The 206,296-nt window shown below is 38.3% G+C and overlaps 8 protein-coding genes across 13 annotated transcripts; 3 read left to right on the top strand and 5 right to left on the bottom strand.

The window, feature by feature from the left end:
• Positions 1-4,121: 4,121 nt before the first annotated feature.
• ptgr1.1 (prostaglandin reductase 1, tandem duplicate 1) lies at positions 4,122-8,762 on the bottom strand. The gene is made up of 9 exons (XM_053499906.1): positions 8,697-8,762; positions 8,363-8,477; positions 8,234-8,279; positions 7,901-7,960; positions 7,596-7,763; positions 5,929-6,202; positions 5,699-5,804; positions 4,459-4,577; positions 4,122-4,306 (listed from the first exon to the last, which is right to left on the bottom strand). The coding sequence occupies exons 2-9, from the start codon at positions 8,466-8,468 to the stop codon at positions 4,196-4,198; spliced, it is 990 nt and encodes a 329-aa protein (XP_053355881.1). The 5' UTR covers positions 8,469-8,477; positions 8,697-8,762; the 3' UTR covers positions 4,122-4,195.
• Positions 8,763-8,899: 137 nt separating this feature from the next.
• haus3 (HAUS augmin-like complex, subunit 3) lies at positions 8,900-15,084 on the top strand. Of its 2 annotated transcripts, none has more exons than XM_053499769.1 (5): positions 8,900-9,146; positions 10,619-11,616; positions 12,121-12,575; positions 12,762-13,044; positions 14,567-15,084. In XM_053499769.1, the coding sequence occupies exons 2-5, from the start codon at positions 10,660-10,662 to the stop codon at positions 14,780-14,782; spliced, it is 1,911 nt and encodes a 636-aa protein (XP_053355744.1). In that variant the 5' UTR covers positions 8,900-9,146; positions 10,619-10,659; the 3' UTR covers positions 14,783-15,084. The 2 variants fall into 2 exon arrangements, with proteins under 2 accessions (XP_053355744.1, XP_053355754.1); XM_053499779.1 differs by having other exon boundaries at positions 8,902-9,146; positions 12,762-12,996.
• Positions 15,085-15,221: 137 nt separating this feature from the next.
• On the top strand, positions 15,222-77,143 carry poln (polymerase (DNA directed) nu). Its single transcript, XM_053495093.1, has 27 exons — positions 15,222-15,605; positions 16,105-16,197; positions 16,356-17,224; positions 18,489-18,616; positions 20,834-21,403; positions 22,649-22,818; positions 22,914-23,026; positions 28,028-28,176; positions 31,553-31,621; positions 31,698-31,758; positions 32,074-32,138; positions 32,406-32,489; positions 32,577-32,672; positions 33,602-33,658; positions 33,809-33,862; positions 34,791-34,856; positions 50,905-50,962; positions 53,616-53,693; positions 62,536-62,647; positions 64,396-64,478; positions 70,099-70,230; positions 72,460-72,570; positions 73,574-73,652; positions 74,343-74,410; positions 74,504-74,565; positions 76,385-76,505; positions 76,683-77,143. Exons 1-26 carry the CDS (start codon positions 15,319-15,321, stop codon positions 76,478-76,480), a joined length of 3,810 nt encoding a protein of 1,269 aa, XP_053351068.1. The 5' UTR covers positions 15,222-15,318; the 3' UTR covers positions 76,481-76,505; positions 76,683-77,143.
• A 5,855-nt stretch (positions 77,144-82,998) lies between these two features.
• nat8l (N-acetyltransferase 8-like) lies at positions 82,999-92,191 on the bottom strand. The gene is made up of 3 exons (XM_053509152.1): positions 91,764-92,191; positions 89,057-89,221; positions 82,999-83,629 (listed from the first exon to the last, which is right to left on the bottom strand). The coding sequence occupies exons 1-3, from the start codon at positions 92,071-92,073 to the stop codon at positions 83,262-83,264; spliced, it is 843 nt and encodes a 280-aa protein (XP_053365127.1). The 5' UTR covers positions 92,074-92,191; the 3' UTR covers positions 82,999-83,261.
• A 14,715-nt stretch (positions 92,192-106,906) lies between these two features.
• Positions 106,907-111,891, bottom strand: c1h4orf48 (chromosome 1 C4orf48 homolog). Of its 3 annotated transcripts, none has more exons than XM_053500115.1 (4): positions 111,762-111,891; positions 111,367-111,496; positions 109,555-109,643; positions 106,907-107,300 (listed from the first exon to the last, which is right to left on the bottom strand). In XM_053500115.1, the coding sequence occupies exons 2-4, from the start codon at positions 111,482-111,484 to the stop codon at positions 107,229-107,231; spliced, it is 279 nt and encodes a 92-aa protein (XP_053356090.1). In that variant the 5' UTR covers positions 111,485-111,496; positions 111,762-111,891; the 3' UTR covers positions 106,907-107,228. The 3 variants fall into 3 exon arrangements, with proteins under 3 accessions (XP_053356090.1, XP_053356099.1, XP_053356094.1); XM_053500124.1 differs by having other exon boundaries at positions 111,367-111,534; positions 111,762-111,874; XM_053500119.1 differs by having other exon boundaries at positions 111,779-111,872.
• A 1,729-nt stretch (positions 111,892-113,620) lies between these two features.
• Positions 113,621-121,426, top strand: nelfa (negative elongation factor complex member A). The gene is made up of 11 exons (XM_053509153.1): positions 113,621-113,845; positions 115,955-116,126; positions 116,699-116,860; positions 116,984-117,073; positions 117,189-117,313; positions 117,431-117,500; positions 117,588-117,676; positions 117,836-117,947; positions 118,669-118,964; positions 119,058-119,157; positions 120,686-121,426. Exons 1-11 carry the CDS (start codon positions 113,636-113,638, stop codon positions 120,868-120,870), a joined length of 1,611 nt encoding a protein of 536 aa, XP_053365128.1. The 5' UTR covers positions 113,621-113,635; the 3' UTR covers positions 120,871-121,426.
• A 7,456-nt stretch (positions 121,427-128,882) lies between these two features.
• LOC128535241 (shootin-1-like) lies at positions 128,883-176,955 on the bottom strand. Of its 3 annotated transcripts, XM_053509164.1 has the most exons (10): positions 176,689-176,955; positions 132,909-133,026; positions 132,625-132,712; positions 132,443-132,501; positions 132,277-132,359; positions 131,935-132,019; positions 131,659-131,815; positions 131,478-131,536; positions 131,280-131,380; positions 128,883-130,024 (listed from the first exon to the last, which is right to left on the bottom strand). In XM_053509164.1, the coding sequence occupies exons 1-10, from the start codon at positions 176,821-176,823 to the stop codon at positions 130,022-130,024; spliced, it is 888 nt and encodes a 295-aa protein (XP_053365139.1). In that variant the 5' UTR covers positions 176,824-176,955; the 3' UTR covers positions 128,883-130,021. The 3 variants fall into 3 exon arrangements, with proteins under 3 accessions (XP_053365139.1, XP_053365204.1, XP_053365282.1); XM_053509229.1 differs by lacking the exons at positions 128,883-130,024; positions 131,280-131,380; positions 131,478-131,536; ... (4 more) ...; positions 132,625-132,712; positions 132,909-133,026 and adding exons at positions 165,365-167,173; positions 167,701-167,773; positions 170,318-170,418; ... (1 more) ...; positions 170,679-170,850; positions 170,977-171,112; XM_053509307.1 differs by lacking the exons at positions 128,883-130,024; positions 131,280-131,380; positions 131,478-131,536; ... (4 more) ...; positions 132,625-132,712; positions 132,909-133,026 and adding exons at positions 165,365-167,173; positions 167,701-167,773; positions 170,318-170,418; ... (1 more) ...; positions 170,679-170,850; positions 170,977-171,097.
• A 16,171-nt stretch (positions 176,956-193,126) lies between these two features.
• LOC128520715 (uncharacterized) lies at positions 193,127-200,630 on the bottom strand. Its single transcript, XM_053495081.1, has 9 exons — positions 200,433-200,630; positions 198,064-198,217; positions 197,045-197,915; positions 196,894-196,952; positions 196,297-196,397; positions 196,174-196,200; positions 195,891-195,944; positions 193,409-193,562; positions 193,127-193,179 (listed from the first exon to the last, which is right to left on the bottom strand). The coding sequence occupies exons 1-9, from the start codon at positions 200,628-200,630 to the stop codon at positions 193,127-193,129; spliced, it is 1,671 nt and encodes a 556-aa protein (XP_053351056.1).
• Positions 200,631-206,296: the final 5,666 nt, after the last annotated feature.

Genomic DNA, 206,296 nt, shown 5'->3' with positions numbered 1-206,296 from the left:
ATAAAACTTTCAATTTCATTGGACTTGAAAAATTGGGAAAGAGTAAAAGCTTGGGCTAACTAGGAGGAGCTACCTACTGTAGGTCTGCTAGATCATACCAAGACTAAAATTAGTTTTTCCCTTGGCCAGATCGTGTGTCCTCCAAACAGATGGAGTGACCACAGAACAGTCTGGTTCCTGCTATGAACAAACAATTAAAAAAGGTTTTGGAGATGTAATAATTTATTATTCCCGATACATCATATTCTAATTGTATCTACTGTAAAGAGTCAAGTTAATGTAATTCATGAAATTTAAAGCATTGTAGTTGTAAAACATTGTTTTCCTTTATGTTTTACAATATGACAAAAGGTGACAGAATGAAATTATGGGTGGTGTTTGTCATTTCTTCAGAAACACATAGTGTCATGCCATTAGATAAAAAAAAAATTCAAGCATTAAAAATTTTCTAGCAAACTACTTGTTAGGTTTAAATGAAGGAGTGTGTGTCCGAGCTAAGTTTTAAACTAAGAGAATACGATTTTTAGCTTGTTGTGTCCGCTGCACCTTGATACACTTCCTGTACCGGTCCAGGCCCGATCGACTGGGAGAGAAAAACAAACACACACACGCAGGCATATGTCTGAAGATCTCTGTTTATTCCCAGCAAAGAGAGCACATTTAAACAGTGCTATTTCAGTCATAGAGGGACCCGAGACAGACAGGAGAGAGAAAATACATTTACATTCTCCTGATTAAACAAGAGGGTTCTAGCAGACAAGAGCCATTTGGATGTATCCTCGTCTGGTTACAGGATATAGAAGGTGTTACCACATAGGGCATAAGGAAGCACAATGAGGGGTCTGTTCTCGGAGCACAGGAATCTTCTCATTGGATTACAATGTCTAAAACATTATAAAACCTTAAACTACTATTACAACATATTCAGCATGCTAAAGGCCATGACACCACCAACATGTACATGTTGGCATTTGGGCTGTGGTTATTTTTATGCATGATGATTTATATATACTGTCTGTCTGTCTGACTGTTTTCTCCAACAGTACAAACACACAACAACCATTTCATACACACACATTTGAGAGAGTTCATAAATAATGGAACAAACTAACATAATTATAAGACTTGACTTTAATATTCATTCTTCCTTCTTCCATTCCGCTAATCCTGTATAGGGTCGCAGGGGCCTGGAGCCTATGAGCATCAGGCATGATTCCTCGGGCAGGGTACGCCTTTGAAAGGGTGCCAATCCATTGCAGACACACACACACACACACACACACACACACACAATGGACAATTTGGGAATGCAAGTTAATCTAATCTGCATGTGTTTGGACTGTGGGAGGAAATCCACTGTACACAAGTAGAACATGCACACAGAAATAGGGCAGGAATCAAACCCTTACCCTAGAGCTGATAACTTCGCCACTGTGCAGTCAATGACTGCCTGAAGTCTGGACTCCATGGAAATGACCAAATGCTGAGTCTGCTTTGCTGCAGCTGCCTATACTACAGAAGGAACAGCTACCGAATGTAAATGTAACACTCAGCGTGTGTTGGAAATTCCCTTATCTTACATGCCTCTTTAGAAAGTGTATTTATCAGAGAGAGTGACTGTAAGGAAAGGCAGATAACAGATAATAGCTCTGATCATATATCATTAATAAACAATGACACTGCAGTGTAGCTCTGTAATCCAGTATAAAAAAAAAATCTTTTTTATACAACAATCCTAGAGATACATATAACATGTGACCTCTAGCCTAGATGTTCATTATTACAGAAATGTCATAAAATCTGAGGATCCACCATCTGTTGATGAGTGGAAAGATGGCTTTGTCATGTCGAGGCAGTGAATGGCTAGAGCGGACACGGTAGGAGAAGTTAAATTAGCCTGAATAAATGTTATTGTTCACCACCAAGCTAGCAGATAGCAATCTTTAATATCATTCCTTTTGTTCGGGCATGCGGCCTCCAGTGCGCTGAGAGATAACACGTCAGAACTGTGCCATTATAAAACCCCAGTAGATTTACGCGAACCAGACTCATTTCCGTGCTCCAGAGTCCTTCTTTACATTTGCCAAGGGAAGTAGTGCAGTGAAACTCTTAAGACAATGTCGAATATTGTTCTAAGAACAAACAGGGAATAAACGTGTCATAAATAATATGAAAGCGTTACTTCTTCTGACTGACATTTTCCAATTTGAAACAATTTGCAGTTGTGTCATATCTTCGTTATTAAGACAGCCAACTTTAAAAAGGGAAAGAAGGCTTAAATATAATAACAGTATGTTAACTAATCAAGTAGGCTAAGCTATGTATGTTAAACCTATAATGACCTCAAAATGGTCATACAACCTCAAATCATACAACCTCAAATGTCTTGTAACCAGGTTAATCTTTCACATTTCAAATCAGGGGTGCTAATGCATGATGGGAAATTTCCCTTAGTTTCCGCCAATAAAGAATAGTAATGCTATGCATTAAGGATGGGAATTTTAAGTAATTTAAAATGTGCACATACTAATTTGGCCTTTGGGATTAAATAGATGTAATTTTGTTGCATACACCATTGCGTGTGCGTGTCACTTACCTGGACGATTAAATGCCAGAGGATGCACTTAGGGAAAAGGCATGCCAGTGAAGACAGATATGTATTTTAGCCATTGTCTTTGTCACAAAACAGAATTAAAAAAGGGTAAATAATGAAAAATCAACAACAGGAACGAAAGTGAAGCTCTGGGTGAATGTTACATTGACACATAACACACACGGCCTCTTTCAGCAGGATATTGCACCCTGTAATGCAATCATCTAGGGATGGTTTAAGGAACATAGTTTGTGTGTGACATAGAACTCAAGGGGTTGACTTGGCCTCCACATTCCCCAAATCTTAATCTGATCAAGCGTTTGCAGGATGTACATGAGTAATACGTCTGACCCATGGAGCCTTCACCCTGCATCCTACAGAAGAGGTGCATAGGTGGAGGTGTAGACTTTTAATACCACATGTAAGTCTTGGCATTCTTTGCAAATGATAAATTTATCTGAATATTTTATATACATAACAAAAGTAAATATTTTATACAGATAAATGTTCAATTTATTTAATTCATTCAGTAAGTAACCAGATGGTACCTCATACCAGGCATGGGGTGGGAATACTTTCTCAGTTCGGGGTTAACTCAAGGTTATGTGGAGAAAAGGACCTCCTGCAGTTGGATGGGAGACAGGAATAATTGCATAACATATTCAACTTTCATTATAACCTTCAGTAAAACAGCATTATTTTTTAAATGGAAACATTCAAGTCAATATTACGTCATAGCACCATCTAGTGGTCATCAACCATGTTTTATTAATAACTCCCCTACCATTAAAGCAGACATTCACATTTAGGCATTTGGCAGACGCTCTTATCCAGAGCGACTTAAAAAAAGTGCTTAAAAGTTTACATCATTGGATACATACTTACACTGGGTTAACTAGGTTAATAACTAAGTGCCATTAGTCCAACACAACTGGGAAGAGGTTGTGTTTTTTTGTTTTTTTTCCCCCCCAGACAGGCATCAATATTTAAGTAATATTAATTGTGCTATGGTATGTGCACTCCAAGATATGTAAAGGTTCGGTTGTAGGGATTCAGCAGATTTTGGGTTGAGTTAACACGTCCTGAAATTAACCACTTTCAAACTTTGAAATTTGTTTTATTCATCAGGACCAAAATATATATTTTTTTTATTTATACTTTTTTTGCCTCAGGTTTATTTGTATAGAAACAGAATAGAGGTACTGTAAAAGGTACTGTATGTTCATGTGGTATGTAAAAAAGGGTATCTAGTGCAGCAGGCTAAAATAATAAAATAAATTCTCATTTACTTGGACTGCAAGAGTTCAATTTTGAAATATATCCAAATGAGATGTTAAAAACATTCAGTTATACAAGTTTGTGCTGTAATAAACAAAACATTTTGAGTAAAGCTTGATTTAAAACGACAAAAATATTTGAATGTTTCTTTAAATCCGCGGTCCTTTCCGATAAACAGCAGTCCCAGTCACTGCTATATACCAGTATAATGTATGTACATAAACAAAAACCTCTCCAAAAACAAACTTTTTAAAAAGAAAATTTATTACACGTGTATCATGGGACAGCATTAAGGTTGAATATAATCAGCAGGAGAGAAAGCCTTCAGATTTTAACAATGGCTTTCCCAATGTTTTCTCCCTGCAGCATTCCCATGAAAGCAGCAGGCATGTTCTCAAAACCAACAGTCACATGCTCTCTACACTTGAGCTTTCCCTGGAAAAAAGAGGGAGTAAACAAAAGATGAATAATCCCATTATACCGTAGCTGAATACCAAGACGTTATGTTAGCTAACCAGAATGCCTTAAAAAGACAAAGATTTTTTTAGGAGATTTAAAAAAAAAAAAAAAAAAAAACTACTACTTGCCTCCTTCAGCCAAGTCAACAGCCTTTTCAGAGACTCCTCATTCTTATGCTTCCAAGACCACACCATGAAGCCCTGCATCCGCAACTCCTTAAAGATCATATCCAGGTGTGGATAAGGGCCTGTCGGAGAGAGGGAGACAAACACACACACACACACACACACACACACACACCTTTTATAAATTAATAAAATGCATAAAAATGGATTTGTTAGGAAATACCTTGGAAATATGTTAAAGTACAAAAATACTAACAATTTATAATATAGAAAAGTGCAAAAAAAAACATTGTTCATTTAAATAAAATGAAATTATTATTTCTTTTGGACTTTATGAACCAAACACTCTTGACAGAGTAAACTCATTTCAGTTTATTTGTATAGCCCTTAACAACGGACATCACAAAGCAGCTTTACATGGATAAAAATTCCAGATAAAATAAACATATACTGTATATTTGGAAAGGGAGGAAAAAACCCCTAAGAGGTCAAAAGAAACCCTTGAGAGGACCGAAAAGGAAATCATACTCATAAGTATATAGGGGGAAAATGAATCAATCCTTTCTGTAACTGCGCGATATTGCAAGTGTAAATGTTTAACAGGAAATGTGTTTTAGCTGATATGTCAAAGTTTGTTAAAGTTACCAACTGACAAAAAGGCACCAGCTACTTTTTACTAATCTCAGAAGACATATCCTTTGGTTATTGCAATGATGTTACTCTGTTTCAGGATATATTTTTTTTAAAACAAAACCAAAATAAAAATAAAAATTTAAATAAGGAGATTGCTGAAACTACTTAAATTAAGTTCAAATGCAAAATGCTTAACTGTTCAAATGCATTATTAAAACCTGGAAGGATAGTGGGGTACCAGCTTCTTTTGTTGGTCAAACCAAATCATTAAAAAATAATAATACTATTAAAAAAAAATGCGACTCTGGACTGTAGTTAATGTTATATTGCACGAGCTTAGTCAAATGATGCCACATTAAATGTGTGCAATCATCAAAGCAAGCGATTGTCCAACAAAATATCACAGTGCGTGACTTTTGTTTTGGCAGGCTGGGCAGGTTAGATATTGTGCCTTGCGAACGCCCAAATACAATATCGTAATCGTAAGCTTTAAAAAATGTTTTTTTTTTTTACAATTTTTACAATTTCTAACTGTATAAATTTACATACACCAGAAGTAAAATACTTAAAAAGCTACATCAGACTGAGATTTGGTGAGTAACAGCGAGACCTGTTTGGGGTTCTTTATCATTGTAATGAGAAATTCCTCCACATACAGCGATCCTCCCATACTGCTTCATCTGCGAGAGCGCAACAGTGAAGAAACGTCCCCCAACCTTTTAAAATACAATTAACACAAATCAAATCAAATGAAACTACTGGATCATCAGTTCATTACTGTATTAGACACCCAAGATAATGTTCAGATTATTGGTAGATGAACTTAAACCATTTTCTTACATTCTCAAAGTAGCACTCGTATCCCTCAGGTGAGGCCTGTTTGAGAGCTTCTTCCAGAGATGGCACAGTTTTGTAGTTGAAGGCATGGTCAAAACCCAGCTCTTTCAAATACGCCACTTTAGCCTCGCTCCCAGCTGAACCCACCACCTTACAGCCTTTCAGTTTAGCGATCTGACCGACGATGCTCCCTACAGCACCAGCCGCTGCATTCACCAGGACCGTCTCCCCCGGCTTGATGTCCAACACCTCTTCTACACCATATAGAGCAGTCAGCCTGTGGCAAGAAGAAACAACACCATGATGGTAACAAGTCAACAAGTATTTGGACAATCTTGTTGCATCTGTACACCACTGCAAGGGATTTTAAAAGAAACAATCAAGATGTGATTGAAGTGCAGACTCTTAGCCTTTATAGCAGCAAAACATTTCCTGCTTCTTTTTTTATTTTCATTTTAAATGAGCTGTTAAACTGGTAAATGTTTTCTAGCCTACTAGCTAAAAACGACCTCCTGCCTGCACTGCAGCTTTTCCTCAGAAGCATGCATGTGGGTTCGGTTACGTTCCTAACCTGCATTTCTTAATGCCAGGTTGTGTTTACTGATAACCACAATAACCCACAACAGCAGAGGGCAGAACAAGTTAAAACAAGAGGGAAAGCACATATTAAAAAATATACATTATTAGTTTTTAAGAAGGAAAAATATGTGCATTTATATGTCCAGGAAATTGCCAGTTTGTCCAAATTTTATACATTTATAATTTAAATTCATAGTGCCTTTTCTACCAAAAACATAAAACTTTTCAGGAATGTCCCAAGCCTGAAGCATATCATCAAATGCACCTGCTGAGTACAGTATATTCAACCTTGATGCTGTTGCTTTATTAGTGTTCAAACCCCAACACTGTTTTGCATGTCAAACAATTTTCTGAGGCGTAAAATCCTCATTAATCCGCTGCACAGTTAAAATGATGAGAGACACGGCACTGAAACCGTTAGTCCAAATGTTGGTGGTGAAGCTAAAGGCCACATCTTGATAGTTTCAGTTAAAATTCGTTGGGGTGGTGGACAGAGGCAAAAAATAAATAAATGAATAAAATTTCACTGTTTAAATAATTATTGATCTAACTAGTTACACTAAATGGATTGCTGTAAACGGTTTAAATCTATTCAAGCCATGCTAAATGCAGAAAACCCAGCAAACCAGAAAAGCAGCATTAACGAGCACAACAAAACACCAACAAAGCCCAATTTTAAAAAAAACAAAAAAAAAAAACACATGAGTGAATCTGGCCCTGAAACAATTCATCTGGCATTACGATGACTCATACCTAGATTTTAACTGGCTGTTTCTCACGATTGTTTTACAGCAAGCGAAAAGTTTCTGGTTTTATTTTTTATTTTTAAAGAGAAGCCAGCATTATAAAGGATCTGCTGCTTCGAAAATGAGAAGAAACACACAGAAAACACACAGCACAAATCAGTCTTAACTGGAAGAGTGTATCTCAAATGGGATTTAGGTCATCACAGGCACAGCTGATGGTATTAAACAGATGCAAACATTTCAAGGCATACAAGTATCTTTTAAACTCTATGATTCCTCCTTTAACTTCTCATTTAGCACTACTTAACCTTGTAGATGATTATCAAAGATCATATGACTCTGTACCCTGGCATGCCGATGCCTCCAAGAGCGAGAGAAAGTGGAACATCCTGAGGCCAGTCTCTCAGGACCAGGGTGAAACCAGCTCCATCAGATACAGTGTGCGTTCTCCATCCACAATCGGCAACCACGTGACTGCCCTCAGGAAACGCTGAATTTTTACTCTGAATTACTCTGGGGAAATTAAATGATAAAAGTACAGGAAATGACTGAATTTACAGAACAGCAAGGTAACTTGAGAACTTAAGAAGCAACAAAGGCAGAAACTCATTCATTAATGTGCAATTAAGAACAGAGTTTGTTTTTCTTACTTGGCCACTTGAGTTCCGATCATCACATCTCCTGGCTTCATTCGTATGCCGCTATAAGGCCTAAAAATAAAGATCAATCAATACAACAGCTTTCTTAAGTTGAAACTATGTTGTTAAACAGGGGAAAAGCATCACAAAGTAGTTCTCAAAGTAGTAGGATCTGGCTGCAAAGCAAAAACCAGTATTAACTTAAAAAAATCCAGAGTAAAAATTCAAAACTTTGAAAGACGATATTTGCATGCAGGTGTATTTATCTCAGACGTAACCAAGTTACACTTGGTACAATTACACTGACCTCAGATCAGTCGTGAGAAATGACAAGTGGATGCTTACCGCATGTAGGGATCCACACTTAAGAACACGGCTTCCACTAGTACTTCTGCAACAATTATTCACAGTGAGCAAAAAAAAAAGATATGCATTGAGTAGACAAAAAGTGAAACTCAGCTTTCAATCACCAACCTCCATCTTTTGGCTCAGGAAGTTGCTCTAGCTTCAGCTCAAAGTCACCGTCTTTAGGGAAACCCTCAAAGTGCTTCTTCAGGATCCATGTCTTGGCTTGGACCATGGTTCTTTGCTAGAGTAAATAATGGTATAAACTAGATATTAACTACTGCACCCCCAGCTAAGCAAAGGGCTTTGCTGAAGAATCATCAAGAATGAGTGTCGACTCGAAATCTGAGAATCGATGGGAGTCGACTCTGAAACGTCTAGAATCGAACCACAAGCAAACAATACAAAGTTATTTTTATGCATTTATTCTTTGCACTACATATATGTCTACTAGCAGGTGTACCTGTTGTGACTGTGTACTGTGACTCCTCTCCGCTGTGATCAGTGTTGTGGTCTTGGAGGCGGGCAGTTCGCTTTATCCTGTGCTTCTCATAAGCTACCGTTACGTCACCTCGATTCTGATTGGCTAATAAAAGGTGCCAATCATATCTGACTCACCAACATAAAATAATATTCACAGTAACTCATTATTTTAAGACTCATCAAAGAGGTATCAACTGCTTTATGTATATTTATCTTGGAAATAAATATTTATTTTATTTTCGATGTTAATTAACGAGAAGAGTCCGCCCATAAGAAATGACGTAGATGCGCGCGCCTTTCAGTACTTTTGAATAGGCTTCGCGCGACGCCAAGAACTCGTCCCTGAGAGGTTAGCCACACAGCTAACTGCTCGCGAGACAAACAGACTAATAACGAAAACCTACCAGAGTGACAGTTTTTTTTTTAACAGGTAAGCGCTTTAAGATATAGATATCTTTCTTAACTTGTGTTTAATAGCTTACTGCTGTTGTTTATTTTCTTAACCATTCGTGTTAACTAGTTAGCTAGTTCGAGTTAACAGTTTCGTGTGTTGTAATGTTGGCTGATTAGCAAGCTAACGGCATCTCTTTTCAGTTGCTGTCTCTTTATGCGTTCAGCGTCCATTATACTCTGTTAACTGAGACAATACGTGTTCAATTTCCAGTTAACTTCTAAATAAGTTAATTTAACCAGGGAAGTCATTAGTTATTACTGCTATACCACAAGGTGCCGTTAAACTGTTGATTAAAGATGTATACTTGTAACTCCTGAATTAGTGGGTTACTAAGTGTACATTAGTACACTATATGGACAAAAGTACTTGGCCAAATCTGCAATGACATTGTATTCAAATACATATATTTCAGTAGAGAGTTGGTCCTCCCTTTGCAGCTATAACAGCTTCTACTCCTCTTGGAAGGCTGTCCACAAGATTTTTAAGTGTTTCTATGTAAATTCATGCCCATTCATTCTGCAGAGCATTTAGTAGGGCAGGCACTCATTTTGGACTGGCTTGCAATCTCCGTTCCAGTTCATCCCAAAGGTGCTTGCTGGGGTCAGGGCTCTCTGCGGGCTTTCCCAAAAAGGTTTGAGCATAGCATTTTTCAAGAAGTCCAAAACTTTGAGATGATGCATGTAGTTGTGGAGTTAAGTAACAACAGCAAAAGTCAGTGGTTATTTTAAGACACAAAGGTCAGCTATTCTGGAAGAGTTCTTGCAAGAACAGTATTGTCAGATGCATTTACCCATAAACCCATAAAGCACCATGATCATCAGCACTATGTAAGTGTCCGCAGGATTTTTACCACAGGACGAATTTCAAGACCAAAAGAGTAGACAAGGCACACTTACCCTTATGTTGTGTGAATTCTGGTAGGCTTGTGAAGCCTGGATAAAACTGATCACTAGTGCAATATGTTTCTATTGATGTCTGTAGACTTATTAGGTACATGTATATTTTTATATAGACAAAACATACTTGCTACTCTATAGTCTACAGGTACCAATGATGTTTACACAAGCATTTGTTTAGACCACTGATCTTCACATCTCTCTGACTGTTTCCTTTAACTCATGTTGGTGTGGCTGATATTGAGCTGGACATCCATGTGTGTGAGCACTTGAATGATTAATATTTAAAACATTTAAACATTATCTGAAAAGATTAGATTTAAACGTAAGATGCACACAATTCTTTCTAGTCATATTGTCATACCATTTTGATTTTGTAATGTAGCAGTAAAAAAAAAGAATCATGCAGCTGTAACACTTGTATAGCATTTTATTGTCCCCAGATGACTGTTTTTTTTAAATCCTTTATTTAGTGCATCTTTCTATATCTGTTGTGTTTAGGATTTTTTTTAGGTTCAATAAATCTTACTTTCATCTCATAATTTACCGCAGGGGTAAAGTGTAAGCGTGTTTTTGGGGCTTCACTTTCAATCATGCTCAACGGGGAGCGGTTCATTGAGGCTCTGTCACGGTTTGGTTATCCTAATGCATCTGCACTCAAAAGTTCGGAATTTGATTGGTTGTTTGAAGCTGCACCAGACAACCTCCATCTTTTGCGTGTCTTCTGCCACCGTTTGAACCGCAACAATGCGCTCATGCCAGAAGAAGTGCAGGCATTTCGCCTGCTCCGTGAGTCTGGGAAGCCTATCTTGGATGAAGCAACACTCGGTGATCTGTTAAAAACCTGTGCACCGACTGATGTGAGCGGGTCGCTGTCCTCACTTTGTGGAGAGGAGGATGTTTCAATGGAAGATTTAGAGGCTGAACTCCAGGCCCTACGGAAAGAGAAGCAGCTGAAGTTACGCAGACTCAAAAAGCTGCAGGTCTTGGCCTCTAGCCGGGGTGCCGATTCATCTGCTGCTCTTGGACTACTCCAGGAAGGTAGCGGTGCAATGAAAGATGCTAGCTCTGCTCTCGCTGTTGAAAATGCAGCAACAAATGCTGCCTTAGAAGGTCTTATAAAGGAATCCCAGAAGCTTGCTGGTTTCTTCCAAACTAATGGCTCATCAGTGGAACAAAAGAATGAAACAACATCTTCTGGTCCTCTATCAGTGCTGATGTCCCAGGTTACTCTGGAACCCTATCTCCACCAGGAGGAGCAAAACACTAAAGCCTTGGCCGCTTATACTAGGCGTCAGTTTTTCCAGGGCATCTCTGACATGGTAGACACCTCAACATCCAAACGCTTCCAGCTGACAGAGCTGAGCTGCTGCAGTGTGAGTGAGGAAGAGGATGATGAGAAGCTTGTGGAGAGCAGGAGAAAGGAGATGGCCCGGCTGCAGTGGGCTCACATTGTCGCGCAGCACCAGTTGCTGAAAGAGCAAGCAGAGGAGCGTGGAGCCCAAGCACTGAAGAACTGGCTCACCGATCAGCTCAGCAGCCAAACACAGGTACTTGCGCAAGGTCAAACATTTACATTTCAATGTTTAAAATGTCTCTACATGGATTACTTTTAGAACCGTCTAAGACCTTGCCAAACATCATATCAAATATCTAATTACACAATTAAAATAATGTGACCCAAAGGTGATACTGTAAAAGATAATACTTTACCAAGGTCATAAATAAATTTGCTAGAATACTGACTATGAAATGTCTTTTATACCTAATGTGTGAAATGTGATTTAGCTTGGGCAATTAAAAAAAATACTACATGACAACTTGAAAGGGGCTAAATGGACTTGTTTTTGCTTAAGTATTGTAATTTTAATGGGATTTAACAGGCCCTAACTTAAACACAACTGATATCCAGGATAATTTTAATTGCAAGTTAACGCTATGTAAACAATTATTATATTATTGTTCATCTTGCCTATTCCTGTATTGTGATCCTTAAAATAAAAATTTCAAATGTACATATCTTATCATTTATATTATTTCTTTCCCCTTTCTAGCCAGTGGGCTCTCTGCAGGGTTCCTGGCGTGAACCAGCTCTGCACTCCGAGCTTCTCTCTGTTCAGTCTGACCTTGATGCTCTGATGCGAGAGCCTGTCCGCTCTGCTCTGCGTGACAATGCTCGCCTGCTGAATGTGCCTGTGGTGCGGGGTGACTTGGCACTTCAGATCGCCAGGCAGAACTATTACACAGCCAGGCAGACCGAAGTCAGGGATCAGCTCCTTCGACAGAAAGCATCATTCGAAGTTCTGCGTCTGGCACAGGACACTGAGCTCCGGAGGGGGAGAAGGACTGTGACCCAGCTGGACGAGATCATTAGTAGGCTAGAGGGGACATCTCGGAGTGCTGCCCAGAGAGGGAACATACTGACCCAGCCTGAACTGACCCAGACACACTGTCTGGGGAGTAATGCAAAACTGCAAGTCATCAGCTCTAAAGATGTAGCTTTCAGCGGGTGAGGATGAAGACAAAATATTGAAACTACTATTCTTTTGATGAAACGTATTCCATTTGCACAGGAAATCTAATGTTAACCTTATTTAATTCTCAACTTCTCTTTCCTTAACTATGTATCATTTCTATGATTTACATATTCACTATGCATAAGTTTGGCTTAGTTTTCTCTCTATCTCCATCTCAGGCTGCTGCAGATGTTGGAGCTGGGCAAGCTATCTGATTGTAAGGATCCCCTCCTGACATATGGGAGGTTGGAAGCTGAAGCAGCTAGCTTGCAGAACGAGCTAATGTCTGTTCAAGATGCACTGGAAAGGGCAGCTCAGGAGCAGGGCTACAGTGGTGTGCGTTTAGAGCGTGACCGTGATACTCTAGAGCGCTCGGCATTTTCGGATATTGTGCAGCCGCTCCTGAGGCCACAGGTATGTGCTATAGCCACGCCTGCTCAGGAGCTCTGCCCTAATGCACAGGTATGTTTTCCCCTCACATTTTTTTTATTCATCAACCTCACCGACGTCCTTCGTTCTGAGAGCTCATAGTGTGAGAGAATTTTGATTATTACCTGTTCGCATGTCTGGTGGTGGTTTTGCATGGCTTTTTGCATGGGATGCCTTCACAATCTGGGCTATACTTTTTAGGATTTATAGGACTTTTTAACCTCTTCCACAAAAGTGTTTTGGGATGAATTGAGTTTTTTTTTTTTTTTTTTTTTTTTGGCTGTACTAGTAGCTATTTTACCATTGGTGACATTGACGAAAATGACCCTTGTATAGGATAATTACTTCAATGATCAATATGTTTTGACTGCCCATAATTGTTCTTACCCTAATTGATGCCGTGAGTCACTTCTTACACAAGCATGTCAGAAGATGTATCTTTTTGGTTGTGGCAAAGATGTTCCTTTGTTTCAGAAGGGTCAAACTGGCCTGCATCAAGCAAAGAAAACTTAAGAGATTGCTTAAACTGCTGCAGTTGTGTTTTGAAATGTGCAAAAAATACAGTTTTGAACTGTGAACTTCACAGAAGTGATATTTTAAACGCTTAGTGTAGTTGCATTATAAACCAGAGACGGTGGGTTCAGAACTCTCAGGATTGAGACTCGACAGATATGTGTTAGTAAGATTTAATTTTTTTTTTTTTTTAAGTTTAATTTTGCTAAGGATTAGAAAGATTGAACTTTAGATCAATGGAAACAGACACAAAACACAACTATAAACCCCAAAAGGTTCAAACAGAACGATGCATCATCAATCAAGAAAGGTACTAGGCCATAATAAATGCCAAGATCCATAAATGCCAAGATCCATAAATGCCAAATGAGCAAGCTAGAGAACAGAAGATCTTTTATAGGCTTCAACCATACTTACTAAGATGTACTGCCCTCTAGGGGTCCCAGGTAACAGCTCTGCACTTTCTGGAAGGCAAGAAACAAACACTGCACACCAACAACAGCAGCAGCCCCCTGCAGTGTCATGGGAAGCACACAGTGTTGTTACAATCATGCATAGTGCCCACTGTACAACCCCCTGGTGGCAGTGTTGTGATCTGTGGTTGCTTCAGTTGGTCATAGGCATAACAGGGTGATGACACGGGCATATTCCAGGACGACAATGGCAAGTTTCATGTCAGTTGAGGAGCAATTTTTACACAAGTGTACGCCATAATGCCATCATAAATACAAGATCTCAGGAAAAAAAAAAAAAAGTAATTTAACCCTGGGCAGAAATAAATGCTATGTTGCATAAGATTTTAAAATATGTGCCATGGTAAATGTATGCTGTGAAATGGGGTCCAATAAAATGTATTTGCAGTTTGTGTATAAAAATTTTTTTAACTGCTTAGTAATGCCATAACCAATGTGCAGGAACAAACCTAAACAGGGGAGGGGTGTAATGGTCACTTTCATGATTCCGAATGTTTTCTTTGAATTGCATGTAAAAACATATTTCAGAAAAATGATTTATAATCTTTTTTTTGTTTTTTACTTGATAGGAGATGTCTGTTGTTCTCATTGAGCTGGAAGAGAAGCAAAGGAATTTGTACAAGCATTTGCAGGACATTGTAGGAGACTTGAGAACCAAAAGGGCTCGACTAGAGCAGAGTGGCATTCTCAGACGAGAGAGAGAGCTGTACGTCTACTTTCACCTGGATCCCACTCTGCTCAGCAAGGTTGTGCGTGAGATGGAGGCCAGGGCTGGTGTCAAGTAGACTGGGGAGCAGGTTGTACCTCAGACACTACAGGAAAGAAGCTTTTAAGCTTAAATCAGGAGAGATGTGATTCAGTTTTGTCTTGGAGCGCACAAATTGTCAACTTCATCATCTTGTGCATTTTCTGGATTCTGATTCTGATTTTCTGGACTGTCTTTGACATCGCTGACTGCAATGTCAAACATTTTGCTACCCAAAATGTTAATGACTGTAGAGCGTAACTTTGTGTTTGTTTGCATATGCAATATTGTAAAATTAGACATGTAAAAGACTTCTAATAAAATGTATTTGTGCATAATTTTTCCAATTGTGTGCGCTTGATATAAATACTACTTCCAGTTATCTGGTACTCTTCATTACAATGCTCAATTACATCTATTTGCTCTTATGAGCTTAAATACACATTGGATAAAGTATTTTAAATGAAATAGAATGTCTGTGAAAATGTGATTGCCCTCACTTAAACTATGTACTCTGAAGACCTAGTCTAACTGAAGAGTACTCTTGTCCCTGTGTGTGTTTTAGGACAGTAAGTGATGAAGGACAGAAGAGTAGGTGAGCTGGTGTACTACCCCTGTAGTACACTGACTGCAGGTCCTCTGTCTGCAGCTGCCCAGAGGGTCATGGCGGCACTGAGAGCTCAGTATGCAGCCAGAATAGACAGGAAACCACACAGTGAGTCAGGTTTAGAGAGAAATTATTCTGTGTGGTTATTCTCCATAATCTGTATTAGAGACTGCAATAATATCATGGCCTGTATCCTACTGTTTGGAACCTGTAACAAGGGTCTTATGTTTGTATATAGACAGATGAATAATTCCTGGTAATTCGTGATGCTTAAATAAATTCCTTGATCAATAAATATCTACATTTTACTAAGATAACTATTTTCATTTAAATTCATCATTTACGTTAATTAAATAATTGATGTTTTTGTCATTATTGAACATTCCTTGCTGCTCTAAACAAAATACAATAAGGATTTGACCTTCATATAATAGGTTTGTAAATGGCCATAAAGTCTCAAGGATTGTATTTTTTAGTTAAAACATTGTGTTGTAATGAAATGAGTGTTGTATAAAAGGAATATTGCATTTTATTATTTGTTCAGTGGAAGACTCATTTGGCAGAGCCTCCAGTCTGTCCCAAAATCAGTGCATCTTTAACACAGCTTCAGAACCGCGCGCACACAATAAAACGTGAGTTATAGAATGAGCTAATTTAAAGAAGTGTCAGTTGTAATATTTCAAGACCATGCAGTCATAATTTTCATAATAAAGTTGAAAAACTGCCCTAGCCCTGCTGTTGTGTTCCTGACATAGGCTTAATGTGAGCTTCAGCGATCATAGGGAATTCATGGTAAATCTTCCTCAATCTAACCTTGTAGAGAAACATGGCTACAAGACCAAGCCACAGTAAGTGTGTAGTTTCCCAGAATTTTTTTTTGTCCCTGAATCTTTCACTTTTACATGTCAAATCGTGGCAATGCTGTTAAAGATTTTTTTTATATATAAATATAAATATATATCTGCAAGCAGAAATGACGATTCATTATCTGTCTTGCTCTATCCAGACTTCACAAGGAGAGAGAAAGACAATTATTCAGACACTCCCCAGAGATGGAGCTGCCTAGTCAGCATGACCTCCAGCTGTTACATGATAGAGATAACAGATTTAATCAATGGGGAGCAGATACCCAAGGTGATTGGAGGCCAAGGGATTATGGAGATGATGGCAGTATGTCAGAGTTCAATCGTGGTAATAATATCCGAGGTCCCAGCAGAACCCTTCCACAACCAGATCCACAGGGAGAACAGCTTTTCACCATGGATGGTTTTATTAACAGGGGAAACCCACAGGCTGTTGTAGGATTACCGGAGGAATGTAGTGATATCTTCAGTAAGAAGGAAGAAATCCAGTTTTTGGCTTCTAGCAAAGATGAAGCAATAACTCACACCTCTCCTGTAAAGAGATTGAGGTTTGGTCATCTCCAATTCCCCATTGTCATTTATTCAAAACAGTTTGAAGGAAATAATTCGGGGCAGAAGAGGAAAGGTGGGGAAACAAATGATACCCCTGAAAAGATGCAGGTTTGGAGCTTTGAAGAGAAACCGGAGATAACTGAAGAAAGAGAAAATGATCAAAATTCAGAAGGAGAAATAACAAAGGAGTTTGAAATTGAAGAGGGCTCAAGATCTCTAGAAGACCAGAGTTACTTGAAAGACATGCCATTATTCCATAAGGAAAATCAGAAAATTTGTATTTTCTCAGCTGATTGTCATGATTTAGCTGCAAATAGAACTCTAACTAATAAAAGCCACCTGCCAGTTCATCACACTTCAGTTTCAGTCATAACCAGTAACTTTATTCAGCACACAGAGGACAAAGAACAAGCATCAGAGGCAAAGTCAGCCAAAGTGGAACATGTCTCTCACAGAGCTGGTAAGTGAAATAATTGTTAATGACCACTAGGAGGAGCTCAAATATTTTGTCTGAGGTCCTCATGCTCTCTGTTAAGTAATCGCACTACTGTTAAACTCTCCCAGCAATGTACCCTCTCAGCTATTACTAAAGATCAGTCCATAATCCTAATAATGATCTTTATTTGCAAACCACATTTTGATTTACATAAAATTCAGCTCAGAGCATGTCATGAGAAAATTAAAGATGCAGTACTGAGACTCACAGAAACAGTAATGCTGTTATAAATCTACTACATTACTACATTACAATACTACATGTCAGTATTCCTTACAACTAGTTTTTCTCTCTTTTGATCCAAGTTAGTCAGGAGATACAGGCTGTCACAAAAGCACTGCCGACCATCTCCAAACGAATGCTTCTCAATTGTTTCTGTACAGTTTGTACTGGCTTGTATAGATTTAAGCCTCTGGCCCTCAACCTGGGGCCAAGTTTAATTCATCATCAGTTTCCTTTGCGGCTCAGCTCTGTTTCTAATTTGGTCTAGTCTGTATACTGTTCAATGATCATTTCCAAGAGTGTACTACAAAGTAGTGTTGATTCGGAGAGGCCAAGCCCTTTATTTCAGAAAGCACCTTGTCTATTGCATGACTGTGACTGAAAATGTAAATATAAGTTCTGTTGACTTAACTGTGGGTTTCACAACTGTAGTAAGGGCCAGTATGTATTGGTCTACAGAGTAGTGCTGATTTAGAGAGCTCAAGCTCATTACTCCTAAATTCTATTTTCAGCAGCACTTGTACATGACAATACTGACATATTTTAAGACATACTTTTCTCATAGAATAGGCATGCATTCTAATAAAACAAGGATTTCTGTACTTTTTTTAATACAGTGACACGGTATATTTTCACTTTATTAATTTATATAACATTTATTAATAATGGTGTCTCACCATCCACTGACCCCGCTCTGTGACTTTACGTGGCCTACAGTATCTGTTCATGGCATATATATATATATATATATATATATATATATATATATATATATATATTAACTGCCCATCCAGCTTTTCAGTTTAAAACATTTTGTTTGCTTGGCGTACTATTACAGGGGGAAATACTAATTTTTGCAATGGTTTTCCTGTAATTTACTAGGTCATGCTGTGATTTTAACAAGTGAGAATGAGATTACAGTATATATTTTTCTTTTTTTTTCTTTTATTTTCCATTGCAGTTGTGTTACAGTAAGTGTGTATCTGTGCATCTTGTATCTTTGCAGAGGTGTATATGCATCAGTTTGGTATGAAAAATGACCAGATGAAAACCCAGGAGTCTAGCATAAAGCCTAAGCACAGTGAAGCTCCTAAAGTCACAGAAACACATTATGACCAGCCTGCCTTCTCACAGGTATATAAACAGAATTTGTTTTATTTATTTATTAAACAGGCTGACGCTTATGACATCATCAAACATTGCAGACATTTATGTAAAGTATGTAAAGTAAATGTACACATTAAATAATTTTACTTAAGTGAAGGTCAGCTGAGTCTTGGACATGTTGGTGACTAAACAGTTACAGAACGTTTTAAACATTCACAAATACAAATCCTTTAAATTGCATTGCTATGAATTTCTCCTTTGGGAATTACCTTAAAACTCATTTATACAGTGTGCACCTTTTTAAACATAAGCAGCTGACTCATTTGTGTATCCTGACCTTTATAAACTGCTTTGTAACACCTCTAAAATTTGCTGACAGAAACATCAGGGTGTCTGAGTATGTGCGCCTGCATGCATATGTGGGGTTTTAATAATATGAGGAGCTTTAGAGTTAGTCACACATGCTGTCCAGGGAGTCATGGTACATCCAGGAGCAGTTCAAATTATTGACCTCTGCATTCTTTTCATGCAGAGCTGAACACACTGCAGTCCGCAGCACTGCAGAGCATAGTGGGCGTGAATACATGGTGCTGATTAGATGGAGACAAATTCGTATCTAATGTTGCTTCAGGGTATAGTTTCCTTTTTTTTTTTTTTAACTTACCCTAAGTTTAATGTCTTGCACTGGAAGGAATAAATGTTGCAATTGAATTTTTTCAGCATAAAATATTTGAACACATCCAGTTCTCCATTCATAGTGATATTAGCCCTCCATATGAATCCATAAAAAAAGCAAATACAACCTGTAATCAAAGTCATGCTCACTTTTCATCACCTACAGCTGTCTGTATAGAAAAACTTGGCAGGACTTTCTATGCTTTGTATTTAGGAGGGATTACCACAAGGTGAAACTGAACCTGAAATAATTGCAAAGCACTTAAATTATTTGAAGCAGTGGGATTCTTACTTAAAGTACTACAATCTAATTGAGTATGTGCACCAACAACAAGTGAAGTAAAAGTTCTGTATTACATTTTTTTTTTATTAAGGTTATGGCATGGGCATTTATGGCTGCCCATGGAACTGGCTCACTGGAGTTTACTGATGATGTGACTGCTAAAACAAAGAGTAGGGTTTTTGAGGTGTGAAGTGTATAGAGCTATAATTTCTGCCCATGTTTAGTCAAATGCTGCAAAACTGGTGGAAAAGTACAAATCGTCAATGAGCCATAACGTACCACAACAGCAACCCAAATAAAGGTAATGTTTTTGAACAAACTTGGTCAATCACTTTACCTTAATCTGATTCAACATGCTTTTCGCTTCCTGAAGACAAACCTGATGGCAGAAAATCCCAAAAACAAGCAGCAAGTAAAGGCAGCTGCAGTATATAATTTGAGGAAACTCAGCATTTGGTGAATTCCATACTTCAGGCATTCATTGACTTGATCGTTTGTGGAATTTGTTTTGACCCTGTGAAAATGGAAAAACTGTATATTAAACAGCTGTAAATTCCTAAACGGTTGGTGCAATATTTAATAAAAGCTGACTTTACACTTCAATATAGCTGACTTTACACTTCCATTGTAGTGGTGTACAAAAATGTAAAAATTTCACTTTCAACTTGCTTGTGGATCTGATTGTAGAAATATGAGTCACTGTGTCATGTCTTTTGTTTATGTAAATTTTTTTATTTACTTTATTGACTAAATTTATATTTAAATAAATTATATTTTTTTATTTATTTTAAACAATATTTATCCTTAAGTGCAGTTTTTGGTGTAATCAGTCTGAAATTGTCTGAAAATATTTATTTTTATTAGAAAGGTTGGTGTTGAAAATTTTGTAAAAAAAGATTTGAATCACTAAAGAAAATATGTAAATTGTTACTTCACACATTTAATTGATCTTATTTAAATTCGACTAGCTGTATTTAGTTTAAAAAATTAAAATCTAAAATTACTGCAAGTTCCTACCCAGCCATTTTAATTTAACCATGTTTACCATGTGCAACTGTGTTACTGCATTTTAAAAGCATATTGACTTGTAATGTCATCTTTAAACTTTAAAAGGGACATTGCAAGTCAATATGCTTTTAAAATGCAGTATAGATTTTTACAGTTAAATCCCACTTATTACTGATCTTTTTTTGAACTCACTTTTTAATTTTTTTTTTTTTTACAGTTGTAACTCAGTTCAGTTTAATTAGGTTCTCACTTACTTATTTCTTGCCATTCGTTCCTAGGTAGGTCAGAGTTCAGGAGTAGAGTGTATAACTCCTCCAGCTAAGCAGTATGGAAAGTGGCAGCCTCCTCAGACTTCACATGGGACTCCTCACATCACACTGCAGCAGGAGCCATGCTCTAATCAAACCCCCAGCATCAGTGGAGACACTGAACTACAACATGTTCACCAGGCACAGCAGAACAAAGGTACAATGCCATTTATGTGCCCATTGGAAAGCACTCAGAATCAGGAAGCTGTGCCAGTACAGACAGCGACTCTTTTGGAACAATGTAAGAAACCTACAGAATCCAAAGTGGAAATCTACTCTGACATCCTTAAAGCCGCCTGGCAGAGGTGCTCTGCTTTAGAGGGGGATGAGAAGATACACCTGAAGAGGGACAGGGATGTGGACAAGGCCTCAGACACTACCAAGCAAGCTCTAGCCCTAACCTCTCACCCCCTGGTGTGTGATGCCAGCTGTCTTTCACAGGAAGAGAGGATCTGTTTGTTGGAGGAGGCTGCAAGAGCAAGGGCACTGGTGGTTACAATGGTTTATCAAGATGGAACCACACAATTGGACCCTGAGCAGGTGGGCTTTTTTTTGCTGCATACAGCTTTTTATCATCAGCTCTTTAAACATTTTCTCTTTTCTCCTTTTTTAAACTGATATTTTTAAGTATTTGTCTAATAACTCTTAGGGCTAAGTGCTCTGGATGTTCAGTGTCATTGATCATTTTATTGATTTTACATGTCAAGACATAAAACATCTTGTCTTGCTACTCACTGAACAACTGTTTCTCTGCATGCGCACTATGGCTTTCAGAACAGTCTCTGTTAAAATACATGATTTTATAAAAGGGGAAAAAGGTTTCTCAATGTACTTTTGACAAAAATCAATTTGTATAAAAAGGGCTGTAAGGATCAATACATGTGTCTCAATTATAGCATACCTTTATTATTATCTTTTTAATGCGCATCATTTAATTATAACAAAATGTAAGGCCAGTTTTAGCAAAAGTTGCTTACTGGCCTTTATGGATGGGAATCAGCAGGGGCCATCCGATACAGTATCACAATACCTGCTGTAGGTACTGATTCAATTTATAGTGTGATTCTATAAGGGTCATGATTTTATAAATATCATGGTTCTATATTATTATTAATATATTAGGGTTTCTGCCGAGATGGGTCGTTATTTGTTACATGACTGGGACGGACATGGAAAAAGTCAGTGGGAGCAGGTGAAAAGGGGATCATAGTAACAATAAGTCAGTCTTGGTGCTTGGTGCAGCTGCCAAAGCACATTAGAAAGGGGAACAAAAACGGGAACAGGATTGGGATGGGATTTATCATTATTATTACTACTATTGTTCATAATAATAATAATAATAATAATAATAATAATAATAATTTTGTCATGGGATAGGGATTTTTTTGTGGAAGCGGGAGACCGGCCAGGAGTGAAAATCCACTCCTGTGTCACCCACTATTGTCTTTGTATTATATCTGCTTGGGTTCCACAGTAATTTTTTTGCTTTTTTATTGGTTTGTGATTGCAGGGCAGACTGCTAATGTTACTTTTAGCAAATGAAATTTACAGTGTAAATTTTATGGACAAAAGGTTGAAGGTATAAATTACAGGCATTTTGTTACATGCAGAGATGATTGTTACATGCAGAGATGAATTCCTCCTTTAGTGTGACGGTTGTTCAAATGTTAAAATGCCTGTGGATCCAGATTTTTAGGCCAACTGGGTAAGATATGATCGATTTAAAAATATTTGTATTGTCTAATCCTGGTTTCCTGGTGGTGTGTATTGACCTTTATCATACAGAAGTGTCCCCCTGCTGTGTGTGGAGTTTTGGTTATGATGAAAAAGAGTCTAGATACACTTGTTCCGGAGGATACTGGTGCTGCTGAGGAGAGGCTGCTGTTTTTGAGACTGGAACAAAGACCTATTTGGGCTCAACAAGTCCCACAGCACACACAGGACCTATTCACCAGGTAGGACTCCAACAGTTTTACTGGAAGACGTAGCATATGGAGTTTTTTTGTACATTTACTCTTTCTTTAAAAGATGTGGTTTGTGTTTGTTGTAGAGAGATACTGGTGAAGATGGTGTGTGGAACCCAATCTTTAATCTGCTATAAATCTAAAGACCTCCTCCGAACAGCACTCAGACATTTTAGCAAGCATCTGAGCTGGAAACAAGGCAAGATACCATCATCTGTTACACACATACACCATGACTCTTGTACAGCTGATACTCCTTAGCCCAGGTACTTAGTATAGATTGTGAAAATACTATCTTGTGTATTCGTAAGTCCTTGTAGATATGTATGTTTATATATATATATATATATATATATACACACTCACCTAAAGGATTATTAGGAACACCATACTGATACGGTGTTTGACCCCCTTTCGCCTTCAGAACTGCCTTAATTCTACGTGGCAATGATTCAACAAGGTGCTGAAAGCATTCTTTAAAAATGTTGGCCCATATTGATAGGATAGCATCTTGCAGTTGATAGAGATTTGTGGGATAAACATCCAGGGCACGAAGCTCCCGTTCCACCACATCCCAAAGATGCTCTATTGGGTTGAGATCTGGTGACTGTGGGGCCCATTTTAGTACAGTAAACTTATTGTCATGTTCAAGAAACCAATTCGAAATGATTCAAGCTTTGTGACATGGTGCATAGAGTCCATCAGAAGATGGGTACATGGTAGTCATAAAGGGACGGACATGGTCAGAAACAATGCTCAGGTAGCCCGTGGCATTTAAACGATGCCCAATTGGCACTAAGGGGACTAAAGTGTGCCAAGAAAACATCCCCCACACCATTACACCACCACCACCAGCCTGCACAGTGGTAACAAGGCATGATGGATCCATGTTCTCATTCTGTTTATGCCAAATTTTGACTCTACCACTTGAATGTCTCAACAGAAATCGAGACTCATCTGACCAGGCAACATTTTTCCAGTCTTCAACTGTCCAATTTTGGTGAGCTCATGCAAATTGTAGCCTCTTTTTCCTATTTGTAGTGAAGATGAGTGGTACCCGGTGGGGACTACTGCTGTTGTAGCCCATCCGCCTCAAGGTTGTGCGTGTTGTGGCTTCACAAATGCTTCGCTGCATACCTCGGTTGTAACAAGTGGTTATTTCAGTCAAAGTTGCTCTTCTATCAGCTTGAATCAGTCGGCCCATTCTCCTCTGACCTCTCCCTTTTTACACCGTTCTTTGTAAACCCTAGAAGTGGTTGTGCGTGAAAATCCCAGTAACTGAGCAGATTGTGAAATACTCAGACCGGCCCGTCTGGCACCAACAACCATGCCACGCTCAAAATTGCCTAAATTACCTTTCTTTTTCATTCTGACATTCAGTTTGGAGTTCAGGAGATTGTCGTGACCAGGACCACACCCCTAAATGCATTGAAACAACTACCATGTGATTGGTTGATTAGATAATTGCATTAATGAAAAATTGAACAGGTGATCCTAACAATCCTTTAGGTGAGTGTGTATATACAGATATATATATAATATATATATATGAGTAATTCCATCTCAAATCAACCAATGAAAGAGAAATTTTCCACCATCACTTCTCAGATTTTGCTGATTTTTTCACCAATTGTTGGTATTGCCATGAAAATAAAAACCCCCAATTTTTTTTGTCCCAACTCCCACTCGTTAAAAAATGGCAGCCATCTTAATTTTTGGCCTCAAAGTGCTTCAAGACGTGCCATGCCCCTTTTTGAAATCCTCTTTTCCTTGATAACTCACTTGCTATATGTCATATGGAGATGAAACTGGGTATATTTATGTAATTTTTTATGTAGATTCAGATTCCGCAATATTTGTAGAATACTTAATGCATACTCAAAAAAAAACTGCTCCTTTCAAAGTGAAAGTTACCTCTAATTCTTGTGTAATGCATATCTAGTCAAAGACTAATAATGACGTTATTCATGATTTAAATTTGGTAGAAGAACTTTCAGTGGATTCATGAGAACCTTAATAAACTTGTGAACAACAATAGCATTGTGTTCCCTTTCATTACTGACAACACAAAAACTTTTGCAACTTAGTAAACCATCGTTTTTACTACCATCCCTATAGTAAACCACGAAGGGATGCAGAATCACCTGGGATGTATCCCAATGAAAACTTTAAACAGCATCCTGACAAATGAAAAATAGCATTCGGCAAAATTCATAAGGATAACAGCCTCCTTTCCAATGGGAAGTTTCTCTTTCAGTTCTTTCAAATAAGCAGCTTGGGCCTTGGCTGTATAGTGATGAGCTGTGCAGAAGTCACATTTTTCACAAAGTCTTATAATGAAATCCACTGCTTGAACTGAACAGTGTCATCTGGGTCCAAATCAGCATTTTCAAATATACCATCAAGATTAGGGCTGGGCCATATTATACCTTTCACGGTAATACTGGTACAATGTTAGGCAATTATAAGAAAATGAAATATCGCGATAGAATATGGGTAAAACACGCATGTGCAGTGCCTTTGTTTCCAAATGCTTATGGAAAAAGCATGGCGGCGGCGGAGAATAAGAAGGGCGAAAGCGGATCGTTGAATGAAACAGATAAACCAGAATTGGTTTATAAAAATGGTGCAACTTCAGTGGTGTGGAATTTGCATTTGCACTGTAAAAATTTTATATAGCTTTAATGCACATACAAACAGCTGCTTTGTCTTGTGTCAATCCTATTGTCAGTTATATCATTATCGCAAAGTTTTAAATATATATCGTGATAAATATTTTTGGCCATATTGCCCTGCCCTAATCAAGATAATCAGATAGTTTTGATTTAGGGGGGCACTGCTCACACCTGTGCAACATATAGTCACGAGAATCCAAAGAACAGACAAGCTTTGCCTTCAAGTCTTTGTAATTAGATTGTGATTAAGATAACAAACTACATTGGAAAGCTTCAGTTAATAAATTAACATAAATGAAACACACTCACCTGCTTTTGTTTTTCTGCACTTAATTAGTAACAAGAAAAAGATGATGCAATCACCAAGTTCCCTGAGTGCGAGGTCACTTATGGAGTTGGTTGGAGATAATTCAACTTTCTGATCAGTATGAACCTGAATGGTTCAGTTACAGGATACTGTTTGACATTAATATATGTATCTTACATGTACCACCAAAAAATGACACATTTACTGGTAGATAAGGCCTATTGTGTAGATCCATGGTACATTCTCTGTATATAAAATGTGTATCAAATCGTAAAACATTTGCAAAACCTGGACAATTAATTTTTGATGATTTCTATAAAACAGGGCATAACACACCCCTGTTTTTTATTTATTTTCAAGATGAGGTGATGTGAAGTAACCCCTATTTTTTTGAGTAACATATATACATGCAGACCTTGGGTTCTGGGGGGTCAAAAAGGGGTACCCCAAAAAAATGTTTTTTTTAGAAATATCTCCATAACCACAGCAGATAGCCAAATTCTGATTGCAGAACCTGAATCCACATAAGAAATTACATAAATATACCCAGTTTCATCTCCATATGACATATAGCAAGTGAGTTATCAAGGAAAAGAGGATTTCAAAAAGGGGCGTGGCACGTCTCGACGCTTGTCGAGGCCAAAAATCAAGACGGCTGCCATTTTTTAACGAGTGGGAGTTGGGACCAAAAAAATGGGGGTTTTTATTTTCATGGCAATACCAACAATTGGTGAAAAAAATCAGCAAAATCTGTGATCATGTGGTGGAACCCACTGGTTGATTTGAGATGGAATCACCCGTATATATACACACACATCTGCAGTTTGGTCAGAATATATATATATATATATATATATATATATATATATATATATATATATATATATATATATATATATATATATATATATTTAGCTTTGGGGGGAAAAGTTCACCAGAAAGCATCCTGTGGTGTAACCTTGTAAAAAAAAATGCAAACTTGCATGATGTGAATAAGAGCAAGGCCCTTAACCCTCAACTGCTCAAATGTATAACGATATAAAAATGTAAGACGTTCTGAATAAGGTCATCTGCCAAAATGTCTAAATGTATATCATTCACAAGGTCATGGGCACCCAAGGAGCAAAGACTTGTCTATTTGCTCTGGTCACTGTAATGCAAATACATGGAGAATGTTGATGCCGCTATGATGGATTGATGTCAGAACCCAGTGCCTACAATTGGCATGTGAGCATCCAAACTAAAACATATGAACCATGACATATAAATGTTTTTTCCTTTTTTGTTGTCATTACTAATTTCTCCTGTGTCGTCAATATGTTTTACTCAACTTATTTTTGGGACCTTCATTGAATTTGTCAACTCTTAAAACGTAGGAAGTTCCTATTCCTGTTCCTGTGACAAAAAGGTGTGCTTCAAGGATCGGTTCCTCATCCCCTCCCCTTTATCATATTTATTGTCTTTTTTGGTCAAAAAATTCAGCAGCTTAGTCTTAGCTTACAGTGTTGTTCAGATGAAACTGAGATCTGTTGTGACTGAGATCCATCGTATAGTACCACTTATACCTCAAGATGTGCTCAAGATTCATGAAAAATTATGGATGATGTGTGAAATTTTAAATTTAATTTTCGCTGAAATATTCTCTCCATCATTATAACATTTCCTTACTTCAAAGATAACTTAATTTGAATAAGCCATAAACTCTTTGTATGTTTATAATCTCATGCCAGGCAACTGCAGTTCTCACTTCATTTGAAACATCAGTAAACATTTAAATAGTCCCTAATGTCTTAACAATTTAGTTGCCAGGATCCTCTGCCATTGTTATTCATCCCATATTCTTCTGTATTGTATACCTTTCCTTCCAGAATCTTTATTTATTTATTTATTTATTTATTTATTTACTGTAGAGTATGGTTTTATGCATTAGTAAAGTAAATAGACATAAATCAAAAGAAGCATCACGATTTACACATTACACACCTGTTAAACATATACAGCAAAAGGTTATAAACCTTAATGGGTTGTTTGCTTATCGCTAAAGGCTAGAATACACTGACGTAGCAGCATAATGTAATGTTCCTTATATTATTATTAATGAAGGGTAAAGATACTGTAATATATTGCATTGCATGTAGAAGAAAAAAGCCTTTACTGCAACAAGAAACTGCAACAGTTATTGAAGTCATGTTTTATCTGTGTACTTGTTTTCCCTCAGTGGCCAATTGTCAGGTGTTGGATCCCCAGATTGCTGCCTGGTTACTAGATCCTGCTGATTCTGCTTCCTGCTTTCAGGACCTTTTTAATAAGTACTGTACTCGGCCTACCTTACACACCCCAGCACAGGCTGAGCTCAGATACAAGAAGGTCAAAACAAGCATAACTGACATTTCACCACAACTTACACACCGTCTGATATTGCCAGAACACACACATGCTGATGGGAAGTTCTCAGACTTTTTTCAGTTTTCCACTTTTTGTTATTTAAATTTAGGCATTTGGCAAACGCTCTTATCCAGAGCCACTTACATTTTTTATCTCATTATAAATCTGAGCAGTTGAGGGCTAAGGCCCTTGCTCAAGGGCCCAACAGTGGCAACTTGGTGGTTGTGGGATTTGAACCTGGGATCTTTTGAACCGTAGTACAATGCCTTAACCACTAAGCTACCCCTGGCCAGTTATGCTTTGCACTCATCCTAAAAATGGATTAAAAAAAAATCCTTGTTTTTCCTCATCATTCTACACATACTACTTTATAATTACAAAGTAAAAACAGGTGTTTGGTGTGTTTTGACTATTTATAAAAATAAAGAATTAAATATCCCATTTATATAAATACTATATAACACTTGATTTGGGCTCTGCTGCATTTTGCACCTATCAGTTATCCTTAAGATGCTTCTACAAGCTTCTGGAGTCCCCCTGTGCTGCACCAACTTTGTTGAACATGATTAAGAAAGGCCCGCACTTGTCTGTATAAGGTGTATCCATAAATGGTCTATGACAGAGTGAAAGAGCTATGAGGTAGAGGGAATCATCTGTAGAACTGTGAGACAAAATTGTACCAGGACACAGATCTGGGGAGGGATACAGTACAGTTTCAGCAACATTGAATAGGTTAAAGAGCACGGTAGCGTCCAGTGGAAGAGATTTGATACAACCAACAGTCTAAACAGATTCATTGGGGATGCAAGGCCTTGGTCAGGGAGAGAACCAAGAACCCAAGGATCACTGTGAGAGAGCTTACAGAAGGACAGCCATCACTGCAGCACTCCACCAATCAGCCTCCTGTGGTAGGGCGGTGGGTCAGAAGGCATCAATAAAAGGCACATGACAGCCAGCTGGAATTACCCCTGCTAGAAAGGCCCTGAAGCATTCTCAGCCAATGAGTTTTCTGTAACTGGGAAATTAGTCAGTATAAAGTAGATTTTAGAAAAATAAAGAGCTAACCTAAAGGAAAACTTTGTTTAAAGGGCTGAGGTGACAGTTTACATTTCAGCAAGACAATGCCCTGAAGCACACCACCAGGAAAACACAGGAGTGGCACAGAACAACTTTGGGTAAAGTCCTAGAGTGGCCCTGAACTGGACCTAAACTCAATAGAGACTGAAAAATCGGCTGTGCACCAACGCTTCTTATCCAACCTGGTTCATCTTGAATGATTTTGCCAAGAAGGATAGAGGAAACTTGCAAAAGAAATGCGTGCCAAGCATGTAGTATCATTCACAAGCAGATGTGAGGCTTTCATTGCTGCCAAAGGTGATTTGACCAAGTACTAAGTGATGAGACATAACGTATGAATACTTATGTATATTTTATTCTTTATTTGTTTTTATGAACTGCAAAATGTTTTAAATGTGTTTACTTTGTTGCTGTTTGTGTGTATAATGATAACAAAAAAGATGAGTGTGAAACATAATGTATATTAAATTTAAGTTACCGAAGGCACCAAATCTAGTTAAACGTTTTAAACAGTTATTCGATTTTCTCCATATTTAGATTTGATAAGTTAAAAGTCATTACCATGTCACTAATATAACTTTTGCCTTCAATATTTGTCATACAGATTAAACCCAAAACAAATGATTGTCTTCTGTTGGAATAAACAGCTTCTTAGTCAGAAAAGCTGAAAGAGGCCTTTCCATCACCAAATAAGTTCAGACTTATCAACTGAATTTTAATCAATAATGCCATATTAACCTAAACTAATTTTCTTTAAAAAGCCTAACCTTCATGTTGTATTTTTGTTCCAAATTCTACCTCATTATTATTTTTCCCTTCCTAAGTCCAATTATGGTCTTTTTAAAAATAATTGTGGCTAGGTGGCACATTTTGGTGTGTCTCAATTTCAGGTGTGAGACAAACTCCACACCTGACTGACATGGCGAGCCACAAACCACAACTTTAAAACAGTCACTCTTTTTGCCAAGCTAAAAAAAAATCCCACCAACCTAACCACAATGTAGCCTTCATACAGCCATTACTTACAATTTGTTCTACAGGCTAGAGGGTCAACGCACATAATCCTTTCGACCTGAAAATAAACAGGTTTTTCATAGCGCTATTCATGCCCAGTGTAACTGGATGATGTAAGCTTGGACCTTCATAAAGGATTAAACGATTATATAAATACCTGGTATTAAACATTCTGTAAACTGTTTCCAGTACATTTTTTTTCTTAGTTGTCTGAATGTCCAGAACATTCCAGCACAACAGCTCTGCCTTGAGGCTCAGCTTGTGCCTTTCATGTCTGTTTATCTAAAGTTCAACATCCAGCACCTCCTGCAACCCACAGTGTTGTATTTGTTCTCATCAGTTGAATATCTGATACGACCTTTGAAAAATAACTATATATTAAACAGGTGTTTAGAACGGGGAGCTAGAAGAGGTGCTTGTTCCATCGAGCAGTGGTTGTTCAATTATTAATTGAAGGTCAAGAGTTCAAGCCGCAGGACCAACAAGCCAACACTGTCGGGCCTTTGAGCAAAGTCGTTAGCCTTCTTTGCGCCAAGGTCGCTATATTATGACTGACCCAGCACACTGACACCAAATTCCTAACAACGTGAAGAAAAGTTGTTCACTGTGCTTTAAGTTATGTGTTACAAATAGAGGCTTTGGCTTCTGAAACGTCATTTTTGTTTCATATCTGCAGCTGATCTGATTCAAATTTTACAGTAAATAATGTTTTTAAACAGCTATAAGGTTTGATCAAATTTGGGTTGAGATCATATCACATTGTCACCTGATTAAATGAAACAAAAAGGTGAATGCACCAGTGTTTGACTAAACACTGCATGTGAAGGGTGTTAATCATTTTAAAGGGGTCCTATTATACAAAATTTACCTTGTGATAATTTTTGGACAATAAAGCTGACAGGCTAAAAATTATAATAATAATAATCAAATGGTATTATGTCATCTCAAGCAAGTAAAACAAGAGGGAGACAATTTGCATAACCCTTCCTCTGCCTCAGCTTGTTGTTTTAGGGAAAGGCCCATTTCTGATTGGCTAGAAAAATGCACTTCTGCAAAGGTGTGTGAAGGAAGATGTAGCTCATTTGCATAAAGGTACCGACACCGAAATGGTGTTTGAAACAGAGGGAATAAAATGGATGATTCGAGAGGTGAAACATTGAGACACATTTTGTTAGGCCTCTTAGACGTGTTAACTTGTTAAAAACGAGGATTATATGAAGAATTTTTTTCTCTGAACAGTATTCCCTGTCTTCAAAATTTAATTTAGGCAAGCCATGTAATCTCCAGCCTGTCTCACCTACACAGGGTGATGGTGGAGCTCCGGAACAAGTTGGAGGTACATTCCTTTGACCCTTAATATAAGCTTTATTTAAAAACCCTGCACTGACAGTTGTACCATTGCCCTCCTATAGACACAGGGTCTGTGGCAGCTCTACTTCTGCATGGAACAGAAGACGATTCCCATTTTAGCAGGTAAACCGTTAAACGACAGGAAACGTCAAATATCATTTTAAATTGGGCTAAAAGATGCACTCTGTTTGTAGTCTGTAAGGTTTTTACAACTTCAATACCTCTAATTTTAGATCTGGGGAACATAAGGGTGCATATGAGTCATCACTATTACGATCTGATGCATTTATCTTCATTGATTATTATATCCTGTATGGAAGGCATTGAACATGGGAGATATACTGCATACTTAATTACTCTGAGTAGATGGTAGCTTAAGTCTAGTTTACCTAGGTGCCTCTCTCTCTCTCTCTCTCTCTCTCTCTCTTTCTCTCCTAGCTATGGAGAGTCATAGGATCCATGTGGACAGAGATGCCTTAAAGAGGACATCAGAGATGCTTGGAGTAAGTGTGTATGTGTGAGAGAGAGAGACAGTCTGGTGGTGCCTGTTCATGCTATTTAAAAAAATGCCAGGTAAGAGCTTATATCTAGCACATTATGAGGAATGTTCTCAGAGAAACAGTTTGCCCTGTAGATTTAATATTGATGCCAGGACCTGCTACTTCTGGCACTTACCTGTTCACCGAGTACAGTGTGACCTGCCTCCCTCTTTCTGCTTCTAAAATTATCCACTCCATATCTCTCTTTCTTTCCCCCTCTCTCTTTTTTAGAATAAGATAAAGCATTTGGAGCAGGAGGCTCATCAGACAGCCGGTCAGAAGTTCCTGGTGTCTAGCAGTTCTCAGCTTCGACTGGTCAGGGTTCACATTTGTGATGTTCAGTGACAGCAATGCAGAACGATGCTCCTGTATTCACACGGTAATACCACTTCCTGTTGTCAGGTTCTGTTCGAGAAACTCCGCCTGCATGATCGCTGTGAGAATAAGAAGCTACCCAAAACCATGCTCAAACAGCAGCAGTCCACCTCAGAGGCTGTGGTATACACACACACACACACACACACACACACACACACACACACACATATATATAATCTACAACCTGGGGTTTACTTTCACAGCTCATAGACAAACAACCTGTTATGACTGTGTTTGCTTCTTTGTGCGACGTCTCAATACAGTATCCACAAACAGTCTTTAGATCACATTACCCAAATCATTTTTGATTATGATTTTATTTATAAAATAGCACAACCGTGATATTTTCCTGCAGTGGTTCATTTAATCAGACTGCAAATGCACACAATATTTTTTGCTCTCTGTGAAGAGTGGGGAGATAATGTGATGCAACGCACAGCAACCAAATGTTCGCATTTGAATGCTTAATGTTCACATGAAGTTAATTTAGGAAGCGGGGAAAAAAAAATTCCATTGCAAAAAGCAATATTTGCTTGAAAAATTGCAGCGATGTCTAAAGGCTAAAGATTTGATTATCAAGCCTCATCATGCAGAATAAATTTTGTCTGGAAATGCCCATGTTGTTCACTTGGTTATTTGGGCTCTACAGTAGAAGTTTTTGTGGCAATGTCTGTTGTGCTTTGATATTTTCATTAAAAACAATCCAATGACTGTCAGTGATAGCTTAAATTTAAAAAAGCCGCTTTAGATGGACCTGTTGGAAGTTGCACCATGATTTTCTTGCTCACAAGTGACTTTAAATATGCTGATCCGTTAATCCTTAAATATTCAATGTGCCTTCCCATAGGCTAAATTGTACATTTTAGTTTTAGCTTCAGGCTCAAGATCTTGGCGATGCGCCTCTTCAGTTGTCATGAAAGACTTTCCAGTCACCCTAGGAGCTCACTTTGTTTATCTTTAGGCGCACATATGAGTAATGAATGACATGTTGTTGACATATGTTGTTGACATATGATTTCCTTTGTATCCCTTTGCTTTGCCTATTTCAGCTCTTACAACTACAGGACCTGCACCCTCTTCCCAGAATCATTCTGGAATACAGGCAGGTGTGTGTGTGTGAACCATTAACAGAAAGTATGTGTGATAACCATTAACAGAAAGTATGTGTTTGTTTAGGCCTGCAGCTCTGTTTTAATTCCTTTTTCATGAAACCACCTCCAGTCTGTATGTGTGTAGCCTTTTTGTTTTGTCCCTAGGTTCACAAGATCAAGTCTACATTTCTGGATGGGATTCTGTCATGTATGACAAAGGTAGTCCAACTGATGATGTTTTAGTTGGCAATGTTTCAGTTGCATGTTGATCGCTATTACGGGTTAGGTTTCTGATTAAAAGTCCCTTGTGTTCTGTCTAAGCACTAAAACTAAAAGACTACATCCCAGGAAAACTGTCGCTGCAACAAACCCACTTCACTTCTTATACATATACTTATTGTAGTTCTAATTTTGCAAAAAATAATGTCACTATTAATAGTTATATGTCCTATTAAGAGGTGGCTCAGTGGGGTAGTCGTTAGCACTGTGGCTAAACAAGAATTTAGTCCTCCAGCTTGTGCCCCGAGTTCCCTGGGACAGACTTCAGGCCCCTCTGCGTCTCTACACAGGACAATCAGCATGCAAAATGGTTTAAAAGAAATCACATTCAGTGTTATCAGATACTGGTTGTAAATCCTAAGCCAGAATTTTTATTACATTTAATGGACGCACGATAGTGATGCGCGGGTCGGGTATTTTGATGACCCGCGGGTCCTGCTTTTATAAAATTATTTGGCCCGCCCCAGCCCGCCCCATGTGACTGGCAGCGGTAGCTGCTTGACGCTCTATCAAAGAACTTAATAAAATATGAAAATAGATATTCCCATATATTTAATATAGGCTATAGGGAATTGCACGCAACATTAATGGATTTTTTATTTAATTTAGTTTTTAATGACCCTCCCCAACCCGCCCCGTGGGTTACCAGACGACCTGCGCATCACTAGCGCACGCACAAGCAACATGGCCAACTTCATGGCCAACAGTAATAATAATAAAAAAATATATTAATGTGCCCTTCTGATAAATCGAGTCCTTCCTGGCTCTAAAGAAATCTTTATTCTACTATTAAAGTATTAATATATAATTCACTTTCTATTTTTATTATTTTTTTGCCTGACATTGTTTTTTCTTTTTTGTCGATCAGTCGTTCATCTCCTCCACATGGAATCAGACGAGTACTGTGAGTGGTCGACTGTCGGCCAAACATCCAGTGAGTGTACCCCCCCATCCTCTTTAAAACATTTCTCTTACCACATCCTTGCCCTTTCTTTTTAATCGATTTTTTTTCTTTATTCACCTTCATTATTTACCGTCTCCCTGCGATTTTGTTTTTTCTCAGCCCCAAGTTTTAAATTATCTTTGTCTTTTTGCAGTAAACAAATGTTCCAGTAATGAGACAAAACATGACTGTATATACAGTAACCGAGTTGTCACATACTGTACCCAATAGACATTGTTTGCATTGTTTTACAGGGAGTGAAAAAAAAGATTAACCAGTGGGTTAAGTAAGGGTTAATTCATTTATTTAACCCTTTTCTTCTTCTTTTTCTTTCTTTCTTTCTTTCTTTCTTTCTACGCACTGTGTAAGACAGTCTTTGTATGCTGTTGCATTACAAATAGTTTTTACTGTAGCTAAGAGATCTAAACCTGTTCCAACATGACAATGTCCATGTGCACAAAGCAAGCGTTCTAAAGACAAAAATAGGGTAGAAGGAAACCTCACGAGAACGCTCTTGTGGACGAATGATCACAAATTCCCACAACCACACTACAATAACATCCAACAGAAATATCTCTCAGATGTGTAGAGTTGATAAGAGCAAAGCAGGACTAAATGTGAAATGGGATGTTCAGCAAGTAAACATGGGTTTGACAGTCACGTGTCTACAAACTTTAGGTTATATAGTATTGATGGGTGGAGCAAAGGTTAAAAATTAGGTTACAATTCAGGCATAACATTACAAAACTATATACAAGTCTAGAGAAACAGCCCACAAATATAGTATTACAAGAAAGTGTGTGTTGTAAAGGCTTTAGTTATAATAACGAAGATAATGAATTTTGAATAGTCAGAAACGGTTTCTACTGAAATATGTAGTAACACACTGCAGAGGAGACAAAAGTGAGAAGAGATTCAATAAGAGGTGTGTGTGTGTGTGTGTGTGTGTGTGTGTGTGTGTGTGTGTGTGTGTGTGTGTGTGTGTGTGTGTGTGAGAGAGAGAGAGAGAGAGAGAGAATAGAACTGATGTGCGGGACTGTGGTGTGCTTTATATGGACACACACCAGTTCAAAACATGCCTATATTTATTGTGTGTGTATATATAGGTGTGTGTGTGTGTTGCAGATAAATAATTGAGACCCTGCAGGTGTTTTAGTCAGCACAGCTTTTTCTTTATAGTGCAATAATTTTTACAGAACAGCAGCTAAGTTCACTTGTTCTCTGTATCTCTGGTCATGCGCGCACACACACACACACACACATGCACACGCGCGCACACATATGCTGAATGTGCTTTGACACTGAGTGGCGGTGGTTATGCGGTGGGTCTTATTTGGTCTGAACCCTCTCCCTGTATTGCCCAGTGTTTTTCTGCCTCCCGTCAGCTCATCACTTTTATTACCTTCCCAGTCGCTCAGCTTTTATGAGCTCCCTCACACTTTCAGTGTTCGCATAACTGCGGTGTTTGATTTATGGCCTCAATTTGTAATCCAAAGCCCCTTGTCATTGTGGTGATCTGTGGATTTTGCAATTCTTTCCTTTTTACACTCATGATCAACAGTGATGTAAATGGGATTCAAAACCTTAGTATTTTAACCTGCTTCATTCGGTTTTATCCAACTTACCTTTATTGTAAATTCCTTTCTCTAAAGGAGTCATGACAGCCTTTTACTAAAATATCTGCATAGTTTGCGGAATGATCCTACTCTCATGTGGCTGTCCAGGGGGAGAGCTTTTCTATGTGTGCGTGTGTGTGTGCATGTGTGGGGAAGTGAGTGGATCAATAGCTCATCTCACCATCATTGTACAATCAAGGATTTGGCAGGGTAAGACCGACTCTTGTACGTGTGTCTCTCACTAACACACGGAGCTGGAGAGTCAAATGTCCCCCGAAAGCTCTCTTTGTTTTTTTTGTTTTTTGTTTTTTTGCTGAATGAATGCAATATTTTCATTCCACTCTGCAGTATGGTGTTTATGTTTCTTTAATGTTTAAATTGGTTTTGTTTGCTGGGGTTTAATCAATGCTACTTTACATTCTGTAAAAAAAGAGAATTTATTTACTGAATTGCAATGAGATCTGGTTTTGTTGTAATCCAAAACAAAAGTTATGAACAGACTGCAATTCTACTTTTGGTTTAATCACAGAAGTAGCTCATGTGTATTGTACAAAAAATAGACACTGCAGTGCGCCAGATACCAATCTTTACAATCATACAGTATACAATATTTGCGGGAGAAATGATTATTCCTGATGGTGAATAATTCTATTTTCGGAAAATCCTCAACAAAACAGTTCACAGTCCAATACAGTGGAAAGCAGCTCTGAGACAAAATGCTGTCCGGAATTCTCCTCACGGTTTAAAAGCGCAGAGACAACAGTGTTAGATTTCACGTGCGAGTTTAATTTCCTTCGGCGTGATTCTGGTTATTGGCCACATGGCAGTGTGGGGAAAAGGGGACAGATTTAGTTAAGTGAATTGGTATGCTTTATATTGTATATTCGTGTCGAAGGCGTACAAGAGTCACTTTGTCTGACCAAACAGACAAATTAGACTTATGATCATGATCCAGGGATGAAACTCATTCTCAATTATGGAAACTACCTGTATCCAGCAAAAAAAAAAAAATAAACAAATTTAATCATTTTTATTTACACCATAGTGGAGGTTTTCCTGGTTGATGGTAATGGTAAACTGTAAAGTCCTTATACACACACCACTCTTTTTGGAGACTTTTGCTTCATCTCCATTTCTATCTAGCATCTTAGCTGGGGAAAAAAAAACATAAACAGGAAAATACAGCTGTAGATATACTGTAGCAGCATTGTATAAACCAAAATTTGTTCCAAATACTGTACACACATAACAGGCAGTATATACTTGCATATAGACCAAATAAATGTGGGCCTTGTTGTGGAACAGATAATTTTCTTGCAGGTTTATTTAAAGCATCGAGTGTGTAATGCAGCGGCAAAGCCTTTAGACATGGCAGCACACATAAAATTCCTAAGAAACCGGTGTTTTTCTGTCACCAGCTGTATCATTTGTCTGTCAGTTAAAAGGGAAGAAACTTTTTCACAGTCATGATGAGCATGCCATTTAGATGAAACACACACAGATAAAACATCTGAAAGCTGTATTTTAATTTCTCTTACCACAGAGCAACAAACTTACATGAGGCATTTCTACCAAAGTGCCAGACAGATTATTTTTTTTTATATTAATAGCTTTCTTAAATTGCTCTAATAATTAAAAAAAAAAAACTGGAAATGAAATTCTTACAGAATATTAGAAAGAAAAATAAGTGTAAAGTTTGTGCCAGTGCCCGAAGCTTCTTGTGGCCTTCATTAATTAACCTTTAACATTGAGAGAGTGGGAAAATGATCTTTTATACTTATTTACTGTATAATTAAACAGACATAAAATGAAAGTTTAAACCAAAACAGCAAAGAATAACTAAACTAGTATTTGTCCGTTATTTTAACTTTGCAAACAACTGTTACGACCTCTAGAGGTTGATCATAACAGATAAATTATGAGTAAGGTGATGGATAGAAAATAACTACCACTAAGATAGATAGATAGATATCAATCTGATATTTATTTGGTTAATCAGGGATAAATCTTCAGGGGTAGACCACGCCAAAATAACAAACAAAAAAAAACTCCTGTTTGAACCTCTGTCTTACCTTTGATGAGAGGGAAAAGAAGTTAAAATAAATACAAACAACTTCCCTAACTCCCTAAAGATAAACAGAGTGAAAAAATGTACAAAAAACAAAATTGGCATCTAACCCCCTACTTCCCTTTAAGTTAGGTGAATGAGTGATGTATAATAGATATTCACAATAATTTACAATAGTTGACAACGATAATAACAAAAGCAAATTCTGCAACACAATATACAAAAGGTACTAGGTGAAACAAAGTCACAAGAAACGAAGTAGCAAGAAACAAACACAGCAGAAAGTCTACATCAGAAGCAATGGCACAAGATGATTTGTTTACTTATCATAAGTAATTTTATTGTATTTTAGTTCTATAACATCTTCCATAACACTGCTGAATCCAATTTAATGAGACATAAAGACATAAACCTAACTGTGGTAACAGCTTTATATACTGGGACTTGTTTGTCTGGCATGATTTCTGGAGCAAAGAGATTAGGAGCAAGTCATTTAAAACCAGAGGCTCATCTGGACTTATTTGTCTAGGACATCCCACTGCAAAGATGCCACTGCTATTATCAAACACAGTTACGATGAAGGGGTGTACTTGGTCTGCAACAATGTGCCAAAGAAACATCCACATGAAAGGAGCCTCAAGATTTTACACTGCGCACATAAGATTGAAAAATCTTAAAACGCATGGCAAAAAATTAAGAAGAAAAAGTAAACGCATGGCAAGTTGAAAAAAAAACGGTACAAGGGGAATCGGACACTTCAGACAACGTTGCACAAAAATTCAGCAAATGTAGAATGTAAATCGTGCACTCTTCTGGCACAGCCGGTGGTTGTCTTTGTCAGTCTGATTTAATTATGTGGCTCGGAGCAAAGCTCTATGTGGTGCTTATTTGCACTAGTTATTCTGTAGTGTGAGTCATTCTCAGGACTTCCTAAGAACTGCTAGACACTCTGTATTAAACTGCATATTGTCTACAGTGATCTCTCCACACTTCTCCTCTCAAGCCTGAATTATAGCTTTTAAAATTCCCCGTGGATGTTTGCTGTGCAGTGGAGAAATGTTCACACTTTATTTTACATAATGGTACGGTTCTCAGATTCTTGGAAACAAATTAGATGAAGGTGTGTTGTCTTCCCGAACCCTCACCATCAGTTTGTTTGTGGGAAAAAATGGGCTATTTCTTATATTATGTTATTTGTAGATTTCTGCAGTCACTTTATACGTTTTGTATGTCAGTTAATTAAAACGTTTATATTTTTTTTTTTGTGTGTTTGCATTCTAGTGATGCATCATTAACTCTGTTTAGTTTAAATAAGTCGGTTAACATACATCTGCAAGCTTTTTTACGGAATTACACCCCCCTTCTCATCCTGCTATGTCCTTACATTCCCACACTCGCTCATTGTTACAAAAATCATTTCTCTTACACACACACACAACCATATGCAGACTCCAGAATTCCTGTACAAGCCTTTTACTTTGCTTTGTCTCCAGCTGAAAAGTCGGTGCAGTCCTTTTCCCGCTGTCAGCTCCCGACTGGTTGTATAATACAATAAATAGAGGCCTGTGAAACCCTTTCTACACGACATCATCAGCACTCACATTAATAGTGAATCTCACTGCAGTCAGCAGCACATAGTAAGGTCTGTCTGAATGGCAGTAGGGTGGCTACGTACGTGTCTGCAAAGTAAGAATATGTGACTGAAAAAAGACTCAGCACAACCTTTGTAGCCTAGTTTTGCTCCTGATTGATTTTGTTTAAAGCTAGTTTAAAACTTCTCGAACAGTATTAGAGTTTTTGTATGGTCGCTTTTCCTGACATAAATCTTCAGAGAAAGTTTGACTTACAGACTAAAAGCAATTTCCTCTTTCTTTCTACACAGTAAACATTGTTTAAATTGTAAGTGGTTGTGGTCCTGCTCATTAAATCCTTTCATTCTTCTAGCAGTTTGAGGTCTGAGGTTAAACACATACTTGGACTGTTCTTTCTTTGAGCTCCAATAAATGTCAGAGCTTGTGTGAGTGCCAATATTTTATTCTTTCCTCCTGACATTTGTAATGAATTTAAATACATAGTACTAACCAGGGGTGTAGGGCATGGTGGCTTAGGGTTTGTGTTCGAGCTCAGGTCTGTGTGCATGGAGTGTGCACGTCTCCCCGTGCTTGGTGCGTTTCCTCCAGGTGCTTGGATTTCCTCCAACAGTCAAAAGACATGCAGGCTAATTGGCGTTCCCATAGTGTGTGAATGAGCGTGTGTGTGCATGTGTGTATCTACTGGGACAGACTCCAGGCCCCCTGCGAGCAGCTCGTATACAGAATAAAATGGTATAGACTGTGTCTGTTTGTGTGTGTGAGCTTGTGTCCTGCGATGGATTGCTACCCTGTACAGGTTGTACCTCGCCTCTCACCCTGAGTCAGAGGATACGTGCTGTAGAGAAAAAGTGAGTGCATTAACTAGTGAATGCACTTTAAATCTTCTTAAAAATTTTGTTAATTCAGAAGATATTTGTACACCCACCACTGAAAGAGGTAGTCAAAAAATTTAGGTCCAAAAACTTGGGTTTTTTAATAGTTTCTTACTTTTCTCTCACAGAGAATCTCAGACTTTATAGCAAGTTTGTTTTTGTTTAAACCCATGTAGCACACATTAATGTTTTGGCTGCTGGATGTTTGTGGAGAATAATAAACAGGAGGGCTGGATTATATACATATAAAATACCAAAAATAAATAAATAAAACTCTATAAGCCAATTGACATATAAATGTATAAAGATTGACAATTACGCAGACGGTTTATATTATAACTGACGAATCTGAAAGCCCCGTCCATTCTGTAAATTTCACTCTAGCTACTACAACTGCCAGTGCCCAGTATTCAGGAAGCATTCAGTAAGAATAGCTGCTTGTTCCTGGCAGAGCAAAGCTGTCAGAGTATTAATAAACCACAGAAGCAGACTGGCTGCCACAGCGCCTGTAAGAGTGTAAAACAATAGAGAGAAATCAGGACAGCGTACTCTATATCTCAGTATCGGGCCTCTGTTCAAAGTCATAGAGGTGCTTTAGTGCTCGTTCCTGCCGGTCTTTTACTCTGCGTGTGTGCGGCAGTCGTCCATGTTTTATTCACTGTTGTTCGATTTGATTAGTTATAAAACAACAGCCAGCAGTGTTTAATTGGGTTTTCTGGTGCGGTTCTGAGCTTTTGTGCTTTGTTAAGCAGCACAAACAACAGCAGATGAGCACTAATTGCAGGATAAGACAGAAATGGCAACAGAATGCTAATGAGTCAGTAAGTAAGTTAATTAGACTGGGAAAAGGTAGGTATGCTGTATGTAGGTGCTGCTGACATCTCAAAAATTCTTGAGGTGTAGCGACAGGGCTTAATATTACACTGATTATTAACTATTCACTTGATTTTCTTAAAATTTACAGTGAAAAAAAAGGGGTGGAATTTCAGTGTCCATGTACAAATTATACACCTGTAAGTGGAGACATGCTGAAGTGGCTTTGCTCAGAGAGGTAACTAAAAGGCTAATTAGAGCAGTAAAATATTTCCTGCACATTTATTATAGTTTTGTGGGGTTTGGTATTTTGTGGTCTATCTCAGAAATTTGATAGACGTGAACAAAAATCAGCATAAAATCCCCCGCAGCAAGCATGACAGCAGCAGCAAACATGTCATTCAGCTGTCTCTTCCCTTTTGCTGCTGTTTTCTAGCATAAATGTGAAATCATGGTTAAAGTCATCTTGAGGTTGATGGTCTGCTGGCTTAACCTGTTGCTTTACATAACTAATACATACAGTACATTACTATAACAATGTGGGGATTTGTTTGAGAGTATGTGAGCACATGTGACTTACATAATTTGTGTGTTTACAAGAAATCATAAAAAAAGTCCGGTTTGCCCAGCAGCGTTAATGATGGAGTCTCAGTGCAGGTCGCTTGACCATCTTTTGTTTGGATTAGCTAAAATGTTAACACTGAGATTTAGATTAAAACCATAAAACCATAAACACTGATTTAAAGTGAAGTGTGGTGTGTGGTGTGGTGTGGTGTGGTGTGTGTGTGTGTGTGAGAGAATCTGCCACTTCTCTAATTCACCCAGAGAAAAAGCACAGGCAGCATGTTTTAGTGTTGTCATGCCAACCTGGTACCACTATGGGATGGCAATACAGCTCGCCCATCGCCAGGAGGATCGAGGGATGCCGTTGCCATAGCGGCGGCTTAGATAGCGAGAGAGTGCAGCGAGTGGGTAATTAGGTTTGAAATGTGTCGGGAAGAAGGAAGGTGTTATTTTGATCAAAGATAGCAGCAGGGATGGAAATACATTCTTTTGTCTCTGAGACTGGGGCAGGCCCATGGCATGGCACCACTTTGTTTTTACTGTCACTTTATGTGATTAAGGCTGAATTTGCATTTGGATGATTGAACTCCAGTTGTGAGACTCTGTAGGGCTTCGAAACGCTGAGATAGATGACTTCTATAGACCATATAGATCATATCTAATTGGATCACGACGTCACTTGTAAATGCTTTCATCCGGCCACAGTCTCGGCTCGTTTGCTCAGCTGAGCAGGATGCAGTGCTGCTGATGAAGCCGAGGTCGTGGCCTCTATCCCCGTAAGGATCATTTTAGGCCAGTGGTGGCTCAGTGGGTTGGGGTTTTGGGTAACTGTTCAAACCCCACAATTGTTAAGCTGATCCTGTTGGGCTTCTGAGCAAGACCTTTTACTCTCACTACTCCAGGGGCGCCGTATCTGACCACAGTTTACTAACAAGAAGAAAAGATTTTCACCGTATTGTAAATTATGTGCATTAAAAAGGGCAGCATTTAGCAGACGCCCAGCAGCATTTAGCAGACAATTTTTGTAACCATCTAATTCATGAGGCAGTGGTGGCTCAGTGTGTTAAGGCTCTGAGATACCGAGCAGAAGGTCGGCGGTTCGAGTGCCAGCTCAGCCAGGTTGCCGCTGTTGGTTTCTTGAGCAAGGCTCCTAACCATGTCCACTTCAGGGGCGCTGTATCATGGCTGACTCTGCACTCTGACCCCATTTACTCAAGCATGTGCGAAGAAAGAATTTTACTGTGCAGTAATGTATATGTGACAAATAAATGCCTAACTTAACCTCACTACACATATTAGATGTTTTTAAGAGCTTTGCTTAATAGCTCAATAGTCTAATGAATTGCTCGCTGAACTATGTCCATGGCTTCCATCTCTGATGCAACTTGTAAGTAACATTGGTCCAGTTTTTAAAAAAGCAGATGTAGCAGAGATGATGCAGAGATTTTGCTCCACCAGAGCAAACAAGATGGGACCCCAACGCCCCCCCAATCTTGAACTCTTCTGTCACACCTACAGCACATCTCACCACTGTCTTACAGCCCTCATACATCTGCACCACTCTAACATGCTTCTCTGTAGTTGTACACTGTATAATCGCAAAGGCTTCTTTTTTTTCTTTTTACCCCCAGCTCTTAATCAAACACTGGATATGTGGTATGTAAAATAATTAAATACATTTCCAACTTTTGTCTACTAAATCCAGCAAAAGTCAAGGACATTGTGTTCTAATACCAGCAAGCTCAATTCATGACCAAAAGGCAGTTTTTACCCCTTTATAAACCCAGTTTTAATGCATGCAAACTTCCGTCTGCCCAAAATAACTGTCTCGAAGCTGTTAGCTTAAGGTTCGTTTTAAAAAATCTCCTAAATTTCAGAAGTTTGTTAGGATGAGTCAGGGTGCTTGGCTGTGCGCCTGTCTACAACATTTTTAATTAAATCAAGGAATAACCTATATAGTTTTTTTTTTTTTTTTTTTTAACCGAATCTTTTAGTGCATTTGCAGCATGTGTGATTAGCATGGGCGAGAATTTCAGCACCTTTCCTTGTACTGAGAAAAGAGCAGGAACCATGTTTACTCGCTTATAATGGATGCTGTTGAGCTTGTGTTTTGAGAGAGAGAGAGATTAATTTTCTCTCATGGTTACTTTTCTTATGGTTATAAATGCAGGCAGTGTAGCATAAAGTGTACACCAGAAGTGCCTCAGGTTTTCCCAGACAGAAGCTCAAATAAAGAATCAATAACCTGAATTACTGTTTTCAGTACTGCCCTAGAGGTGTGACAAGCTGGGAAATCTTTTGATGTTGAAACTCTTGTTTTTTTAATAACACCATACATGGACATCATCGAAATTCAAATCCTGAAGTATTTCCTATCAACGCACACAGACATGCACTCTTTTATACGTGCAAACAACTCCCTCATCAGCTCTCTTATCAAGGTCTGTGTCTGCGTATCTGTGTGAGAGAGATAATGATCTGGACGCAATCCAGGAAGCTGAATGAGAGTCTACATGACACGTCCAGCAGGTGGCAGCATGAGCAGTGATTGCAATAACTAGTGCATTGTCTCCTGTACATAAAGGACTGCCTGTGTGGAGAGCCACATACTCTTACTCTAATAGTGTAGTGTCAGTGAGCAGTGCGCCTCTAGAATACTTGAGTGTGTGTGTGTAAGTAAGTAACGCTTTTAGCAGGAGGGGTTTAAGTGTGCAGGTGAGATTTTTTGCTGCAGCTTTACACTTTCTGCATCCTGATGCAAGTCTGCATAGAGCTACCCTTTCATATAAAACTTCAAACTTCCTGATGAGAAGATTCTGAATTAGATTACTCACTTGTACAAAGCACTATTCAGTGTCTAGTTTCTTTGCTGGATCCGAATGCTAGCTATGATTTAACCATCAACATTTAAATAAATAGAACTTAATGTTATTGCGACTCTTGACAAGCGGTAAATGTGTTGAGCAGCAAGTGAATAGTCGGTTCTCTACACTGATGTGTTCAAATCAGGAGAAACAGGCATACTGTACATGAGGATTTGAGAAACGCTGACATGGGGCAAATTGCAATGTCTAGAACACCGTTACAGGCACCCAAATAAAGTGCATGGGGAGCAAAGGGTAGCCAGTCTGGTCTGATTCCACATACAATCTACAGTACTATAGCACAAATTGTTAAAAAAATAAACAGAAAGGTGTCGGACCAACCAGTGCAGTGCAGTTTGATGTTTATGTGAGGTACATAGTCCCCATGCTGACCCATGTCCACCAATGAAAGCACTTATAATGTGGCTTCTTTCTGCAGTATAATGCACCCTGTCACACTGCACAATAAGCTCAGGAATGGTTTGATGACCAAGATAAAGAGCTCAAGATGTCGACTTGGCCACCAACTGCCCTTAATCTTAATATGTTCAAGCATCTGTTGGATATGCTGAACTTAACACGTCTTAAACACTTACTGTTTTTTCGTTTCGTAAAGAAAGGCACTATACATTTCATCCATTTCTTGATGCTGCAAAACTGTCTATAAAACTAGCAGCTTTTGACAAGTACATTACAGAAACGGTAAACCGAGCCATGTTCAAAAATGCAGTTTGTTGCATAACCACAAAGTGCAAACTCATCAGTCCTTAAGCCTTGCCTCGTAAAGGATTGCCTTTACCTCAAAGTGCTGAAAATGACTAAAATAAAACATCACGTCAAGTAAATATCTCCTCCTTATAGTACGCTTCACCTGAGTAAGGTTTCCACATTCTTCCTGTTAAAAGACAGTACAAGCTGTTTAACGTCATGTAAACGTGCTGCTGCTATAGAAACAAAACCTATTAGTGACTCCATAAACATAAACCCGTGATTTAATTTAGAGCCGGTGCTACTGTGCGCGCTGCTGTTAGAGAAGATTTATCAACACCTGCTGACCAATCAGATCTGAGAATTCATGAGCGCCGCGGTATAATTTAAAACGAACCACACTGTTCAATTAACAGGCAGAGACCTAGACATATTAATGATTCTAAATGTGGCAAGAAGCTTCTGACTAAATCCCCTGCAGAAACGGTGTGACTGATGTCTATTGAGTGTGTGTGTGTGTGTGTGTGTGTGTGTGTGTGTCAGCAGTTGCATGGAGAGCTGACCCAGGCTTCTTCGTTTCTGTCACAGTCATCTGTCTGTAACCACAGTGAAGCAGACGGCTTCATCCTGTGCCAAACTGTCAGCACACTCACACACACTTTCACACCTTCACAGAAACACAGAAACACACACATGTATGTAGATGAGAACGTCGAGAAGTAATGTCTTTCTACAGACATTACTGTGGGAAGAATTAGCCACATTAATCCCTGCGAACGAGAGAGCTTCCACTCTGTGTGACACAAAAATAGCACACATACTGTTTATATGTTTTATTAGAGAATTGATGCATGGTGAGAATCGAAACATGTTTTGATGGAGTTATGAAATGCTTTTTTGTTTACTTTAAACGTGTTATGATTCATAAAGCAAGTTCACGCTGTATTCACTGTACAAGGCACAGAACACGTACAAAACACAAATCACACTGCTGCACAAAACTAAAGTTCACCAATATCAAATTTCATCCATATGGATACACTTGAGTGAGTGATTGTGCGTGTGTGTCTGTGTGTGTGTCTGTGTGTCTGTGTGTGTCTGTGTGTGTGTCTGTGTGTGTGTCTGTGTCTGTGTGTGTGTGTGTGTGTGTGTGTGCTTATACACACCCTGATAGCGTTTCTAGTGGAGCATATGTTTAGGAGGAGAAGCCTGCAGGGTGGAGTCCATCCTTCTGTCACCCTGGCAACATTCTCCGCTTCACCCGGCCGTGTTTGTGTGTGTGCGTGTGCGTGTGCGTGTGCGTGTGTGCGTGTGCGTGTGCGTGTGTGTGTGTGTGTGTGTTTTTGTGTGTGTGTGCGTGTGTGTGTGTGAGAGAGAGAGAGAGAGAGAGATACTGCGTAGACTTTGCAGTTAGCTCTAATGACTCCCTGGTTTAGGAACTTTTTACTCTTTTTCTGACACCACGCTGAGTATGATTGCTGCAGTTACAGCTTCACTATTACATTTAAATCGAATGATCAATCAGTTAACTTTTGATTTACAATCTTACGATTTTACAAAAAAACTAATATTTTTGTTTCAACTTATAACCATTAATTACTGTCGTTAATTAGTTGTTTATTCCAGTTGTTCTTTGTATAGGTGCAACTTTCCTGAAATTTAGGTCAGATTTTGCATCCTCCTCTCTCTGGACTCCTCTTAATCACACTACAGAGCAGAAATGGAGTCTGCTTTGAAGCCTTTGGCTCTGTAATCTGCTGCTGCAGTAAACACATTACATTTTTTATCTCTGATGCTGGTCTTAGTATGTTTACACAAGGGTCGATGAAATGTACAGAAGCGTGCTGTTGCCGACCAGAACCAAATGAATGCCTAGCACTTGGATGTTCGTCTATCTCAGGTCGTTTGTAAAAACACATTGATACACACATACACACACCTGGGGCAATTTGAGGCAAATCGATTACTGGCATGATTTTTTGCGGAACCTGGAAAACATTTTTTGTTGTTGTTGTTTTTGGCTCCGTAAGCTGGGGGTTATTCTGAAACAAGCTCTTTCTTTCTTTAAGCTTATAATGACATCAATAATACTGAGAGTTTGAGATTTTATGGAAAAGTCAATCACACTTTTTATGTTATCACGATAATTTGCAACATGCATGATGGCGCATGACTTCGCTGACTCTCTCTTTCTCACTGCTGAATAATTAAACAGTTTGATTGTGAATGCACTGTGCCACAATCAAAGCGAGTCAGTGTGTGTGTGTGTGTGTGTGTGTGTGTGTGTGTGTGTGTGCATGAGTTCTTTGAGAATGACTTCAGTTAGACATCATCTTACAGCGGCCAACTGTCAGCGCCTGTATGTGTTCCCGAGCTACATCCCATACAGAAAAGTTGCTGTAAACTACAGGCCAAATTTCATCACGTACAGTGGTTTTGACATCCCCAGAATAAGCTTGGGCGTGAAAACATCTGTCTGTCAGTGAGAACCTACATTTGTTGTAGAGCTAACCTGGATTAGAAAGAGAGCAGAAAAAAAATGCTGAGTCACACTCACAGTATTATCATCAGTAGGTTTATTTCAATCTCTGCTCTCCATTTCTCAGAGGAGGAGTGTTGTCTTGCTGAAGATCGATCCGGCCACTCGCGAACACCCTGACAGTGCAGTAATGTGTTTGTGTAGAGAGGGCTTTATCAAGAAATAGAACTGAGCTATATTGTAATGTTGTGACTATGGGACAGTACACAGTATAATGTACTGTATGTTCCAGCAAAAGCACAAGACTAGGGGCTTGTTTTATTTTCGCTTCCATAACCATATTTAAACAATTCCTTTATCACGTTATGAGCTTGTAATCATTGTGTAATAACTACGATATATATATATATATATATATATATATATATATATATATTTTGCGCAGGTTCGATATTGAACTGAGAAGCAGTGTTTATCCATACTGGAAGCTAGACACTTGTTCTGTGGCCTGACTTTAGTCATTAAGTGATGGGTAATTAAACACAGGAAAGATAAGCGAGCTCCAGTCTTTTAATTTTCACCTCCCTCACACCATGTGTGTCATCCTTCTCTTTTATTATTGTAATTCTCTGGTTCCCTAGCTAGTGTCTGTCTAAAGGCATAATCAGCTCAACATTCACTAAGACGACTATGTTGCTTTGTAAAGCAAATGGTGTCACAATCGTTACTCATCCACAAATTTCCCTAGTGCATTTTAGCAATAATATACTGTCCCTGACAGCAGTGTTTCAGCACCACGCCGCAGCGTACAGCGAAACCGTGCTCACTGATCCGAGGCACTTTCAGCCTGCCGTCTACATTCACAGTGTCCCTCTACTGTTTCTGTTCACAACTACAGAACACATTCACATTAAATACACATTATTACATGGTAGAGGTGAAATACACAAAATGGAAAAAAGGGTAAAAGTGTGTGTGTGTGTGTGTGTGTGTGTGTGAGAGAGAGAGAGAGAGAGAGAGAGGGAGAGAGAGAGAGAGAGAGAGAGAGAGTCACTAGGCGACCATCATTTGTCTCACAGCATGCAGGGTTAGTGCTTTTAATAAAAGTGCTAAGAGGAGTGCAGAGGTGACCTTCATCAAGGCTACACTGTCCTCTTTAGTTTTTCTACATATAAACGTTCATACTCGCAGCCAAAAGTTTGGAAACACCTTCCAATACAATGTAAAACAATGCTTCCAAAATCATATGCACAATCTCCCCGAACAGTTGATATTGAGATGTGTCTGTATTTATGATCTGCAAAGCCTTCATAACGGCTCGAATCTGAGGCGCTGTTTGTTAATCAGTGATTTTTAAGAGCTGGTAACTCTAAATGAACTTCTCTGCAGCAGAGGATTTGAAGTTGTGGTCTTGCTTTCCTGAGAAGGTCTTCATGAGAGTAGGTTTCACGGCATATTGCATAATATTCATGTCTTGTAAATTGGCATACTGTAAACTATTTTTTATCTTTGCTGCTACTTAAAGAACGTTTGTTTCTCCTCCCACTACCTCAACTCATTACCTCATAACCACAGAGTATTGTCATGTCATGTTGTCGCATTGTCACTTTGTCGCTCTTGTTTGCATATTTGCATGTGCACTTTATGTTGTCTCTTTTGTATAAAAACTTTTCTGGTAACTTAAAATGTCAATCTGTCTTGTCTCAGATAGTCAGCTAATTAGGCTTCTTAGTTAGCTAGTTAGTTTCTGTTTTTAATTTAATTTTTTAATAATTTATGTTGTTAATTTATGTTGTATGTAGCACCTTGTTCCTGGAGGAACGTTTTATCGTGTTATCAATAAAAGCCGACTTGACTTTTGAAATCGCCATTATAGTTCTACAATCTAGAAAAATACATTAAAACTTGTGTTCAAACTTTTAACTGGTACTCTGTGTGTGTGTGTGTGTGTGTGTGTGTGTGTGTGTGTGTGTGTGTAGAGGTAGAGCACCTAACCACTGCATACGAGAAACACCTTTACAGAACCTTACAGAACCTTAGCGATGCTCAGGCCCGGTCATCTAGTCATCACATTTTAACCCTTGTAAAAGTTGCTCAGATGTTTACGCTTATCCTTTTTTTTTTCCTGCTTCCAACACATCAAGAAGAGCTGAATGTTCAGTTGCTGCCCAGTACATCACATCCCTTAACCATCTGCACTCTCAAACATGATCAATAGCTGTCAGACATACAAAAATCTAATTTAAAATATTTCTCATATAGCAGGCCATACCTCTTTTTTTCCTTCTTTTTTTTTTTCTTTTTTCCCCAGAGCCTCTCAGCACTCGCATCATGCTTTAATGCATTTGTAGTCCAGTATTTTACCCTTGGTTGACTGTACAGTTTTATTTTTACTTTTTAATAACTTACTGTAGTTTCCTAGGTTGCTGAAGCAAGTCTCAATGTATTTCTGTCTTGATTCAGAATTTCCAGGCTCTGCCCAGGCAGCCGGTACAGATTTCTAAGAAGCAGCGTGGTGAAGGTAAAGTTTATATAAGGTATAAGTGTGTGTTTGAATGCTGATCACGTACTATCAACTATATCTATAAGGTCAGGGAAATTTTTTACACTGCTGACAGCAAGAAATGCTACGATGGGCAACTCACAGAGACTTTGTAATGTGACCTCAAGCATCCACACAGATCCTTAAATCCATTCACTAGTTATATATCTTTTAGAACGTGCCTTTTATTTTTTTTCTTAATGCATGGTTCAGTGCTTTTCTAAAAAAAACAAAAAAAAAAACTGATAGATAATGTCAGGATAAGATGTACCTTTATTTGTCCCACAGTGGGTAAATTTCTGTGTGACATAATACCAATGTCTCTATTTAAATACAATCCAGCTGAAGGACTGTTGTATTATTAGTGTTTACTGTAATGTAAAGCACTAAGGTTATTATAGCTTATTATTGTCTTTTCTTTGTATATTATTTACTGTTATTTTGTAGCCTACCTTCTATTGTTCCTTTATTTTGTTCTTTGCTATTTTAAGTAAGAAATTAAAGACTTGGAAGTGTGCTGAAGTGGAATGATGATCAATGACCACATGGTGCAATGCTTTCCAACAGAACGAGAACACTTACTCTGGCATGAACAATTGTTCTGACACAGTAATCACTCACTCATCGTCTATACCACTTTATCCTGTATTCAGGGTCTCAAGGGGCCTGGAGTCTATACCAGGACTTATGACATGAGCTGGGGAACATCCTGGACAGGGTGCCAACCCATCACGGGACACACACACTTACTTATTCACACACTACAGGCAATTTGGGGAACGCCAATTAGTGTGTTAATGAGAGGCACCTAAGTGAAATGGTGAGGCTACAGGAAGCAGAGGTAAAGAAGGTGCAGGACTTAGTTAAGTACTTGGGGTCAACGTTCCAGAGAGTGTGGAAAGGAGGTGAAGAGACGTGTGCAGGTAGGTTGAAAGGCATGGAGAACAGTGTCACAGAAGAGTATCAGCAAGAATGAAAGGAAAAGTGTACAGGACAGTGGTGAGGCCAGCGATGCTCTATGGCTTAGAGACAGTGGCACTAAAGAAAAGACAGGAGGCAGAGCTGGAGGTAGCAGAGCTGAAGATGTTGAGGTTCTCTTTGGAAGTGACAAGGCTGGGTAGAATGAGTTCATCAGAGGGACAACCCATGTTAGATGTTTTGGAGATAAAGTCAGAGAGGCCAGATTGAGGTGGTTTGGACATGTTCAGAGGACAGATTGTGAATACAGTATATCGGTGAAAGGATGCTGAGGTTGGAACTGCCAGGCAGGAGATCTAGAGGAAGACCAAAGAGGAGATTTATGGATGCAGTGAGAGAGGACAAGAAAGTTAGTTGGGGTGAGAGAAGAGGATGCAGAGGATAGGGTTAGATGGAGGCAGATGATTTGCTGTTGAAACAGGCGAAAGACAAAGAAGAAGAATTAATGCTAATCTGCACTGATCTGGGCTGTGGGAGAAAACCAGAGTACCCGGTGGGAACCCACCAAACACAGAGAGAACATGCAGATTCCATGCACATGAACCTGGTACCTGGAGGAGCAATAATGCGATGGTTCTGACCACTAAGGCACTGTGCTTTCGACCACAGTAATGTATAATTTGTAATAATACCTTACAACTCTTAGTGAAGCAGCTATAAACAGTGGTCCTGTAAGAACATTTTTATTAAATAATAATAAGACAATAAATTCTGCACCTTCCAGAGAACACATGTCGCCCTTCTTGAAGCGCTCTAAAATTTGAGCTACTTTATAAATAACATTTTAATACATGTTACTAACTTCATTGTCTGAGCATCTGGCATTTGAATTATTAATATTATTTTTTTTTTAATGTATGATAAAATATAGTAATGAAATAGCAGAAAGATTGTTGTAGAGGGACGAAGATGTGTTATGCATCATATGGTGTACTGTAGGTTGTAGTCTAAAACTTTGCTATGCACTGGGACAGAGTAAACATGGCACAATAAATCTGCAGCATGTAAATCAAGTTATAATGAAGTAAACATAAAATCTTCAGCTGCCAAGAGCCTGAGGATTAACACAGCACACTGCTTTCTGACTGATGTGCAAAAGCTGCTTACACCAGCGGATGCATGCCTCTGCACTTTCATACGGACCCAGTTATCTCCTCCTGCTCTTCTCTCTCTCGTTCTCTCTTACAAACACACATTTGTACTATCTGGCTTTGCTTTGCCTCCACCACTCACAGTCTAATCACTTATGACTCTCTCGCTCTCTTTCTCTATCATATTTGTTTTCCCTTCTTTGTTCTCTTATTCCTCCTCTCCATGCTTTTTTTTGGGTGTTTGTGTTTCCTGTGTTTTACAGCAGCTCTACATCACTGCCTCAAAGCCATTGATTTTTTTAGACCAGTGTGTTAGACTCCATCCGTGCCCACACCCAAACACATCAATCTGCTCCTGCGGTGCTTTCACCTCACCCACACCCTCTAAATAAGTCTGTGCTCTTGGCTGTCCTCTACGCCGGCCCAAATAACAATCTGTTAAAGGTTAAGTGCTGCGTATTTTTGCAGGAAAAGGTTTGTTTTTGTTTTATGTAGCGTTTTGATGCTGTGACTTTCACAGAATTTGTTCCTACTCGTCTAAATAAACGTGTTTTCTGATACAGGAAAGGAGGCGGAGCTGGTCACTGTTCACCCACGGGCCATGTTCATACCCCGAGAAGGCTGGACTTTCCTTTCTGCAGGTGGGACGTGACAACTAGTTTATGGTGCCTGAATTACTACAAGATCATCACAATTCTGTCTAACTGCCATATTTCTAAAAACAATGGATTAGAATAGCTTTACTTTACTTTATCTTCGCAGTGAAAAACATTAACCCATTCACACAGCTATTTTATGTATCTTTATATGAAACCCCTATAAAGTTTAACTGCATACATTAGTACCACACCGTCTGGTGGAAAAGCTCCATGCACTTATCAGCTATACACCCCACTTTGGGTTAGCACTGCGGCCACCTCACACCTCCAGATGGTTTGGTTCCTGCTTTGAGGTGCGAGTGTGTGTGGATTGGTGGGTTTCCTCTCACAGTCCAAAGACATGTACTGTAGATATGGCTAATTAGGGCTCCCAAATTGCCTGTAGCGTGTGAATGAGTGTGTGTGTCTGTGCGTGCCCTGCAGAAGTTTGGTCCCCTGCCTCATGCACTTTGGTCAATGTACAATTTTATCTGTATAGAAGATAAATAAATGAACACTATTGCACATGAACCACACTGTTGCACATAATTAACATGCAACAGCAGCACACACACTATCATGTTTGCTGCTGAAAATGCTAAATAATATCTGGCAGGTGATGAATCCTACACTTAGGAATTATACACACACTGCACAGCCTGCACTCGTATATGTGCTTGTTTATGTGACCGAGTCGGTACAGGGTAGGTTTCCCCTCATAAAACTGGATGAGACGCATCCCCACACAAGACACACAAGAATAAGCATGGAAAATGCACAGTGAGCCTCCGGTGTGATGTCTTCAGATCAGAGAAAACCACGAAGCTGTTTTTGACTCCAGCCCGTCACTGGTCATATCTGTGTTGCTCGTTGTTTTTTTGTTGTCACTTCCTGCTATTGAGGGTGGATGTGGGTTGTTTTTAACCAAGAGGGAGGTGTGTGTGTGTGTGTGTGTGTGTGTGTGTGTGTGTGTGTGTGTGTGTGTGTGTGTGTGTGTGTGGTGAACCTGCTGTTCTCAGTCACCATGGGAAAAGAATGTTCTAAGTGTTCTGACCTAGCTAAGTACAAACGCCCGCCTCAGAACTGTGTCATCAAACAAAGTACAGATGGAGAGAAAAAGAGAAGGGATAGCCACAGAAAGACAGGGATGATGGACCATTAAAACAGGGCCGGTCTGTCTGTTGTTACTACCGAGATGCATCTTTGACACCAGCGCTATGTGTAAAAAGCATCTAAAAGGGTCTGTGTGTGTGCATCGTGCGTGCTTAGCATGTGTTTGAATGAGAGAGAGAGTGAATGTAAGGCCTATAATGGTCTTGACGCAGCTTTTTATAGGATGCGAACAAAAGAAGAGAGCTTTTTTTTTCTTTTTTCCTTCATCTTCTCTGTAGTGCCAAAATCACTCAGCATCTTTAAGCTTGCCTTCTGTTGTTAAGATCAAACCAGCTAATCTTTGCAGGCTCTTTTTATTAAGCTTCTCTAACACTCAATAGCCAATTTAAGTGCTGGTGGTGGTGTTGGTTTATTTTAATTAAACGAACAGGACTTTTTAGTTTGGATGTTTTTAACTAGAAATGCCACATGATGAAGCTATTAAATGTATAATTGGCAACAAACTTTGTCCAGATGTGCGTCATGTTCATGATAATAATAATACACCTGGCAGTTTGTGGCCTGTGAGATATGAGAGAGCTCACGAGCGATTTCAGTTGGCATTATTCTGGTCATGCTGTTGTACTGGGTATAAGCACGGCTGTAACATGGTCTGAGTGCTGAAGATATCACAGCCACGCCGATATTTATTACAACAGCATGACCTGGTTGTCATAAAGTGAGATTGTTTTTTTTACACCATTTCTTATCAAGAGATTATGATTTGATTGTTCATTTACCCAGTTATTCTGATCCACCAACACACATCCTTCCACGACTGGCGGAACTAAATAACCGCGACTGGCGAGTTGGTGACCCACAGTTAGCGACTAATGGGTTGGAAGTATGTTTTAAATTCTTAAAAGTAGCCCAAAGATGAGGAGAATAAACTATGGAGATGGAGAATGGTCCTATGAAACCTATGAGATTTACTTACTGCCTTAAGACATAACTTCCGAGTTCTGGGGTTGAATCCCAAATAGCGTTAAATGGAAAGCTAGCTCTCCAGGGTGAACAATCGCTTGTTCCACACACCAATTAGTGACCTTGATCCAGGGTTAGAGAGAGATTTGGGATTCAGCCTTGTGTTAGATGCTAGTTAGCTTTGTAGCCTGCTCCATGTTCAGGGAGTGTCAGTTAAGGAATCGTCCCTTGACAAAACTCCACCATTTGGAACACACTGCGAAGACACACCAGCACAGATTTCACATCCTCCGTGCGTTACCATGGTAACATAAGCACTTCGGATACCTGTCGCTGCTGACAACCTATGAACATTAGATATTAAATATTTATTGAAAAAAAGAATTATACCATTATAAAACATACTATTGAAATGTGTATAACTTGTAAATAAATTATTGATTAATAATAATAATTGATTAATTTGATGTACAGATTTTTTTTTACTAATTTCTAGCCCATATAATACTAAGGATTTCTTGATTAAATAATTTTTTTAATTATTGTGTAATAATAATAAATATATAAATCCTTTTTCAGCTCATGACGCAATGATTTATGGGAAATATTTTATTCCCTTTTTTTTTCGATGAAGTGAATACCTGTTGTTCTCTCGTTCCCTACATCGTTCGCAATTCCCTTTAAACTGAACATTTTTGCTCACTGCGGTCTGGAATCACATTTAACATGGCTGAACAACGATAATGATTAATGATTGTTAGAACACCTGTGATGCAGAATTATGCATATAGTTAAACTTCCCAGTGCTGCTATGCTCTATATTGGCACTTGTGGAATGCCTGTCATCCAATCAGATTACTCAGTCAGAACTATAAAGTGCTCGTATCTTTTCATAAAGACGTTTTTAACGCCCCTTTCCTTTCACTTGTTCCTGTCAGACTTTTTTTGGATGGTCTTTGTGGAACTTTCCTTTCAACAGAAAGTGCTGTAATATTAAAAGAAATAGTGCCACTTTGGTCAGTGGCAGCAGAAGAGAGTAGTGGCCTACAATCAACTGTGAAGCCACTTTTACTGGAAGTGGAAATCAGACACTTGTGGAACTGTGATAATCGTGGCGTCCTTGTCATTGCAACATTTTTTTTTTATCACACAACATACTTCTGTATCCTAGAACACACACATTTGTGAAAAACAAAAGTGTGTGCATTCTTATAATAGTAGTTACATGCGTAGACAATTGGATAGATAAAAAGATAACGGGAAAGTAAACAGGATTCTCACATGTTCCGGAAATCGTATGCTCCGGCCACGTGGAAATTGAGATGTTGATGATTAAAATTAATGAGATTGTTGATAAAGTTGAGCAGTTAAGCTTCTCAGATTACATATTAATTAGTATCATCATTATTTTCTGAAAGAAACCCTGCCAGCACTGCACCCCCACTCTCACACACACACACACACACATACATAATCACTGTTGTGCTGACAATTAATCTAAAACTTTAATATTATCAGAATTCTAACGTTGATCTCTGTTCTCTTTAATGAGGGCACATAAGTTAGGCATGATGGAGTGTAAAATCTACCACCTGATAACTCTCTGAAAAGAAAAGCTATGAACAGAACTATGAATCAGTGGTTTATGTGGCAGCAGAAAGCAGTGGACAGGCCTGTGGTCTCTACATTGAGTAAAACACTGGAGGGGCAGCTAAATATATAATAATGTTCACTAATGATTTCTTCTCTCTTTTCCTCCTGGTTTTTACGATTTTTATAGTGAAAATGATTTTTTCCTAAGAATTGGTTGTTCAAATACCTCTAAAAGATGTTTGAAACCTCTGTGCAAAGATCAATTTGTCTGTGTGTCTGAGAGGGAGGGGGACATAAAAGAAAACTAACCTTAACTCTTTTAATGATCTCAAAGCTCACCTATCTCGCTCCTGTTTCAGAAAAGATTGATTCCTGGTCATTCGTCTTTAGAGTTCCTTTTGCTATTCGGATAAATACGATGCTATTTCTGACCGCCATAAAGTCCATGTTGAAGCAGAGGGTTTTACAGCAAACCTTTAATATCTTATAATTTGATTAGAATGCCTCGGTGAATCCCCTTCCCTTTTCAGCATTGACTTAAACAAGTGGCTACTGAAATAGTGTTTTTTTTTTTTTTTTTGCTTTTTTTTTCACGCACATACAATCCAGTTTTAGGCAAATGCATGGGATCTAAAATGGCTGATCTCATCACTAACAAGCATTTGCTGTTTTTGAGTGATTGTGGCTGTCTTGTCCTGTCAGGGCCTTGAAACACTAACAGGAATTAACTTATGCTTTCATCTAATATAGAGGCTTTTAGTATAGATTACATTTCCTCACACACAAGAGTTGAGAAGCAACAGTATGTGGGCAAATCTGAAAAATAACTTTGAAAATAGCATGAGTGTTTGATGTTAATGTTTAGTTTTCCTTTTAAGTCCAACAATCGGCGACAGTACGAGACCTGGCATTATGGTTAGAGATTTGCAGGGGTATTTAGTGTTGCTCTACAGCTTTAAAGCTAATGTAACTAATCAATAAGAGGCACTCGTAGACTCAGTGTTATTGTGTTACTGGCATCACAGAAAGCACGCTTCACAAACTATATCAGTGTCTTTCATCCTAAACAGACTGATGTGGTTTCTGGTACTGACACATTGTAACAGGATGTCAGATTGCTTCACAACCCACAGGATTGGGACGAAGTGAAATGTGGTCTTAAGATAACCATTTATTAGTGAGACTAATCAGTCTTCTGTCTGCTAGGGATTGTAAAGACTGGATTTTGGAGAAATGGGAAAAGGTCATGTGGTCTGATGAGTCCAGAATAACCTTATTCCAGAGTGATATGTGGCTGTCTTGTCCTGTCAGGGAAGCATATGAAGCAATGTACCCATCACGCATTGTGCTTACTGTACAAGCCCCTGGAAGCTGTTTTATGATCTGGGGTTGCTTCAGTTACACTCAGTAGCTTATGTGGCTATAAAATTAAGTCAGCTGATGACCTGAATGTACTAAATGTCCAGGATATCACATCTATGGAGCTTATTCCCTGATGGCACATAATCCAGGATTCAAATTATGAAATTATGAGCATGAGGAATGATTTTCACATGACCTTCACCACATTGAGCATCTTTGGGATGTGCTAGAGAAATAAGGTTTTGCAAAGTGATTTGATTCCCCTTGTCAAAAATTAACACAACTCCTGATGGAAATAAATGATGTAATGCATAAGGTTGTCGAAACAACAGCACATAAGTTCATTTTTTTCCTTATTAATGTACACACAGCACCCCATATTGACAGAAAAACACAGAATTTATTAAAAAAGAAAAACTATCACATGGTCCTAAGTATTCTGACCCTTTGCTCAGTATTTAGTAGAAGCACCCTTTTAATCTAATACAGCGCAGAGTCTTTTTGGGAAAGATGCAACAGGGTTTTTCACATTTGGATTTGGGATGCTCTGCCATTCCACCTTGCAGATCCTCTCCAGGTTTGTCAGGTTGGATGGTAAACATCGGTGGACAGCCATTTTTAGGTCTCTCCAGAGATTCTCAGTTGGGTTCAACAGGGCTCTGGCTGGACCAATCAAGAACAGTCAAAGAGTTGTTGTGAAGCCACTCCTTCGTTATTATAGCTGTGTGCTTAGGGTCATTGTCTTGTTGGAAAGTAAACCTTTAGTCCTGAGAACCCTGGAAAAGGTTTGCGTCCAGGATATCCCTGTACTTGGCCGCATTTATCTTTCCCTCGATTGCAACCAGGGACAGGACCCTGAAGCTAAATTTAAAAAATAAAATTAGGGCCAGAGACCAGAGAATCTTATTTCTCACCATCTTGAAGTCCATCGGGTGTTTTTAATGTGTCTTGCACTATCGGGCCACGCTGCCATAAAGCCCTGACTGATGGAGGGCTGCAGTGATGGTTGACTTTCTACAACTTTCTCCCATCTCCCGACTGCATCTCTGGAGCTTAACCAAAGTGATCTTTGGGTTCTTCTTTACCTCTCTCACCAAGGCTCGTCTCCCCGATAGCTCAGTTTGGCCGGATGGCCAGCTCTAGGAAGGGTTCTGGTTGTCCCAAACGTCTTCTATTCAAGGATTATGGAGGCCACTGTGCTCTTAGGAACCTTAAGTGCAGCAGAATTTTTTTTTGTAACCTTGGCCAGATCTGTGCCTTGCCACAATTCTGTTTTTGAGCTCTTTAGGCAGTTCCTTTGACCTCATGATTCTCATGTGCTCTGACATGCATTGTGAACTGTAAGGTCTTATATAGACAGGTGTGTGGCTTTCCTAATCAAGTCCAATCAGTATAATCAAACACAGCTGGACTTAAATAAGGTGTAGAACCATCTCAGTGATGATCAGAAGAAATGGACAACACCTTAGTTAAATATATATAAGCGTCAAAACAAAGGGTCAGAACACTTAGGACCATGTGGTATTTCAGTTTTTCTTTTTTAATAAATCTGCAAAAATATCAACAATTCTGTGTTTTTCTGTCAATATGGGGTGCTGTGTGTACATTAATGAGGGGAAAAATGAAATGATTTTAGTAAATAGCTGCAATATAACAGAGTGAAAAATGTAAGGCGGTCTGAATGCTATATAATATATATATTGTTATATTATTTGTGTGTGTGTGTGTATATATATATATATACGTATGTATATGTACACTACCGTTCAAAAGTTTTAGAACACTTGCAAATTCCTTTGTTTTTGTTTAGTGATTTATTTTCTACATTCTACAACAATACTGGGGATTTCAAAACTAGAAAATAACACATAAGGAATTAGGTAATTACGTAACAACAAGAAAAACAACAGTTAGTTGTTATTTTAAGACACAGAGGTCAGCCTTTCTGTAATAGTTTTTGCAAGAACAGTATTGTCAAGTGCATTTGCAAAATCCATCAAGCACCATAATAAAACTGGCTCTCATGAAGGTCATCCCAGAAGGGCGAGACCAAAACCTACCTCTGCCGCAGACCAGAAGTTCATTTAGAGTTATCAGCCTGAAAAATGACCAATTAACAGCACCTCAGATTAGAGGCGTTATGAAGTCTTTACAGAGCATAAGTAGCAGAAACATCTCAATATCAACTGTTCAAAGGTAATTAATGCATTTTTTGGACGCCTTCAGCATTCCTTTACAATGTAGAAAGAATTAAAAATCAAGAACCATCATGGAGTTAGAGAGTGACCCCAAACTTTTGAATGGTAGTGTATATATGTATGTATATGTGTGTATATGTATATACGTAGGTTTATTTATTTTATTTTTTTATTTTATTTATTTATTTTATGCTCTTTACTCTTTACATCTGTGCCCAACTTAAACAGCAAACTTTAGATACCAGCGTACACATTATATAATCTGTTATTTTAACTGTTGGTGATGATGCTCTCGTCAAGTCTAAATCCCCAAAGCTGTTACTCAAGTCATGTCTAAGTAAGATTTTCAAATGGAGAACTCTAGCTTCACTAAACACTCCCTGTCTGAATGTAGTATCTGTACACTTTCTCTTTTTTGTTTTTTCTCTATTTATTTCCTCTAGATGCCACAAGTTGTGAATGTGTGTATGGTGTTCCATCCTGAGTGTTTTCTCATTTCACTCCCTGCGTTACTGGGATACACTCTAGACTCACTGTAATCCCGAGTTAAGATAAAGCACTTACTGGATATGAAGAAGTAAAAAAGAAGCAGTTACTTACATGGCTTATTCATTAAATATGGAGACTTGTAGAAAGTCTTAAGCTTAAGTTAAAAGTGCATTTCAAGTAATCAGGAAGTAATGTTTCTGAAACTATGACTATTTCTGTTTTTCTTGTATTGATGATCTTATAATGAGCAATTTAGGTCAGACATTATAAATAAGTATGGGACTGACACCCTGGTTAGCACAGTTAGACTAGGGTTACAGTTAGATCAGTGACTCACTCACTCATGGTCATGCTCGCTCGCTCTTTTTGTCTGTGTGTGTACATCTGTCTCTCCACTGTGTCACTCACCACACAGCGCTACACAAACAAGACGCAAGGACGGCTAAGCCAAACATACATTTGTTAGAGGACAGCTACTTAAAAAATAATAGTGTTTTTTTTTTTTCTTTTTCTTAACATTAAATGGGATTTTTGAGAAGCCAAAGTGTGTGCGCGCGCGTGTGTGTGTGCGTGTTTGAAATAGAGAGAGAAAAAAAATTTTTTTTCCCTCAGCAAAATGTACACCCTTGGTGTTGCAGTGTGAGCTTATCCCCTAACATTCTCTTTTATCAGACAGATAGGCTGCTGAGAGGATTACTGTGCATGTGAGAAGGTTATGTCAACACATGCACACGCAGAGAGGTTTAACATTACCCCTTCCATACTTGTTCTTCAGTTTCAGTCTACTTTTGCTTTCTTTAGCAAAGACATATGTATGTGTGCTAATTTAGAGTGTTTTAACCCAAACAGTGTGGTGCATCATGGCACAGTATAGTTACGATATAATCCTCTGCACCAGGGTGTGTGTGGGTGTTTTCCACTGCATAACAGTACTTCCAGGCCTCCCGTCATGTTTCACATCATACCAGTGATAACTAGGGTTTCTATTCTACCTGGGAAGGTTATTGGACACTGCTAATGCTCAGTTATGGTACAGATCACTTAGCGAATAATGTAACCCCAATCGCTCTCTCTCTCTCTCTCTCTCTCTCTCTGTCTCTTTCACACACACACACGTGTGCATGTAGATTTCTGTCAGGTGGAGTTGCGTCTGTTGGCTCATCTGTCGTCTGACCCTGAGCTCTTGAGAATCTTCCAGAACCCTGAAACAGATGTTTTCAACATGCTCGCCTCTCAGTGGTGGGTACACACTCACAAACCCACACTCACTTTTGCACGCACACACACACATCCTGATACATGAAAAGCTTATATGCCACACACACACCCTGAGACAGAGATCCAGCCAGTAATCCGCACATGAGAAAGAACTTTAAGAAACACACGGACTCTGTCGCCCCGCGGGCATGTCCTGGGCATGTGATGTCGGCGGAGCAACACATCTAAGCATCCCTTTATACACACTGTCAGTGCTGTTGCCATGACGACCCACTGGAGGCAACACAAGTGTTTTGGTTATGTGTCTAGGGCTCGCAGATGCCCTAGACACACCAACACCAACTCCTCTGCCTTTCTGGCACATGATTATGATTATTATGAGAAACCAGTGTAACAAATCTAACACGGCCAAGGTCACAGGTAGTGCACCTGATGGTTTATAATAAAGTTCGCACAATAACTGATTAACACATCACACTTTATTTCATTTCAAATCTCTTCCATTTTTAACATATACAGATGCAAAGTTGGACAAGACTTTTATGAACCACTCTGGCCAAAAGGTGGCACTGACCCAGCCTTTATTATCTAACATGTTAAATGAAACATATGAGCCGCATCTACATGGGCTGCTTGTTTTTTTTTATATACTGACATATACTGTAGGTTTTTTTTCTAAATTAAAACACAGTATTTATTAATTGGTTACCTTTTTCAAAATGTGTTTCCCTGTGTTTAGGTCTCTTCTGTCTTTTTTTCCCCTCCCATTGTTAAATAATGAATAAAGCACTTGGAAGCAATTGTCACAAGGGTTTTATTCCTCTTATACCCCAGTAATTTGCTAATAATTAAATGTTGTAAAAACAAAAGTTTATCCATGTTATGAGTTGCATTATTGTAGGTCGAAACACTTCTTTTGTAGACACAACTTTTCAACATATCAGCTGTTATATATATTTATTTGTTAAATATTGCTGTTATAATCTTCTTTTATTGTTATATTAATATATTATGGAACGTCCATAGGTGTTAGAATTATGATCGTTCCAGACACAGTGTTTTGCTGAATTAATCAGCTTTCTGACAGACAGTATTCTTTCGTAAAATTCACACAAATATATCTTTAAAAAAACATACTTGGTGTATGTAATAAATTGTAACAAACTAACTGGGCCCCATGTAAACACAATTTTAAAGTCGAACTGTGTGAAAGTGTGGCTGGTAATGGTCTTAATAATCCATTTAATGGAGTTTGCAGTTATTATGTAAACCACTGAATCTAATTAATGTGATTACTTTCACAATTTAAATGTATGCATTTTGCACAGGTGCTTTCATGTCAAGACACACACTGATGCATTGCACAAATGCTTCTTCTAGCTGTCAGATTAATGAGAACATCTGGAGGCTTGTATTGCTGAGACAGACATCATTTAAGACTCACCCCTGCCTGGTGCAATCAGTCTGTGTGTGTAATGAACTTGTTCAGCTGATGAAAAATCTTCACATAAAACTGTGTACGTGTGTCTGTGTCTGTCTGTGTGCACTTCTGTGTGCGTCTGCGCGTCTCTGTGTGTAACTGTGGTGTCCCCACTGTGACCCTTTGATTCTGACATAATTCAGTCTGAAAGCTGACCTGACATTAGCCACTTGCTGCTGATTTTGCCATGTCAAAGACAGACTCTCTGTCAGAACATTGATGTGCCCTCACTTACTTGTATAACTCTCTCTCTCTCTCTCTCTCTCTCTCTCTCTCTCTCCCCACACAGGAAAGGTGTAAGTGAGGACAGAGTAAGTGCAGAGGACAGAGAGCACGTTAAACGCATCGTCTATTCTGTGGTCTATGGAGCTGGTGAGATCTCACACGTACTCGTTCTCTCAGTCACATGGTTTAAGTACAGGAAAACCTCTGCGGTTCACTACACTGCCAAAAGTTTGCAGACACCTGACCAGAACACTCATATGTGCTTGTCATTTCAAATGTATTCCTCCTTTTGCTGTCCAGTTTCCAGAGAAGGATTTTTACTGGAAGTTGGAGTCTGGCTTTGGGCATTACTGCTTCTTTAACCACAAAAACAAAAGCAGGTTTTAATAAGATTTCAGAACAGGGTTGAAATACAAATGAAATGTACGGACACCTGCAGTGTTTGTTTTATACTGAAATACCCAGGAATCCCATTGGGGAATCACGACCGGACCGAAAGTGATGTGAAACTACGGCTATTATTAAGCCTAAGACCTTTTTTTTATGAAAAAAAAAAAGGAGCAGGTACTAAAATAACTCAGTAACTGTTAAACAGTCTTCAGTGTCGTACCCTGATAAACAGGCTGAAACTGGTCGGCTCATTATCAGATCAGACTAGAACCCCTGATGATGGGAATAAGATTAGCACCTAATAGTTTTAGTACAGACAGGATCACAATGACAAACCACAGAATTATTAATTTTCTTTGGATAGATCACTAACACAGACCAAAATAAACACTAATTACATTTAGCATGAAATGAAGTTCAAAGGTTCTAACATATGGCATTGAAACAGATTGTGTATGCAGAGCTGTTAAAACATTTCAACTTCCTGAAGCTGTAAATGTGACGAGAGCATGCTGTTCATGCGGAATACATTACTGTCTCACTGTGTTTAATTAACTGTATGGCACTTTAACGCTTTATACCTTTTAGATTAGTTTAGGGGCTGTTATTAGTAAGGGATCTTAATTAAATATCTATTTTAAATTGATGTACAGTTTATAAAAATATATTTGTCATTACTCTACATATTTAAATGTTAATGTTAATTTTTCCTTCTTTTCTTCTTTTTTTTTCACCTGCCAATTCCCACCCACCAGGCAGCTCTTTCTTCCCTTTCCTCTGAGACAACTACTAGTCATGCTGCAAAGCTTATCATACTCAGAGGAAAGCACTATCTGTCCTCCTCTGCATACATGAGCTCACAACTGCCCACGATTGGCCCATGTCGCTGTTTATTAGCAAGGGAAAGAGAAAAGGCCATTTCTTTCAATCTGAGACCGTGACCAATTACGCTCCCTAGACTCCTGGCTGTAGACTCTTGTGCCATTCTCCAGACCCATCATGAGAGACAAAAATGAGAGAAAAACTATCTATTTATTTATTTAGGAATAATACATTGTGTGGTCTACAGAGCCATTTAGGCACAGAATGTCCGTTGAATATGTCATAACTTTTTGATTATTGGATTAGCTGTCTAAGATGTCTAAACGTAATTTAGAATGCAGAGCCTTTATGGTAGAAAAACTGTCCAATGTTGTACCTCAGTCATACTCCACACACTAATGTTCAACACTGAGCATAAAATGTTGCTCTTAACATTTAAAGTTTTAATGGGCTGACTCTGGTGTATTTTTCCTGAAGCTGTGAAGCTTTATAGCTGCTTCAGAACGTTCAGCTTAGATGAGGCTAATCCCTATGATCACTTCCAGCTCAGTCAGTGGAGGATCCTCATTCTCACTTAGAGCTGTGGAATGTGAGCTCTACTGGGTTTTAATGCAGATACACAACATACTTATTTTGACCTTCATTCAGTGCATGTAGTTTAGTAATTCTGTATTGTTGTATGTGGGGAAACCGATCAGCCTTGGCATTTTGACCACCTGACCAATAGTAGATCCCCCATTTTGCCCCCCAAATGGTATTGTGCTGTGCCACCTTATTATTAATAATAACAATAATAATAATAATAATAATAATAGTAATAATAGTAATATATTTTGTTTGTAACACACTTTTTATTCATTAAATCTCAAAGTGCTAACATTAGATTAAAATAAAACCACATCAACAATTAAAACAATTAAAATAAAACCACCATTAAAATAGACCATTAAAATAAACAATTAGACTAAAACCACATCAACAATTGTAAGCTTTCTTGAATAAAAAAGTCTTCAAGTTAGCTTTAAAAAAGTCAAGGCTCTTTGTGGCTCTCAAATGAACAGGAAGGCGATTCTCGAGCTGTGGTGGAACTGAGCAGAAGACGGCACTATTTTGGATGTATTGTAATTTTTTAATGTCCTTGACAGGAGTCCCAACAAACAGTCCATTACAGTAATCCGGCCTTGATGATATGAAGGCATGAACAAGTTTCTCTGCATCTGGAAGTGTTAAAAGGGGGGGGGGGGGATTTGGAGATATTTCGTAGATGGTAAACAGATGTTTTACATTGTTGTTTTAACTGAACCCCCAGGTTGGTGACTGTGGAGGACAAAGTGATAACCTGACCATCAAAAGTAAACTGAGATATGGGAGAAGAAAGGAACTGATGAGGGGTTCCAACCAAAAGTGCCTCAGTTTTATTGCTGTTCAACTGTAGAAAGTTATTGTTCATCCATGCCTTTATCTCCTCAAGGCATGCAGTAAGGTTTCGAAAGGGCTTCAGAGGGGCTTGGAGCAGTTTTAATATAAAGCTGCGTGCGTCAGCATAACAATGAAAAGACAGTCCATGTCTCCTGATAATGCACCCAAGAGGTAACATATAGATGGTAAAAACAATGGGACCAAGAACCGATCCCTGTGGAACACCACATGTGACATTAAGCAGGCTGGACTTACATCCTCCCAACATGACACATTCAGACCTGTCAGACAGATAGATAGAAAGGTGTCGGGACACCCAGTGCATTACCGTTTAGGAGGCACCTACTAAATATTAGACCAGTGGTCAGGAATAATGTTATGACTGAAGAGTGTATACACACTCTAGATAGCAATGTTATTTCAGGGCAGTAATTCTCAGACCAGATCTGTGTGCTCAACTCAAATCATGCAACATGCTACATGTAAAGATACATTTAGACCATCTCTGACGAGTTTGAGAGACTTGTTGTGGATAACACTACTGAATGTGGATGGTAATGTAATAAATTCAAATTTAAATTTTAGTTATAAACTACTAACTGTTAACTGGGTTGTCTGTTGCTGTTTAAGATTAGGTTAGTAAACATTCCCAACACTTGAGACCCTCTTGCTGTCTATATCAACAGTTTTTAGCATTTTGACCTCCTTTTGCACTTCCTGTGGGAACCAAGCACGTGTATGCAAAAGTCCCCGAAACAGGTACGATAAGAACCTCAAGGAAGCAGGCTGGTCATCATGAAAACAAGAGTCATTCACAGATCTCTTTATCACCATGGTAACAGAGTACTAAAAGGAAGCCATACAAGGCACATGCACATTTAAAGGAGGGGGAGTAATGAGCTCATGCACACGCGCGCACACAAATTCGCTTGCACGGTTGGGAAATAAACATTTTTTTTTAAACTAGATGGTGTTCAGATAAAGGGTGATTTAGAGGAGAGGTACTGTATGAGTAAGTCAGGTGAAACGGTGTCTCAGAGGACAGTGTGACTTCACCTAATAAAATGTGGTGCTGGTGTTACACACACACATTGACAATAACTTGCATTCATTTCAAAGCTGATATATGGTCCCTTAAAAGTGTATGAATGGATTATTTAGTAAACATGTCTTTCTACATGTATGACACATGGACAAGCCATAAGTAAACTAAAATTTCTTCTTTTCTCTTTTGTGAACATGAAAGATGTTTGATTAGTCATAAATGGCTTTATTTTCAGAGCTGTTGATTTTTTATGTGATCTGTAGTCCAGTGTAATATAGTGTAGTATGTTGTTTGCATCTATACAATGAGTATGATGATCATGAAAACGGCTTATTACATTGAATTATCAGATTACCAGTGTGGATGGTAATACACTAATTTTGAATGCACATAATTCTGAGCAACTTACAGGGATTGCCTTCAGGCATGGTGCATATTCATTGCAGGATTCACCTGCTCCCCCCTCACCCCCCACACACATTTGTTTCTTTCTTCATCTCCCTCAGGCTTTTCCTCATCTCACAAGCTTTTATCCCATCTAATTTCTCCATGCTATTGCTGAGTGCAGATGGGCAAATGAGCTTTAGATCACTCGGGGTTAAAAATCCAATCCTGCGTCTGTAGTCCTGTTGGCTGGGCAACAGTGGAGCGCCTCTGAAATGCCACAATGTGGTGATAGAGTACAGCTGCTTTAAGCCCTGAACTCTGAGGCGGGAATAGAAATAATAGCTCTGTAATTTTGCCACGGCGTACTAGCCGTAGTAGTAGGTGTAGCCATAGCAACACAAGAAGACTAAAATCCTCGTTCTCGCCCCCTCCTTAGAGTGCAATATCAATATTTGCAGGATTCCCCCATCTTGGGCGAGTATCGACTTGTGTTCCTGTGATTGGGGAAAAAAAGAGAATTAAATCTCATTCAAACTTAGGGACTATGGAACAACTATGGAATATAATAAGAGGAGAAAATGTGTGTAAAGAAGGAAATGCGCTAGTAACTATTCTTAGAAACTGTTAAAACTGTTGCAGTGTTGTCTGCCTACTAACAAGAAGCTGGGATATGCGAAGAATAAAGAATTTCACTGTGCAGTAATGTATGTGTGACGAATAAAGACTTAACTTAATAAAGACTTAACTTAACTTTAGTGTCTCAGATACAGAATAAACAGTGTTTAAGGCCTGTAATAGGAAAATGAGACACACACAAAACATACACCATATTTTTGCAGTGTGTGACTTGTATAATGCCAGTATTTGTCTCATAATAAATAAAACTGATTGCTCATATACTGTAGGAATAAAAATAGTGATGGGGTGGTGTTGAAGCCCAATGCAAAGCAGAGTGGAGTTAGTACTTTTTAAGCATTTATAGGTGTATCTAATTATGTGGAACATCTGTGAAGCAAGTTAGTTATTCAACAGCCTCTGTGGTTTTGACGTTTTTTTTTTTGTTTGTTTGTTTTTTTGCAACGAAAAAGGTGAGCCATCGGGAACCCATAAAGTGCAACCATAAACTGTCCTTTGTTCTGATGAGTCCAAATATGAGATTTGAAATTCTAACCTCCATGTCTTTTTTTTTTTTTTTTTTTTTTTTTTAACAGACAGTTCCTGAATGTATGGTTTCCACTGGAACTATCACTGGTTTATCATAAGGTCTCCAATCGCGCCACTAAGTTCAAGAAATTAAAGATGACAGCTTTATGTTTGACTAAGAAAACGCTGACACTGGAGACTCGTTAATGTTAAATCTTTTTTGGTAGAGACTCCGTTACTATAGAAACAAATAAATAAATATTAGAATGCATAATAGAACATTAATTTAATTGACGTGCAACACTAAAGCCAGTGCTGCTCTTACAGAAAATTAACACCTTCTGACCAGTCAGCTTTGAGAACCAAGTAGGGCCATGGTGTTACCCATTAGTTGTTTTGTTGCGACCTTTTGTGAGAAAAGTCATCCTATAGGTTAGTCATGGTTCTTGAAAATTTGCTAAAAAAGTTTGTCGCTTTGTCCTCTCGTTCTCATCAAACAGTGGTGATGGACCACGTTTTATATAGTATTGCTCATCTGTCTTTATTTATCCTTGTGTCCAGGAAAGGAGCGTCTCTCTGGTATACTGGGTGTGAGTGCTGAAGATGCCAGTCGTTTTCAGGACAGTTTCCTGCAGAAGTACAAAGGGGTGCAGGCTTTTATCCAGTGCACCGTGCAGCATTGTCACAAATATGGTGCGTGCCATTTGTTACTTTTATAATTGCATACAAGTATGAGTATTGCACAGGGCATTGGAGGGAGGATTAAGGGAAGCCACAGGTGTGAGGTCACTGTGACTAAAATTTCACAGGTCACTGCGATAATGTTCACTAAAATGTATAAAAACTCAACAATAAGAGCTCAATATCCTCAATCCTCACATTACATGCTTATATACCTTATAGTGCTCTGTTTATATCTCTGTTATACATTGATGGTCTGTGTTCTTTACACTTCAATCACTGGCATGTGACTGGTTATATTTCATTCTTAACAATTTCACACAAAGCAGAAAAATTGAACATGCCTGCAGAGCTAAACAGTACAGTATATACTGACAGTATAATGAATTGTAGCAATTCATAGTGTCATTGATTTTATTAATTGAATTGTTGTAGTTTCCAATGAATGGCACTATAAAAGTAAACAATAAGCATAAAATAGAATTAAATAAAATCTAGGTATAAAAAAATGGTATGTAAATCTACCTTTATTAATATAATGTCCCTGAGCTAGAGGTAAAAATGACTAAATCCAAAATTCTAGTAACTGCGTTTGAACTAGGGCCCCGGGGTAATCCCTTTATATTTTGTGAGCCCGGAAGCTAAATTCCATCATGACACAATCAGTAATCTGACATTGTGCCACTGACAATCAACTGCATACACCTCAGGCATTCAGCCTTTTAGTGTGCGTCATGCCAGGACTAGACTGTGAGACCCAAAACTTTGAGGTTTTTTTGAGGCAGAAATAAGAGGTGCCTTCTCTGTCTTTATATATATATTAACCTATACTGTATGTCAACCAAGCAAAAAACACTTGACTAACCCACTAAAATGATTAGAATTTATAAAGTTAGACCTTCAGGCTGCAGATCACAGCACAGTTGAACACACACAGTGTGGTAGATTCTTGTCTGGTGGTTTTGACAGCACTCTCCAACATCATCAAAACACCAACTGATCCAATACATTTTGGACAAATATCGCTCCTTCCCCCCAGAACAGTTCCAGAGACATTAAGACTTAAGGATAAAAATCTGTTTGTCTGCAATCTGTTTGACTTCTATGAAACCCTGGCATCTTCTGTGATCATCTCCCTCTCCATTAGAAGATAATGATAAAGATATGATTTAGTTGCACAGGGTTAAATGTCTGGGGATGGCCACCAGATCTTGGATGGCAATCAGTCCTGCTAAAACTTAATCTGAAGTCATGACATGGTGAAGACTCCATTAACTCCAGCGCACCTGGCGATGTTGGCACATGGCATGTCGATCTGCCTGCATGCCAGTGACCTTCTCCATTGCTTATAAATATGTCTGATGCGTTACGAATTACACAGAAGTAAACACTGGACATAATTTATTAATTGCAATGATTTAAGACTCATATTGGATCACGTTACACATCGTATTCACCAATGTCAAAACAATATACTTTTACAGCGTATCTGTCATTTCCATCTAATTCTAAAATATCCAAATCTAACAGTCTGTTTGTTTTTATATTCAAATGACCATACTGCGGGAATAAAGGTGTGACTTGTATGTTGTATGATTTGTGTCATTAAAACTCAATTTGCTCATCATGCACTCCTTCCAGAGCACTTGGAGAAAACACAAATAACAACAGACAGGTTATAGCTCTTATCCTGATTAGAAAATACATCATGTGGGAGGTTAAACATTAAAATTTTTAATGTGCTTAAAATATGTAAAAATACTCACAAGCAATCACAATAGCTAATTTGTGATAATTTTCTCTCTCTCTCTCTCTCTCTCTCACACACACACACACACACACACACACACTTGCCAATACAGCAAAGCTTTCACTAAAACAGACACATTCCTGTATGTATGTCATTATTGCTCATCTGTCTATTGTCGCCATCTCTCTCTCTCACACACACACACACACACACACACACACACACACACACACACACACACACACACACACACGTGTGAGCCATTGTGACCTGTAGCCCCAGGACATCACTGTGCTTCTGGGAAAGAGATTTGTCCAAGTACAGAGTCCTCTGACTCATTTTAGAGGAGGCTTTAACAGTAAAGCCAGGCCTTTTATCCGTTTGGAATGCACAGTAAAGTAAAAGGTACAGCAGCACATGCATGGGTCCTACTCGATTTGACAACGCGTGAGACAAAAGTTTTGGACTGTGTGTATGTTTTGTGCACCTAGGTTATGTAAAGTCCATAATGGGCCGGCGCCGTTCCCTCCCTCATATCTATTCAACAGACTGGAGCATCCGGAACCAGGCAGAAAGACAAGCTGTCAACTTTGTCGTGCAAGGTAGTGTGGCATAGTGCGCGCGGTCTCATAAAACACAGTGGGTCATTTCAAATATGTAAAGGGTTGTCGGGTGTTTGCTCCTTCCCAACAAACTTCTCAACTGTCTCTCAAGTAAAACCACTTGATGGACACTTCTCTGTTCATGCAACATTTACAATGACGTTCAACTGTTTCACTCAACAGTGAAGGTGCTAGAACGAGACAAAAATGAGAGAAAAACTATCTAAAAGTATTAAATAGTTACACTCATGTTTTCAACGTAGTAAAATGTATGGAATCAATTTGAACCCTGGGCGTTTCCATGACTATTAATATTAGTAACAATACTAAATAGTCTATGCTTATAAAGGTGGAAGTATATAACACAAGTTTGTTTTTATTTTCTATATTCTAGAACAACACTGATTTATTTTCTTCTAAACTATGAAATAACACACATGGCATTGGGTAATTCAGTAACAACAACACCAACAATCAGTTGTTATTTCAAAACACAAAGGTCAGCTGTTCTGGAATAGTTTTGTGTCAAGTGCATTTGTAAAACCCATCAAGCATCATGATGAAACTGTCTCTCATGAAGACCATCCCAGGTAAGCAGGACCAAAAGCTGCCGAGGAGAAGTTAATTTAGAGTCACCAGACCAAAAATTACCGATTAGCAAACAGCACCTCAGATTAAAGCCATTATAAAGGATTTACAGAGCAGAAGTAGCAGATACACTCTCAATATCAACTGTTCAAAGGAGATTATTGCATATTTTGGATGATTTCAGTATTGTACAATGTAGAAATTGTAGTATTGTACAATGTAGAAATAAAAAATCCGGAAAGACCATGAAATTAGGTGTCAAATTTTTTGGATTAGGGTGGTGTGTAAAAAAACGTATGTACAATATGTCGATATTATCTAGAAATTGGATAAAGAGAGTGTAATTTCAACAAAGGGTAAATCCTTACAAAAATTATGTGGCCATCAATTTGTCAAGTGTCTGTGTGTTAATCAGGTTCTGCTGCAGATCTCTGTAAAATGGCCATGATACACATCTGTTCACTTGTGGCTTCTTCCAGCACTCTGAGCGCCAGGTATGTCGGTCCATTCATTCGCTCCATCAGTCCATCTGCTCTCATTTATCTTCGCTCTTTTGCTCATCTTCCTTTTTAACTCTGTTTACAATGCCATCTCTAATATTTAATCTGTAATTTATTTTCCAAAACATGCTTTACCCGCGTGTTAACTTTTCAGTCCAGCCTGTGTGTGTTATGAGTCCTTTTACTTTTCACTCTGAATCTTTATGTCCAGCTCTCCATTACATCTTCCACTTCCATTAGGACACCTTTATGTTCTTTACCCGTGTTTCCCTTTCACACTTCATTGGACTTTTTTTTTCTCCATCTAGCGTTTCTTTACCATCCTCAGACTCCATATTAAGATGGATTAAAAATCTAAGCCGTGACCCACAGAGATGTTCTCTTACAAATGCACTCTGCCCACTGATCTAATAATACCTCTGGTTGCAATCTAGATTGTAGAGAGTGGTTCCAACCCACTTACTGGATATCTGTCTTAGACTGAAAGGATCTTTCAGCTTATTTTTTACATTTTTATTTTATCCTTACTCGCACATTCAACTGTTCTAAAGGTGCATTAAGTAGCCTGTGATAAAGACACAGGTTCCCTTTAACAGATAAGGTTCTTAGTTTTCCTGTCTGCAGCATTTAAGTTGAATTGAGGTGTATGTTTAAGTTTTTTCTTCTCTGTGTCTGTGTGTTCAGGCTGGTGGCTCAGATCCATGATGAATTGCTCTTTGAGGTAGAGGACACACAGGTGGAGTACTTTGCAGGTTAGCACAAGACACTACTTACTGAGCATTCAGATCTAGTTAGTCTTGCTTGAACTATTTATGTTCTGAATGAAGAACTGTGTCTTTGTCTAGAGCTGGTGAAAAACACAATGGAGTCCCTTCAGCACATCAGTTGTCTTGGAGTCAGTCTTACAGTGAGTAATGTCCATATAATCAAACAGACATTAAAATAACATTTTATATACTGCAAATAAAAAACAAATTCACCGTGAATGCAGTTACAAGGGGCTTACTGTACGTGTCAAGCTGAGTCTTCTTATTGTGCAGAATAACAGAACACAGTTATAAGAGGGAAAACTCCCTTTATTTCTCTATATAATCCCCTGCTAAGCTAATGCACTTATCCCAGCGTTTCACTAGTGCTTGGATCAAACTGCCTGCATTATGTCTGAAATGCTGGCCTCCCAGGAACTCCCTTAATGGCCCAAACATGTGGAAATTTCTTGGAGAGAGGTCAGGCAATAACTTCCAGCTGGGTTCCTGTAATGTGTAAAGTGTTGTTGGTAAATGATTGGCGTGTACAGTTCCCACAGACAGATGCGTCTCTTCTGCAATCGGCAACAAATTACCTGTTGATTTTCAAGGATCAGGCGTTTCCCTCACTAAATGTTCACATGGATGATTGCAGTGGTTTCAGAGCTGCCTTGACCGCAATCATCATCCATATACATTCAACCTTATTTAGAACGTTTGCGACATTTAATTGTTTTAACGTGGATAAGATGTACATCTTTAGGGCTCCAAAGAAAGTTTCAGACAGCAGACAGACAGACAGACAGACAGCAGCTCTGGTGTATGTCTGCTTTGAAAAAAGCTACAGGAAATAAAACCTAAAAGACGGCTTGGGTTCCAGTCCCAGCCAACATCCCATCCCTACTGTGGAGGACACTTATAACACCAGGTCCCATGCCTAGATAAAAAAATTGAGGGTTGTGTGAGGAAGGGCTGATGAAGATTTGCTGTGGCTGTCCATATTTAGAGCAGCCAAAAGAAACAAGACCATCAACATGACAACTGAAGGTTTTATCAAAGAGGCTTCATTTGTTGTGACATCCCTAAAATTAAACCATGATTAAATCTGAGTGCGTGATGGAAACTTCCTCAATAGCCTGAACTAATAATAAACATTTTGGTTGGTTATAGTTAAATTTAAGAACTTTGTTCAAGGTAAATCCTTTAGAACAACAAAGACTGAATAATAAACAAGGCGGCATGGTGACGTAATGATTAGCGAAATGACCTTGCACCTCCAGGGTCGAGGGTCTGGTGTAGAGAATGAGTGATAAGTGACGGGAGATAAATGACCTGAGAAATGGTTGGACTTTTGGTTTCATTTAGGGATAAACTTGATACTTCATACTAGATACTTGATGGAAAAAAATGTTGATCTGAACCACTCTAGGGATGCATGTTTATCTTACAATTAATAACACTTCTAGACTTAAAAATGTTACTATTACACCGGAGGCTTTTATAAAGGCTCCACCAACAAGGATAATAATAAAATTCACAGTCAGTGCATCGCCACGCAAGAGCTTGAGTGCTATGGACAATGAGGAAAATAAAGTCCTCCAATAAAAAGATTTCTGTATTTGATGAAATTCTCGGGGAATTGTCTATTTAACGCTTCACATGATCAAATCTCACACACTCAGAACGTCTGTACTGGGCGTGTACACCGCTTTTTAAAATTCTCTTGGAATGTGTTGGCTGATCGAGCTCATTAGCACACTAATGTACACAAATAATTGCTTGAGGCAACCATTTCATTAATCAGTCAATGATCCAACAGTTTATTGCCTCATTAACCATGAAGGTGCACAGGTCCCTGTGCGTGTGTCCCTCTGTGTGTGTCCCTCTGTGTGTGTGCTAATGGATCAATGCCGGCTGCAGGAAACAGTGATTAGCGAACGCCGCTCTGTCGATCTGATAGAGATGTGTGTGTGTGTGTAGGTTCCTCTCAAGGTCTCCGTGTCTACAGGACGTTCATGGGGCTCCATGTGTGAAGTCGGTCTCCCCCACGCTGCGACCACACACCAGTCAGATTGAGCCGCTTTGAGGTTTCTCAGTGCCAGTGTGTTTCTCTGCCTCTTCTTCTTTTCATTGATTGTTCACTGCCTCATTGTGCTTCTCGTTTTCAGAGGCTCATTTCTGCCAGTCTTTTTGCATCTCTCTCTCTCTCTCTCTCTGTGTTTCTCTCTATATATCTCTTTCTCATCCTGCTCCTCTCATTTCTTCTCTTTTTCTCTAGGTCTTTCTCTAAGCTGAAACCCATCTCCATGGAAACTGGGCTGCTGCAGCTCCCGGTTCTCGTTCCTCGCTTGCTGTATCCGGGGGCAACCGTAGAAGCCTAGACTGGATTGCGCCAGTTTGTGCCTTTCTCTTTCTTCATGAATTTGTCTCTTTTCACCACTACTAATCCATTTTTGTTCTGTACCACGCTCTCTGTCCATCTCTCATCCAGTCCAACTTGCATGTTTTTGTACTCGTCATTGATTTAACTGTTCGCTTAAGGATTTTACCAGTCATTCAGTCTGTTATCGTCCCTGTTATGACAAGATATGTTCCGAGTTCAACCGAACATAAGTTCACTGAAAATGTTACAGTGCCAGTTTTATCTCTGAGTGTCGTTATGTCTGCCTTCTCTTACTGCAGTTCCTTGGTAATTGCAGTAGTGATATTGTTACCATGGTGGAAGATTACCGGAAAAAAGACCTGAACTATTATTATATCATATTAAATAAAATTTCTTGCATCTTAGACGCTTTCTCAGTAACTGATTTAAGATATAACAGAGTGCTGCTGTTTTTACAGTATAATTACTCTGTCCTGTCCTCATATATACACACACACACACACACACACACAGATGTCAATGTCAAGCACTCGGTCCCAGTTACTCAGTCTGGCAAAAGAGTCATCTCCCAAAATTCCCTCTTAAGTTGGACTTAAAAGCACACCCATACATCCACACTCATACCTCGGTTATCCTTCTAATCGATGTCGTTAGTACCTCCACTGAACCCGGTCTCTTTTGGGGCTCATAACCACTCAAAATAATTTTCTCATTTAAAAATGTTACGATTACACCCGGAGGCTTTTATTAAGGGTCCACCAACAAGGATAATAATAAAATTTACATTAATATGATAAATGAATTAAGAAATTGTACCTAATATATATATATATATATATAGGTTTTTTTTTTCTCCCCCTTCATCATTAATGGGTTAAAATGTATTTTGTTGATGGTCTGCTTGAAAAAAAAAGCATAAGCAAAATACAAGCTTAACTGTTTTTAATTAATACAGTATGTACAGCCATTTCTTTTTGTAATGCAGGATCTCCTTTCTTTACATCTTTACAATGCTCCCATTTGTTAAGCAAAAAACAAAAAAAGTTACAGCAGTTAAAAAAAAAAAAAAAAAAACATTGAAAGAAACCGAGGCATCTTAATAATGACAGACCCTGAAGGATCTCGGTGATCACTGCAGCCACACAGAAGTTTTTAAGCAAGGCCTTTTGCTCGTCATTCCCTAAAGCCACCTATTCTACCCCTCCCCCACACACACTTTTTACCCCTAACTTGGCCTGCTTGTTGGCATATTTAACGCACATGCCAAGCGCACAACCCGACCCCATGATCCAGGTGACCTGCTCCCTTGAGTGGTTGCATATAATTTTATCTGCTGTGCTTTGAGTGGGCTTGTTTCCATAGTGACCGTCAGACAGGAACTGGACCAAAAAAAGACAGAAACCAGATTACCAGTGCTGATGTGTAAAGAGGATTTTCTAGCATTTCCTACTAACCAGTTACAGGGAAATTAAACCGCTATAAAGCACCACTCAAACCACAGGAAGCAAAGAAGATACAGTTACTTTTTCAGCAAGGGAATTATCTTTTAAAATACTGAAGTTTATCCTCGGTTTGCTACAGCAGTAATAGTTTACTGCAAACACCAAAGGCCCGAGTTTGTTGTGTACCGAGGAGATGTCCGTCTCTCTGAAAGCTGTTCTCACTTCAGTGTGTGCTGTTGGTTGTGGAATACAATTGTGTCTCAGTTTGCAGGTCAGTTTTTGTAAACATCCAAAGATATTATTTCTGTTATAAAAGGATCAGAAAATATCCCTATTTACAGTAAATTACACTTTACAACTTTACACTTAACAAAATGCTTTTAAAAAGAAACCCAAAAACAAATTCCTTGTTCTTTATAAGAAAAATCGTTCGTCTCCGACGTTAAACTGTGCATCGTTTGGTTAACGTGTTGCTACTTTTCAACATTCAAAAGCTTAAAAAGTTCACTTCTCTTCTTTTTTCCCCTTTTTTTTCAGTGCTGAAAGAGACTGTGTGTGTCAAGGTTGGGACGGTGAATTGACGCCGAAAGAGAAAGAGATTCGAATCTGGAACAGCTTTCAGAGGGCCTGTAGCATCGCTCTGTACAGTGGGCTTGAGTGGTCACTTCTTCCCATGGGCTGCCAAACTGTACAAAACAATCTATACACTAATTTATCATCAATCATCTTCACATTATATATATAAAAAAAATAAATCACAATAGAAAGGTAGAAAAGGGAAAAAAATCAGTTTAGAGTTATGCCCAACAATCTCTCCACCTGCCAGTGGTAATGCTCACCTCCAGTACAGCATTAGGGCTAGAAAATAAATGCAGCATTTTTACTTCTGAATTCCTTATGTTTAACCTCCTCACGTGTGCATTTTATTGCTCGGTTAGATGGCACAAGGGCTTGATCTCCAAATGATTTCCAAGTGTTAAGAACATCAAAAAAAAAAAAAAAAAATGCAGCAAAAACCACCTTTGGCAAATTCAGCCTTATGAAAAAAGGTTTCTCGTGAATACATTTTTTATCATACATTTGCATATGGTACATACTTGTTATTAGCAAAAAAGCAGTAAATATAACTTCAAAATAAATTCAGAAAAATAAAAAGTACAATTTGTTACAAGTGCTTCTGCATTCTTGGCACCTCCAGCCACAATCAAGAGAGTGCTTTTAACCAGAAGAGTAAACAGGGGAGGTAGGAAGGGGATCCAGCCTTTAGCTTGTACCAAAATTCCCCTAGGGAGGTGTACTGTGGAAGCAAGGCACTCGAGGCTGCCTTCCACCGTGTGTATCCCCCCCTCGTCCTCCTAAAAGTGGAACGTTCCTGTAGCAGCCATCTTCTCATGCAGGTCACAGGTCTTCTGAATGCTTTGCATTATCAGTCATTTCCAGACACTGGATAATTATGTACAAAAGACACGCTTGAATGCTGAAAAAGGGGGATCGGGGAGGGGAGCGTTGTACTTGCTCATAAAAGTTTCATTGATTCAATTAGTAGAAATTCCATTTTTTTGACCGTTTTAAAACGAACATCTGTGATTCTTATTATAACTGTTAATGAACTCTAGGAATTCCCCATGCTTTCTTTTCACAAGCTCTCCACAACTGAGAACATTCATCCATCCATCCATCCATCCATCCATCCATCCATCTATCCATCCACTCAGCCTTTAACTATTACAGCTGTCATTGTGTCATCATCCTGGAATCCTAGCAGCTTAACCTTTTGCATGTGCAAGACATTCCTTACTCATGCAAAGCCCAGTAACACATTTAATGACTTTATCACTGGCCATGATGTAGGATTGTATTTTTTTTTTCTTTTTCACATGTAGCTATCATATAGCTGATAAATTAGACCAGCAGTAAAGCAGTATTTAGTGTTATTTACTGTAGCCTGACTCTCTTTCCAGAAGCTTTACATTCCATCACAGCTTGCCATTTACATTCAATCTTCAACATCTGCCAACATCATCTTAGACATGTACTGCAAAAAAAAAAAAAACTTGCAGAAAAGAAATAATAATAATAATAATGTGCAGCAAATATGCTCTTGGCTCAACACATGTACACTGTCTGTGTATGTAGGTTTGGGATTCAGGTTCAAGTAAAGAGAACTTTTGTACAGAAATGACATACTGATATTTTCAGGAGCTACATGCAGGTTTTATTTAATCTTCCATACCATCATGTGACCGCCTAAATCCAGGCTGAGTGAAGTTAGCTGTCTATAAACTGGTTGAATCAGTACATCTATTTAGAAATATTGAATGTAGTTCAATAACCAGATTTGCATTAGTGCAAAATTGGGCAACGCTGAACAAATATACTTCAAAAATATATTCATGCAAGCATTCTCACATTTCTTTAGCTTTGTATCAACACCTATAGATAATCCTCATCACTTGCTTGTAATTTTTTACATGCAGCTCATTTATGTGAAATTCGCAGCCTCAAGTTTTCTGCAGCGCTCCTATCTCTGTATCCCACACCAGTCCGATTTATCTGTCTCCTTTTCTTTTCCCCCCAGGTGGCCTGAGTCCGAGTTAAAACGATTCTTCATGGTGTTAATGCGTCTGGTATGTATGCTGTTCTGATTTAATGAGCGAGTCAGAGTCTGTTCATTTGGTGATTTATACATTTAAGCTCGCCTGATTTCATCAAGTGAGTTGTCTAGGTGTTTACACTGAGAAGCTCATTTAATATATTTTAATATATAATGTAATGCTGCATTTAGCTGGGTGTTTGTTTTTTTTGTTTTGTTTTTTTATGGGCTTCTTACTGTAAACAGGATATTCATCACTCCAGTAGTAAAAGGTAAAAGTAAATTGTAAATGTTTTCACGTTAAACAAATAACATTAACAAAAAAATCTAATTAGAACTCCACTGTTAAGACAATTTGATAGATCATGTTTTCTTAAACATTTTTCATTCAGAGTCATGTTTCATGCAAAACAGCAGTTTTCTTTTAACAAAGACACACATTGTTATATGTTCAGCTAAAAAAAGAAGCTTGTTCTACGTATTAATTATTTTTGTTTTAAACAGAATTACATCATTTCCAGGGCAGGCACCGCACGTACGAACCAGGTACAGAGGCATGCCACATATTTGCATTGCTTTTGCATTCTACTTTTGGCAACTGTGATGTCATCGAAGCAGCAAGTCGGCAAGTACGTTTCGAACGTCATGCGTTAAACCTTTTTTTTTTTTTTTTTAAATGGTCCGTCGTCTTTGAGTTACTCAACTTGGCTACCGAATGGTTCGTGCTGCTTCTGTGACATGACAGGGGGGTTTGTAAGAGTCGTACAAGCTCGAATGGAGATAGAAGCAGCGCGACAAGGCTCAGTGGCGCATGCAGAGATGGGGTGTTATGGGGTTAAGGTGTGGGAGGGTCTGGCCCAGGGCTGCAGTCAGTTTCATGGATGGGTAAAAGTCAAGTCAGGGAAAATTAGCAAGGGTCAAGGGTCTGTTTTTGTTTTGTTTTTGTTTTTTTTTTTGCTTTTTTTTTTGGTTGCTTTTGTTGTTGTTTTTTTCCACTATGTTACTTCGCTTTTAGTTTTTAACTTTATACAAGAACATTTGACAAATGAGGCTCGTTGTGGCTTGTATCTCTCCCACTGCTGGTACTGACATCGGAGAATGGATATGGTGAGAGATTTTTCTTTTTATCTGTTATAGATATGTATTTAAATGTTTCACATTTACATTTTCCATATTTAGTTAAAATATAAATGCAGTCAATTTCTCCAAAGCCGAATTTTGTGCTCACGTTTGTTTCGGACCAACAAATACAGCGATATTAGACGCCAATCACATTTATTAATACTGCAGCAGTATCGTTTTGCATCGTGCAAACTTGGTAATGTTTAAATGGAAATTTGGAATGTGAGTTTTCGGGGTTTTTTATATGTGAATGTCAAATCAAATTTCACTGACTGCAAATTAATATCTTGTTCATCGAGGTCAATTAACTCACATTTAAACAAGTAGGTATTTTAGTAAGATTAAGACGTAACACAATATAGACCTTATACAGCAATACAATCTGTGCAACATCTGATCTGTTCCAGCGACAAAAATAAAGAGGAAATTGAGAGACTGGTTTGTAATTAAAACCAAAAAACAGGAGTTTTGAGGCAAAATATGAGTTACTATATATATGTATAGTAAGATACCTCCTGTACAGTAAAACCAGCACTCTGTCTGTCTGTCTGTGTGAGTGTGTGTGAGTGTGTGTGTGTGTGTGTGTGTGTGTGTGTGAGAGAGAAAGTAACTCCGAGTTAAAATCTGCGCTATTAAACTTGGAGTACCTTGACTAAGTGCTAACTTTACCGTTTCTTTCTCTCTTCTTGCTCTCAAGACATAAAAACAACTTGCTGTGCTTTAATCAATTGACCGTTAGAGTCATTACCAGTCTTTCACAACCTGCATTTGTGTACATTTTAGCAAGAGTAGTGTGACTTTGGAAAGAGAATCTTTACTGCATTCCTCTCCTCTGTACACACTTCTCCATTCATTCTGTCATCTTTGAGAAAAAGTCAGTGCTAGCTATCAGATCAGCCCTTACAACAGATTTAAAGAGAGTCTGACGGACCGACCAACTGCCTTGGTTCATTGCGTGGCATTTAACTCGTTAAACTAAGGCCGTTATTGTTACTTTTGTGTGTGTGTTTGTGTGTGTGTGTGTGTGTGTGTGTATACATACATACAGTACATACATACATAAACACACACACTATTTTGGAGGTTGAGGCGATATTGGTAAAAAGATAATGGAAAAAGTAAAACAGTTAAAGAATGACTGAAAATAGTGGTAGAAATAACATTTGTAATTAAAAAATAATAATAATACTAATAACCTAAGGTTTAAGAGGTGGATTGGGTTTAAGTGTTTTAAGGTTTGTGGTCGGTGTTCATACTCTCACTCGCTTTCTTACGTCCTCATTCGCTCACGCTTTCGTTTCGACCTCGCTCTCCCTCTCACTCTTCGTGGAGCTGTAGCCGGTAGCGGCTGTAGCGGATCTGGAAGAAGAGCCTTTCCATCGGCGAGCGGCTCATTCCTGGCAGAGTGTAATTCTCAGTCTCTCCCACCTTTTGAAAACCCAACGATTCGTAAAGCTTGTGGGCGGCCATCTTGACCGCCGTCGTCCCCAGAACCACGGCCGAGTAGTTGTTGAGCATCGCGAACTCCAGGACCCGTCTCCCCAGCGCCTTGGCGATGCCCTTCCCGCGGAATCGGGAGTCCACAGACATGCGCCGCAGCTCCACCGTGTTGTCGTCTTCCCGCCCCTGTGCCGCGACGATGCCCACCACCTGACCGTCCAGCACTGCTACCCAGAATCGAGAACCTGCAGAGACACGACCGCAGACAACTCAGCATTCGCTTACGACGAAGCAGATCCAACTAGAAGTAGATGTGAAGACACATTTTTAATAATACGTTACAGGATGATAAAGTCCATACATCCATGCTTACATAATCCCAACAGAACTGTTACTAGAAACAGAGACCAGTATGAGAAGGAGCACGGTGCTGTCACACTATAACGAAATTCAGAGAGACCGGACTCATCAGTGATGAGCTTTGAAATGTAAATTTCTTAAGCCCTATTCAGACGGGATAAGATTTTCAGACAGGGTCTGTGTCCGTTACACAACATGTCCTGCAGTAGTTATAATCGATTCATACAAGGTGAGCGATTTCCATATAAAACAGACTTGCCGTGTGTTTACACCAATACAGCTCATTTAAATACATACTGATTATTTTGACCTTTATCATACGAGTCGATCCTGGTTGATCATTAGTAAATCACATGACTGTACCCTATATGTGGCCTTTACCTGTGTTAGGAAATAATTTACCAACCCCCTCCCCTTCCCCGCCCCCAGAGGAATGGGTTCTCTGATGACTCCTTTTAGAGACTGTGTGTAAAATGTGAACTAGTCTGAGTAGGGCTTTAATCAAATCTCACAGTAATATGAGACCCAAAAGAAGACTTTTATTATTGCTGAAGATGCATATTTGTGACTGTAAAGTTCGAAGAAATTATGTCTGTATCCCTTTAAAAAAAAAAAAAAAAATTGTTTTTGTTTTTTCGGTTGGTCACTCATACATTTAACAGTCAGGGTTCACGCTGTGATAACAGGAATCAGGTGTCAAAACAGTTAAACCTCTCCTAAGTTTGCTCAGCTGTTATGCTTAATCGTCATGGTGTTTGTCTGAATGTAAATCCTAAAGATTACATACCCTTTCTGATACAGTAAGAAAGGCACGGTGTAAATAAAGTCAAAAAAGATCTTCACCGGCATCATCAAGCCATCAACAACTTGGCACAAAATTATTATGACAATCACTAGCAGTGCATCTGAGACATGAGATATTCAGTATTATTAAAAAACAAATGTAAAAAAAAAAGTCAAATAAAGCTGTCAGTAATCTGTCTTTTTTAAATGAGATCACACAACATTCTGTGTGTAATGAGAGAACCTCCATCTCAAGGGACTAAATTAGTCGAGGCTGCAAAGTGCAGATGCATTGAGACCCAGCTGTTTCTATTATGTCTGTGTCCAGAGCGCAGAGATTAAACCAGACAGGAGGTGCTGAACATTGCCTGTCACCTCAGTGATAAAGGGGGACTGTGCAGAGTTTGGGTGGGCGTGGTGTGTGTGTGTGTCTGTGTGTGTGAGAGAGGTCTGAGGCAGTGCCTGCCATCTGCTTTGTTCGAATCTATGCCAGGAAAATCATATCTATGACTGGGGTGTTTATTTGGAGCTGCTACTACGCGTGCATTTAACATAACAAGAGCATGTTAGTGCTGAAAACCGCCGGACTAGACGGACTGGAACATGACTAATGAAGTAAAGATTTTACTGGAACTCGAGTAAGGAGGGTTGGCAGGAAACTGATACCATGCATTCAATGTATATTGGGATGGAGGCGTGGATAAGAAGAATGAGATGAACTATTGTCCACATGTTGGTTGTCTAAATACAGTATTTTTAAAATGGCTATATTATGTCACTTGTCTATATTCAAAACCGCTATAAAATTGTCTTATCTTGTAAACCATGCTACATAATCAGATTTATACACTTCTACAGTATTAACATGAAACTTTTTTCATGGGAAGATTTTTTAGTCACACCCTCATACTGATTAGAAAAGGTTTCATTACACATGACCTTAAACAATGCATTTATGAAATTCTCGCCCATTATTACTCATGTATTATACTTGTATTATATATTATGCTCCGTACACTGCAACATGCTGCATGTCTGCAGTCGTTTAGGCTCCTCCCCCTGTGTGGGTGGGCCACAGGAAGCGGAGTGTGATAGGATATGGATCAGCCCATCACTTTCACTCCAGCAAGGCCAAGTCAGCACTTTCACACCATCATACCACACACCCACGTGTACATATGGCCTAATACACACAGCAGAGTGTTATACAGTTTAGACTCACACACACGCTGTTCTACATCAGTGTTCTCAGCACAAACTCGGAAAGATAAACCATGATGGGTTAGAGTTGTCCATCTGATCCTCCCTCATGAGCTCTTCCTCTGTATCGCTATCGCATCACACACACCCACTTGTGCACTCACACACAATACTTCAAGGGTAAGTAGGTGTGTTAGTTTGTTAGACTGAAAATATCAATATCTGTGCACTGCAGCTTTTTACTGCACCCACTTCTCTTCTACAGTGCTTTACTTATGTGTCAGTCCGCAGATTTTTTTTATTATTATTATTATTTAAATACTGTTATAAATTAGAGAACTGTCTGGCATTTTCTTGCAGCATTATTCTTCTTGAGTAAAATAAAACACCAATCTAACTAATGTTATTTAAGCTTGAATGTGCATGTGAGAGGAGATTCAGGCGCAGGCAATCCCCAAAATCAAGACCCTACTTCACCTATTCCACAGGGTGCAGGCTTAATACCAGCCACTTTGGCTTATTACAATAGTCCAATCTACACAAGTCACATTCCATACCAACTTAAATAATTCTTTTGATTGTGTAAAGCTGCTTTGAGACAACGACAACTGTTAAAAGCGCTATACAAATAAAATTTAATTAAATCGAATTATTACAGCGTAGTAATAGTGTCATAAGAGCTGATGCTTTGAAACGCACACTGCCCCAGGCTTAATCCATTTACTATCTTTTGAACCTGGTTAAAAAACATAAAAAACAGCACAGGTGAATGTAAATCTCACACTGATTCGTGCAGGCTTTAATGCCAGTGTCAGGTTCGGCTACATTCCATAGCTTCATCCAACTTTGCCTGAGAGATCCTCCTGATCCTCCTTTTGCCTGAAGTCTTTACATGTCTATAATTCGCTTGCCACACCTATAAAGACTCTTGGGAAAACTCAAATGTTAGCGTTTTTCCCACAAATAACATCAGCTCCTAAGCAGATAAGAGAACGACTTTACTGTCATGGAAGACGTAGCTGGTGGATTCGATTATTATATATTGTTATTCCTGACTTAAACTCGATTTTCACCTACATTCCTATAGTTATTGCTCTATTACATTTTAATAGACTGACACGTTCTGTTCTTAAACGTTCTTCCATTATGCTTCCATTATCAGTACAGCATTATTCTTCCTGCCCTGTGAACCAACAGATTAGCTCTCTGTAAAGCTAATCAAAGGGAACTGAAAAGCAATGGAAAGCTGCAACATTAAAGGAACATCTCTCGCTCTCTTGCCCCCTCTCTCTCGCTCTCACTCTAAGCCTGACAGATAATTCAGTTAGTCCTATGCCACAGCTTAGCAAAGAGATGGAGAGACTCAGGCTTTCACATTAACAAAGAGAGATGGAGACAGTAAGTGAGAGAGGTCCCTCTGGGAGATTTCTTTGTCTGGATGCTGCCAGTATGCAAAACCATTTCACAGCTTCTTCTCCGTTCCATCCCCCATCTCCTGACCCAACACACACTTCCCTTCCTCCTTATATCTGTGCTAAAATAGGAAACCTGTACCGGGCTGATATTCTGAGGAGAATGATCAGGTGGTATCCTTAAGGAGACAAATACAACAGACTCTGCTTTTTCGCTTTTCTTTGATCAAAGTCTCATCAGTGGTGTGGAGTTTACAGTGTTACTCCGTGTATAGCTCGATAGAGACCACTGAGAATAAAAGGGCCGATATTATAGACTTTACTGTTGGGATCTGCAGGAAGCCGACTGATGTACCGTGTGCTAGACTACAGCTGGAGTCGGGGATGCTGATTTCCCCAGGAGGGGATGTATTGTTTGATCTCTCTCTCCCGCTGGTAGACATACTGAAATAGAAAGGATTCAGGAACCGGAAAAAAGGCAGCCTGCTGTTATGCATAAGCACAAACCCTCATACATGTTCTTTTGTTATGAACTTGGCCTTTAAGAAAAATGAGGTTCCTCCTTTGTCCACATATAAATGGTGCTGATAAGATTAGAGTATTGATTGGGTAAATCGTGCAGGGATCGGATGATGTACGACATGGACCACTCGACCTGACTCAGCCTCCAGGGATTTGCTGCTGATTTATTGCTCCGACGCACACGCGTCATCATAAAGCGCAAGCTGTTTGTGAGCTGTAGTGTGTACATTCCCTGTTAACTGATTAATAATTATCACTGTAGCACATGGGAAGATGATCAACATCATTTCATCTACTGGGTGACTTGCAAACTAGAGTGACGCATCAGCAGGAAAAGAACGGGCAGTCACTCATGAGTTTGCAAGGGCTTTGCACAGGAATAGCGCTCAGAATAGACTACTTTATTATTGTTCACACAGCCCCCTAATATTATTTAATTACAGTAATATCTTTGCCATGCGACCATACAGATTAAATGCTGAATCATTTCCTTGATCAGGACTCTTGCTCTCGTCTGAAACTAGTAAGCATGGTCATAAATCTAAAATAAAACTAAGCTAAATGGGTGCTTGGTAATGTTTTGAGCAGAAACCAGTACTTTCATGTGGCAGTAGAGAGTGCTTCAGCAATATATGTCCCCCCCCCCCCACATCGATCGATAGATTCATGAGCAGTGAGGCAGGTCCAAGCTGCTACATATTTAATACGTCAATTGCATTAAAGCAGCACTTCAGACAGTTAACTCATACAGATCTGCCATAGACAGAAATTTGTGTATCACATGTAAAAAAAATAAAAAAAGACAATGACTAGAAGTGAGATGTACTAGTGTTACCATTTATAGAGATGGGTAATCATTGGGGGAAATCATAGGGAAATATTTTTTTTTAAATCCCACCTTTAACAGTAAAAAGCTTGTCAGTGAACTATGAGGACAAAAAAAAAAGTTAATTAATCGTAATCGAGGTAAAATATTGAATTAATCATGATATTGATTTAGAATCAAGAGCACTAGTGTGTAGTTTATGCTCAGTCGTGTTGAAAAATTATGGTGCGGATTTAAAGAAGACAGACCCTGTAATACATGTGATCTGGCCAAGTTTAGATTTTGTGATTAAGGATTAAGATCTGGTTAAGATTGTCAAGTTCAGGCCACACCCATTTTTAAATACAGATACAGACAGACATAAATACTTGGGGAAACTAAACAGGTCTGTGGTAACAGCACAAAATTTTGGATTTTCTAATTTTTGAGTGCCTGTTTTTGCTCAATGAACTCTAATTTGTTTGGAATTTAGTTAATTTATCCTTTTAGATACAAATTTTGTCAGTTTCAAACACAAAAGGACTTGTTTCCAACCTCTACTTGTTTTCACTACCATGTTTTCTTCTTACCTGTGGGCTTCATGTAGTACGCCTCAATATCGGCCATATCTGTGTGAAGTGCGCAGTCCAAGTAGTTGAGGATGACTTTTCTGCTATAGTAATAGCGTGCTCCCATTAGAATGAAAGGTGTGCAGCATGTCAGCATGATGGACTTGGTCATTACATAGCACAATACTATGGAGAAATGGAAGAAAAATAAACGTCACCTGTCAGAAAAGAGAACCACAAAGTTTGATTTTTGGAAAAGGAGAGAGACACACACATACAAAAAAGAGACACAACAGGAAAGCACATGGCGTCCACATTTTTATCAGTATTAAAACAGTTGTCCTGACTATAGAGATGAAACAGTGTGTGTTGTAGTGATGGGTCGTTCATGAACGAAATCTATAACGTTACTCAGAAGAACGAGTAGTCCCGGAGAGTGATTCGTTCATTTTCTACTGTGCGCACTCAATGACTCTTCTACTAGGAGTCGTTCGTTCTTTTGTCACGTGACTCCCATAGACTCTATGCGATGCAATAGATTCAAAAGAACAAACGACTCAGACTGGAAGATATGAGAGGTAAGCTACTCATGCTGTTTATTATAATATGTCCTTGGCTGCATTGTAATATTTTCATTACTGGAACTATAGCCAAAATTTGTGTATGTAGACGTGTTGGGGGTCTTTTCATTGAAAATGCAACATTTTATTTTATTTCTTATCAAAAGAGCTAAATTAACTAAATGACTCAAAAAAAAATTTTGTTTATTTTGATGAACGAGATTCAAAGAACTGAGTCACTAAAATGAACTTTAAACTTCCCATCACTAGTTTAAAGCTATTTAAACAGTACTAATGAAATTTCCATGAGCGGAATATGTGAACTTGTGTTGGTGCAGCTGTATTCGTATGAGGGTTGAACACACGAGGGCGCCCTTGCGAGCCCGCACACACACACACACACACACACAGTGCACCATAGTGCACAACTACAGCCTGAACTGCATGCTGCCTTAGTCAGCAGTGACTATACAACACAACACACACTGGTGCAACTCCCACCATCCCAACTCCCGACTATCTGCCAAAAACGACCCACACACACACTCGATGTGGAATTTTTAACAGATACCTGCAATTCCTCAGGAGAGCAGTTCATCTTTTAACTTAAGCCAGGTTAAAGGCTGGTTATAGGGGTTCTGTGGCGGTTTGTCTCCATCTAGCACTTCTTGGGCTTTTACCTGTGGACTTTAACTTTACTTATAACTGGTGATGTATCCCAACTAAACATCTTCCCATCTCTCTTTAACTTTAGTATCTATTTCTAAAATAATGTGAAAGTAGTTCCTGTTTGAGAATGATTTAAAATACATGAGGGAACAGTATTGTACAATACTTACTTCTTTCGAGTAACACTTTAGAGATATCTTCCACAGAAACAATAGCATGTTTCCTTGTTTCTGCATTTACGTTTAGCTTTAAAAGTACAGCACATGCACCATTCTAGCCACTTGATAAAGGTATCAAGGTGGTTAAGGTGAGCACTCCAGTGACGAGGAATGGTGCATTAACACTTTGTTACTGTAAGATTGTACTAAATGTTAAATGTGTACAGTAAATTTAGCAAGCAAGTGTCAAGAAGAGTATTTGAGTGTATGTAGAGCCATAAATGAGGCACCACAAAGAATCAATTTAGAGAAACTTTTTCTTTTTTAAGAGTGTGTTTAAGGTGGGGGGGGGGATGGGGGGGGGGGGTTGCGGGTGCCTGTATGTGAGGTGAGTGAGGTGTGTATGAGAGAGAGAGTGGGTGAGTTTGTGTGTCTGTTAAATTGAGTAAGGGGTATGTGTGAGAGAGAGAAAGAGAGAGCGCCTCTAAGTTTGTCTATTCGAATGAGTGAGTGAGTTATATTTAATGTTTATATGTGTTTATTAATGCAGACATGTTATTTATAATGTAATCAATCTTCTATATTTGCTTTGGCAACAATGTATTTTTTTTTTACATTGATGTCAATAAAGCCCCTCTGAACTGAATCTGAGTGTGTATGCATGAGAGAGAAACACTTTGTAAATGTGTGTGTGTCTATTAGAGTGACTGAATGAGATGTGTGTGTTTAAGATGTGAGAGAGTGAGTGAGTGTTCATTATTCCATGGTACTCTTTCTTTCATATCTCATATGTTTATATATGCTTATAAATTCAGATCGATGTTATAAGGTAATCATATAATGTTTTATAACTGCTTTGGAAACAATGTAATTATTTTACCATTCATGCCAATAAAGCATTGCTGAACTGAACTGAGTGAGGTGTGTGTGTGTGTGTGTGTGAGAGAGAAAGAGAGAGACTGACAGGGGGAATCTGAATCATAGTTTGCACTGTATAAATAAGACATGCAGGCAAATTTGGAAATTTATTGGGTTTCTGCAAAATTTCCCATAATAGATATGATATGAGAGAGATAATAAACGTTAAAGTGGAGAATGAAGCGCCCACGCAGGAGCTCTAGAGCCTACACATCCGCTGCAGCAGAGACGCTCATTCATTCTCTCTCTCTCTCTCTCTCTCTGTGCGCCGGTTCCTTTGTGTGCTCACACTCAGTCGTGTGTCTGATCTCTGTACAGACTCTGTGAACTCTGCGTGTGTGTGTGTGTGTGTGTGTGTGTGTGTGTGTGTGCGCGCGCGCTATCTGCTGCATCTCCTCCGGCTGAGCCCCTGACTCCTCTTACCTGTGATCAGGGCGTAGATGAGCTGCGTGTGCGGCTGGTGTCCGAGTCCGCGGAAGGCGGTGTTGGGGATCCTCTCCATGATGCCTTCGGTGAAGATGCGGCGCGTCTCCGCGTTATCGGCGCGCGTGAAGTCGCGGATTACAACCTGCTCGCGTCTGTTGGCGTCTTTGCGCTCGAACGCGTCGGAAGCCGACGTCCACATCTGCGACGAGGAAACGATTAGGGAATCTTTTTTGTTCCCGGCTATGGCGTCGGGGTCGTCCGCAACTATTTTAGTCTCGCAAACCATTTTGGGAGACGAACAATGCATGCAAGTGGCGTCGGATGGACTGAAACCGGGGAGAAATGAAACACAAAATAAAATAAATAAAAAAAAACGATAATAAGTGCGGTAATATATTTTTGTTTGTTTTGATTTTATTACCCCTTTTTTTGGAATGTGGAGGGAAAGCCAAAAAAAGGAAAGAGAGAGAGAGAGAGAGAGAGAGAGAGACAGAGGGCGAGAGAAATGCGGCGCAGCAAACCCTGAGCTCTCTCACGACCAAAGAGATGCCGGCGTAGCGCACGCGCTCTATATAGCGGGATGTGCCGGGTGCATTCAGGTTCCGGGGTGGGCGTGGCCTCCTCCTCCTGCTGATTGGGCGCTAAGCGTCCGCCACATGGCGCTCAGAGGAGTAGTGCAGTCAGAGCGGCGATGTCCTGATACCAAGAAACTTATTCCTGCCGGCTTTATGTGGCCAAACCTCCACGTGCACATGTGTGCGCGTGCGTGGGGGTGGTTTTTTTTTTTTTTTTTTGGAAGGTTGGGGGTGTTAAATCAGGATGCGTCATCATGTTCAAAATGATCCTATTTAAATAGTTGTAGTGTTGTGATTGCGTCACTTGGGAGATGTGTTTGCACTGGCGCGCGCTCCGGTGATGGAGAGCATTGTGCGTTAGAGGCGAGTTTCCCCAGTCCGTGCGTTGATGGTTCTCCTGTGTGTGTGTGTGTGTGTGTGTGAGGGAGAGAGAGAGATAAAGCTTGGTTTTGCTGCACTGCAGTGCCTCCTTTTTTTTTTTTTTTTTTTTGTTCAGCGCCCAAACCCGCCCTTTTCTCCTCGTGCAGACGGATGCACGGGGTTCCCGTCTCTCCTCGTGGACGGCTTGTGCACATTAAGCACTAAGCAGATGTTTGCACACTAGCGCACTATTGGAAATACATAGCACGATGTTTAGATTTGTTAAAGTTATGACACATATAAGGGTAAAGTGCCTGCTGATTCGCCACATGGCACATCCACATGCACTCGGTAAACTCTCACATCACAAAACTAAGATGATGATGATGATGATGATGATGCATTCGTTATCTCAGTGACGCATCGCGTCCATCAGCCTCAAAAGAGCCGTGATTTCAATGCATTCCGAGCGCATTGTACGGAACTAGTTGAAACTGGATCTTTCCCTCCTGCTTCCCTCCCCCTAATCAACGCGCAGGGTGAGAAAGCTCCTCTGGTGGTGTGGTTGACGTTAAGGAATCCCGCGCATGTCCAAAACACCGGCGGCTTTCTGGGAAACGAATATATTTCTGTGCGCAAAAAAAATGAAAAGAATTTCTCTTCTCCTTTCTCAGCATCAGCACCTGCGGCGAGCAACGGGTGTGCCAACGCGCATGCGCATACAGCACAAAGATGAGTCAGGCTGATCAACTTGGACACTGTCAAAAAAAATAGACAATAAAGTGCCCGTGCTGTATGTATAACCTGTGTACGATGTTATAAACATGTTATTTATATGTAGGTTTAAATCCTACTATTGTGTGTGATGATAAGAAATTAGATTTATGTGCTACAAATTAAATGCACAATTTTACAAGTTAAAGGCAGGTCTGCTAATTAGACAAACAAACATAATTCTCGACTGATGCTTCACACAACCTATAGATGTAAAAGCATTACCAAATATTGTCTGTGCCATTTTTTCTTCTTTTGCATTTCATTGTCCTTCTTGTTTCCTCACTTCAGCTTTGACCCCTGTCATGTGAAAGGGAAGGAAGCGGTGACCTTAAAGGTCACACTGTGTGACCAAAATTCCACAAACTGCATTCCAGTTTGACATTGACCACAAGTTGCCGGTTGAAGGGGGTCTGTGATTTAAGAACAGCTGCACTGTCCACCACTAAGAAATGACTAAAAGCGGGTATAGTTCAGAAATAGTGTTGAAAAGTTGTAATTTAAGCGGCTAAAGCCTGAAGAGATCGGAGACCAACCAGACAAAAGCTTCAGAACAATGTCAGGAAATAGATTAATTATCCGGATTCACTTTTATTGAAAGCATGTCAATGCATGTACAATATATATACAGCTTTCCAAAAGAACAAAAAAAATCTAAAATTTTAATCTCAAATTACAAATATGAAGTATGCATGTATGTTTTCTTACTCTCAAGACAAATCCATGATTTCCTTGAGTGCCCTTCAATGAGTCTAGAGTTCACTGAATAGCTACTGCCATGTGTAAGGCCTTGAGGTCTCTGGGTTAAACTTGAGAGATTGAGGTCGACTGATGCAAATTAACTCACTGAAAGAATGTGGGCCTCCAGTGAATGAATGCCTGTGGGTGAGAGAGAGAGCACATGTGTATGCACCATGCATACGTGCCCTGTGGGTTATTGAAACATGCTCAGCATGAGGCCACGCTACACACACAGTAACTAGGTTTGTAGAACTTTTAAAACGTCCTTAGACACTCCCTTCTTAAAGTTACGCTATTTGTGCTGTCCACAAATGAAACCGATTTTGAACAAAATTAAACAACAATAAGATTTAATAAAAATAAATAAAAGTCCAGATGTTTGCAAGTGAGAAGTGTTTGTGTTTGCTTTTAATGAAAATTTTTTATTCAAACACAAAACACCTTAAAGATGTTGCTTTATGTAATGCTAATAAATATTGATTCAGTGGTAATTCACTTGCTCTGGTTCAAGAGCAAAAGTCTGCTTCAAGTCTGTTTAAAGAACAAAAGAAATTCTTTACGAGTATTTATTAATAAAATATATCATATCTTAAATCAAATAATATTATTTACTGAATGCAGGATACAGCGGTTTGAGGTGGGTTCCTGCTATAGATTAATTTGATCGGTTTGGCTTCATCTGATGTCTTTGAAGGCTTCTTTTTAAATTTATTTTATTTTTTAAGATTGCTCTTAAACAGATAAATCATTTTTGGTTAAAGCAAAAATCAGCATGACTAAATGTCTTTTTTTTAACAAAGCCCATTAATACTGTACTTGGTGATTTAATAAAACGTAATCTTGTTTTCCATCAAAGTCAGAATAGCGATTATGTGAAAACTGAGCTTAATTTGTTTCCTGCATTTAGCTCTCTCACCATAATTTAAGTAATCGCAAAAAACTAACATCTTTAATCTTTAAATAGTTAACTGTTTAGACACTCACAGCAACAGAAATCTAATTAAATGGCCGTTTTGTTACTTCTGTGTAGGTAATATTTAACAAAAATAGGTAATGATTTGGGGAGAGATTTTTGGAAAGCTTAATTTTATTTTCATATTCTATAACATTCAGTAATAATTTCACTTAGTTTGCTGTAAATACATATTGTTTGAAACAAAACTATCCCTATGTTTTCAAGCCTTTTAATGTCACGAAAGAAGTTTTGTTAACCACCTTTGTGGTTAAAGTAGAAAAAAAGGTATAAGTAAACAATGTGAAAAAAATTAAAAGGCCAAGCTGGATCACTCTCATTAGATGCCTGGTAGGACACAGCACATACACATCGATTACCCTTTCTGATGGACATGAGCCCATGGTGTAGGTGCTTTTGACAAGTCTAAGGTTCAGCAGCAAGCTACAATGCAATCTCTTTTCTGACTCCTTTCTGTGAAAGTCAGCTTTAACTTTTTCAGCAATTTGTGCTACACTTTCTGTAGGATCAGATGAGGGAGGCTGGCTCACTCCCCATACACATCAGTAGCCTTGAGTGTCCATGACCCTTTTGATGGTTCCCTGATTGTACTTCCTTGGACCATTTGTAGATTCTAACCACTACATACCACGAACACCTCACATCATTTTGCAGTTGCTTATCTTATAGATGTTGGTACAAAAGTCTAATGTCAATTATAAGTCATGGGGTCATATTCGATTTATAGTCCAGATTTGACACACAGTTAATCTCCAAGGCCAGTGTTAATTCTGCCAGATGGGCTCAGATGTTCAAAAAGATTTATCCTACTCCATCATGCTTCTTCTTGGACTGGACAAATAGCTTCTAATTAACAGAGAGGTGTGTTTGATGTCATTGTCTTGTTGGAAAACAAATGATGTCCCCTAAGTGCAAACCAGATGGGACCAGTCTGGTTAAGTGTGCTCTCAAAAAGTCACCAACAATGTCAACAGCAAATCACCCCCAAAGCACCATCAGACCTCCTCCTCCATGCTTCACAGTGGGAATCACACATCGGTTTTGGCAACTGAACTTTTTCAAATTGACCGAATTGCCAAACTTGTAAATTGCACAAATTGACAGAACCTCGTTTTTTAACATTAATGATGGACAGTGTTTTCTCTTTACTTAGCTGAGGGTTACTTGACATAATATGAATTTGTTCAGTAGTTGTAGTAGCACTAATAGGGCTATTGACTCTGTACCCACCCCTTTTCTGCACAAGCCAACTGGTGGTTTAAAGAACGTTTGAAAGAAAAGAAATGTCACAAATTAATTTTTGAGAAGACACACTTCTGAAATAAAAACAAGTCCAGGTGACGACCTTGTAAATTTGATAAGAGAATGCCATGAGTGTGCCAAGCTGTCTTCACAGCTAAATGTAGCTACTTTGGACAATCTAAAATATAAAACTTGTTTGTTTAACAGTTTTTATTAAGTAATCACTGCTGTAAAGTAAAAATAAAACAAATTAAAATGCACTTTATATTTAAAAAAAAAAATCAAAAATTGCGACAGAGCAGTGTTTCCATTAGAGAGAGAGAGAGAGAGAGTGTGTGTGTGTTTGTGTGTGTGTGGGTGTGTGAAAGCGAGGGGAGGACTTTAAACGATTAAAGGATTTCTTAAAAAGCTTTGCTCCTCTTGTGGAACACACCGTGTTACTCACAATCCGAGGTTCCACTGTAATTAAAAAAAAAACTGAAAGACTTATAGTATATGCATATATTCTCCTTAATTCCACGAGCATGTGGCTTTTGTAACAAGAGGAGCAAATGTGCTGTTTAGACAAACATTCATCGCACATACTGGACATAGCCCTGCCCCGACCTTGTCTTTTCAGACCACATCTCTTTTTTTCTAATTCCAGTGTACACATCACTCATCAAATGCTACAAACTGGTTGTGAGGCAGGTGATAACCTGGCTTACAGGTGCCCTGCACTTGAGCACACTCATGTTCAAGAGGGCTGCAACCAATGGCAACTCCACTAACTTGGTGTATTAGACAGCATCAGTCACTAGCAACATCTGCAAGTGCATCACTGACATCATCGTTTCCAAGACCATCACTATACACTCCAACCAGTAGCAGCAGATAATTGAGAAGTTGCATCCACTGCTGAGGATCCAAGACTCCATCTTTACAGCAGGTCACCAACTACAGGACATCACCTGCCTGTAACAGTTCTGGTCCGAGGAAAAGAATGACATGGCAAGAAAGACTACCCTCCCAATGAGCAGGTACTCTGTTTCACCAAAGTCAAAGTGAGTAAAACCTCTACACAGAAGTAACCCATGGAAACCTGCTGGACTTGACAATATTTCCTATTCCTGAGCGTTGCTGTTATACCAACATGCTCCATAGCCATCATCATCACCTTACTCAAGAATTCCTTACCTTTCTGCCTTCATGTCATTGACTCACCACTTGGGCCCACCATTATGAAGTGCTTCAAAAAGCTTGTCATGGGGAACATCAAGACCCTACTGCCCTCTTCATTTAACTTTCTCCAGTGTATATCCTATCCCAACTGTTCACATGACTCAACTGGTACCTTATACTTTATGTAAAGGCTGGGAATGATCCACCTCTCTGACCTTCCATCTTCACATTGGGGGCACCCTCGGCAGCCATATTACTACCTGGTTTGTTGCACAAAGAAAAAAAAAAAAAACACTGTCGCAAATATGACAAAACGCTGCATCAGAGACATTTATCCTACATGCCAAATCCTCAAAGCTGCCAGCAGTGTGGATGATCCCACATAACCCACACACAAACTCTTCACGCTCCTGCCATTGGGGAAAAATGTACTGAAGCATTCAGGCTTGAACCAAATAAGTCATCAGAATTTAATCATATCAAGTTTTTTTTTCACAATATTTTTATAATAAAACCACACAGTTTATTATAAATATTGCATGTGAAATTAGATGATTTTTTTTCATGTGTGCCATGCTGTATCAAGCAGCTGAAGGTCATTTGCTTGTTACTTATAAAGGTGGTAGCACATGTGGCCTAGAAGGAAAGATCAAAGACATGGGAGAGAAAAGTTCAAAGGCTTATTTCATTTTAAACCTGGAGGAAACTTTTCAAATATGTGTGCTTCAACAAAAAATTGGTAAGAAGAAAAAACTGAATAATAAGGTGTACAAAGCTCATTTGTGTCATGCTTATGGAGAATCTAACATTAAATTATAATTCTGTAATTTTTTATGGAGATGTAAGGTTGCTGTGCTGGAATAGTATGTTTAGAGTCTACTCTGTTTAAATTAATCACCAGGTCAACAAAACTCAACTTAGTCGTCTGTGTGTGTCTGTGTGTGTTTTAATGCTTTTAGCAATCGACATTGTACCAGTGCAGGATTACAGAAATCCAGGAGTTGCAATTATGTTCAAATTCTGCAGTATTACAACTTGCTGAAACCTCCTCACGGGTTTATTTCTCTCTTAAACGTATAGAAGTTCCTGGTATTCTCTTAGTTTCACTGTTTGCCTGAGGGTAATTTTCTCCATTTGAATGACGATATGCATTCCATGATACTCGGTTCTGAGTGTTTTTCCTTTCAACTTTGCAGCAGGTCAGAGGTCATAAGGTTATATTTGACCCCTCGCAGTGTTGCTTCAGGCTTTACATCCCAACCATCAGCTACATGTAAACTCTGATACACGTGAGATTTATGTGTCTCCTTGGGTTGGGTGAATTGTGATTCTCTATTTTTCCTCCGTTTTCCACTTACTATAGTAGGATTTTGTACATCATGGTGATGCTGTGGTAACCCAGCTAAGACATTCTGATGCTCTCGTAACATCAGATGGAATCTGATGGCTAGAGAAACATTTTAACCGCCCTCCTTGGGAAATGAGAGTTACCAGACATTAGACTGGCTCTAGAATGCTGCTCTGAGTGACATGAGAGATTGACTCCATTCTTCCCACCAACAGAACATGACTAATTATGCTCTCTCTGTGTGTCATTAACATTCCATTGCATTTACAATTGATATCCCAGGATTTCAAAGCATACACCCCTATCCCACAGACAACGTGCTAGGTCTGGTGCTGCAACCGGCCCACATTTCGGGGGCTGAGGGCTGAACCAGTAAATAATCAGATATAGCAGTTTTCTAATGCATGCAGTGTTTGAATTTTGGCTCTGAAAATATTTTTACTGACTAATCCTTCTTCATCTGTACCCGGTGCAATAGTGCAATAGTAATTGTTCAGGATGCACATGGCACATTTCAAGTACAAGGACAAGTTTCTTGTGCTAGTGATAATGAAATGAACAACGAACTCGAGACATTACAAGAACACACAGCTCTCAGGTTTACCTATAGCAGCCCTGAAGTGTACACACAGGTCTACTTATACAGTTACACTACTAGGCTTGTTCTTTATTATGTGAGCTAGATCATTTTAAATGTATCACATAGCTGGCTGTATTAAGTAGCTTAGATAAAGTAGGCAGGGTGGCTGAAGGTTAGAGAGGATAGTTTATATACAACGTCACATCATAATATGGATTACTGCACATTTTAACCAAAACCATAAACTTAAACATGAAAATCAAGGGGGGGGGAGTGTTTGGCGTTGGGGGTGGGCTGCACTCTGGGACTCTGGAGTCTGGTTTAATACAGCTGAAACTGATCTAAGACCAGCGTCCTACAGACGTTGGGGGAGGAGTGGGTAGTGGGAGTTGGCAGAACACCAGCAGTGCTGTGGTGTGGAATATCTGATAATGGAGCTCAATGGGTCCCTGTTCCAGCCCAATCTGATTTGCGCACTTTATCACACACTAGTAGCATTCACGTTCATTTAAACCCAGGTGTGTCATTTTAGATTTGAACACCACAGTTTGATGCCTCACTTCTTTCCTCATTTCTCTGGCTCAGTTAAACTGTTTGTACTGATGTTAGATTAGTCAAGCAATGACTTTAGGAATTTCCTGATAAATATTCATATTGTTTGTACATCTTCAATATTAACCATCTTTTTAGAACTCACGGTAACAAGTACTGTAGCTGGTGCACACGGATATGAAACAATTTTTTAAATTTGATTGTTTTTGTTTTATTGTGGCACTACTGATCATTATGAGATGCAAACCTAAATGTCATGTATCTCAGGTCTCATAAAAAGGTTAGCCAGAGGTCTGCAATAAGATGCAAAATAAAAGAAAGCTCCTCTTGTATAGGGCTTTTGGTGTGCGTGTGTGTGTGAGAGAGAGAGAAAAAGAGATGCTCTCTGCTCTTTGAGTTTGACGTACTAAAAATAAACTAAATAGTTTTTCCCCTGTGTTTGTAGGTCTGTCTGCCTTTCTATCTGTGTTCGTGTCCTGGGATGCCCGGTGTCTGCTCTGTCACCAGTGCTGTGGGTATCAACCAGCCTGGCATCACTAGTCACCACCACGATCAGGATTAGGGAGGGCGAGGGAGTTGGCCATGTCCAAAGTGAGAGAGAGAGAGAGAGAGAGAGAGAGAGAACAGGCTGGAACCGGATTCTGTGACCTGAGAGAGCCAGACAAACAGAGCTGAAAAGCTGAGGGGCGCTGATGGAGGAGGAGGAGGAGGGCAGAAAGAAACAGGGACAGAGACTGCTCTTGAAAATAAACACCCTTCTCAAAGCAGATTTCACAGGCTGTGTTTACAGAATGTAGATTTGTGCAATATGCAAAAATGACCTTAATAAAGGGATTATTTTTTTCTTTCATGTGTAATGCATTACCAGCCAGATATGCCATTTCTTCTGCCCTCTCCAAAACCCCTGCCAACAAACTCCCACCTTACGGGTAGAAGAGGATATTTTATTGTCAGAGATGCCTAAGCCCAGATTATTTATAGATCAGGTTGCTAATGGTGAATTCATCCCAAGACCACATGAAAATATGGATGCATAATTAATGCATTATCAGCTGTATTAATTATTCAAGAGGCCCTCATCACGGCAGTGCTGTGAAATACATCCAGTAAGTATATTTTAGTATAAAGAACTAAAGCCATAAAATACTTGTAAATGTATTTACACTATCTCCATAACTACTGTAGTTTAAAATAAACTATTTAATGTCCATATAAATAAATCAATATAAAAATATTTATATTCCTAGATATCTATATACAGTATATATATATATATATATATATATCTTATCTCAGACTTTTTTCCTACTAGGTTCAGTAATAACTTGATGGAGATAAATAGGGCTGTAAATATGCTAGAAAGACCAGCAGATCAGATAAGAATGTCTTATCACTCCAAAGAGGTAATTAGTATTTTAACTGAATTTCAAATGCATTCAGTTGTGAATTAGAATTTCATGAATGATGACATTTGTTCATTTGGCTGATATAAACAGTGAGGCTTGGCCCCGTCTGCCTCTGTGGACAACACACAAAAGGTTACAGTGCAATTAGATAACAAGACGCAAGACAAAGAATAAGCAAAGGGAAATATCGGATTAATCTTGGATTACTCTCAGCAGTGCTTGGATATAAAGAGTGAAATGGTGATGGAATACTCCTGTGCCTAATGCTGACAAACTAAAATTGCAACTCTGCTAAACTGTTGTCGCTGTTCTTCTTTTTTTTTTTTTTTTTTTACCCACAATTAAAATATGGAGGAACCATTTAAATAACTATTTCAACACTTTTCCCAAGGCACTTGACTTTTTTTTCCTTCTCAGCCCTTTTGCCAGCAAGGAAAAGCCAAAAACTGATCCCTTTTTTCATGGTTTCAGAAGCAAAATACAAAATGTCAGATATTGCAAATAATAACACAAGTCTTTAGGGTAATCTATAACAATGAACATAGACATTTAAAGTTAATTTCATGCTTGAAAATGACATAACCCCCAAAAAATATATACGAGAACACAAAAAAGAAAATTGTTTTTTGCTACACTATCTGACCTGAATCCTTACAGTACAAAATTCAAGATTCAAATAACTTCATTAATCCCAGGGAAATTGCTTAAAAATTATTTGTCACATGTACTTTATAGCACAGTGAAATATCTTCTTTGTATATCCCAATTAGGAAACTGGGGTCAGAGCGCAGGGTCAGCCAGCTTGCAGCACCCCTGGAGCAGATAGGGTTAAGGGCCTTGCTCAAGGGCTCAACAGTGGCAGCTTGGCCATGCTGGGGCTCGAACCCCTGACCTTCCGATCAGTAACCCACAGCCTTAACCAACTGAGCCACCACTGCCCTCTTCTAATACAACTAGCTAAGTTCTGGTAATAGAGTTTATCCCTGATCCTGACAGTGTGTCAAGGTGTTGGTATTGTTTTGGCAGTGGTAGATTAAATCCCATATTTAGATCTTATTTCTACAATAATTTCACTGTTTTTCTCAGCGTTATTAGGTGAGAGTGGCAAAAAAACTACAGCACTGCTTTTACCAAGCTCTCAGCCAGTGTACCTGTGTCCTGTAACTTGAGTAGGGAATGTTTGCTGAAGTTAATAAATATGAATCTTGAGCAGGCAGTAGTAGGAGATTGAGTCATGGTGCTGTAGCTTAATGCACCAGGTGAGCTCTCTTGACTGTGGGATGTGTTTAAGGCCTCACTACAACCAAGACGAACAGAAACATAAATAATGGAACATGAGTATAAAGTATGATTTCAATAGGACAAATCTGTTTGCTTTGGAAACCCTGTAAATCTGCAGCTCCAAAATGCAGTTTATCTCATCTGTAAACATTCCTTTGTGTACAGCTGCACACCGGATTGCTCCTCTACACATGTATACTGTTAGGCCTTATGTTGGCAAAATCTCTTATCATCCACACAAGGACGGACTTCTCCGAGTTTTGATTCCTGTCAAGGTTTCTTCTTTAGGCAGGGTTTTTTTAGTTGTTGTTTTTTTGCCACTCTCACCTCTGATTTGTTAATTATTTATTGGAAACAGCATTATATAAATTAAATAAAACGTTCGTCATCCTTCTGCCAGTGAGGTGGTAAGTCCTGCTCTATATTAATATCCACAGGTCCATACAGTATTAAGAGTCTTTTAACTCCCAACTGACCTCCTTTTTCCCAAAGAAAGTTAAAGTTGTTGCTCAAAAGTTTCATTAAGAAATGTCTAGCATATGTTTGTGATTAACAAAATAAGTATATTCCTTCATTCAATATATTCATTATGCAAACGATTAGATTAATTCTTTATTAAGAGATGCACATTTAAAGCATTTAATTCATAGATAAACAGAACTGGGATGTTTGTTTGTGCTAAGCTTTCATTAAAGGGTTTCATTTAAGATTACTGTTCATTGATCATTCAACGAATTATAACAGCACTGGAGTCATACTACAAGTAAGTACATTTTAAAAATTAACATTCTTAATAGAACCATCTTTATTTATTTATTTATTTATTATTCTGTGGCTCTGTATAACTGATCAGAAGGTTAAGTGTTCAAGCCCCAAGACGGCCAAGTTGTCCCTGTCAGGCCCTTGAGCATGGCCCTTATATCTCTCCGCTCCAGGAGTGCTGTAAATTGGCTGACCCTGTGCTCTTTCCACATCTTCCTTACAATGTAGGATATGCGAACAAAATGATTTTACTTTGCTGTAATGATAATATACTTGATAAAGAGAAGCTTCTTCTAAGCGGCATAAATTTTAATGAGACTCAGTACATATATTATATTTTAGTCATGGTTGACTTGTACATAATTGGCAGCATAAAGAAAAAACAGAACACATGCTTCTCAGCTGCATATAGCCTATCTATCTATCTATCTATCTATCTATCTATCTATCTATCTATCATGAGGGACATTCAAGTCAAACTGGGACTTTTGATTGTGCAGAAAAACAGAACAGTTATGAGAGTAAAAACTCCCTTTATTTCACTATATAATCCCCGGCTACACTCACGCATTTATCCCAGCGTTTCACTAGTGCTTGATTAGGCTGCCTGCCTGATTCATGTCTGAAACGCTGGCCACCCAGGAACTCCATTACTGGCCCAAACATGTGGAGATGGCTTGGAGAGAGATCAGGACTGTACAGTGGAGGTTGCAATAACTTCTAGCTGAGTTCCTGTAACATGCCTGCAGTGGGCTTCGAGCCGCCTCAGCTGGATCATCATTCACGAAAATACGTCTTTCTCTAAAAGGTTTTGCACCGTTTAAAAGAAGTTTTACGCCTAACAGTCTTATCACTGTGCTGTACTTGTCATCTGCTGTAAATATCAATCAGTTTTACACCTTCATTTATAAGGGATTTCATCCCAACACATGGTTTGGTTGGTATATCAAAATACCACCCACTTTAATCCAAACTCCTGTTGCACAGTAGCTCTGTTTAGCTCCTCACTGAGGTAACTGAACTTTATAGGGTTTTTATTGTCTAGTGCTCAAACCTTTACACTTTAGTCTTCATGATTAATTCATTTAATCTGTGTAATTTAATGGCATCAGTATCATGGTATCAAATAAGCTCACGCGTTAACACTGTTATCTGGAAGAAAAGAGCCTAATTACAGGCAGGCAAAAATGCCCAAAACAGGATGTCTTGGGTACACAGAGTGTGTTTTCTTTCCCTCTCTCACTGCGACATACTGGCCGGTTTTTGGCAGCCAAATGCATGCGGGACACTGCAGTTTAAAATGAAAGCTGATGGCGCTGTGTGGGTATCGCTGGTCTCTTTAGTAGCTGCTGCTACTGCTGTGTGTGTTGAAAAGCTGCTTGCTCGGCTGTAAATGCTGCATTGCTGCGACACCGGGTCCGAGCCATGCTGCATGTGCGCCCCCACGAGCCTGCTCAGAGAGGAGCACTTCCATCATGTGTTGCCAAACTGGGAGCTTTTTTTATTCTTTTTTTTTTTTTTTTATCCCAGACATGGGGAGAAGGTTTGCTATGATTCTTAAAACTGGATTGCATTGAATAGTATTTCTTATGGATGAAATCTCAAACAACTCTAAAATATCTAGCAACATCAATATTTGTTCATTCTCAATACCACTGCGTAGGGTACCAAAGCAAATCACCTTAGGGAGCAATTTGGAAACATTAAATCAACCTACAAACTCTGAAGCAAACATCAATTTGAAGTCAGTTTGCTTGTGTCATTGTGCTAGGCTTCAAGCAGCACACACACGTGCTGGGCAATAAATGTTCTCTAGGTTATTTACAGAGAAAAAAGTCCTAGGGCATTTCCTTAGTGTACTAGGTACATACTGTAAGTGTCATGTCCATCTGTTACTGCATAGAAATTTGCATGGTCTATGGAAATCCAGAGAAACAAAAGAGGGAAATGATCTATAGGAAGTATTTCCATATAAGGAGTGAGGAGGAAGAGGGTAACCCATGGGAAAGTTTAACACTATCTAGGGAAAGTTTATAAAAAAAAAAAAATCTTTGAATGTAGTTCCCAGAGAAAACCCACAAAGCACAGGGAGAACATTGTCATCTGACCGTTACAGTAGGTTAAGGCTGCAAGTGTGTAATCTTGAGTGATTAATTTTATTATAAGAAGATTATTCATAAAATAATAATAATCATATAAACCAAAGTAAAAAAAAAAAAAAAAAAAAAAACAGAAATATAAAGCACCAAGTATGTGATCATTTCAGTTTTCCACAAACTGTTGCTTTCAATGTTGGAAGACACCGTCTTTGTTTGCTCCAACGTGATCATTTTACTCCACTGAAACTGGAACTTGTTCCAGGATGACAAATTACTTGAGCATACACAAGCTCTGTGAAAATGTATAGATTCTAAAAGACTGCAGTGAAACATGTGTGTCCTGTGTGTTGAGACATGAACTCTAATCCCTTGAACACCCTTTTGGATAAATTGGAACTTACTGCCTGCTCCCAAATCGTTTCTTCGAGAGCTTAAGTACTGAAATGTCAGCTTTTTACTCTATCTACTTACTTATTTTTTTAAAAAGTTTTTATTGTCACAGTGCAATTCTTTATTCTTCACATATCTCAGCTTGTTAGGAAACTGGGATCAGAGTGCAGGGTCAGCCAAGATACGGCACCCCTAGAGCAGACAGGGTTAACGGCCTTGCTAAAGTGAAAACTTGGTGGCTTGAGGGCTTGAACCATTGACCTGATCAGTAGCCCAGTCTTACCACATTGACTTACCACTGCCGTTTTCTGTTGAAAAGGCCGATAGTTATTACCAACATAAATCAAGCTGATGTAGCAATCAAAACACCCTCTGCAATATAAATTTCTCTGTCATTTTAAAGTTTGTGTTCGTCTCACTAGTATCACTTTAAAGATTACCTGCAGATGAACAGCATTTTCTTGTGATAACAGATCTATTCCTGGAGAAACACTAAAATAATACAAAGAAAGCTCTCACTTTTGGGTTCAGTGCTGTTTAATTGTGTTTCGGATACATTTACTTTTTTTTTTAAACTATTTATAAATGAAAAAACAGTAGCATGAGAACATTACAGGTGCTAATTGTCTAAATGAATAACTGTTGCAACTACATTCAATTAGTCACTGTTTATTTGTTTTACTCTCACAGCTCTGCAGATTAGTGTAATCTGTATTAAACCCAAATACACCACAACATGATAAGCAGGAATCTGACCATCCTTATACCAATATAGAACAACAAATGTGTACTGCACTTATCATGCTGTTTATTACTGAATATGAGCATCCTACACACATTATACAGTTTTATAAAAAATCCTTCTATCTTCTAAGTAAAAAGTAAAACTTAGGAGTAATATTGTGCAAATAATATACTACACATTCAAGTGTGAATATGATATAAAAATGAAGAAATTAAGCTTCACATATTATTATTACCACAACATGTAAACGTAGGATAAAGCGCTAATATTCAGAGTGGGATAATATTGGCTCGTACAGCTCTGTAACGTTAACATGCTGGTCTCGTGTTCTGTAAAATGGTTGCAAAACATGTCCACAAAGGAAAAGAAAACATTGCATTTGGCTAGTGTTGATGTTTTAATAAAAACGAAAAAGTACACAATAAGATGACGTGATGGCGGCATGGGCTCAAAGCTCTCCAGAGGCTGCGTTTTCAGTTTAAGGTGCTGAGGGGTATGCAGTCACACAGCGCTCTCCTCTCGGCTCTCAGCACCAGATTCTCAGTCTGATAAACAAAGCACACATGGCAAGCAGGTTAGATGAAAGACTGATCTACTACTCATTTTCACTTTCTGTGTGCTAATGAAAAAGGACTGAGGTGAACACAGCACACCCTTCCTCAAAACCGCTTAAGATTTAATACGTAATATGAGGTTATGTAGTAATGCTTCTTAAAGGCAACAGAGCTCTTGCAATCCTGTGATCCACAATCCAAACCATCACCATTTTTAGTCACATATCATACATCACATCTCATCTGAATTTACTTCCACTGATTTCACCAATGGAAACGCAATATCGTGTATGTTAAGAAACTTCAGTCACTGGATATTACTGATTTTAGTATTTGTTTAAATAAATTGTAGCTGCTCGTGCACTAGTAGACATATGATATGGTGATATTGTATCAGGTATGATTTTATGTTGAATTATCATTTTGTAAAATTAAAACATTGTTCATGCAGAATATGAGTCAGTTTATATTCTGTTATTATAACACTTCAATCTATCTCACTATCACACTATCTGAGAGTACATTTTTGCCATTTTGCATGTATAATAAAATTTGGAATTAGAAAAATCGGATTAACCTAATTTGAGCTTTGAGGAAACAGCAATTTAACATTTAAAAGACATTAAATGCTCCTGTCCCTGTCCCCTGCATGTATTCTAAATTAGAAAACATAACACAAGGACATCATGTATATTGGCTATTTATTGTATTCGTTATTGAACAAAAAAAATGGTTATTACACGAGCACTAGTGATCACGACAGGGACTCATCATTGACCTGGATTCTAGCTTTTTGACCTCATATGCTGTGGTATTCCCGTGCACAACAGATGTGTGGCATTGTAAAACCGCAGACAGTTTGCCAGACAAAATGGCGGCTGGTTGAGGTCACATCGGGTCTGATGTCACATGCAAGAGCCCTATAAAAGGAAGATTAATGAATGCAGCCAAAACGAGAAGAGCCACAATGGACCATGTCTAGCACCCCTAGTGGAAGTCTAATTCCCAACATGTTGTAGGTGTATTAAACTGATTGGGGTAAACAGTAATAGGTACTGTATAAGCAAAATTTCTATGAAATGCACAGGGTAAATTCCAGTATTTTTGTCCAAGGACCTTGAGCCACTCATCTACAGAATCAGCAGTGACCCAATTAGAACTGAATTATTTATATATTTATATATTATTCTGTCCGCTAGGGGCGCTAAACTGCAAACTGGCTGATAAGAAGAAGCTGGGCTTTACAGTATTTTAGAGGAATTATGATAATTATAAAGAATGGTTATGATCAACTTTTAAAGAAAACGGAACATTCCAGGTTCTCGGGTCTGATAAGACAACAATTTAATATTATAGTCTCGAAGCATTATAGTGGTAGATTTACATTGTGAGCCAAATACACTGCAATCCTGAGGAAAAATGTTCCAGTCTATAATAGACTAGAGTTTACAGAGAAAGTGTCCTTTCTTTTATACCAATGAAAGTGTTCTACTGAAGTTTTAATGCACAAGTTTAAATTCCAACAATCTGAAAAAGTTTCAGCAATAGCCGAGTCAAAGCCCAGACCTCAATCTGATTAAGAGTCTGTGGCAAGACATGAAAGCAGCCAAGTCTCTTTACAACCTTAAATAAGTTTAGCAGTTTTGCCAAACACTGATGGTGAAGTGAATTAATTCTCCTGAAACCAGAAATGTCAACTTTTTTCGTTCAATTAACCTTTGTGTCATGATAAAAATATTTTGCACCTTTGAATGTTAGACATATTGTATAAAGAAAATGGCATTTAAGCCACTAAGGTCATCTCAACTCCAGGTTGTGACATTACAAAATGGAGAAAAGTTCAACAGGGAAGAAAACTTATTCATGACACTGTAGATGGACTGTGTTCTTTACAAAAATGATGGTTATCATTAGTAGGTTAGATAGGTATAATATATTAATAAGTGATTAGCAGTTTGTTCAGGTTTTTAGTTAGAATTAATTTTACGTCTTGTGAATCCCAGGCATTTTAAACAAATATGATGTTTAACCAAATTTTTTTCTTATTACAAATAGATGACAAGGAATGCACAGCTGGTATGAATCCTGTTTTTCATTACCATTGTCAAACCTGAAATGTTAGTTATAATATTATGCCGTTATTATACTATCATTATTTTTATGTAAAAAACAGAGCATTTTTTACAGTATATTTTACTATATGTTTACATATATAAACCCTCCTATTTCTAGTTTATTGATTTACCCGTGAGTCGAGGTTGAAGGCCGTCTTCTTTAGATCCTGCAATGCTCGCTGCATGAATTCAAACGCATGGCAGTCCACACATGGCCGACCTGACACAGAAGCAAAAATGCATAAATTCAGCCAAGTTTGTCATACAGCTGTTCTAATATTTTCCCATTTATATGTAGAACTACAGTACTGTAAAAATGCTTATGCACGCTGTGTTTCAGTACAAACTTTTTAATTTATTATTGCGTATATTTGCCTGGAAAGAAAGCAGAACATTATAAAAGCAACCTTTTTATACCAACAAAAAAAAAAACACACACACACAATGGTAGCTGCTGGGATTTACATGCAAAAAAGAAGAAGGTGCAACAGTCAATGTCCTCAATGTCGCTCAGTAAAACTTAGTAGCTAATTTCCTTATAAAACTGTACAAATTGTAAATAAGACTACATAGTCCTCAAAGCGTTATCACATCAAATGTGACTTTGATTCATTCATTACTGTTTTCTGGCCTTTACAGAGGAAAAAAACACTTACATCGTTACTGTTGCTGGGATGATACGTCATAAAGGCTACATGTAAAGGCGACATCATTTGTACCAATAATATGTATGTAATGCCAAGACAAATCTTGCAGTTATATAAAAACAACACACACTGAATAGACAAGGTGTGGCACAACATGAAGCCGTACACACAAGTGTATTAATGTTATTGTACGTGTACAAGTGTTCTTGCTTTAATATAAACCTTCTGTTCATGTTTGCACCAGAACTACTCTTCATGCTGAGTGGTTATACAAAACCACTGCACACCTACTGACTAGACTTGAACATTCAACCATGCTTATCTTTAACCTTGATATGTGAACAAACACACGGTTCTTTTCAACTAACTTGAAACTAAAAAAGCTGCATAAATGGATGTGTAGGTCATTTTTAGAGTACATGTACTCTTTGTAAAGGTACATTATGACAATAAACTGTCAAGAGTATATTATACAGTACCAGCTCCGAGTGTGTAAACTCTCTTTATAATTACACTAATCAGCCACGACATTAACACCACCTACAGGTGAACTGATTATATACCTGTGAACTGGTAAAGGATGATGGGCACCCAAGCTTCATTAATCCCTGCGAGGAGCAAAGGTGGTCCAATCCTACAGAAAATCTAATGTAGCACAAATTGCTGAAAACAAAGTAATGCTAAAAAGGTATCAAAAGACTTAGCATGCAAAGAGTCCGAGGTGGTTGCCTCCAAATTTACCAGACATCCATGGAATGTCTGATCTATGGATGTCCCACCTTGAACCTTACAGCACTTAAAGGACCAGGTACAACAACATACCATGAGAGGTCTTTTGGAGTCATGCCCCGAGGGATGCCCCGATTGCCATATGCGGATAAACCTACACAATATTGTGCATAATGATTTACAGGTTTTAATGCTATAGCTGATTAGTGTAGTTGTTGTTTGGGAAGGATGCTCCACATTGACTTTTACTGACACACATAGGCAGAAGCAGCGGCCCAGCGTATAAAGGCTGTGAGTTACTGATCAGAAGGTCGGTGGTTTGAGCCCCAGCTCTCCCGCGGTTGGGCCCTGGAGCAAGGCCCTTAACCCTGCCTGCGCACTGACCCTGCCTATTAACACAGCTGGGATATGCAAAGAGTAAAGAATTTCACTGTCACGAATTAAGGCTGAACTGATGACATGGAGATGTGCTTAATGCAGGTCATATTTGGGTCCATGCACTTCTATCATGAACACATGTACTGTATATAGATGCTCGAAAGAGAGAGAGAAATATGAATAGCTTACTCTCAGCAGGAATAACAGTGCCGGAGTCAGGGTCTGCAGGAACCAGCTGGAGCTGGAGCAGCATCAGCACCACTGCAGCCCAGACACAGCTCATCCTCATCCTCATCTTCATCCTCATGTCTTCCTCTGTCTGAAAATCAGCACAGTGTGAACGTCAGCCTGGGAACACTGCACACACACACACACACACACACACACATTCACATGACATTAACTAATCCAGCAACTAAAAATCAGTCTGCAGTTTATCCGGACCTGGTGGACTAGAACACAAACCCTGTCGGTGTGTCTGTCTCACACACAAACAACCAGCGCAGCTCAAACCCGAACCATACATCATTATCAAATTTACACTTCATTTTGTTATTAATATTATTATTATTATTTTTAATCACCGAATATTCGGACCAACCCCGCGGAATAAACGCTGCGCTTCGGGTTCAGACGCCTGTGTGTGTGTGTGTGTGTGTGTGAAGATGCTCCGCTTGTTCACATCAACATGGAGCCCTGAGCTTCAGTCCACAGACTGGCGGCGTCCTGCGCTCTGATTGGTCCGTCTGCATCACGTGGGTCGGCGCTGCCTCTGCTATGATGATAATCATTTTAGAAATCACAAAGATCTGTATTGTAAACTATACACATCATCTTAAAGTAATAAACTGATTAAAAAATTAACTTTCCATTAAAGAAATGTATATTGTTACCTGATATGGTGAGGTTTTCTGGAAGGAGACGTTTATAAAAACATTCATAGAGCTTCTATAATCATTTATTCATTTATTCATCTTCTATACTGCTTATCCTGTATACAGGGTAGTGGGAGACCTGGAGCGACAGGGTGCCAATCACTCCATCTCTCTCTCTCTCTCTCACACACACACACACACACACACACTACAGGCAATTTTGGGACACCAATTAGCCTAATCTGCATGTCTTTGGACTGTGGGAGGAAACTGGAGAACCCGGAGGAAACCCACCGAGCACACACAGACCCGAAGCCACAGTGATAACCACTACGCCACTGTGTCACAACCCACTATCATCCAGCCTTTCTTTGTTTAACAGCCAGCAGCCGAAGATTTTTCCTTAAATATTTCAACTTTAGTTGTGTCATGGTAATAAGCTACATTAAAAAAAGAAACAAATTTGCATTTTAAAAGAAGGTAAGGCAGCAAGTGTTTACAGCAGCTGACATATGGATTGCTGTTTCACATGCATTTCTTTACCTTAAATGCAATTAGAAATGGATAAAAAAAGATGTTCTAAATAAAAAAAAGCCTATGTAAATAAACAAATAATATATTTAAAACAGTAAGTGTTATAAGACAAACAAAACACGTTGAGAATCTGTTTTTGGAAAGAAAAAAAAAACATACATAAGAGTGTAAGGGGGTAAATAAGGATGATTCCAAGATCCCTGAGTGACTTGGACCCCAGTGAGAAAACGCCCTTAGGGATCCTAAAAGTGCTATGGCGTTTGAAAAGTGTAGGCATGACAGTGAGATTTAGTAGACTGTGTTATAACTCAAGCATGTTCTCTCAGCACAATTTATTTAACCATTGTTGCAGGATGATTGCTTGATGGTTCGCACTATTGCCTTTCACGTCCAGGGTTGTGTGTTCAATTCCCACCTCAGGTCTGTGTGCATGTTCTCCCCAGTTCAAAAAACATGCGGATTAGGTTAGTTGGCATTCCCAAATTTCATGTGTGTGTGTGTGTGTGTGTTATGCAATGTACGGTAATCCTGTCCAGGGTGTCCCCAGCCTCGTACCTAAAATCTCCTGGGATAGGCTCCAGGCCACTGTGACCCTGTATACAGGATAGAGCTGTATGATAAATAAATTGAAGTTGCAGCATGTGATAACGAAGGAACACATAATACTCTTTCATTTTGATATTAAATTAACTTAAACTATTAGGGTAAGGGTGTGCACTGTATTGTATAAATAAATCTTAAGTCAGAGTTTCTGCAGTGGCACGTGGGTCATGTTATGGATAAAAACGATTCACATAATACTTTTTGTATTTTCTGTAGACACAGAAAAATATGATATTATATTTGCAATACAACACAGAGTGGAAACAACTTTAGTTTATTAAAAGACATAAGACAAACAGTGTTGGTTGTTGTTTAGTGTGTGTGTGTGTGTGTGTTTGTTATTGCGGGGTCCTGGCTGTGTGTGGGTGCGCGTGTCCTTGTGCGCGCGCGTGTGTTTTTAGGTAGTCCGTTAAAATGCCGGAACCGATTATTCGCCTTTTTCCAAGATGGCGTCGATGAGGGACAGCGACACCGGCCTGTGGCTTCATAACAAGCTGGGCTCGACGGACGAGCTGTGGACGCCTTCAAGCATCGGTTCTCTGCTCACCGTGTCGGTCATCGACAACATCCGCCTGTGTTTCTCTAATCTCTCCCCGCCGGTCAAGCTGAAGCTGCTGCTCGGCATGCTGCATCTCCCGCGCAGGACTGTGGACGAGGTGGGGCTGAGGTTATACTGCGGCGCAATCCCAAACGCCTGAGCGCGTCATGTTCTAGTGCACTACCTAGGGTGCGAGGAATGGTCACGTTGTGCCTGAGTAGTGTACGCGAAGTAGGGGATAACGATGCGTTTGGGACATGGTCGCGTGATAGCAGGATTAGCCAGGTGCAAGAGTTGCTTTTTAGTTTCCAAACAAAATATTAAATGATGTAAAATAGTCACTGAGGGTGCTGTAAGGATCAGTGCAGTTCAGGAAACAAATGTAAATAAATGTTTTTGTGCGTTGACTAAGACGGAGCAAAGTAATAAGAAAATAAAAAGCAGAGTTTCTTGTCAGTGTTGGAGGCTAACAGGCTAACGCAGCTAAACGAGTGGATTTCACAGCGTTTAAAGTCAGCAGTGCTGCGTGTGACGTGAAATAGTTTATCCGTGCAGTTTTTAAACATTTGGAATAGTTAATGATTAACTCGTAGTAAGTTAGTTTAGTTAGTGAAACAGAAACTCCACGCTTCACTGAGTCTGACACTGCACACACACACACACACACACTTACACACTTTCTACACTGCACCTGGGAAACTCTTCACACTTCTCACTACATCGTGTTTTAGCTCTTATGAGTGTCAATAATAAAATTACTTTAAAACTCATTGATATTTTCCCCTGAACTCATTCCCAGAGTACATTTATCACTGTGATTTCTCTCCTTTGTTGGCCACGCCCCCTTTATCATCATATGTTTTTATTAATTTCACAACTTACAGAAATACTCAGACTTCACATGTGGAATTACACCTTCGAGGCTTTATTAATAACATTTTACCATTCTCAGACCACTGGATAAAAAAAATCTTAATCTGTGTAAGGTTTGAGGTTAGTGCTGTACACCCGATTATTGTGGAAATGAGAGCAAGAGTGTGTGAGAAAGCGATGCTGATTTCTGTCTAACCGAGACTGCGAGTTCTGTTCACTGGAGATCTGATCACTCTGTTTACACTGATATTTTCAAACCATTTCACTGTGATTGAGAAGGTGCGTGTGATCAGACTGGATTAGATGACTGGAAAGATGTGGATTTGTCAGTCATACTAGTTTTCAACTTCAGGATTGGATTAGATTAGATTCCACTTTGCCGTTGTTCAAAGTACAGGTACATGGCCAATTAAAAGCTGTGAGCATCGAAGCAAAAGTGCATAAGTGTCTTATTTACAATAAATTACAATGTGAAAAATGAGGGTGATTAATGTACAAGAGGTAATAAGGATATGGTTTGTTTATATTTATAACTGTTTAAACGTTGTGCAGTGGATAAGACGTAACAACTGGATAACTTGCTCAACACAATAAACATGTATACATGTATGAATGTCTGTATGATACAGAATAAATGCGGAGGAATATACAGTCGTGCAACGATAAACCTAAATTACAGATGATGCAACGATGCATCATGAAGTAGTGCAATAGAAACTGAAAGTGACAGGGCAGTAGTGTAGTGGTTAACATAGCATGATCAGTCGTTCACTGTAGTAGCAGCCACAGGCAAGAGAAATCAATATTTCAGTCTGTTTATGGAGGAAGCAAAAGTAGCTAAACTTTGTGGGATGGTTTTACTCAAACTTTAAATCACCCAGAGTTACAAAACTAAAAGCTGTTTTGTTTGAATGTGGTGTAGTGGTTTTCACTGTGACCTCGCACCTCCAGGGTCGAGGGTTCAATTCCCACTACAGGTCTGTATGTGTGGTGTTTGCATGTTTTACTGTTCCATCACTGCATCTAATACTTTTCAGCTTTACTTGCATAATCTTGTAAAGACTCCAGTCAAGAGATGATGGCTATACTGTCCTATATTGTGTGTACATTTTGTTTTGTACATGAGCAGCATTTACAGTTGAAAGTAATGCCACATGTATGACGCCCGGTAATGTTAACAGAACTGTTTGGTAAGTTTTAAGTTGCTTACGGCCAAGTTGGAAATATGAGATAACGTGACCTAATAACCATGACTTGTGGTCTACAGCCTGACCCTTGTTAATTTATCATCATGTACATTACAAACAGAGAATCATGTTTAATCCTGGTTTCTGATCTGTTTATCTTTGCTCAGATGAAAGACGCTCTGTCAGAAATCATCCAGTTGGCCACAGTGGACTCTGAGCCCTGGGTGCTAATGGTAGCGGACATCCTGAAGTCATTTCCTGAGACGGGTTCTCTCAACTTGGACCTGGAGGAGCAGAACCCCAATGTGCAGGACATCCTGGGAGAGCTGAGAGAAAAAGGTCAGCACATGGTCCTGTTCATGTTCATGACATGAAAGGTTATGACGTCTTTTCCGTTGATCGCAGTGTTTATTTATTCCACTGAGAATACACATTATTGCTACGGTTCTTGCAAAGATGAAACATGATCAAGGTTAAACATAGACAGTTTTGCTATCAATTTAGCATTTCTTAACGAGATGCAATTTAGCTTAGCAACGCATAATTTCATTTTAAAAAACCTTTTAAGAGGTCAGAAGATGTTGGTTTGTTTTCCATTTGAATCTCAGATTTTCTCAGATTTCCGTTTCAAGATGGCTGCCACTTATGTCTATTTTTGTACGGTCTTTATCCAATTTTTATAAAATACATTCTGTGATACTGTGTTTGAAATCACATCACAAAGTGTGAGGAAACTGTTGGATGAGTTATGTTTGAAGTTTACACGACGGCTCCAAGACTCCCTTTCTTATCGTTCGGTGCAGAACTAAAGCAGGACGATCATCTCAACTGCGTGACTACTTTTGTAGTCCTGAAAATGACCTGAGGCAGTTTTCTAGATAGTAGTCTTTATTTTCATTTTCACCTTTCAGTGAGCGAGTGCGAGGCGTCGGCCATGCTGCCTCTCGAGTGTCAGTATCTGAATAAGAGCGCTCTGACCACTCTGGTGGGTCCTCTCACACCTCCCATCAAACACTTCCAGCTGAAGAGGAAACCCAAGAGCGCTACACTGAGAGCTGAGCTCCTCCAGAAGTGTAAGTGTGTGTGTGTGTGTGTGTGTGTGCACTCATCAGAGTAATGGCTTCATTTAGTCTGATATGTGGTAATAGTTTAATTTAGTATATGTATTTGTGTGCGCGTGTGTGTTCATTCTGCAGCCACAGAAACGGCACAGCAGTTAAAGAAAACAGCCGGGGTGCCTTTCCACGCTAAAGGACGGGGTCTCGTTAAGAAGATTGACACTACAAGTGAGTTTGGGTGAAATTGCCACCCTTTCTGCTTATTTCTTCTCTTATTTATACACTAGAGTCTGTCGCACACAGAGTAAACTATATCTATTCTCTTCTTCACCTTCCACATTAGCACCACTGAAGGGGATCCCCAAAGCCCCGTTCCGCAGCCCCACTGCCCCCAGCATGTTCCCTTCCAGTAACAGGACGCCCATCACCCCTGCACGCACACCGCTGCGCAAAGAGAGAGGGGTCAAGGTAACTCTGCACCACACGCTCAATACATATTCATCATATAACTGTTTGTGTATTCTCTTCTCTACACATGTTACTGATCATCCAGAGGAATGCATGTCTATAATTTCCTTCTCCTAGTTATTAGACATTTCAGAGTTGGATATGGTCGGAGCAGGCAGAGAAGCTAAGAGGAGAAGAAAGACACTGGGTAAGTCAGAGTTGTAGTGCTTCAAGCACTTTACTGTGATGGGCACCTGTTAGATTGGTGTTAAACCACTTCCTCTTCCTCTCTCAGACACTGAAGCGGGAGAGAAGGCAGCTAAAGAGGAGGCGGTGGTGGAGAACGCAACCCCCGACTACGCCGCCGGTTTGGTATCTACACAGGTGTGTAATATATGAGCTGAACACGATGGTAATTGTCGTGTGATACAGTGTCTACAGTGCATGCATTAAGTTCTTTTACAGACCGCATTCTTCTTATTCAGTCATAAGGCTTGTGCCGTGATTATTATGAACAAATAAAACTGCTGATTTATTATTTAGAAATTGGGGGCACTGAACAACGAGAGTGCGCTGCCGTCGACCAGCTACCTCCCAGCGACGCCCAGCATGGTGCCCTCCTCCTCTTACATTCCCAGCTCAGAGACACAGCAGGGTGAGACACAACACAGTCACCATTTTTTTTCCCTCCATAGAACTTTGCACAAAAGATTGACATTTTAGTTAAAAAAAAAAAAACACATTTTAAAATAAAATCTTAGTAAAATAAAAAATTCTAAATATATACTAATATATGTATATATATATATATACACACACAGCACTTACATTAAAGAGATATTTTTGACAGACTGCAAAGTACCCAATGATTCAGTTTTAAACAATTTGTTTTTGTATTAACCTCTGCAGCAATCTCATTTCCCCTCTTATCTGTTCCATCTATTGAGCATTCAGCATCAACAGTATCATCTGTCATCTGCACCTGTTACTCACTGATTTATGCATTAAGTTAGATGGGTTTTATGCATGAATGATTTATAAGTCTCTGTTTGGCTTAATAAACAAAAACATTACTCTAAATTCAATCAGATATAGGGATTGGACTAAAAATGATAGACAAAAACTTACCTGGAGAAGTATTTCTCAATACTAGACTATAATTCCAGAAAGTCCGACTCAAAGAACAAAATGTGTGGAAATGAGGGGGATCAAGACTTTTGCACAGCACTGTATATCGGTGTCAAAAATAACTACAAACGGCATCGGGGCAAACTAATGCAATCAATGTTCTTTAACATTGTAACTCAATTTAAATTGCATTGGCATAACGAATAAATAATTGACATTGCAGCTCTTCTGTTTGTGCTTTTCATCAGCCAGCACAGGCGCTCCAAACCGGCAGCCAGAGGAAACGACGGCGAGCGGCGCCACAGCCTCCGCACTCACGGGTCAGTTTAAACAGAGAGCGCCAATGTACAACGCCAGCACCGCCAGTCCCACCACCCCCACCTCCCCCACCACGCCCACCAGCACACCCCACAACAACGCCCCGCCCGCCGCCGCCACTGCAACACAACCGGAGACAGCCACGCCTCCATCCACTACAGCAGCTCAGGCCACGCCCACGCCAGCTCCCCAGCAACCACAGCCCAAAAAGAACCTGTCACTCACGGTAAGGACAGCATACTGCTCTGCTCTCTCATTCTCAGAGTTTTAGAGCTTGATTGTCTTTATTTACCTTTTTTATTTTATTCTATTCCTACAGAGAGAACAGATGTACGCCGCACAGGAGATGTTTAAGACCGCAAACAAAGTTACCCGACCCGAGAAAGCTCTTATCCTGGGCTTCATGGCAGGATCGAGAGGTACCGTGAGCAGGAACATGCACACTGCTTATGTATACTTTCAGCAGCTTTTATATGTGTCATGGGAATATGCACACATACATGCATACATGTCACATTGATTGTCTTTTTAAAAAATGCTCAAATAGACGCTCAGTTCACTTGAGAGATGAACGGTACAGAATAGTGATGATCCAAAACAACAGCAACAGAGCTCGGAATGTAATGTAGTGTTGCACACGCATTGTAGCCATCGATAAACTGCTGTAAACACTACAAATTTAAATAACAATGAATAATAATCAACACTATTTAACATATGCTATATTTTCCTATACTTTGTCCAAAATAAACTAAAAGGTTTAGTATGCTGATGGCGGCATAGTGGTCATAGTGGTTAGCACTGTCTCCTTGCACCTCTGGGTTCCAGGATGATTTCCGCATCTGTGTGCATGTTCTGCCTCTGCTCGGTGGGCTTTCTCCAGGTGCTCTGGTTTCCTCGCAAAGTCTAAAGACATGCAAACATTGGCGTCCCTAAATTGCCCATAGTATGTGACTCTGTGTGTGTATATATACCTGTATATGTGTGTACCCTGAGGACACAATGTGTCCTGTCAATTATAGATCACTTAATATAAAAGGACAAAAAAGAAAAGAATCTCACCAATTCTTTTTGTTTCTGTTCTTTTATATTAGGTGAGCGAAAATGAATTATTTCTGTAGTCATGTGAGCTGTCTTTATTTATGTCCTTTTGGTTCTAGTAAAATGTGCTAGGTTTTAATTAATGAACTTTGTAGTCTGGAACTTAAAAAAGTGTGTGTGTGTGTGTGTGTGTGTGTGTGTGTGTGTGGTGGGGGGGGGGGGGAGAATGGGGATTTCTCCCTAACTTATTCTCGTCAGTTTACATGAAGCAGTTGGGGCTCAAACAGTTAAGGCTCTGAGTTATGGATTGGCTGCCACTGTTGAGGCTTTGAGCAAGGCCCTTAACCCTGATCTGCTCCAGGGGGCGCTGTATCCTGGCTGATCCTGACTCCTAACTGGGATATATCGAAATCATAACACTGTGTTGTAAGGTACATGTGACAAATCTTAATCTTATTCCACCCATCTTTGAGGCTTTTCTCCATTGCTCAACCAATCGTGTCCCTTTGATTGAAATGAAAAAGTAAGTACACCAGCATCTAAACAAAACCATGACCAGAATGCAGTTTTCCATTTGGAGTTTTTGTTTTGTTTGTTTTTAAACCAGTCTACAATTACATTTAGAATGACACTAAAGTGAAAGCAAACGAAGAATTTGGTCCTGAATGCTTTTCTATTTCAGGAAGTTTTATCTCGAAGTGTAGACAAGCTATAACCTCATCTCGTCATAGACAACCTCACAATATTAACAACGATAGAAACTCAGTCTCTGCTCTACAGACCTGTTGTGCATTAAAATGAAAAGAAACTAAGTGTAGTGGTAATAGTGTAGGAGTGGTGTCTGTCTGTCTGTCCTGTGAGCTTGTTGTGCAGACTTCAAGACCTGTCTCCTTCTCACTGTTACAGAGAACCCGTGCCCGGAGCAGGGCGACATCATCCAGATCAAGCTGAGTGAGCACACAGAGAACCTCGCCAAGGCGGACGGTACAGGCAGCACCACCATGCTGGTGGACACAGTGTTTGAGATGAACTACTCCACAGGCCAGTGGACCCGCCTCAAAAAATACAAACCCATCACTAATGCATCCTGAGGAACTGGAAAACACACACACGTACATACACACATGTACACACACACACACACACACACACACACACACACCTACATACACACAAATCCATTATGTGGTCTTTTTAAGAAGGCAATATTAAGAGACAAATCATGCCTTTGATCCCACACACACACACACACACACAATCTGGGCCAAAATAACAGACTAAGCAACTGTCTTGATGATGGTAAAGGAGTGTTAAAGCAGAGTGAGGTGGACCTTTTTGTTTTGCTAAGCTCACTTCCTGTTCCTGTTTTGCCAAAAGTCAGGGACCTTCTTTCTGTATGTTTTGTTTTTGTTCTGTGGTTTGTAATACAGTCCTTAATTATCATGACCTGATTGTTGAAGATGGGTTAGAATAGAGGTGGCGTCGTTGCTCTCGGATGCTTTTAGCTTCTTTGAATGACACCTGTGTGTTTGGCCTTACACGCCATGTTCCAAAACAAATACTTGTCCATCTGTTTCAATGTGAGAATACAAAAAATATATATATTTGCAAAAAAAAAAAAGAATAAACACAGGTTGTTTGCTGGTTTTTTTTTTTGTTTGTTTTTTTTTTGGAAGTTCTGGACAATGTTTGTTTTTCAGTCATCCAGAATAAGGTAAGAAATAAATCGATCCATGTCTGGACATGAATGTGTGTTCACTGATTTTAACATCTGGACCTGAATAATTTGGGTGTTTTTTTTTGTTGTTGTTGTTTTAAAATAACATTTTGTAATTTTTATGTGCCTTTGATTATTGGTATACCAGATTTTTGGTTTTGTTGAAAAGACTGAAGTGATAAACCGCTCCAACACAGATGTGCTGCAATGTACATCAATCAGTCTTAACATTAAAACCACTAACCGGTGACATGAATAACATTTGTTTTTCTCTTTATACTGTCACAAATCAAGGGTTTGGATAGAGTAGACTTGAAGTAGTTTTGTTGGAAGCAGTAAAAACAAGGTAGTAAAGTCTGTATTTTCTAATACAAATTTACTGAAACAAATTGGACTTTCAAGTCCTGCAGTGTGCGAGGCTTTGTCCTGTACACCTCCTCCTTTGCGTAGCTCCACAGGGGGAAAAAATCACATGGGATGAGATCTGGACTTCTTGGGAGTCTGTCGTCCCAGCCAACGTCCTGGAAAATGCTGGAGGACACATTGCAGGACTTGGAGGCATGGATTCAGGAAGTTCTCAGCAATATCCCAAACGATTTACTTCAGAATATTCCATCCCGGCCATTTGAGGAAACTGGACGCCACCGGTTTAATTTAAAGATTTGCTTTCATTTTCCTATGTAATAAAGTAAATGTACAATTTGTTTAAATACAATTGTATTAGAATTATGGACTTTATTATGAGTTTTTATTGCCTACTTTTCACCCATGCTGTAGGTGATTAGTAGACTTGGCCAGAGCGTTTACAAAACAGCAGGTCTTTTGGAGGTGTTCCTGGTAGGCAGTGGTTAGTATTTACATTTAGGCATTTGGCAGACACTCTTATCCAGAGCGACTTACAAAAAGTAAGTATGTTTTAGTACTTACTAAAAGTGGTCCAGTGACGTACAGCCGGTGAACCAGCTACTGGATCATTGGCACCCGAGATTGATTAATGTTCATGGGTTACTGTCCATAAAAGAGCTACAAATTGCTAAATAAGTAAATGCTGGCAGTTGTCAGCATACACACTGGATTGCAGCTTGCTGTATAGCCGCTGACTAGTCAGGGTGCCCATGCTGATCCGTATCCATCATCGAAAGTGTTACAATGTACACAAAATAAACTGGACCGTGGATCAGTGGAAGAAGGTGGCCTGGTCTGATGAATCATGTTTTCTTTTACATCACATGGCTGAGTGCATGTGGGTCATTTACCTGGGGAAAAGATTGCACCAGGATACACGGGGGCATTGTGATGCTTTGAGGTCACGACATTCATGTGATTGTTACTTGACATTTACCACCTGTATAAACATTGTTGCAGACTAAGTATACCCCAACATGGCAACAGTATTCTCTGACAGCAGTGTCCTCTTTCACCAGGAGATGGTTTGAGGAACATGACAAAGGGGTTCAGAATGTTGACTTAACCTCCAAATTCCCCAGATCTCAATCTGCTCAAGGACTGGTGAGATGTGCTGGATAAACAAGTCTGATCCATGGAGGCTCCATCTTGTAACTTAAGGATCTGCTGCCAATGTGTTGGTGCCTTGTGATACCACAGCACTCCTTCAGAGGGCTAGTGGAGTCCATGCACTGATGGGTCAAGGCTATTGAAGAATTTTTGGCCTCAAGCTAGAAAATTGCTTAAAAAAAAAAAAAGCTCTCTTACCACGAAATTCCTGTTTGTAAACTTGGGATGGTTTCCCCAACTCTGAGCTCAGTACGACAGATCAGTGTCGCTGCTTACACTATCCGCAATAAAATAAAATAAAAAAATGCATTTCCTACCTTTAAATGAGTTATTGTGTCTCCCTATTTACTTTGAAAATGATTGGCATAGAAACATTCCCAATATTTATTTCACTTTTCGGTGTATTTTATATCATATGTACAATATTGTTTGAAGTTATATGTTCATTAAAGCATTTATGTCAGTAATGATTATTATCAGAAAGTAAGGACAAAGACAAGTGCTGCTTATCCTAACTGTTCACAGATCAGATTGACAGTAATACAACGAGTTACCTGTTATAACCTCCGCTCACCCCTAGAGGCCGCTGTGTTTGAGGCTTTATCAGCCCGGCACTACGGAGGAGCCCTAGTGTACTTCAGGAAACAACTGAACAACGGAGCTTCACTTCACCGGAAAAGGGGATGAAAATTTTCCCATAAATCATTGCGTCTCGCTGGAGCGTGAAAAAAAATGGAGCTCGAAAAAGTTTTTTTTTTTTTTTAAATCATTACTATCGAGGACAACATCATATTAATAGGACACGATAACTTAGTTTTAATTTAATCAAGAAATCCGGAATAGGATATAGACTAGTAATCTGTAAAAAAAAAAAATAAGATCAAATAATTTATTTACATGTTACACACATTTCAGCCGTACGTTTTATAGTTTTTGTTTCAATAAATATTTTCACAGCATCAGCGGCAGGTATCTGAGGTGCTCATGTTACCATGGGAACGCACAGCGGAAGTGACGTCAGTGCTGCAAAGTTACTTCTTTATAAGTCGATGTAGCATTTAAAATAATAATAATTTAGGTTGATGTAGCATAAACAGAGTGCTTACAGCTTGCCAACCCTCTGGAAGTCAGTGTTGTCCTACTGACTGTAGGACAACTGGTCAGGTTACTGGTCAGGGGTAGCTCAGTGGTTAAGGCGTTGGACTACGGTTCGGAAGATCCCAGGTTCAAACCCCACAACCACCAAGTTGCCACTGTTGGGCCCTTGAGCAAGGCCCTTAACCCTCAACTGCTCAGATGTGTAATGAGATAGTAATGTAAGTCGCTCTGGATAAGAGCGTCTGCCAAATGCCTAAATGTACTGACTGCTATCATTTGCTCATGGAAGCGTTCTGTTGCATTTTTGTCACAGTGAAAACTTCCAGGCCCTGATGATACGCAACAATCAGACAAAACTTCCTGCAGTAAATTCCACCGTTTTGTTTTGTCTTTATTTAAAGAATTTGTACACTTCTGGTGATCAGGTTTGGGCTTTTGGGGATAAAATATTTTCCCAATGCACCTTAATAATTGGGAATAAATCGAAACACTGACACGATCCATAATCAACGGTGCATCATTTTAGCCCTAATAATAAAAGGTGTGTAAGAAATAGAGAAAATGCCCTCATTTACTGACTGCTGAACTCTAATGAAAAATAATACATCCTTCAAAGAAGTTTTAACAAATGCGTTATGCAACCTTCGGCTCCCATGGGAAACACACTCAAGCGCGTTACACAGAGCTGCCATATTACTTTAACTCACCTTGGTGTTTAAAAATGAATGAAAATTTGCTTTTTAGTACTCAAGCCAAAGCATAAATATGGGGAATGAGTGTGCTAATTTGACTTGCACTACTAAAAGTAGTGAAGCCAGTAGATAAACGGGAGCCAAGTTTTTTATGTGTAAAATAAATAATTTGGTCTATAAAAATGATAAAATCATTATTTATCTGACTGATGTGTATCGTAAGCATCTTTGTTATGCTAAGTCCCTGATCTAACATTTACAATATGCGGCAAAATAACAAAGGTAATTGTCTAGCAGGCCTTTCCATCCATTCTTCTCTTTAATGGTTGTTTCTTCAACTAAAAACTTGACTACAGTTAGACTTCACACAGCAGTTAACTACTCAGCATGAAATCAGGGAATGCTTTTTTAGTAGGCCATTCATCTAGCTGGGCTAACTACACATTACAGCCTGTGTGTTTACACAAACAGTAAATGGTGCAGCAATGTTGTTGTGGTCTACTGTTTCTCTTGTTGTAATTTACTGTTCAACGCTGAAGTTTTTGGCTGTCAGGTATAGTTCATGGCTACACCCTGCCCCCACCTTAGCTGCACGGGCCACATTTTATTTATGCTGATATTAGCATGACTAAAATGTGGTCCGGGCAGCCGAGGTGATACCAGTTCTGGAGCAGGAAGGAGCCTTCTAAGCATATCAGGGCTGTTCCATGTAGACAAACTGAAAGATGTCCTGAAAGGCTGCCATATACCATGACCACACTGACTTGAAGGAGTATATAGCATCAGTGATTGGCTACATCATCAAGTGCATAGATGATGTGACTTCAAGACAATCACCACATGCTCAGCCCAAAAGCTGTGAAGAACGGCTGATCTGTGCTGCATACTGCGGAAAACCAGAGACATTGTTTTCAGATCTGTTGACAAGGAAGTCCTCTGCATAGCAATCAATCTGTCCCGGGTTTCTGAAAAGTGACACATAACTATGCAGAAAGAATCCAACATCACTTACTGAACAGTAATGACACAAGGCACATGTAGGCATTCAATGCATTACCACTTGTCTGTAATAGAGATGTCCTACTTCCAGACACACTTAGCTATCCTCCAGAACACAGAACCACATGTCAGGAGTGAGGACGACCCCAACTTCCACTGACCAGATACTCTGTCTGTCTCCAGTAAATGGCATAAAGTACAGCCAGCATTAACCTTTTTCAGCAATCTGTGCTACATTAGTTTTTCTGTGGGAGCGAGCCACATAGCAGCTTTTCAGAAATGCGTAAATACCAGGTATAATTTTAACCAGACATGAAAGGAATCTTTGATTGAGAGCATTTAAGAGTATTTCTGCATGCACACTCAATCAGTCCCTCTTGTACAGACACATTGTATACATTAAGAATAAAAGAAACTATTTCACAGGCCAGTGGACCTGCTCAAAAAATAAATATGTCACTGATTCACACACAGTAGATTAACCAAAACAACTGGTTAGTTATACTGTCTTGATTGTAAAGCAGTGGGGAACTTATTTCTTATTGCTTTTCTGTTATTATAAACCATTACTGCTATATAGTAGTAAGAATAATTAGTTAATGTGAAGTTTTTTTTTTTTTTTACGCTTCCTTATGCTCATATGATAATTTGTCTTTGATGATTTAGTTTCTCTCTTGATGTTCTTTCATTTCAGCCATGGCCATTAGTTTTACAGTAGTGCATGTCAGGGTGTGTTAAGTTGGAAGAGCTTTTGCTGTTACATGCAGAGATGATATCCTCCCTTAGCACAACAATATGTCTGGGCTGATTTTTCGACTTTAGAATACAACAAAGGAAAAAAGGCTGAGTGGTGTTCAATCTGGTTTTACTCAATTCCCTACTTTTAATTATGAGCAGAAAATATCAAATGTCATATAACAAAAATGTCTAGGTCATTGGTAACTCAGTGGTGGGCTTCTTAAGGTAAATAAGGTAAATAATGGCATTTCCATGCCAATTCCCAAGCCAAACCACTGGATGTAGGGCATCCTTAGTGCCCGTCTGATCTACAAAGTTCTTTGTGTACATCTGAAGCCGCAATAGAATGGGAGGATGCTGTCAGGAAGGCATCCAGCATAATCCTTGTGCCAAGTTGTATATAGTTCACTGTGGCAATGCCTTGGTAGGAGCAGCAGAACAACAATTTTCCAAATGATGGAAAATGTCTATAGATTCAGACTTTCTGCCACCTGTATGTTAGTTACTTTAACATATTAGTTTAGTTTATAGAGAAGACCAAGTACAGTTCTGAGGAGTCTGTGGGTTGTTTTAAGTTAAATGATTATTAAATGCAAACTGTAGCTCTCAGGTAATGATATACTTATTTATAGAATTTTAGGGTATGAAATATACTTGTCAGGCACATAAAGGAAGTCAGTTTCTGGCTGATGCGATGCCAAAGTATAATACTGTATATAATGTCGTTTTTATATAACATTCTTGTTTGTTACCTGGCTAATTCTCTAGGAAAAGATTTTAAATCTCTCCTGAATTAATTTGACATTATTCGTTCAGTGCATGAAGCAAGTCATCAGCATGGTCACACCACAGACACATAACCTTGTTATTTCTCACAGATCAGTGATACTTGTATTTCTGACCATTGTGTTCATGGTATTTTAATTTTTTTTTTTCCTCTACAAAAAAGCACCATAGCCTTCATTTCTTCCAAAGGTATTGATTTTACACCTGCTTTTATGGACACACAACTCTTTGCATTCAATGGTTTGCTATCTTGTCCGGAGAAGTCTTACTCAATTTGCTCAGCTATTTTAAATTCTGTTGTCCAATCAAGCACAACCCCTTTAGAGCCAGAGCTGAATGATCCTGCTCATGCTTTTAGGTGACGCTGCAGACAAACTGAGCGTAAGTGGAGGAAAGACAATGTACACAAAAGTTATTAGCCACTTCCAGTTTCCTTTTATTTGCCATAAGTTTAAGGCCTCACCACGGCTAAAGTGTTTGAAATATAAAAAATCCTTTAACAATTTTTGACATATCCACATATAGAAATCAGACACCTTACAGTTTCTAGAGAGACATATAAATAATTTTTAATGTTTGCTAAATGACTACAAAGAACTCTTAAAGAATAAAATGACTTTTTAGCAAGCATAACAGTATGATGTGGAGAGGGAAAAAAGCACTTCTCCCCATCTTCTTGATACCCAAATTAACTAGAGACTTTTAAAAACACACACATAGAGAAAACATATAGACAAACAGAAAAAGATTGATGGCACCTCACAGACTTGCTTTTTTCTTAAAAGCAAACAAATCTAGTTAGGACATAAAACATAATATATATACAAAAATATACTGTTTTATTTCTTTACCAGCTGTGCCTGCGACAGTGTGGAATACACAAAAAAGGGAAATCACACACCAAAATAGGTACTCAAAATCCATATTTGCAAGCCAAGTCAAATAATAAGTAGGTACAGTACCACAAAAATCTGCATTTCAAAACCTAGTCAAATAAGAGCAACAAAACTTTTTAAACAGCAATATTATTCAAATCACAAAGAAAATTCTATACATCCGATTTTTGCAAGCCAAGTCAATTAAGTAAACCGTTTGTTTGAATGTTGTATTTATTTCTTCATATAGACAATGTGGAGTTAAGGGGCAAGAGTGGATTTGTTAAGTAGATTTCAATTGTACACTCATAAGCGTGTTTTTAAAAATGTACAGTACCTTCTGATAAATTTTGAAATAAACTAAAACTTTTGCTTGTTACCGTAAAGTGCACTGAATGAAGGTGTGCTCATAAGCGCATATTAAAAAATGTAGTGTCACCTGTTAAATTTTGAAATTAACTAATAATTTTTTAAGGTTGTTTTTTTTATGACTTCTTATTCTGTATCAGTTATTAGCAGGTTTAGAATACATCTAGCACCATCTGTGATAGAAGTTTTTTTTTTTTTTGTAATCACTATTATAATTTTTTTTTTCCATTTTTCATTTGAAATTCAAATCAGCATATTTAATTTTCTGTTCAGGAGTTTTTATTATTTTTATTTTTTTTGCAACCTGGCAATATGACCTGAAGCTGGCCATTACTTGCTATCATAACCTCTAAAAATGATAATACATTTTTACATCAGTAAATTATTCTGTGGCAGCCGGTCAATAAGGGGCACTGGAGTGCTGCCCCCTTAAAGTTAGACAGAGAAGAATGCTACTTTAACATGTAATTATTTAACATAACTATTTATTTTAATTATGAAATAAAGTTATTTAATCACAATATTCCGCTGTAATTCCTAATCTAATTTATTTATTTTAAAAAAAATTACATTTGTTTTACGTTCATTTGTGTTTGTCTATTTGAGCATGTGGATGCCGGACAAACAAGTGTCAATGTAGGCACGTAAATCTTTTAAAAGCTTTTGGTTTAAGGCTAAGATCTAATTGGATTTTTTCAAATCATCCTTGGGCGTTGCACTGTGCGCCCGAACCCTCTCACTCTTGTTCTTTTGTACTTTTGTGAATCAATATATTTTTTTAAATACTTGGGATTCGACCATTCACAACGAGTCTTATTAATGGTCAACAAATTGTTAATTAATGTATCGAATAGTGAATGACGTGGAAGCCAGATAAATATGAAAGAAAATTCTGTCATTTCTTTGCTAAAATACCCCTTTGCAATGCGAAAAAAGAAAAAAAGGTAAATTTTTAAACCTGATCTTCTAGTTAAGCAGCAGTCAAGTGATCGCGGCCGAGCTTACAGTGCTTTTTCAGCACTTCGTATGCCTATTTACAGGCAATTATTAAAAGTTTAATTTTAATTTTTTTGCTGAAATTTTTAGACTGAAAACACTTGACACTATGACTAACTTGGCTGTGCTAATAAAGGGCACCTTTCATTTCGAACCAGAATCTAAGAAAAGTTTAGGTGGGAAAAAATTAATTGTTTCTAAAAGCTAAAGTTGATTTTAAGAATTAATAATTTCAACCAAATGATTTACTAAAATAAAAAGAGTTAGAAACGCAAATAACTTAATTGTTTTCGTTTTTAAAGGTTAACTAAATTTTAAAAAAGTGAACCCTGAGCTTTTGGGACTGAAAGCTCTGACTCCTCTACATTCTGACCAATTATCTGCTAAGATGGCATCCTTTTGGGTCCTTTTTTTTATTTTTTTTTATGGTGTCCTGAGTAGAAATCCGGCAGTCAGGTTACTGTAAATTACAAAAACATGCAAATATACAGTACTGTGCAAAAGTCTTAGACACATACAAATTACTTCTGTAAAGCAAGCACATCTTCAAAAAAGTTTCTACATTTAAAAATATACTATAAAAATCAGTAATTAATCTAACAAAGTAAAAATATATAAATATAATATAGTCACTTGTTTTTAGTTTTTTATGGAAATAAGTGTGAAGGGATGGGGCTGCTGTGCTGTAATTATAGATAAAGGTGATTGAAAGAAATCTTAGTGTGTGTGTGTGTGTGTGTGTGTGTGTGTGTGTGTGTGTGTGTGTGTGTGATTTTTTATTTATTTATTTTTGGCCAGGAAGTTTATTTTTCCCCATATTTTGTTCATTGGAAGTGCAGATTTGAAAGCCTGGGACAAAGTGATAAATGCTCAATAAGATAATGCTTCAGGTCCCTACGTTCTGGTTAGCTAAAGAAATGCACTGCAAAGGGGTGTTTGGAGGCAGTTTATTTAAAGCTACAGACTCTAAAATGGGGTGTTTGAAAAACGACTGAAAGGGAAAGAACACCAAATGTCAGAATGTGTGTATTTTAGCAGGAAATTAACAAACACATTTTGAAGACATGTATGGGAAAACTTTTTTTTTTTTTTTAACAAAGGAGCATAATATGTGACCTTTAAGAAACCAGTGTACTCAGATTTATAGAGCTAAATTAAATCTAACTATACATGAGGTGTTTTCTCATTCACAGGTGACATATTAGTTATCAGCCTAAGAAAAACGCAGTCCAGAATTGCATAAGTAAATAAATTCTGCGGAATTTACAAAAGTGTACAAAAGGGCGAGACTTTTTATCAATATTCTCTGCACCTCAGTAACAGCAGATCTCCTCTTAATTCTTTAAACTAAAAGTAAAAGTTTTTAAGACTTTCAATGTCAGTCAATATATTACATTAAAAGTTTGGTATTTTGGTATAGACAGTATGTATCCTGAAAAATTATATACATCACAATCAGTAACCTGAAAGAGGGTGTGTTCTTTTTTCTCCCTAAACTTTTTATGCACCTTGTTTGCAATTTGCCTTGCCAAAATGATCACTGACATACACAAATACTGTATGTATTTTTGTAAGTGTAAAAGTTATTATTTAATAAAAACAAACCTTTTATGAGCCCGTCTGTGATAAATAATAATACAAAGAAAAAGAAGAAGAAGGTTATAAAAGAATATTTTTTTCCCAAAAAATTTAGATCCGAGTTTAAAAAAGTTTACCTGTGGAGGTTTCTGGGTTGGCTTCAGTACAACCCCTTTCTTAATTCTCTCCATCATTTCATCCATTGCACTGGCTTTCACATCTACAGACCGTGCAGGTTCTGTGACACCAAAATAACAGACCAGAAATAAGTCAAATTCATTTTTGTAAAAATTTATTTTTAATAATGGAGAAGTAGATGGACATATAGCTCTTACTCTTTAAGTCAGTGGTATTGTTTCCAGGCTTCTTGCTTTTTCTCAAGGTATCCAGCGGGCTAGAGGCATACACCAATAATTTTATCATAATACCTTAGGTCTTTTTTCAGGTACCGTATAATGATTGTTAAATATATTTTACATGTCATGATAATGGTAAGAATTATCCATTTGACTTTACTCAATAAGACTTGTGGAGAGCAACAGAGGACGATATGGTGGAGGAGGAGGAGGAGTTGAAAAAAGTTGTGCTGGAGTGACATTCTCTTCATTTGATGGACCAGATTTAATAAGAGGGTTCTCTTTGTCCATTTTCAACATGTCCTGAAGTTGCTTAACTGAGTAGATATTATTAAAATCATAAGCAGTTTTACGTGCCATGCAACATTAATCTGTTCTACCTTCTAAGTTGTCTGACCAAATTAAACTAATGTTAACACAAAACATTTAATCTCACCTTTTTCTTGCAGTGCTGTCACTGTTTTTTCTGAGACTCTCAACTGGTTATTATTCTTCATCTTTTCTTCCATTTTGGTTTCTAGCTGTACATAAAAGTGGGATAAGATAATGCTTGATAAGATAATGCTTGATAAGATAATGCTTCAGGTCCCTGAATTCTGATTAGTTAGAAAAATGCACTTCACAGGGGTGTTTGGAGGCAGTTCATTTACATCTACAAAATCTAAAATGGTGTGTTTGAAAAATGACTGTAGTCTGTAAGGTAAAAAAGAAGAAGAAGATGGAGATGATATTTAGGAATATTTTTTTAATAATTTGGATCTGAGTTTAAAAAGTTTACCTTTGGAGGTCTCTGGGTTGGCTTCAGTACAACCCCTTTCTTTATTCTCTCCATCGTTTCATCCATAGCCCTGGCTTTCACATCTACAGACAGAGTCGAATTCATTCTTGCAAAATAATGATTTTGAATAATGAAGAAATAGATGCACATACTGCATAGCTCTTACTCTTCATGTCAGTGGTATTGTGTCCAAACGTCTTTCTTTTTCTCAAGGCATCCAGTGGGCTAGAGGCATACACCAATAGGTTTAACATAATACCTTAGCTCTTTTTTTCAGGTAATGTATCATGATTGTTCTGTATATTGTAAATGTCATGAAAATGGTAAGAATTATCAGTTTGACCTTACTCAATAGGACTTGTAAGGAGCACCAGAGGGTGAAGTGGCGGTGGAGGAGGAGGAGGAGGAGGAGGAGGAGGAGTTGAAAAAAAGTGAGCTGGATTGAGAGAAGTCATTTAAATATGTGGATTCTCTTTAACCATTTTCGGCACATACTGACGCTGCTTAACTGAGTAAACATTATTAAAATAGATGCAGTTTTACATGTCATGTAACATTAATCCCTTCTACTTTGAACATGAACTTAGCCTGACCTCATTAAACTAATGTTAACACAGAACATTAAACCTCACCTTTCTCTTGCAGTGCTGTCACTGTGTTTTCTGAGCCTCTCAACTGATTTTCAATCTTTTTCTTCTTCAGCTCCGTAAGTGCATTAAACTCCTCTATCACTGCCTGGAATTGACTTCTCTGCAAGAGAAAACCACAGTGCAGGAGGACAGTTAGGACAGAGGTTAATCATATCTGTTTTTCATTTTTGTCTTAGTAAATTCACATTGTCTTCCTGCTCCTTCACACAAGCATCTACACATCCAGACGCACTCATGCATGCCAGAGGTAGGCTATAATAAAGTTTATTGACTTTACCGTAGCTTAGAACTGTACATTCCATGCACTTTATTTTGACTATTAAATCATTACATTGTACTCAAATTCTTTGCAGACTCTAAAAATAGAAAACCACAATTCACTTTTACTTTTACCAGATTAATAGAAGGAAGCTGAGGTTGGAACTGCCATGTATTGAGAGAGGACACAAAGTTAGTTAGTGTGAGAGAAGAGAATGCAGAGAATAGAGTTAGATTGAGGCAGATGATTCGCTGTGGCGACCCCTAAAAGGGAGCAGACAAAAGACAAAGAAGAAGGATTTTAAAGAGGAAATCCACTTTTGGTCAAGTACGTCAGTTGAATCAGAAGAAATACTGTAGGCAAGAGTAAGGATTTGAATGACTTTGTTAAGGTACAAACTGTGATGGTTAGAGGACTGTCAAAGCAACTCTAAAACTGCAGTCTTTGCAAGGTCTGCATTGGTTAGGACCTATCAAATGTGGTCCATGGGGGAAAACTGGTAAACTACACTGTAGCAGCAGGGTCATGGGCAGCCAAGGCTCATTGATGCATGCGTTGAGTCAAGGCCAGCATGTGTAGATGTGGAGGCATAGTGCTTTCCCATGTGGAATAAAAGTATGCTACAGTATATTAAATCCTATCATGTCAACGCATGCTTTAGTGTACAGTGCATCCATAAAGTATTCACAGCGCTTCACTTTTTCCACATTTTGTTATGTATGTTACAGCTTTATTCTAAAATAGATCAAATTCATGATAAATATCATGACTCCTTAGTAAAAGGCACATGACAGCTGGCCTGGAGTTTGCCAAATAGCACCTCAAGGACTTTCAGACCATGAGAAACCTTTTTTTTTTACAGCCTTAAGTATTTTTGAGTATAATGCTGCACGATTGTTGTTCTTCTGGGAGTTTCATTTTTAATTTTGAATAAATTTGCAAACAAAATTCTTTTATGTTGTCATTAATGGGTATTGTTTGTAGAATTTTGAGGAAAATTACAGCCAGACTAATGATTAGTATACTTGAAGTTTGCTATTTAGGAACAACTAATTTTGTACTTGACGGCACAGTGATGTGGTTAGCGCTGTTGACTTGCACCTCCAGGGTTCGGGTTCGATTCTCTGTGTGATGTTCTCCCTGTGCTTGGTGGGTTTCCTCCGGTACTTTCCTCCTATAGTCCAAAGATATGCAGGTTAGGCTAATTGGCGTTAACAAATTGTGTGAATGGGTGTGTGAGTGTGTGTGTATGTATGTGCCCTGCGATGGATTGGCACCCTGTCCAGGGTGTACCCTGCCTCATGCCCTAAGCCTCCTATAGGCTCCAGGTCCTGCGACCCTGAATACAGGATAAAGCGGTATAGAAGATGAGTGAGAGAGTATATTTTAAGTGTATTAAAGGTGCTTTTATATGCTAAAGGAAAACTACTTCAAGTTTACTTCAAGTTTACTTAGGTATATGGTGACTGACACAATTACTGACACAGTAATTAATTTGATTAAAGTATATATTTAATGTATTATAAGTACATTACAGTTTGTCTGTTTTTACTGTGTTACAAATACATGAGTAATATACCAGGAATATACTCTTATCACTGCATTCTCTGCCTGTACAGTAAAGCTTTGGCATGCTACTGTAGGATTTAGTATACTGTACATTGCATACTTTTTGTCTCACCTGGGGGGGGGGGAAACATGTCAATAAGTTTAAGGTGGTAAATTAAAATTCTACAGATCTCAGTGCTATCGAGCATCTGTGGAATGTGCTGGAAAGACAAGTCTGACCCATGCAGACTCCACCTCACAACTTACCTCGGGACTTACAGAACAGTATGAGTCAACAGACTCCAGGAAAAGAACAATAGTATGATGTATATAATACTAATATTAATAATATCATATTATTATTATCATAAATGATCATATTTACATAACCTATATAATAAATTTACCATTCATTTTAGCATAGTTTTTCCTTTCCTGAAGTGTATAAATTTTTTGCCTGATTTATATTATTTATCATCTAAGTATGATAAAAACAAAACTTGGAATATCATGGAAAAAGTTTAAGTTTTTTTTTTTCTAAGTTACTAAGATGCACTGCTCATTATATACAGTACTGCTCAGGTGTGTTTAGCCAGAGTAAAAGTATTCCGCATACAAATAACTGCTCTAGAGCAAAGACATCTTTAAAAATAAGGTTCTCTCTCTCTCTCTCTCTCTCTCTATATATATATATATATATATATATATATATATATATATTTCTAAAAGAAAACGACAAACAGCAGTAAACAGTAATGAATAAAACGCGTTTGGTTCTCTGTTGTGTTTGAGGTTTAATGTGAGGAGTTCAGTATTAAGTCCGTACCTGTTTGGTGTTACCCCGCTGTGTGAGGTGGATGTTGTTACCCCGCTGTGTGAGGTGGATGTTGTTACCCCGCTGTGTGAGCGGCTCCTCTCTCTCAGCTCGGCGTCGCGGCCACACCAGAGCAAACAGCGCGTACAGGAGCCTCGAGACGGGACGCAAAAGCCACCGCAAAATCCGCAGTAAAACCATACTTTAAATTAGCTATTTAGCTAAACACCCTAATAGATACTGATGTATACTCGGTGTGAACCCGAATAAATAAAAGTGAAATAAAACAAAATCACTTTTTAAATTCCGAGTAGCTACACCACACTAACCCTGACAAACACTGGCGCTAATTAGACGTCGGTTTATACTTTAAATGATGAGATGCCATCGACTTTGTTTGGCTCACAAATGGTCACGTGACATTTGCTCAGGAAAGATAATGAGTGAGTGTCAATCAAGACTTCAAAATCAGAAGTCAAAGCCAGTATTCCTGTAGTATTCCTGAGATACTCCTGCACATATTGTTCACTGGTCATCTGGTCATTTACTCCCATGTGTCAGACTTTCTTTACTTTTTTGCTAAATAAAAGTGGTGTACTGAAAAAAAAAAACACTTTTGGTGATGGTGTCTCACTGTTGTGTAAATGCAGCCTTGTAAACTGTAATGTGTTGCATGATGGTCCTGAAGAAACAGCATTTCATTTCAATACAAGTGATATATTTGGTCCAGTGACAAACATAATCAACAACGTGCATTACATTAAGTTTTTAGATTAGTTTGTTTTGATTTTTTTTATTATATTGGTACTAATTTTAACAAGACCAAAAAAGCAGAGCCAGATTAATATATTAAATTTAATTCAATTTTATTTTATTTATATAGCGCTTTTAACAATGGTCATTGTCACAAAGCAGCTTCACAAAAAATTAAAGAATTTTTTTTTTTTTTAAGAAAAGAAAAGAAAATATTTGGAAGTGTGTATGTGTGAGAAAAATGTGTCTAGATAATAATTAGCTGAATGAATGATGAATGAAATGTCTCTGATGAGCAAGCCAAGGGTGACGGCGACAGTGGCAAGGAAAAACTCCCTGAGATGGCAATAGGAAGAAACCTTGAGAGGAACCAGACTCAACAGGGAACCCATCCTCATCTGGGTGATAACAAATAGAAATAACATCATGTGTGTTGTGCAGGTAAAAGTTCAATATAACAGAAGTTGTGTAGATTAACATGAAGTCCACTTCAGCACAGGGAGTCAGTAGGTGCAGAGGGCAGATGGGGTCTGGATCACTGGAAGCACAGGAGCAGGATGTGTAGCTCCAGCCATCATAAAGCAGAATTCAGCTGGAGCTGGTCCTTCTCTAGATGCCTTAGGATCCTTGCAGGGTTGGCCTTTGTCTACTAAAGCTGGTACAATCTCCCGATGCCTCAGGATGGGTAGAAAAGTACAGAACAGATGGAGAGAATTAGCGTAGTTGCCATTCAGGATAGGTGTACTATATATACAATTGACACCAACAGCAAACATTTAAATAAAAAACAATGTGCTGTTAATATAAAAGAGTGGTCATGGAAAAGCCAAAGAGCAAAACAGTCCACCAAAGAAAACATAAAAGATCACTCATTGGCAACAAGTGGCAACAAATCTCAGAATGTTGCCATTTTGGTCCTACTTTCAGGAGTAGGAATAAGAACTATTTATCAAAGTTCTTCAAATAGAAAATCACTTTCCATCTCCACCAAAATGTAGGAGAGCTCCAGAGGTGTTCTGGTTAGGAGTAGCAAGGAAAAGGTGTTCAGGCAGAGACAAAGGAGAGACGTTTTAGTCACACTGAGTGACATGAAGCTCATAAATGATACGTTTATACCAAAATTAATTTTTTTTAAACACTACGTGAGGTATGTAACTGGTCCAATAACAAACATGTCCTCTGCTGTTTTTGCAAGTAACTGATACTGTACATTTTTTTTCAGTAACAGCAAAGATTCATCTTTGAAACAGTGACACAGCTGACATTGACGGAAAATATAAATTAAACTTTGCTCTTAAAGCATTCAAACATTTTTTACCATGCAGCGGGAAATCAACAAACAAACAAACAAACAAACAAACAAACAAACAAACAAACAAACAAACAAACAGTGGAGTTGTAGACATCATCCATGTCACAAACATTCAAATAATTATATACATATATGTATACATTCTATATACTTACATTAAATAATTTGAGTGTACACAACTGTTTATTTTAGATTTTCCATTATAAGCAGCACTTCATCCCTTTATTAACATGGTGCATGCCCATGTTTCACACACCTCAGAGGTACCTGCGGCAAACTGACAGGTGGCATTGATGCTTTCACAAATCGCTGTCCACTCACTTTTTATAATTAGAGGTAAGAGTAGGGCAGAATTTTACTTTCATTATTTCTTTACATTTTACTGCCTCCTCCGCAAGCAAAATGCTTTCATCTTCTCTCCAGTCTGGTTTTCTTTTCAAAATCATTTTGATCAGACAGTCCTACACAGCCCTATTATAGGGGCTTTAAACAGTTGTGACAGCAGTCTGATTAGGATTACGTCATGCAGTTGAGTTACACATCTATAGGTTTTGTTAATCTAAAATTGTGAGATGCTTAGTAAACACAGGACCTGGACAAAGTTGTTCAAATCCTTGCCCTTGACTATTTCTGCGGCGTCCAACCTTAATCTAAAATTATTATTTGTCTTTTGGCTGTTCCTTTTCAGGGATCATCACAGCAAATCATTTGCCTCCATCTAACCCTATCCTCTGCATCCTCTTCTCTCACACCAACTAACTTCATGTCCTCTCTCACTGCATCCATAAATCTCCTTTTTGGTCTTCCTCTAGACCTCCTGCCTGGCAGTTCCAACCTCAGCATCCTTCTACCGATATATTCACAATCTCTCCTCTAAACATGTCCAAACCACCTCAATCTGGCCTCTCTGATGTTATCTCCAAAACATCTAACATGGGTTGTCCCTCTGATGAACTCATTCTTGATCCTATCCATCCTTGTCAATCTCAAAGAGAACCTCAACATCTTTATCTCTGCTACCTCAGCTCTGCCTCCTGGTTTTTCTTCAGTGCCACTGTCTCTAAGGCATAGAGCCTCGCTGGTCTCACCACTGTCTTGAACACCTTTTATTCTTGCTGATACTCTTTCATCTTACAACACACCTGACACTTTTTTCCATGCGTTCTTCACCTTCTTTCCACACTCTTCATTTCTCTGGAAGTACTTAAAGTTCTGCACCTTCTTTACCTCGCAATACCGCAGTTCCTTTCTCGGTACCCTGTCACACATTTTCTCTAAATCTATAAAGACATGATGCAACTCCCTATTACCCTCTCTGTACTTCTTCATCAGCATCCACAAAGTAAATACTGCATCTGTTGTACTCTTTATAAGCACGAAACCACATTGCTGCTCACAAATGCTCACCTCTGCTCTGAATATAGCTTCCACTACTCTTTCCCACAGCTTCATTGCATGATTCATAAGCTTTACTCCTCTGTAGTTTCCACAGCTCTGCACATCTCCCTTGTTCTTAAAGATCGGCACCAATACACTCCCCCTGCCCTTCTGGGATCCTCTCACTCTCCAAGATCTTGCTAAACAGACTAGTCAAAAACTCTACTGCCACCTCTTCTAAGCACTTCCACACCTTCACAGGTATGTCATTAGGAACAACTGCCTTTCCACTCTTTATCCTCTTTAATGCCCTCCTCACCTCACGCACATAGTTCCCATCTCTATCTCTCTGCCTCACCAAGCTGATCCACCTTTTCCTCCTTAGGATTCAATTTAACTCTCCATCCTAGGATTCAACTTAATTTGTTTGGCTTTAGGCACCTTTACCTTCACCTTATGCGGTATCTCCCTTTACTTCTGTCTACTCTCTTCAGATTACAACATCGACACAAAATAGTCCATCTGAGTGCTTCTGGCTCCACTCTTATATGTCCCCTTATGTTCCTGCCTCTTCTGAAAGAAAGTATTTACTACTGCCATTTTCATCCTTTTTGCAAAGTCCACCACCACCATCTGTCCTTCTGCATTCCTGTCCTGAAGACAAACCCTGCCCATCACATTCTCATGTTCTCCTTCCCAAACCCACTAGGTGTCAGTGTAGCTCCATATATGATACTGACTGTACGCGCTAACAGCAATGTGGGATGGATATTGGCTCACAGAAAATTTCAGATTACCAGTCCAGCTCTGAACATCTTACTTCCAGACTATATGAGTACACACGTACTGCAATTTACAAATAAACAGTATGTGCATTTATGATAAATGGACAAACCTTCATGAGCTTTACTCCTCTGTAGGATATATCTAACTATGTAGTGACACACCGGTGCCAAGCAGCCACTTAAGGTAGTAATAGTCCTTATACCATAAAATAAAATGGATTCAATGCTATTACATATTTACCCTAAAGGAACTCACAGTAGCAGCAAAGAAACACAATGTGTTGATGAGATTCTTTTTGTTTTCTTTTATATTAGGTGAGCTAAAATAAAATAGCTCTGTAGTCATGTGAGCTGTGTTTATTTCCTTGTGTGGGTTTTAACTCCTGTGTGAACATTATCTGGTGCATAGTGAACCTTTTTGTCAGGATGATTATTGCAAAAAAATATATGAAAATGATTGAATCTTAAAATCTTATTCCACCCATCTTGTAGGCTTTTCCCCCATTGCTCAACAGTTCTCAATCGGGGGAGGTGAAGACGATCACGTGTTTATTCATTAGGGGGCCTATTGGATTGCTGCCCAATGTTAGGGGACAGTATTACACACCCTGAGGAAAGCACTGTTCGCCTGCTTCTGCATGCATGGGCTCAAAGATCCTTATGATTTACCCGTGTCCCTGTGATTGACATAAGAAAGTAAGTACACCAGGCCTCCCACATCTAAACAATACATTTGCCAGAAGTCAGTTTCACTCTAGAGTTTTTGTTTAGTTTATTTTTAAACCAGTCTACAATTACATTTAACATCATGCAATGTTATTAATGCTCTGTAGACAATCATTTCCTCAACAGCACTTTATTGCTAATAAAGTGAAAGCATGCAAATGAATGCTTTTCTATTTCAGGAAGCTTTATCTCAGGGTGTGGACACTTTAAAAATGCTATACACTCATCTCGTCAAATTTTATAATATTAACAATGATAGAAATTCAGTCTCTGTTGTATAGACCTGTTGTGAAAAAGAAACATGTTTCTATGCATTAATTAGTGATGGATATATAGTGTAGGTGTCAGCAGGTCCTGTGAGCTTGTTGTGCAGATTTACAGACGTGTCTCAGTCTCACTGTTACGGAACCTCACCAAGGTGGCCTCATATGCCATGACATGTTCCAAAACAAATACTTGCCCATCTGTTTCAATGTGAGAATATAATACAAAAAAATATATACAAATCTGGATAAAAATCTGAGACCACTGGAAAATAATCAGGTTCTTATGTTTTTCTTACTGGTGCATGAAGTGGTGAGATGAACAGTTTTGTTTAATTTTTTAGTGAACTGCTGACAATATTTTTTCAAAATATAACAGTATGTATTTGAAGTAAATATCAATATTACAACACATCAAAATAACCCTAAAAGGTTAATAACTCAAATAAGCCAAAATGCAAATAATTTGTAAAAAGATTGTGTTAATGCTTTGGCTAAATAACATTAAGAAATAAGTATTTGGTGGAAAAACTCTGATTAGCAATTACAGCTTTCATGCATTTTGGCATGCTGTCTACCAGTTTTTTACATTGCTGTTGGGTAACTTTATACCACTCGTTTTTGCAAAAAAAAGTAAACAGCTAGCTTTGCTTGAAATTTTGGCCGGAAAATCCCAAACAACTGCCTTCAGAAAACTGTGCATTCTGTCCCCAGCCATTTGAGGAAATAGGTTGACGCCCCTGGTGCCTATATTGAAATTTGAAGAATTGCTTTAATTTTCCTAAGTAATAAAGTGCATGTACAATTTGTTTCAATACATTTGTATTATAAATATAGACGTATTACCAATTTTTAATGCCTAGTTACTTTTTACCCACCCGGTAGATAACAAGCAGATTTGCCCAGAGCATCTACAAAACAGCAGGTCTTTTACATTTAAGCATTCGGCATTACACATCTTATCCAGAACGACTTACATTTTTATCTCATTACACATCTGAGCAGTTGAGGGTTAAGGGCCTTGCTCAAGGGCCCAACAGCCCGAACTGTAGTCCAATGCCTTAACCACTGAGCTACCCCTGGCCCATTTTGAAAGTGTTCCTACTATGCAGTGGTTAATACCTACTAAAAGTGGTCCAATGACGGACAGCCGGTAAACCAGCCATAGGATCATGGGCACCCGAGATTTAGTGATGTATATGGGTTACAGTCCACAAAAAAACCTTCTGTAACACAAACTGCTAAATAAGCAGCTAAAACCATGCTAATCCATAATTAATAGTGTTTCAATGTACACGTGAGTAACTGAACTGGACCATGGATCAGTGGAAGAAGGTGGCCTGGTCTAAATAGTCACGCTTTCTTTTACATCAAGTGAATGGCTGGGTGTGTTTGCGTCACTTACATGGGAAAAGATGGCACCAGGATGCACAGTGGGAAGAAGGCAAGCCAGTGGGGCAATGTGATGCTCTAAGCAATGCTAGGGAAACCTTGGGTAATGACATTCGTGTAATTCTTACCTTGACATGTACCACCTGTATAAACATTGTTGCAGACCAAGTACACCCCTTTATGGCAACGGTATTCCCTGAGTGTTGTCTTTCACCAGGATAATGTAACACTGCAAAATTTACTCAAGAATGGTGTAAGAAACATGACAAAGGGTTCAGAATGTTGACTTGGCCTCCAAATTCCCCAGATCTCAATCTGCTCAAGCACTGGTGAGATGAGCTGGATAAACAAGTCTGATCCATGGAGGCTCCACCTTGCAACTGCAAGATCAGCTGCTAATATGTTGGTGCCACAGAACATCTTCAGAGGACTAGTGGAGTCCATACACTGATGGGTTGAAAAATTCTTGGCCTTCAACTAGAAAATTGCTAAGAAAAGCATCAGCATACAGATAAATAAACTTGTTTAACATATGACACTGACTACACTTTGCCGAGAGGTGGTTGTGATTTCTTTCATGTAATAAAGTCCATAAATAATTGGACAGTAAGAAGGGGCATTTGTTTGTTTTTGCTTCTGTACACCACCTCAATAAATTTAAAATTAATCATGTAAGATGTGATTTAATTATATATTTATAGCTATACATTTATCGTTCATGAACCATTTAGGAATTATAGCTTTTTTATATATATAAGCTCATTTTATACTCATGAGCAGTTTGCTTCATATGCTTCCATGTGCTTTTAGAAATTAAGAAACAGGGTCACACAGATTACAGTCCTCACACTGTACACAGAGGGAAATTGATTCCCTGTGTAAGACATGCATTATCATAATCAATGTTCTGTTTCAAATCCATTTCAGTTGTAATATGTTGTGATATTTGTGGTGATTTCCATTGATAAAAACATCTATTAACCTAACAATTGTTTTCTGATTAGTTGATTAATCCTTGGTTAACCTCCTAATAAATATAAAATAAAAATAATAAAATAATAATAACCATACCATTATATTATCTTTTCTCAAAAATAGTTATTTAACACAATAAAAATGGGCAACATAAAAAATTAAGTGGCAAGTATTAATTAGTCTTGTAGAAATATAAAAAGTTTTTCGACTGTTCATCAGAAAAGTTAAGATTTATTCAGTATATACCTAATTAGGAATGCTTTTTTTAACACTCTGGGATGGGCAGCATGGTAGTGTAGTGGTTAGCACTGGTGGCTTGCATCGTTCAGGTTTAATGCCTTAATGCCTGCCCTAGGTCTCAGTTCATGGAGTCTGCATGTTCCCCCCATGTTTGATGGGTTTCCTCCTGGTCCTGGTTTCCTCCCACAATCCAAAGACATGCAGCTTAGGTTAACTAGCATTCCCAAATTTATGTGTACAATCCAGTGGATTGCCACCATCTCCTGAATGAAGCCTGCCTTGTGCCCAAAATCTTCTGGGATAGGCTCCCTAATATCCTGGCATTAACTTCCATAGACAGTGTTGCCATCTGAAAAAGCCTTCAGGCCCTCACATCCAAATTGTGTAAAAGCTTCTTTCCACAAACCATTTGTCTCCTAAATAAAAAGGGACTGGACTGATACACACACGCACACACATACACACACACATATACACAGACTCACATCCACATGTTGTTTGTCATGTTGTTGCTCTTGCATGCACATTTGCACATGGACTTTATATTATCTTTTAGTATAGTACTTAGTTTTTTGTATATTTATAGTGTTAATTTGTTTTGTCTCAGGTAGTCAGCTAATTAGGCATCTTAGTTAGCTACTTAGTTTTTGCTATTTTATGTTGTATATTTATGTTGTTTGTATGTAGCACCTTAGTCCAGGAGGAATGCTGTTTCGTTTCACTGCATACTAAACTGTATATGGTTGAAATGATAATAAAAGTCTACTTGACATGACATGACTTGATGGTTCATCACTGATGGAGTTTTTGGCTGTCAAGTATAGTTCAAGGCTACACCCTGGCCCCACCTCGGCTGCCTTGACCGCATTTTATTTATGATGATACTGTATTGTTGATGATATTAGCATGACTAAAATGTTGTCCGGGCAGCTGAGGTGGGATCAGGGTGTAGCCTTGAACTACAATAGACCTCAGCCAAAAATGATACCAAATATCAGGGAGAATATCTGTCAGAACTGCTACTTGCACACAGACTGAAAGATTTTCAGAAGGACTGCTAACTACCAAGGTGTTCTATCAGGTTAAGGTCAGTACTCTGTGCAGCCCAGTAAAGTTCCACACCAAACCTGTTCAACCATGTCTTTATGGACCTTGCTTTATGGTGCGCAGTCATGTTGGAACGGGAAGGGGCTATGCCCAAACTGTTTGCACAAAGTTGAAAGCTTAAAATTGTGCAAAATGTCCCAATATCATGAAGCATTAAGAGTTCTCCTCGCACTTGGCACAATGAAGTCAGACAAGTACTGGTCTCATCCATTGGCCAGTATTGGCATGTATTGTCATTTCAGAGAACACGTCTCCCCTGCTCTAGAGTCCAGTGGTGGCATTCTTTACACTACTGCATCCAATGCTTTCATTGCACTTGGTGATGTAAGGCTGGGATGCAGCTGCTCGGCCATGGGAACCCACTGCATGAAGCTCTCTATGCACTGTCCTTTAGCTAATCTGGAGGCCACATGGAGTTTGAGGATTTGTAGCTATTGACTTAACTCGACTTATTGCACTGATGGCATCCTATCACGATACCATGCTGGAATTCACTAAGCTCCTGAGAGCGATCAATTTTTTCACAAATGATTGTAGAAGTGGTCTGCATGCCTACATGCTTGATTTTATACACCTGTAACCATGAAAGTAATTGAGACACCTGAATTCAATCATTTGGATGGGTGAGTGAAGACGGCTATATAGTGTATGTCGATGCATCACTTTAGACTTAGATAAAAGGTGTGCAATAAAGAAACTGAGAAATTGGACTGACTGCTGGTCTTTAATGAAATCAAGCAACAACAATTACTTCGAAGAAGTTTCAAAAATGTGTTTTGCAACATTTGACTCCCATGGGAAACACAATCAAGTGCGTTACACTTAACTGCCATATTACTTGAGACTAAACACTAACTCACCCTAGTGTTCAAGTAAATGAATGTAAATAGGCTTTTTAGTATTCAAGCAAAACCATAAACATGGGCATGAAGTGTGCTAATTTTAGTCATGGGGCCAGGGTGTTGACTAGAACTAGACTTGACAGCCAAAAGGATACTGTTCTAAAGCAACCTATTATCAGAGAGCCTTCTGAGTATGTCAGGACAGTCTTGCATGCAGACTAAAAAAGTTTTTCAGAAAGGCTGCTACTGTACATACCACAACCACACAAACTTGGAAAGGTACAGCATCAGTGCTTGGCTATATCATCAAGCACATAGATGATATAACTTCCCCGCCTCATGCCCTAAGTTTCTTGGCATAGGCTTCAGGCCCCCCTGCCACCCTGTATACAGGATTAAGCGGAAAAGACACTCATTCACTCACTTATCTTCTATACCGCTTTATCCTGTATTCAGGGTCACTGGGACCTGGAGCCTATCCCAGGAGACTTAGGGCACAAGGCAGGGTACTCAATCCATCGCAGGGCACACACACACACCCATTCACACACTACAGGCATTTGGAAACACCAATTAACCTTACCTGCATGTTTTTGGAATGTGGGAGGAAACCGGAGTACCCGAAGGAAACCCACCAAGCACGGGGAGAACATGGAGAACTCCATGCACACAGAGAAAGGCAGTGCAAGGCGACAGTGCTAACCACTACATCACCGGGCCGCCGCGGAAAAGACAATGATGACGAAACAGATAACATAGTGAATACTTCCAGGCACTGATAATACACAACAATCAGACAAAACATTCCTGCCGTACTTACCATCATTTTGATTGTTATTTATTTAAAGAATTTCTACAAGTTTGATGGTTAAGGTTTAGGGTTTTGGGAATAAAATATTATTTTCACTATGCTCTGCATTAATTGGGAATAAATATAAACCCTGCAAAAAATCTGACACATTACACAATCAACATACTCAACATGCACTATATTCCCAAAAGTATTTGCTTGCCTGTTTTCACATGCATATAAAGTCACACTTTAGATTTAATATTATCCTTCAGATTAAGTATAAAAATTTCACCACAATTCCACAGTCTAAAGCTATCTCAGATCACTGTCTTGTCTCAATTAAAGTATATCATAGTAATGTACCCACAGGGCCGCGCTACCACAATAAACATACATCTACATCAAATACCACACAGAGCTTTATCAATAATCTCCCAGAGTTATCAACTTTTATTGGATCGCAATCTGACTCCACAGAACTCGATCAGGCGACTAAATAGTTAGAGTCAACATTTCGTTACACAGTAGATAATGTTGCTCTAGTTAAAATTAAAATGATTAGAGATAAGAAATTCGCTCCCTGGTAAAATGACCACACACGCACTTTAAAACAGACCTCTCGAAAAATTAGAATGCAAATGGCGTCAAACTAAATTGTTAGTTATGCAAATAGCATGGAAGGCGAGCATTCTGAATATATATATAAAAAATTCTTAGTGCTGCGAGATCGTTCTATTTCTCCACTCTTATAGAAAATAACAAAAATAGTCCTATATTTTTATTTAATACCATAGCTAAATTAACTAGAAACAAGGCCATGGCAGAAATCTCCACAACAACAACATACAGTGGTGAGGATTTCATGAACTTTTTCAATAACACATTTTTAAACATTAGGCAAAAAATTTAGGCTTTGAAACCAGACAATTTAAGTGATACAGATGATAAACTAAGCACATCACATCAGAACCTAGAATACTTTACTCCCCATGAAAAGAATAAACTAATTTCTCTCATTTCTTCTTCAAAATCATCAACCTGTGAATTAGATTCTGTACCGACACATTTTCTCAAGCAGATAGTACCAGCAATAACAGAACCCCTGTTGAAAATAATTAACTCTTCAGTCAGCAGTGGGTCTATTCCAAAATCCTTTAAATCAGCAGTTATTAAACCACTAATTAAGAAGCCTGACCCTTGTTAGCTGTCAAATTATAGGCCGAGATCAATTCCAATTAGTCTTCCAATTAGTGTTTGCGACTCAAACACAGTCTCAGTGTTTAAGTCTAGATTTGTCTTAGGTAAAGCAGCAGATCTGGGGGACTCATAAATGTAGAGTATTATGGTGAACTGGCATGTTAAATGTTGTCTTCCCCACTCTCATTGATCACTCACACTGTCTGATTTGCCCTGGTGTCCCACTTCCGGCTTGTCACATGGATGCCCCATGTGGTCTGCCTGGGAATGCGTGTGGTGACTGGGGATGGTTCCACTTTTCCACAAAGATGGTCCTGGCCTCGGCTGATAGTGACCGCTGTTCGCTGAGGAGTCATGACTGCAGTTGCTCGATAGTTTAGAACTGCAGTTTTCTATATCTGTGCCTCAAATAACAAACTATCCATATTAACTTAAACACATCTCCTGTTATACTGAACTTCCAATCCCACACAGTATGGTGAGATCAATCCCTGCTATCCATTTTCACCCAAATGAGGATGGGTTCCCTGTTGATGTCTGGTTCCTTTCAAGGTTTCTTCTTACTGCCATCTCAGGGAGTTTTTCCTCGCTGTTGTCCTCGGCTTACTCATCAGGGACAATCTTATCACTTTGATTCATACACATTCATATTTCATACAAACTAAATAATTATTTGGTTGTGTAAAGCTGCCTTGCAACAATGCTAATTGTTAAAAGCACTATACAAATAAAATTGAATTGAATTGAATAACATTCAATTCTTAATTCATAAGCTTTAATATGATGTTGGCCTATCCTTTGCAGCTACAACAGCTTCAACTCTTCTGGGAAGGTTTAGGAGTGTGTTTATGGGAATTTTTGACCATTCTTCCAGAAGTGCATTTGTGAATCTCCGCTTTTATTTATCCTAAGGGTGTTTTATTGGGTTAAGGTCAGGACTCTGTGCAGGCCAGTCAAGTTCTTCCATGACAAATTTGCTCATCCATGACCTTGCTTTGTGCACTGGTGCGCAGTCATGTTGGAACAGGAAGGGGCCATGAAGTATGTATGAAATGTGAATGTGTATGGATAAAAATTATTAGTCCCTGATGACCAAGCTGAGGGCAACAGTAGTAAGGTAAAACTCCCTAAGATAGCAAAAGGAAGAAACCTTGAGAGGAACCCGACTCAACAGGCTGAAAACACCTATTCTTATTTGGGTGATAATGGATAGCAGGATTTGTTTTGCAGTTATACTGTGTATTAGGCAGCCAGAAGTTCAATATAACAGTTGATGTCTTTAAGTTAATATAGAGTTGAGTTTGTTATTGGAGGTTCAGGTCCTGAACTATTGAGCGACTGCTGTCACAAGTCCTCTGAGAACAGCTTTCTGCATCCTCCTGGGCCTGGACTGTCTACATGGTCAAGCGAAACTATCCCAAGTCACCACACACATCCCAAGCAGACAACATGTGGCATCCATGCAATGACATCTCCAACCAGAAGCGGGGCACCAGGATGAGTCAGACAGGTCCAGAGGGCAGAGAGAGTCTGGATCACTGGCAGCTCAGGAGTGGCATGTGTATCTATTTTCATTATTTTCATTGGAGAGATACATTGATCTAGCAACACTAAGCGCTCTATGATTTTACGCGGCCTACCTATTCATGGCTGAGTTGCTGTCGTTCCCAATTGCTTCCACTTTGTTATAATACCACTAACAGTTGACTGTAGAATATTTAGTAGCAAGGAAATTTCACAACTGGACTGATTTCACAGGTGGCATCCTATGATGGTACCACAATTCACTGAGCTCCTGAACATTTGTTCATTTTTTCACAAATGTTTGTATAAGCGGTTTGCATGCCTACGTGCTTGATTTTATATTTTTGTAACCATGAAAGTAGTTGGATCACCTGAATTCAATTATTTAGATGAGTGAGTAGACACATTTGGCAATATAGTGTATTTCGATGTATTATTTCAGCCCTAATGATAAAAGGTGTATAAGAAAAAGAAAAACTGAACTGCTATAGGGTGCTAGGACCTTCTTCAGAGTGTTTCTTCATCGCCTTGCTTCCTTTAGATGGCTTGACATTCAAATGCTGAGCCCCTGCAAGGGCGGTGGAGCACCCGCAAGGGCAGAAGCATAAGCAGCGAGGAAGTGGTCGTGCTTGCTGATTACCTTTAGACGCACATTACAAATTACGTGTAAGGCTGCTCGGACCTAAGGTTTTTGACCTCAAGGGTCCATCCCACAGTTGTTTATCCCAATCAGAGGTGGTGGTGGGCGTAGCTACGCCCCGCATGGTTCCTCCTTTTTGTGCGTACATTAACCTATGGTTTGGTCTGTCACATGGGAGGCACACTTCAGTGGAGTTTTAGTAATTTAGACAAAGTGTATTAACATAAGTAACATAAGGTTCATATGACAAACTTTTCATACACATCAATGCTCTTTGAATACAAGAAGCTTTCACTCGAAACCTAACATCCCATATCTTGCATACCCATTCATAACTTTATTTATAGAAAGGGGTTATATTCAAGTGTGTTATACAGAGCTGAGACTAGATTCCATTTCAGTTTGGTGTTTAAGTAAGTAAATAAAATAATATAACTAGCTTTTTAGTATGTAAGCAAAACCATAAATGTGGGCATTCAGTGTGCTAATTTGACCTGCACTAATAAAATGCATCAAGCCAGTATAAAAACTGGAGCCACATTTCACTTGTAAGACAATAAATTTTATCTATAAAAATTATAAAAATATTATTTATCTGACTGATGTGCATGAAATATGGCAAAATAACAAAGGTAATTATCTATGGGCTAGGCCTCACCATCCATTCTCCTTCAGGGAAATCAGGGAATGCTTTTTGATAAGGCTGTTCATCTAGCTAGACTACTTACACATCACAGTTTGTGTGTTTACATAAACAGTAAATGGTGTAGGAATGTTGTTGTGATATTAAGTTACTGTTCATTGCTGGTGGAGTCTTTGGCTGTCAAGTATAGTTTAATGCTACACCCTGGCCCTACCTCAGCCGCACAGACTACATTTTATTTGATGATGATATAAGTATGACTGTTTTCTCTGCAGCCGAGGTGGGAACAGGGTGTAGCCTTTAACTATACTTGACAGCCAAAATGACACCAGTTCTGAAGCAACCAGATTGTTTTCAGATCTCTTAATAAGGCAGCCTTCTGCACAGCAAGAGCCAATCTGTCCTGGATTTCAGAAAAGTGACACATGACTATACAGAAGGAATCCACCATCACTTCCTCAACAGTAATGACACAAGGCATATGTAGGAATTTAAAGCATTACCATTCGTCTGTGATGGAGATGTACTCCCAGACACACTAAACAAATTTTGGAGATCAGAATAGCATGTCAGGAGTGAAGACAAATCCCAACTCCTACCAACCAGATTCTCTGTCTGTCTGTAGTAAATAGAATGAAGTTCAGCCAGCTTAAAGCTTTTTTAGCTATCTGTAATACTGTACATTAGGTTTTTCTGTGGGATAAAACCACAAAGCATCTTTTCAGAAATGCATAAATACCACTCACTCACTCATCTTCTATACCAGAATCGAACCCAGACCCTGGAGGTGCAAGGCGACAGTGCTAATCACTACACTACCGTGCCGTCACATAAACACCAGGTATACAGTAATTATAACTAGACAGGAAAGGAATCTCTTGGAAGAGAGGATTTAAGAGCATTTCTCCATGCAAAATCAATTAGTCCATCTTGTACAGACACATTGTATACATTAAGATTGAAAGAAACTATTTCACATGCCAGTGGACCTGCTTAAAAATAAATATGTCACTGATTCACACATAGTAGATGAGCTAAAATAACTGGCTTGTTATACTGTCTTGATGGTAAAACAGGGTGCAACTTATTTCTTCTTTTTCTATTATAAACTCTCACAGATAAAGTAAGAATAAGTAATTAATGTGATTTGTTTAGTTTACTTTTGCTCATATAATAATTTTTCTTTGATGATTTAGTTTCTCTCTTGATTTTCAACTTTTGTTGTCATATGCAGAGATGATTTCATCCCTTAGCAGAACAATAATTCTGTGCTGATTTTGTTATACTACGACTTCAGATTACCACAAAGGGAAAAAAAGAGTGGTGTGCAATCTGGTTCTACTCAATTGTCTACTTTTAGTTATGAAGCCATCTTGGGCCTGAAATGAAAAGTAAAATATCAAATTTCATACGACACTACAATTATTGATTTTACTTCCCCATTATGGACACACAACTTTTTGCATTCAATGGTTTGCTATTATGCATTTGCCTGGTTAACTCTGTTTCTGTCTTTTACTCAATTTGCTCAGCTATTTTAAATTCTCTATTTTAAATCAAGCACAAGCACAGAATGATCCTACTCGGTGACACTGGAGACAAACTGAAAATAAGTTGACAAAAGACAAACAACGTACACAGAAATTATTAGCCACTTCCTATTTTATTTTATTTGCTAAAAGTTAAGGTCTCGGCTGAAGTATGCACATAAAGAAAATTAGACACCTTATAGTTTCTACTGAGACACATAAATAACTTAATGTTTGCTAGATAAAATTACTTTAAAAGCAGATAGTCAAGAGCTAATACAGTACAAATAATTCCTTTCCACTTTAATACTTTTAGCGAAGAATAGCAGTATGATGTGTGGATAGAAAAAAAGCACCTCTCCATATCTTCTTGATGCCCTAATTCACTAGGGGCCAGGAGACTATCCCAGAAAAGAGGGCACAAGGCAAGGTACTCACTCAATGGGGTGCCAATCTATCGCATTGCGCACATACTGTACACACACACTTACATGCTCATTCACAATCTACGGGCAATTAGCCTAATTTGCATGTCTTTAGACAGTGGGAGGAAACCAGAGTACCCAGATGAAAAACCACCAAGCACAGGGAGAACATGTAATCTCCATGCACAGAGACCCAAGGTGGTAATTAAACCCTCGAACTTGGAGGCGCAAGGTGACAGAATTAACCACTAAGCCACTAAGCCACTGTGCCACAATTTTATTATGAACTAACCATAGTTATTTAAGTTGATCATAATTAATTAACAGTATAATGTCAATTATATTGTATGTAGTATATGTCAAATATATATATATTGTCTTCCCAGATGACACATCTGATGCACTGATGCGTGAGTTTCCCTTTAGTGGTTCTGCTTCAGCCTTCGTAGGACAGGAACATTCCCAATCTCCGCTAGCCAACTTGGGGGGCTTGTGACTGTGGATGTAGGAGGTGTTGGATGGACAACGGTTACAGGAACATAAGCACAAAAACTAAAGCTGTATGAATGTTCCTCCCAGGCCCAGTTGTTTATATGAGCAACATGGCAATATGACCTGAACCTGGCCATTACTTGCTCTCATAACCTTTAAAGATTACAATACATTTTTACATCAGTGTGTATGTACTGTTTCCTTTCTGAATCATTCAGATTATTTTATATGTCTTTAAACAGACCTCTAAACACTTTGAAAATGTTTTGTTCAAACAATTTAAAAAGTCAAAGTAAGCTTCACGTTTCAGAGTGAAAACACTTCACACTATAACTAACTAGTGCTAATAAAGTGCACCTGTGATTTTTCAGAGGAAATTTTGTTTAAATGTTTACCCTGAGCTTTTGGGGCTGAAAGCTCTGCCTCCTCTACATTCTCACCACTCAGACTTCTGGATGACATCCTTTTGAGTCCTGTTTTTTTTATTGTGTCCTGAGTGGAAATACAACAGTCAGGTTAGCTCATCATAAAAACATGCAAATATACAGTACTGTGCAAAGGTCTTAGACACATACAGTGGTGTGAAAAACTATTTGCCCCCTTCCTGATTTCTTATTCTTTTGCATGTTTGTCACACAAAATGTTTCTGATCATCAAACACATTTAACTATTAGTCAAAGATAACACGAGTAAACACAAAATGCAGTTTTTAAATGATGGTTTTTATTATTTAGGGAGAAAAAAAATCCAAACCTACATGGCCCTGTGTGAAAAAGTGATTGCCCCCCTTGTTAAAAAATAACTTAATTGTGGTTTATTACACCAGAGTTCAATTCCTGTAGTCACCCCCAGGTGATTACTGCCACACCTGTTTCAATCAAGAAATCACTTAAATAGGAGCTACCTGACACAGAGAAGTAGACCAAAAGCACCTCAAAAGCTAGACATCATGCCAAGATCCAAAGAAATTCAGGAACAAATGAGAACAAAAGTAATTGAGATCTATCAGTCTGGTAAAGGTTATAAAGCCATTTCTAAAGCTTTGGGACTCCAGCGAACCACAGTGAGAGCCATTATCCACAAATGGCAAAAACATGGAACAGTGGTGAACCTTCCCAGGTGTGGCCGGCCGACCAAAGTTACCCCAAGAGCGCAGAGACAACTCATCCGAGAGGCCACAAAAGACCCCAGGACAACATCTAAAGAACTGCAGGCCTCACTTGCCTCAATTAAGGTCAGTGTTCACGACTCCACCATAAGAAAGAGACTGGGCAAAAACGGCCTGTATGGCAGATTTCCAAGGCGCAAACCACTTTTAAGCAAAAAGAACATTAAGGCTCATCTCAATTTTGCTAAAAAACATCTTAATGATTGCCAAGGCTTTTGGGAAAATACCTTGTGGACCGACGAGACAAAAGTTTAACTTTTTGGAAGGTGCGTGTCCCGTTACATCTGGCGTAAAAGTAACACAGCATTTCAGAAAAAGAACATCATACCAACAGTAAAATATGGTGGTGGTAGTGTGATGGTCTGGGGTTGTTTTGCTGCTTCAGGACCTGGAAGGCTTGCTGTGATAGATGGAACCATGAATTCTACTGTCTACCAAAAAATCCTAAAGGAGAATGTCCGGCCATCTGTTTGTCAACTCAAGCTGAAGCGATCTTGGGTGCTGCAGCAGGACAATGACCCAAAACACACCAGCAAATCCACCTCTAAATGGCTGAAGAAAAACAAAAATGAAGACTTTGGAGTGGCCTAGTCAAAGTCCTGACCTGAATCCTATTGAGATGTTGTGGCATGACCTTAAAAAGGCGGTTCATGCTAGAAAACCCTCAAATAAAGCTGAATTACAACAATTCTGCAAAGACGAGTGGGCCAAAATTCCTCCAGAGCGCTGTAAAAGACTCGTTGCAAGTTATCGCAAACGCTTGATTGCAGTTATTGCTGCTAAGGCCCAACCAGTTATTAGGTTCAGTGGGCAATTACTTTTTCACACAGGGCCTTGTAGGTTTGGATTTTTTTTCTCCCAAAATAACTAAAACCATCATTTAAAAACTGCATTTTGTGTTTACTTGTGTTATCTTTGACTAATAGTTAAATGTGTTTGATGATCAGAAACATTTAAGTGTGACAAACATGCAAAAGAATAGGAAATCAGGAAGGGGGCAAATAGTTTTTCACACCACTGTACAAGTAACTGCTGTTTTACATGTTTGCAGTTTTACATGGAAATTAGCTACTTATTTATAATGAACATCCAGCAAAACCAGCTGAGCCTTTTTGAGATCTTTGTTGCACCTGCTTCTTTTTTTAACGCCTGCAAAACCCAGAAGATTTTTAAAAAATTTTGTTTGAAATGTGATTTTTTTGATTTTTTTTTTTACATAATACGCTGCTTTTTTTATTTACTGTCACGTTGTGCACCAGTCTCAGGCAAGAACCAAGATCTTTTGTCACCCCTCACTCACGCCAAAGGCTCACTACACAGAAAGCCACCTCTTTCGCAGGTGAGTGAAGTATTTGCCGCTAAGGCCCCTGTTCCCAGTCAGCAAAGCCACCCAGATGTCAGATGTTACAAGGAGTCACGCCTGAAGCTGTGCTAAGAGAAGTCTGGATGGGGCTGTCTGACCATCAGTGCAAAAGCCGCATTGAAAAGCCAACACTCACCGGACTAAATGCAAGAGTGGCCTGTGAGTGGGGTGATGGTCTGTGCCCCAGGGACTTCAAAGGTAGGTGGACTGAGCAGCGCTGTCTAAACGACACATAGGAGACTGCAGCTAAAAGGTCTGCATGAGCTGCTGTGCACTTTCACCAAAGAGGAAAGGCGCTAAGGCCTCCGTTTCCAGTCAGGAAAGGCACTAGGACATTGTCTGACACAGGGACTCACCTTAAATTTTATTGTACATTACTCAACGTACACAGATGTTATTAGCTATTTCTTGTTTCTTTTTATTTGCTATGGGTTTAAGGCCTCGCCATGGCTGAAGCACTTGAGATATCAAAAATCCCTTTGCATATTTTACTTTTGCAATGTGTCACATAGGCATGGCGCAGGGACAGCGGCAGCCTGTTACAGCAGCTCCTTAGTTCCTGCTTTTCCCCACTTTTTAAACCTTTTTTGTTTGTTTGTTAAAACTTCGAACTTAGATCTTACACACTCAATATGATTACAACACAAGTTTTCTACTTTTTATGGGCTTCTGCTGTTCTTGTCACTATTTTGGTCCTTGTGTAATAAGATAGACAAACTGTGCGCGCTGATTTAGACCCAGGGGAAATACCGGGTGCTTTAGGGAGACCTGGCTGTATACAGATTCCCGATCATAGTGCCTCTATGCCCACTTTAAACTTATTTGAGCAGACAGAGACACAAAACAGTGGTAAGAAAGGTGGTGGGATTGAATGAGAGATGGTGTAATCCCAGACATGTTACCATAAAGGAATGTCTTTGTTTACAAGATATGAAACTTTTAACTGTGATTATGCACCCATATTATTTATAGAGGGAATTTTCCTCTGCCATCTAATCATCCATATTCATAATCTTTATATAATCCATATAATCTTCCATATTTACATTCACCTTTTTTTGTCTTCCCTCTACTACTGTATAACATGAATTTCCCTCACAGGATCAATAAAGTCCGTCCATCCATCCATCCATCCATCCATCCATCATCTGATGACTTGAATGTACTTAATCCCCAGGATATCTAATCAATGGAGTTTTTCTTCCCTAATGGCATGACGATATTCCAGGACTTAAATTGGGAAGAATGTTTCTTGGAGCATGAACTGATCTTGGAGAACTGGCCACAACATTGTGTTATGTAATCATAGCTAAAGGTGATTGAAAGAAATCTTCTTGCTCAATAAGATAATGCTTCAGGTCCCTACATTCTGATTAACTTGAAAAATGCACTGCACAGGGGTGTTTGGAGGAAGTTAATTTAAAGCTCGAGATTCTAAGGTAGAGAAAATGGTTGGTTTAAAAAATGACTGAATAGAAAGGAACATCAAATTTCAAAATGCATCCAACTTATATTTTCAGCTGGAAAATTAACAAGCACATGTTGGAAATCTAAAACGTACGCAAACCTGTTTAGAAAGGACCATAATGACCTTTTAAAAAACAGTGTACTCAGGTTCAGAAAGCTGACTAACAGCTTACTATACAGTAGATGTTATTACATTCACAGGTGACATATTAGTTATTAGCCTAAATGAAATAAAATTCAGAATTGCATAAGAAAATGGAATTTACAAAAGTGAATGGCTGTAAGTTTTTTATTTTTTTTACCGATATTCCCTGCACCTCAATGACAGATCTCATCTCAGTTATTTGATCCTGTAACAAAAAACAACAACATGAAAGAGTGTGTTGTTTTTTTATTTTATTTTTCACACATCGTGTTTGCAAATTGCCTTCAATGATATCGCTGACATAGACACTTACTGTGTGTATTTTTGTAAGTGTAAAAGTTATTATTTAATAAAAACAAACATTTATTAAGTGTTCATCTAAGCCAGGCTGTAACTTAAAATAAGACAAATAATAATAAGAAGCAAAATGTAATAATTTTCCCCCCTAATTTAGATCTTAAAAATTTTACCTTTGAAGTTTTCTGGGCTGGCTTTAGTACAAGTCCTTTAAACTGTTTCATCACTGCCTGGAACCGAGTCCTCTGCAGGAGAAAACCACAGAGCAGTTAAGACAGAATTAATCATTTGAAATCAAATTTATATTGTTCCCCTGCTCTTTCACACAAGCATCCACACAATCAGACACACTACCAGAGGTAGGATGTAATAAAGTTTATTGACTTTAATTTAATTAAATTGAATTGAATTGAACAAAGAAAACAGTCCATTGTTGGGGTGGCTGAGGTCCTTCACAATCTTCCTGGTCTCGAAAAGATTGAATAGATTGCTGTCAATAAAGTGCAGGTCAGTGACCTCAGTGCAGATGAAGCACTCAGCTGTTTGCATCACCCTCTGTAGAGCTTGTCAGTCCTGCATGGTGCTCAAAACTTCAGGACTTAAAGGATCTGCTACTGATGGTTTGGTGCCAAATACCACAACACACCTACAGAGGTCTAGTGGAATCCATGCACCGATGGGACAGGGCAAAAGGGGGACAGGCTCAATATGAGCCGAGTGGTAAGGTTATTGCTGATTTTTATACTTCATATATATATATATATAGAGAGAGAGAATCATCAAAAAAAATTACACACTTCAGAAAAAAGAAAAAAATATGTATATAATATTAAAATAATATTGATAGTATTATCATATTATTATATTATTATAATAATGAATCTATAATACATTATAATATTAAATTATAATGCATAGCATTAAACCATTTATACAAACTTTTCAATGATATTCCAAGCTACTGCTCTTGACATACATTACTGCGCAAAAGTTTAATTATTTGCACATGTAAATAACTGCTCTAGAACAAGGACATCGTCAACAGAGTTTCTACATTAGAACAGTAGCGCATAATCCCGGCTGTGAGTTTATAGTGAGGAGTTTAGTTCCACACCTGTGTGAGGCAGATATTCTCTCCGTGCTGTGTATCAGCTCCGCGTCGCGGCCACACCAGACCGAACAGCGCGTGGAAGAGGCTCCATACAGGACGCAAAAGCCACCGCAAAACCCGCAATAAAACCATATTTATACAGTACATTTAGCTAAACACCCGAACAGATACTGGTGTATACCCGGTGTGAGCCCAAAGAAATCAAAGTGACGTAAAAAAAAAAAAAAAAAAAAGTTTATTTTAAGTACACCACACGAAGCCAGGTAAACACTGGCGCTGATTAGACATCGGTTTATAGTTTAAATGATGAGATACCATCGATTCTGTTTGGCTCATAGATAGTCACGTGACACACCGATGGAAATTTGCCCAGGATGGATAATTAGTGAGTGTCAGTGTAAATCAGAAGACAAAGCCAGTATTAAAAGTAACCCCGGATCAGTAGTCCTGAGATTATATTGTTCACATATTGATTACTGTAATTACTAATCATCCTCATAACACCCCCCACATACCCACCACCCCTCCCCACATCACCCCCTGTACCTCCACCCTCTCCACATCACCCCCTGTACCTCCCACCCTCTCCACATCACCCTCTGTACGTCACTCCTCCACCCTCTCCACATCACCCTCTGTACGTCACTCCTCCACCCTCTCCACATCACCCCCTGTACCTCCCACCCTCTCCACATCACCCTCTGTACCTCACACCCTCTCCACATCACCCCCTGTACCTCCCACCCTCTCCACATCACCCTCTGTACCTCACACCCTCTCCACATCACCCCTTGTACCTCACACCTCCAGCCTCTCCACAACACCCTCTGTACCTCACACCTCCACCCTCTCCACATCACCCCCTGTACCTCACACCTCCACCCTCTCCACATCACCCCCTGTTCCTCACACCTCCACCCTCTCCACATCACCCCCTGTTCCTCACACCTCCACCCTTTCCACATCACCCCCGTACCTCCACCCTCTCCACATCACCCCCTGTTCCTCACACCTCCACCCTCTCCACATCACCCCCGTACCTTCACCCTCTCCACATCACCCCCTGTACCTCCCACCCTCTCCACATCACCCCCTGTACCTCCCACCCTCTCCACATCACCCTCTGTACCTCACTCCTCCACCCTCTCCACATCACCCCCTGTACCTCACACCTCCACCCTCTCCACATCACCCCCTGTACCTCACACCTCCACCCTCTCCACCTCTCCAGTGACTGATCACAATAAACAGCAGGTGGCAGCAGGACTTCACCTACTATCTGCTACTTGCATGAGAGTGTGTGTTCCTGGATCAGAACCATTCAGTCAATGGGAAAACATGTAAACTCAAAACTCAGAAAATCAGTAAACCCTGGAGATAAGAGGCCACAGTGCTAACCACTATGTCACCGTGCCACCTTAGCCAGGCCGGTGAAGTAAAAATGAGATTTACTCTGATGTGTTTGAATTTGTTTACTTTTTTTCCCTAAATTTAAGTGGTTTACAAAAAAATTAAACAAAAACGTTTGATGATGGTGTCTCACTTCTGTGCAACTGCAGCCTTGCAAACTGTAATATGTTGCACAGCGGGCCTGCAGAAACAGCAATTCATATTAATGTAATACAAGTCACATGTTTGGTCCAGTAAGAACAAACATAATGGATAACATGGATTACCAAGATTTTAGATTTGTTTGTTTTTATGTTTTTATTATATTTGTATAAATTTAACAACATTAAATAAGCAAAGCCAGGTCAATACACAATTGACACCCACAGCAAACATTTAAACACAGACTTATAAGAGTAATAATAAAAATTAGTATATATTTAGTAAGCATCTCAGAGTAGAAAATCACTCATAAGTGGCAAAAAATTCTTAAATGATGCCTACTTTTAGGATAGGATTAAGAGCTATTTATCAAATTCTTAAGAAATCAGTCCTATTGCAAACTGGCAGGTGGCAATGATGCTTTCACAAATTTCCTCCACTCTCTTTTTTCTTTAGAGGTAAGAGATTATGACAGGCTGTTTGAGATGAATTACTCCACAGGCCAGTGGACCAACCTCAAAAATGACAAACCCATCACTTATGCATACTGCAGAACTGGAAAAAAAATACATTTTTATTTTCATTTTTTGTGTATTTTACAGCATATACACTCAAAAAAATAACTTGTTGAATGAACGTAATTAAATTATGGAAAGAATTTCCACCTAATTTAATGGCTTTCTTTCAGCGTTAAGCAATTTTGTTGGCCCAACTTAATGTTCTTAGGTTCAGTCAAATTAATTTTATTAGGTTCATTTAACTTATTTACTACAGCTGCGTCCAACATAATTTAATACTGTTAACATAAATGAATAGCGTTGGTACAACACATTTTTCAGTTGTAAATTAAGTTGATTTAACTTAAGTAAATTTAAATTTCAAGCCCTGGTCAACAGAATTCTGTGAAGGAAGGAAGCATAAAACAAACGGGATAAAACAGAGATTTTTATTTTACACCAGCAGCAACTTACAAATGAAGTCTCAATCTGAAAAAATGTACAAAAAACATAAAACACCACAAATAAGTATTAATCATAGTTAACACCAACAGAAAGTTTTGTACTTTATAACTGTCCGTTATGACTTTTAAATATGACCGTTAGAGACGGTTGGTCAGGTAACTCCTGAAGTCAGATTGATGCAGACAGGACACTTTCACTCACAAACTCCTGTGGAAAAATACAGAGATAGATTCAATTAAAATTGATAATACTTAATTTATCAAATGAACAATATTTATACTTTCTTCCTCTCGCTTCACAACTCATGAGAACAGACCGAAACCAGAACCGAACCGCAGATTAAGCACGCGCATATAACCGTCGGTATTTTAAGTGTGATTAAAAATACAAGAAATAGCTTAAACCAAAATAACGTGACTAAACATCGCTAAACAGCAGGTGACATTTATATTCAGTATTTCGTTTCTATTTAGAAAGACGGGAATTAATTCCTGCTTACCTTTTCCACACGTCCGCCAAACGTTTGTCTTCTCAACATGCTGTGTTCTCTTCTCGCGATATTTCCGGTTTTGCTATTTCCGGTTTTCATAGTGACAAGATCTCTTTGGTTTATCTCAACATGATTAAATCTAATACTAAGTTGTTGAATTTCATGTAAATACAACATAATTTATTCATGTTCATCTTGGAAACATGAAATTATTATGTACAAAACACATATTACATTTTAGTACATGTAACAGGTAGCCAGGTTCATTTTTTTGAGTACAATAGTACAATATTGTTGAAAGTTAGATGTTTATTAAACCATATCCATAATAATTATTATCAGAAAATAAGGACAAAGACATGTGCTGTTATTCCTAATTAACTGTCCACAAATCAGAATGACAGTAATACAGTGAGTTACCTGTTATAACCTCAACTCTCCCTGCTGTTTCTCAGGGGAGAGCCTTCATGAGGCTTTATTTGCCTCTCACTACGGAGGAGCCCAAAATATACATGCCTCTCTTCTGGCGTTCATAATTCAATTTCAGTTTTAAAAATTGGCATAGATAACGCTTGTTAAAGTGTGTATAAATTTTTTTGGTGGCACCTCATGAAATGTACCTTATGCCGATGAAAATAAAATAACAATAATAATAACTAACATGATCAGATGAGACTTACAACCTTCACTCGCTTTCTGTTTTTCTTCATATGGTGCTTTCCACAAAATATTTAAATGCTGTTTCTCCAAGACCACAAAAACCATGGTGTTTTGTATATGTTTTGCCTTTGCCTCTGAACTATAAAACAATTTCCATTGATAAATCCATAAATTATTAATTAACCTAAAAATTAATACTATCTTTTGTCAAAAAACTTATTGTTCAGGGAGCAAACAGCCTCTTCCCAAGACACTTAAAATGTCAGGAAATAAATCAAGTGCCATATTTTAACCTGAAGTCCATCCATCATATAAAATCTGTTTCTCTCAGCAAGTCTCATTCATGTATTACTTATTTAAACATGAAATTCGTTAATCAAGGAACCATTTCAAACTTTTGCCTAATGACACCATTCATCACAAAAGTTAAGGTCTAGCCAGTGTATGCCTAATTAGGAATGCTTTTATTTTACTCTGGCATGAGCAGCATGGTGCTGTAGTGGTTAGCACTGAGGACGTGCATTGGCAGGGTCAAGGGTTCAATTTCTGCCTCTAGGAGTTTGCATGTTCTCCCTGTGCTGGGGGGGGGGGGACATATGCGACATTAATAAAAAATTATGACGTTTAGTTTTAAAAGTCCATGTACAATAAACAGACTGCTTACAGCTTGCTAATGCCCTGACAAATTGTTGCTCTACTGACTGCTTTTTTTTCAAAAATTTTTAGAAAAAAAAATTGTAATAGAAATGTGGACTTTATTACCAATTTTTAATGCCTAGTTACTTCTCATCGACCCTGTGATCTCAGGTCAAGCCTAAGGAAATATAATTATTACGAGGTGCATGTTGTGTCAACTCAAAAGCAGTATGAAATATTTTGTTTGGCCAGCAAATTCCTCTAAAAGTTTAATAAAAGAAAGCTCTGAAACTTGTTACTACACTTTTTTTATATTAAGGCCCCCTTATTTTCCGTTACAGTGCATATGATAATTTGATGATTTTGTTTCTTTGTTAATTTTCCTTCATTTCAACTTTAGAAATTACTTTTACAGTAGTACATGTCAGGGTGTGTTAAGGTGAAAGAACTTTTGTTGTTTCGTGCAGAGATGATTTTGTCCCTTATTATGACAATAATTCTGGTCTAATTTAATTCGATTACAACTTCTGGTTCTATTTAATCCTCTATTTTCAGTTATGAAGCCATCTTGAGCCTGAAATGAAAAGTAAAATATAAAATTTCATATAACAGAAAAGGCCATTGGCGACTCAGTAGTAGCTTTTTACTTGCCATAAGGAAAGTCTTGGCTCCTTTTCAGGCCAATGCACAAACCAAACTACCGGATGCGAGGCATGCTTAGTTCTAGTCTGGATAAACAATTGAATCCCCAATAGAATGGAAGGGTGGTGTCAGGAAGGGCATCCGGTATAAAACTTGTGCCAAGTTGTATGGCTCACTGTGGCAACCCTTTGGCAGAAGCAGGAGAACAACAAATAAAGGAACAATTCTATGGATTAAGACTTTCTGCAATCTTGTATTTTAGTTACTTTAAATCCACCATAATGCAGACAAATTATTTAATTATAGAAAGACCTCTTTTCAAGTACAGTTTTGAGAAGTTCGTGGCTTGTGGCTGCAGTCAGGCAAAAAGCTAATTTGTGTACTATTAAATTACATGGTGCACATTCATTGTCTTAAGTTAGCCTCAGTTTTTGGTTGAGCTGGTTGAAGGTCTTCTTGGTCTCTCATTATCTTCCAGTGATATTCTTCCACTCTTAAACAATGCGTGCCACTCAAAACACCTTGAATAACTCTTTAGAGCATCACCATGCTGAATTACATCAAACGTCTCTGTTTTTGATATCACCTTGTATAACCTATAGAGATGGATTGTGATTCTTTTGTGTGGCAATTCATTCATTGTCATACTAAGTACAAAATCTTTTTTTTATCATTATTTTTTATTTATTTTTATATACAGAATGTGTGCATTTGATTTGGTAAAATGTTCACGTTCACTGGATACATAATTGTTTGATTACTGACCTGACTGTCTCTTAGACTCAAGACTGGTAGAGCTTAAGCAGGAAAACTACACCTTTGAGTTAATCTATGGTAAAAATTAGCTAGCAATAAGACCACCAAACATAAATAACATAGTATTGAGGATGTCATGAATTTTGATTTAATAACAAAATTGAAAATATCATGCAAACAATTCAGGCTATAAAACTAGACAAATTTGAAATATTGGAATATAATAATCCAACTACATCAAGTCAGCACAGCAGAATAAAAATTGAATTTGAATATTTTACTCAAAAGACAAATTTTAACAAAATCATAAAACTGTGATTCCGTACCTACATACACCTTTTAAGAATATTCTCTTTTGCCCCCAGAAATGGTTATGGTCCTTTTAAACTAGCAGTTTTTAAACCTCTAATTAAGAAACCTGCACATTGACCCCTGTTAGCTGTCCAAATATACACTGTAAAAAAATGAATCATGAGGCTTGTAATTTTTATTTAAAAAATTGATGTAATCATTAAAAATAATGTGCATATTTTATTTTAAAAAGATGTTTTTTCTGTGTTTCTTATAATATATTGAGAACATTTTACTAATAAAATTAAGAAATAAATTTTACCTATTTTTTTAAGAAAATGAGTGCAATTTTTAGGCTTAATTTAAGGAACCATTTAGGCAAAAATTTTGAGGAAAAAGGCATAATATTTATTTTAAGAGAATTGGCCCAATTATCCGTGTTTAATTAAGTCACCTTTATTTGAATCTCAACAACAGCAGTAATCAGACACCATTTTGAGAAACAGACGAACAGTTTAAAATGTTGATAAGTTAAGCCACTTACTAATTTTAATATTTTATTTTGATTTCTTAAATAAGCTTCTTTCTTGCACTAATGCCAGTAATATAAATGAAATAAATTAAACATTGTGAACGTTTCTAAATAAAATCCTGTCCGCTTTAGCATACTTGAGCTTGTTGTAGTGTCAGTCTCCACAGTTCACTGAAACAAGTTTTGGGGAGTTAGTGTTTTACAATGTTATAAAGATATGAACCTAGAAATGGTTTACTGTACAAGTTCTCTCAGGTTTTAGTACAGAATGTGACTATTCCCACAAAAAAAGATGTTAGCATAAAATGCTAAACAGTTGAGTTCAATGACATAGAAATTGTCAGTTACAAACTGTTTTACAAATTGTTTTACAGATCTTAAAACTGCTGTAAATGGTATATATACACTATTTTACACAGTGTTTAATATTTTAATACCAGTGAAACATAAAATAAAAGCATGTTTAACACCAAAATGCATTATGTATTCATTTAATTATAAAATGTTTTTTATATTATTAAGTAATTTTCCTTAATACATATGAGTACCTTATGTTTTATCTGCTTAAACTAAAAACGATCGTTCCACTAATAATGTTAAAATCATCACGGGTCTGGCTAAATAATTTGTTTTTAGCCAGATTTATTCAAGTAGATTTATTCAAGTAGATTTCGCTAGGGGGAAAAATCAAGCCATAAATACTTAAAAATAATATGCGTCTGGCTAAAAAATTTAGGCATTTTTTGATGATTTATTCAAGTAAATTCTTCTAAAAAAAAATAAAGCCTTAAAAACTGATTAAAAATAATACGTGCAATAGTGTTACCATATTTTTTTAAGTAGATAGCACATAAGATTTTTTACAGTGTAGGCCAATATCAAACCTCCCTTTTAAATCCAAAATTTTAAAGAAGGTTGTAGCACAGCAGCTGTTCTTGTATCTACATAGAAATAAAATTTATGAAATGCATAGGTCAGGATTCAGGCCTCATTACAGCACAGGGACAGCTCTGGTAAATGGCAAATGACCTTCTACTGTCCTTTGCTCAGGGTTGTGTCTCCTTGATTGTGTCACTTGACCGTAGTGCAGCTTTTGACACCACTGATCATACTATTCTCCTAGATTAGAAAATTGTAAGTTGCTGTGAAAAAGTCTGCCAAATGCCCAAAATGTAAATGTAAAATGGAGTTATGGGAGCGGCCCTCTCCTGGCTCACGTCTTTGGGCACTGGTTGTTATCAGCTTTGTTGTAAATGGTGACTATTCTACATGTACTAATGTAAAGCTTGGTGTTCCACAGGGTTCTATTCTAATCCCATTGCTATTTTCTCTCTGAACATGCTTCCTGTGGGTAACATAATTTGTAAGCATTGTATTAGTTTAAATTGTTATGCTGATGACACACAATTATTTGTCTAAGTGAAGCCAGATGAGAAAAACAAGCTTAATTAAGTTGAGTAACATATGAAGGACATTAGGCACTGGATTCTCATTAACTTCCTTCTAGCACAAACATGGAGAATACAGATAGACAAAGAGAGGAAGATAGATGACACTTCACAGAATCACTTATTTCTTAGAAGCACAGAAATCTAGCCAGGAAAGAAACATTGGTAAAAAATATACAGTGTTTTTTTTTATTATTATTATTATTATTAAGCATTCTAAAATGTTCCTGATAAATTGATAAAAGTGTAATCGTTGACAAACTTAAACTAAATAGCTACTCTCAACTTTACTTTAATAATGCTGCCTAAGGACAATGCTCAATGTCACAACATTTTCTTTAAAATTATTAATAATAATAAATAATGTATAATGAATAATATTTTCTTAAGGGACAGTGTATCACACACACTTATTCACTTATCATCTATACCACTTTAGCTTGTATACAGGGTCATGAGGGGACCAGGAGACTTAGGGCACAAGGCAGGGTATACCCTCGATGGGGTGCCAATCCATCACAGGGCACACACACACACACACACACTCTCACATGCTCATTTACACTATGGGCAATTTGTGCACACCAATTACCCTTAGCTGCATGTCTTTGGAGTAATAGCAAGCAATGCAAAATCCATACACACAGACACGAGGCAGGAATCAACCTTGGGGTGCAAGGTAACAGCACTAACCACTATGCCACCGTGCCACCTGGGTAAGTGTATTTGATTTATTTAATCTTTAAAGATAAATTATTTTCAAGAAACTTTTTTGTTTTTTTGCTTAACAAATGGGAGCATTGTAAAGATGTAAAGAAAGGAGATCCTGCATTACAAAAAGAAATGGCTGTACATACTGTATTAATTAAAAACAGATTTTGATTTTTACTATGAACCTTATTAATTAATTTAGATTATAATATTAACAGTATAATGTCAAAAGAAAATGTTAAATGGTTTTATCTTCACTTGTCTTCCTAGGTGACACATTCTGCTGCTCTAATGCGTAAGTTTTCCTTTAGTGGTTCTGCTTCAGCCTTTGCAGGACAGGAACTTTCCCAATCTCTGCTAGCCAATTTGAAGAGCTTGTGACTGTGGATGTAGGAGGTGGATATATGGTGTTAGATAAACCACAGTTACAGAAACCATATGCACAAAAACTAAAGCTGTATAAAAATTCATCCCAGGCCCATTTATAATTATTTAAATTCATAGTAGTTGTTTATATGAATAACATGGCAATATGACCTAAACCTGGTCATTACTTGCTTACATAGCCTCTAAAGATTACAATACATTTTTACATCAGTGTGTACTGTTTCCTTTCTGAATTATTCAGATTATTTATATGTCATATCTCTAAACACTTCTAAATTGTTTTGGTCAAAGTGAACTCCATTTTTCAGACTGAAATCACTTGACACTATGACTAACTTGGCAGTGCTAATAAAGTGCACCTGTGATTTTTTACAAAGAAAATTTTAGGAGGTCAAATAAATTATGTCAAACAATGGATTTACTAAAATAAAAGGAGTTAGAAATGAAAATAACTTAATTGTTTTTTAAATGGTTAAATTGTAATTGGAACTCAGCACTTGATCTAAATGAAAAATGTTTACCCTGAGCTTTTGGGGCTGGATGCTCTTTCTCCTCCAGAAAGATCCTTTGGGGTCCTGGTTGTTTTATGGTGTCCTGAGTGGAAATCCGACAGTCAGGTTAAATCACAAAAACATGCAAATTCTGTAAAAAACTGCTGTAAAGCAATGATGTCTTTAAAAAAGTTTCTACATTCAAAAATATACTATAAAAAGCAGTAAATAGTAATTAATAAAACAAAGTCAATAATTGTTGTGATGACCCAGTGATGCAGTTTTATAAGGAAATTAGCTGCTTAGTTTTACTGAACATCCTGCAGAACCAGCTACAGACCATCTGAGAACTTTGTTGCACCTGCTTCTTTTTTTATGCCTGCAAAACCCAAAATTAAAAAAATATATATTTTTGTCTAAAGTCTGATCTTTTACATAATAAGCTTTTTCAGCTTAAGCTTGGTTAGGACAATATGCAGCAGAAACACTAAATGCGAGAGAAGCATGTGAGCAGGGTGATGCCATGCGCCCCAAAGACAGGTGGACTGAGTACCGCTGTTTAATCACTGCATAAGATCTGCACATCTTTCCTCCCTCCGTCCTTAAAATCCTTTCCCCATTTTTCCCTAAATAAAACTACCCTTAATTTGTAAGACCTGACCTCTCGTCTGTTTTGTCTGTGATGTGCCCCTACTCAACTTTGGTGGAAAATGCTGGCATCAGAGGCATCTGGCACAGACCTTGGTTTGAGTCCCTAATGAAGCCTAATGACCTGAATGTACTCAATGACTAGGTTATCTAATCAATGGAGTTTTTCTTCACTAATGACGCATCAATATTGAGGAATTATTTTCACACATTTCACACATTGTGTGCTGTAATCAAAGCTAAATGTGATTGAATGAAATCTTAGAGTGTGCGACCAGGCAGTGTATTTTTGCCCCTTATTCTGTTTATCGGGACTGCAGATTGATAAAATAATGAATTAGGTCCCTGCATTATGATTATCTAGACCAGGGATGTCAAACTCATTTTAGGGTGAGGGCCGGATGAGAAGAAATGTGACCATGTGCGGGCCGAATTTGTTTTTTGTTTTTTTAATCATAGTGCATCAAATTACAACAAATACACTATATTCTGTAAAACTGCATTTAACCCTCCTCAGAAACTCATTTACACTCTTATTCCTTTTTGGGGAAAAAACAATGCCAAGTAATGGCAAGCAAAATCCTTTCCTTTGAACATGAATATAACTTGTCAGATACTTTTTAGTAATGATAAAATAAGAAAAAAAAAATGCTGCAGACTCTGTGTACAGACAGTTACATTAAACATAAAGCTATAAGCTACAATATAATTTACAAACTAGAAAAACACTTTACAATTTGACAGCCCTGATCTGCACTTGCTCACAGGGGTGTTTGGAGGCAGTTTATTTAAAGCTAGAGACTCTAAAATGGTGCGTTTGAAAAATTACTAAAAGAGAAAAAACAAACACCAGCATGCATGTGACTTATATTTTAGATGGAAAATTAACAAAGACATTTTGGAGATATCTAAGACATAGGCAAACTTGTTTAGAAAGGAGTATAATATGTGACCAATAAGAAACCATCGTCCTCAGGTATATAACTTAAAGCTAACTATATGCGAGTTGGTATTACATTGACCCGACATATTAGTTATCAGCCTAAGAGAAACATAATTCAGAATTGCATAAATAAAGAAGGTATAAGAATAAAGTTTGTGAAACATGTTTGTTTGTGAAAGTGAATGGCTGTAAGAGAACGGCACTTTTAAAAAGACAGCAGATCTCCTCTCAGTTCTTTAATTCTGTAACAAGAAACGACTCTTATCTTACAACACAACTCTATTACAGGTAGTCCACAAATTACTGTACAAACATTCGAGTTATGAATTTCCACAGATACGAACAGACCACGGTTCTACAAACATTCATAGATGTGAACAAATGACGGTAGCTCACGTGTATTGTACAAAAAGTAGACACTGTAATGTACCAGACACCAATATTTACAATTATATACCATTTTTCCAGTGTGTACGTGAGTGTATTAAATGTATAAAGTCCGGTACATTATATGCGTATGCGTGTCCTGTAAAGTTATCCTGATGGTTTTTCATCCTAATTTCAGAAAATCCTCAACAAAACAGTTCACAGTCCAAGAAAGTGGAAAAGACGAAGTGGTGTCCAGGATTCCCCATGCGATTTAAAGGTGCAGAGACAACACTGTTACATTTCACATACCAGTAAAATCTTTGATTGCGAGTAACTTAGTTTGCAATTTAGTTAGAAAGACAAGTAAAAAAATTGTGCTGAATGTAATATTTTCAGTATAAGTCAGTATATTACATGGTAATGCCAACAAGCCTGAAAGAATTACATAGATTAGAATCAGTAAAGTGAAAGAGGGTGTGTTATTTTTTCCTTTAATTTTCATACCTTGACTGCACAGACATACACATATACTGTATGTGTTTTTGTAAATGTAAAAGTTGTGAATAAATAAAAGCAAACTTACAATAAGTCTTCATCCAAGCCAGTTTGTAAGGTATAAGAAGAAGATACAGAAGAAGATATTAATTAATATTTTCCCTAATTTAGGTCTGAGTTCAAAAGGTTTACCTGTGGAGGTTTCTGAGTTGGCTTCAGTACAACCCCTTTCTTAATTCTTTCCATCATTTCATCCATTGCCCTGGTTTTTACATCTACAGACTGTGCAGGTTCTGTGATACCAAAATAGCAGACCAGAAGTGAGTCAAATTCATTCCTGCAAAGTAAGGAGTTTGTATAATTGAGAAGTAGATGCACATATAGCTCTTACTCTTTAGGTTAGTGCTGTTGCTTCCAGACTTCTTTCTGTTCCTTAAAGCATCCAGTGGGCTAGAGGCATACATACATACATATAATACTGTACGTCTTTTTCAGGTACTGTATCATAATTGTTCTGTATGATAAAATTAAGCATTATCAGTTTGGACCTTACTCAATAGGACTTGTAGAAAGCACCGGAGGAGGAGGAGGAAGAGGAGGAGGAGGAGGAGGAGGAGGAGGTGGAGGAGAAGTTTGTGCTGGAGTGACATTCTCTTTATTTGATGGGCCAGCTTCAATAAAAGAGTTCCCTTTGTCCATTTTTAGCATATCCTGAAGCTGCTTAACTGAGTGGACATTATTAAATTATATGAAGTTGCATATGTACCATGTAACATTAATCCCTTCTACTCTCAACTTGAAATTTGTCTGATCTCATTAAACTAATGTTAACACAAAACAGTTGAACTCACCTTTCTCTTGCAGTGCTGTCACTGTGTTTTCTGTGTCCCACAACTGATTTTCAATCTTCTTCTTCTCTTCCAGTTTGGTCTCTAGTTGATTTCTGACCATCTGCAGCTCCTCAATCACTGCCTGGGACTGACTCCTCTGCAGGAAAAAAAAAACACAGTGCAGGAGGACAATTAGGACAGAAGTTGCTTTAGTAAACTCACATTGTCCCCCTGCTCCTTCACATAAGAATCTACACACTCAAACACATTTTCTTTTGACTATTAAATCATGACATTGTACTCACCATATTGTATTCACTATAGCCCCATCATAAAAGGTATTATCATGCTGGCTAACACTTATGAGATTAGGAATAAAAGTGTAGTATTTTTTTAGGAGTAATACTTTTTCTCCACAGTCTTCCCTGTACCATTTTCTTGTTTTACATTTTTTTTTTCACATACACAATCATACACAGTTTGATATGTAGTGAAATGCTTATACAACTGCCTGTTTACAACTGCCGACTGCAATTTACTCACTCATCGTCCATTCCACAGGGAATACACACGTGTCACTCCAGGCAATTGGGCAACGCCAATTAGCAAGTCTTCGGACTGTGGAAGTGCTAACCATTACACCACTATGCCGTCTAAGTGCGATTCATTTAAAAATAAAATATTCTAATAAAGAAATTAGAAAGTTTTTGTTTTTTTTTAGGCTGGAAATTTTAAACAAGTATTGGAAATATTTACAAGGTTATGCACGATAAATTACAAGCTGCATAAAAAGGAATTAAAAATCTGACCAGTAAGCAGTTAGTAATGGCTAGCAGTTAGTAGTGAACTCAGTTAGTCCGAAAAATTTGTATGAAAAATGAGCAGAATGCCAGATTTGAAATGCCAAATCTGCCGGTTTTTGGACTGTGGAAGGAAACCAAACTCTATGCACACAGAGACTGGAATCAAAAATCGAGAGTGCTAACCACTGCAACATCGTGCCACCTCCAGAGTGTAAGAAAAAAACAAAAAAAGACAATGTACCAAAACGTGCCATTTATAATGTCAAAATGTGCAACTTAATGAGTAGTGTGCTACATTCTGACTTTCATGCATTAGCAGGAATGTAGGATGAGTGTTTGTTGTGCAAATGAACAAAAAACAGATTTGATTGTTTAGTCCTTTGTGGTGTTTTTGGTTGAGGGCCAGAAAAGCCTGCAAGAAGAAGCTCCTCCTCAGTCTGGCCTTCAGAGAGCGGAAGCACTTTCCTGACCGCAACATAAACAATCATTTTGATACATATTTGACACATATTCTCTACCAATTTCCAGATTTTTTTTAGAGTCTGTAAAGCTGCTTTGCGACAATGAGTATTGCTGATGTCCTTCACTATTTTCCTGGCCTCGGTCCAGCACCTGCTGTAGATTAAGTGCAGGTCAGAGACCTCGGTGGAGATAAAGCGCTCAGCTGAGTGTCAAACCGTCTGTAGAGCTCGTCTGTCCTGCATGGTGCTGTTCTCAAACCAGGTTGTGATGTTTCCCGTTAGGATGTTCTCTATAGTGCAGGAGTAAAAGTTCCTAAGCACTTTGGAGGGCAATTCAGGTCAAAGGATCTAAGGAAATTTGTAGTGCCTTTAAGCACAACAAAAAACTACAGACCAGAGTTATATTCTTTGCAGACTCTAAAAATAAAAAAAAAAACACAATTAAACTTTTACCAGAGTATTTTAGAGGACAAAAAACACATTTTTACTTGAGTACTCCTGTTGGAGGCAGCAGGCAAGAGTATGGATTTGAAAGACTTTGTCGAGTGCCAAACTGTGATGCCTGGGTCAGAGCAACTCCAAAATTGCAACTTTTGTGGGATGTTCCTGGTCTGCAGTGGTCCATGTGGTCAGAGGGGGAAAACTGGTGAACTAGCAGCAGGGTCATGGCCAGCCAAGGCTCATTGATGCATTTATTGAGCAAAGGCCAGCCTGTGTAGTCTGATCCAATAGAAGTGTTACTGTAGTTTAAATTGTTGATTATTTTATTGCTGATTCCAATAGAAAGTAGTCAGAACACACAGTGCATCACTGTTTGTTGGTTGCATAGCTGCAGATCAGTCAGGGTGCTCATGCTGACGTATCCAAATCTAAAAGTGCCAACAATGGGCACATGAGCATCAGAACTGGACCACAGAGCAATGGAACAAATCACCAATGACACTATGTCTATGTATTCAAAATTCTAGCATGTCAAAGTGTACAAAGTGTACTTAGTAATTGGAATTGGCCAGAAGTATAAGAGCATGCTACTGCTGCAATAAGTATATTTTTGGTATATATTACTCATGTATTTGACACAGTAAAAACTGCTCTAATTTAATCATGTGACCTACAGAAGAAAGGGTGTATATTTTTCAAGTGTGGATAATTTTTTTGGGCCTCTCTGTATATATTGTGCGCCCATACCTATTAATTGCACATCCATTTACTCTGAACAGTATAAGCTAACTTTTTTTATTTATTTGTTTTTAGGAATGTGTCTGCATCACCCTTGTCTTCACCAGCACCTCACATCAGGACACACAAGCGCCGTTCAGTTTTGAGCGCAAATGAGAATCATACTAAGTGCACATATATGTGTATATATCCATATGACGACAACATACATTAGTTTATTTTACTGTGTTATTAGCATGCTCATGATTTTTTTTAAATAGTGAAAATGATCAGCCAACAGCTTTCTGCTGATTCACATTCTCCCATGAGTCTATTTAAGCTTTTTTTTTCAATGAGCGCTGTTTCGACTCTGTGTCACTACACCAATGCTCAGACTGCCAAAGCGACTGTGAGAGGACCCAAATATAAATAGACAGATTTCAGCATCACCAAGATGTACCACTACATTGGAATCGTATTTTACATGGCCATGGTGAAGTTTCCCTTTCTACAGACTACTGGAGGCAGAACAGTATTTTGACAGTACTTTTTCCAGCTACTGTTATTTTAAGGGGCAGATACCGGATGATATCTTGGAATGTCCACATGAGTCACCCAGATGCTGACAAGGAGAATGACAGGAAGAGGGGCACAACCGAACACGATCGTCTGTTCAGGGTTAGACCTCTTATGGACACTATCCGTTATCCTTGCAAATCTATCTATCATCCTAGAAGAAGTTTAGCTGTGGATGGGAGAATGGTGGCATGCAAATCACACACAGGAATGAAACAGTACATGAAAGCCAAGCCGACTAAGTGGGGATTCTAGTTGTTTGTTCTTGCTGATTCTTTAAATGGGTTTTAGGCTTGGGGTACCATGTGTACACGGACAATTTCTACAGAAGTCCAAAGCTCCTAAAAGACTTTCTTTCCATAAAGTTTGGTGCACGTGGGACTTACAGAGACAACAGGAAGGACTTCCCTCTAAATGCAGATAATTCACTATATAGTCTGCCAGCGGATCCATCAGGTGTATTCGGGATAGACCTCTTGTATTTGTGAAGTGGATGGACTCAAAAGAAGTATTTGTCTGTTCTACCATCCATTCTCCTTATACAGGAGACACTGTAAAGACAGGGTGAAATTACGAGGTACATGGATGGGGGTTGATCTCTCTGATCAGCTATTACAGTACTATACTGCACAGCACAAAACAATGAAGTGGTACAGAAAGATTTTTCTACACTTTTTGGACATTGCTGCCTCCAATGCTTTCATTGTGCATAAGAAACTATATGGTAACCTGTCCCATAAAGAGTTAAACAACTCATCAAAGAGCTTTGTGGTGTCTCACAGGAAGTAGCACCAAAACGGACAAGTAGTGACCATGTACCAGTTCTAGGAGACGAGTTGACGAGATGCCAGAGATGTTGCCACTGCTGGCTGCATTGCAAAGCAGTGCGGGGCAAGCGGCAAAAAACAACTTGGAAATGCCGGGCATGCATTGTTTCCTTGTGTCTTCAGTTGAACAGAAACTGCTTTCAAGAGTGGCACAAGGATGTGTGACTATACAAACCTTACATCTATTTTATCTTGTACTGTTCCTGTTTGCACCATTTGTCTTTAAATGTCTGTTTTTTCCAGTTTTTATCTTGCATTGTTTTACCCTAAATGTTTGTCTTTTTTTCCAGTTTTTATTTTGCACTGTTCCTGTTGCAGTTTTATCCTGCATGTATGTTTTTGCACAGTTTATAACCTACACTGTTTTTGGTTTGCACCATTTTACCCTGAATGTTGTTTGCACTTTTTGTTTATTTTGAACAGTTATCGGAATTTTTGCAAGTAACTTAAGTTATTCTAAATAAACCACAAACAAAGAAATATGTTTCTGTTCTCAAATTATTTTCTTGTAGCACTGTCCTCTGTCCCATACCTGACTGAAAGGGTTAATAATATGGCTCGTTATGCGGGACTTTGTCTTATGTGGTGTGAATTACAGCATTATTCATGATCATTCACGCCTCCTCGCATACGGCCGTGTGCTTTGGGGTCTTATTTGAGTGACTTTTTTTTGTTGTTTTCAATAATCATGCATAACTGGTTTTTCCTCCAATATACAAACTTGTGCATACATGCTGCTCATATATTATTGTCGCCCAGTTTGTGCTGAATACAGTGTTATCAGCCTGAAAAATACACAAATGTCAGGACATGTCAGAATCTCTTCAGGGTTCCAAAACACCTTCAGACTCCTAAGGGTGTGTCAGGTGTGTACTGTATGTAAGTACACACACAGCCATATTCTTTGTACTAAGTATAAATTAAGTTGTTCTACTTTGTAAAAGTACACTTAATAAACTTATAATAGTTTTGAATAATTTAATTTCAACTTAAATACACTTAGTTTACTAATCAATAATCTGGCAGCAAGTACACTAAAGTATCCTTTGGCATGCTAGGAGTTAATATACTTCTTACTTTCTCACCTGGGAAAAAAAAACGCAACAGTTGGATGTGTTAAATTGGCCTCCAAATTCTCCAGATCTTAACCCAATTAAGAATCTGTGGGATTTGCAGGAAAAACAAGTCTGAAACATGCCGGCTCCAACTCACAACCTACAGGACTTAAAGTGTCTTCTACTGACAGCTTGATGCCACAGCACACCTGAGAGGAGTAGTGGCGTCCATGCTTCATTGGGACAGGCTCAATATTAGGCGGATATTCATGTTATGGCATGTTATTTTAAACACTTTTCCATGATATTCCAAGTTACTAAGATGCACTAATAATGATATACAGTGTGCAAAAGTATTATGCACATGCAAATAATTGCTCTACAGCAAAAAAAAATGCTTGTTTAAAAAAAGTTTTTATTTAAAAACAACTTTTACATGTCATAAAAAGAAGTAGACAATAATTCTAAAAAAAAAAAAAAAAACTAAAATTGGGGTCATGATCCTCCTTTACGATTTGTGCAGTTTTATAAGGAAATGATCTGCTTAGTTTTACTGAACATCCTGCAGAACCAATCACAGTCCTTCTGAGACCTGTCACACCTGCTTTTTTCCATGCAGCAAAACCAAAAAAAGCAAGAAGCACATAGAGTACACCGTTTATGTATGCACTAAAATGATTAAATTAGTAACTAAACGAGAACAGTTTTTGAATCTGTTCAGCTCTTTCAGTTTCATTCCAGTCAGTCTACTGCGCCCCCGCACTGAGCTCTCCGGCTGCTGTAGATGTAGAAGTTAATTCATTCTCTGTTGTGTTTGAGGTTTAATGTGAGGAGTTCAGTATTAAGTCCGTACCTGTTTGGTGTTACCCCGCTGTGTGAGCGGCTCCTCTCTCTCAGCTCGGCGTCGCGGCCACACCAGAGCAAACAGCGCGTACAGGAGCCTCGAGACGGGACGCAAAAGCCACCGCAAAATCCGCAGTAAAACCATATTTACATATATTTAGCTAAACACTCCAATAGATACTTATATTTTTTTAGTGCGAGCCCCGAAAAGATCTAAGTTAAATAGCAAAAAATAATAATAATAATTACTGTTTGAATTCCGAGCACACCACGCGAACTGGCACTGGCTCTCATTAGACGTCGATTTATACTTTAAATGATGAGACGCTGTTTGGCGCACATGTGTCACGTGACACACCGATGAAAACGTGCCCAGGATGGACAATCCGTAAGTATTAGTGTAAAGCACAGCAGGTGGCAGCAGGACTTCACCTACTCTGTGTGCTACTTGCATGAGAGTGTGTGTGTTTCTGGATCAGAACCCTTCAGTCACTGGGAGAACATGCAAACTCAGAACACACACACACACACACACACACACAGAGGCCACAGTGCTAACCACTATGTCACCATGTCACCTCTGCCAGGCCGGTGAAGTAAAAATTATTTACTCTGATGTGTTTGAATTAGTTTACTTCCCCCCCTATATTAAAGTGGTTTACAAAAAAAGTAAAACAAAAACTTGTGATAATGGTGTCTCACTTCTGTGCAAATGCAGCCTTGTAAACGGTGTGTTGCAGAGTGGGCCTGGAGAAACAGCGTTTCATATTAATGTAATATGATGAGAATGTAAAATGTCATAACATGGATTCCCTAGATTTTTGATTCATTTGTTTTAATTTTTTTATTATATTTGTATTAATTTTAACAACATTAAATAAGCAGAGCCAGGTCAATATACAATTGACACCCACAGCAAACATTTAAACTCAAACAATGTCCTAATAATAGAAGAGTAGCCTAATCAAGAAAAAGCCAAAGGGCAATACCACTAAAAAACAAAACAAAAAAACAAAAAAGAAACAAAGAGGACTTTATTTACTAGGTGTCTCAAAGTAGGAAATTGTTTCAAATGGCCAAAAAAAAAAAAATTATGCTATTTTGGTCCTACTTTAAGGAGCAATCAGGAATAAGAGCTATTTATTAAAATAGGAAATCACTCCCATCTCAACCAAAATATAGGAGATCTCCAGAGGTGTCCTAATTGGTTAGGTATTCTAACTGGTTAGCAAGGAAATGGTGTTTAGACAGAGACACATTCAGATAAGAGGCATTTCAGTAACACTGAGTGTTATTGAGATACCCCTGTCCCTCTTATTGTTAGGCCTAACAGCAGCTTTTAATACATACAGTTGACCACCCTATTTTTTTTTTTATTGTATTGACCATAATAACTTTTATCTCGCTTAGAAATGTGTGTTGGCCCTAAGGGCACTGCTCTTCAGTGGTTTCATCCATACCTTTCCCAAGGATCATTTTTTGTTAATATAGGCCCTTATAATTCTAAAGTAGCCCATCTTAATTGTGGTGTGCCACAAGGTTCTATCCTTGGCCCAACTCTTTTTGGCCTTTATTTGTTGCCCTTGGGATCAATCTTCTCCAAGTACAATATTACTTTTCATTGCTTTGCTGATGACATACAAATTTACTTGCCGTTAAGATCAGGCACAGGATCTTTTAGCAACCTAATGGACTGCCTTACTAAAATTAAACAGTGGATGTCCATTAATTTTCTTAAGTTAAATGAAAAGAAAACTGAAATAGTTAATAATTTTTGGTGATACTGTGGTAACAAATGGAGTCGATAGTGCTTTGGGCACATTATCTTTGTATTGCAAACTACATGTAAAAAACCTGGGAGTGTTCTTTGACAAGTCTCTTAAATTTCATAAGCAAGTTAGTGCAGTTGTCCAGTCAAGTTTCTTTCAACTTAGACAGGTTTAAACAGGTTATTCACCTTTTTGTTACCTGTCGACTGGATTACTGCAACTTCCTTTATTACGGCCTTGACTAGTTGTCATTACAGCGTCTCCAACTTGTTCAAAATGCAGCTGCTCGGTTGCTGACTGGTACCAAGCAGCGAGAGCATATAACTTCGGTGCTTGCCTCTCTTTGCTGGCTTCCTGTTGCATACAGAATCCAATTTGAAGTCTTGCTCCTGGTTTTTAAATCTTTAAATGGTCTAGCTCCTTCTTATCTTTCTGAGCTGTTGTCTATGTATACTCCAGCCAGAACCATGAGATCTAGCACTCAGCTTATTTTAACCACGAACAAAGTTAAAAACCAGAGGGGACAGACATTTTGCTCGCAGGCCCCAGACTTTGGAACAGTTTGCCTCTGAATGTCAGATCTGCACAAACTTTGGAGCATTTTAAATCATTATTTAAAACACACGTTTATGGACTGGCTTTTAGCACAGGTTGACTTGGATGTTTTTTGCTTATTTTTATTTATCTTACTGTTTTTATTTTCTCTTAATTGCTTAATTTTTCTAAAACTGTTTTATTTTCTCTAAACTAGTGTGATGGGTTTTTATTGTCTGTTTAAACAGCACTTTGGGCAGCACAAACTGTTGTAAATGTGCTATATAAATAAACTTGACCTTGACCTTGAGTGAGACAGGACTTAATGATAAGTTTGGACAAAAGCGGATAATTTTTTTTTTAACATTGCATTTGTTATATTTCTGGTCCATTAATGAACATGTCCTATGCTGTCTCCGCAGATGACTGGTATTTTTTTTTTGTAGTAACAGGAAAAATGCAGCTTTGAAACAGTGACACATCCACCGTTTTTTTTTGTAGTTTAAAACATCCACCGTTTTAAACTACAAAGAACTGTTAAAACTACAACTCCCATTATAATGTGCAGTCTGCTATGTGGCTCTCAGGGATGTAAAAAGTGACCTCACACACTTTCCTTGGCACAATCTTACTCCTTGCCAAAAGTAAGAACAGGAAGCTTTTTGTAAATAACTTTTATGTCTTACTCTAAAGTAGGAATATTTTCAGTCCTAAATGACTTTGAGCGTGATTCCTACAAGATTATAAGGTGCTTAGTAAATACAGGCCCTGGGCAAAGTTGTTAAAATCCTTGCTTTTGTTTATTTCTGCTGCGTCCAACTAAAGGACTCAAGTAAAAGTGCATCCTAACCTAAATCTGGGCTCTCTGATTTTATCTCCAAAACATCTAACACGGGTTGTCCGTCTGATGGACTCATTGTTAATCCTATCCACCTTTGTCACTCTCAAATAGAACCTCAACATCTTCATCTCTGCTACCTCCAGCTCTGCCTTCTGTCTGTACCTCCACCTCTCTAGATTTTATTCCATCTGTTCCCTGCTCTCACTACAAAGCAGAATGTCATCTGCAAACATCGTAGTCCATGAAGACTCCTGTCTAACCTCATATGTCATTCTGTCCATCACCAGAGCAAACAAGAAGGGGCTCAGAGCTGATCCTTGATGCAAACCCATCTCACTGTCTTACAACTTTCATACATGTTCTGCACCACTCTAACATTTTTTCCTCATACACTACCACAGCTCCTCCCTATCTTTAATTACTCTAACCTGCTGCACATCCTTCCCATCTTTATCTCTTTGCCTCACCAACCTCTACTTCTTCTGAAAGAAAGTTTTTCTTACTGCCATTTCCATCGTCTTTGCAAAGTGCACCACCAACTTTTCTTGTGCATACCTGTTCTGAAAAATCAACCTGCCCATCACACTCTCTTCACTGGGTGGGAGAGTATCTCCATATATGATGCTTACTGTATGCACTCACAGCAATGTGGGATGGATATTGGCCCAGTAGGAAAATGCCAGATTACCAGTCCAGCTCTGAACATCTTACTTCCAGACTATATGAGTACACTCATGGTGCAACGTGCAAATAAATTATGCAGTGACACACAGGTGCCAAGCAGCCGCTTAAGGTAGTGGTGAGAGTGTGAGTATTAGAAAGTCATGTACGAGAAAATAGATTAAATTTATATTTAAGGAACTTACAGTAGCAAGCAAAGGGACAAAATGTGTTGATGAGATTCTTTTTGTTGTTGTCCTTTTATATTAGGTAAGCTTAAATGAAATAGCTCTGTAGTCAGGTTTTTATTTCCTGGTGTGGGTTTTAGCTCCTGTGGGAAAATTATCTAGTGTATGTCAAAACTTTTTGTCAGGCTAATTGTGGCAAAAAAAAGACAAGCTGATATGCTGTAGCTTTTTTTTATTAAGAATGTCCTTTTGTTTAAAAAAAAACAACAGTTTATTTAACTATTAAAACAATACTTTTTTAAAAGTTTGAATGATTTAAATGATTGGTATTTAAAAAAGGGGTGGAGATTTCTCCCTAATTTATTTCCTAATTTAAATGAATTAGTGGTAGCTTAAAAGGTTAAGGCTCTGAGTTACTGATTGGAAGCATGAGGGTTCAAGCCCTGGCACCACCAAGCTGCCACTGTTGAGCCCCTGAGCAAGACCCTTAACCTTGATCTGCTCCATGGGGGGTTGCATCCTGGCTGATCCTGTGCTCTGACCTCAGACTCCTAACTGGGATATATTGAAATAATTTCAATGTGCTGTAAGGTACATGTGACAAATGATTGAATCTGAATCTTATTCCATCTTGGAGGCTTTTCCCCATTGCTCAACTGTTCCAACTGCTCAATTAAGCTGAGAATCGGATATACGTGTATATATATATATATTTTTTTTTTGCTGAATAGATTAGTAGTAGTAGTAGTATTTTTTTTTTTATTTCTAGACGATGTTTATTTTTCAGGCATTTTTCAGGCATTTTTTGTTGTTTTTGCTTCTGTACAGCACCTCAATAAATTTAAAATCAATATGTGAATTACTTGAAGATTTATAGCTGCATTAATTATTTAGGAATTACAGCTTTTTTTAAACAGTGGACTGATGAGCAGTTTGCTCTATATGCTTTTAAAATCAGGAAACAGGGAAAACAGATTATAGTGTCACAAAGATTACACACAGAAACGAATGTGATACATGCATTATTGTTTTCATTGTTGTGTTTTAAATCCATTTTAGTTGTAATATGCTGTGATATTTTTGGTGAGCCTCCAGGGCTGGTGATGAGCACAGGTGGCAGATTTTACCAAAGGTCCTTGTTTCAGGTTTCTGAAAATCGTGTGACAGATACATGCTAGATAGTTCAAGTTCAAGTAGGCTTTATTGTCATTTCAACCATATACAGTTAGTACACAGTGAAACGAAACAACGTTCCTCCAGGACCAAGATGCTACATGCAACATAAACTTACAACATAAATTAACAGAGAAGCTAAACTAGCTAACTAAGAGGCCTAGTTAGCTGGCTAGCAGAGACAAGACAGATAGTCCGAACATAAATTACAACATAAATTAACAAAAATTAACTAAAACTAACTAACTAAGGAAGACTATCTACAGGTTTTACAGACAACAGACAACATAAAGTGCACGTGCATACATGCAGAATGTGGGAACTTTTAAAGAAGACAAAACTCTGTGGTTCAACGAAAAATTTTTTGGCCACAAGGTTTTACAGAAAGTTCTAAAATCAATAAATGATCGCTCCTTCACAAGAACCAAAACCACTCCCAGTTGCAAAAACACATTTACTTTCCAAGTAATTGGAATAGAAATGTTCAGTATATGTCTTTATCTAACTTTTCTGTATATTTTACACCATATAGTTGTTATGTTTTGCGGTATTGACAGTCGCACCACAAGATGTAATAGTGTTTATAGGAGCCCTGACGCAGGGCTTCAGAGTGGGTCAATAAAACAGGAGGTTGAGAGAGTGCTTATAATACACACGGGAAGACATCCCTATTTGGAGATAGCATGGGGTTACTAATTGGAAACTTAAAAGGAAACAAAACAAAACTGAAAACACAAAATCAACAGAGCTCCGAAGTCTATGCAAGACCGGACGGAGTCTCCGGATTTTTTAAGAAATAAAAATGTTTGTCCTCCCTGGGACGTTCACCCATAACGAGGATTTATAGGAGAGAGAGTTGTGTGTTTTTTATGTATGGTGTTCAGTCCGTTTCTATTCAATCCTCTACTTTTGGTTATAAAGCCATCTTGGGCCTGAAATGAAAAAAAAAATATCAAATTTCATATAACGGAAAATGTCTAGGCAATTGGTGGGTCAGTGGTAGCTTTTTACCTGCTTTCACTTGCCATAATGAAGGCCTTGGCCCATTTACGATCCAATGCCCAAACCAAACCCCTAGATGCAAGGCACCCTTAGTGCCAGTCTGGATAAACAAATGGAAGGGTGAAAATAGAATGGATGGTGGTGTCAGGAAGGGCATGCAGCATAAACCTTGTGCCAAGTTGTATATGGTTCACTTGGTGGAAGCAGCAGAACAACATTAACAACAAATAAGAGAAACTTCTATATAATTAAAATATCTGCCTTCTGTATGTTAGTTACTTTAAATCTATCATAATGCAGACAAATTAATTAATAATACAAAGAACACCTATGAGGAGTCTGTGGCTTGTGTTTAGTTATATATTATTAAATGCAAACTGTAGCTCTCACTTCATGTAAGTTCTTTGTAAAATTTCAGGGCATAAAAAATATACTATATTGTCAGGCAATAACCTAAATTTGAGAAGAATTCTGTTCAGAAATTTTCTGAGGTACTGGCTGATGTGATGCCAAAGTATTATAAAGTCCTGATAAGTGGCACTGCATGAAAAGAGCTGTATCTTCTCAAAGAGGTTATCCAGCGTTTTGATGCATTTAAGTGCAAGTTTGATGAGAGAAGACCGCAGGAAGAGTCAAGCCATGTGCATAAAAGAGCTAAGAGGACGCATAACGTGGGCATTGCGGTAAGTTGACCTTTATGTTACCTGTCAATACAGTAGTAAATTATACCTTGCCAAGTTAGCCTAAGCATTTGGCTACACGTATACTTTTTGTTACTGTACTTGCATTGTTGTAGGTGTCCAGCATAAAAAAGTTTGCAGAATTATACAATGTTGTTTACAAATGTATGTATTAAAGCGGTTTTAATTCAACATTACAGGAAGCTGTATGGAGCCTCCATAATTCAGAAAACAACCCACATAAATACGATCCACAAACTGGGTAAGAATGTTGTTTCTTTACATGCTATGTATGGGGTTTTACCTAATCATTTTAAATGTAATTAATGATACTACTCTCTTTCCACACAGAATGAGTTTACTTCATGATCAGGCAGTGATGACATACAGTATCTGATGGAAGAATTAAAGATGACTTTTGCAGATGCAGACCCTGAGTGTATAAAGTGTAATTAGAAATTATTGTAATTATTTTCATGTCCCTTTATTTTTGTCCCTCTAATAATTTTAATTGTTTCTGTCACTTATCTGAATTTTTTTTACCAACATGTTAAACATTGCAGAGGAAATACTTTTTGTCTCGGCCAGAAAAGTCTCAGCTAAGAGACTCCATTAAGGCAGGAACTAAAAACCGACAAAGATAAACAAGTGTACAAAATCACCTGTGTTTTAAGCTCGATATATCTCTGAGTGTTTTTAGGGGTTAATGTATGGTGCGTTTTGCAGTTGCTGGAGTCCAGGTGTAGAGTCGTTCAAACAGATGCAGAGAAAGAAGTGTGGCAGACTGCAATACTAGAACTGATGCCCGATGAGGAGGATGCCATTGCATGCCATGCCGTCAGCGTGTAATACTGTATCTAATGTGACCGAGCTAGAAGGACATTTATTTTGGACATCTAACAGCACTGGTGCATGTTTGTTTTAGTATTGCTTTTAATTTAATTGCACCTTCATAAATGCACATTTGTTTTTTGTTTTTTTCCATATTTTTTGTTTTTTCACCTTATTCTTACTCTGCTTTGTATATTTATTATTGTTTGGTTTGATTTTAATAAAAAAATTCTAAATTAATTCTATTGTCATTTTTTAAAGGATGTGGGAGATATATACTATTGTGGGGGGTGGATAGGGCCTATCTACAAGTCACTAAGTTATGAGGGCTTTGGTCGGGCTAAATACAAAGTAGTGACTGGGTAATGTCCCAGTAGATGTCAGGGTTTTAAGAGTGTTTTTTAAACAACCAATGTTGAGGCAAAGGTGTAAAATGCAAATGGGGCTTGTGCACTTCTTCCATGGCTGATTATATTGCTGCTTTTATGGACACACAGCTCTTTGTATTCAATTATTTGCTATCTTGCATTTGTCTAGATGACTTTGTTTCTGTATTTTACTCAATTTGCTCAGCTATTTCAAATTCAGCTTTGCCCTTAAGCACAGGTACTGAGCTGAATAATACTACTCATGATTAAGGCAACGTAGCAGACAAACGTAGCATTCGATTTATCTGTTTCCAGTGATTGTTATGACTGGCATCATCCTGGGTTATTATTCGATACCATAAATCTTGTAATTTGCATGTTGCACACCCATTCTCTCCTGTGTTTGAGCCTGTTTTACTTCCTTTTCGTACCAAATTAGGGCTACCTACAAACTGCCTATTGAATGTAGTTCTAGCTAAGCTATTGAAAGAGATTTTTAATACTCTGTGGCCTTGCCTCCTTAGTCTTATATACAGGTGCCCTTATTTAGGCATTTTTGGGGATTGAGCTTGTTGAAGGTCTTTGAATATCTCATCATTTTCCACTCTTGAAGCGTGCATGCCACTCGAAACACCTTGGACCGTTAACCACATCAAACGTCTATGTGGCAGATTAACCCAGTTTTATGTTCGCTCTTTGTTCCCAATCCATTTCAAAGCTAAAATTCCATGATGAGAATAGTTCCCGATGTAGTCTTTTGGCACACTGACTTAGGAATGATGGTGCCTGACTTATAACACTCCCTGTGACTGTGCGTGCAGCCTTGTGCTACCATTTGTTGGTGTGATAAAAAACTAGTCTCGATACCTTTTGATACTTCCCTAACCTGAAGAAAAAAATAGATTAAGTGATGAATCATAATTCTTTTGTGTGGCAATTCATGTATCGTTACATTGACTCCAAAATTGTATTTTTATTTATTTATTTATTTATATATGTGTGTATTTCAGGTAGAAAAATGTTTCTTTTTCTCTATAATCCTGCTGGTGGTGCACACAGAACTGTGTGGGAGAAGCTGTGTGATAGGAAATGGTCTTGTAAATCTGTCCTGATAGGGAATGATCCTCAATGAGACACAAATACAGTGGAAAACAGATGACAAAATGGCTTCCAGGATTCCCATCGCGATTTACAGGCACAGAGACAATACTGTCACATTCCACATACCAGTAACACCTTAGATTGCAAGTAACTTAGTTTGCAACTTAGTTAGTGAGTTAGAGAGATTTTTGAACTACAAGCCGTCCATATATGCTTTTTCTGCTGAGTCAGTTATCTGAGCTAGTGGTTCTTCTCTCTCTCTCTCTCTCTCTCTCTCTTTTTCTGTTGCTGCTGGATTGTGTTTAATCATCTTCTATGCCCAGTCTTACTGTGCATGCCTCACTCTTAAAAGTGTGTGTGTGCGTGCGTGTGTGTGTGTGTGTGTAAAAGTCCTACACAATATATGTTCCTCCTACTTCTCCTCCTACTTCTAAAATGCAGATTAATTAGTTTTATTTTGACTTTATATTTGCTATTAATAATTTTTATATGAATATTTTTAGGTTGTGGAACAAATCATCAAAGTTTCCATCTTTTCTTATGGGTAAATTCTTTAAATAAGTTTCCTTCATTTAAGGATAAATGCAGAAAAGGTTGTCCTGTGCATTTCTCTCTGAAAATCAGAGTAAAATGTTGCCCAGACATTGTTCAAAAGAACAGCGTACTTTGATTCAAAAGTTGATTAGAGATGGGAAAACATACAAAGAAGTGCAGAAAATGATAGGCTGCTCTGCTAAAATGATAACAAATCATTTTTAAGCTTTAAAATGGAGACCAAAACCAAAAAGACATGGAAGAATACGGAATTCGAATGGATCGAAGAGTAACAAAATTGACTCAAAGTTAAGATTTAAGTTACCTGTGAGTACTGTTACTATTAAAAGATGGTTAAGTCAAGCTATCAGCAAAAAGCTCCCACAAAATCTCGTTGTTGGAAAAAAGACGTGCTGAAGAGGTTACAGTTTGCCAAAGAACACACTGACTGGCCTAAAGAGAATTGGCGCAATATTTTGTCGACTGATGAAAGCAAGATTGTTTTTACAGTTTGTCAGGTGACCCCCAAACACTGAATTCAAGTCACAGTACACTGTGAAGACAGTGAAGCATGGACAAGCATTATGATATGGGAATGCTTCTCGTACTATGGTGTTGGGCCTATTTATCACATTTCAGGGATCATGGATAAATTTGAGTCTATCAGAATACTTAAAGAGGTCACGTTGCCTTATGCCAAAGAAGAAATGCTTTTGAAATGGGTGTTTCAACAAGACAACGACCCCAGACACACCAGTAAGCAAGCAGCATCTTGGTTCCAGACCAACAAGAATAACGTTATGGAGTGGCCAGCCCAATCCTCAGACCCTAATCCAATAGAAAACCTGTGGCCTGACATTAAAAATGCTGTTTCTGAAGCAAAACTAAGAAATGCAGAGGAATTGTGGTGTGTAGTACAATTGTCACAGATGTGAAGCAGTTCTCAGAAAGCAGGTTATACAACTAAATATTAATTTAGAAATGCACAAGAAAGATTAACCTTCAAGCATTTTTGTTTAAACGGTAAATTCATCACTTTGTAAAGATGAATGATGACACTGTAATTTTTTTGAACAGACTAATATATTTTTTTTCACTTACATTAAACTAATAATACATTTAGCACATTTTTCTTCACATATATCTTACAGGAACATACGTATTTATATACAGTATATATATATTTTTTATTTTTGTTGCATGTATAACACAAAACTATATAGTATATATTATATTCATTATGGTTGTCTGGTGTGGGAAAGTGGATTTTTGAGAAATCTCACCACACTCTACCTTTGATTGGTAAGGCATCAAATTTACAAACCTGTTCATTATAAGGCAACACAATATAAGCCCTACTTAAATTAGCCCTACTGTATATAGATAAATGTCTAAATGACTGCCTTTGTAATAATAATGAGCTTACTGCTGAGCTTGTTACATTAACAATTTTATTTTTTTTTCCTTTAGGCACTTTGCAGCCTATCACATTAAAGCATTTGTTCCCATTTCTTTCATTTAATCCACATAACTTAATTTAATATGAAGATGTAAGTGCCGGCTGAAGAATTTTAATCTAGGTCATGTGAGTACAATGACTAGTCCCAGTGGTTAGGTTGGATTGTAACAGAACTGATACTTTAGGAAAGAACTCAAATGCTGACTGTTTACCAGACCTCCATACTCGACATCAATCAATCAACCAACTAATCAACCAACTAATCAATTGATCAATCAATCAAGCAATCAATCATTTGACACAACTGCTTTACATAATCCAAATGAAGCACAAATAAAAGTACATATAAAATACAAATAAAATCTTATTGACAGATAAAAGGACAATGCTCTTCTGGGTATCATAGTTCAAAGTTAACAAGTAAGTCTAAAAAAGAGTCTGGTCAGTAATTAAGTGTTTATCAAGTAGAAGGCCACTTGTACACCAATCGAAGATGAGAGAGAGAGGAAGATAGAGAAAAAGAGTGAAAGAAAGAGAGCGAGAGAGAGATGACTGACTAATCCCAACATAATAAAAATAAAAACATAAAAACTAATAAAAGCATGAATTGCTGTCTCAAAATCTTTACAAGTAAGGAAGTGCTTTAAGCTTAGATAGTAGATAAAGATGAAAAAATCCAGCCTTTACAACAGCATTTATTTGACAGTCAAATGTCAAATCGTTGTCGATTTCGATTCCCTGAATGTTAAAAATCTTAACATTCAAATTGGCACTCCTAGTCAAACATGGCATTCCAAAGACACTGAACTCAGACTCTAAAATAAAGGAATTTTGTGACAAGCACTGTTTAATGTCTGTCAAACAGCTGAGCACAGGTTGTAGAGCATCTTTATCACTGGGTTGTAGGGGCAAATATATATGTAAATCATCTGCATAAAAATAAAAGAAACATTGTGTTTTCTTAAAAATGGTAGGATGGTAATCACCAGGAACCAGCCCATACAATAACGGAAGTCCCCTACTTCCAAACAAGATTTCTTCCAGGCATGTTCATAATTCCGATTTGTTCTTAAGCCAGACATAGTATGTTTCATATGCCTTTGACATGAATATACAATATAAAGCGTACCAATCTACTTGACTAAATTTGTTCCCTTTCCCAACTTTCATCATGTTACCAAAAACCACGCCTAAGGAAATTAATCTCAAATTAAAATGTTGTCTCTGTGATTTAAAATTGCGAGGCGAATTCCAGACAAGATTTTTTTTACACCTGTTTTTCACAGAATAATTTACCTTTATAATAGAACTCCACACTGCTATTTTTTTGAACAGACTAATATTTGTTTTTCTTCACTTATGTTAACCTAATAATAAATTTAGCACATTTTTCTTCATGTTGTCCAATGCATTTATGTGATTTTAAATTAAAAGTTATTATATGGGTATGGAGCTTTACTCACTTATTTCAACACACTGCTATTATTTTGAACACAACTGTATGTGTTTTATAAACAGATACTGTACATGTTACTGTTATATACAGTATCATACAGAAACATACTGGTAGGCCAGAAAAGAAAGCAGCATATTAAAAGACAACTTTTCAGTTGAAAACCAAATTGAAAGCTTCTGAAATTTGAGACAAAGTAGATGTCTTAAAAGTACTGTGGATAATTCTGTGTTACGAACCGTACACTGGTTTTCCTTGTGTATGTTCTTTTGTTCTATTTTCTGTTTCCGCCTAGGTACCGCCTACTTTCAGAACACTATTGGTGGATGTGCCTGTCAATCATCGTTGGTCCCCTGTGACGTCGTGTGGTCTCCGCCAGTTGCGATCTGCTCCGATGCATTTAAAACGGAAGCGGCAACGGGAAGATGGCAGCTGCTTGACTTGGCGTGTCACTGGTTGTGTTGTCCGTTTTCTGCTACTACTTTAAACGCTTATGAGACTTTCGTGAGAGTTGTTAGAATGATCTGTGTAATTTCTTTATGTATTAGATACACTAGTATAGTGAAGTGCGCTAAATATGTATTTTTGTGTTTTCTAGTTAGAGTAAGTTTAGGGCGCGTTTGCGCTGAAGACTTTTGTTTTCATATTTTTGTTTGCTTATTTAGAGGACCGGTGCTGTGTCGAAGTTGGTTCTTCCATCAGGATGCGTTTTTTTTTAGCCCCACCCCCGTGAAAAGGGCACAGGGAACGCGCATTTAGGAGAAGGCTCGCCCGCGAAGGGTTATGCGCGGACCACTGAGCTTCTACGGAGGAGACAGTGGGGGGTTCTTTTTGTTATATTTATTTATTTGATTTTCTAGCGCCACTTCTAGTTCCCTCTCCCGTTTGTCTTGGTTATACAATTTATTATTGTTTATTATTTTTGTTTTCTTAAATGTTTGTAAATATTCATGGTTTTGGGAGCAATAAATCTTTTGCCGTGCTAATTTGATTGTCCAGTGTTTCTCTTGCCACATACTTAAGCTTCTTCCCCTGGTCATCTCAATGTTACTCCTTTTTAAATTCCTAGACAAAATTTCCATCAAAGGTCGTAACATCTGCTAAATCTTAAGTAAAAAATAAGCAGTTTATTTTCTTATAAAACTGCTCAAATTGTAACTGCGGCTTCATTTTAGGCAAATGGTCTACACAATAATTATTGACTTTGATTTATCAACTACTGTTTGCTGCTTATTATAGTATTTTTATATGTAGAAGCTTTTTTAAAGACATCCAGATCCTTTCTCCGTAGTAGTTACTTGCATGTGACTAAGACTTTCATTTAGAGACAGACCTTGCCATCTTTATCTTGCAGAGGCATGCACGATACCCGGATCTGAGATGTTTACTTTAGCTGTGGAAGGCTAATTTCCTTAATTTTGTCTCCCAAATTTTCCTCTAGTCGCTGAATGACCTGCAAAAACCAGTAACATCAAAGGCACTCTTTGACATTTGCTCGTTCAGTGTGATTTACAGAATTATTAGAAACTGACCAGCATCCCACCTTTCTCTGTGCTTCAACCAGCTGTTTGTCCACTGGGGACGTCCACAGAGGTTTGTCATCATCTACCAGGTCCACCTTCGAGGACTGTGACAGTCACTCAAGATACATGTGGACAAGATTTTATCATACTGTGAAAAAAATCCAATTAAACCGAATCAAGTTCCTCTTTGACCTCTGTCTAGATTTCTGGATTTTTATTTCTTATGAGGTTCATTTAAAAAGAACTGTCTGTAGAAACACCCTGTCATGCCATAAGACATGATGTTGGTTGATCAAAGGAAAAATCCTTCCATTTCATCTTTTGGCAAATCTGTATTTCTTCTATTAGTAGCTGGTGGCCCTTTTTACCAGCAGCCAGAATGTCTGCATGTTTTGGATTGAATTAATTTTCAACTTTTATTTGTTCATATGATTCTTTACTGATATGAAAGCAAACACTCAGGGCTTTAAGAAAGTGCATTTTTATGCTATTTATTTTTTCTTGGAATATACTGAGGGGCACACACACTTTAACAGTTATCTATAAACTTTTTTAAATAATGTGTAGTACTATGTTTCTTTTTTAAGACGTCATTATTTACTGGCAAAAAATCTGAAAGAGAAATTTCATTCCACATACAGTGTAGGGTACTTGGCTAACCATTCATTAGAAACATGAGTAGAGTCTCCTTTTGCTCTCAAAACAATTATTTGTTATTTGGATTCCACAGGATGTTGGAAGCGTCCCTTGGAGATTCTGGTCCATATTGCCATAATTGTATTAAGAAATTAGTGCAGGTTTTAGTCACATTATCAAATAATACTTTCTTTGGTATTCTGGAACCAGTTTGTTGAGCAACTGACCAAATGCTTAAATATGCTTCTCTCTTTGCTAACAATAAACACAGACCTTTCTGACACCTATTATGCATGTATGTTTGACTATGGCACTTCCGAAACTAGACGCATTATGGAATAAGTCTTCCTTTAATTCATTTTTTTTTAACTTAACATTGCCAAAGTCCAGGCTAATATCAAACCGCCCTTTATCTCCAAATTCATAGGTAAGTTTGTACCACAGTAGCTATGCTAATATCTACTGTATGTACTGTAGGAATAACATTCATGAAATGTATCAGTCAGGATTTAGGCCTCATCATACTGGCCTCTGATCAGGGTTGTGCCTCCTTGATTGTATTACTTGCAGTTTTTGACACCATTGATCATACTATTCTCCTTGATGGATTAGACAATGGTGTAGGATTTTAGGGAATGTCAGTCTCCTGGCTCAAGATTTATTTGACTGATTGTTATCAGTTTGTATTTGTTAATGATGACTATTCTACATGTACTAAAGTGAAGCTTGGTCTTCAACAGAATTTTGTTTTAGGCCCATTGCCATTTTCTTTCTGTGCATGCTTTCTCGGAGTAACGTTAATTCATACTGTAAGCATAGTATAAGTTTTGATTCTTATGCTGATGATACACAGTTATATGTCTCAGCAAACCCTTAATGCAAAAAACAGCTGAATAAAGTTGAGGAACATGTAAAGGACCCTAGACACGGGATGTTTATTAACTTCCCCTACTTAATTCTGACAAGAGTGGTATTTCTTAGTACTGGAAGTAGTACCACATGAAGCTACAAGTAAGTTTTTTTTAATGCTGTCTTCTCCACTCTAATAGATCACTCAGGTTTGTGGCTTGACAGGTTTGTTGAGTGACACGTTACTTTAAATGGCAGGGATTCTTCATGTCTGTGTCTCCTTCTGGTTTTCCCTCCAGCAGGACTACTCTCATAGTTACTGTAGTCCTGCTGGAGTCCCTGCTTGCATTAAATAACATAACTGCCCCTTAAACACCAACCCCACACCCAACATATGCACAGAGAGAAATCAAACACCTTACAGTCCCTAATAAAACATAGAAATAGTTTTTAATGTTTGCTAGATAAAGGACTGCAAAGAAATCCTATAAAATAAAATAATTTAAAAAGGTAAAAATGCCAAAAGCTACTACAGTACATATAAATCCTCCTCTTTTAGCAAGGAATAGCAGTGTGATGGTAGAGAGAGAAAAACAACCTTTCCCTATTTGCTTGATGCCCAAATTTACTAGATGCTTTTAAAAACACACACATGGACAATACAGACAGACCAACAAAGAAAGATTGATGACACCCCACAGAATCACTTATTTCTTACAAACACACACATACATATAATATATACATATAATGTTGAAGGACAACATCAGCTGGCTTTTAACTTCTTTTGTCTTCCCAGATGATACATTCTGATGCATACATTTCTCTTTCCTGATTCTGCTAGCCTTCACAGGGTCAATTCGAGGAGCTTGTGGCTGTGGATGTAGGATATGATAACCTCTAAAGGTGACAATACATTTTTACATGAGTGTGTACTATTTCCTTTTTGAATTATTCAGAATTATAAAAATTACTGGGTTTATAGAAACTTATAATAATTAAAAATAAATTTTAAAAAACAATATTTTTATTTAAATGAAGGGAGCAAGAAATGTAAATAACTGTTCCATTTTGATGTTTGTTTTTAAATGTTAAATTTTTTAATTGGATCTGACCATTTGATGTTTACCTTGATCTCCGGGGGCTTCAGTAGGTGGGGATTCTTTAGCATGCAGAAGTGCCTGCCTTCTTCTTCGAAAGACTTTCTGAAGCTCAGGCTCCTCTACATCATGCTTAATGTTCATGGATTGCGTCCTTCTGAGTCCTGGTTTTTTTATATTTTCCTGAGTGGACATTCAGCAGTTAGTCACCAAAAAATATATATACACAATATAAAAAACATAAAAATATACAGTACTGTTCAAAACTCCTAGGCACATCACAAATAATTTCTTTAGAGCAGGGATGTAGAAATAAGTTTCTACATTAAAAAAAAATTACTATAAAAAGCAATTATTAATTAAACAAATCTGTGTAATGGCCATTTGCTTAAAATATAGTCTCAGGTACAATTTGTACTCATGTTCATTATACTTTTCCCAGAAATTATTATTTCTTTATAGCAAATCAACTGATCCCAATGGTTCACTCTTGTGCTTATTAGAGTATTGTGATATCGGATCGTGCCCCAGTTGTTATGTCTATAAACTTCCCTGATCTACCTCAAATTAAAATAGAATGGTGCTTCAAATCTTGATAGGCAATGATTTTATGAAATGTAAGAAAGACCAGATATATATATATATATATATATATATATATATATATATATATTTTTTTTTTTTTTTTTTTTTTTTTTTTTTTTTTGTAAACGCAAAATAAATGCAAAATCTGAAGTGTCACAATTAACTATTTAAAATGCTCTGGAAGCCTACCTTGGGGGACAAATAATCCCATACACTGCAAATATGAAAAGGAAGAACTATATAAAGAACAAAAAGAATTGGCCAACCAAATTAAGGAAATAGATCAACAATATGGTCTTTTTCAAAATCCTGATCTTTATAAAAAATGTGTAGAATTGCAAATTAAATTTAAACTCATCTCAAAACATATAATTGAATGACAGTTATTAAAGAGTAGGAGCCAATTCCACATGGTGACAAATTTAGCGCACATCAACACATAACAAAAAACAAAAATACTCCTTTTTTTGGAGGACAATATCATTACTTCTTCTTCTTCGTCTTTCGGCTGTTCGCTTTCAAGGGTCGCCACAGAAAATCATCTGCCTCCATCTAACCCTATCCTCTGCATCCTCTTCTCTCACCCCAACTAGCTTCATGTCCTCTCTCACTGCATCCATACATCTCCTCTTTGGTCTTCCTCTAGACCTCCTGCCTGGCAGTTCCAACCTCAGCATCCTTCTACCGATATACTCACTATCTCTCCTCTGAACATGTCCAAACCACCTCAATCTGGCCTCTCTGACTTTATTTCCAAAACATCTAACATGGGTTGTCCCCATGATGAACTCATTCTTGATCCTACCCAGCCTTGTCATTCCCAAAGAGAACCTCAACATCTTCATCTCTGCTACCTCCAACTCTGCCTCCTGTCTTTTCTTTAGTGCCACTGTCTCTAAGCCGTAGAGCATTGCTGGCCTCACCACTGTCCTGTACACCTTTCCTTTCATTCTCGCTGATAAGCTTGATATCATCATTACTGATCACCCTAATATTAATGATGGATTTAGAATTTTTTACTTTTTATTATATACTTCACCATAGTTAAATAAATATCTGAACAGTACCTGTTTTTATTCCCACTTCTTACTTAGATGCATTATATTCAATTATATCATCTTATATTTGGAAAGGTAAGCATCCTTGATTAAACAAGTTTTAAAGATAAAAAAGAGATGGTGGCCTGGCTCCATGGCTACTACTGGGCAGCGAACATTTGCTGTCTCACCTTTGGGCATATTTCCATAATAGTCTAATCGGCCTGCCTGGGTGGAAATAGAGATAAACTCTGGCAAAAACTTGTCTCTGCACTTCTTGAATCTGCACTCCCCATCTCCCCAGTTAAATCAATCAATAATTCAGTTTTTAGGCATACGTTAAGAATATACGACAATAATAGGTGTGGGGGCCCTTCCTTCGCTTTTTTTATATAAATTTATAGTTTAATCCCCTTCTTATTTAATTTTAAGTTTTTTTTTATCTGTGTATGTTTTTTTCTTTCCTTTCTTCTTCTTTTTTTCTTCTCTTTTTTGCATGCAAAACCGAGACTTCCAGCTCCATGTTTTTGTTTCTTTTTTTTTTCCTTCTTTAAATATGCCTGGCGTCTAGCTTTTTTTAGACATAAAAAAGCTGGCATGGAGTTAAGGATGGGTGGGGGGATTTATAATAGGTTTTATAATAGGTTTATGGTTTGATGGTTTTATTTCTTGTACATTAGAATGAGTGAAAGAAAGGGACCATCAAACATGTCAGAATGCATGATTTGACTTGAATTAACAAACACATTTTGGAGACATCTAAGACTTGGTTAAAAAGGAGTATAATATGTTAATGTTAGTTCTTATCACGTTCACAGTTAACATTAATTAGCCCAAGAGAAATTTGTAGAATTTACAAAAGTGAATTGCTGTAACAGAAACTTTTTACCGATAATAACTGCCATTCACGAACAGCAGCTTTCCTCTTCTCAGCTTTTTGATCCTGTAACAAAAAACATGTCACACCTCTATTATCAGTAAAAGGCACATTATTAATCTCAGGTAATATATTACATTAAAAATATATATTTTTGTACAATATGATGCAGAAAGTATGTATCCTGAAAAATTACATCACTGAACTGAAAGAGTTTTATTTTTCTTTAGTTTACTAGAGAATACTTTTTTTTGAGAATGTATTTTTAAAATTGTAAAATTCAATAATAAGAAACCTCCAGTGAATCTTCATCCAAGCTAGTCTGTAAGGTAAAAGAAGAAGAAGAAGAAGAAGATATTAAGCAATACTTTTTCCTAATTTAGGTCAAAGTTTTAAAACTTTCTCAAAATCAATTTACCTGTGGAGTTTTCTGGGTTGGCTTAAGTACAACCCCTTTCTTAATTCTCTCCATTATTTCATCCATTGCATTGGCTTTCACATCTACATACACTTCAGGTTCTGTGATACCGAAACAGCAGAATAGAAATAAGTAGAATTTATTTTGGAGAATAAAATAATTTTATCTATGACCTCTCTGGTGTGTTCCTTGGACTTCATGATGCTGTTTGTTTACTAATGTTCTCTAACAAACTTCTGAGGGACTCATAGAACAGCTGTATTTATACTGAGGTTAAATCACACACAAGTGGACTCTATTTATCAATTAGGTCGGTTCTGAAGGCAATCGGTTCCGCTGGAGTTTATTTAGGGACATCAAAGGGGCTGACTACAAATTAACACAACACTTTTCAGATTTTTATTTGTAAAAATTTTTTTTAACTATTTATCGTTTTCCTTTCACTTCACATTTATGAGCCACTTTGTGTTGGTCTATCACATAAAATCTCAATTTAAAAAAACATTTTTGTGATTGCAACATGACAATGTGGAAAAATTCAAGGGATATGAATACTTTTGCATGGCACTGTAGATGCACATATATTGGAGCTCTTACTCTTCAAGTGACTGGTATTGTTTCCAGGCTTCTTTCTGATCCTCAAAGCGTCCATTGGGCTAAAGGAATACATATGTTCATCATAATAATATGATTGTTACATATATTGTACATGCCATGATAATTGTAAGAATAATTAATTTGACCTTACTCAGTAGAACTTGTAGAGAGCACTGGTGGAGAAGATGATAGTGGTGTTGGACGAGGTTGGAGTGATGGACGAGGTGGTAGTGGTGGACGAGTTGGTGTTGAAGGAGAAGTTGGTAGTGGTGGAGTAGTTAGTGGTGAAGGACAAGTTGGAGATGGAGGAGGAGTTAATGGTGGAGAATGAGTTGGTGGTGGAGAATGAGTTGGTGATGAAGGACAAGTTGATGCTGGAGGAGTTGGTCGTGGAGAAGAAGTTGGTGGTGGCAGAGGAGTTGGTGGTGAAGGACAAGTTGATGCTGGAGGAGTTGGTCGTGGAAAAGGAGTTGGTGGTGGCAGGGGAGTTGGTGGTGAAGGACAAGTTGATGCTGGAGGAGTTGGTCGTGGAGAAGGAGTTGGTGTTGGCAGGGGAGTTGGTGGTGAAGGACAAGTTGATGCTGGAGGAGTTGGTGGTGGAGAAGGAGTTGGTGGTGGCAGAGGAGTTGGTGGTGAAGGACAAGTTGATGCTGGAGGAGTTGGTGGTGGAGGACATGTTCGTGGTGGAGGAGTTGGTGGTGGAGAAGGAGTTGGTGGTGGCAGAGGAGTTGGTGGTGAAGGACAAGTTGATGCTGGAGGAGTTGGTGGTGGAGGAGTTGGTGGTGGCAGAGGAGTTAGTGGTGAAGGACAGGTTGATGGTGGAGGAGTTGGTGGTGGAGGACAAGTTTGTGGTGGAGAACAAGTTTGTGATGGAGGAGGAGTTGGTGGTGGTGGGGGAGGAGAGGGAGGAGAGGGAGGAGTTAACCAAAATTGTGCTGGAGTGCCATTTTCTTCTTTTGATGGATCAGATTCCTTATGGGGGATCTCTTTGTTCATTTTCAGCATGTCCTGAAGCTGCTTAACTGAGTAGATATTAATAAATGAATATTTTAATTAATAATTTATCTGCACTTTTACATGTCATGTAGCATTAATTGCTTCCAATTAAACATGAAATTTGTCTGACCTCATTAAACTAATGTTAACACATGATATGTTAACTGAGCTCACCTTTCTCTTGCAGTGCTGCCACAATGTTTTCTGAATTTTTCAATTGGTCCTCAATCTTCATCTTCTCTTCTGTTTTGGTTTCTAGTTGAGCTCTGGCCATCTGCAGCTCAGTAAGCTCATTAAACTCTTTTGTCACTGCCTGGGACTGACTCCTCTGCAGGAGAAAACCACAGTGCAGAAGGACAGTTAGGACAAAAGTTAATTATTTCTGTTCATCATTTTTGCCTAAGTAAATCCTTATTGTCCCCCTGCTCCTTCAGACAAGCATAAATACTCTCAAACACACACTTGTGCACACCAAACCTAGGATGTAATAAAGCTAAATGACTTTACTGTAGCTTAGTACATTCCATGCACTTTATTTTGACTATTACATCTTTACTTTGTACTCAAAGTACATCATTAGCTCGATTATTACAGTTAGCACCATGATGGCTAACATTAATAAGATTAGTAATTAAAGTGTTGTTAGTCTTTTTACATCATGTTCAGCAGCACTTTTGTGTGTAGTATTTTTCTCCACAATCTTCTCTGTACTATCCATGAAGGCCCCGCCTTACAACTTACAGGACTTATAGGCTGCTGCTACTCATGTCTTGATGCCATAAACCACAGCACATACAGGGGTCTAATGGATTCCATGCTTTGTTGTGTCAGAGCTGTTTGCCCAGAAAAAGGGAAACCTATACTCAATATTGAGCGGGTGGACATAATATTGTGGCTGATCAGGGTGAATATAAAAGTGTGACCCTTTTAATTAAATTATAAAAAATAACTATTACATGATACTCCAGTTAGTAAAATGCAATGGTCGATATACATTACTGTGCAAAAAATACCACATACAAATAACTGAAGTAGAGTGAAGACGTCTTCAAAATAAGTTTCTACAATCAAAAAAATAATAATGCGATAAAAAGCAGTAAACAGTGACTAATGAATCAAAGTCAATAATTAGTGTGATGACCCTTTGTTTACACTTTGTTGTACAATTTTATAGAAAATGTATCTGCTTAATTTTGCTGAACATCCTGCAGAACCAGCCACAGTCCTTCTGAGGACTTTGTCACACCTGCTTCTTTTTTCATGTATGCAAAACCCAGGAGCTTTCTTTTTTTCTTGTTTTTTTTTTGGCTAAAATGGATGTCTTTTACATACTATCATGCTTTTGTTTCTAGCCCACGGATATTTTCCTTAAAAATTATGTTTTTGCTGAAATACAAATTTTTGGAAAATCAGGAAATTCACAAATCACAAATGTTTTTGTACTAGCTTAATACTTAAGTCATAAAAATGAACATGTATAGCAAAATACCACAGGGTGCCAGACTTCTGTACAGGTGGTTCTGAGGTTTTTGTCTAGCACTTATTAACTATTTAATAAAAATAAAATATTGAGGTGTACTGTGGTGGAAAAGTGCATCATTATGTTTTTAAATCACAGTGTTGATGCCATATTTTTATACAATCCAATCCTACTGACAGACAAAGCCTTCTTCATCTTCTGTAGTTACAACTTGCACATTCAAAACTTCCAGCATTCCAGCCTCCGTATATCTCAAAGTGTGGTGATATATTGTGCTTCAAGAACAAACACCAGACTCAAAGTTCCAAAATCCAATTACAGAAAAGAGGACTCAACTCAGCAAGATGACAAGTGTGAGAGTTAGAATTTTGGAACCTGTTCTGCTATGATGAGAAAGTGAGAGGACTGGGTACCACCCTGCTGCATCACTCAAAAAACAATAATAGATAGATAGAAAAATTATAATAGATTATATAGATCATGATAGATAGATAGATAGATAGATAGATAGATAGATAGATAGATAGATAGATAGATAGATAGATAGATAGATAGATATTGTTGGAAATTAATAGACAAAGTGATAATAGACCAATGTTTGATGACAGAAGTGTGAACTAGAAAAAGTCGATTTATTATTTAGTCAAAAATTTCTTTCAAAATAAACCTTGGAAGATGCAATCGTTCCGTGCGCGTTTTAATTTAAGGTACAATTAATACTTAGATTTTAATCATTTTAAATATTTAATAATTTTTATATTTTAAGTCATTTTTATCAGCCAATTTCTCTTCCAACTCCTAATTAATGAGGAGAGATATTTTACATGTGTACACCAAAACTATTTATTTATTTTTTTTAATCGAGTGAGGATTAGCTATTGTGAGTGGTTTTAAGGACAACAACAGCAGACTGACTTTTCAGCTGCGCATTCTAGAACTAACGACAACAGTTTTATAATCGGGACGCATTGGCCTAAATCACTTCTGTGAACTCTGTCGATGTGCGCATTTATTCGTTCCAGTTGTAGAGTTTCTCTGGAGGGGTTGAGTCTTCAGTACACACCTGTGTGAGGTGGATGGTGTTGCCCCGCTGTGTGAGGTGGATGGTGTTGCCCCGCTGTGTGAGGTGGATGTTGTTACCCCGCTGTGTGAGCGGCTCCTCTCTCTCAGCTCCGCGTCGCGGCCACACCAGAGCAAACAGCGCGTACAGGAGCCTCGAGACGGGACGCAAAAGCCACCGCAAAATCCGCAATAAAACCATACTTACATATATTTATAGCTATACCCCGCAATATTGTAATATATTCCCCATGTGAGCCCAAAGAAATCAAAGAAAACACTTTTCAATTCTAAGTAAGCCACAAGAAGCCCGGCAGAAATCACTGGCTCTGATAAGACGTCGCTTTACAGTATAAATAATGAGACGCCATCGACGCTGTTTGGCTCACAAATAAGTCATGTGACACCGATGAAAATGTAACCAGTCAGGGTTATAATTAAGTATCAGTGTAAATCAGAAGATATAGGCTATACAGTTCTGCTGGATCATGACTCGACCACTGAGATCCCCCTGCCACATTTACACACATTTACACATTTACACACTTGTGTCTTTAGAGAAGTTGCCATACTGCGCACAAATTCTTCGCTATATAACAGCACCGGTTTCACCCTCAGACCAGAAGAAACGATTCACTGCACACTGCTCTTTTGTGCAAATTCTTTTGACTCGCACCGCAGTTACAACTGAAATGAGGTAACAGTTCCCACCTGCACAGCAGGGACTGGGGAGGCAGTGGATTCGAATAAGGAGTTACTGTAGATTTATGTATGTCTATGGCATCACGGGGGCGTAGTGCAGCAATACCGCCCTCCATGTCGAGGGGTCGACTCCTGCCTCAGCTCTGTGTGAGTGGAGTTGGCATGTCCTGCAAGAAATTGAATAGGCTTCGTGTTGAAAATAAAAAACTCGAATGCGCACGTGTTTGTCGGCAGAATACAGCTGTTCCCAGTAGGGAAAAGGAAATTGTGTTGTGCAGTTGTTGTTGGAAATGGGGCTCTCGATAGAGGACAAAGTATTCATAGCTGAGTATTATTTCCGCTCATATGGAAGCTGTCGTGAACAATTCCTTCCCATACCCATCCCATCCCATTCCATTTTATCCCATTCCCATCTCCCTTCCCATTCCATTCCCATTTCTCATCCTATTCCCATCTCCCATCCCATTCCCATCTCCCATCCCATTCTAATCCATTCCCATCTCCCTTCCCATTCCATTCCCATTTCTCATCCTATTCCCATCTCCCATCCATCTTCCATCCCATTCCCATCTCCCATCCCATTCTAATCCATTCCCATCTCCCTTCCCATTCCCATATTCCATCCCATTCCATTCCCATCTCCCTTCCCATTCCCATCTTCCATCTCCCTTCCCATTCCCATCTTCCATCCCATTCCATTCCCATTTCCCATCTCATTCCCATCCCATCCCATTCCATTCCCATCTTCCATCCCATTCCATTCCCATTTCTCATCCTATTCCCATCTCCCATCCATCTCCCATCCCATTCACATCTCCCATCCCATTCTAATCCATTCCCATCTCCCTTCTCATTCCATTCCCATTTCTCATCCTATTCCCATCTTCCATCCATCTCCCATTCCATTCCCATCTCCCATGCCCCCCTGCCCCCCAAATCCCAGAATCACCCCTAAGTGTGTATGTTAGTTTCTTTCAGGAGAAACTTTTTCTCACAGATGAGAAAAAGATAATATTGTTTGTCTTTTCATTTCAGTACTGTATATTTTAGCGCATATACTGTATATACACAGTTATATATACACAATTCCTATGAAAAATTTGTTTTTTTTCTGCCAAAATGACTAATACTTCTACAATATTAACCCGATGATGATAAACATCTTCAGTACTTAGTGGAGCCTACTTTAACTAAGACCTGATGTATAGCCAGACACTAAATTCTCTTTCTGAGGGATCTTAGCCCATTATTTAGTCTGACAGGAACAATGCCACAGAAATACCTCAGTTTGAAATAATCTGCCCACTCCAGCTTCTTTTTCACAGGAGGACTGTACAGAAGGGTGATATGATTTACATATTTGACACAAAATATATTTAAATGTACCAGACAGATCTAATAACACAGAGATACCTTGATTTAAACTGAACTACTCACTCCAGCTTCTACAGAAAGAATCATGAATCATGTAATAAAATAAAATAATCTTTGTTTCACAGTAATTATTAGGAAAATATACGACTAGGACTATACCACACAAAACAAAAAGTGACCAAACACAAGCAATGGCATAAAAAAAGAAAAAGAACATCTATAGCAACAGACAGGGCTTGTTAAATAACCAGGGTCATTGAGTGAATAAGATCATAAAGTAGTTGAATAACTCTACTAAACCGAGTTGTAAGATGAAGTCTAATATTAGATTCATCAGAATCAGTGGGGTGAATAGGAAAAGACTGCAAATTAATAGGTTCTAATGGCACCTTCTGCTATGGCACCAGTACCAGCCACCCCTCTGCAAACAGAAGTACACATCTCAGATAGGTACTGTAGTTCAGCTTCTGTGTTATTGTCAGAGATGGATTATTGCTGGACTCATGATAATGTATCTTAGTCACCAAGAGAGGAGAATGAATTGACTAGGGAAGACAGTTGCACCTGCTGTCCACAATTGAAATCTAAGTCCTATGCAGGCCTTTGCACAGGAATACTGACAGCGGTAGAAGAAGAATTAACTACACAAACTCCATCTAAGGGCAAAACATAGACCTGAACCAATAAGTTGTGGTGTACTACATGTTAATATCTTTGATATGGTAAAGATGAAGGGCAGATTTTGAGGTCACTACAATGTAGGCAACAGACTCTCACTTATAAGAAAGCTTTATTTTGCCTTTGACTCCCTTGTTCACAACTACTGTAGCACCCAATTACCTACAGAAAGAGGTCGGCCTTTAGTGTTTTTACTGTACTGGTCAGCCTGGGGTTTCTGTTTAACAGTGCTATTTTTCTGAGCCAGGAGCATGACACCACTATATTTCAGACATTCTGCAATCAATTAGCTCTCCAAAATGTGCTCCCTGGTCAGAGTGAATGCACTGATTGTAGCCAAATCAGTGCCATAGCTTTTGTGCTATTCTCTTAGCAGTCTGCTCTCTGCACTGGAATGCAAGTACAAGATTTTCAACAGACTTCTTGTTACTGTCCTTGGCTGACCAGAAATTAATGCACATTAGTTGCAGCAAAGCAGTGGTCTTAATATTTTTCAGAGAAGCTCTCGCACCTGGTTCTAGATTTAATTGCTACATATGCTACATAAGCAGTCTGTGGTGCCCAGCCTGGAATAGACAAAGGCATGGACCAGACTTTCAGCAGCACAGAGGGAGAGGGAAGGGTGGAGTTTGGCTATGTTTCCGAGATGAAAGTATGCAGTTTTACAGAGATGGTGAACATATGATTCAAATGACAAGTCGGGGTCAAACTTGACCTCTAGGTTATTAACAGAGTTGGGGAAAGTAATGGTGTGGTCAGAAGAGGAAATACAGGTAATTGACCCAATGGAAGCATGATTTTGAAGTTGACCATGTGGGGCTGTGATTTGGCATCCGGAAGGGCCACATACTCAGCTCTATTTGTCAGATAGGACCCAAACCACTCCAGAGCAGTGCTAGAAAATCCAATTATATGCTGTAGACAGTAGAGGAAAATTTTGTGGTCAGCCGTATCGAACAGGGTCTAACAGCTCAGAGTAAGGATCCGACAGGTACTGTTGTGACAAGTGCTTCTTAAAGGGTCTCTTCTAAGGCTGTCCACCACTACATTCAGCTTGGCAGCAATGTACTTGCAGGCAACCAGTTTTGGCTTGATAAAGTAAATGTAGAGTCCAGTTATTTAACTATTTTTATCATTAGGTATTTCTATCATTAACTTTTTATATAAGCATATGTTTCATTACAATGGAATATATAAGAACTGAAGTATAAAAATGTGATACATGTTCCTTGTTACTACTTGATTCTGCCATAGTAAAAGTTCAAGTAGGCTTTATTGTCACTTCAACCATATACAGTTAGTACACAGTGAAACGAAACAACGTTCCTCCAGGACCAAGGTGCTACATGCAACATAAACTTACAACATAAATTAACAGAGAAGCTAAACTAGCTAGCTAGGAGGCCTAGTTAGCTGGCTAGCAGAGACAAGACAGATATTCCTAACATAAATTACAACATAAATTAACAAAAAAACTAACTAAAAAGACTAACTAACTAAAAGACTATCTACAGGTTTTTTTTTTGTTTTGTTTTTTTTCCCAGACAACAGACAACAACATAAAGTGCACATGTAAATGTGCAAAACGAGCAACAACAAAGTGACAGTGCGACAACAACGACATATCAGAACATAAAACATAAAATATGGTGTTGAGGTAGTAAAAACATAGCAGCAAGAATTGATATTTGTGCAAAAAGTAATGAATATTGTGCAGAAGAGAAAAACAGTGAGGCATTTACAGGTGTGTGTACGATAGTTTGTGTGGGTCAGTGTGTCTGCGCTTGTGTTGATTTGTCAGTCCAGTCTAGTTTAAGAGTTTAAGATGAACTGAAATGAAAGTTTCGGTTCACTGCAGGAAGACATTTTTTTACACACATTGTATGCATTGATTTGTTTTCTATAAATAAACTAAATAAAACCTCACAATATTACATAATGAACATACGTCATGCATATGTGTAAACACCCACTAGATGGAGGTATAGCCTTATGTATGATGCTGACACTATGCGCTCACTGTCAAGTTAGTTTGATTTTCTCAATATGCAGAAAGAATTAATCAATTTGGAATATCTAATTATGATTGCACATTAAGTAAAAACACAGTTTTTTATCCTAATATGTGAATTATCCCAAAATAATATAATTTAACAGTTCAACACCTGAATATTTCTTTAACACTTTTTTTGCTATAATATAATAATAATTAATACTGTATAATATAATATAATATAATATAATATAATATAATATAATATAATATAATTATACCATTATATTCATGTACTGTAACATTACTGAATTAGGCTACTGTATTACTTTTAAGACATGTGTAAAGCCCAGATATAATGTTTAACTCTCCTCAAAAGTATTTTTATTTGGTTAAGGGTATTTAAGAGTATTTCTGTATGCACAATCAGCTTCTCTTGTACAGACTCACTGTATACATCATTAAGATAAATAGAAATTGACTGTCGGATGTATAATATTCTATGCATTAGGTCAATATGTGTCATTCAATACATGGTGTAGTATCTGTTGTATTAAATCACACATCTGTGGTATAGATCTAGATGAACTATTCCACAGGCCAGTGGACCTGCTTCAAAAAATACATATATATTACTGGTGTAAACACAGACAGCAGCTGGTCAGGACTTGTCAGGCTAACTGTCTTGATGGTAAAGGGGTATGGAACTTATTTCTTGTTTTTCTATCTGACTTTTTAAAGTTACTTATGCTCATATGATAATTTGTCTTTGATTTTGTTTCTCTCTTTGATTTTAGCTTTGAGCATTAGTTTTATAGGAGCACATGTCTGGGTGTGTCAAGGTGGAAAATGCAGAGATGATTTTATCCTTTAGCACGACAATAATTCTAGGCTGATTTTGATCTTAATTACGATTACCACAAAGAAAAAATTTTTTTTGAGTGGTGTACAGTCCATTTCGATTCAATCCTCTATTTTTAGTTATAAAGCCATCTTGGGCCTGAAATAAAAAGGAAAATAAATTACATATAAAGAAAAAATGTCTTAGTCTTTATTAGCTCAGTTGTAGCTTTTGCTCATCATAAGGTAGGCCTTAGATCATTTCACAACAAGGCAACAGT

Source organism: Clarias gariepinus, chromosome 1 (genome assembly GCF_024256425.1).
Source record: "Clarias gariepinus isolate MV-2021 ecotype Netherlands chromosome 1, CGAR_prim_01v2, whole genome shotgun sequence".
Classification (NCBI taxonomy): Eukaryota; Metazoa; Chordata; class Actinopteri; order Siluriformes; family Clariidae; genus Clarias; species Clarias gariepinus.
The sequence above is the reverse complement of the archived record's forward strand: the minus strand, read 5'-3'. Positions and strand labels throughout refer to the sequence as shown.

Coding starts and splice junctions, on each gene's coding strand:
- ptgr1.1 (XM_053499906.1), bottom strand. CDS start 8,468: ATGGTCCAAGCCAAGACATGGATCCTGAAGAAGCACTTTGAGGGTTTC. Junction 7,961..8,233: donor AGTGTGGATCCCTACATGCG/GTAAGCATCCAC, acceptor CTTTATTTTTAG/GCCTTATAGCGGCATACGAA. Junction 5,805..5,928: donor ACGAGTGCTACTTTGAGAAT/GTAAGAAAATGG, acceptor GTATTTTAAAAG/GTTGGGGGACGTTTCTTCAC.
- haus3 (XM_053499769.1), top strand. CDS start 10,660: ATGCTCAACGGGGAGCGGTTCATTGAGGCTCTGTCACGGTTTGGTTAT. Junction 12,576..12,761: donor AAAGATGTAGCTTTCAGCGG/GTGAGGATGAAG, acceptor TCTCCATCTCAG/GCTGCTGCAGATGTTGGAGC. Junction 13,045..14,566: donor AGCTCTGCCCTAATGCACAG/GTATGTTTTCCC, acceptor TTTACTTGATAG/GAGATGTCTGTTGTTCTCAT.
- poln (XM_053495093.1), top strand. CDS start 15,319: ATGAAGGACAGAAGAGTAGGTGAGCTGGTGTACTACCCCTGTAGTACA. Junction 23,027..28,027: donor GCATCTGAGCTGGAAACAAG/GCAAGATACCAT, acceptor GTTTTCCCTCAG/TGGCCAATTGTCAGGTGTTG. Junction 74,566..76,384: donor GTCTTGGAGTCAGTCTTACA/GTGAGTAATGTC, acceptor GTGTGTGTGTAG/GTTCCTCTCAAGGTCTCCGT.
- nat8l (XM_053509152.1), bottom strand. CDS start 92,073: ATGCATTGTTCGTCTCCCAAAATGGTTTGCGAGACTAAAATAGTTGCG. Junction 89,222..91,763: donor CATCTACGCCCTGATCACAG/GTAAGAGGAGTC, acceptor ATTTCTCCATAG/TATTGTGCTATGTAATGACC. Junction 83,630..89,056: donor GTACTACATGAAGCCCACAG/GTAAGAAGAAAA, acceptor GTGTCTCTGCAG/GTTCTCGATTCTGGGTAGCA.
- c1h4orf48 (XM_053500115.1), bottom strand. CDS start 111,484: ATGAGGATGAAGATGAGGATGAGGATGAGCTGTGTCTGGGCTGCAGTG. Junction 109,644..111,366: donor CACTGTTATTCCTGCTGAGA/GTAAGCTATTCA, acceptor CTTCTGTGTCAG/GTCGGCCATGTGTGGACTGC. Junction 107,301..109,554: donor CCTTCAACCTCGACTCACGG/GTAAATCAATAA, acceptor TTTGTTTATCAG/ACTGAGAATCTGGTGCTGAG.
- nelfa (XM_053509153.1), top strand. CDS start 113,636: ATGGCGTCGATGAGGGACAGCGACACCGGCCTGTGGCTTCATAACAAG. Junction 117,074..117,188: donor TAAGAAGATTGACACTACAA/GTGAGTTTGGGT, acceptor CTTCCACATTAG/CACCACTGAAGGGGATCCCC. Junction 117,677..117,835: donor CCGGTTTGGTATCTACACAG/GTGTGTAATATA, acceptor TTTATTATTTAG/AAATTGGGGGCACTGAACAA.
- LOC128535241 (XM_053509164.1), bottom strand. CDS start 176,823: ATGGTTTTACTGCGGATTTTGCGGTGGCTTTTGCGTCCCGTCTCGAGG. Junction 133,027..176,688: donor AGCGGGGTAACACCAAACAG/GTACGGACTTAA, acceptor TTTCTCTTGCAG/AGAAGTCAATTCCAGGCAGT. Junction 132,713..132,908: donor GACAGCACTGCAAGAGAAAG/GTGAGGTTTAAT, acceptor CTCTCAATCCAG/CTCACTTTTTTTCAACTCCT.
- LOC128520715 (XM_053495081.1), bottom strand. CDS start 200,630: ATGGTTTTATTGCGGATTTTGCGGTGGCTTTTGCGTCCCGTCTCGAGG. Junction 197,916..198,063: donor GGCAGCACTGCAAGAGAAAG/GTGAGCTCAGTT, acceptor ATATCTACTCAG/TTAAGCAGCTTCAGGACATG. Junction 196,398..196,893: donor CAATACCAGTCACTTGAAGA/GTAAGAGCTCCA, acceptor TCGGTATCACAG/AACCTGAAGTGTATGTAGAT.